Source organism: Sphaerodactylus townsendi, linkage group LG07, assembly GCF_021028975.2.
Source record: "Sphaerodactylus townsendi isolate TG3544 linkage group LG07, MPM_Stown_v2.3, whole genome shotgun sequence".
Lineage (NCBI taxonomy): Eukaryota > Metazoa > Chordata > Lepidosauria > Squamata > Sphaerodactylidae > Sphaerodactylus > Sphaerodactylus townsendi.
This window is the reverse complement of record NC_059431.1, coordinates 98,879,720-99,159,660: the sequence shown is the minus strand read 5'-3', so window position 1 is coordinate 99,159,660 and position 279,941 is coordinate 98,879,720. Positions and strand designations below refer to the sequence as shown.

The window sequence follows — 279,941 nt, the reverse complement described above, 5'->3', positions numbered from 1 at the left end:
GGTTTTTATGAACGTCAGGATTACCAATATCTCCTCCTTAAATTAATGGTCGCCTTAGATCCTCCGTATACTTCTCCCATGGAGGAGCCACTGATGTGAGATGTTATTTTCCTAGTTTTACATCAGTTACAGTTAATTCTAGTACAGTTCCTGAACTGCTACCAGAGTTACCTGAACTAAGAAAGGGTGACTCCCACTACAGGAGGCAGGAAGTGAAAAGAATGTGTTCCTGCCTCCCTGAAGGAAGGAGTGGGAATAACCCAAGCAAGATGTCCTCCTGTCATCTGGGGAGAACCAGCTACAATAAATATCCAATGGTTCTTTCTCAACATGGGCCTATCTGGGGTAATTTAACAAACGAAGACCCAGGTTTTTAGAAAACTACAGGGGATACACATGGGGTTTATAACTATCCCAAAGTAATAAAAACACAAGCTGTACCTTTAAGAAAGGACACTGCAGAGGCCATTATGTGGTTGCTAGGCAACCATGTTAACCTTCAAGACTTGGTTTCTGTTATGGAAAGGCAGGGGAAGGGCCCTTTCCAGGGCTGTTTCGACCTTGCGTTTCCTACTTCTTTCCTCCCTCCCCAAACCTGGAGGGGATCTAGCAGCAACCTCAAAGTGATTACCTACCGCACAACTTGCACAACTCACCTAAGGCCAACAGTGAGCACCAGGTGACTCACTACTATTCAACAGTAGTCACCGCACCAAAGCCAATGTGGTGTAATAAGGATGTCAGATTGAAATCTGGGTGACATATTCTGCCACAGATTATTGACCTTGATCTAGTCACCCACTCAGCATAACCTACCTCACAGCATGGTCATGAAAAAGGAAAATGGTATGAGTTGCTTTGGGTTTTTCACTGGGGAGAAAGGCAGGGTATGAATTAAATAATAAACAATGCCAAGGACTAGGGGGCAGAGTTGGTTGGTGTGCGGGAAGGAGAGAAAGAAGCAGGGAAAGGAGAGATGATATGGGGATGCCCAAAGGGAAAGAGAAAATAGCGTGAGAAGCAGGATGCAGGGAGACATGAGCTCCTCCCCAAAAGTCCTTGTGGGTTCTCTGCTTGTCAATATATCTGATTTTCAACATAGCCCCATATGTGGATAATCCATTGAATGAAGCCATGTAGAGAAAAGGGACAATTTCCTACAAAATTTGGGGAACCCCTGTAAGGTTTGTAGGTAAACATGGAGACAGATAGTTGGGTAGGGGGAGAGCAGAAGCTACTCGCAATGCCTTCCTTGCAATTGCCACGAGTTGCACAGAGGTGGCAACAGCGGATGGCAGGTGGGCAGAGAAGGGGACCGCCCCCCCCCCCCCCCCCCCGGTCTCTGTCTGCATTCTCTAATTACCAATGAAATCAGCAAGAAATTCTGCGAGTCAGAATGTCATCTAACAACGAGAAAGACCTTTCTCGGTAAGTCAAATGTTGTATTCCACTTTGACAGAAGAAGGTGTATTTTGTAATTTTTAACAGCAAGGTGCAAAACCTCGAACGCTCAACTCAACCAAATATCTAACAGCGTTTGGGATCCACTTTGTGACACTACACAAAGGAAGGAAATGGAGGGTCATCTATCAAATACATTTTTATCCAGTTTTGTAAATTTTCTCCAGCAGGACAAAGGTAGAAAAGCAGAGTTCTGGCAAATGGCACTGAGACTGGAGGGTATCACCCGGGGGGGGGGGGGGGGGGAGTGATTCATAAGCCGTAAAGATGGATGCTTTGATCCACCAAAACAAACACAACACCTGAGTCATACACATGTACATTTCCAATGCTCCTATTTGCATTGTGCTCATTGGCTTTTCTCAGGTGTGTATTTGTTAGCGGCTGTTTGACTTACAAAGAATCAGATGACTGTTTCAGCCCAAAGCCTCTCAAAGGCAACTTGAACTGTAACATAGAAGCAACTGTCAGTTGCTGGACAAAAGTGAGTAATGGTTTCAGCACTGAAAAACAAAATGTGTTCGACCAGCTGGATTCCATGCCTTTAAAAGGAAAGTTAAAAAGTTTGCCTTGACAGAAAACAAGCCAGATGCTGTTGTTAATAGACAAAATTTTATTCTAGAAGAATAACAAACCACCTAACCACTGGTTCCCAATAAAAGCTACACATATTTGGTAATCAAAAAATGGTGGCAAGTTTGAACAGCAAGACTAATGGAAAAGAACCGATTGGAAAAGAACTTATTGATTTAAATGATAACAGAGGCTGAACAATGCCAATTCACACCACACCTCTCCAGGGACCTTAAAATCTATCACAGTTTATGGACAATAGTTTATGGGTAAATGGGAGGTTGAAATGCCCACCATGGAAAAAGACACAAAAATGTTGTCGTTTATTTTGTTTCTGGGAGCCAGGAAGATTTACTAAGTGTTCCTTCCCAGGCTAAAGTGAAATGGTTTCAAAAAGGAAGGTTTATGTTCACATTTTACTCCCTCAATGTGATCTGTGGGATTTTAAAGTTTTTCACGTCGGCTGGTTCATGCATATTGCAAACACCGAGGTACCCACATAAAGCATTCACAAACAGAACTCTAACAGGCCTCATTTTCAGACCGTAAAAGCGCCACAGTTTTGTTTTCTGCCACTTTGCCTTTGCCAATAATCTTTTTCCACAAAAACATGTCAGGACTCGTTGTTACATGTCTCATAAAATTCATACACAACAGAAATCTTACAGGAGCGGTTGCATTTGTAAAATGAAATGGCCTTTGCCGCACAGGTACAGAATCAGCCAATGCGGCACTAACAAGCCTTATCCAGAACGTAAAAATTATATATACTTTCCTCTTAGGACACCTGGAATATGAAATTCTGTAGAAGTTAAAAAGCCACACTTCTGGACCTCATAAAAAAACAACAATAACAACAACAAAACCACTCTAATGTACACCTTTCCGTCGCACTGCAGGAAATGAAAAAAATCAGTCCTATGGTTTCCAGAGCTTCAGCAGCCCATCTTCACTATAGGTGCCAATCAAGTTCTGGTGGGGATGGTGCGCAATACCAATTACATCCTTTTCATGAACCTAGATTTGACAGAAACGGGGAAAAAGAAATCAGCAATTTTTCCCCACTCCTAGAACATCAATACTCTCAAATGAACTACTGCCAAATGTAAACTTGAAGGACTATGTAGCATTATAGAATTTGGACAAAGCAGCATTTCCATTATCCTGCACACCATTCACACAAGCATCCGGAGAGATCACAGCTCACATGCTTGATTTCTTGCAAGCCACATGCTCTGTGGCTACAGATCTGTGGGGGAGGCTGGGACAGAATGCCCCAGAGGAAGGGACACTGTTTAGGAATTTGAGAGAAACAGTAAGAAAAGGGTCAATAAGTCTGCCAGAAAGAAAGAAGAGCCGAGAAAAATGTCAGGGGAGGCAGCTGCAGCAGGGCAACTTTACAGTATCCTCAACTGCTCTTCACTTTCTGGCTTTCTAGCCTTCCAATATTCCAGGCTGCTGGCATACAGGAACAAGTGGGTGAGCAAAAGAGGGCAAAATCCTTGGCTACTGGCCACAGGGACAAGGGGATCGAGCAAGTACATTCTTCTGAAACAGAAGAATATTGGAGTTCTTGGCCAGGAGAGAAGGGGTGTAACAGGTGATATAGTTCACACAGTAAACAAGGTAGTAAAAACTTGGCCTGCTAGGTCTTTTCTCACCTTTAGGAGAAACTTGCAAACAAACCAAACGTCCGTACACAAACTACTATTTAATCCCATATCTACAACCAAACACTATCCTTTTCTCAAACAGCCAATATATTTGCATCATGGATAGGGGATACTCTGTAACATTCTTGCAATATAAAGACCCTGTGGGGAATAATCAGCCAGGAAGTGCCCAGTTCAAATCTTGCCTTTGCCACTTACTAGATTTCTTATCCACAATATAATCTTTATACTTCACATTTATAACACACTCCTCCTCCCAGGAACTCAGGTATGTGGTTGTCTCCCTCTGAGTTTTACCCTCAAAAGAAAACCCAGTGCAGAAGATTGGACTAAATGAAAGTGAACGGCTCAAATTTACCCAGTGAATTCCATGCCAGAGTAGTCATTCGAACCCAGATGTCCCTGGCTTTAGTCTGGCACTCAGTACTACACTGCTTTAGCTTGCTCAATATGGGGGTAGTGATACTGCTGTTCTTTAAGGGGATTATTGGGAATATTGTTTTAATAACGCCTGTTAAGTGCTATCTAAAAGCTAAATATCCTCAGGATTAAAGCCTGAACTACATGTTAGGATTAGCACTTGCTGGTTGCTCAAAGCTGCAATCCCAAGGTTCTTCCTATAATGTTTAATAGGTTAACACACTCCTTGTGCACAGAAGTTACAACAGGATCCAACCCACTGTAAGCCTTAAGACTTACACAGGGCTGTTGCTTTCACCAGTAATCATGCTTCAGAGATTAAAATTAATTCACAATTCTGCCAAATATGTGCAGAAAACCCAGGGATTTTGTAGCCGGGCTCTGAATGTACCCAGCAGCGGACAGTGTGGTGCACTGGTCAGCGTGCACTGGGAATTTCAGGTTCCAAACTCCACTCTGCTGTGGAAGCTTTCCGGGTGACTTTGGGTCAGTCATATACTCTCAGTCTAACCTACCTCACAGGGTTGCTGAGAGGGTAAAATGGAGGAGAGCTGAACAACATAAACCAATTGGGGTCCCCATGTGGGAAATATGGCGTGTAAACAAAATAAATAACGCCACATTTCTGTCCCTTACAATCTACTGATAAATTTGTAGATTTATCTACTGATAAGACAAAGGACAAATTTAATGATTATAATAGTATATTGAAGATGGGAAGCTTTACAGTGCCATCCTCACTAGAGCCCACTGAATTACAGGCCCTGTTTAGCCAACAGACTAATTCAGTCAAAACTTGGCTAATTAATTGATGGGAGCCGATTTCAGCCAATGAACTTGCAAGAAAATACCCATTTTAAAAGAGCACATGAACCTTTATGTCAACCTCCCTTCAAAGCCACGATTTCGACAGAGTGCTGCAGCGATCCTACTGGTTTGCATCACAGCTGTAACTTGGAAACTGGCATCGTGTCACACAGAACCTTATGTCGCCATCTGCTACTCACAGTTAGAGTTCTCTCCAGCTTGCCAGTCACTGTGCTGAAACAATACAGCACAAAGTCTTCACCCACACAGTAGATCCACTCGCCACGGGGAGAAAGGGCACAGCAGACAAAGTCACCCCCTTCTCTCTTACCAGAGCTGAAGCTCCTCACAATCTACACAATAATTTAAAAAAAACAAGATCAGTTCTCACTGGACAGTTGTCACAGGATTCTCATCATTAATACCTGGAGTGGGGAGAAAATAAGAGATGAAATCTCGTGGGATATAAAACCCAGGAGACCAGCAATTCTTCCAGCAGCAGGCATAGTCGTATGAGGGGAGGGAGTTAGAAGATGGCTCACGCTGAGAGCAGCCTACAGACTCTGCTCTGCAGCCACATAAGGCACAAAGGACATAGATCACACCTACACTGATGCCTGTTAGAGTATTTGGCAATATGTGCTAAGTGCTTGTAAGAGCAAGGCCAGGTGCACCAGTGGGTTTGATTGAGGGTTAATGCTTGGCAGCAGGTTAATGAGGATGACCTTTATCAGCTGCTTACCCTGTTTCCCCAAAAATAAGACAGTGTCTTATATTAATTTTTGCTCCCAAAGATGTGCTATGTCTTATTTTCAGGGGATGTCTTATTTTTCTGTGTTCTGTTCGTCGGGCATGCTTCCAAACAAAAACTTTGCTATGTCTTACTTTCGGGGGATGCCTTATATTTCGCACTTCAGCAAAACCTCTACTACATCTTATTTTCAGAGGATGTCTTATATTCGGGGAAACAGGGTATCAGTGGTGTCGCTTCCTCTCTCTCTCCTCTGTTCACAAGCATGTTACTATGTGTGTTTCTCTCTCCATGATATTGTTGCTGTATGCTATCTGCCAGTGCTTATCACTTATGCTTTGACTTCTTTCGTTCGTAAATATGTTTTTATGTAGCCTGCTTTATTTTTAAACTCTATAAAGAAATAACTTTCCTAAGCAACTCTGCTGCGCATATTATTATGCTCTGCTAAGATGCTGAGTGGCTCCAGCTCCAGTCCTTCTATCAATGCCTGCAATGCAACACAGCAGCCAAGCCAAATCTCTGACCAAATCTCTCCTCATGAGCTCCCGTCCCCTGAATCCCCAGTCCTACAACTTGGCAGTGTTGCCAAGTCCACCCTACAGGGCTGCTGTGCAAATTACTGACAGAAAACATATGTGAAGTGCTTCAAACTCTTGGAGGGTGCTATATAAAAGGAACAGTCTTGCCGCAGGCACCAGAACAAAAGTAGGGAGCACCAATGGGATCCAGGGGAGACAGAACAGCGAAAAAGGGGATGAGTGGCTGATAGGATTCTAAGTAGATTCTTAGGATATATTCCTTATCAGGACTTATTGTGACTGCACCGGGGTACAGTGACTGCTCATGTTGCCAGTGCATGTCAAATCAATCAAGCAAATTGGATGGGGGAACACAGCTTCTTAGAAGGAGGTGTCAGTGTTCCTGTATACTGAGAAATGCCTCGAGGTTTGCAGTTCGGCTTTGACACAACGTGCAGGCAAGACTGTAAAGACAGAAATATACCATATGCTCGTTGTATGTAGAATATCTCTACCTGGACTACTTCCAACCCAAGCAAGAAACAAACAAAAATGGTGCCATACAGGCAGCTGGCTGAGGCAGGAACTCTTGTGCACCAATGTGCAGATGTCAACTAAAGCATGTCTACTACTATGATTTGGAGCCCAGATTATCAGCCATGATGTCAAACCAGTGCCATACTTAGTCATAACCATTTCCCAAGGTGGCTTACAGTTCAAAAAAAAGAAAGATGGTGGAAAATTTAACTTCTATCAACTAATTACAGAATGCTCCCCACATACAATCTTCCAGTCATTTCAAAGAAGCAGGTCTCCAAACACGTACTTGTCCCTGCATGTTCATAATAACCACGGTATTTGATCTGTTGCAAACAACAAAGTGCTCTGGGTTTTTAGGCAGCAGGACCACGCTGTTCACAGTGATGTCTGTCCCAGCTGTGCTGCCGAGTGATTTGAAGGTGTTGCAACATTCTGTCGTCTTCATATTCCAGATCTGAGGAAACAGAACAAATTGGGGGTGGTGGGTGGGTGGGTGTCAGTACTGAAAGCCAAGTTCTGTCCCGATCAAGGTTTACTTCAAACTTCACAAACATGCCAACATTTCTGATGAAGGGGACCCTGGTGAGTCACAGGGCTGTTCCACTCCTCTTGACTGAGAAGCAAAGTCCAGCCAAATCCCCATTTGTCGTACTACTGGAATATGGGCACCTTCACAAAACAGGAAATTGTTTTTTCCAAAAGAGTTTGCATTCTTAATCTTGATGAATCCTGCTCCAGTAACTCCAGTTACTGTGAAGGAAACCAACCATATTTCGGCATGGTGCTTGCACTCTCATCTGACACGGCAAATTAGATTGACTTGAAGACTTCCATCTTCAATCTCGGTGTATGATGCAAAGGGAAGAGACGGAACAGAGCAAGTGCGCGATCCTGCCAATTAGTCAGCTTGTGCCCAACATTAACAAATCCTGGTTCTGGTGGGTTTTCTGGACTGTGTGGTCTTGGTCTGGTGGATCTTGTTCCTAACGTTTCGCCTGCATCTGTGGCTGGCATCTCTGAAGATGCCAGCCACAGATGCAGGTGAAACTTTATGAACCATTATTGCATTATTGTTGATTATGAACCAATCAGTTCCCAATCAGAACCAAAAGCAATGCAATAATGGTTCATAATCAACAATAAGGCAAATAATCCAATCAGTGTGCATATGTTACATCAGATATAGCAAGATAAGACCAGTCTTAACTTCTATCACAAAGCAATTAATCTAACTTTTCAGTAGTTGTTTCAATTAACTGCCCAAGGTAGAAGTAAAGCAAAACAAAGTAAAGCTCATTGGCAGTTGAAAAGTGCTTGAACTGTAAACTCAGCAAGAAAAAGATTAGTGATATGACAGCTTATGATACAGTGGGCTATGAAGGAACTGTGACCAAGAACATGAAACTTATTTAAATGGCTTGAATACCACCTGCTGAAATCACATCATTAACTCTCTTTGTGCAAATCCATGTTGGTAAAAAAGCCAGTTTGCCAGAGTTAACTTGAGAGAACATTTTAGTGGCTTTTACGAAATACCCAGTGTTCCCAACTCAGAAGCTGGATCTTACCTTGACAGTGCCATCAGAAGATGCACTGATAATGTAATGTCCATCCTGGGTAAAAGTTGCTTCGTTGACAAATGAAGAATGACCGCGGAACTCCTTGAGAGTCTTCCCAGATTTCAAGCCGTGGATCCTATTATAGCAGAAAAGCCATATCAGAACAAGCAAAGCCAATTGGTAAAGCCCAGCAAAACAAAGCGAGCCCCCACCTTACCTGATTGTCTGGTCAAAAGAGGCACTGAGAATCTGACTACTGTCCTTTGAAAAACTCAGGCAGGTGACACCCTTGCTGTGCGCTCGTTCAAATCGCCTCAGGCACTGCCCACTCTGAATCTTCCACACCTGCAGATGGGGGTAGACAATCAAAAACGGTTTGTTCCACATACTGAATGAAACCTCTAACTCTGGTCAATTAAAATGACCCATCATCACTATTGTCTAATTTCCTCAAGCGCTACCTGAAGAACCCAACAAATTCAGTGGCTGTCAAGACCAAGAGAGAAACTCTGCTTGTGTATGAGCTTGCTGGGCTCAGCTAGCAATCGTCCAGGAATTTTCCTGGTGAGTTAAATCTACCCCAATATTAGGAACTAAAGCTCCTTGCCTAGCACCAGTCTCTCAAATGCTGTCTCAGGAACCAACCTTCAATCCTGGATCAGGATGAACTCCATACTCCCAGAGTGCACATAGACAATCTTCATTTGGGAATACTCATAACCACAGATAGATGGGATGGGATGGGATGGGATGGGATGGGATGGGATGGGATGGGATGGGATGGGATGGGATGGGATGGGATGGGATGGGATGGGATGGATAGTCATGAGTGTGCTTGATTTATCTATATTTTGTCTCACAGAAAGGTAGAGTCTCAATGTTGAATTAATCTGCAGTCACTTTCTGGGCCTTCTTTGTATTGAAAGGACGTAGTAACCATATTAGAGGACCAGGAAAAAATGAAGAAATTGGAAGGTTTGAGTTTTGAAAAACCAGTAGGTAGAGAAGAAACCCTGGGTGACCTCAAGTAAAATGCAGTTAAAATTGCCATGACCACACAAGGGATTCCAGAGATACAGGTGTGTTTACCAGCAGTGTCCATTTTGGCAAAATCAGAGGGTCCAAATTTTAAAAAAACCTCAATTACTGGGGGAGATCCCTCAGGAGCCCCTGAGCAGAATGCATTAAAAACCACTGAGATAGCCCAAGGGATTCAAGAGATATAGGTTCTTTTAGCCATGGCAGCCATTTTAATATGGGGACTTTTTTTTCTACAGAGGAAGCACACTACTTTCACTTCCTCCGAACACCACAAAAATGTATCTTTATTTTGGGGTGGCACAGAATATAGCTGTAAACCACAAACTAGAGCAGTGGTTCCCAACTTTTTTCATTTGTGTACCCCTTGGCAACTCATTTCCCTAAAATTGTACCCCTATATTAACAAACCCATTATGTAATTCTTTTGAGTATCCCCAAAAGATCTGGTGTGTACCCCAGGTTGGGAACCACTGCACTAATCTGGCAGTCATGCCTCTATAAGCAGTTGTAGCCTAAGGTCAATAAAGGTGTGACAATGCCATTCATTTTAAAATAGGAAAAAAGTGTCACTTGAAGGGCAATGGAGGGGCACCCCCCCACACCCTTCTGCTCAAACAGTCTGAAGCAGGCAGAGCTGGTGTGAATCCACAATGCAGAGTCCTTTAAACAAATCCTACATCAGTGGTGGCGAACCTTTGGCACTCCAGATGTTATGGACTACAACTCCCATCAGCCCCTGCCAGCATGGCCAATTGGCTATGCTGGCAGGGGCTGATGGGAATTGTAGTCCATAACATCTGGAGTGCCAAAGGTTCGCCACCACTGTCCTACATGAACTTAGACTGCCTTTAGGACAATCTTATGAAGGCCATTGAGTGTTCTATAGTTCTGGTTTTTCAGTGTTTTTCAGTGTTTTTCAGTGTTTTTAAGAAATCACAGTACCAGATGATCTCAGCTCAAGGTAGCTTCATGAACTAGAGCCGCCAGCCAAATGAAGGTCAATGAAGGCACAAGGCACACCATGAATCACCAGCAGATTATGCTCAAGAAACCCAACCAAACAGAGATTACTTGCATGTTCCAATAGTAAGCAAAGGAGATTAATGCAACATTTGATTCCTGAGGTCTGACCCAGGTTTCCAAATAGGTGCAGTAAATGCTGGTCATCACTTAGCAGGGAAAATATATTCCTATCAGTTCCCTCAGAGAGTCAGCAACAGTTCACATACACAGTCAGGTACTCGTATCAGCATTTGTAATCGAAGCTCTCGGTTCCTTCAGCCCTGCTGCCAAAAGATGCAGGGACAATAGAAAGTCTGACAGCAAACAGGGCAAGACTGTATCTGTGCTGCTGGCAGGATTCAGAGGATAACGGAGGAGCTTCCTTCAAATGGCAGCAATGCAGGCGAACTGTTACAGACTCTGGAAATATGGGAGGTGTTCCCTTTAATTATGCTTTTGATAGTTTATAGCCTTCAATCCCTGAGGATACCACAGGTGCTAGAGGAGATAAACCGCACCCAGAAATGTTACAAATTGCATCCCAAGAAGCCTTTTTTGCTCTGGCAGAAACGACTCATGCCTTCTTAAAAACCAGCATGGTGTAAACAGTGTATACAAAGTAGACAGCAACATCTGACCTCCACAACTCGGTCTCTGCAGAAAGATGCTCCTTCCTGTTGTTTCCCTTTGTGGGGAACTAAACCCACCACCAGCTCTCTTTTTTCTGAAACATCCTCAAGGTCACCGTCTCCCACCTTCCAGTCCCCCAAGGGTGCATACCTTGATCTTGCCATCTTGGGCTCCAGTCGCTAACATTTCAGTATCCCGGCTGAAACACATGCACAGCACAGCGTCATCCATCATCATAAAGTTATCCTGAGCCTGGTACTTCAGATCCTGAACAAAACAGCGAGATACATCTCAGTCAAAGAAACAGGCAAAATAGGAAAAAGTAGGACAGCTAATAGCCAAACACATGAAAAGTTCATATAAAGAACTACTTATCCTAACTCTGGTAGATGATCTCCGAGCCCTTATAAGTCCTGCTACGTGAGTTTCTTCTTATTGGGAGGTCCCAGTAACTGAACCTAAAATCTCACACATGCAAAACATGCGCCTGATCTCTGAGTTATGTTCCCTCCTCCTACTGAATCCAAATTAACAAGCCCATCAAGATCAGAAAGTGATGTTATACAGAAAATGTGAGATCCCCAACCCCATTCCCATCCTGGTATGGATGTGGGGTGGGAATATAGGATACCTGAACTATCCTTTTATTCACTACTCTTTCCCTACGATCTCTCCACTTCCAGCCATTTCTTCCCTGTCCCAGAGGGTGGCAGAAGGAAACTAGTAGGCAGAGAAGGACGAAACATTCGTCTGCTACTTCTTAGCTGTAGTTTATTACCCCAGACTTTGTTCTGCTTATTACAGTTTATTATTATGTAGTTTATTACCCCAGACTTTGTTCCCTAGGCAAAAGTTCTGAATTCCAATTTGCTACATAAGGTTTAATTTTACATTACTCTTACACTTCATGTAGTATTCATGAAGGTCAACATTGTCAAACTTCTTAAAAATTAAAATACAATTTCTGGCTGCACACTTTATATCCTACCCTTCTAATTTAATTCAAATTCCATTTGGAAACGCTGCTCAAACTGCAATTACTACATATTCACTAGCATTAAATGCAATCAAAGAACTGATCAAGGACACTTATGTTCCGAACAACCCATTAGCTAGTTAGTTAACAATGCCCATGCTGCTTCACCTTCCTGATCTTCCCAGTGGTGAAGTTCCACACTTCAATGAATCCATCCACAGAACCAGTGACCAGATACTGACCATCGGGAGAAAATCGGGCACACTCCACATGTGACTTTTGGCCAAACTGTTCAAAACAAAACACACAAACACAAAAAGGATTGCATACAATTTTGGTTCCACACTGACAATCCTCTGTTTTGTCTTTGCTAAAATGAAAGACTTATGAATTTAACATCAGCTCTATGGATACTGATTGCTGGAACTTGGCAAAAACACAAAAATGTGGCTCATTCTGAATGACGCAAGTATCCAGTGTGCCTGGAAAAGAATAGATAGAAATTCTAATCTGAAATATATTTAACAAGCCTTGCAGTTAACATTTTAACAGCAAGTATTTGCCAGGAAAAAGCAATGGTCCATGACATTCAATAACAGAGGCCCACCCAAAAGAACACTTACAAAACTTGGCTGGTTTTAATTGTAAAGTTTAAACTTTCTTATCACATTATGGAGAGTGGGAGGAGTCACCTAAAATGGCAGCCCTCCATCTGAGAAACATTATACTCCCCTTAATGTTTCTGCAAGGCGTTCAACATGTAAAACATCGAAAATTTCCCCTCTGGTCTGAGAACAGGTAAAAATATAAAAACTAGCAAGGTGATATATTTGTTGGAACAACTACTGTTGCCACACACGTAAATTTTCAAGTTGTCTGGATTCAGAAATGCACAATTTTCCCTCTACTCAAGTTCTAGACATGAGCCCAACAATAGCCCAGAAAATTTAACTTACTGGGATTAGACCTGCGTCACTAACCATATCAGTGGAATGATTACTCTTGAACCCGTCAGGCAAATAAAACACCTGAATCCTAGAGGAACTCAATCCATTTCTTGGAATGCAGATAATTACTACCAAGGAGAGACCCACCTTAATATGCCTACTGAGCTGGGTGGGGAACTTCTCCTCTTCAACATCCTTCACAGCAGCTTTGCCTCTGAACAAGTCAATTGTCATACCTGGAGGAAGAAGTCCCTGATGCTGCTGCCATTTCAATGCCTGAAAAATCAGACAAGATTTACTAAATCAGACAAGATCTACTAATCAGACAAGATCTACTATTCAATGATATTCCCAAGATCTGCCTCCACATGAACAAAACTTACCCCATTTATTAAAAGCAGTCCCACTAAAAAGTTCTTATGTAACGTGAAGTAGGTTTTTACTGAAACAAAGTTTTTGTATTTCAGCCTGTGCGCTTCAGTAGTTTTAACAGTTTCACAGGGTACAGATCAAGGGGGAAAAATACCTGTCCCAGCAGTGCCATAAGGCGAGACGGAGGCACCACACTGACTTCACCAGCCAACGCTTGGGCAATCGCAGCTCTTCGTTTCTCCTTGCTGCTTCCATCTGGGTATGCCTAGTAAACAACACCATGAGGACTAGTAGCTTTATTACTAGAAGATCATCACATCCACAAGATATCTGCATATATACTGTATTTAATAAGGATTATAGTTATCCCTTCCACATCGCTGGGTTAGGGGTGTGGTGCTCCCCCAATCTGGAAATCCAAATAAAAATTTTTTACCCTCCCTTTGTGTTAGAGAAGTCTGATTTTTATTTTGATGTTACAGAAATTGTGTATATTTATGATATTGAAAGATAAAATATGTTGATATTAATCAATACTATACATATATTTTATGCATTTCTGAGTTTCTAAACTTTTTCTGCTGGCCTTTGCGTGTCGCTTACAGCTTCCGCAAAACTCCCCAAACATTCCCATTAAATGTCTTATGCTGACCCGCAATATAATCAAAACTCGATGGAGACAGCCACAATGTGGAAGGGAGAACTGTATTAGTTGATACAGGGATGCAAAAATATATATATATAAAGATACACTTCAACCAACAAGTATTTCCATTTAAGTCTTTGGGAACTGAAAACTCTTACCAGAAGTAGATGGACTAAGTCAAAAAGAAAAAAAAAAGGGGGGGGGGGGGAAAAAAAGGAAAAAAGAAAAAGAAACCCTGATGTTTTCAGAACATCTCATACTTCAGCAGAATAATTAAAATGCTTAATTCTGGTTGTAACTGTAACATTAGAATGAGGATTCCATCACAGGTCCAAGGCAGATCTCCTCAAAATAGTTCTGGGTCACACATGAGAACCACTATTGTTAAGGGAGCATTCCTAAATTTAGGTTTAATCACGACTCTTCAAAAGCGTGTAAAAGTTGAGCAACTGAGCAACACCTGCATGCAAAACTAAACCAAAGGTATGCAAGAGGGGAAATACACATGATTCTACGGTACTATCTCAATCCCCAATTTTGCTCCCAGAAAAGCATACAAACTATGCTCAAAACAGCTAAACAGCTGTAAACCAAACAATGGGAAAGACTGTATTGTTGAAGGCTTTCACGGCTGGAATCACTGGGGTGCTGTGTGGTTTCCATTCTCTCGTGACGTTTCACCTGCATCTGTGGCTGGCATCTTCAGAGGATCCTCTGAAGATGCCAGCCACAGATGCAGGCGAAACGTCACGAGAGAATGCTGATAGAACATGGCCATACAGCCTGGAAACCACACTGCACCCCAATGGGAAAGATTACTGATATGTTTTATTGTTTTTTAGAGGCCGATACAAATGTCACTTTTTGAAAAGAGACAGGTCAGAATTTGACAGATCTAGCAAAAATTGACAAATTAACAACCCGATTAAGAGGACAAGAGACCCAGAAGGTTATCTTAACACTTGGAAACCATTTATTGTCTACTTGTTGAAATGTAAAAAAAGTTCTGTTAACAGCAGGCTTCGCACATTAGACAGTAGTGAATAGAACTATTGTAGAAATTAGACATTATTATAAGCAAGCGATGACTTAGAAAAAAAAGAGATTAGTCCTCTCTTTGTGAAGAAGTGGGAAGTCTTTGAGTTTCGAGCGGAACATTTGTTAGAGTTAATTTTGACACAGTATTCTTTTAAAATTGTACATTCAAGTTGAATTTTTAAAAAATAGGTCAGGTGCAAGCAATGTACGTCCACTGAAATCAATATGTCCACTGAAATCAATAGATTTGGAGAGATGTAAATCTGCTTAGGACTGAACTGAAAAGGGGAATTGTTTTATACTAGGGTTTTATATGAGAAGCATGCATTGGATTACACATGCAGTCGATGACCTCAATACTGTTTGTTTATGTGAATTTCAGACAGTGACATTTCAATTAACATGTATTAAAAATAAATTAAAATAAAGGCAAGAAAGGACAACCTGGATGGAAAACAAACATTCATACAGAAACCAAGAAGATCACAGCATTTATTGCTTCAGATTATATCTTCTACTGACAAAAAAATAATAAATGTAGTCTTAGGCCCAAAAATATGAGAAGTGTTGAAACTGCTGGACATGCAGTTCTATTTACCATGAATGATGAATGGATTCAAATGAAAGAGCAAGCTAAAACACACACACATATCACTACTATTGGTAAATACCTCGCGTGGATCAAAGTAGGACCTAGCCAAAAGATTCTCAAGGTGAATATATCGCTCTGGCTGGGTCTGCTTTAACATGATCATGGGGTCAGTCTGTCTCAGCAGGGATCTGGCAGCACCCAGTTCACGAAGCTCTATCAATTCCAAAACAACCTGAAACATAAGAGCAATAGTAGTTATAGAATTACCATAATACTAGTATAACTTTTCTGGTAATAGGAAGCTGAGTTGAATAAATGGGAGATCAGACTGCTTAAGCAAGTTCTGGCCCAGATTTCGTGAGCAGGGCACTTTGGGGTTGGATGTCATTAGTACAATAAAGACGCACAACATAATAAGACTCCAGATGCTGCCATCCCAGTCCTTCATGCCACAGTCACATGGCTACAAGCTGAAACTGAATCCTGACAAGGAGGAGGAGAGGCTGGCCTTAGGTGGGATTTCAATTCCCTCAACAGAGCGCAGCTTCCCTGAAGGTCTTCATAGAGAGCTTAGAGAGTCAACATGGTGCAGTGGTTAAGAACAGGATTTGATTCCCCACTCCTCCACATGAGCAGTGGACTCTTATCTGGTGAAATGGATTTATTTTCTCACTCCTACACATGAAGCCTGCTTGGTGACCTTGGGCGTCAGTTCTCTCAGAACTCTATCAGCGTTACCTACCTCACAAAGTGTCCGTTGTGGGAGAGGAAGGGAAGGGGTTTGTAAGCCGCTCTAATACTTGTGAACCCCTCCTGGGGATGGGCGTGGTAAACATCCAAAAATAAATAAAAAATAAATAGAGGTTGAGAAAGGCAGAGTACAAATATAAGCTCCTCCTATAATTATTATTAGAGCCGGTCCACTCACTAGAGCAGGTGAATAGGAGGGCAAAAAAATTACACTTTTCATACAGCTCTAAGCGACTGCATGCCAAATCTACCCTTCACTTCACTGTCCCCTTCCTTACTAATGTGTAATCACCTAGTGGTTAGACAAAGGCTTTCTCCGTTGTGGCCCCTGTGTGCCACAGCAGCCTTCTGAAAGACAAGAGGAAGGCTTCTGCCCTTCTTCCAGAACAGGCCATCAAATACAGTAATTTAGGGCAGAATTCTGGACTTGCCAAAATGCTGGAAAACTGAAACAAATTCGCTCAGAGTCTGAGCAATATCCTTTTAAAAAACTGACAACATATTTGCTATTTTGTAAAGAAATGTTTATGTGTGTTGCCTCAATTATCTTATTGTTATTTTTCATTTATACCATTATTGCGAATGCCATCACCACGTAAGAAAGGCCATCCACTGTCTTGCCCTCTGTTTCTTCTTGCTGCTGTTACTAGTTAGATACTTACTATCCGTTGCACATCTGGCCTTTGTTAGTTGCTTGATGACCCCCTTCCTAGGTTTATCTGAAACCATCTTTAGCCATGAACAAGCCAACTAAAGGAACATCTCTCCTGTTCAGACTGTATCCCACATAGACTCTTGGGGCTTTAACCAGTCTAGGTGCCAGGTCCTAGGACTCAAGCCCATCAGAACATGGACCTTCCAATCCAATCCCCTTTATTAGGCATAAAACCAGAAGGGACCCTCCAATCTAGAGGTGCTAACACAAAGAGCAAGAGAGTTTTTACTGTCAGATGTAAAGGATGCTTTCTATCTGGAGGACAGCACCTTTCCCACATTCTCCCAGCCACAAAGGCATCAGTATAACCTTCCATCGCCATTAGTGTCACAGCATCTCTTGCCCCTCTGCCTCTCATCCACAATAACATTGTTACCCGCCCCGGTTTACAACTGTGTTGAGAGAAAGGCAGGCTTATGAATATTTTAAATGAGTAATAAGGTTGTACACCAAGAATCCAGAAATTCAATATGCTTGGTACAAAACAAAGTGGGCATCCTACAAAAGACTCAAAATTGACAGAATGCTGCACAGAACAAGAAAGTAGAATTCAGGATTGTATTGCCACAATCTGCAGGAGGGGCAGGGGTCATATTTTTAATGCTCCCCGATACGTAAAGGGTTGGATCTTTCCAGATTTTCAACCAGAGAAGTGGAGGACTCTCTCTTGACAACTGAAAAAGCAATGCTTGTGTGACTCTTGTGCACAAAAAACCACAGCAGATGACACAACAGTGAAGTGGAGAATTATGCAAGATCAAGAAGAGACCCTGACAAAATCCATCCTAAAGCTTCTGACCTATAGCAAACAAGCGCATCAGGGAAAAGGCTAGGTTTACATCCCACATGCAGATTTATTTATCACAAAAAAGAGTATTTATCAATATGAACAAACCCAAAACTATGTAGGAAAAATGTGTTACTTTAATTGCTGGAACCTGGGTGCGATGCATTGAATTTGAGTACTATTTATCAATATGACCCATAGAACTACCTGAAGTCTGATACAGTATCATGCACCATCTCATTTGGTATATTTACCAGGGAGCAAATCTCAGAGCTGACAGCACTGTTTTATATTTTCTAGGACTTGTGATATCTTCACAAAACAAAGGCTTTTATAAATATCAGTAAAAATCACCAAGAAAAAAGAAATCATTTTGTTGCTGTTCTGGGAATAACAAAGATGCTAACAGATACAGAAGGCTATTGATTGAAAAATGCTCACTTGCTCATATAGATCGATGAGTGTTTTGTCTGGTAGCTTCAACGACTGTATCGCTTGCAGGACTGTATCCCAGTGACCACTGTTAATGTCTGCTACAAAGCTCTCAATACTGTCCACAGTGTTCAGTGAGACAGTGGTTTCTTCCTGCAGGGTGGCCAAGGCACGATGCAAACTGTTCTCCTTCAAATACTGCATGATCAGCCGGATGACACTTTGAGGAAAACACATGGTGGAAATAATTAATTTATACAGAATCTCTCTGTGTGTGTGTGCACATAAGCACAGATTTCACCCACACAAGACAGAGGAAAAAAACCCATCTTACCAATATATACTAGTGTATAGGAAAGGGACTCTTCATCTCTAACACATCCTGGCAACTCCAGATAAAAGAGGGGTAAAACCAATCCTTTGATACTAGGATCTGGTGTCACCTACACCTATAAGCTGGTATCTTTAAAAGCACTGCCACAAATAAGAGTTAAGAGTTACTAGAAAAGACAACAATGCTATGATAAGGTGAAGGCAGCAGGAAGAGAGAACAGCCCAACATGAGATGGATTGACTCCATAAAGGAAACCATGGCCCTCAGTTGGCATGCCTGTTAACAATAGAACATTTAACATCACTAATTCATAAGGGTCCCAGAAATCAGAAGTCATTTGATAGCATAAAACACACAAACATGTTTACCATTTAACCTTAGGAATAAATTAGTACCTCTGTTAATGACTGATCACATTAAAAATGCCAAGAACAATCATATGTCCTCAACATAAGAACTATACACCTGACATTATATATGCGCAAAAGAGGAATTAACGAATAGATCAAAAATGGACTTATTTTCCTTAAATATAGAAACGATCCATGTTCCCAACGTGCTGTTTCAATATTCCTCATTCCATTATTAAGCAATGAATGAATTCTGAAACAGGAAAGATGCCACCTGAACAGATGCATCTGTTGTTTCTGACACTCACCCCGTTCCCCTATGAAAAATAAACAAACTATAAATGAGCAAACTGGGTATACTGCAATAGCTAAGAGTGGGAGCTGCTTCCTGTTTAACATCACAACCCTTCGCCAGAATTACTCCAATCTAACCTGTTGCTGCTGTCCACCACCAACAAGCCTGTTTCAATAGCGGCAGAATGCCATCCCACTGCAGAGCAATTTACTGTAAATGTGAATCTTATTGTAACGAAACTGAAACTTAAAATGGAGACTGTGGTAAAAGTCTGTAGGATCTTGGTCCTGACACTTATACTCACTAGAAGCCCTCCAGCAAGTTCATCTTTCTTGGTCTCAACCCTAAATATGCAATAAGAGAACAATGCTTTCCCACAAGGTGGTTATAAAGACTGCGCAAGTAAGATTGACTTTAACTACCCTATCCTCAATACTGCTGCTCTTGAGGCTGAGATAAACTAGAAGTCTGGTGCCTCCTTCACGACACAAGTCATTTTGGGAATTAGGCTGTCGCCAACACTTCCAAATTCTTTATTTTTGCTTTTGCCCACTTGCCTGTATGTGCACAACACCCAACATAATTCACCCTGAACTCTCTAAAGAGGCTACACGATATACTTTTTTTTAAAAAAGAAGATGTTAACCTGATTACAAGAACTGCTATGCAACTGCCAAGCACATTCAGACAGCCATGTCGCATAGTGGTTAGTGCTAGCCTATAGACGCCTATAAAGCTTACTAGGAGTCACTGGGCCAGTCATTATACCACAGCAGGGTTGAGCTTGTAAGGATAAAATGGAAAGGGGAGAAAGCAAAACCTGCCGCCCGGACCTAACTTGGAAAAAGGAGGGCGAATAAAAATGTCCCAAAATAAGTAATGCCACACGCGGGCAAGCAGTATGTGACTCAGGGGCATTTACTGCACTGAAAAGTTTTCAAGGAGTCGAGAGAAGGGAAGGTTTCATTTGAGGCTGATCCTCAAGAAAAAGGGCTCGGGAAGCAGGGCAGGCTGGTCATCGTGCGGCCACAGAGGCGGAGGGGAATCTGAGGCCGTCGAAACACGAATAAGAGTAGGAAGGCCGGAGGGGATCACTTTAGGCCGAGCCGGCTTCCTCTCCCCTTCGCCTCACATGCCCGCCCACTCTCCCCGCGGACTCACTCCGAGGACTCGATTTCGATCGACATGATGAACGGGTTGACGCTTCTGCCGCTTCTCCAACCCCCCTAAGGCGAAAAAACACGGCTTCCGCCACAGCACACATCCGCTTCCGGCTCAAAGGGCCTACTGACGGAAGACTTGGCGCGACGAGGGTCGGGGCCGACTCACCCGCCCCTCCGAGCGCTGACGCTACCGTTGCCTAGGCAACCGCAGGGTTCGCAATGGGCGGGGGTGAGCTGTTTGCGACGACATCCCGCGCCTGCGCTCTAGAACTAGCGAGGGAAATGTCGGAGCTCCATCATTTACTTCAGGGTCGCTGTTGTGTTCTTTAAAGCATCTCTGCGTTGGGAAATTTGGGGAGGTTTCTGGGTGGAGGCTGAGGAGGACGGAGTTTGAGGAGAGGAGGGACCTCAGCAGAGTATAATGCCAAGGGGTTGGGGGGGCTGGTCTCGGTCGTCTGGAGATCAGTTGCCATTCTGGAATGTCTCCAGATCTCGCCTGGGAGTTACCATAGATAAGTTGTACCATAGACAGCCGATATAGCCCACTCTGCACAAATGGTTATACGTAGCAATGTACTAAATAAAGCTTCCATCATTCAGTTAATTATGTCTTTTTACATATAAACAACATAAAAATAATATGCCTACGCCAAGGCTTTTGTATAACACAGAGAGAAGCCCAGATATTCTGAGGTTATTTGTGTTAATGTTGAAACCCAGAGAATCATAGGGTGTTTGTGTTTAAATTGGTCAGTTCAGCAATCTCGTGAGTTCATTTGAAGCGTATTATCCATATATTTAAGTTTCATGTTCATCTGTAGTACAGCATGATGGAATTGAAAATATTTAGATTGGTTTACACCCTGTATGGTGGAAAACTAGTTCTTGCTGTGTGATAAATGAAAATCTTGGTATAGGCATATTATTTTTATTTTGTTTAGACATAAAAAGATAGAATGAATTGAATGGTGTAACTTGATTCCGTACATTAGTACATATAACCATTGGTGCAGAGTGGGTTATATTGGCTGCCTACCTGGAAGCTGGCAGCCCCAGATTTATTTAAGCATCCTGTATCACACTGTGAGCACAGAGTTACTCTGGAGGGCCAACAAACACCAAGCTGTGGCTGTTGAGAGTTGCCTGCATCCATGGCTGGCATATTCAGCGGTGTGACACGCCTCTGAAGATGCCAGCCATGGATGCGAGCGAAACATTAGGAGCAAAAACTACCAGACCATGGCCACACAGCCTGGAAAACCTCAACAACCAGTTGATTCAATTTTATTGTAACCAGCGAGGTAGTTCTAATTTTCCTTTTAGTCATGGCATTTAAGTGAGTTGTTATTCCAGGCAGAGATATGTCCAAGAAGAGTTTAGATTTGTTGTTACTGGTTTCAAGTTGTTTTGTTTTCAAAGCAGCGTTAATTGCTCTAATCAGCTAACTGCCCTCGTAAATCTCTGCTCAGTACCCTCTCTCTGGAGGTCCCTCTTTAATTTCACTCTGACCTCCGATAGCAGTAGAAAATAAACTGCAGTCAGGCTGAAAAGCAACTAATAGTCCAATGAAGAGAAGGAGATACTGATAAATAAATCAAAGCCAGCTTACAGGCCGCCGTCTCATCGTCGCCATCTTGGATCCAGTTCCCATCCAGTTGAGTCTCCTACAGGAGAGAAAGGGGGGATATAAATCCAAACTCTTCTTCTTCTTCTTGATTCAACTAATGAAAGCCTTTGACAAAACAGCAAGATCTTTTCTTGAAGTTGGCTCCTGACATTGATATTGAGAGGTTTACTACTTCTGAATGTGGAGGTTCCCTTTAGTCACCATGGCAAAAAGCCATTGATGGACCTCCCCCCCCCAATGAATCTGTTTAGTCCCCTTTCAAGGCAGTCTGCATCCCCTTTTAAAGCATCACTACTTCCACTAGCAGGAGTACTTCCTTTTCTCCATCCTGAATCTATTGCCTATGTTCACTGGATACCCCCAGCTTCTAGTATTTATTTACTTACTTCCTTTATGCCCCATTTTCCTCCCCAATGGCCCCCAAAGTGGCTTATATCCTCTTCTCCATTTTATCTGCAAAACAACCCTTTGAGGTACATTAGGCTGAGCGGGTGTGGCTGGTCCAAAACCACCCAGCAAGCATACAGGCTGGGTGGGGATTCAAATTTTGGTCTCCCAGATCCTACTGTAACACTTTAACCATTGGTTGATACCTTTTAACCCACAAATGGTCTGTTCCTTCACCTCATCAGGGCACAAAACAAATATTTATACATGTATATAGGCCCTATAAGACACCCCAATCTCTGTGCCTTTGTATTTTTGTAGAGAAAGCAAATACCCTATCAGTCTTCAGTGTTTGTCTCCCCAAAGGAAACCAACTCAGGTAAGCATAATCCTGGAACTCCTTATGTTACCGCTGGGAAAATTGAAAAATTATGCTTTCTAAATAAAATTAGTTAAATGAACCTCTTCGCACTATACTACACCCTCCATGGAGCCAGAGAATAAAAAGGTGTGCGTGTCAGTAACAAAACCACTCCATGTAAACAAACAAATCATTTCCTTTACTTTATTTAACATATATTTAGGCATTCATTATTACGTTGTAGATTCTTTGATGTGACATTAATATTAATTTGACTTTAATAATGTTTGTAATCATTTTAGGAAGTTGTTGTTGTAGGTAGGAAAAATATATATTCTATAGTAGCCAATAGTAGTTGACATTAGAACTCAAGGAAATTAGTCCTGGAATGTGGCAGAAGCCAACACCCAGAAGATCCCATCAGCAAAGGACAAAGGCCCCTTGGATTTACAAACTAAACCTGATGACGATGATTCCAGAAGTCCTAGCCATTGAAGAACACCCCCTGCCCCACCATTGGGCTATTTGAACTTCCTTTTGTTTTAAGAGCCAGAGGCGGGGGCCTCAGGGCAGGACGATGTACAACACCTTCTGATAACAGGAGTCTTGGGTGTGTTATCAATCATCCAAGTTTCATGAACGGGACGCTCTCTGCTCCTCACTTCCACGACCCTACGAGGAGACGTCGAATCGCGAGATTTCACAGCTTCATTCATGAATGTGAAACTGTATCTTTCTTTTAATGTGTTGATGTTTGTTATTGTTATAGGGTAAGGGACCTGCCCCCTTACCTGCCTCCTCTCCTGCCCTTGCCTCCTCCCCCTAATAGAGTGTATAAAATGATTTGCGCTTAGCTACACGGGTGTGTTCTTTGCTGAGCTGTTTTCAAGGAACCACTTGCCAATAAAGAATCTCCTGTTTTCGAAGAGTCTCTGGTCTCCTGCACCTTTCCTCGTTGCTTTTGCTGCCATGAGCTGAAATCACTTGAATCACCCCTAGAATCACTCTAAATTACCGGGGCAGCGGTAACACTTACAACTTGAAGTAAAGAGGGCATTAATATATTTTTAGGAATCCTACTCTGAGACCTATCCAATATTGCCAGACCATTAACCTGGATAATATATGGAATTGGCAAAATTTTCATCTTTTTACTGCATTGTTTTGTATTTTATAATGTTACTCTTTGCACTGTTTATGGCATATCTTATCTGATATTTTTTGTACTGTTTATTTTTTTATCATAGTCCTATTGTGTTGTTGTTGCTGTTTCAGCTAGACTTCCAATGCTAATTTATTGCATTGTTGTCCACTATGTAAATCTGCTTTGCATCTGAGCCGGAAATACAGCTCTAAATTACTAGTCACCTGGTAAGAACATCTGGATCCAATTTGGACAAGATCACTTTCCTTGAGCGGGATAAAGTTCTATGTAGACTATGTAACACATGGTGGAGCTAAATGCTACCTTTTCCCAGTTATTCTCTTGGGCATTTCTGCATCCATGACCAAAGACCTTGGCAGCAAGACATAAAATCTAGCTCCTCCTCTGAAATAATGAGGTAATTATTGGCTATTTATATGCCTCCTAAAAGAAGGGGAGCTTTACCCCTGCAATTTGTAACTGCTCATTTTGAAGTCTGACTTAAAGAGTTGTGAAGGGAAATAGAAGTGTTCTGAATTCACATCACACCTTTCCAGCAGTGTGGTTCTGGAAAAGTGGTGGAAAAATTCTGAGGGTTTTATATTTGAGATGGCCTGTTCACCCATGCAAGTTGTCAGTGTTAAGAGTGTCAGACTGGCATCTGGGAGAGCCAGATTCAAATCCCCGCATTATAATGAAGCTCACGGAAGGATCTTGGGCCAGTCAGCCTCATTTACTTCACAGGGGTGCTGTGAAAATAAAATGGTAGAATATGAATTCTCCTTAACCACCAGCAATCCTTGGAGGACGAGATGGACTACATTTAGGGGTGTCAAACTCACGGCCCTCCAGATGTCCATGAACTACAATTCCCATCAGTCCCTCCCAACATGAACATTGACTATACTGGCAAGGGCTGATGGGAATTGTAGCTCATGAACATCTGGAGAGCCATGAGTTTGACACCTGTGTATTTCCTCTTTAAGTAATTGAAAGGCTGTCAGAGGAGAACAGGGAGCTGTCACTGTTGGCAGCCGAATATAGGACTCACAATAATGGATGTAAATTACAGGTGGAAAGGTACAAACTAGACTTTAGGAAGAATTTTTTTTACAGTAAGAGTAGTTCAGCTTTGGAATCAGCTGCCTAGGGAGGTGGCAATCTCCCCATCTCTGGCAGTCTTCAAGCAGCTGTTGGACAAACACGTCTCAGGGATGTCCTAGGCCAGTGGTGGCGAACCTTTGGCACTCCAGATGTTATGGACTACAATTCCCATGGGAATTGTCATCCATAACATCTGGAATGCCAAAGGTTCACCACCACGGCCCTAGGCTGATCCTGCATTGAGCAAGGGGTTGACTAGATGGCTTGTATGACCCCTTCCAATGCTATGATTTATCCATCGACCTGAGTTCTTCTCACTTCGCAATGCACACCTCTAACCTAACAGGCACTTAACCGGGAAGAAAGGAGATCAGCTTGGAACCTATTTCTCATGGTTGGCTCTTTCTACCTCTCATAATTATCTGTCTGATAATAGAAGCCTATATTTTCTTTCTTCCTGTGCCTGGTAGCAGTTGCAGAACTGAAGCAAGTGCATTTTTTCCCCTGGAGTGCAATGGAGCTAAAGTGTTGTGGAAGGTTTTACTTGCCAGTAAATGGCACCAGAGCCTGATCCAGACTGGAACAGAAAATAGCTCCATATTAGTTGTGCTTTACGGCATTGCATTTGATGCAAAGGGACTCCTGACAAATGAAATGTGGAGAAAAACAGGATCAGGGTGAAAAAAGCAGTGGGTGTCATGTCATCTGGATTCTGAGTAATGACTGTGTGAAGCAGGTGTTTCACAAGCAGGGAAAACCCCTCATGCAAACAGGGCTGTTGATGGGTTCTCAAGCGAGGCTTTTTTTCATATAATGGATGAAATAGCAGAAAGGGCGCTGAAAAGCTGTTTAGTGCCTTTTAAGGCAAAGAATAAAATTTTAAAAGCTGTACTGCCCTATAAGACTCTTACAGGAACTGACTTTTATTTCCATATTAAAACTTTTTTTTGAGCCTTAAAATCATCCTCTCTAAACACTGCAGCTATTGGCTGCCTTTTTTGCTTTCTCACAATAACGCTCAGCCAGGAAAAAAGAGAAAGAGAGAAAAAGTGCACGTGCTCATGACCACTACAAAGCATACCCGCTTTGCCTCTGCCCATACATGAGCCTTCTTGGTTGTGGCCTCTACCCTGTGGAGAGGGTTGCTCTTTTTAAAACTGGAAATCTTCAACAAAGAATTCTAAAACAATGGAGGTTTGGTAATGTTCAGTCCAATGATATGCGTATTTACTGATCTGGCCACTTGGATTTGTGCCATGGTGACATCAAGACTAGACTACTGTAATGTATTGTACATTGGTCTCCCCTCAAAATCAACTCAGAAACACCAGTTGGGGCAAAATGCCACAGCTCGGAGCTAAATAGAGTATGGATATTATTCCCATTCTACAGTCGCTCCACTGGCTGTCCATAAGTTACCTGGCTCAAAAAATAACTTGAGCCAGGTAACTTATGGACAGCCAGTGGAGTGACTGTAGAATGGGAATAATTTGGTTCACCAATACTTTGGTTATCAGATACAAAGCCCTTCATGGCCTTGGACTCTTGCATCCATGAGATCATGTCTCCCCCTGCTCTGCCACAACAGCTTTGTTCATCCAAGCATGGTCTTCTGCAGATGCAAAGTCCACAACTGCCCATACGTGTGCCTTCTCTGCTGTGGTCTCTGCCTTGTGGAGAGACCTGCCTGAGATCAGGAAAGCTCCCATTCTCCTGGTTTTCCACAAACCCAGCAAAACTGATTTATTCTAGAGGGCTTTTCTACGCAGGCAGTCGGGTCGCACTGTTATGAAAGGCTTCACAGAGTTCCTTGGATAAATGATTGAGGACTGTGGTCTGTACTACTCTGTGCAGTTTGCTTTGGATCAACCCCTGTTGTGTAATTGTGCACCATTTAATGTGTCATGTTAGCCCTTACACTTTGCTTCAGTTATATTTTGAAGGCTTCTGGTTGCATCTACAACCCAAACCTTTCTTATTGTTTATTGAATGTCCTGTCTTGTTAATTGTATTGATTCACTCTGTGTAATTTACCTAGAGTCCCAGTGAGAAAGGCAGACTATAAAGAACTTAAATAAATAAATACTCAGCAGAAATTCCCACTGGCTTAATGGGACTCATTGGGCATTTTCACACTTACCAGTAGCTGCGCGCTACTGTATGGAAGTAGTGCGAGGTCCCCTGGCACTCCCCACTACAGGGGCGGCGACAACTCAGCTGCCCCGATGCTGCCGCTGTTGCGCCCCCTCAGCGTGCGTCATTCCTGGCGCTCTTCCAACGGCGCCTTTTGATTACCCCATGCAGAGCGTGGGGTCATGGGGAAGCCCGGGCACACACCAGAAATGATGCGCGCTGAGAGCAGTACACGGCATAGGGGTGTGTGGCAAATGGGGAAACGCCCATTGCCAACTTAACTGTGTGTAGTACTGCAGACTTGAATATATGAAACTGCCTTCAGCAGATTCAGAACATTGGTCTTGTCGGCCCTGAACGGCAGGGGGCCTGAAGATCAGATCCCCAAATAACTTTTCTCCCTTCTACTTGGGATCCTTTTATGAGGAAATGTCAGAGTCTGAATTTAGGAACCTGACACGTACAACCTGCCCACTTCCTTAAAATAGGGAAAAATGTTATTTGAATAAATGGATTGAACTTTCTTGCAACCCCTAAGGTGTTATTTTAAGATACACCTGAATGCTTTGTTCTGGAACACATTCTGTAAAGCAACTCAAAGGTATTGCTTCACAGGACTTGAAGTACATGGAATACCTACATACCCTAGATCTGTGGTGACGAACCTGTGGCACTCCTGATGCTCATGGATTACAATTCCCATCAGTCCCCGCCAATTGACCATGCTGGCAGGGGCTGATAGGAATTGTAGTCCATGAACATCTGGTGTGTCATAGGTTCGCCACCACTGCCCTAGATGAACAAAGCATTTTTTGTGGGCTCTGCCAGTTTTATGCTTGAGCTCTACCCCCGACCCCGCTGTCTGCACTCCTAGGTGGATGAGCCCTGAGCCAGGCTCCATCCTATGTCCAACCACTTCCCAGATTTGTGCTTTCCAAGATGCGGTACAGGTTTTCCCTGAAACAGCCCTTTAGTTGACATTTTATACCAACATTTGGAATTGGTTGCTGTAGGAGACACTTTAGAGCCAGGTGAACCATTTATCCCAATAAAGACATGTATTCAATTTCCTACAGTCACTTGAAACTTGGCTTTAGTGATGACCTTGGGAGCATCACTTTTAAATAGTTTTATCTGTATTAAAAAACTGTCCTTCTGTTCCACAAACAGCTCATCTCCAAGATGGTCAGTTTGAGACTGGGTGATGATCGTGTCTCCCCTGCCAGGTAAATATTGGATGATGTACATAAAAGCCCCCCTTTTTTTTACTAAGAATGAATAGTTTAAGTACAGGGAAAGCTATACAAGGGCAGATTTAATAAAATGGTTCTTAATAATTTTCAGCTAAGAATGATGCAAAATGCAGGACCTCCAGGAAAGGCATTTTGATGTATTCTTGGGGGAAATGTCTTTTGGTCTTAGATTCAATAAAGCTGGCTATGTTTGTGCTTGGAAAATAAAACAGAATATTAAAACAATCATAAGAAAAGGACGTAAATGAATAAATCCTCTTGCCATAAAGAATTTCTCAGGGCTTTTTAATCATGATCAAGCGTTTACCAGTACATTTCTCTTAAAAGATTACAGATGTTCTTGGAAAACTTGCGTGACAGATGCTGGCCCACAGCCTGCGCCTGGCCCTTGTTAACATGTGAATTGCATCTTTAAAAGTTTTATCTTTGAGACAAAAATGGAAGTTCTGCTCAGGTAACCCTGCAATGACAGTGGGCCAAGGACAATGATGTTTTCTGAAAGCGTCATCTTAAGGTTCATCAAGTCCTTAACTAAACAAACCAGACCATCAAAATCAGCAAGTCACTTTATTTTAAAATAAGGACAGAACTAAGCAAGTCAAGTTTTAGAAGAAGAGTTGGTTTCCCAAGGCCACCCTGCAGGCTTCATGTGTAGGAATGGGGAATCAAACTCCGTTTACCAGATTATAGTTCACTGCTCATGTGGAGGATCAGGGAACCAAACCCAGTTTTTCAGATTAGAGTCTGCCACTCAACCACTATACCACAATGGCTCTTAAATCCCACCCACAGTTGTTTAGCAATGTCAAAAAAGGCTCCTTTTTTCAATTACTGTTTTCTAGTTTATTTCAATTGTCTTTACTTTCAATTATCTTCATTTTCTGTCGCTGCTGGCAGCAACTGATCAGAATTAATGATAAAGATCAAATGCTCACATTTGTGTATTCAAGATAGGTTATGTATGTTAAACATGTTTGGTTTCATTGGTTTTAAAATATTTTGTGATGACCAAAATGCAGATGCTCCTGATTTACTTGTGGTCTGATGGCTATGGGGGTGGAGAAGAGAGCTTTACTCCCCCAAAAGGATACTCTGGACCTGTAGTAATTCTGGCTCTTTAAAAAAAAGTTACTTGTTATGCAGGTCTAAACATGTGTGTTCTGATGTAAGTCCTATTGCTTTCAAAGAGATTTGCTTCCAAGGAAAAATGAAGAGTCTATGGCTGATTCCGCATGGGCCAAAAACAGCACTGTGAAAACGGTGTGAAAGGGTTTATACTGTTTTCACACCGTTTTCACACCGCTGTTTTTGGCCCATGCGGAATCAGCCTGAGAGAGGCACAGTGGGAAATCACAACAGCTACAGTTGCAGAATGATGGGTATAAATGATGGGAGGAATGATGGGAGGAAGGTAGGGTATAAATAAAGTAAATAGGTAAGTAAATAAAACTTGTTAAGCTCATTTAATATGTGTAGTGAGTGAAAAAATGTTTCAGTTAGTCCAGATTAATTCATTCAGACTTGTGAATTCCAAGCTTATGCTAGAGTTCTGCGGTGAAGAATGGTGATGTTCAGATCAGCAATAAAACAAACTGGAAAGTTGAAAAAAAATTCTACTTACCTCATGGCTGTTTTACTTACCTCATGGCTGTTTGCTTCGCAGTTGGTTTCTCCCATTGTTTTTTGTTTACACTGGGATTCTCCCCCTACAAAATGCCCCTGGCTGAGCCAAGCTGCTATTTTGCCCACCTGCCGCCTCCTAGTACTTTCCATGACATCTCCATTTGGAGAGGTTGTCTGCCACCATTTTTTTTCAGGTGGGGGGGTGAGTGACTGGTCTAGAGTTACTTTGCTAGACTATGCAAATTTCATGTCAATTTCAAGGGTCTGTCACTGCTGCAATAGACCTCCAGCACTAGAAAAATAAATAAATTAAGCCCTTTTGATTGTTTTGAAATGGTGGCCCAAATAATGAGAGAAACTGATGTTATGTGGACAGGGGATGGCAGGAAGGAGCAAGAAAACTCAAAGAAAGCTTAACACACAGTGATCTCTGCTTTCCCTGCAAAGGGAGAGAAAAAGCCACATTGCAACAGGTTTCGGAAACTGGGGATTCTCTGATCTGAGAGTTTCAAAGAGGGGGAAATTTGGGTGTAACCAATTAAAATGTATACTGAATGCAAAAGAGACCATAAGTACATGAATGGTCATCGTCTTTTATGTCAAATGTGTGCCAGCATATTCTGTTGTGTAATCTATGTCCTACTGAGATTGCTTTGTAGAGGCTCATTTCATGGTGGAGGATGAGCCAACAAATCTGTCCTTGAGGTTACTGGCTCCATTAATAGTTTTGTCTGAGTGGATATGAAGACAGAGTTGGCATCTGTTTTGGTACAGAGCCTGGCAACCTGACTAGCCCAGCTTAGACTGAGCGCATCAGAGCTGGGAAGCTAAGCAGGGTTGGCTACAATTAGAATTGAGATGGGAGACCAGCAAGGAAGACAGGGGCTGCTAATCAGAGGAAGGCAATGGCAAACTACCTGTGCTCCACTGTTGCCTGGAATGCCCCATGGATAGGGATCACCATGGGCCAATCGCAAGTTGACAACGTCTTCTTTGTCTGGCTCCTTCAGCCAATCAGAGCAGTTGTAAATGATCACTGCATTTATCTTGCATAGTTTTCAGTTCTGCACGCAAATGTGTCTTTTGCTTTTCGTGATACTGTAATCACGCTTTTCTCAATTGTCCACCTGTGTCCATTTGTGTAGGGCTCTACACCACAAACCACAGGAGTCCTTTAAATTTCTGTTGCACAGACTGACATTGTCTCCCCACCCTGGAACTTCTAAGTAAGCGAGCTTAGATTTGCAGCCCTAATGGAAAATATTCTGTCAGCCAAATTAGTTTTTAGGAGAAAGTGTTGTAAATTTTTTCTCGATGTGATGTAATGTCACTTTTAGTTCCTGCCCATTTACTTAAATAGTCATTTCATTGGCTTCAGTGCAATCACGTCCTTCAGGGCTCATCAGAAAGAAGAAGAAGCAACGTGAAGAAAAGCAACGTGATCTAATCCATCATCTGCTGGCTCACTGGCGTCAAGCTTTTAGTTTATTGGCTCGATGGCTTTGTGTTGTTGTTGTTTAAAAAAAAAACAGGCTTTATTCCAATTTGTGGGCAATACTGCTGCCAGAATTGTCAAATGTGATTTTGTTGAAGCTCACTCTGACCTACATGAAAGTTATCTGTGCATTTGCCAGCTGTGTTGCTTTGTCCAAGGCAAGTTCTGGCACTGAAAATTCATAGGGATTTAAACTACGCTGCGGGACCCTGTCCATCAGTCAATAACTGGCCAGTCTCTCTGAGCTTTATATGCGCATATGATTAGGACTGTATACATGACTGGGTCTTGGAACTGCAGCATGGATTCATACCATATAAATTATAAAAGCCCGGAAGGGGGAAGGGTGTTTTTTGGGGGGGAAAAACAAATATTTCCTGTTTTTTCCAAGGACTTCTCTTCAATTTTGCCAATTTTTTTCCAGTGGGAAAAAACTAATTGTTTGTAGGAGCACTAGGGGGAAAAAGAACTCCTACAAAGATATTTTCTCTTTTGGAGTGATATATGTGCTTTTAAAGATTTTGGTTCACTTAGAAGATATACCCTGAAGATTTTTTAAAATGAAAGTCAAGCTGCAGAATTAGGGAATGAGTATTCCTGTGTGAGTGGTAAATATATACAAAAATGTTTGTGAATATGTTTATTCAATATGAATATTATTGGCAACAAATCATATCCTGGAGTGTGTTTGCTGACAATACATTATTAAAAGAGTTCATTGCTTTCAATTATATAGAGCTTAACTCAATATCAAATATGTTGGTAATCCTATTGTAAATATACGAGGCTGTCCAAATAATACACATTTGTTTTCTACAAAATATATTTTCTAATATCATCTTTTCTTTTTTCCTGCCTCTCAAATTAAAAAAAAAGATACATGTATTAAGACACAATTGAGTTAGGATGGATAGCAATTCCAGGCAGACTTGAACCATAAAAATGCTAGAGTAGGGGCGGCCAACCTTTGGTGCTCCAAATGTTCATGGACTACAGTTCCCGTCAGTCCCTGCCAGCAAGGCCAGTTAGCCTTGCTGGCAGGGACTGATGGGAATTGTAGTCCATGAACATCTGGAGCACCATAGGTTGGCCACCCCTGTGCTAGAGTAATTCAGTAGAAACACCTAAATATCAACTTCGGGTTATGTGCTGTAGCAGTTAGAATACAAGACAATAACCTGGAAGACCCACACTCAAATCCTCATTCTTCCGTGTAAGCTCACCAGGTGACCTTGGGCCAGTTACATACTACCAGAAGAACCTCCCTCACAAGGTTGTTGTGAGGGTAAAATGGAGAAGGGGAAATGTCCCAAGTTACTTTGGGTCCTCCAGTGGGGTGAAAAGATAGGTACAAATAAATTAAGGTTACCTTTTTAGAGATGCCGAAGGATTAGTTTTTCCATATTAATTTGCAAGTGCAACTGGAAGAGCACAGCACAGTATCCTCTTTCCTCTTTAAACTCTTCTGATGGCCGTCCCCAAGGGCCAGATTGGGTTGGATCCAGCAGTAATCTTCAGCTAACAGAACACTTTTCTGGCAGTGGATCTGAACTTTCTCTCTCTCTGCCTGCCTGCTTCATCCATCAAGTTGTGCAAAATGCTGCTCCCAAGAGACAGGGCCAATTGGGGGTTAATACAAAACCCTGGTGGAAAATTGCTACTGGATCCAACCCATTATGTTTACTTGTTAGGAAACTGGGTTCAAACAATTCCTAAGAGGTAATTTTTCAGAGAGACAATGCGGTGTAGTAGCTAGAGTGTTGTGTTAGGACTGTAGAGACCTGGTACAAATCCCTGCAGGCTCTGTAACTTACCAGCATGACAGGTGGACTCTAATCAGGAGAACTGAGTTTGATTTCCCCACTCCTCCACCTGAGTGGTGAACTCTTAACTAGTGAACTGGATTTCTTTCCTCAGTCCTACACAAGAACACTGCTGGGTGACCTTGGACCAGTTACAGTCCTCTCGGAACTCTCTCAGCCCCAGCTACCTCACAAGGTGTCTGTTATGGGGAAGGGAAGGAGTTTGGAACCCACTTTGAGACTCCTTACAGGAGAGGAAGGTGGTTTATACATTCCAAACTCCTCCTCGTCCTTGTCCGATTTTTCTGATAGTTATTTGCTTTCAACCCAATCTACCTCACAAGGTTGTGAGGGTAAAATGGAGGAAGAGGGAAACAAGCTTTCTAGAGCACACTGAGTCCAGCATGCAGAATCAGGCCTACTTCCCCTCTCCCCTTTCGATGCCTGAGGCCTGCAGGTCTTGGAAGGGAGTGGGGGTTGGAATGTGAGGGAAGAACCCCCAACCCTTGTGAATTATGTGTAAGGATGGGTGGGAGTAAATATTCAGCCAAGAGAAAACCATTTCTCCAAGATAAAAGGGAAAGAGAGCTCCATTTCTCTTGTCTTGACTCTGGGAAGATTATACGCTGAAACTCTAAGGTACTACTTGGCTCAAATCTAAGGATCGCTTTCCCGCGATCGGGCACGGCGAGGGAACGGGCTGGGTCGGGTGCATTTCTCAACACCTGGAAGATGCTGACCGGACCGCCCGCACGGACGGTCCCGGAAGAGGCAGGATGCCGGGCGCCATGCAGCGCCGTCAAGCCTACGGTCGACCACAGCAGGTAATCCTGCTGCCTTGGCACGCCGCCGGAGGCTCGGGGACATGCCCCTCCTGGTCCGCGCCGCCGTTCGCCCCGAGCTGCGCAGGCCAGGGGGGGTTTGTCTCCCAGCGCCTCCTGCCACAACGCCGGAGGCCCACAGGGACAAGGTAAGTGCCGGGTGCGGGAGGCGGCGTGAAGCCGCTGCCGTTCGCTCGGCAGCGGCTTCACGGCGGCGTATTCCCAAAAAAAACGCTTCCCAGCATTCTGGGAATACGCCGGCGAATGGCGGCGTTTTTACCGTCTCCAGGCCGTCATTTTCTGCCCGTGCGAAAATGGCCTAAGAGAAAATCAGTAGCCAAAAATCTCCTCTTCCCTTTCCCTCCCTGCAGACGGTACTGATTAAGAATGTATTCCAGAAACAGTTAATTAAACCCCACAGAAAATCAGAGACAGCTTTAAACAACAAAGGGCACAAGGATTTAAAGAGCAAAAAAGATTTTTTTTCTCAGCCTCCCTTCTATCCTCCTGGCCTCTGTGATTTTAAAACAACCTCTGATTCTCTGTGGGGGTTAATTCATTACTTTGTGGAGCCTGGGCATCGTTGAATGCATTCTTAATCCCTTACCTGGCTTGAATGACTTCCTTTCCCGTGACAGCAACCTGTGCTTGTTAATGTTTTCCCTATTTTTATAACAGGAACTTTGTAATTGAATCATTATGAGCATCTGGGAAGGACAAACCATCCCAGATGTTGCAAAGCAATAAAGGTGTTCTAGGGTTGCCAGCATCCTAATGGGGTTTGGTGTGTTCTTCCAGGAATAAACTGATCTCTGGACATCAGAGCTCATCTCCCCCTTAGAGGACGTGGCGGCTTCTTTGGCCTCACGTCTGCTGAGCTGTCGCCTTCCGAACTGTCGCCCTCTGCCTGCACCACCCCTGGGAATTTTCCAAGCCAGAACTGGCAACACTCCTGCCAGTTCTCATACCTCTCTCCATCCCATTTTGTAGTTCCCATGCTTCAGAATTCTCTGTGGGAAGAGAGAGGCAGCGTGGTCTCTGTGGGAAGCTGCATGGGACTGCTGCCCATGGTTTATATTTGGGCTTCCCCTTGGGGCTTCGATCCTGTAAAGCTGACAGCCTTCTGAGTATTTAGGCAGCAGCGGCCATGGCTGGAGTGGCTGATGGTCACCCAGAAATATGGTTGGGCTTCCTCTTTTTCCTAATGGAATGTGGGGTTAACACTGGGATGAAATTGTGTTGCCATCTTTTACACTATGTATACTTATCCTGCGCCCATCAAGGCAAAAATGAGAGAGCAGCTCCTGTGCTGGTTTGGCCACGTCCATCAATGCGAATGTGAAAGTTATGTGCCTGCAACCAGACAGTGCGCTCGATTGAGAGAAGTGGCGTTCAAAAATCTGAGCAGCAGATCCTGCATTAGTGGGACAACGCAAGAAGCAGAAGCAGAAGCAGAAGCAGCAGCAGAAGAAGACAACGATAAGAATGACTTATCCTGTGTCAGAGACCTTGTATCTCTGTCTCACAAAAAGATGTTAGTAGGCAATAACTTCCTCTGCCCCAGAACTCAACATGCCAGGCCTTGGCCGTTTTTTCACTTTCAAAATGCCCCGTGACATATGCATGGAGCGTACATGCTGTGGGGCTTCTCACCCTGCTTGTAGCTCCCCATGGCTGCCCGGCTCTTTTCTTTGCTTGAGTCAGGGAACCTCAACCTTTGCAGTTCTGGAAATCTGTGGAGCAAAGCCAGTGCCGCGGGGTAGGGCCAGGGCAAAAATGTGGCAGACATGCTGCAGTGCCGGGAGTGGTGCAGAACTCTGGATTGCATCAGGGCATTCCCCATGCTAACAGAGGAGCAATTTTGTTGTGCAAAACTGACCCTTCTTTGTTACCGAATGCTCCGCCTGGGTCCTAGTGTCCACCTAGCTGTGCTCCCCCCCATCTGTTTGAAAATTTGATGATAGTTGTTCAATGAACTATAAACGTTTGCACGAGTTCACAGCACCACAGTCATCTCCCCCCTCCCCCATTTATGATTTACATACAGGATTTGAAGCCATGATGAGTTGCCCTACCTTCTGAATTCTAGTGACCTGATTTTCAAGTTTCTTCAAGGAAATTCTGTGCTCAGCAAGGCAGCACCATGTGATCTCCTTTTCGCCCAATCAAAGCTTCACTCGCAATTTTGGCACGTTCCACCTGTTTCTGCTTAATTTCATCTAATTGTTTCCGTATGGGAGCGTGCATAGAGGTAATTGTTTGCTTTTTGCTCCAATTAGAATTACAACGATATTTATTGTTTTTGTGTCCTTAAAAATTAAATCACGAGAAACATTTAAGGATTTTTTTACTTTTTTACTAGTGGAAACGAAAGGAATGGTCTTCTTGGCGTGCTTGGACAAAAGCCAAGTGGGATGAGAGCGATAGCAAAAAGAAGGAGATTCGGCATGGTTGAGTGAAAAATGGGCTGGATCCAAACTGTGGAATTAATTAAAAAACACAGGAGAAGAAAAGCAGTGGAAGCCTGTAAGCTTGGTTTGGTGGTTTTTGTCCTGTGTTCTTTTGAATGCCATGCAGGGCCACCATCTTTTGAGACCGCGTTAGCATGGCGTGTTACCTGCTGCTTTGAACAGTAGGTCTGCCCCCATCACAAAATCATAGCCCCGCTTCTTATGTGTTGGTAATTCTCTCTGTCCTTCACTTCCAACATTATGAACAAACGACAAATTGTTTCCTTTCCAGCCTTTTTAACTTTGCATGCATTTTACTGAGTGGAAGACATTTTCTTTCACTTTCATAGGGTTCTGTCTGGGCCAGACCTTCAACCTGCCATTCCAAACCTTGCGGCATTTCTCTTTGTTGGAATAAGCAACTTCTGCATGGCTGGACACTGGGGCGGGTGTGCTGTGTATCTCACTCTAACTGTGTTGTTGCCTCTCTTGTTTGCCCTCCTTGTCTGGGCCAGGAGACCGCCCACTAACTTTCTTCCCTATGCTGGCCTCTCTTCTGACCTGGCCTTTGTCCTGAGCGCATGGACAATGGCTACCTGCCTTAGTGGGGCTTTCCCACTGAAGCAGTCTCTCACAGCCACACACATGACGGTGCGTTAGAGCACCCACTTGTCATAGGGAAAGTAATTCTTAGACTAGGGTTTCTTTCCATCTACCTTTTTCCTGGAACAAAGCTGTGAACTGGAGATGCTTGAATAAATGTAAGTTTTACCTTTTACATTTATCTCTTGAGAAGTTTCTATAAACTGCACCCACACACACTACTGGGCTGATCCATAATTCTAAACTAAATCTAACACTCTTTACGTTGAACAAGAGTCCATGCCTGAATCTTTTACCTAGCTCCTCCCACTTTTTACAGTATTTTTCATATGCCCTCATGACAATAGAAGCAAACAGGACCAAGGTTAGAAGTTGCTAGAGGCTTGTCGCACCTGCAGGGAAGGTTCTTAGTCTGGCTGCTGGGATGGGCTCTGTCCGGGCATCCCCTTTCTCTCCTCGCTACCCCAGGATCCCTCCCTCGCTGCTGGTCACCAACATACCTTTCTCCTGCTAATTTGTGGAATAGTGACTTGCCTGACTCCTTGTTCTTTCTCTCCACAGTCTAGTCTGCAAAAACAGCCATGTCCGTCAAAGTGTGAAGATTCCAGACCTGGATCAAAGCCCCCAGCTCCTCTGAAATGGCCCGACAACACTACTCTTTAACTATCAGTTCAGGTATCTCTTCCAGAGTGTTCACTCCAGCAGTCTGTATTTGAAGATCAGCTGTACGCACTAACCTAGACATGAAAGCAATCAGTGTCTTCTTTGAACTTTTTGCAGACAAGATATGCCTCATATGTGGGCATTTCACTCAGCAAATCTGGCAGCTCACCCAAGATGCAAGATCACAGAATTCGAATGTAGGCACTTTCAGGCACACCATAACTTTGCATGAAGAAGGAGAGTATTTTTTGCTCAGAATGGCAAGTGGGAGAGCCAGTGAGGTGTAGTGGTTAAGAGCAGGTGGATTCTAATCTGGAGAACCAGGTTTGATTCCCTACTCCCACCTGAGTGGCAGAGGCTTATCTGGTGAACCAGATGTATTTCCACACTCCTAAATTCCTGCTGGGTGACCTTGGGCTAGTCACAGTTCTTTGGAACTCTCTCAGCCCCACCTACCTCACCAGGTGTCTGTTGTGGGAAGAGGAAGGGAAAGGACCTTGTAAGCCACCTTGAGTCTCCTTACAGGACAGAAAGGAGGGGGATATAAATCCAAACTCCTTCTCTTCCTCTTCTTCTTTTTCTTCTACCTGTCTTCAAACTGCCTCACTATTTGAGACTAAAAAGTCAATGGTTGCCTTTTAACAATTTACAAAGTTTTTCAGCATAAGAAAAAGAAAAGTTTGGATTTATACCCTGCTTTTCTCTCCTGTAAGGAGATCCAAGGTGGCTTACAAATTCATTTTCCTTCCTCTCCCCTGAACAGACACCTTGTGAGGTTGGTTGGGCTGAGAGAGTTCCAAAGAACTGTGACTAGCTCAAAGTCGCCCAGCAGGATTCATGTGTAGGACTGTGAAAACAAATCCAGTTCATCAGATAAAGAGTCTGCTGCTCGTGTGGATGAGTGGGGAATCAAACCCGGTTCTCCAGATTAGAGTCCACCACTGTAAACCACTACACCACACTGCAGCTTCCAATCCTCGTCCTTGCCTTTTACTACCTGCTTCTACCACATTTCAAGTATCTGCTTACCTTGAAGGTAGAAAGTTGGGGTGGTTTCAAGGGAATCTCCATTCCTTTCTTACCAAGTTATTATTGTTTATAGTAGTAATTGCTAGCATGGTTCTTCCCTCTAGATGGCATCAGCATTTTGAATGTTGCATTTCTATTTATTTCATTTATCATTAGTTACATTATCATGCCTTTCCTCAAAGGAGCTCAGATCACAGTCTCTTGCAATTTTATCCCTACAACAACCATGAAAGATAGGTTAGAATGAGTGACAGTGACTGGTTGAGTGGTATCAGGCAGTCCTCATAGGCATAGCTATATAAACCAGCTATTATTTTTATTACTGGATTAGGCAGTTGCTGTGGAATTTGTATGTTGTTTATGAGTAATCTGTGTTAGAGGAGGGATTTGGTTCAGTGTGATCTTCCCCTAGCTCCAGGGCTGGATCTACTTTTTTTGAAGGTGGCACAAAAATACAAAATGATACCTCATGTATATAAAATCAACAACTCTTTTAAATGCTAGGATAAATTATGCTGATCTCTATGAATAATTGGAAGAGTACAACTGAAACATTGGTGGGTGCCTCAGCTAGGGGAAGGAGGGTGATTAATGAGCCCAGGAAGGTTACTTGAGGGCCTGTGTCTTCCCCTGCATAGAACTTGGCATCTTTGAACATCTCCTCAGAACTGCAGCATCAGACTACAGTTTATTACAGCCTCGCCCAGAACAGCAGAGCTGAGAGGAAGAGCCTCACACTGCGAGATAAGATAAGGTGCATGATCAACTATGCATCCCTTCCAAACAAATTCTGGAAGAATGCATCGTGACAGTCATGTACAGACAAAACAAGCTGCACACGAAGGTCACAGCTATGGTATGACTGTAAACCTGTCATGTTCCATTTATGTCTATTTGCGAGCAAGGCCTATACATACATTCCAACAGAAAAAAGATCTAAGCTAGATGATCGGGCCACAGAAGAGATAATGGTAGAATAGTCAGCTAAAAGCAGCGGCTATAGGATTTTAGATCCGAACACCAACAAGATCGGCAGAACGGTTTACTTTGACAAAAGCCAAAAAGCTCCAGCTGTAGAGAGGAGTGTGTGCTGAGGTATACAGCCAGGTTGCACATCATGGTGCCACCTGCCTTAAAGGAGAAGCTGAGGAGTCTGAGACTATCCCAGCTGAGGGAGCAACCGCTGAAACACCACCAGACAGTGGTGTATCTGCCTGGGGATGGGGGCTACCCCTTGTCCCCAGGCACCACTAATCTGGTCACGTGGGGGGCACAAAATTGGCCCCCCACGTGACTAGGTCCGGCGCGAAGACGACCAGACAGCAGGAAGTCCTGTTGCTTTATCATCTTTGGGCTCCCTTGGCCCCGCCCATGTCATCATCGACATGGGCAGGGCCAAGGACAACCAAGGACACCCCCCCCCCGGGGCTCCTGGCAGCTGGCAGCCTGGCTTCTGCCCTCCCCTCTGGGGAGAGCAGAAGAGACTGCCGTCCTCCAAGAGGTGCTTTTGTAAGCACTGAGGCTGGAGGCGGGGCTCAGGGGCAGGGGCCTCCTGAGCCCCCCCCCCCGGCCTCAGTGCTTATAAAAGCACCTCTCAGAGGATGGAGAATGGCAGTCTCTTCTGCTCTCCCCAGAGGGGAGACAATTTGTCTCCGGGCACCATCCCCCCCGATACGCCTCTGCCACCAGAGGAAGCTGATCAACCAAGAGAGACCCCAGAGAGTGAAGTGAGGTGATCAACATGCTCAGCCAGAGGTATTCCAGCCAGCTGTTCTACCTCGCAAGAATGGTGGACATACCTGAGCCAAAATCCTGGGACGAAATATCTCAGCTGCCTCCACAAGAAATGCAGAAATGGAATCAAGCTGCAAGAGTGGTGATTGAAGCTCTACACAAGAACATATTAACAGAAATGCCTCCAGACAGGAAAGCTATAGTCTGTAAATGGGTCTTCAAAATAAAACAAGGTGCAGAATGTGAGATCCAGTGCTACAAAGCCAGACTAGTACCTGTAGCTAAGGGATACTCACAGAAGTATGGAAAGAACTTTTGATTAAACCTTTTCACCAGTAGCTAAACATGCAACAATAAGAACATTCCTAAGTGTCACTGTTAGTAGAAGAATGCAAGTCTAGCACCTTTTATTAATTAATTAATTAATTAATTATTCTACTTTTATACCGCCCTCTCCCGAAGGGCTCAGGGCGGTTTACAACAGTGATAAAACAATAAATATTAAAACAATTTAAAAGCAGCATCCAGTTTCTGTATCAAATAAAATAAAGATGGCGTCCCGCTATTAAAACTCCTACAAAGGGAACAGCGGGTTGTAGCTGTTTCCGGGCACCCCTATCAGTGGCTGGACTCTCCAAAAGCCCGGTGGAATAACTCAGTCTTACAGGCCCTGCGGAATTCATTAAGGTCCCGCAGGGCCCGGAAAGTTTGATGCGAAGACTGTATTATTGCATGGTGAACTGGGACATTTTCATGCAGCAGCCTTCTCGTTTCATTCAGAAAGGCAAAGAGAGACTTGTGCGAATTACAAAAGACTCCAACAAGCAGCTAGACCTTGGAATACAAAACTGAATGAGATGCTACTTCAATCAAACTTCAAGGGGAGTAATGCAGTCCTTGCCTGTACACCAAACACAGAAACAGCAAATGGACTTACATACTTTCTTATGTCGATGGTCTGATTGTAGAATATAAAAATCTATATAGCAAGGAAATAATCTGAATAAACAAGTTGAGGTCAAGCAACTAGAGAACATTACACATTACCTAGGTGTAACCTATTTATCCTTGGCCACATCAATCTCCATTGGAGACCTAGGAAAGAATATATGACAGCACCCTGTGGCTTAACAAAGAAATATGAAATTGCTTGAACAAATCAACAAACCTTTAATCTTTAACACAACTTTCTATCATTTAAGGATAAATAATAGTGAACATAGTGAACATATATATATATATATATGCAGCATAACTCAATTGTACACAATCTTCAGTGCTGTTTTAAGAAAAAGCACTCACCACCACTAACAGTGTCCAGTAATGAAAGAATAGCAATAAAGTCCAAACTATTAATAAAGCAGGTCTTCTTTCTCTCATCTGGCCTTCTGCATCTGATGTAGCTGCTGCAGGTCTTCCCTCAATTTGGGCCTGTAAAAAAAACAAGTCATTCCCTCAATTAAGCTGCAGGCCTTCCTTCTCCTGTTGCAGGCCAAATCAATTGAGGAGGGTTACATAGTTAACAACCTAATATTTCCATGACACTGGGGAAATTCTAATATATTTTCCTTTCTTATTGGGCCCAACACATACTAGTAAAAAAAATAAGTCATTCCCTCAATTAAGCTGCAGGCCTTCCTTCTCCTGCTGCAGGCCAAATCAATTGAGGAGGGTGGGGCTCTTGCAGTTGGTAATAAGTAAACAAGCTTAACAACTGCACATGCTCAGTGAGCTTTTATCCCCTGGGCCCTAAAATCCAACAAAACCAAAAAATACTAAAAGGGCATGGGTTACATAGGCATCCAAGTACAGAAGATAGAAGTTTTCTTACCAACCAACAGCAAAAGATTAAAGAACTGATAAAATTCCACAGAATGGAAGAAGTCAACCCAGCACTAATTCCCGTGGAAGTGAGTTATGTAACACAGCAAGACAACACACAATTTATTCTGTGCTAACAATTTATACCAGGAAGCACTGGGTAAGCTTTTTTTACCTCAGCACTGACTAGACCAGATATTAGCTCAGCTGTACCTTTACTATGTAGAAAGGCTGCATTGCCAACTAACAAAGACTGGAATGCTATTAAGGTACCTGAATGCTCGTGAGGTACCTGAAGGGTGCTCCTCACTATAAGCTCACTATAAGCTCTAAACTAGTGGCTTATGTAGATGCAGACTGGGGAGGAGATCCGAAAGGAAGGCCCCTCCCACACATGCAGAATAATGCACTTTCAATCAACTTTCAATGCACTTTGCAGCTGGATTTTACTGTGCGGAGTAGCAAAATCCACTTCCAAACAATTGTGAAAGTAGATTGAAAGTGCATTATTCTGCAAAGAGAATCCACCACTGGTCACAATTTTTCTATGGAGGAAGGGCCATAAGCAGGTCAAGTAAGAACAGGACATAATAGCATTATCCAGCACATAAGCTGAATATGCATTAGAAGCTAAGCATTGTCAAAAGATATAGTGGCTACGCCAGCTATTGACAGATCTAGGGCCGTTTCCGCACGGCCCATTTATGACGGCCTGGGGGCGCCAAAAAAGGCGCCCCCAGGTCAGCCGCTTCAGTAGAGGCGCCGCAACGCATGCAACGCAGCAGCGGCGCATCTGACTCTTCTTCCTCTGCGGGCGTAAAATGCGCGTCACGTCTTCTAAACAACAACCCTTTAAAGCGGTTGCTGCTGGATGGACGCCTTCGCGCGCAGCTGAGTGCGAACCGGCTACCACGGAAGACGCCGTCTCTCGCCTCCCCGCCCCACTCCACGGTGGTCTCGGTGCCGCCTCATGTAGTGCCAAGAAAGCTCCCCACTCCACACTGGGTCCCTCCAACCTCCAGGAAATCGGAGGGCAGCCGCAATGGGCTGTGACGGACGCTAGGCTTAATGCAGGAGGACAACCGCGGGAAAGTGGGGCTGGGAGGGCGAGAGAGAAGCGTCTGCCGCCGTCAGCCTCGCCGCCTAAGCCTTCCGCTGGCCTCGGCCCGGCCAGAGATGCTTGTGATAAAAGCGCGGCTTCTACTTCCACGCCGCTTCTGCACTCTTTAAGCAAGCGTATGGCGGAAGGAGGCCGTGCGGAAACGGCCTAGGATAGATGTATCACAGTCTATAAGTACATGAAGACAAAGCTGTATACCCCTGTCTCAGCAATAAGATAGAAATATGCATACCAAGCACCTTGACATAAAAAGTATCACCAGTTAAGAAAGCTGCACAGTTATGAAGCTGATGTATTATCCAACAAGAGAAATGATTGCAAACATTCCTAACAAGCCACTCCCCAGAATTCAATTTGAAGACCTAATAAGAAAGATGAATCTGGTAGACTGAGTCAAGAGACATCAAGAGGATTCTTAACCTTAGACCTCATAGAGACTTGACTAAAGAGTCAGAGAGATAGAGGGATCAAAACACTGGGCATCTTTTCTTTACTGCTCTGACACTGTCCCTTTGGTTGCTACCTCTTCAGGGAAACCTCCTTCCTTCCTCTTTTTATACCTTCTTTCCACACCACTTCCATCTTGCACTCATGAGAACAGGACACAGGTCTTGTATCTCCCTCCATCCTAGTTAGACCAAATTAGGAAACTATATTTACTCTATCCTGAACAGAAATGGAGTTCCTATAATAAATGAAGTATATTCGTTTGAATAGATAAAATGTCTCTGAGTATTTTTTTTGTTCCTGGCACACACACTGATTAGATGGGCTTTTGTTGTGCACAGAGGAGTTTGTGCATTCTGTTAAATTATCAGATCCTGAATCCAACAGGTTGAGCAGCCAAGATTTCTGAATCCAACATAAGAGCTATTCAACTATGTCCCATGTGTGATTTATAAAGTCATGATTGCTCAGAAAGAAACCCAGTCTGATGGCTGCCATGAGTCAGACACATTTCAAAGGAACTTTACAGCAGGCAAAAGCTTGCTGACGACTGAGGAGGCCATCTGGGAAGGGCATCCTGTTTGCTCTTGGTCTACCATGAATAAACAGAGGGGGGGGGGTCTCTTGGAGCTCTGTCAAATGTGCTTGTTGCAATTATGAATGAAGCCACCTTGGCATCACTGAACAATTTTTTTTTAAAAGGCCATTGGCATTCCTGCCCTGGATTTGATTTTCTGTGTCTTTCCCAATGTAATTAATTTCCCCTCTCTCTTGCTTTTATATTGATTTGTCCTACTTCTTAGATAAAAGTAATATTAAGAACATGCTGGCCATAGTACATTGTTAAAGGAACATGATGCTTTTCCCCAGGTCAGTTGGTAACTTGAAGAGATGGGCGAAGAGGAAGAAGAAATGTTATCCCCCATCTTTTCTGCCATTTTCTTACAGTTTTCACTCCAATTATTCATTTTTTTAACAAAATTTATATGCTGCCTCTTCAGAACCTGCCTTAAGGACTCACAAAATAAAACCCTAAAACAAAACCACCAGCATCACAAAACGAGCCAGGGCATGAAAACCCAGTGCAACTCCACTCTAAGCAGTCTAATAGCCCACACACTCAAGTTCTCTTTACCTTAGGGTTGCTCAACTCCCCCTGGGCACGTATGGGTAGATGCATGCCTGGAGGTCTAAAAGTTAAATAGATCTTAGGGAAAACCTTGGAGATTTGGGGATGGAGCCTGGGGAAGACAGTCCACCCTCCTTTTGAGAAATTTGTACATTTTAATCCTAATGTGTGAGAAAGAAAAAAAAATGTTCCCTCTCTCTTTACACTACACTTCATAAAAGTCATTTAAAATCAACAATGGAAAGATCATGACGTGCAGCTATGTCCTAAGAGAAATTTGTGAAGAAGTGGTTGTTTTTAAGTGCAGAGGCGGATTATACACTGTTGCTCTGCCTAGCTGTGAGGGTACATCTTCTTCAGGGCACAGTTTTGACTTCAGATGCTCTCATACTTAACGGCATGGCAGATTCTAAAAACCTCATGGTTCCTGAAAGTGGGCAAACCCCGATGTTTTCCCTGGCTTCGAGGTTTCCACTCCCTCACAGGCATTTCCAGGCTATTGAATGCCACCTTTAAAAAATAATAATAACAAGCCATCACAATAGCAATATGAAGAATAACGGTTTAAAAAATTTAAGGGATTTTTTTTTTAAGCTAGCAATTTTGTGAAGGAAGATTTTACAGCTTTTAGTGATCGCTATGGTCGCGGATCATGGCTGTCCCTTTGTGATGGGTCCCTTCCGCTGTTTTGTCTATCATCTGGCAGTGCCCCCCGCCTGAGTTTCTATCTCTTTAGCTGCCAGCCAGCCCCTCCCAGCCTTAAAGTCGGCCTTAAGACCGGGTGCCATCAATGTGGTTAATCTGTTATTACTGGAATTGATGCTGCATATTGAGCTTTAAATGTTTTTAGATGTTTTTAAGTAATTTATTGGTTTTTATTGTATTGTGAATCACCTAGAGCCCTTTGGGGATGAGGCGGTCTACAAAATCAAATAAATAGATAGATAGATAGATAGATAGATAGATAGATAGATAGATAGATAGATAGATAGATAGATAATAGATAATAGATAGATAGATAGATAGATAGATAGATAGATAGATAGATAGATAGATAGATAGATAGATAGATAGATAGATAGATAGATAGATAGATAGATAGATAGATAAGAAAGATTTGGAAATGGGGACAGGCAAGTCACATACCAGTAGCACGCAGTGGGAGCACTTCAGAGGTGGGATCCAGCAGGTTCTCACAGGTTCCCTATGAGTAGGTTACTTCAATTATTTGTGCTACGAGAGAGGGGGCTACTTAACTGGTGATTTTTTGCCACGTGATTTTGGCTTTCAGTTACACCCCCTCCCTCCTCACAGCAGTAGCCAAGCAGGAACTTGAAGCAGCTCTAGCAGGAGGTGGACTCGGGCGTATGGCAGCCTCGCGCCAGCTGCATTCAAGCTTCCCCGCCTGCGATCACATGGCCAAGCGCGCCCTTGCCACAGCCCTGCCCCAGGGAATGCACTCACCACAGAATGCCCGGCCACGCCTCGGGTGTTCTGCTCCAGTCTCCCATTGGTGCTACATCACAGTTTGAATCCCACCACATGGGAACCTGTTACTAAAATTTTTGGATCCTACCACTGGAGCACTTCCTCACATGTAAACAGAGAAACGCAAGGAGACCCCCACTGCAGTCCCACTGAGAAACCAGTGAATATCCCCTCCTTTCCTTCTGTCATCCTCTCAACTTTGACCTAGGATAATGTGTCCCCAGGTGTGATCTCTTTCGCCACACGTTCCTGCCTTCTTTTCTTCTTACCTTGTGGCCCAAACTCCTCTGGGGCCTGAGTTGCTTTTCCAGCCTGAAGTTGTTTTCTTTCTTTGGAAACTCTGATTTCTTTATTAGGCACAGAGCTAATAGGGGAGGCGTTCTCTTTCACTGTCCCTCTTCCTGAATGCCAAGAAGCAGCTCTTGTTGATTTGTACCTTCATTTCCAAAGCAAGTAAAGAGTTCTGGGATTTTAATCCACCAATTACCTCACCATCTCCAGGATACATAGTCATTGTTTTTCTTAGCTAGCAGTAGGGTGGTGAGTAGGCAAGCATATCATTTTTCTGGAAGATCAAGGCAGGGACCGGCCCTGGTCCTTTAGCAGTAGCCTGGCACACTGAGTTGAGGTGACTGATCGTTGTGTACCTACAGTTCTTTCGCTGTATTCATTGAAGACGTTTTTGCCTAGTGATAAGAGTTGCCATGTTGGGGCATTCCTGGAGATTTGGGGCATTGCCAAAAGCCATCGCAGGCTTCCAGAGAAAGTTCCTCTCACCCTGTCCTGCCCCAAGGCCAACCTAAATATCCTATAGAAATTATCCCATGATTCGTTCAGTTATGTGGACCCCCAAGTAGTGCTGCCAATCTTCAAGTGGGGCCTGGAGATGTCCTGGAATTAAAACTGATCTCCAGGTAACAGAGATAAATTCCCCTCCCAAAAATGGCTGCTTTGAAGGAAGGATTCTCTGGCATTGTACCCTGCTGAACTCCATCTCCCCTCTAAACCTCACCCTCCCCAGGTTCTACCCCCCCAAATCTCCAAGTATTTCCCAGCCCAGAGCTGGAAGCCCCATGGTGACCAAGGCCTAAGATTGTGAGGTCCCCCCACTGACCACTGCACGGGGGGTGGGGGGTGGGGCTGTCAGTTTGAGGTTAGGAAACTCTTGTAGATTTGGGGATTGGGCCTGGGGAGAGCAGGGACTTCAGTGGAATCCACCCTCCAAAGCAGCCATTTTCTCCAGGGGAAATTATCTCTGTGGTCTGGAGGTGAGCTGTAATTCTGAGGAGATCCCCAGGCCCCAATTGGAGGCTGGCACCCTTACCAAGGCTCCAGGAATTTTATCGCTCCCTCATTCAGCAAGTATGGGGGTGTGAGGTAGAGGAAAAATTGCGTTAATGGGTTTATCATTTCACTGCTCTGCACTACTTTCTCGGAAGGAAAAGAATTTAATCATTCCAAACGCTGAAACGTAAGTAATATGATAAGCACACTGGGCTTATCTTGTGTACTTTGCAAATCTTGCTTGCTTCTGAATTTTGCACAGTCATGTCCCAGACGGTGCCTCTTGCATTTTGTGGCTTTTCATCCTCACATTCTTTTCTTTTTTTCCCTCTTAACATCGCTGTCCTTTGCAGAGTTTCTCCAGAAACTCCAGAGTTTCTCCTGTCTTGTCAAGATATTAATTTCAATGGATTTAGACTGGAGTACCTTTGCAAAGATTTGCATTGTAAGTGGTGTATATTGTGGGTGAGGGAGAACTGAGTGAAAACTGAGGGAGAGAGTTGTGTGTATTTAAATGTATGTCTACCTACTTGCAGCTAAAGTGAGAAAAAGGTGATGAGGAGACTTTGTAAAAAATAAAAACATAGGCAAGTCTTGTCAGTGGTTTGAGTGTCAGCGGTCGAGACTGGGATTGTCTGGCTAATTTTACCACGCCTACTTTTGACGCAGGCAATGTAGGAAAAGTTACGTACATTCTTCCCTGCCTCAGAGTTTGCCCCTCTTCACCTGGTATTCGATAAGCTTTCCCTGGAAATGCTGCAGACTGCTGTCTTAGATTTGGACTTTGGAAGGTGCCCAAATGCCAGTACTGCTGTGGAGGAGAAATATCCCTGTCACTCTCAGAATTAATCTATTAGCAGGATTATTTTCCTCTTCTTCCTGCTTTGCTGGTTTATCAGAAAAGGAATGCGTAGATATGAATATTTTACATGCCAAGTTCCTGTTTACCAAGAATAGCCACTATTTTCTAGTAATTTTATGGCCCACGCTCAGTTGCAGATTTGCATACAGATTCAATTCATGGCAAGTCCAATTAAAAGACTCTCCGGCAGGAGAACATAGGACGCAGATCCTGGAGATAACACTGTGTATTGGCAGCAATAAATTGATTTAGTACAAGGGTGGCTCAGATACTCACGGGCTATATCACTGGGTTTCTTTTGCTTCTGCCCTTTGGGATTTAAAAAAACAAACAAGAGTATATTCACAAAAGCACATTAGAGAACACTGGCTTCTCTTTCATTCTCCCCCCCCCCCCCATTATTTCTACCCGGATCGTAAATGTTAAGTATATTTGAATTGTAGCCAGTCAATAATACTCCATGACAAGATTAAATGTATTTGTTTAAAACAGTCTTAAGAGAGGGGCCAGGTGTCCTTCCCTGCAAAGCTTATTCCAGAATAGTGGGGCTGCCACTGGAAAAAAAACGTTATGTCGTACCCACCAAACAAGCTTCTTTGATTGATGGAGCAGTCAGGAGATTCTGTCCCTGTGATCTTAATTCCTCCTTGGCAGGAACATATGGGGGAAGACCTTCAGCTACTCTGGTCCCAACCTATGTAAGGCTTTACAAGTCAAAACCAACTATTTGAATTGTGCTAGGGAACAGATCCATCATTGCTGTAATATCAGAGTCACCTGCTCCTGATTGCTGGTTCCAACCAGCAGTCTAGCTGCAGCATTCTGCACTAGCTGCAGCTTCTGAAAACTCTTCAAGGGTAGCCCCAAGCAGGGCACATTGCAATAGTCTAGTCTAGATGTAACCAAGGCTTGGATCTGACTGACCATGAATGGATACAGCTGTTGCCCCAGCTGAAGCTGGGCAAAAGCACTCTGTCTAGACCACAACTGGTTTTCTAAGGAGACTGCTCCATTAAGTAGCGTTCACAACCTGCAGATAACCTCATCTAAGACAAAAGAGATCTGGAGACCCTGGTCCGCCATTATATTAACCCAGAGGACTTCTGTTTTGTCAGGATTAGATTTCAGCTTGTTCACCCTCATCCAGACCAGAGAAGATTATTCCATATAATGAAGTTGTTATAAAGACATGCGATGTTAACATGTGACATACCAAAAGCAGCTCAAAACTTGATCCAAAGCCTGGTAAGCTGCTGACACTAAACTAATGTAGTGGGCCAAGGCTAAAGTAGTTGCTGCTTGTGCAGATTTTGGCCCCAATCCAGCCACCATTAAGCAATCAAGAGTCAGTCTGGAGGAATGAGTTGGACTTTGATCAGAAAGCTTTGGAGTCAAATCGCTAATGGGGATTGAAAGAGCAAGAGAGGGCTGTTTCAAAGAGAATTGTTGACTCTTCTGCTGTTTGGTGGTTCTCAACTAGTAAAATGTCCCCACGTCACTATTGCACAAATGTTTCCCCAGCCAAGGGCCAACTCCAGAAATAAACTCTTGGGGGATAGTTGCAGGGAAGCGAGGGAAATGTCCATATGTGCATGCACGTTGCAACTACAAACAAGTATTTGGGAACATGTATTTTCTCAAGTTAACCAAGTTCTGTCCTCAGCCTTCTACCCTCAGCCAGGTACCTTAGGCCAGCACTGCCTCTCTGCCTAAACTTAACAGGGTTGCCAACTCTGGGTTGGAGAGGCAAGGAAATTTACTCAGGTATATTGCTGTAGAGTCCACTCTCCAGGGCAGCCATTTTCTCCAGGTGAACTGATCTCTGTCATCTGGACAGCAGTTGTAATTCCAGGAGATCTCCAGGCCCTGGCAACCCTTCTAAACTACTTCATACACTTATGTGGAGAATACACTTGGGAAATTCTCCTCTATTCCATTTTGATCTCCTTGAAAGGCAGGAGGAAGGGCAGTAAAATTAATAATAATGGAAGTGACAAATGCATGCTCCAGCGTCTCCTATTGAAGTTGATGGAATCTAAATATACCTCATTTTGGCTTGATTTTTTCATCTTTTTTAGGAGCAGCCTTATAAAAAAGTCTTTTACACATGCTAAAAGACTCATGCTTCAGAGGTATGTATCTTAAAATTCTACTTCCTACTTGGGTAGCCATCAGATTAAATACGAGCTCAGCCAATCTAATAATAGTATAATGAAATCTAAGTGTTAGTTCCCCTTCAGATGAAGCTGAGAAAACTTTGTTTGCTTCCCCAAAAGTTGCATTTGCATTCCCTGCAGCAGCAGCAGCAGCAGCAGCGGTATTGGTGGTCAATTGCAGGGAATGCAAATGCGACTACAAATGTAAATGGACTGATAACCCCACCCGCAATACAATGCACTCAACCACACCTTTGCATAGCAAATTCCACCCAAACACTTACTGACTGGTTCCCCACCCTGGGACATGGACAATATATACCCCACTAAACTTTCCCTTCTCACTAGACACAGTGTGAAACAGACTTCCCTCTGTGATACACCTCTGAAGATGCCAGCCACAGATGCAGGCGAAACTTTAGGAACAAGATCTACCAGACCACGGCCACACAGCCTGGAAAACCCACCACAACCAATTGAATCCGGCTGTGAAAGCCTTTGACAATACACTTATAAAGGAATATTTGAAGCTGGGTTCCACCTGCTGCAGTCTGGAGTCTGCCATCTCAGTCCCTACTTTCCTCATACATACAGAAAAATTGGGCCTGTGGGCACTATGGGGATAATTATTCAAGTTTATATTGAAGATTTATTGTAAAGGTTACTGTGATAATGTAAGTGAGGGCCTCTCAGTAAATTGCAATATTTATTCTAAATTCCTGGTCCAATATTATTATTGTTAATATGGTTCTCCCCCAGTTGCAGCCTGACATGATGCAAGGTAGACTTTGTGCTTTGGGTATGAGCCCTCCCGGGGTGAGGATGTTAGGCACAGGGCAGAGCCCTGTGCTCAGAGCTAAAACTCTGTCTGGTTACTCACAAATAACCATCCATAAGCTTCTTCAGTGTTAAGAGTTTTATTGTTCAATTCTGCGCAGAAGAGGGAACTCTCCTCTGTCAGCAACAGGGAGGAGGTTCAAAGGGGCTGTTGCTTGTGTAACATAATTTATACCTTCTTACAACATCCCTCCTTGTCTTCTTGCTCATTGGTTTGAGTCAAGTAAACGTACAGACCTGGTCATCTTATCCCACCTCTTACCACACCTTTTCTTCTCCTATTTTTAATGTAACTTGAGTCTAAAACACTTCATGTATAAAAATTTTATAACAACTACTGGTTTCTATAGCAATCAAGTCTTCTGCTAATTTCTTATCTCCTTGATGGGGCCCTATTTATTTCAACTCAAGGCCAGTGTCAGGCTGCTCTGAGTTTCGTTTCTCGGTGCCCTTTTTCTGTTTATCTGACTTTCAGCCAACTCAATAGTACAGGCCCCATCAGTTTCGTTAGCTAAAATGAGTTTATGTAACATGCTCCACCCTTTGTGCAGGCTACTATATGTGTATATGTATATATATGGCTTAAAACACTGTGAACTATATATGTGTACATATCAAGGAGGACGTATCTAGAGACTGAAATAGACCCATGAGCCTATCAGGCAATTACGAGTTTCCTATAAACATTGTGGGTTTTTAAAAAATGGGACTTTAAAACTTCAGAAGTGGCATTTTACATTTAGTGCTTACATTTCCGCAAGAGCACTTACAATTGCTGGATCTGAATTAGGGCAAGTGATATGACTCGGTTGTAGAGGCTATTACGAGTTTCCAGCTCGATGTTTCCAGCTAAGAGCTGCCAATGCTAATCTGGAGAACTGGGTTCAGTTCCCCACTCCTGCACATGAAGCCTGCTGGGTGACCTTGGGCCAGTCACAGTTCTCCCAGAAGTCTCTCCGCTCCCATCTACCTCACAGCTCCCATCTACCTCACAAGGTGCCTGTTACAAGCTGCTTTGAGACTCCTTAAGCTAAAGAAAATGGGGTATAAAAACATTTTCTTCTTCTTTTTCAACACCTGCTCCGCAGACAGAAGGTCCCATGTTCATTCCCCAGCATCTCCAGTTAAAAGGCTGAGGGAGTATATAATTTGAAAGACTTCTGCCCATCAGCAAAGACAATATTGATCTTGATAGATTGAGAGACTAACCTTAGTTTAAGGTCGCTTCATGAGATTTGTACAAATGAGGCAGACCATTGGGTGGGACAACATAGCAAAACGTGTGAGATCTCAGCTCCTACAGCTGTTCCAACTTACAAAGGATAGTCCCCGTTTTCTGATCCCTGTCAAATCCCTGTTTTCTGTTTATGTTTGTCTTTGGCAGATTAAACTTATTCAAGGAAGGTGGCAGAGTTGCTATTCTTCAGGTTTCAGCTGCTGGTCGCCAGGTCTTATATGGATTCATTTCAGGTGGGTTGGTGGCAGACATGTTTTTGTCGGCAATGAGCAAAACAGAGCTACATGAAGGCATTTGCTGTGAGTCGTTGCCACTTGACACCCTGCGGCTGTATGGAATATTCTGAACTGCTGATTACATACTGCGGAACACCTGTAGGTTGTTCTCCCACACACACATATCCCAAGTCAAAAAGATGTCAATGGCGGGCAGGTTGACGCAACGCAGAGCAGGCAAAATAGCGCCTTTGACAGTGGAGAATTGCATTAAGCATCAGTGGTCCTGTTAAGGCAGATGAGTGTTACAAGCCACAACAACGTCCACATCCGAAAGCACCATGCTTTGAAGCTCACCGGTTTTGCAGAAAGGAACCAAATTAATAAACAGGTGTGTGGCTGATGCCAAGGTAAGACTGGCTGGAAAGGTCAGCCTGCCACACATCTAACAGCCTTTTACAGCCACACTGGTGCCACCTGGCTTTTGATACAGAAAGAGATGTTTAATTTGGCAGGGCTTTCTAAAGACTTTTAAGAAGAAACCAAGTGTATGAAAACCCCAGGGACGGAGCAGTAGATGTAACTCTGAGATTCTCTACCAGGATCTTTGGCCAGTTATGTCACAAGCGCCCAGGCATGTGCTTTGATCTGCTGGCAACATACCATGGAGTACATCTTGCGTCCAGATCCCAAGTAGATAATATACATTTTTGTTCTTTTTAAGGGAACTATCTAGGACGACTGGCAAGAATCCTAATGACTCAGTGGAAAGAATGATTGCAGTTTTGCCCTCCTTGGGTTCCTTAGTCAGTGCGCAGGTAACACTTTATGATGAATGGAAAGCTGATTATGTGTGTAACTGAACAAACAAAATCTATTCTTGTTTGCTTTGGCATGCCCTGGTCTCTTGCATCGTTCACTGTGTTCTATTCCTGAATTTGTGTATATCCTGTCATGTTTTACGGGCTTATTATTCATGTTCCAAAACTTCCGTAAGTTTCATTAGTGGAAAATTTATCATTAATTAATTAGTAAGGGCGTACTGTAACTAATTGAACTTGGATCTGGTGACTACTGTAAGAAAGACTGGAAAAGAAAATATAAAAGAGGGCCGGGCTGTTCCTTCTTATGAGATGTATTCCATTGTAATTTATATTATATGTCTTTCAGTAGCTAGCAGAGATACTCCCTGAGGGTTGGGTGCTGTGCAAAAGTATTTAAATTTAATCATTTGTTTCAAAGAAAGATGACTGATCCAAACTAGTCCAATGGAAAAGCAACTAGAAAGGACCACTTTACTCCCGGCCACAAGCTGTGAAGCCACAAACAACAGCAACTTCCCAATGGATATATACCACACAGATGTTCATCTGGATTGTCATGCTGGTTCCTGCTTAAGAGGCTGCCCTTGAAGACTGCTCCAAAGGTGCAGAATGTGACCACTCACCTCTTAGTATCAGGTGGTAAGAGTACAACCACCCAGCTATGCTGGCTGCTGATTTGACCTTTAAAGCCTCTCTCTCTCTCTCTCTCTCTCTCTCTCTCTTATATACTGTCTAGCACAGGGGTCCCCAAACTTTTTAAACAGGTGGCCAGTTCACTGTCCCTCAGACTGTTGGAGGGCCGGACTAAAAAAAACTATGAACAAATTCCTATGCACAAATGATTGTAAAATGTTTGATTTCACCTTTCAGCCTTTCTGTCATGGTCTACATTTAGAACAGTGACCAAAGTATGCCAAGTACAGGGTGGGCTCCAAATATTGTTGGGGAGGCTGTGGAATACCTTCCCCTGTAAAAAAAAAAAAAAAAGCAGAACTTTCCCAATGAAGCATTCCATCTAACCCAGGATCAGGTATCTTCCTGGGTTCTTTCCTCCCTAGCAGCCAGTGAGCGATTAGCCAGCCTGGCTGATGCCAATGGGAGTGCGGCGGAACAGAAAGCCTGAGAGCAACATATGGAGTAGCCGAGCGGGAAGGGAGGAGCAGGCGTTGCCACGTGTAAGGTTTCCAACTCTGAGTCAGAAAATTCATGGAGATTTGGGGGTGCCATCATGTAACTGCAATCAATGGCTGTTGGGGGCGGTTCCTCCTCTCCCTCGAGCCCCCACTGCACATGAATGGAGCCATCGCCGCCATGCCTGGCGGGCCGGATAAATGCCTTCAGGGGGCCACATTTGGCCCCCGGGCCGTAGTTTGGGGACCCCTGGTCTAGCAGCTTCCGATTTATGGCTGCCCTATGAATTAATGATTTCTCAAATGTCCAACTGTTAACAGCCTTGGTCATCTTGGGGCAGATTCAAACCTGGGTTTCCCAGCACCTAGTCTAACACTTTAACCACTACTTAGAAGTAAATTACATTTTATTAAGTGGGTCTTACAGCCAAAAAAATGTCCATAGGAGTTCAGCCTTAGGTACTGTCATAATCAGCCCCTGTTTGATCCTGCCCTGTCTCCTGCCTGGGATATGGGTACCTTATCTCTTCTCATTATCCCTCCCTGCTGTGCTTGAAGACTGTGCTTTTTTCACTTTATTATTATTATTATTTATTAAATTTAGTATACCGCCCTATCCCTGAAGGGCTCTTTGCTTCTTAGGCAACGCCCAAAGGTGTAACAAGGGGGAAATGCGCCCAGTCAACTGGTGCATTCTCTGCCCCCCGCGCCGGAATTCTCCCGCCACGCCCCCACAGGGGGGTGCACCTGGTGTGTTGCCCTCCCCCTTTCCCCTTGGAGCTACACCTCTGGCAATGCCTTATCAGCTCATTAGATACTTGCAGTTGAGCTCTGCCAGTACTGTGGAATGAAGGTTGCTTTGACCCAAAGGGAGACTTTGTTGTTTCTGGACCATTGGAATGGAGGGGTGCCATCCCCCCTTGGGAACTGGTAGGCAAGGTTGGGGTGACATGATGTGAGGTATCATGGAGGCCACTTTGCTGGTTATGCTTAGTTCTGGCAATAGATGTCTAAATGCTTATTCCGGATGCTTTTTCATAATAAAGAAATCAACCGAATACAGAGTCTTGTTACTGAACAGTCCAGGAACATGACAGGCACTGATTTTCCATGTTACTAGCCAGCATTTGATAGTAAAATTACAACGTGGATGAAGATTCTTTAATTGTAGAATCCTGACAGGCTTTGGAGGAACTCTAGGGCTCATTCCGCACACGCAGAATAATGCACTTTCAAGCTGCTTTCAGGGCTCTTTGAAGCTGTGCGGAATGGCAAAAACAGTTGTGAAAGCAGCTTGAAAGTGCATTATTTTGCGTGTGCGGAATGAGCCTAGGAAATTCTTACCACTATGTGAATTTTCACTATATAAAAATTCTTGCCACCATAGGGGTCAAGAAGTGAATCCTCTTGACTCAAGTACAAACCTTAGGGGGTTGGCTTAACATGCAACAAGTGTCCATTGACCATAGGGCTGCAGAAATGCAGCATTTGATAGGATGAATGCAAGTGACTTTGACAACTGGAGACATAAACAGAAGGTGCAAGTGGAAACTATTCCAAACAATCGTCTGCATAGCAGATTAAGAATATGCAGCTTCCAGGAAAGGCAGACCTAAACATCCTCTCGGCTATTGTACGCCTTCAGTGTACTTGATAAAATACCGTATCTGGCATGTGGCATTTCCTCCTTTATTTTGGGGAAGGCAAAAATGTCAAGGCCTTGGGAACTGGCACTGGGAAACTGGAGCTGGCCGTGAGCTGTGAGCATTCCTAGAGACACGAGCAAAACATTTTAAGACCCAGTAAAATGCTCGTCTCCAGCCTTTGCAGACTGAAGACTCCAACAACAGAGACAACACGGTGTAGCAGTTAGAGGGATAGACCAGGATCTAAATGTATGTTTTCAAATCTCCATTTTGTTCACTGGCTGACCTTGAGCCAATCTCTGTCTAACCTACTTCACAGGATTTTTTGTTGTGTGGATAACAGGGAAGATGGGTATGATGTAAGCTGCTTTGCGTTCCCAGTAGGAACAAAAGTGGGATAAAAATGTTTTAGAATCTTGAAGTACAGAGCCCAAGTTTAATTTTTTTAACTGTGTATATCAGTTCTTTCATCTCCTGATCTCTCATTTTCCTTACAATCCCCTTCCTTTTGGCCATTAGAAACAAAGATTCCAAAACAGAATCATGGAGAAAACGCCATGTCTGAGACATCTAAAGTTGTAGTGTGACCTGTCACCTACTGAACACAGCACACCAAGGACTCAGTTTTTCACTAGCTAACATTTGTCTTTGTTATTAAAAGCCATGTCTGGACCTCCTTTTTTAAAAAGTTGTGTTTCATAAATATCCTCCACTGGCAACAGCAATAGAATGCTGATTGTATTGGCAAAGGCTTTCATGGCCGAATCACTGGAGTATGGTGGGGTTTTCGGGATGTATGGCCATGTTCCATTATCATTTTCTACTGACATTTTGTCTGCATCTGTGGCTGGCAGCATGATGCTGGCAAGGGATGGAACCTGTAGTCCATAACATCTGGAGGGCTGCGAGTTTGACACCTATGCCATAGAGCCTGGAAACCCCACAACACCCTAGAATGCTGATTATTTGTAAGACTCTTAAGTCAGAGGTATCAAACTCTGGCACTTCAGATGTTCATGGACTATAATTCCCATCAGCCCCTCCTGGGAATTGTAGTCTATGAACATCTGAAACGCCAGAGTTGGACACCCCTGCTTTAAGTTGACGTTTCAGAAATAAAAATCTGTGGAAGTCCAGCTGAAGGCCACAATCATCCCATAACCCCCCTTATTGTTCCAAAACAATACACCTCTTACATAGCTGATTTTCCTACACCTGCAGCAAGACTGAAAACTGTTAGGAAAGATAATTTGAATTGTTTTGCCTCTTATATACCCTCTATTTACTTACATATGGGTGGGTGGGACAAATGTTAGTAGGCTTGATGTTTTTGGAGATTTGCAAAATTGAATTGGAGGTATATATAGCCCTCTGCAGTGGCGTAGTGGTTAAGAGCAGGTATACTCTAATCTGGAGGAACCGGGTTTGATTCCCTGCTCTGCCACCTAGGCTGTGGAGGCTTATCTGGGAAATTCAGATTAGCCTGTGCACTCCAACACATGCCAGCTGGGTGACCTTGGGCTAGTCACCGTTCTTCTGAGCTCTCTCAGCCCCACCTACCTCACAGGGTGTTTGTTGTGGGGGGGGGAAGGAAAAGGAGATTGTAAGCCCCTTTTAGTCCCCTACAGGAGAGAAAAGGGGGAATATAAATCCAAACTCTTCTTCTTCTCTCTGGAGTGCAGTGCCAGGTGTCCAAGGAGTTTTTAATAGGATGAAACTATCAAACTTGCAGTTCAGTACTCCACCCCACCCCCCGCCAAATTCTGAAGTAGCTGAGTAATAAAACCAAACTGTGCATCACTTTGAAGCAGCAAGAGTAAATCACCAAGACACAATGGTAGAAAATAGTAACAAAAATCAATTTATTCCAATAAGAAGACCAAAATAATGATTCAGAATTATATATTTTGTTACTAGTAACAAGAGTGCAGAACCACAGGTAAGAAACAGTCTGACACACACAAGAACAAAAAGCAAGGGACACCTTGTCCAAATAGAACACCATGCTAACTATTGGGTGAAGGATATTTGATAAAAATGCAACCCAGAGTGATTGTTTGCACCTGAAATAATTAACAGGAATTTTGAAGATAATAGGCACCTATAGTGATTTTACAACTTGCCCTCTTTCTCTAAGAACATTTAGAGTCCCCTGCCAACGCTTCCTTTAGTGGTCTGTAAGCAGTTGGAGCAGTCTACACTGGAGCTTTTTCTCATGCCTGTACTGATCCAAGAGGAGAAATGCAGGCATAGAAAGAAGGGGTGCCACACTGTTGCCATGAAGCGTCCATTTTGTTGACTTCTCTCTTTCCCTTCCAACTTAGAAGTGAATCCAGCTCTTCCTTGTTTGACATATGAGCCCCCTCCAAAGGATTGCTGTACCTCCAAGAAAGCATAGAACAGATCATTGGGTACAGGATTCAACTTCCTGAGAAACTCAGTGTTAACTTTTTAAAAACTAAGTTTCCAGTCTTGATGATATTGAACTACTGAAAGTTACATGGGACAATGCCTCCTGAGATCTCAGAAGTCAGAGGAGCAGATGAATTATATTATCAAAAGTTGGGGGTGAGTCTTCAGTGCCCCATGAAAAGCTAAGCCAAGATAAATGATATATTTGGCTCACTTGGCATAATTTATACAAGTTTAGACTTGAGGTTTGCTTAGAATAGAACCTTAATTGTCCAAACAGAGTTCTAGCATGAACACCACTTGATGTTGTCTGTGAACAGTTCACTATGGTACGTATGGTATGGTACATATGGTACGTAACATTAATTGGACATGTACTAGGGGGTTGCTCCAGTTAAGAGTACAGATGTAGGTATCAGTGGTACCATTTAAGTGGTAAGGGGTAAAAATACTGCAGCATGGATTACTTCCCACATCCAGCACAGAACAGCCACACTGCGACAACTTCCACGATACCGAAGTAATATCAGAGTAGGTCCTAATTTTAACACAAACTGCCAGTCCTGTAATGAGAAACAACCATATACCAGATTTCCCAGCTAACATTCACTTTTGAATAACAATGCCTGGGTAAAAATAGCACACCATCTGCCTTTAGTGAAAGAGAACTAGGCTTCATTTACTCCATAACGTCTTACCATTAATCTGAAATGAAAGTTAATTCTTTATAAAGAAATCATGTGGGGAGGAGGTAGCACCAGAGAATTAAAAGTACAAGACCAGAAGCATTTTTTTCTTTTACCAAAGCTTCATTATTTGCTACCCAGCAACTCTGAAACATTTTATCTAATCCTATTCTATGGAAAATTCCTCTCCCCTACTTTCACAAACCTATTTTAAGGCACTTTTATTAAAAACTTTGATGCTGAGAGATATTATGTTCTCAGATCCTCAACTGTTTTTCATATGGCAATTTGACCTGATATTTTCTCTCTCTCTCATACACACAAACAAAAAACAAAGCTATTTATGACATGCAACATGAAGCTTCTTGCATAGTTTGTACAATACAATATTGTAATATTTAGAGATAATTTTACACCATGCTCAGAATGAACAGGGTTCTACAAGCAGAGAAGAGTTAGGAATTTAAATATCTAAAATTGCTAGTTTCTGGAAGGCGAGCCTTCACATCTCAAAGAATTAAGAGTCGGACTATGTTGGTAATAGATTAGTGGTAGATTTTTTTCCTGGTTTCTGCTAGGTGTTAAAAAGAGGCAACCAAGAAACCAACCCTCAACAGCATATGTACCACAGACTTTTTTACACATTTTTTTACCAAGCACTTTTAACACATTATTTACTATTTCTTTCTGGTAAGAATTTTGGGTGTAGAGGCCTTCCTACATATCATCACCTTGAGGGGGAGAAAGTATATCTCATTAAGGCACTTATTAGAACATGGTTTCTGCCTATATTACAGCATGGTATCTATCTCCTGTTTCCATAGCAGAATCCTCCAATTTCCTCCTCAAGGTTCAAGGAGATACTGAACTGAACTAAGCTTGATTTGGAGGCTACTTTTTCAACATGAGGAGAAGGGGAGAAAGCCCATGCAAGAGCCCAAAACATTTTCCGGTTTAAGCTTTCTACAGCTGCCTTACATTGAATATGTCATCTCAAGGGCATTCAACTAACCTCTCAAGGCGTGTTTTCCAGAATTACAAACATGGTCTCTCAATAAATGTGCTAAAGCACATTTGAGGGGACCATACCTCTCCAGTTATAGCCACAATCTTAGTCTTCACATTCACCAGAGAAAGCCCAAGCATTTGGCTCAGAACATTTAAATAAATAAGTGAATTCAACATGTCTCCTGCACAAAACCAAATCAGAAAAGGCTACAAGCTAAATATAGTCATTCCCTCCCTGCCCTGAAATTATGTTAAAGAATAAGGCAAACAAACTCACAGCCTATTTGAACAGTACTCTCCCTAGAAGATTTGGGTTCCCTATCACACTCCCCTCTCTGTGAGGAGAATGAGGTTTCAGATATATTTGAATGTGGGATCTCTTTTGTTCCTCTTTCAATTTTTAAAGAGGATTTTTATCTACAATGGTCAGGGGACCACACATTTAAATAAATTACCTTCATTAGATCCCTGGCTTCTCTGCACATTGAGGGGAGAAGTATGGTATGCAGGCTTGCTGAGTTACCAGAGGCCGTTTCCGCACGGCCTCCTTCCGCCCCCACGCCGCCAAGAGTGCGGGCGGCGTGGGGGCGGAAGCCCGTTCGCATGCAAGCATGCGAACGGGGGAAGCGGAGGCCAGCAGAGATTGGCAGGTATGTCTCGCGCACGGAGCCGCTTCACGCCCTCCCCCGCCCCCACTCACATTGTCATCCTCGTCGCCTGCGGGGCGTCACAGTTCGCCCATTTTCGCTGCCCTCCCAATCCTGTGAGGGTCGGAGGACAGTATTGGCGGCCAAGCGACGCCCTACAGGCTGACGCAGGAGGACACCGTGAGTGGGGGCGGAGACGGGAGATAGCGTCTTCCCGGCAGCGCGGTTCGACCACGCCGCAGGGAAGACGCTCCCTCCCCAACAACAACCCTTTAAAGGGTTGTTGTTTAGGGCGGCCTGACGCCGCCTCTGGGGGAGAGGGAAGAAGAGTCAGCGCTTGTGCGAACGGCGGCCTGGGGGCATGCCTTTTTTGGCGCTCGGTGTCGGTTATAAATGGGTCGCGCTTAAAACGGCCTGAAAGATGCGGGAGAATTAGTGTTTCGAGATGAGACCATTGATCTTACAACAAGAATCTGAGGTTACTCATCACTGTAGCACTAACTTTGGTGCCAACCATTTTGGGAAGAGCAGCAAAACACCAGCCATACTATAGATACTAAGTTGGGAGCCGACTGACTTTCTTCCCTCAGTTTGTCCAGGTAAATTGCAGGTTGCTTTCCTTTGGCACAGTTTGCTGTAGAACTTCAGTGAAAAAGGTTAGTAGTTTTTGGAATGGAATGGGTGAACAGAGAAAAACCCTTTCCCCTTTTAAATAAGGTTGGGGAGTGGGATTAAAGATAGGTCCTCTAGGTAGCGTATCCTGAGGTGAAATTGCTGAAGAACATGGCAGCTGTGCTCCTCTAAGGCACTTTCTTGAGATGGTGTAGTTTATATTGCTTCAGTAACAGAAAGGGTGCAGAAAACAGCAGTGGTGTAGCGCCAGCGGGGCGGGGGAGGGGCGGGGGGCGCTGCAGCAGGGCCCCAGGGTGTGTGCGTGCCTCGTACGCAGTTCCCCCTTGCTCTGCCTCTGGGAGACACCTATGGTCGAAGCTCCTGTCCCTTCTGCTTCATGCAAGTTAAAAGCAGAGCCTAGTAAATGGCTTGCTACAGACATGGCTGAAATAGTCTTGTGAAAGGTAGACTGCTGGGAGCCCATTGTAAAAGAAGATACAAGATCAACATATAAAAATAATAATTTAAGAACCAAAGCAGAATTTTGAGGCTCTGTAACAACATTGCAACTTGCCCCTAGGAAGAATTCTGGAAGGGAGGGTAACTGGGAGGGGAGTCCATGCAAACGGCCCCTAGTTTCAAAGGTACACTGTTGCTCTGACATGGATTGCAGAAAAAAAGTTGGCTCAATCTCCACAGACATAAAGAAGCCATAATTGTGCCACCCTTTTAAGTGACTGCCAAGAAAAAGAATTCACAGCCTTACGCGGAATGTAAGGCTGCTTTATAAAAATTATAGTCTAGTTTGAACATCATTTCGTCTGCAGTGTATATTGACAGATGCTGTTTTATGGTGCAAGAAGGTTTTATATACACTTAGCCACCATAATATCTTGTTTTAACACATTGTAACAATAACAAAAAACAACAGTAAATTCAAGTTTTACCAAAACACACAGCTAGAAAAATATCTTTTTCCTTTGACATTTATACAATATTTAGGCTATTATGGTAGTAAACATACCTGAAAAGCAGGTCACAATTTGAGCCCATTATTTGTGTGCTATTTGCCATTTCTTTGTTGAGAGAAGGTAACAACATAAAGCAAAAGACAATTCAACATTCAGACATAAGGACATTGAGAAATATTGCCATTACTTATGCCAGCCAGGATATTAATGCAGCCTAGTGATGAAAATAGAAGTGTTTCACTGAGCTATTATATGGTATAACTCTTGACATCAGTGAGGGAATTAATCACTGGTCACCAGTTTACCTGCTCTACTATGGGGCTCAGGGTATCAAAGGGAATGGAAAGGGGAGATGGATTCCAACTTTCACCTCTCTCTGTTTCCAACCCTGGCATGCTTACACAATACACCCCAAACCTTTTAAGGTCACTCTTGTTTGTTCGTACCCTGCAACCTAGCCCTGTATGACGGTCCAAGAGACTGTCATTTACAAATGGAAAGGCACGCGCCCATTATGCAAAAATCTTTGGCCACCTTGTGAAAATTCCTTCTATTATTGTTAGGGACCCAGATGAATTTAGGCACTTCATTCAGACAAGCTAAATAGGGTCCAAACTGGATGTACCGTTAGGTGCTTTTGGACAGATGTCATTTCAATGCGCCGGTCAGCTCTTATCAGTATCTGTTGACCACTGATGTAGCCAACAGTCACAGCGCTGAATACAACCAAGCCAGTGGCTTGTCAGCCATTTCCAAGATGCTGTCCTCTACTGGAGGTCTGTTCACTCCGTGCAGTTGGGTAGAACCCTCCACCCGGTATGAGGGCAGAGCTACAATGTACAGCCACCGCCACAGAAGCTAGTCTAGCTCTGCATTTGTAGGAAACACAACAAGGCGTTCCTCTGGCTGTAAGTCGCGAGAGAGCGAGGAACACAGTCGGCTTTCGACAGCTTCTTCCTTGTGTCAAGTGTTGCTCCGCTGAGGAGAGGTTGCAGTGAATGACAAGAAGGAACTTCAAGCCTCATCTGTAGGAACAGCTTTGTGGAAGGAGCCTTCCATGTTCTGAGCAAACACTGTCAAACTACTTGCACCGTATAACAAAATGCATGGCTCGGAAGTGAGGACCCAATCAGAAGTGATGCAGGACAGCCACGTCAATGCGTGACCATCCCCATGCAAGCTAATCTTTTTACTATGTGACACTCATTTTTCAGCAAAGAGGCCAGAACTATTCAAATTCCCTCTGCCAGCAGAGCTGAAGGCCACTGTTATGCTCTGCATGAACTTTTTAAAAAATTGCAGTCACACCAGAATGATTAATTTTGTCTCTCTGGAGGGATATACACATACACCCACATATCAATGTACGTAAACTCAATACAACATTAGCAGCATTTTCCAATCCTTCATACTGTAACAAAAGCACTGACATTGGCCCCTTCCACACGTGCAGAATAATGCACTTTCAATCTACTTTGCAACTGGATTTCGCTGTGCGGAATAGCAAAATCCACTTGCAAACAAATGTGAAAGTGGATTGAAAGTGCATTATTCTGCATGTGTGGAAGGGGCCATTTTTATAAATGTTAACCCAATTTAAAATTTAAATGGAAAGGGGGAGCGGAAAGATATGGGCTTATAATGACATAATACTCTGTCATTTGTCCAGCATTAATTTTTCCAAGCTGTGTGCAACAATTACTTAACAGCAGAGAATGCTGCAGCAAATAGGTATGGGGACAGTTTGCCAGGAAAGTCTCTTGTGCAAGCTGTAGAAAAAATGAATGAAGTGTGCACACAAACATAGTTCCCATTCATCTGAATGGACTGAGCCCATCTTTGTCATAATTTCCTTACAAATTGACATATTTTCAAATGTCTCTATACAGTTTCTACACCTATAAAGAAAACAAAAGTCAGAGCTAGAAAGTTGTATATACAACAAAGTTTGGGATTAAGCATCTTGCTTGTCCAGCAAACAAACACCTCAGAATGGCAACACAACGCATCCTTTGAGATGTCCATTGTAATAAAAACAAAAGGCATGAAACTGATGGGATGAATAGTCCCTGGTTAATTTTTCCAAGTCTTCTGTTACACCACTCAATACTAGCTTTTCGGTGACCCAACGTCCACTGTGATTTTTGTATACAAGGAGAATCTTTCAATTTTCACCGCCTTATATGACAGAGTGTTTAAGCCATCCGCTTTCATTGTCTCCTTCGTGTGAGCAATCTTGGTGAACCTGTGGACAGACATGTTGGGAAATTAACTCGCAACCAGCCTATTCAGTCCCACCACACCTTCACAATAAAAACCAAATGCTTTATATCAGTGGTTCTCAACCTTCCTAATGCCGCGACCCTTTAATACAGTTCCTCATATTGTGGTGACTCCCAACCGTAAAATTGGTATGTATAAAATATAACCCCTGTGAAAGGGTTCTTCGACCCCCAGGTTGAGAACCACTGCTTTATATAGTCCATTGTTCAGTTTTAAACACAAAACGTTGGGGGCTATGGTGGTTGATCATAGAAAACCGACTCAGAATCTATCATATTACATCTTTCCTGAATTTGTCAGTTTAAAGATGGAACTCAAACATTCAAGTTTTTCTATTTCTCTACTTCATTTGCCCCCCCCCCCCCCCCCCGCCTCCTTGAGATCAGACAGGGATAGTCTGAGAGCTGGTCTGGTCAGTCTTTCAGGTGCCTATTAGTATTTTAGAAGGTTTCACTATATTTTATGGCCTTGTCGAATACTACTTGGCATTTTTTTTAATAAAGAAGAAAGCATTGGGTAGAGTAAGGCACAGAGTGCCACTGAGTTGCACCCATCTCATGGCAAACCCATGAAATTTCACCCAATGGGGTTTTCAGGGCAAGAGATTGGTGGTTTGCCTTTGCCTTCGTCTGCACAGCAGCTTTATTCTTCTTTGGTGGTCTCCCATCCACCTGTGCTCAGTTTCCAAACTTTGATGAGATCAGGCTACACTAGCTAATAGGACTGTTAGAGCTGCTACATGGCATGCATCACATTGCAGCCAACTTATAGCAACCCGTGGCTTTCAAGGCAAATCATTAAGCAGAGGTGGTTTGCCATTGCCTTCCTCTGCAGAGTCTTCCTCGGATGTCTCCCTTCCAAGTTCCCATCCTGCTTAGCTTCTGAGATCTGAAGAGATCAGGCTATATTACGTTGCCTTCCCTCCCTGCTACATGGTTGAGTAGGTAAAGTGCCATGAAGTCACACCACCAAAGGATAATCAGAAGGGGGTTCCATTGCCTGCTTCTGTATAGCAACCCTGGACTTCCTTGGGGGTCTCCCATCCAAATACTAACCAGAGCCAACCCTGGTTAGCTCTTCAGATCTGATGAGATTGGCTAGCCTGGGCAATCAGGTCAGGGCACATACTAGAGTACAAAATTTAAAATCTAAAATTAAAAGAGGACTCAATGTGTTACAGATTGGTTCTGTGCTTGTATTTGAATAAAAGGTTCTTTTTACAATCACATATTTTTCAGGGATGGAAAGGAGCAGAGTAGAAAAAGAATATGACTATTTCTAAATGTTTGTACATGTGGCAGACACAGTGTAGTCAGAAGAACCTACCTCTGTGGATTGGGCTCGTTCTTGGTGTCTCTTGAATGGTGAATCATTCTGCATTTTCCAATGGTAGCATCTGGACGAGAGACCCCCATACCTTTAAAAACTAGCCTGCAAAGACAAATAATTGAGATGCTGTCTTTCCTGTGGCTCAAGTCACATGTTGTTTGAAGCAGGATTACTCACCTTTCTGGCGGAAATATAAAAACACTCTTTTTTGCACCACAGAAGTCCTGATTTTAAAAAGAAACCGAATGGCAGTCACCTAGTGAAATTGTGTCCGAGAGGAGGTTTAAAATGAGGACTTCTCTGGATGCATACTCTTAGTCACTACACTATGAATAATTACAGCCACATTTACTCCCCTCTTCCCTTTATTTATGAGTGGCAAGAAAAGTGACATAAATTTTGCTCAGAGTCAATGAATGGAATGAGCATTTTGCTCATTCAAAAAGTGAAAATAATTTATTGTAGGTTTTTTGTTTCAAACATCTCCAAATGTCCAATTTCCCCCTTTAAAATGTTTGCGGGGGCAAGGAACCCCCCTGAATTTTTCTGTGTTTTTCCTCCCTGGGCTTTTGCATCTGCAGTAGCAAGTGCTGAGAGAGCAACTTTTTCCAAGAACCTTAATGAAAACATCCTGCTGCCAAAGGTTTGACCCAGTGGTGGGAAACTGGACTCTTGTTTGGTCTCCGACTCAGAGCGGCTGCTAAGTGACAAAGAGAACAGTGACCCTGCACAACACAAAGCGTTACGCTCAAGTTCTGGATCTTCTGCCAGCTGGGTTTGAGGGCCAGCCAGCAAGAAAAGGGGCACAATAGGGAAACAACAATTCCGGGTCCTGGACACAAGTCACTGCAGGCTAAAGTGCAGTTTCAGTGGCAGCTGAAATGAACTATGGGTTAAACTTTTCATAATTGCTACTGAAGGAATCACTGAAAAAATAGCAGGTGGGCTAGTTCAGTTGAGACCAATGCACAGGCTATGGACCTTTAACCTCCTCCTAGCCCAGGCTTAGAGCCAAACTATATGTTAAGGTACTAACCAAGGCTCCAGCCAGGGCTGCATTTTAGAAGAAAACGTAGCTCTTCAAAAATGGCTTCAAGGCCTGTTCTACTGTAGAACAGACCAATCTTGCCCCCCACCTTTTCAAGTGCTGAAGCATCCATGCAGGTGACTTTATTGACACTTGAAAAGAGCACAGGGGAGACAAGATCTCCTGCTGCTGCCATGGTGCCAGCTTGAAGGAATTCTCCTCTAAAATGGTTGTCTGTGGCCACCAGTTTGACCTGTGCCTGCCAAAACGTGTAAGTTTGGTCATTATACTAGTGTCTTGGCTGATTAGTCTGGCAGGTTAATATCTCTTCCAACCCAAAAAGTGATTGCAAAAATAGTGCCTTTGAGGAATGTGCATCATTCCCCCCAATATTTTGGTGGTTGGCTTTGGAAGACCAGGACATTTTTGAAAAAGCCAGTACCCCATGACAGCATTTTTGGCTTTTGAAAAAATGATCAGGCCTTTTAAAGCTGAACTGGAAAATCCCCAGCTGCAGAGCTGAATGCAGGGATTGGCTCACCTGATCCCCACATGCAATTCTGCTGTCTTTCCCGCCACCTCTGAAACCCACTTGGGTGTGAAATCCAGCAGATGCACCTACAGCTGCATGGAACAGTGCATGTGACACACAGATCCGAGACACTTGTTAAAATGAAGGACCACCCAGCAACGTGCTGCAGTTTCATGGTGCTTAAGATTATTTTCCCCACCCTATCAGGCAAATCTGCTTGAGCGCTTTCGTCCTATGAGATCCACTCACTTAGGCTGGAGGCTAGTAAGGCAAGAAGTCTTTACAAGAAAAAAAAATCAATGGTAGGAAACCGGAAAGACATTGTTCTAGTTATACAGCAATGTAGCTGATTATCTTGTAAGATGTTTTCCCGTAAGGCCAGGATTCTCACCAGAGGTACAAGAATGAAGATTTCTCATTTGTATTTTTCTGGTGTGTGTGTGTGTGTGGGGTGTGTGTGTGTGTGTGTGTGTGTGTATGCATTCCAGATTGTTTCCATTTAGTTTACCCTCATTACTATGTCAGCCATTGTTCCCCCCACTTCTAGAAACTGATTTGGAACATGCACAAACTCACCAAATAAACAGATCTTCAAAGCTATATGTTATGTGAAATAGCCCAAAATCCACCAAAAGACAATTTGGGAGATGTGACTACAAGGCCCAAACCTATCATGGATTAGAGATACCAACATCAAAGTCCGATCCCCAGGAATTACAGCTCATCTCCAAACAACTCCCCGGAGAAAGTGGGTTTTTTTTGGGGGGGGGGTACTCCACTGGGAGCCCTGTCCTCCCCAGGCTCCACTCCTAAATCTCCAGGAGTTGCCCAACCTGGATCTAGCAATCTCACACACTTCCCATCCTCCAATGGTGGCCAGGGCGGACCTGGCAACCCTGCCATGGATTCCCTGTCCCGCCTGGGCCAAATCACTCCTTTTAGGCTTTTGTAGTGCAACTATAAACAGAGTTCAATAGGCTTAGAGGGGTGTACTCTTCGTAGTATAGTACTGTCAGTTTTCCCCATCTGCTGGAAGGCACTGTAACGGGAAGGAGAGTCTTGGACAGATAGAAAGAAACTCTGAATACTCCACAGAGGAAGACTGCACATAAACTGGCTCATAGAACAAGAAGTGCTTAGGAAGTATCGCATCCAAAATGCAGGCCTAACTTTCTGCTTGCAAAAACAAGCTTCTTTAAACAGCAAAAGCAGTCTACAATAGAGGCAGAGAAGTCTTACCTGTTATAAATATCATCATCTTCACCTCCCCAGCCCCAATAATTATTGGGAAACCCGTTGATTTTTTCAAATTGCACCTTGCTCAGGGCAGACACACCACCAAAATACTGATTATAAGGTAATCTGGAAAAGAGAGACAGAGGTTGTTAAGGAGGCCAGCGTCTGCTATGGTTGAAGAGGACCGGACCTCTAGCGACAGCAGGAAACCAAAGTAATGCAAACAAAATGTAGCATCAAGAATTTCAAGACACATGCAATCAACACTGGCCCCGGGGCTTCCCAATATGTGCTCTGTGAAAAAAGAAACATTTGTGCAGTTATTCTCACATGAACACCTGGTGTTGGAAAAAATAAAAGCACTCTGGGAACTAGCTCCTTAAAGGTCAGACCAATTGTGTCTTGGGAGGTCTGTATGTGGAGCTCTTGTGAATTTCTCAATGTTAATTTTCGTGCATTTGGGGACTTTTTACAGATCAGAACCATGGTACACAGGATTTTAATCTCTCTTTGCACCACTTTTGGAACTAAAAGTGTTCCTAGGGAGCCACTGGTTACTATGTTGAAATATGCTGCCACAGGAGCTGGTGATGGCCACTAACCTGGGTAGCTTTAGAAGGGGCTTGGACAGATTTATGGAGGAGAAGTCGATCTATGGCTACCAATCTTGATCCTCCTTGATCTCAGATTGCAAATGCCTTAGCAGACCAGGTGCTCAGGAGCAGCAGCCATTGCTTTCCAATCCTGCATGTGAGCTCCCAAAGGCACCTGGTGGGCCACTGCGAGCAGCAGAGTGCTGGACTAGATGGACTCGGGTCTGATCCAGCAGGCTTGGTCTTATGTTCTTATGAGAAAGGGGATGAATTCAATTATTTAACCTGTTAACCAGCAAACCAGACACAACACTTGCAGAATTTTTTAATCTTTTATTGAGCTAAGAAAATATTCTTTACCATGGCCCTGGCCCCAACCTGGTGGAACACTGCCCAGTTGGTCCAGGATCCTGTGGGATCTGATGCAATTTTGCACGGCCTGTAAGACAAAGCTATTCCACCAGACAGATGGTTGAAACAGCTGCAATTTTACAGTGTAAGGTCTCCCTCTCTCCCTATCCCCATCCTTCACTGTTCTGTTTTCCATTGAGGGAGATGTCGCTATACGTTTTTAGCATATTTTAAGATTAGTTCAGTTGTCATCTATGTTTTAATATATGATTTTATTGTTTATACATGTTGGAAGCTGCTCTGAGCCCTCCAGGAGGAGGGTGGCATATAAATCGAATAAAAGAAATTAAATGAAATAAACAAGGCAGAAGAAAATAAAAGCAAATAAAAATTAACCCTACAGTTACTGCAAAGATGAATGATAAAATTATCAGAGTTCCTAGCAGTCTTTCATCATATAATAACAGATAATGGGTTAAAAAGAAAATCAGGTTTCAGCTTTTGTCTCACTGCATTGAGGGATTATCAACAAACCCAGAAATCTCACCTAGCCTTCTTCTGAAACTTCCAACCAGAGGAACTGGATTTGCAGGTCTCCGAAAATTATCAACCTCTTCTTTCTTTAAATCTGTTCTGTCATAATCATGCTATTAGATAACCGATTGGCTTGTTTGCACTTATGTTGATTATCTCACATTTAGTTATAAGCCAATCAGCACGTGCATAAGAGTTACACCTGATATGGCAAGATAAAAATGCCAATCTCAACTTCTACTAAAAAGCAATTACTCCAACTTCCTTGTAATTGTTTTAATTAACTGTCCAAGGTGAAAGACACTTGAAGGAAACTAAGTTCCTGGGCAGTGGAAAAGTGCTTTAACTTTAGCTTGCAAACTTAGCAAGAGATAACTGCTTGAAGTCTTCAGTTTAAAAGTGGACCTAGGCGAGCTGAGGCCAGCCTCAAACAGGCCCGTGCCACTGGGGCAAGTCCCACTGGCCAGCATTCAATTGTGCCCCTGCCCCAAACTTCATGGAGAGTTGGGGGTGGGACGCAGTTGTGAGGGGGAGAAACCCTGAAGTGTGGCCCCCGCGTGACCCCAGGACTTGAGGTCCAGGGCTCTAGCTCCCCTGTACCCCCCCTTGCTATACCACTGGATTTAGTGCCTGATGTCTCCACTGAAAAGGACTGGATAAGTAGGTGAATGCAGAAGACCTCTAACTGGGATACCCCTACCAGTCAGAATAGACAGTACTGACCTTGGATAGACTAAAGATCTGACTCAGTATTAGGCAGCTTGTTACTTCTCTGCTGCCTTTGATACAGTTGATCGCTCTCTTTTGACTAACTCCCTTCATTCTCTAAGGTTTCTTAATTCTGTCCTCAGCCAGTGTTCTTCAGTGTTTCCAGAAGAAGCTATTCATCTCTCGGCTGAAATCCTGCTAGGATCTGTCTGTAGCCCCTTCTGTTCTTTTTCTATACATCTTGCTGGGGAGACCCACCCAAGTAAGGCCCCTGTTAATCAATCCTTAACATGAACAGTTATGCTGTCACATGACCATATGGCAAAGAAACATTACCAATTGATCTCTTACCTAAATCCAAACTTGTCCATAGACACAGAGAGATGCCTGGGCTGGTCATAACATTTGTAAGTATTTCTGTCATCCATCGGGATCAGATCAACGTCGCTAAACACAAAACAGTTGTAATCATATTCTTTCAAAGCTTCTACAAAGCCTATGTTCAGAAGTTTCGCACGATTGAATGTTTCTTCTCCTCCCTGATGCAAGAAAAAGAAGAGTGACTCAACACCTTAAGCATGGACCAGTCAACATTTCTCTTAGCCATTGAAGCCCTAAGCCTTCACAAGCAGCAATGCAAGCATGCAAGGATGAGGAAAACAACGATCCAAGCTTGTTATCTGCCATTTATGTTGGTGTCCAAAAAAATAAATCAAAAGCTTGCTGGTGCCTCGGTTGTCTTACATCATACACTGTAAACTTATGAAACAAGCCCCTGCTGATGTAAGAATTCCATCACGCTCTTCAGTTGGGTCACTTTTTCCCTCCGTGTGAACATCCTGCTTCTTCAGACCTCTTCACTCCCTAAATACATCAGCATTTGTAGAACAGGTAAGAATTCAAATCCCGCCCCATCCATCAACTATACTGTGTACTAGAAAACCAGCTGAGTTGCAACACCCCTGGGCAGCCCCACCCAAGTGGCGAGGTGGGTGGCGGTGGAACCATGACCATGTCACCCTGCGGCTCCAGAGAAGCTTCTTGGTGGTGAGGGGAGGGTAGCAAAACAAAACAGCCTCTCTGCTGCCGAGAAGCCTCTATGGGGCTGAATGGACTTATGCGACCCAAAAGCGTTGCACGAGTCCAAATTCCACCCCAATCCCACCAGCGTAAACTGGCAAATGGCCGAGAGGAAGCTGATTAATGTTGGCTCCTCCCCCAGCCACGTCCCCATAGTGCCCCCACTGCACTGTTGGCAGCAGGGGTACTGGGACACTGCTGCCGCATACCAGCATCGGGGGAGGGCAGCAGACACATGGGGTGGTTTCGTCCCTCTGCTGAGGTAAGTACCCCCCCTGCTTTCTTGAGCAGATTCACCCTCCCCTTTTGTACGAGGCTCTAAGAGTTTTAAAACAAATATTACCACTATCCATAACTCAAGCAAGTCAACACAATTCTAGCCCGATTTACTATTTAAGGGTGGGGAGCTCTACTAGCTTCTTCCTCTATTTTGAGAACACAATAATTAAAGTTACTTGGGCTAGAGTTTCTAAATTATGTAGGTGCCTTGCTTTATCCATCCATTTAATGATGTTAAGGAATGTTTTTGCTTATTAAAAATAAAGCTCCTCTTCACGATGAACTTTACACGAGGGATCAAGATCTATAAAGGACAGACAGAATGAATGACAGTGGAGAGCATAAAATGCTTCATGTAGTTGTATCCTGGCATTACTGCGTTTGTTCCCGCTGTTCCTTCATTGCCAGTGACTCTACACATTCTTTACCTCTTTCTGATTTACTGTCCAATGACTAAAAATGACCTGGAAGTTGGGACTATTATCCAACTAGATGCGGCCTGTTGTTTCTTCCTTTCTGTGGCTACAGAAAGGGAGCATATGGCATAACAAATCTAGAGCTTTCATTTAATAAGGGAAGAGCTGGTATCATACTGTTATAAATGTAATATATCAGTAGATGTAGCCAATGGTGGGATTCAAATAATTTAACAACCGGCTCTGGTAGTGGGATTCAAATAATTTAATGACTAGTTGTTTACATGCACCATTTTAACAGCTGGTTCTGCGAAAGTGGTGCAAACCTGCTGAATCCCACCACACCCCGTGTACTTTTTAAATGTCTATATTGAGCTACCATCTTCTATCCCAAGGCTGCGTGCAGGCTGAAACTTGCTGACATCCTGTGGTCATAAATTCAGGACTTGCTGCAGGTTGTAATCTAAGTGAGCCAATGAGCCCCCAGTTTCACTCTGAGTCCTATCCTGGGCCATGTCGCAATTAACAGGCTTCTGGAGGACAAGTAACAGGATATATGAGTGTAGCATCCTTTTTAAAACAGAAAGATGGTGCTGAGTATTGAAGACTCCATGATAAGTTGTTAGGAGGAACTAGTCCTGTTTACTCATTTGTGCCTTGCTTGCATTTGCAGCCGCTATAAAGAAGACCTCCTCCTTCAGTTTTACTCATGATAAATGCAGAAAAACCAGTCAGAGAGCAGAAAAGTTAATCCATTTAGAAGCAGTTAGAATGCCGGAACTACATGACAAAGTATTGCAACGGGAATCAAGAGCAAACATAAGAAAAAAGCTAGCACAACAACCAAAGCAATCTTCTTTCTCCCCTGAAGCATCTTTCAGAGAGTACAATTTTAGGACTCACATTTCTTGCACTGATGTCCCACACAGGAAAGAGAAACAATGTGCAAATTTAACTGCACATTAATTCTTGTCTCCCAGTCATACAGAGGGCTCTGAGCCATCTGGTCATCTGTACAATGGCGCACAACCTCTGCCGTGCGCCACAGGATCAAATGCATCTACACACCTGCCCAACTGCAGCTCTTTCATACAGAGGCCCGATAGAACCAAAACCTTTTGCATTTGCAGTTGGGTAAAAAAAACAAGCATCAAACTAGCACAACTCAATGAACATGATATAAATATGGAAAGAGTATGGCAGAACTGAAACTGACAAGGGAAGACGGTATGTATGAAAGGTAAAGATTTTCTTTTTCTGTTTCGTTGTGCAGACACCCTTCTGTTGTGTCCTGAAACACTGCGGCTGCATCGGCTTTTAGAGGCAAATTCTACTAAACCAATGGTTTCCAAACCATTGAACCCTTTCCGGACCAAAATGTTTGATATAGAAACCCCTACAAGTTGCTGGAGATTCTGAAGGCATGTTGTCAGGTGCAGTCAGTTTATGCAGAGGAGATCTTGCCAAGGCCCACCTTTTTCCTAATCCTTGTTAACAGCGCCTGCATCCTGGACCAATTTTAGTTCTTCCTTGGAGCTTTGCATTGGACAGGAAAGGTAGTGTACCTGCTGCTACCGTGTTTCCCCGAAAATAAAACAGTGTCTTATATTAATTTTTGCTCCCAAAGATGCACTATGTCTTATTTTCAGGGGATGTCTTATTTTTCTTTGTTCTGTTCATCAGGCGAACTTCCAAACAAAAACTTTGCTACGTCTTACTTTCGGGGGATGCCTTATATTTCACACTTCAGTAAAACCTCTACTACGTCTTATTTTCTGGGGATGTCTTATATTCAGGGAAACAGGGTACCTATCTTTCAGGAAACATTTCAACTTTTACTTCTTTTCTCATTAAGCAATCAACAATAACCTTCCAATGAACCACAGGGTTCCCAGGGAAACTGACTGAAAACTACTGAACTAGTGTACACATTAGACAGAAGCAGAGATAATTCCAGGTAGGTAGCCATGAAACAAAAAAGAGCATAGGGATACCTTACCCACAAAATCTATTCTAGCGTAAGCTTTCACGAGTCGAAGTTCACTTCATCAGTTGTGTTTAGAGAAGCAACTGACTCATGAAAATTCACGCTGAATGGCCCTTGTTGTATTTTGACATAAGAGGTGGTTCATTTCACAGGAGATAAGAAGACAGGTGGCCAGACTGTAACAAAGGCTTCCCCAACATGGCACCCACTAAATGTCTTTAGAAAGTGGGTGGGCGGGCCAGGCAGGGCTTTTGCCCAGCAAGGCTTCTGACTGACTATTGAAGATCTGACTGGCTGCGCAAATGTTTAAAACATGTTGCTTTGGCAGCAGCTGCCACCACAGCACACAGATCTGCACTTTGTTACTGAACTTAAGCTGTGGCAATCATTTTGTGGCTGGCTCTGCCTTCTGTGGCAGCTATTTGGTTGCTGCGCCCACCATGCCATGTCAGAATTCCAAATGGGCCCACAGGCTCAAAAGAGAATGGGGAGACCTGCTGTAACCTGAAGATATTTATTGGACAGACTCATGGCTATGACAAAAAAATGTAGCCATGACTAATTCTGTTACTCTCCTGTCCCCATCCAGTTGCCTACCGGAGCAAGCAGGACTCTTGTGACGCTCTGTAAACGGGAGCCCCAGAATCTCAAGAAATCCCCTGATCCAAGGGAGAAACGGCAACTTAGAAGGCAAATGACTAGGAAATAACTGCAGGAATATTATCTGCAGTGACACTATAGGAGGTCCTGTTCTAGGCTTTTTGGAACACAGTTATGCCCAGCAACCTTCACTATGCAGCCAAGGGGCACATTTTATTATCAACGAGGCCCACAGTTGAAATCACTTCCCCAAAGATCTAGAATATCCAGAAGGGCGAGGGCAGAGAGAAAACCAAAACAGCTTCCCCACCCACTGCTTTCAAAGGGTAACATCTTGCAACTGAATCTCTAAAACAGAGTTTTAAAACTAGAGATGTTATCCTTTTTAGAGTCTCCAAACAGTGTATTGTCGAAGGCTTTCACAGCCGGATTCAACTGGTTCTGGTGGGTTTTCCGGGCTGTGTGGCCGTGGTCTGGTGGATCTTGTTCCCTCTGTGATACACCTCTGAAGATGCCAGCCACAGATGCAGGCAAAACGTTAGGAACAAGATCCACCAGACCACAGCCACACAGCCAGGAAAACCCACCAGAACCAGTCTCCAAACAGTATTTTATATGTATGTTAACATCCAACTTTTAAAGGTGAAAATAAGCCAGTGTAGTGAGGAAGCAGTGCATCCCATGTTCTGCTTTAAAACCACTGCAAGAGACAGTACTAGTAAGAGATATGTTATTTTCACATTATGCACTTAAAAACATTTACTGCTTCCCCCTTCCTTTTGTCATCAAAGCACCAGAGGTTGTTGTAAAATGTTTTACAGGCTTCAAAAGGTAACTGAAGTTTAGTCTGATAAATCAATACTGCGTGTGCTGAATGTTCTTCCTACAAATGTCTTTTAACAAATTACTAGTCAGTTCAGAGAGCCAGCTGGCCTCGGGCCTCTGGCAACTGCTGTGCTCCTGTCATGTCTGGGCAGAGCGAACTGTTGACTGAACTAAGTCAGCCAACCCCACACAGAACTCTCCGCTCCAGTGTTACAACATGTCAAACAGCTGGTGCTTGTTCCTTCTTTTGTAGAAATGTTATCTAAGAGGAACACAGTGCATGAGAGAGTCACTTCAAAATCCAACTCGCTAGTTCCCTGAGCTCGTCGTAGGCTGCAGAGCTTTTTCTCTCCGTGTTCTCTGCAGGACAGAGTTCGTTGCCTTTTTAAATCACAAAACTTCTAAATTACAAAAAATTGTGTAAACTACCAAAATTATACGACTGGGAAATCCAAACAAAGAATGTAAAGTTTTTCAGTTTGTGAGAACACTGAAAAGAACTGTTCTGTAGTTCCATTCATTTTGCTCTATGAAATCCTGAAATCCTTTGGAAGCATGCCAAAGATTACTCAATGAGAACATTAGTAATGGTACTAATTCCTTACATACATGTACCCATGAAGCTATCATTTGAGAGCCAGCATGATGTAGTGGTCAAGAGCAAGTAGAATCTAATTTGGAGAATCGGATTTGATTCCCCATTCCTCCACATGAGTGGGGATTCTTATCTGGTGAACCAGATTTGTTTCCTTGCTCCTACATTCCTGCTGGGTGACCTTGGGCCAATCATAGTTCTCTTAGAACTATCTCAGCTCCACCTACTTCACAAGGTGTCTGTTGTTGGGAGAGGAAGGGAAAAAGAGCTTGTCAGCTGCCTTGAGTCTCCTTACAGGACAGAAAGGTGGGGGTATAAATGCAAACTCCCCTTCTTATATTGAGCCAGACCACCGGTCTATTTAGCTTGGTACTGTCTAGTCCAGGGGTCTGCAACCTGCTGTTCTCCAGATGTTCATGGACTACAAATCCCATCAGCCCCTGACAGCATGGCCAATTGGCTGCAGACCCATGGTCTAGTCCAGGGGTAGGGAACCTGCGGCTCTCCAGATGTTCAGGAACTACAATTCCCATCAGCCTCTGTCAGCATGGCCAATTGGCCATGCTGGTAGGGGCTGATGGGAATTGTAGTTCCTGAACATCTGGAGAGCCGCAGGTTCCCTACCCCTGGTCTAGTCTGACTGGCAGAGGCTCTATTAGGTTTCAAGCAGAAGTCTCTCATATCACCTCCTATTTCAATGGTGGCGAACCTATGGCACGGGTGCCAGAGGTGACACTCAGAGCCCTCTCTGTGGACACGCGCAAACAGAGTCCCCACCCTATCCCCACACACATATTTAGGCTGGCCTGGGCCGTTGGGCTCGATTATTAGCATTAAACCTAAGACCTAGTTTTGGGGAAGCAGTGTAGGTAACCCTGTTAAGTAATGTTAAACCTCACTGATTTTCATGCGAAGAACTAAAGCGCGATCCTTTACCTGGGAGTAAGCTCAGTTGCTGGCAATGGGGCTTCCTTCTGAGTAAATGCATGCCTCGGAGCCAACCGCTTTTTCTAAACTAAAACCTCAGTATTCAGGTTAAATTGCCATGTTGGCACTTTGCGATAAATAAGTGGGTTTGGGGTTGCAATTTGGGCACTCGGTCTTGAAAAGGTTCGCCACCACTGTCCTATCTGATGTTTTCTAGCTGGAGATGCTGAGAAACCAACATGGTACCTTTTTGTTGCAAAGCATGCACTCTACCACTAAGCCACAATCCCTTTGCCATGAGGAGGGATCTCCCTAAAAGAAATTCTCCCACTACTAGTCACCCCAATAATCGGAATGAACAACTGCAGGGAAGTGCACAAACATGCTCCACAGAACACTCTCAGTTCACATGAAATCCCGGCAAGAACCAACTTGCGTCCTTTGTGAACAGGGCGTGTGCTCCAAAACGTACCCCAGATTCCTTTTGCAATTAATGGGAATTCTGCGGTGAACACGCAGGCAGAGAGACTGAGGCTAAGCACTTCTGAAAGTTTGACACATCACTGAAACTGCTGGATGGAACTTGAAAGCAATGTTTGTCCAAATCATGCTTTGAGGCATACCCATAATCCACTAGCTGTCCACACAGCACTCACTGAAACCTAGGTGGTCTTATGGTACAAGCAGAAAACACCACACAGAGATGGATGGCTACAGTGCAAATAATTAAAGACAGCTTCACTGAGGGAGCCGAGTTGCATGTTAGAAGACAAGCTGCATCCTAGACTATCCCATTAGCTTTTCCAGCATTACACCACCTACCATTTTTACATATCCTCACTTTTTCTTCTTGCCCCCTTCCATACCTCATTCAATCCAAAGCATTTTGAGCGTTTTGAAAGTCAATGGCAAAAATGAAATGGATTTGCATTTGAATGCGCATTGTGCTAAAAGTTAAGAGGCTGGACTTTACCATTGAAGCGTCAAGATGGTGGGCAGTTTCCTTTCTTTTGTTTTTGTCCTATGAGATGCAGAGTACAGGAGCACGCAGGTGGAGTAAGAATCCCTCACACAGAAATTCTCCTTGCTTCAGTCATTGCTTTGCTTATATAGGACAGGCTTAACAAGCAAAAGGTAAGATTTCCCCACTAGAAGGAAGAAATGAAGGGTGGGAAAAAAAGGAAGAATAGATGCAAAGGAAGGCCAGACAAGGACACAAAGAGAAAAAAAAGCAATTGTCAAGAGAGCAAAGAAATAAGAAACATTTTCTTAGGATTTGACAGCTCTCCATGTGTGAAAAAACAGAATCTGGATAGTTCAGGTGACTGCCAGTTTTGCATTTTATATACTTAATAACCAGCCAGAGCTGTACAAAACACATGAACAGACTTTGGACAACTTGTTATATTACCCTGGCTCCAAAATGAGAGAAGCAACTGTATTATTATGTTCAGGATATGCCTAAATTGCATGTTTCCTAGGCCATCAATCCCCTGCCTTCCTTGCAAGCTAGCTGGACATATTGTCAATAGAATCCCACTAAGACTTTGAAATAATCAAAACACATAAGAAAGTTCTGTTGAAATCTATTATTCTGATAGTGCAAAGAACCAAAAACATCATAAGACACACAATTAAAAAGAGCCAAATATCCACTTTCTACACCAGTGGCTCCCAACCTTTTTTCGCTTGGCAACCCCATTTCCCTAAAATTCAACCTCCATATTAGCAAACCCAATATGTAATCTCTTTCCTGCAGTGCAGTGGGGAGCTGGAGCCCCAAGCACCACTTCCTCGGGACACATCACAGGGCCACGCCCCCCTTGCAACTGCGCCCCAGTCCTGAATTTGCCGGGATGCAGTTGGTTGGGAGCGCAGGACCTAGGTTGAGCCCAGGGCATCATTTGATTAAGCTACGTCCCCGGTTTCCTAGTATCCAATATCTAGGAATCACTGCAATAGACCAGTTTTATTTCACAATTTGTTCACTGAAATCTTATAACCTAAGTGAGGCTGACTTGTTTCAAAAAAGGAAAAAAGGTTGCTTATGTAGAAGTTTTAAAACCACAGTTTCCTATGTCAAAAGCTAGTTCAACATTACTAGTGTGAGACAGATGTGTTATGCAGTGCGCGTGGCCTACGAAATTGGCATTTGGAGAGTATCTTCTTTATAATCTCACGAAGGTCAAGAAAGTTTACAGTCCACATTCATTCTGTTTCCTGTTGTCCCTGACTGCACACAAAGCAGTTGTGTTGCCAAGGTTCAGGACGACACACCCAGAGTTTTATGCATGATTGACACACTCGGCAAATTCTTAAAAGGTTCTTCAAGGTTCTGGTTTTTAATAACCAGAAAGCACAACTAAACTTCTCAAGATGTTGCCTTTACCTTCCCAGACTAAGCATTTCAAGCTGAAAATGCTTGTATTACAAGTTGCGATGATATGCTATGAAACGAGCACTGAAGAGTTATGAAAATAAAAGCAAAGTGGCAGGAACGATGGGACTTGAAACAGGAGCCCAGCCCCTCAGAACTCTGCACAACTAGGGATGTTGATCAGAAAAGGGAACAATGGGAAATTCCAGCACTTAGTTGCACAATAGTTAAAAATGCTCCTAACGCACGTAATCAGATGACACCAGAAGGTCAATCTGAAGCCACTGTCTGATATAAAGCTCCCTGACAGGTTACCTTTCCTCACACTCACGCCACATTGCTTCTGAAGGAGGGCTCCAGATTCACTCTTTGAACCAAACAGGCAGCCTTCAATATAGCTCACTACAGCCTACACCTGCTGCTCAAGATCACTGGTCCGCAGCCCAAACCTAAGATTCACCCTCTTGCTGCTATGAATGGCACCGTAAAAGGGAGAAGGCATTCTACTCGCTAAGATGCAGGTGCCATTGTTTCAAACATCGCAGGGATAAGAATGATGTGCTGCCAACTCACTTGAATGGAACACATTAGTAGCTCTAGCAATTATAGTAGCTTAAGGCAGAATTGAGATAAATGTATTATAGGAACTCATGCCATGACCAGGGAGAGAGGGAGAGAGAGAAATACCTTCACTAGCCAACAATATTTGCTGGTACCTGATCATATGATTATTTGACTATTGTACTTCCTAAACTTTGTATACCTAGTTCAATGGTTCTCCTAGTTCCTCGCTGAACCAGAGAGAAACAGTACCAGGGTTTTTTTCTGACCTTGAAAAATTATCTATGTAACTGTTCTGTTCACTTAAAGATACGTGCCGCGTGTCACTCTTCCTCTTCTGGCGGGTTATCAGTTCTAGTTTTGTGTTAAAAGAAGTGATGATGGTGCTGGGAAAAAGCTCAGTTGTATTTCAAGTAGCTAGCTTCATAAAATAAAAGCTTGCTTAATAACTTAATAAAAAAAACTATGTATCCTTTGAGATACATAACTTGACAAGTGACAAGGGCAGCTCATCCAATTGAGATTTTGTTAAAAAAATAATAAAGTTAAAATAATAAAGTTAAAAATAAATCTGCCTGAAAGACAGACAAAGCACGCTCCCACACACGGCCCATCAGATGAGATGCCTGTTATCAAAGGGTCCAATGGAGACAACTAGATTCTACAGCCTGCCTAAATCTTTACTCAGGGACAGATTGCACGACCAGGTCATTTTTGAGTTTTATATGCTGGTAGCAATTTTAGAACGACATCTGGATAGCTAGAGGGAGAAACATGTTGAATTTTATCTAGCTCTTAGCCAATGTATGGATTTTTGCTGATTGTACATCGCTTGACATTATAATTAATAGACATTATTTTGCAGTGTTAGTGCCACTCGTTAGCTGTTTCATAAACCTTGCAGGCTTTCTTTTAGAAACAGAAAGAATTAAGCAGAGGTTATTGGTTTTGTTAGCTGCTTGAAAAGGAAGGCCCTTTTGCCCAGATTTGCAGACAGGGCTCATTCGTTTTGTCATAAAATATCAAATAACAGTCCAAAAGGACACAGGGAGCACGCACATACCTCTATTATGCAATCAATACACAACAAAAACTCTACTGATCTCTTACCTGGTTAATTACATATATACCATAATCAAGCTGTTGTCTTTGAAGGATTGGATGCAAATAGTACAGCCAGTATTTCAAGTGTTCATCCCGGTTTCTGAATGGGATAATTATGGCTACTTTCTGCAGTGCTGTGCAGTCCTTTGGGGTGTAGCGGCCTCCTTCCCTCACCTCTGGGTTTTCCTCCGCCACCTTCTTCATGTTCACAGTGTGAGAGAATTCTATTCGCAAAGGACCAACTGCAGGGAGAACACAGAACATGTGATTATATATCAGCAACAGTTCTATGTGACTCTTAATGCCCTGTTAAGAAGCCCACCGTTCTTAAAGAGTCTCCTCAGAACAGCGACAAGAGGCAAGAATTTCATTTCGGATACCTTTATGGTGTTGTACAACGAATTTTAAAGTGACAACAGGAGCGGCCTCACCCTAGTACTAGGTAAAAAATACGGCATACCGTTTTACTATGCAGATGCACCCAACACGTGGTAAAAGTTTTTATCACCTGATATGAGGACCCAGCTCTGGTTACCCAGAGTGAGAGCTTTCCTTAATGCAGTTTTGTCAACCTGTACAGGTTCAAACAATTATGATATAATTTGCTTTACTGAAAGCTCCCACTCCACTGAAAACTGTCAGTATTCAGCCATTTCTTTTCCTGTCTGAAACATAAGGGATGGCTTTACTTGTATAACAGCTAGGGGAAATCTTCCCAATATGACATGTCCATCGCTTTGTAGTAGAAATAAAGGGCTTTGCTTTCAGCCTCACGGGCAAGGGTGGAGGAAATCACTTCCAACAAGCACAGAGCCGAAACAGATGTATCCAACATGATGAGCTGAAGTTTTCATGGCAGCCAGGGCCAACTGGTCCAGCCAAGACACCCATTACAGGTGTTTGGAGCAGCATATGGAGCAGGAGTGCTGATATATCTCAGGATGCACCTTGTTCATGGTCATCAGTGGCAGGGGAGGTGCCTGGCATCACTCCCTGGGCCTACATCACCCACTGCTGGGTCCATAATTAACAGTGCAGAGACTTGATTTGGACTCAGAGAGCAGTCGCATGGGCCTGGGTAAGGAGGGGTAAACTTACTTAAGCCTTGAACTGACCCTGCTCATTACACATTTCACCCCCTTTCGTGACATGCCAGTGGGCCTTGTTGCAGAGTTTGGGAATCACCGTTTCAAAGTGACATATCTATACTCTGTCTCAGAAAAAGATTTAGTACAGTATGTAGGCCCAGAAATGGATAGAGGAAAAAGTACCAGCCAAGGAAGATCGGATACAAAAGATCACAGAATATTCAGAAATAGCAAAATTAACAACCTTATTATATAGGACAATAATAGAGAGAAACACGGCTGGATAGGCATTAGGACCCAGGTGGAGAATTCTACAACAGTGAAGGTCCGGCATGTTGACTTCTGTAGTAATGCACCGCTGACCCAGCAGCACCGTGGTCGAGCGCTGGAACACCTACGCTCCTACGGCCTTCTGGTCGCACCGCACCCCCACTCCTCATCCCCCCTATGAGTCACGGGTCATGAACTGTCTGGCTCAGTCACCGGGCGCAGGGACAATGGTCTTGCCCCCAGGTGAGGATTAGGCTCAGACGCTTACGCTCCTCTCCGCACGTAGCCAGGTGAGATCATGCATCACATGATGATCTCCCAACCTCCCGCTCTCCCGGAACTCCCTCCGTTCCTCCCTTCTACACGCCCCCGATAGAATCATAATAAAAGGTGGCAGAGACCAGCACACGGCAGAGTTGTCAGGATCACGAAATCCCGCGCTTCCTGTTGCTGACGCTCTCCACCAGATGAAACCTCCTCCGCGTCTCGCCTATTCCTTAGCGACGACCCTGCGGGGATGACTACAGACTTCTGCGGTGGAGGAATATACAACCCTACCAATATCTTTTTCTGAGAAAGACTAGTTTCTAGAATTTCCCACTGGCCAGGAAACAGCCATGTAATATTGGCCAATATTATCCTTTGTATTATTCCTAGTTATCCTTCCTAGAGTGGGAAGTAGGCTGAAAATGAGAATAGCTCTTCAAACCACTGTGATCCATCAACAAATTTATGACTAATCCAATTTTGTTTATCTAATGTTTTCCCTTGCTCTGCAGACACCCTTGCTTGCTTCTGACATCCATTTATGTTATTCCATAAATAATCTGGACAACAAATCTAATCTGAAAGAGGCTTTTTACTATAGAGGCCTCTGCCTCTAGTAAAAAGAGCCAGAAGATACAATTTGGGGCTTAATATATATATATATCCTCAAGGTTTTAGCTTCCTAATTAAAACTTCATATTTTAAAAAAATACACCATTACAACAAAGGAATTTAAGACACAAATACAAGACAGAAAAGAAGCTCATGCTGAAGCAATATTTATCTATCACAACTAAAATCTCCAGAAGTTAAAATGCTATGTTAGGCGTACACCTGGATGAGCGTTATCAGAATACATAAATATGATCCATAGCTAAAAGGAGGCATTTAGATGCAAGAGGGTCAGAGGTCAGGGCATAGGGTCCATAACCCCATTCCTTAACCCCTGGTTACAGGCTTCAACCTGTTCTGTTAATAGTTTGGTCATTAAGTTGAATAATAACCACCTTCAGACAGAGGAGCTTTTCTAAACTGAAAGCTGAGTTGTTTCTTTAGTGCTACTTTTCAGCAAAGGTACATAAATAATGCATGAGTGGAATTGGCTCGTGGCAACATTTGTGGCTGCCTCTGCAACGCTTGCCCCAGTGTTCAAAGTAAGCTATCGTGCCACCAAAGAAGAGTTACATAGAAGTCAAGGACTTAGAAAGGTCTGCTTAGGAATCAGAACTATTAGTGATGTCTTTGGGATGTGATACCTTCGCTGGTTGTGAGCCAGAGACCCACCTCCAACAAGCAGTGCACAGCTGGTTTTAAGTTATCAGACACAGATTTATTCAGTCATTCCAAAACCATCTTGAACAACCGCCACTGATGTATTTGGATTTCTCTTAAAGGACTGACCACATGCAAATCAAAACCTCTTTTGGGTTGAGCCTGCCCACCGAAACAAAGCACTCCTTCAGGACCTTCTGTCAAAACTCTACGTGAGCTGCTTTCTCTCAAATGTGCAAAACGCCTCTACAAGTCTTTCAAAATGCTGCCTCATGAGGTTTGGAAATGCCCCCTATAGTAGGGGGCAGGGAAAAAAGCCCAAGAACAAACCATATTTGTTATGCTTTGAAAAATTTGGAGACATTTTTTATTATTTTGATAGTTATGTCCTGAGTTTTTTTTTTTCAATTATGGGAGCTCAAAGTACCTTACAGCATCATTCTCTACTCTGGGAAGGCCTCAAAGGGTTGTTGTGAGGACAAAATGGAATGATGCCAGCCACTTTGGATCCCCACTGGGGAGAAAGGGTGGAGTACAAACGAAATAAAGAAATACATACATCAAAATTGTGCTAGTCACATACTTCTAGAGCTTCTGCTGCAATGCAGGAAAGATCTCCAACATGAATCCCAGAAGGGCAAATATTCTTCTTCCAATATCCCATTAAAAAAAATTAAGAGGACATGCACATTAAATAGATTTAGAATCAAGATCTCACTTTTACTAAAACACTTTTGTATACTCGCAGAACTAACTCTTCTTTTGCCAGCTTCTGGAGGTGTTGATAATTTGCCTGCATTTAATGGCCCAAAAGGTGAAACATAGGCTGAAATATAGGCTGATTATACACTGGCGCTCTCCCTCGCAGTGAGCGTATGGTTCATCATATAAATATTTTTCCCTTATGCATGTGACCTTTTGCTAACATTCACTGTTGGAACATATTAAGTGCTAATGGAGTTTTCTATAGTAGCTTACCAGTATTTGAAATAGTTAGCCTACCCTGGGCAAAAAAACTACATAAAGTATTGGGGGGGGGGGGAGGAACCCATTAATGTGGATTACACACACAAGTCCCCAGCACAGTTTAAAAAATGGACATGCAAACTACAGTCTCCCTAACATTTATGTGGCTCCAAGGGCAGAGTAAGGGGGAACCACGCCCGCCCTGTGCCCCTGCCACGCCCCCAGAATGCCACGCCCTGGAATGCCACACCACACCCATGCGCCAGCACGTCCCGCTCCCCCCTGCCCCATTGGCACTACGCCTCTGTGTGGCTCTCACAGTTGGCTTTGACTCCAACACACTGGTTAATATGACTTTCTGGTCATTATGGTTAATCTCTGGCCACTATGGCTTATTCTAACCAATGTGAAACATTGTTAGTGAGACCTCCTCCCCCCTCCTGTCCCAGGTACAGTACATCATCTGCTTGAACTCCCTTATCAGCTGAAGAGACAGCAGGTTCAGGGAGATAACCAAAAACTGTTCAACTAATACTGAACTTGATGAAAAAAATCACTTTCTGCCTGGGGAAAGCGACACAGCAGATGAGATGAGAACGAAGGCATTCTGCTCATTCTGGATTCAAAAAATGAAATCCAGCCAGGCTCTTCTTTAGAAGGGGACCCCCATGCAGACACAGCTGACTTAATGGTGATCCTGAAGGGTTTTCAAGGTAAGAGAAGTTTGGAGGTGGTTTGCCACTGCCTGCCTCCATGTCACCACCCTGATATTTCTTGGAAGTTGCCCATGGAACTACTGACCAGGGCCAGCCAAGATTAGCTTCTGAGATCTCAGACTAGCCTGGGCTATCCAGGTCAGGGCTTTCAAACCCAGTAATAAAACCTTCCTTAACATAGCTGGCATATAACTATAGCGCAGCAGTGTTGATTTATTCTAAAACATTCTCAGACAAACATGGACCCCGTTCAGCAATGTCAGATCAGACCACTGGTTTGTCAAGTCCAACATCCTGTTTCACACAGTGGACAACCAGATACACCTGGAGGGTTTACAAGTAGAGCATGAAGGTCAAAGTCTGCCCCTGTTGTTGCTCTCTGGTCTCTGGCATTCATGCCTTTGAACATGGACGTTTTGCTTCGTCACCATAGCTAATGGCCTTTCATGAAGGATTTGCCTTTCATGAATTTATCTAAGCCTCCTTTAAAGCCAACTAATATTTATCACTACATCCAGGGGCAGCTAATTCCATCAGTTAATTGATGTCTGAGTGATGAAGTAGTTCTTGTTGTCTGTCCTGAATCTAATGTCCATTAATTGCACTCAGTGCCCATGAGTTTTGGTATTACGTACGTGTTATCTTGCAGCCATTCCCAGTTAAAATGTCACTGTAGACAATTATGTTTATCCCAAGAGGAGAAAGCTAATTCACCCAGCAAAGAAACTGGCAAAGTCAGTTACTCTTTTGGGGGGATGGGCAACTCATCCTTTAATTAAATTTATTTTTCTAGCAATATTTCTGTTTTAATAGCAATACTGCATTAAAAATCAACTTGCCATAAAATTTTTTTTACTGCCCTGCTCTTCTAAAGGCCAAATAAGGCACTATGTTGGAAAATGCATGTCTCCATTCCACATTTGATGAGGCTACCAAAAATATGAGCGAAGGAGTCTCTGAAGGAGAGAATTTGCTAGGGAAAAGGTGTGTATAACCTCCCTCCCGCCCCCCTTCTGCAAATGACCTTCTCTTCCTCAGATGGGTGAATCTCCCTGTGGGAGCCCAGACTGAAAACGAACCAAAAAATGCTCAGGCAGAGGAAGGGTTAAACAAGCCCATAGTTTCTCCCATGCGAACGACCTTTTGGGCCCCCACATTACCCTTTTGAGAGAAATACAGGTTTTGGAGCCCCACATTTCCATTTTAGCACCTACTCTGATCCAAAGAAAAGCAGAAATGTTAAAGACAAGAGACATAAACAGACCTTTTTTTGGCTTAGCACAGCTACATTTCTCAAATACATTTCCTACACTCTCGCGTTTTTTTCATTAGGACAAGGGTCGGGGTTTTGTTTTGTTTTTACATCTCTAAAACTCTTCCACTTGCCAACTATTTGTCTTCGACTAATAAATCAGCAGTTTCCCAATGACATACTTCTGGAGATAACGCCTTCTGCGCAAACTGCTCTGCAGAGGAACCCATGGTGCATTTGCAGAGAATTCTGGGAAGCCTTCTAGGCTGCAACCTACAAATGTTGGTGACTGAGCCTTTTGGGCCAAACCATTCGCTGTTGGTGAAAAAATAGGGAATATATCCCAAATGGTTCAAAATATCTTCTGGGGATGGCTTGGGCTGGGTTCCTTTATCGTTGGGTTTCTCAATTACAAAATTAGTACTAACAGAAAAAAATTCTCTGAAAAACAGCAAACATACTTTGATTGATTTTGTTCCTGAGAAAACCAGTGATAAGCCACCAAAGAAACCCAGAGAGCCAGCGTGGTGTAGTGGTTAAGAGCAAGTGAAGTGTAATCTGGAGAACCGGGTTTGATTCCCCACTCCTCCACCTGAGTGGCAGAGGCTTATCTGATGAACCAGATGTGTTTCTGCATTCCTACATTTCTGGTGGGTAACCTTGGGCTAGTCACAATTCTTCAGAACTTGAAGGCTTTCCTACAAAAGAAAAATTTACGCTTGAAAAACCTTCAATTTTTTTTAACCTTCCCCATACTTTTAGTTTCCTAAACATTTCCTCTTTATGATGAGCAAGGGTTTCAAGAGCAGAGGGACGCAGAAGACTCACAGACACGTGGAACCTTGAAGAAACAAAGTCTAAGGTCACAGGCACACCAACCTATTTTCCCCATGGAATTTGCTATTGACATTCGTCCGTCTACACCAGCAGGGCTAAGAACTAACCTCAAATTGTTTAATGCCACGTTAGCTTGATCAGTAAAGTTAAGAAATAATTAACTCCAGCTGTTAAGCACTACGCTCTTGCACTGCTCACAGTATCACTTTAAAGGGGATTTAACTATTGCTGTCCCTTGACTATTGCTGTCTCCACAGACCACTCACGGCACAGAAAGTTGCAGAGTCAACCCACAAAAACTCCCATGAAAAGAATCAGGCAGAAGGTGGTGCCGAGACGCTGGCAGTCCGAGCTGTCCATGCTGCCCATAATAGACCAGTGATTTGGCTTGATAGAAGACAAGATCGTGAGTTCATTTATTGCTAGTGAGCATGGAACATGGAAGATACTAGATTTGAAGGGCCTACCCACTGATTTCTGTAGGGGGATCAGAATCAAATATCTTTCCCCTAGGGATTTCTTTCCCCTAAGGATGCTGAGAACTGCTGATGAAAAATCCACACATAGTACTGCTAGTGAAGTGAGATAAATGTCCTGTGACAGTTCTAGCATGAATTCTTATACAATACTCCAAGTGCTTACAAAAACAGCCCACAATCTGTTTCAATTTTTAATCTAAACTGATCCACAAATCAAAGGATGCATCTATACGAGTTTTTTTTTTTTTACCTCTTTTATTTTCTGCCCATCACCAGAGTCCCTGGGCAGGGTGCAATTGCAAAAGCACAATTTAAAAAATCCAATTTTATAAAATATTATTATTAAAAACATTACATAAAATATAATTTTAAAAATATCTAAAAACCAGGAGAGGGATGGCACAGGTCCCCCCAAAACAAAAAGGGAATACAAGGTGGGGAGGGCTTGCCAAGGTCTCAACATCACCTTCTACCTGATTCTTGTCATGGGAGATACTGGGGATTGTCCCAAAGCACCAGGGTCACTGCAGAGAAGGCCCTCTGGGTGGCCCCGCCCCCCCCCCCCCGCCATCTCAGAAGGTGATAGGCTAGCCAGGAGGTAACCCCCCCCCCCCCACACACACACACTGGGTTTAAAGGCTAGCACAGGAAAATTATACAGGGGGAAAAACACTTTTGCTGGAATGTTTACCATTTCCAGAACAATTTCCAGTCCCTGAAGGAGACCATCTATGAAGAATGTCACAAATAAAGGTGGCAGTAAACCTGTGACACATTAAAAATTGAGAGATTATTCAAAAAGGGCAAAGTGAGACTATACCACATTCTGGAGAAGCAATTCATATTTTACACATGTTGCTGACACCTAAATGATGGCTGTAAAAGACTTATATTTGGGAAAGGGTTCACTATAAGTCAGTTCTAGCAGTGATGTTCATTTCCAGGATGGGAATGATGGCATTCAGCCATTATTGCTAATGGGGAAAAAAGCAGAGATATGAAATGATGCACAAGAATGGCCTACAGCACAAAAGGAAGAATAGTTTACATCATGAACGGTCCCTCCCTCCAGTGCCATTCTTGGTAAAAGGTAAAGATATTCACTTGTGCATGCATTGGCTCATTACTGACCCCTGAGGTGACGTCGCATCACAATGTTTATTAGACAGACTTTGTTTTACGGAGTGGTTTGTCATTGCCTTTCTCAGTCATCTAGATTTTATCCCCAGCAAGCTGGGTACTCATTTTACCGACCTTGGAAGGATGGAAGGCTGAGTCAACCTGAGCCGGTTACCTGAAACTGACTTCTGTCCAGATCAAACTCAGGTTGTGAGCAGAGCTTTGACTGCAGTATTGCTGCTTACCACTCTGTGCTACAGGGCCATTCTTCTAGAGAGGGTATTCGTGCAATTATTTATGGAACTGGGGGGGGGGGCAGGGGGGCAGGGAACAGTTTACAAGATGATTCATGCCTTGGCACCTCCTGCTTTAAACATGAAGGGTGTGGATGTATTGGGATCATCATCTCTAATCCTTTAGAGATTGGAAAGCTCTGATTAAAAATTTAAATAGGAACCAGTTCAGGTGCACCGACTGTCTGTCAGGTTTTATCACCTGGCGGCTGAGAACTCCAAGGTGTCCTGGCTTATCTGTCCCAGCTTGACAGAAAAGATTAGTTTGTTTGCCTCGTGCTCAAACAGAGAAAGATGTCATTCTCCATTCCCAGTAGGCTTTCAGAAGAACATCTGGGTTTTAACATAAGGAACAAGACAGTAAACAAAGTGTTTTTTCCTCTCTCCTGTTATTTCCTTTTTTTAATTTGTGGAAGAGCATATAGTGCTGGTCTGTTTTTCTTCATTAGGTTTCCCTTCCTTGCCTTGACTCAAAAGACATCTTCTGGCTGGGAAAGGGATTGGACAGTATACAGTGAATTTACCAATGTTTCTGCAGGGCGAAGATTGGCAAAACCTGTTAACAGCAACAGTGATAGTACCATAACTGTCTGTATACAATGGTATGCTTTTTTCTTCTTTCTCACAACTGACTAAACCAGTTGTTAAACCCAACTCCTGCACTCAGAACAACGATAGTAATTGTGCCTTTGTCTGTTAAAGATGTCTATTGGACAGTGCTTTTGAGGTCAAATCCTGCTTTTTAAATGAAACTTTAATGACTATCCTAAAAGGAAGCAAAATTCAGCTGTGTTTAAATGAATCTGCTCTTACTCCTCTATAGTTACTCTTCACTTCCTTTCCTTCTTCTGCTTAATAGGGTGCATTCCACTTCTCTGGGCCTAAATTAAAAAATATTGGTATTTTTACATTCTTTCATGGTATGAACACTGCATCATGGCTACATTCCACCCCATCTCAAAGTAGGGCTCTCAGATCTTCCCCACTGTGCCTGTATTGATATCTAGCTTGTGAAGCTGGGTTTGAGTCAGAGCTACTGCAGCTATTGATTTGAAGTCACTGCAAAAACACTGTATTGTATACGCATCCTAATTTTTGACAGCCCTGACCTGGGTGGCCCAGACTAGCCTGATCTCACCAGATCTCCAAAGCTAAGCAGGGTCTGCCGTGGTTAGTTCTTGGATGGGAGACCACTAAAGGAATATAGGGTTATTATACAGAAGCAGGCAATGTCTAACCACCTTTGGCCTTGAAAAACCTCTGGGGCTACCATAGCTCATCTGCAACTTGATGGCGCTTTCCAGCACCAGAAAATTTTGACAGGACTTGGCATAACTAATTGGGACTTTGTTCAAAATAGAACTGAGTGCCTGCTCAAGAAAAAGGATCTCCCTTCACAGCAGGACAGTTCGTTGGACCTTGCCTTCCCAACATTAATGTATCGTGGCTGTTCCTAGAAACCAGTGAAGAGGCACGCCTACAAAGCTGCTGCAAAAAAATAAATCTGCAAATTTATAATATGCCAATGCTCAAAGCTGAAAATAACAAATGGAAAGAAGAAAAAGTCAGGCCTCATGTCACTGGGGAGACTTCCTGGACAGCACAACAGACCAGATGGTCAAGAGCCTCAATGATTTCACAAGACAGCCCTTTCCACGTTATCAATATGGTGCTATCTATAACTAAGCCCCAAAAGCATGAAGAAGGGCCACGGCTCAGTGGCAAACTTCCCCCAAACTCATAAAACCTAGTAAAACTCATAAAACCTAATAAAACACACAAACTCATAAAACCTAGTAAAACACACAAAAAACACAATAAAATGTCTGCAACCTACACATCACTGCAAACTCTTGTAAATTAAAACAGCCTTCCAGGGCCTTTTAAACGTCTCCATGAACAGCAGCGCCCATACCGCCTTGAGGAGCCCATTCCATAAAGTGGAAGCAACCACAGAAAAAGTACTGGCTGTCTCTAACACCGGTGTGGGGGGATCACCTTCAATAGAGAAACAATCAGAAGATGGCAATCTAAAAATTGTAGCTGGTGCCTGGAGACGATATGGGGAAGACACAGCTGTAGTTGATCCTGACATCTTCAGTTTGAAAGATCAGGTAGAAGGTGATGTGAAAGACCCCATCCTAAGGACCAAGCTAGACATGGGTGTCATCAGAGTACTGGTGATAACCCAGCCCAAAACTCCAAATCAGCTGGGCAAAAAGGCGCATACAGATATTAAACAATACTGGAAAGAGAATCACCTTTTGCAGGACTCCACACATCAGCAAGTGATGCATGGAGATCCTCTCTCTGACTGCTACCCTCTGTCCCCAACCTTGGAGGCGGTGTGTCATTTTGTGTGTCATTTTGTCTAGTCAGATTTATTTCCAAATATTTAATTGGATTTGATGTTACTGCACATCCGGTAATCATCCTGATTAATTTCCTCTTCCTGCTTCATGAAATTTTAAAATAATATTTTTGTCTTTTTCCTATTGATTTTATAACCAAAAAAAAAAAAATCTATGGGAGATGCAAGTCCTAGCAGTTCCTAAGAACGCATTCCTTTCAAACCCCTTGTTCACCTACTGCCCCTACCTGTTGTGAATTATCCTTCTGAGACCTTTCGGCATGCCCAGCAACAAGTGACTTTGATGTACTGCTTCCTGCTGACCCTACCTCCCAGGGACTATCCACTGGTGCCTGTGTGAGTTTTTATTTCCCTTAAACTCATCATAAAGGCCAACCACAACAATAGAATACCTGCAAACAGTGTGCATTTTGGTCCCATCATGGTGGGATCCAGAATCAGTGGGAAGTATGATACAAAAGCCTGAAAACCACTGCACTAACAAACTTCCAATTCTATTTAAGAACTAAGCCTGGCTGAAGAATAAAACTCTCAATTTCTTCATAATTGTTAAGAAGAAGAAAAGTTTGGATTTATAATCCACCTTTCTCTCCTGTAAGGAGGCTCAATGTGGCTTACAAACTCCTTTCCTTTCCCCACAACAGACACCTGGTGAGGTAGGTGGGGCTGAGAGAGTCCTGAGAGAACTGTGACTAGCCCAAGGTCACCCAGCAGGAATATAGCAGTGAGGAAACACATCTGGTTCACCAGGTAAGCCTCTGCCACTCAGGTGGAGGAGTGGGGAATAAAACCCGGTTCTCCAGATTAGAATCCACCTGCACTTAACCACTACACCATGCTGGCTCTCAGGGAATCTATAAGCTCTCTTCCTCTCAGCTGTCCCTTCTGCAATATGAATATTCTTGCACTAGGGTTGCCAAACTCCAGGAGGACCTGGAGACAGGGTCATATTATCCATATGACTGATTGGACTGAAGCCTAGGGGCCCCCTCAAGAACTAGTGGCCCATCAATTGTCTTTTGCTGAGGCACTGTTACCAGAGCCCTAGGGCTTCAGCATTTCTGACCATGTTGAGTGAGTGAGTCTGTGAGGAAGTTGAGAGCAAGTTGCAAGTCACACTCTAGTCAGCTGAGGTTTGTTTTGGGACAGTGGGGAGAAGATTGGTAGCAGTACATATGAACTACCGGTAGCTCCTTGGCACACATGTTACAGAAGACAAGCTGCTGTTGCTGGCTATAATGGGCATAAGCATAAGCATTTATTGTCATTGTGCACGCACAACAAAATTTACAGCAGCATTCTCGATGCACACAATTTCAGACTCATACCCCATCCTCACTTTCCCCTTCCTCCACCCATCCCTACACAGCCCCAAACACATCAACACGAAGCCACGGAGTTCAGCATCGCAACAGCTCTAGAGTAGAAGCTGTCTCTAAGTCTCTTTATCCTAGTTTTGATAGACCTGTATCGTCTTCCAGATGGTAACAGTTCAAAAAGAGAGTGTGCTGGATGAGACAGGTCTCTCAGAATATTTTGGGCTTTCTTTAGGCTTCAGGAATTATAGAGTTCTTCCAAGGAGGGGAGAGGGCAGCCGATAATCCTCTGTGCAGTAGTGATCACCCTTTGGAGCGCCTTCCTATCTGCCACTGTGCAACTGGAGAACCATACACAGATGCAGTAGGTTAAGACACTCTCTATAGCACAGCGGTAAAAGGACACCAGGAGTTTTCCATTCAGTTGTTGTTTCCTTAACAGTCTCAGATAGTACAGTCTTTGCTGGGCCTTCATAACCACCGCGGCAGTCTGTACGCCCCAGGTCAAGTCCTCTTTAATCATAATCATAAGTCCCCATCAGGTGCACTTTTCAGACCTGGCCTGAACCCAACAAAATACACTAAGCATGAATGGTGGTAGCGCTTCCTCATAAAGTTCCTACTGCACCAATAAATGGATCTCCCAATTTCTACTTTTAAAATTCTGTTCTCAGATACACTTTTTGTATCACTTTGCTCACCCATATGCAATTTGCCTGAAGGCCTTTTTTCCACAAAGTATTTTACTACAGTCTTAGAACAGATGTTGCCTCTGCCCTTCCCCACCCTCCTTCAAAATTAGGCAAGCTATGACCATTTAAAGAGGGAAAAGTGTATGCCAAATGCATGCTTGCACGGGCCCTTCAAGCCATGTATTAGCATTTCATCAGCTAAGCAATTTCAGCTCCTGAAACTGCAAAGGCAAAAAGGAAAGCAGTATTGTTATGCACCAAGTTCTGAGCTAATTCTTTCAGGGTTTCTTGCACTCCTAAGTTCATTAGTATCATCTTGGAAGGTCAAAGGATGGTTTTATTTTTGTTAAAAGAACTAAAACCAGTTAAAATCACACAGGTCTAAATCAAGTTTGGTAAGGGCTCTTCACCCGCAGCAAATAAGTGATATCTTCACACCACGATAACTTCACAGGGACGCTTTTGTAAACTGGGATTCCCTGCTGGAACCTGCCCTTTTCAGCCGCTGATGAGCGTCCAATCATTAACACAAGGGTGTGTGGACAAGCTATGAAAAAAATAGCTTTGGCCTCATGCACAAGGACAGAGTTATCTAGGAACATAATTGGTATTTCTAAAAATAAAAGACAGGCTGAAGGAAAAGGAAAGCAGCTACAACAAAGAGAAATTTGCCTCCTCAGCCTTAGGAACATCCCACACCAATCAAATTTGTGTAGGCCAGCCATTTACTACACAAATGTAATTCTCTACGCGTTGCAGTTTTCTGGTTTATGAGGGAGTGACTGCTCCTGCAAGAAGCCAGTAATGATGTATGTCACAGCTATGGGTTGTGAAAGGAAAAGGACATTCTCCTTCAGCAATCCAAGCCAGAAGTCACATAACACCTCTCCAAAGCATCCAAAGAAAACCTCTATTGCCATACAGCTCTCTTGAGCCATGCAGTACCTTATAAGTCTATCCAGGCTCTCAAACCATGTGACCTAGCAAGTCAAATGCAGCCCACAAACCGTGAGTGGTGGCCCATAGCAGATAAGTATCTGGGGCTACTGGGGGGTGGGAATCCTGTGCCTGACAGACCACAATTTATGCATTCAGCCTAAAGGGTTACAGTAAACTGTGCAGGCTAGAGCTGGTTCCTGTCAAATTTCCATACCAGGCATGTGCTTATCAGGCTGTGGTTATATTTAGTCTCCTCAACAACACAAGGTCAAATCAACAAGATCCTAGGCTCTCTGTATCAGGCACAAACAGCAGCAACTCCAGGGGAGTGTGGCAAATAACACCGCAAAGGCAGTTCCAAGGGACAGAAACCATATACTGCCTTGGAAAAGGAAACCATCCAAAGTGTTGTCTGAAATTCAGACATGTCTGATGCAGCAGAACCTAGCAAAAATTCAGGCTTGCAACAAGCAGAAGTGTGTTAGAGGAGAAAAAGGCTAATGTTTCTTCGTGTCCTAGCAGCTGCACATATAACTCATTTAACACCACACAGGTCATGAATGAAACTACACCTTCAGGTTTTATCAATAAGTTGCTGTGACTAGGATCTTAGCAATAAAATAATAATACAGACCTTTAGTTTTTACTTTTCTAGAGATCGGACATATGAAGCTGCCTTATACAGAATTAGCCCATTGGTCCATCAAGATCAGTAATGTATTGTCGAAGGCTTTCACAGCCAGAATCACTAGGATGTAAAGATCAATACTGTCTGCACAGACTAGTAGAGGCTCTCCATCTTTCACCTCATCTACTACTGGCTCCTTTTAATTGGAGACGGGATTGAACCTGAGACCTTCTGAAGACAAAACAGATGCTTTGCCTCAGAACCACAGCCCCCTCCAAGTTCATAGGTGATGCGACCAAAAACAGCTGTTGGCCTTTACACCTCCGCAAACAGAGGTGGTGTATTGCTGAACATGAGCTGCTAAGGATAGAAGGCAGATGGTTGCCATTACCTTCCCATCTTCCTTGCCAGCTGCCACATCTGCTGCATCTGGAAATGTGCTGGACCAGATGGCCCTTTGTCTGGTCCAGCATTCTTATGGCTTTAGTGTCTGATGATCAGGATAAAAGAAGAAAGTGAATTGAAGCTATGGGACAGACACAGGATATGGGACATCTTTAGAAGAGAGACCAGAAGATCATAACAGGGTGCCAGCATGCAGCTTGAAGAACAGAAACCGAATCGATGGAAGGGTCATGTGAAAGGAAGCAAATGCATCCACACACACACTGCCCCCCAAAGACAAACAACAGCGAAGGCATTTTTCGCCTATGCGGAATAAAGCAACATGACTAAGCTAACCATGGATCCACCATTACTCCCTCTGCAAACCTTAATTACCCTTAAGAAGCTGTTTGCAAGATAACCACCATCCATTACAAGAAAAACAGGTTAGCCAAGCAACCAAATATATGTAATTAAAAAGTGGTACATTTACAGTGCAATCCTGAAAATTACTCCAGTCTAAGCCCATTCATTTCAATGGGCTCAGATTGGAGTAACTCTTCTTAGGATTGCTCTGTTAGTGTATCTGTAGTTATTTCTCCCAACACTGCGAATCCAGTTCTAAGCAGAGGTACACACATTTAACTCCATTGAAGGCAATGGGCTAGAAGGGTGTAACTCAATTTCGAATTGCACCATGTACCTCAATGGAAGATTTGGTAATTAAGTCTCCGTCACCAAAGACACAGCAACATTTAGATTATTAGTTTGGTAACAGGAGCACTCCCACGCCCAGAGTTCCTTGGAGGTAAACCAGGATATAAATGTGACAAAATAATTAATCTAAGCACTTACAAAACTGAGCCACAATCTTTGTCCGTTCCCTAGGAAGTATGTTTTGGTAACGGCACAAGAAGAAAAAGACAGTCATAAAGCCTGTGTGAGGCCCAATCTACTGTAAAGTTTCCCAGAATCAAGCTCTCCCATGGGAGCTGCACAAGAGTACAAGTAGGCCTTGAACAGGACATTTTTTGATGATTTTAAGGCAGCAACTAATAGAAGACCAACCTCCAAACAAAAAAATTCAATGTTCTTCAGTACTGTACCTTGAAAAACCTCATCCAGTTTGTGCTAGTTCTTCAGGAACAAGTTTGATCATGCTTCACGATCCTATGCATGTTTACAAGAAGTCATCCTACTAGGCTTTATTCCCAAGTATGCGCATGACTGTAGCCTTACAGAGCAATCCTGAGCAGAGTTACAGCCTTCTAATCCCACTGACTTCAATGGACATAAGGAGGCTGAAGCTGTGTTTAGGACTGCACTGACAATATTAAGAACAAAACCAAGAAAAACTTGATCCTACATGCCAGCCTTTCCCTGTATTATATGCTTACATTATTCAGAAACTGGTTAACAATAAAGCATGCGTTAAAGTTTATTCTTTAACATGAGAGTGGGCCCACAAACTTGCTTATTTTCTTTTTCATTCTCCATTCTTTCCCCCTTTTGTTTAGTTCTAATGAGATGTAAACTATTATTTAAACTGTAAACTATCTTGAGTGCATTGGCAGAAAAGCAGTTTATAAAAGCAGCAAATAAATATCGGTGTCTGTATGCAGCCCAAAAGCTTTTGGAAGCCATGATTGCAAAGCTTTCTCCAGAATATCAGCAATAAGACCTCATAACAGTTGTACTTAAAATTCAACTGTTGTCAAAACTGGTTTAAGTCAAAAGGAAAAAAATTGGTATGGCTAGTGCAAGAAGGATAATAAAGTATTACAAACTAAAGAGACAATGTTATTAATCTATCTCATGCAGAAATAAAACACTTGGAACTAATGGAAGTAAATATTGAATTAAAAATAGGCTGAACAAAAACAGTGTTCAGTTCAATCTAGTTCTGAAAACCAAGCCAAAATGCGGAAAAGCACAATACTGAGTTATCCACTCTGCCTAGTTTTCATATTAAATATAAAATGACATCTAGATACTGCTTCATAGAAACCAGACAATGAAGGGAGGGGGAAGTGAGAGTGTTATGAAAACTAATGAGTATTAACAATATTCCACTGTATTTGGTCAGTTGGCTGCAAGAGGGGTTCTTTCATCATAGCATGAGGCACCCTCCATTAAAATCACACACATTCTGTTCCTTACGCAATCTACATGATTCGTCTATCAGAATGAAATCTGGCATGGGCACTGTGTTGGGTGACCGGTACAAAGTTGCCACGTTTCAAGGAAATAGGATGAAGAACAGCTGAGCTACGGCAGTTTAAAAACTAAAGGCAGAAGCATATTTTGCCCAAGAGATGCATACTTTCAGCTGATATGGGAATTAAAGGGGGGAAATGGGGAAATAAAACTTAAGCATAAGGGGAATGCAATGTACAAAATTATTTAATGAAGACAGAATGGAAAAGATTGACATGTTACTTTTGAGTTCCTATGCCTGTAAATAGTTCATACCCACAAAACTGCAACATACAGATCAATGGTTCAGCTAGCTCAGTACAATATGCTTTGCTAAGCAGAAGCTGTCTAAGATAACAGGACAAGGGTATTTCCTTGCACAACTGCCTAATTTTGAGATCATCATCCACAAATGGATTCCTAATTACACAATAGATGGTCTAGCAACACAGGAAGATGTGACACAGCTAACTGAACAGGGATCTGATCAGTCTCTGAACGTGCAGAGCTTTATGGAAGGATGAACTCGGTACGAAGATTACATTCCTTGATACTAGAGGCATATGACTAAAAGTAAAGCCAAATGATCCAAGAGGTACATACTGTACAAACTGAAGTGTAATCATTACTCCAAACCAGCAGGTTAAAAAAAAACCCTGCAATCCACAAAGCACAGCTTTCTCACTACAGTTTCAGGTAAAAAATTTTGGGCAGGTATTAGGGCTGCCATTGGAGCAGGAAAGAGAGAAAAGTATGCTCCACGGGTGGAAACCACTCCATCTGCAGAAGCACTGTGGTGGATCTAAGCCTTCGCTTCTCAGCATGCGTGGCTTGATCCTACACACTTTCACACATACACACACAACAAAGACTTTCAAAGGTGACACTAGAAATACACCTTTCATACAAATGTATATGATGAGATAAAACAACTGTTTCTTGTAGGGCTAAACAAAGGTCAGAGCCTGCCCCTGTGCTACTGAAGATTTCATTTATTTACTTCTTTCATAGCTCTCCATCCTCCCTGTGATTCAAACTAGATCACAATGTTTTAAAAAATATACAGTTCAGACAGACATCAGAAACTGATTGTCAATACAGAAGGATTAGGATTATAGAACCAGGGAACAAAACAAACCATGACCACAACAATGAAGAGGGGAAAATAATGGTCTAGGCTTGACAAATTTCTAATACAATGCAGCAAAATGAAGGTAATGTGTAAATGTGTCAAGCCTAGACAATTATTTTCCCCTCTTCATTGTAATACGTACAATAAACATTGCAATGGATTGTGATTTCACCACCACTCCACCCCAACCTTTTTGGAGACTACAGCTTGGAAAGGAAGAAGATGCAGGGGGGAAGCCACATCTATACTCTTCTGCTCCAAATTCTTCCCTCTGGAAGCATTTTTTACAACCCCCACCCCCCAAAAAGACAACCCAGGATCTGTAATGCACATCAGAGCCCCATTCTAGTCTCAGGAGAGCTGTAGAAGCTTTCTGTGATCTGGCTTGGGAGACTGCGTTTTCAGAAATAAACCAGTAAATACATGATACAGTTCAAGCATAAATGTTTTGTCTTTTTTTAAAAAGAGGGACATATCTCCCAACAAATGAAGAGCATCTTCCAGGGCCTTATGAACGTGCTCAATGTTGCGTGCAGGTTGATGTGCAGGTCATTAAACCGGTCAGATACGGTCAAGTATTCTATGATGCTGAGAACACCACTGAGTAAATGGAAGTTTTACCAATTTCATTGGTTTGCAAGGGACAGAGGGAAAATCTGCCAACCCTGCTTCCCGCATAATCAGAGGGAGATTGAGTAGTAGAGCAAAAACTTCTTCCATTAACCTCCGGTTGTGATACATTCAAGCATCATGGCAAATAAGACTCTGTCTGCTGCCTTTGCACTACAGCAATAAGATCTGAACAAAACTGAACACAATACACAGCTGCCTTAAAAAACTTTTTAAAAGCTGCCTTTGCTTATTCCCACATCAACCTGAAAAGAAACCGACTCTGAACATATGGAGACTTATATGTTATACAGGGTTTTTTTTATTACTGTGCATAAATGTTTCCTGTATGCACGTTTAAGAAGGTCCCTCTTTTTCTTGCTGGCACATGCCTTATTTCCAGCTAGAAGTTTTTGTTACTTTGCTTTACCCTTCCTTCCTTCCTTCCTTCCTTCCTTCCTTCCTTCCTTCCTTCCTTCCTTCCTTCCTTCCTTCCTTCCTTCCTTCCTTCCTTCCTTCCTTCCTTCTAAATTTGAAGCTATACCAAGCTGAAATCCAATAAGAAGAATTAAGGCCGTTTCCGCACGGCCCATTAACGACGGCCTGGGGGCGGTAAAAACACCGCCCCCAGGCCGCCGTTCGCACAGGCGCAGCAGCGGCGACCTGACTGCGCTTCCCTCCCCCCAGGGCGGCGTCAGGCCGCCCTAAACAACAACCCTTTAAAGGGTTGTTGTTCAGCGGAAAGCGTTTTCCCGCGGGCGCGGTGCAAACCACGCCACCGAAGACGCTGTCTCCCATCCTCGCACTCATCGGTGTCCTCGTAATCAGCCTGCTGTTGCAGCCACTCGCCCACACTGTCCTCCCCACCTCCAGGGGTCGGAGGGCAGCGTGGGCGGGCTGTGACGCCCAGCATGCACGGTACGAGGACACCGTGAGTGGGGCGGGGACGGGGGAAGAGGCGGCTCCGTGCGGAGCCGCCTGCTGCCTGCCGGCCTCCGCTTCGCCCGTTCATGCGAACGGGCTTGCGCCCCCACGCCGCCAGAACTCTTGGCGGCGTGGGGGCGCATCCTGGCCGTGCGGAAACGGCCTAAGTGAATCATTCACATTTACAGAAAGTTTCCCTAACATTACTGAAAGTTGAAAGGTTTTACCTCTCCCCGCCCCCCCCCAAAAAGTTATAACTTCACAACAAGTAACTAAGCGTTTTTTGTAATTGGTGTTAAGGACACTTATAATAATTGAGTGCCATAAAATCACAGCTGGCTTATGGTAATACCTCATGGAGTTTCCAAGGCAAGAGATATTCGGAGGTGGTCTGCCACTCCCTGCCTCTGTTTAACAACCCTTGGCTTTCTTGGTGATCTCCCGTCCAAGTGCTAACCAGGACTGATCCTGCTTAGCTTCCTGACAGGTGTGGGCTAGTCCAGGCTATTCAGGCCCCCACAAGTATTCTTCTTTCCCCTGCTAAATTAACCAAGCCCACCCTCCCACCCCCAGCATTCATGCACATAACTAAAGCAACACAAACAGACGAACCAGAAAGATTACCCTCATGCCGAGGAGAAACTGTGGGCTTGAAGAAAAATACAGGTCTTACTCTTTGTCCCTAAAAAGAGAAGAATGCGCACACACCCTCCCCCAACAGGAAATCTGCCAATTTTTGGTTAGGTGAAACAGAAGCAGAAAGAGGTTCTGTGATTTGAAAGCCTAGGCGGATATTTGCCCCCAAGCTCTTACGTGGGCACAGGGTGAGAGGTTAGGAATAGCCTGGGCAAATGTCCAAAAGGCCTTTCAGAGTGCAAGACCAGAGCTTTGTAAGCCGGCAAGCCCTGGTCGTGGTGTTCAAAGGGATATGGGAGGATTTGCTCTCAGAACTCCCCAGAGGTCAAATTACAAATGAGAGAAACAGAGAGTGCTTTGGAAACATAGGTTAGGGCTTTTCAGATAATTTCTTCCCTATACTTTGCAGGATTATAGGAACTGGGTAAAATATGTGACTTCCCAAGCTTCTAAGCAACAGGTCAGCATTTCCAGAACAAAGAGATGCCAAAGTAAGAAAACTGGGAAAATTCAGCCCATAAAGAAAAGTGCCTTCTACAGAACTTCAGGATACTATTGTAACCCACACACCCACTCCAATATTAAGCAAGTCCTCGGTACAGCTGGATTTTCCAAACCTGGTATTTAAAGACAACCATTCCAGAGTCTCCAGTCAGAGAAATGAAATCATGATCCTTTCAACCTCAACTCTGAGGAAAGATCCAATCAAGAAATTCAACCCTACAGGTTTCCTGTTAGGGCAAACATGCTATGGGGTTGGACCTTCCAAACTTCAGGGATTCCAGAGACAGTCAGACCAGCTGTTCGGGAAAACCAGGGATCTGAGTCTTTATGTTCCAACTGTGGGGAAATTCCAACCTTGAAGAGAAAACATACTACAAGGCTTAGGTTGCAGGCAAAGGAAGAAGCCAGCTCAGAACAGTGTGCAACACTTTGCAAGACAGGATTTCTATGAAGGAAAGAGATTAACTGTCGTGTGGAGTAGGGAGAGACACTCAAAGCAATAAGAGGGAAGGAACATCCTAACTATTTGCAAAAAGCTGTGAAGGGTCCCTTCTAGGTGCTATCATGACAAGCAGGAGGAAAAGGAAGAAGAAAAGGAGGAAGAGAAGTTTGGATTTATACCTGGTTTTTCTCACCTGTAAGGAGACTCAAGGCAGCTTACAAACTCCTTTCCCTTCATCTCCTACAACAGACAGGTAGGAGAGGTTGAGAGAGGTAGGAGAGGCTGAGAGAGGTAAGAGTCCATCACTAGTCTAATGTTGAGTGAGAGGTAAGAGCTCATGTGGCAGAGTGGGGAATTAAATGCGGTTCTCCAGATTAGAGTCCACCACTCTTAACCAGTACACCAAAACACTACATAGACTCTAAAGATACTTTTAAAAAGGACAGTATGTGAAAAATTATGAAATTAGTTTCAGCAGTCCAGAGACAGCAGCTATTGCCACCTTATGCCACTTAACAAGCTTCTTTTGAAATATTTTTTTTAAAAATTCAAAACTAAAGAGCATTTCAGAAGCACTTCGTGATTTTGCCAATGCAAGGTTCTTGGTTTCAGCCTAAACAGCAGTCTGATCTTTAGCCTTGCTGAGGTATTATTCAAAGGAAGCTCAGCAAACTATTAAAACAAAATCCAGACTGTGCCAATGAATGAAAACATGAGCGGTGGGAAATCGTAAGTAATGAAAACAAGCTGGTGGCTTTGGAAGAATTGTAGAAATTCCCCCCACCCCAACTGCACACTCCTTTAAGCCCTCAAGGGCTGAAGTAGGCCGGTTCCTACAACCTTTTTTCCCTTCAGCTGTCCCTCAGCTATTTTCCACACTCTATTCCTTCTACTGCACTTCAGAGCTCATCTGGGAGGTTATTTTCCCTTCTGCCTGATTTGCAGGGTCATATTTTTCTGTACAGCTGCACAGCCTGAAGAAGAAACACCCTGTCCGGGCTGTGGACAGTCCAGTTCTGCTGCGTTCATCACCACAGGGCAGAGGTGGGATCCAGCAGGTTCTCACAGGTTCCCGAGAGTAGGTTACTAATTATTTGTGTGTGCCGAGAGGGGGTTACTAATTGGTGATTTTGCCACGTGATTTTTGCCTTCGTTACGCCCCTCCTCTCAGCAGTAGCGCGCAGAACTTGAAGCAGTCTAGCAGGAGGTGCACTGGCGTGCGTGGCAGCCTGCGCCTGCGTGCATTCGTTTTCCACCCAAGGACCGGCGCAGCGGCTGCGTCCTTGCCATAGCCCCGCCCAAGAATGCCCAGCCCCCGTTGTGCCCCGCACAGCCCCATTGGCGCTACGCCACAGTTTGAATCCCACCACCATGGGAACCTGTTACTAAAATCTTTGGATCCCACCACTGCCACTTGTTAAAGTTTAAATAGATTGTTAAAGTTGTTAAAGTTTAAATAAGTTTAAATAAACTTGTTAAAGTTTAAATAGATTGTGGAGGTCAATCTATATGGCACCCAGAAGCAGGATTTGGAGCATACTTCCAAGACAGAACTTCTTATTGACTTCATTTATACCCTGCCTGCCTCACTCAATGAGGACCAAAGACAGACAGCCTATACCTGTGTTGGCAAACGTATGTGTAGAATGGTGACATGCAAGCATTCACAAACACCCAAAATCTATGCTCCCTGTTTAAGTAGGAGTCATTTTTGTAATTATCTGACATTTTTTCTATAATGCATAGCACCACACGTGACTGGTCTGCATTTTTAAAAAGTCAAATGAATATGTAAATAATTGTCTCTCTTGTGTTGGGGGGTGGGGGGAGTGACACGCCGGCAGAATCAAGTTAGGTATTTTCTGAATTTTTGACACGTTGAGCCCAAACAGTTCACCATCACTGACCTATACTATTCTCCTCTCCTCCATTTTATTCTCACAACAACCCTGTGTGGTAGGTCAGGCTATGTTTGTATGACTGGCTCAAGTTACCCAGCGAGTTTCCATAGCACAGCGGGGAGTTAAAATCTGGGTCTCCCAGATCCTAGTCTGATTCTCCAACCACTACACCATGCCACCGAGCTCTAGACTTAGCTATGGCACACTTAGCTATGACACAAAGCTTCTGTCCCTAGCTCTGGAAGCAGAAGGATCCAAAAGGCATGTGGAAGTCTGTAATCGCTGTAGCATGTACTCCAACAGTGCCATCCCATACCTGGACTATGATCTATAGAGAAACTACCACCATGCCTCACTAAACAAAGAAATGTCAAAATGCCAAGACTCCACCACTGTTGTTCAAGGTGTTCTGCAGATGAGGGTAAAAACACTGTTCTTATGTAAAATTGAAAGAGCCAATCAGCAACTAGCTTTTTAGGCTAACCAGGTCAGGGAACTCACTGCATAAAAATCTTAAATAAATACCATTTGAAGAGGGACCTCTTCCTTAAGCAACGTGGCACATGTGATTCATCCACTGACGTCCCGGCCACATCACACAAAGAAGTTCTGCCCTGCAGGGCAGGCCCTCCACCTTAGGATGCGATAACCCACTCTCAAGGAGATTGGGAACCGGAAATTAACACTGGCAGGCACGTTGCACTTCAAAGGAAAGTCCCTGCCCAGGATGCATGCAGCCCAAGAAAACCCACTTGTGCGCGCCCGGAGATGACTTCAGGCAGGCGCACCAACCTATAGCTTTAAAACCCTAAAAGAAACAAGGGAGGTGCGGTTGTAGAGAAAGTAAAAGCGGTGAGCAACCGAAGGCAATGCGAATCTACTCAGATACTCAGCCGGGCTGGGCAAACCCCGCAGTGCGATCCTGTGCCCGGTTGGGCAGAAGTCCCCTTCCTCCTGAAAGGGGGCTTGCTTCCCAAGAAGGATGCGTGGGAGTGCAGCCTTCTGTTTGCAAAGTTGGACCCCCTTTTTGGGGTTCTTTTCCGAGGTCATGCGGAGCAAGCACACACACATACCCCCGTGGGAGAAACTTTTTTTTTCAACCCAACGGCGCTCTCTGCTCGGGGTTGGTGGGGTGAAAAAGAGCCCGGCTCGCCCAAAGGAAGAAGAGGAGAGTTGCCCGCACAGGAAGAGGAAAGGGTGGGGGAAGAGCGCGGAGGGTGCAGCGGGGCAAGCGAGGCGCCCGGGTCCAAGGAGAGAAGCGTGCTGGCAGGGGAGATCGGGGCCTCAGGCCGGCCAGGCGACAGGACACCCGAAGAGCAAGCGCTTACCCAGCAGCGGGGAGGGGTCCGGGCACTGCTGCTTGGAGGCGTTGACCGGGCGCGAGGTCTGCGGGGGCGCGGGGGCCGGGGTCTCCGGGCGCGGGGGCGCGGGGCCACGAGGCGGCGGGTCCGGGTGCCCGTGGAGGCTCCGCGCGTTGCCGGCCAGGTAGTAGAAAAAGACGACCGAGAGGTGGAGGGCGCAGAAGACCACGAGGAGGCGGCACGCCTTTTGCAGCGAAGCGCCGGGCAGCTCCTTCATGGTCCCGCGGGCGTCCGGGGGGAGGGGGCGGCTCAGAGCGTCGGGGCGGGCAGCGGACCCAGAGGGCAGCGCATCCTGGCAGGGCAACTCCGGCGACGGGCTGGCTGGGCGACGACGGGAGCCGCCGAGCGAGGGCTGCCGCCCGGCCCACTAAGGAAGGCGGCGGGGGAGGGGAATGGTGATGTCAGGTTGGGGCTCCTCCTCCTCTCGACTCCTACCGGCTGTGCTGCGGGGCGACCCCAAAAGGAAGCCCGCTTTCCCTCCCGCCCTTCCTCCCTTGAAGTCCCTTCTCGCCGCTGATGGCCCGGCTCTTCTTTCCCAAGCCTGTGGAGGAGCTGCTTTGGGAACCTTATTGTCAGTAGTAGTAGAAGAAGAGGAGGAGGAGGAGTTTGTCTTTATACTCCCCTTCTCTCCTGTAAGGAGTCTCAAGGCTGCTTGTAAACTCCCTTCCTCTTCCCACAACAGACAACTTGTGAGGGAGATGGGACTGAAAGTTCTGAGAGAACTGTGGCTGGGCCAAGGTCACCCAGCAGGCTTCATGCGTAGGAGCGGAGAAACGAATCCAGTTCACTAGATAAGACTGCGCTACTCATGTAGAAGAGTGGGGAATCAAACCAGGTTCTTCAGATTTGATCCCACCTGTTCTTAACCATTACACCACGCTGAGGGCCGATTCTGTTTATCTCTGTTTTCTACATGTGAAGAGCCTTGTGAAGTTCTTACTTTCTCCTAGATTTCTGCACGCAGGGAGCCTTGTGAAGTTCTGACAGTCTCCTAATTTTCTACATGCAAACAGCCTTGTGAAGTTCTGCTTGTCTCCCTAGTTTTCTTCATGTAGGGGGCTTAGAAATGTTCTGCCTGTCTCCTACTTTTCTTCATGCAGGGAGTCTAGTGAAGTTCAGCCTGTCTCCTGCTTTTCTACATGCAAAGAGCTTTGTGAAGTGCAGTGGACTTCCCAGAAACACTACACATATCTGACACAATCCAGGTGATCTGGGGCAGAATTCCACTCCGTCAGCTCACATAATGTGTAAATTGGCCCTCCATGATGCCAGTCCTCACTCCCGCATTATAACCCAGCCCCAGGTCTCTTCCTGTTCTGCTCCTTGCCAGCCTGAATTGAAAGGGAAATAGCTGAACTGACGTGCATCAAGTAGCTTAACACAGCTTCTCAATCAAACATTATCTTGTTATTGTGTGTGTCATCAAGTCCAACTGAGGGTAACCCAGCAGGTTTTCTGGTCATTGTACTTAAGTGCTGATATCTAGCATGTCACACAGATGTAAATGATTTCAGTTAGATCTGTGGAACTTCCTGTGGCATCTGCTTATCGCACATCACTAGATCTGGCATTTTGCCGAGCTAGCAGCACACTGTTCCCACCCATGCCAGGGGAACTGACTACTATTTGGACTGCGACTTGTTTTAAATTGACCTGTCTTTGTAGTATGTCTCCTTTTGCTTTTCTGCTATTCAGTAGCAAGGAATGACAAACCACCTCGATTCATCTCTTGCCTTGAAAACCCTATGGAGTAAACTATAAGTAGGCTGTGACTTGACACATTTTCTACCACCAATCCTACTGCATTGTTTGTTGGCATCTCACTACAGGTGCTAGGACAGCTGCCAGACCCAGAGGTGGGGTCGAATCCTAACCAGGCAGAGGGGGGCACAGTCTTACCCACTCCTACACATGAAGCCTGCTGGGTGACCTTGAGCTAGTCATAGTTCTCTCAGAACTCTCTCCATCCCACCTATCTCAGGAGAGATAGGCAGGATATAAATCCAAACTCCTCTTCTTAACATGGGAAGTAGGGTTGCCAACAGGACTGGGGGGAAATGTCCTGTCCTTTTAACAAAGTCTTGTATAGAAACTGGTAGGTGACGCTTTTGATGGCATGGAAGTCAACAGCATCCCATTATGTTTTAGCTAAAGGAACAGGGCATTTTTCTCTAGGTCTGTTGGCAACCCAAGTTGGAAGTGTGCTTTCCAAAACATTCACGCACAAAAAGGATTAATCTATGTCATCATTTTCTATTGTCATACCGATATGCTTATAATAATCTTATTTCTACTACAATTGAGTCTACACACATAAAGCTTATAGTTAACAAATTCAAATCCTGACTGAGAGCAAACCACATGCGAAACCAGAAAGTCGTCAGTGTGTGAAACCCCACTTTGCATTATAGTTTTGTTTCCATTAAAAAAAATTTTTGTAGTTGTTTCTTCTGATATGTTTGAGATTTTTGTCCAGAAAATGTTGCCCAGAACTCTTGGGAGGGCAGAATATGAATATCAGTGTATATGAATATCAGTAGTGGAATGGGGAAAATGTATGGCATATAAAGAAATAAACCAGTTTATGAAGGGTGTTATAGTCCTGGTTGCTTCAATAGACCTTTAAATAGTCAATGCTGCGAATGTATACATTTGGAAGGACACTTCAGGCAATTTTCTTCCACCAATAAGTAAAACAGCAGTTGTTAAATTATTTCTTCTATAGCATGGTGGGGAACTGATTTCATGTGGAAATTTATAGCAGATACTTGGCTTGCAGCAATACAAAAATCTTTGCTACTTAGCTAAGAAATAGTTGGAGATGGGGCTAGTGGGGTACTTCACCCAGCCCCTCGCCCCCAATGAACTCCCCCTGCCCTGCCCCCGACACTCCTCCCACCTTGCTCCCCCACCACCACAACCACAAAAAAAACCCAAACCTTTTTGGTGCAGTTGTAGTTGGCAGTGAAAAGGCCCATCTTGGTGTGTGGGTGCTTGGGGGGGGGGCACCTCCTGGGCCAGGACTGGGTCCAGGAGCAGCAGCATCTCAGCAGGAAGGAGCTGTTCTTGTGCTGCAGCCCTGCCTGCTACATATGGCTCTGGCCAGAAGGTACACTTGGCCCCAAGTCCACTCACCCAAGGCCTCACCCCTGCAGAAGGAGTAAGATTATGGGGTGAGAAGAGAGGGCTACGCACCCAGGGAGACCTCCCTGCAAGGGCAATGCACCTGGTGCATTGGGGGGCAATGGGAGAGTTTGTTGTGGGGTAGGAGAGACAGGGAGTTTGGCTGGGGGCTGGGCAAGGGGGAGAGGGAGCAGGAGGCCAACGTGTACCCATCACGTGACCCAGGTGCATGGTGCCCGGATTAAATGACCCCCCCTGTCTCCCATAGAGACACACAGGGGGGGGGGGTAAAACTGGCATACTTGTTCTAATTGAGCAACTGAATTGGAGGGAAGCTTTAGTGCACTGTGAATCCAGGGGGAAGCTTTGCCCGTGGGCCTCTGATCAACCTCGACAATTACAATTGGGCAATTTGCAGGCCCTCTGTGTATAAAACCCTCTTGCAAAGATGCCAGCTTTCTCACAAAAGCCACCTCCGTGTGAGTGATGTCTGGCACTGAGCCCTGGCAACAGCTTTGACACGCTCCTGCGAGCTTCGCATGGGAGCCTCCGTCAATGTGAACCCAGTCCATTGTTGAAAGGTTGTTAAGGCTGATTGTGTTACTTTATTGCATTTCATTGCAAAGTATCCTGGGTGCTGTCTGGCAGAGGGCACTATATAAATTACATGCAACTTGCATGAGGACAGTAATAATGAATGAGTCTGCACCCACATTGCTGCGAAGTGGATCTGGTGAGCTAAGAACTGGGTTCTGAGGCCTGTGGTTCCTCGGCGACTACTGGAAGTCCTGGTACCAAGGCTAATAGTGTGATCCTAGGTAGCTTTACACAGACGTGCATCCCATTGAATTCAGTGGGACTTACTCCCAGGTACAAGTGCATAAGGTGTCAGTTGCTCCCTTCCTAAGCTACATCCTTCCACACCCATTGACTGCAAGTCACAGATCAGTTGTTTTGTGGGTGCAAAATACTTTAAAGTTGTTGTTATATCTGCTTTTCAGGGGCATGTCCTCAGTGGTGTAACTAGGCAAACTGGAGCCCTGGGCAAAACCTGAGTTTGATGCCCCCCCAGGCGCGTGCCCAATGCAACGCGCACCCCCCTTGTAGCTACGCCCAGTGGCGTATCTAGGCAAACTGGAGTTTGGAGCCCCCCCATGGGCAGCCACCCTCCCCCACTGTGAGCAAGCAATGATTTTTTACACTAGGTTGTTTCAAAGTCACCATCACATTATAGAACTCACAAATCTGAGCACAGCAATAAGCCATGCCACACAGCAGAAATAATTTTTTGAAAACATTTTCAAAATGCTTTCAAAATGTTTTATTACTGCTTTGAAAACATTTTATGGTGTTGTATCCAGTACCCCCAATTGGGGGAAACAGCATCACTTTCAATGTTTCAAAGGAGAATCTGGGCTCCCTAGTTTAAACAAGAGATGCTGGAATCCACCCCCAAAAGCATCATTTTCAATGGTGTTTAAACTAGGGAGCCCAGATTCTCCTTTTAAATTCACCTTAAAGGGAGAATCTGGGGTTCCCAGTTTAAACAACATTGGAAGTGATCCTATTTTGGGGTTGATTCTCCCCCACCCTGAAACAGCATCACTTGCAATGTTTAAACTGGGGACTTCAGATTCTCCCTTTAAATCCATGTCAAAGGCGGGGGGATTTAAAAGGAAAATCTGGGGAAATTTGGGAGGTGCCTGCTGGCAGGGGTGCAATTGTTAAGCTAGCAGCACCAAACTTTCAGGGTATCTTTAGGACACTCCCCTAATGATACCACCTAGGTTTGGTGAAGTTTGGTTCAGGGGATCCAAAGTTTTGGACCCTCAAAGGTGTAACCCCCCTATTTACTGTAGGCACGCCCCTGGTTGAATCAAAGGACTCCCCCATTTGTTGATCCATGTACCAGCCCCATACAAACTTTATGCAACTGCCTTGGCGTTGAACAGTTTAATGGCAGCTGGGATATACTAAGCCCTAGATTACTAAGTTAAACAACAAATAATATTTATGGCCATTCTAGCCAATCTTTTAACATGAATAGCGTGCACTGACCAAGTTAATCTCTGGTCAAACCAACCTCCAATCTAGACCGTAAGAGACAAAAAGTTTTTATCAGCCAGGACAGTTCTGATGTTAGAATCTTAAAATAATAGAATTATAGAGTTGAAAGAGACCACAAAAGCCATCAAGTCAAACTCCCTGCCATGCAGGAAGACACAATCAAAGCACTCCTGACAGATAGCCATCCAGCCTCTGCTTAAAAGCCTCCAAAGAAGTAGACTCCACCTCCTTCCAAGGCAGTGTGTTACGTGGTTAAACAGCCCTTACCATCAGGAAGTTCTTCCTAATGTTTAGATGGAATCTCTTTTCCTGTACTTTGAACCCATTACTCCTTGTCCTAGTCTCTGGAGCAGCAGAAAATAAGCTTGCTCCATGTTCAGCATGACATCCCTTCAAATAGTTAAACATGGCAATCATGTCACCCCTTAACCTTCTCTTCTTCAGACTAAACATATCTAGCTCCCTAATCCACACCTCTTGGGGCGTGGAATCCAGACCTTATCTATTTTGGTCACCCTCCTCTGGACCTGTTCCAACTTGTCAATATCCTTCTTGAATTGTGGTGCCGAGAACTGGACGCAGTATTCCAGGTAAGGTTTGACCAATGCAGAATAGAGTGGTGCTATTAATGTCCCTCCATGTGTTCTTGATAGGAGAATCGCATCATCAATAAAAAGTAAAATAGGAATTTTAATGTTAGCAACAAATGAAGAATGACAGTCCTGGGTATAGACAGCCAAAATCATATTGTTAATATATAAATTAAACACTGGAGGGGCCAGCACACATAGGCCCCTTCCGCACACGCAAAATAATGCGTTTTCAAACCACTTTCACAACTGTTTGCAAGTGGATTTTGCTATTCCGCACAGCTTCAAAGAGCACTGAAAGCAGTTTGAAAGTGCATTATTCTGCATGTGCGGAATGATATAGGGTAATTCCGTTGAAAAGTTATCGATCTAACCCATAGTGACAGATTACTTTTGGCTGAAGGCCAGTTGAATTAACGGAAACAGGTATAAATGATGATAAATAGGTCTCCAGAGTAACACGCCCTTATTTACTAGGGCGATAAGCCCTTTAAGTCAGATATGATTCACACAACAGTTGTTGAGTGACCAACTTATCCAGGTCTCACTTTTGTAGAGCGACATAGAGGTAGGAAGGTCTGCTTTCACTTGCTTTCATACAGTTTGAAGCTACATTTTGCCTCTCCTGAGCTAAAGGAACTAACTTACAACTCCTGGACATGTACACAGATTCCTTTACTAATACATTCGTAAGCGCTATCAAGTTGCAATCAACTCATGGCAACCCCAGCAAGGAACTTTCAAGGCAAGTGAAAAGCAGAGGTGGTTAGCTATCACATTCCTCTGCAGAGTCCTCCCCCAAATCCCCAAAGGACAAATGCTGAGCTGAATTCTGGTCTCGCCCTAGAGAACTCTCGGTCAGCAAACAAGGAAACAAGAGTTTTGCACAGCAGCAGCACCTGCAGAAAAGGCGTTGGGTAAAGCTGCCAGTTCAAGGCTCCAAGTACCAATTCAGTGGATGGACCCAGGCACGATAAAGGCAGCGAGAATCAACTGTGTGACTACCAAGCACTTTGGAGCAGAGGGAGAAAGAACAGGTGGAATGCAGCGTGACATGCACAGAGAGCTCATCTGGGTCACGGGAGCAGCAGCAATGGGTCAATGGACTTGGACAGATTTATGGAGAAGTCGATCTATGGCTACCAATCTTGATCCTCCTTGATCTCAGATTGCAAATGCCTTAGCAGACCAGGTGCTCAGGAGCAGCAGCAGCAGCAGGCCATTGCTTTCACATCCTGCACGTGAGCTCCCAAAGGCACTTGGTGGCCCACTGTGAGTAGCAGAATGCTGGACTAGATGGACTCTGGTCTGATCCAGCAGGCTAGTTCTTATGTTCTTATGTCAATGGGCCTTGACCCAAGTCTTCCAAACTCCTAAAAGGCAGGCAGCCATCATCAAGCATACAGAGGTATACTGGACTGGGAGGCCTTTGATGATAATGACCCTCCGTCAGACATCCATGCACATAGTATGCAAGCACATGTACTCCAGGGGTGCATTTGCTCAAATGGATGAGAGAGAAAATCCTGAGACACAAGTTTCTGGAACTTCTTCTCTTTATTATGCTTGGAGATTAGTTGCCAACCAAGGAGCAAACCAGAAGGAATGTCAAAGTTCACAAAGGGGAGGTACTACCCTTAAGGGAAGATTGGCTCTTGTTTACTGTGATTGCCACATGAAATTTGTAAAAATATTATTTTTTAAAAGAATCAACAAAAATGTGTGTTAGAAAAATTAAGGAAGGAACGGTTAGCCCTTTTGACAGCCAGCAAGGTAAGGTGGTTAAGAGCGGTGGACTCAAATCTGGAGAACTGGATTTGATTCTTCACTCCTCCACGAGTGGCAAACCTGGTGAACAGGGTTTGTTTCCCTGCTCCTACACATGAAGCCTGCTGGATGACCTTGGACTAGTTACAGTTCTCTCAGAACTCTCTCAGCCCCACCTAGCTCACAAGATGTCTGTTGTGGAAAGGGGAAGGGAAGATGATTATAAACTGCCTTGAGATCCCTTAAGGGTAAAGAAAAGTGGGTGCAAAAACCAACTCCTCTTCTCTTTTTCTTGTTATCTTTTCCGAGCTTCTTTTTTGTCTCATCCTGTCATTGACTCCTATCACAGCCAGCAGTATTGTTTGTTGAACAAAGGCCAGCCTGACCATTTGCTTTGGTTATCAAACTTGCAAAAAATTCACAAATTTTACTTTCTCAGCTATATACTTGCTGTCTCGTCCTTGGGGAACAGATAACTTTGAATAAATGGATGGATGCCCAGAAAATTCTCTGAAAAAGTTAATCTAATGTTGCACAGTTTTTATGCACATATTTTTATGGGAAAGTTATTCTGAGCTCAGAGAAGCTCTCGCCTCATACCACTGGCAGCAACAAACTAGAAGGTTTTGTATGGCCGCATGGATTTCACATAAGATAGCCTCACTTCAGAAACCCCTGAAATGGGGATTGCATGAGCTTTGGTGAGAATCTCCAGAATGGTATTTTATCTTTAAATCATGAAATAGGAGAAGGGATCAGATATATTTCTGTTTCTAATTTCATTTACATATTTAAATACACCGTATATCATTGCGATTCTATCATATTTACAATGATCAGATTAATTTTAAATAAAATGTAAAAATAAGCATGACTGATCTTTGGTTGGGATACAAATACAAATACAAAACCTTTAATGGCATATAAAGGTTTTGTATTTGTATTTGTATCCCAAAGATCTTTGGTTGGGATACAAATACAAATACAAAACCTTTAATGGCATATAAAGGTTTTGTATTTGTATTTGTATCCCAAAGATCTTTGGTTGGGATACAAGGTTTTCACCTGACACCTGGTATAAACTTCCCCAACTCCCACTCTGCCCACCCTCCAACCCCAAATCTCCAGAAATTTTGCAACCTAGCGTTGGTAACCCTTACCACACCCTAGTACAGCCAATTACTACTACTACTACTACTTCTCCTTCTTCTCCTCCTCCTCTTTTGCCTTCGCTGCCGCCAATTTGCAGCCAACTTTTAGCAACCTCCTTGATTTTCCGAGGCAGAGACATTCAGAGGTGGTTTGCCACTGCCTGCCTCTATGTTGCAACTCTGGAATTCCTTTGTGGTCTCCCACCTGACTACTATCCAGGGTTGACCATGCTCTTTTCTTGAGTGGCTACTAATGGTGATGGTTTTACTCTCTTCTCAGCAGTCAGCTTGCTTTCCTCCTGGCATTTGCCTCAGTGCTGATACCACAGAGGTGTGCTGGGGTCCGGCGGGTGTGGGGTGGCTTTTACAGAACAGGCTCTTCCATCCTGGGAGTAGAAGCCAAAAGTTTGAGGAGGCTCCTAGCTTACCCATCCTTAAGTTCCTCCACTGCAGGTTAGGGTCTCCTTTTATGGGCCTCTGGAAATTAACTGGGAGGAGAAACCTGGAGCATACACTTATAGCCCTGCCCCTGCATATTGCAGAGTGAATCAAGACAGAGTAGAACTGGCAGAGACATTTCAGCAGTGAATACAGACATCACTCATATAGGTGATTCTTGCAGAGAGAACAAGGTAGTTAAAAGCTGCACCATTGACCGTAAGTAAGGTGGAATAGAACATTTTGAACTACAAATAGAACTATATAAAAACCCCGCTCTGCCTTGGAAGCTTGTTGGGTCACCTTGGTTGTGAAAATAAAAATGGAAGGACAAAATCTGTGAAATAAACAAAAAGGAATGAGAATGCTGAAGTTGGAATATTGGAAGCAAACAGGCCAGGAGATTAATTTGCAAGTCAAATGGAAACTCCACAAACTGCAGCAAACAGATGTAATTCCAGGAGTAAACCACAGCCCAGATCAAATTAAAGTACCATCAAAGAGGATCCAGGAAGAAATTACCCCAGAGACAGTGGAAACCTGTCCCATTTACTGTAGAGACTTAGTCAATATGAAGTGTGTTGCTGCAAAAAAGCAACAAGAAATGTTGTAGACCTTTAAAATCTGACAGTTCTTTTGAAGGATGAAGGCACATTTTCACAAGATTCCCTTCTGGGTTTTGGGCATACCATGTTACTAAGATGACATGGTATTATTTTTTTGCCAGTCCCCCCTTTCTCACAAGTCAAGCCTGAGATAATACCCCTTATTCTTACCAGAGAATTCTGGGCAATAATTATGAGCAGGAGAGCATGTGTGTATCCCTCAGGCAGACAGCATTCTTTGCCCAAGTATCACAAAATGTTTCAAATCTCCGAGAAACCATTCACACAAGCAGCTACTTGTGTTTCCAGACACCTCTGGAATGAAAGTGAGCAGTTATTTTTGAGGGAGTGGGTGTGGCCTGCTCCAGATCTTCAGCAACCGAGTGCCCAAATTGCAACCCAAAACCCACTTATTTATTGCAAAGTGCCAACATGGCCATTTAACCTGAATACTGAGGTTTTAGTCCTGCGTGCACACGCCGCTCTGCCCTGCGCTGCTCCAGAACCTCCACCCCACCGCCTCTGCCCCACCTGCTAGAGCAGGGGCCAGCCTGCTCTAGCCTCCAGCAAGTCCCACGCACACCCCTCTGCACCTCTCTAGCATCTCTGCCTCCTCTGCCCCCCCTCAGGCATCAGCCACCCGGAGCACAGGAACCAGGCCTGCCAGCCCTCCCTGCTTACTGCAGGGCGTTGTGCCCAGCAGCCCAGGCCAGCCTAGATGTGTGTGTGTGTGTGGATTTTCCGCCCCCCCACCCACATGATGAACTCTGTGTGCGCGTGCCCACAGAGAAGGCTCTGAGTGCCACCTGAGTGCCATAGGTTCGCCATCACTGGTATAGGGAGACAAACAAAAACCATTCATGAGCAGCTTTGTCCATTAAGGAAACCGTGATGGAAAATGTAATATCTGGTCCAACTCCAAATGACTGAAAGATCTCAGATCATGGGAGCCAGCAACCATATCAACGTCTTAGGATTTTGTTGCATAGTTTAACTGGGGTATAATTCCATCAGTGGGGATTTTACTCCATGCAAAATCATTTGGAGCCAACAAAACTACCACAAACCACTATTTAGGGCTTCCCTTTTAATTCATACTCAAGCAAGAAGAAATACAGTGAGACTGCTGGGCCACTGCTCCCTCACACAGGGATAAGCTGCGTCTTGCTGGAAAACCAGACCCAGAGCAATTAACGTCTTTAGAGTTTAGTAGCCATAAATATTCTCCAGAGAAAGAGCAGACTTTTGCAAATATAATTGGCTATAAAAATAACTCTGTTCACCTGATCCTAGTAGGAACTCCAGCATCATCTTTTTAACCTTAATTCCTGAGAAAGAAAAGGTTATCACCTTTCTGACAAGGGTGCTATGCTTTTAAGAGTTGCATAACTGGCAACAATTCCATAAACAAGTGTTTGCCTTCACTGCATCCTCATGCAGATGAGAGCTCCATCAGTTGAACTTTTGCCTGTTATGCAACTGTTAAAGATCCTAGAGTCTTGAAGGGAAAATCCAGTCACCTATAGATAAACTGTTAACCATTGCTTTATAATGAGGTTTAATAAAAAAATGTAGTTAAATGTTATTGATCTGGGGGAGATCCCAGGAGTATACTTATGTCATATTTTTAAAATTAGGAACAGTTCAAATATCACTAAATATTGAGTGCATAGTGATTGCCAGGGGCGGGGGGAGGTGTTCTAACAGAAAGATATTACTGATTTCTTTAGCTTCAATGTAGACTGTTTAGGGTTGCCAACTTTTTAAAAATAGCTCCTACTCATGTTTCTTACGTTGTTTGATTCATGCATCTGACCAGGTGATGATGGTCATCTCCATGAAAAACTGAAAATGAAATACATGTTCAAGGCACAGGAAACATCAAGACATTTTTTCCACTCAGATGGCAGCACTAGGTTGCTTTCACATGTGGAGGATTCCCCGCCACGCCTCCATACAGGGCGAGTCTGCTTCTCCGAAGCCAGAATAGAGGGGCAACCGGGTGGGCCAGTTAGAACAGGCCTAGGATTTTGAGGGGAACTACTCCCTTAGATAGAGGCAAAAGTGACCTTTTTGGTAAATAGTATTGATATTGTGAAGAGAATCAAGGGAAGTCCTTTAGCACAAAATATTAATACTTTAAAGAAAATTCATATTCAAATTCATGATTAATACAGATAAAATATGGTTAAATACATGCAGATAACTGAAACCAACTTTCTTTTTCAGATGTTTTGGGGGACAATGAAAAAATATGAAAGTGCTGAAGCAAAGAGAAAGTGTACCCAATTGCAAGAAGAAGCTGACAAAAAGTCCAAATCAGATACTGATTTCCTAGCTACGCATCACTGTTAATGTGAATCAGAGAATGATCATGCTGATCTTGATAACCATATGTATTTACCACTGGTTACAAAAATGCTCTGAGGAGCCGCGTGGCATAGTGGTTAAGTGCTTGCACTGCCACTCACACGGTCAGGAGTTTGAGCCCCTTGTGGGTCGGATATCCTGGCAGCTGGCTCATGGTCAACTCAGCCATCCATCCATTCCTTGGTCGGTAAATGAGTACCTAGCTTATAGCTAAGGGGTAAAGAATAGCCAGGGAAAGCAATGGGAAACTACCCCACAAAAACGGCTTGCCTATAAAATCACTGCTTGCAGTGGTACCCCAGGGTCGGACACAACTGAAGGGGAAACTTTACATTTTTTTACAAAAATGCTTAAGGAACAGTTTGACACTAGGCCTGGGCCTATTACCAGCTTTGCATGGACTTGCACTCCTCACTTATGGTGGGCTTTTAAATTTCTTTTGCTGTCTGTTAAAAGGGATAGAAGATCTATTAACCTGACTTGGGTGGCCCAGTCTGACCCAATCTCGTCAGATTCAGTCTTGGTTTGATGGGAGACCACCAAGGAAGTCCAGGGTCACTATGTAGAGACAGGCAATGGTAAACCCCCTCCAAATGGTTCTTGCTTTGAAAACCCTACCAAGCCACCATAAGTCAGTTGTGACCTGATGGCACTTTCCACCACTGGAAAGTATATCACTACAGCAGTGGTTCTCAACCTTCCTAATGCCGCAACCCTTTAATACAGTTCCTCATGTTGTGGTGACCCCCAATCCTAACATTTATCCATTTTACAGATGGAGAACACTGATGCAAAGAGTCTTAGGCAACCCCTGTGAAAGAGCCATTTGACCCCCAAAGGGGTCCTGACCCACAGGTTAAGAACCACTGCATTACAGTGTTATAGCATGACATGGAGCTGGAGGTGGGTGGACAGGTGCAGAAATCCATGCCTTCCTTCCTGGCCTTACTTTCCCCCATTCCTGCTTTAGGTACGATCTTTCAAGATCATCGTCAGAGAGGGTTTAAGAAAACCTGCAGTGGAGCTAAGGAAAACCTGCAAAGTCAGCGAAAACACATGGAAACCAAAACTGCTGTGGTAGAGGTGGAGAAGAACATGGAGCAAGAACTTCAAACTGACATATCCTTTGCCTTTGAAGCCTCTTGGGGGCGGGGACCAGAGGAGCATCAGATCTGGGTGTAGCAGAATGAGATGGCTCCCCGGCATATCAAACAATGGGGAGCTGGCACATGCATAAGAATGTGGTTTTAAGTGTGGCTGTGGGGAAGAATTAGTTTAGGAAGTTGATGTGGGCATTAATCACCCAGGTGCAGCTTTAGTGAGACAGCAGGGCTTGCTGCCATCCTGGAATTAGCTACAGCTTTTTATTTATACACTTAAGTGCTTCTTTCCCTGCGGTGCTCCACACTCACCAGAAAAGAAATCTGGCTCACAGACCGCCCTGTTTTTTTGAAGGATAAGAGTGCCCTCTGTTGGATTATACTGCTCTGGTTTGCCATGTACAGTGTATCTGTGACTATCCCCTGACCAGATAGACCAGGGTAGCCCAATCTCATTAAACCTCAGAAACTAAGCAGTCCTAGCTAGTACTTGGATGGGAAACCCCCAAAGAATACCATTGTCACTATGAAGAATAAGACAATTACATACCACCTCTGCACTTCTCCCACCACTATGTAGATCCTTAAAAACATGGACAGGAACATCCTGCACCCTATTTATTTTCCATCACCCAGCCTAAACTTTGTTGGGTCTTTTCTAGAGCTCGCTTTGATGCTCTCCCCTTGGCTGTACTATCTGGTAGGTTTCAAAATATATTATTGGGAGTCGTGCTGCAACCTTTGCAGTACCAAGAACATAGAGACAATTACGCATATATTACTCCACTGTGAATTTTATATTGCTGAGATGAACCAATTACACCCCTGTTATATCGCTTTGCATACTTAACTCATACACCTTATACAGAGTATTTTTACCAGAATTTTGCTTGAGTCTGAGGAGCCTAATATTCCATAGGCTGTGGGAAAATTTTGTTCTTCTGTATGTAAAAAAATGTAGTCTTGCGTTAAATAAGTTTGTAAGTTCCTCACTTTGAAAAGGGGTAATACCTATGTGCATTTGTATTTTTTAATTGGTGCTGTTCTTGTGATCCTTTTGTTTTTATCACTGACTGTTTGTTATATTGTTTATATGTATTGTTTTTATATTATTTTATATTGTATTTATATATAATCATAATTAAAGTTACAGCTAAAAGTTTAAGACATACCTCCTCTGAATATCACTTGCCTTGAAAACCCTACTGGGTTGTCATGAACCAGCTATGATTTGATACTTTTCACTACCAAAACACCAAGCATCACTGAAAAAATACCAACAATGAATCTTGTTCCAGACATTTACCAACAGAGAGACAGATAGGCAGACAAACAAATGGACAGACACTATGAATGAAAGGAAGGGTTTGAATCTTCCCATGTTTGCGTGCTTTTTGCCAATCACCCACCATGCTGTAGCATGATGATTAGCCCTATAAAGGAAAAATACTGGATAGAACAGGTTCTTTGGGGTTTTACTGTACCTGGCATGTTTTCAGTTTGGATTTGTAATCCATTTGAAACGCCCATAGTGTTGCAGATTTTGTAATAATTTGGGCCTATTTAGGCATTAAAAGGCTCGGAACAAAAAGTGGATCTGAGTTAAGTGAGAACAGGCTTTCAATGGCAGCCATCTCATCTCTGTGACAAAATTCTTGGCTTCATTTGATGATGTACATAATTTATACCACCCAGGAATCTCCAATGAAGCTAATAAAAGGAGGACTTTGGAAATCTGTATTGTTACTAAAGTCCATCACTTTTATAAATCCCCCCTCTCTGTAGAAACCAAGAGGTCTTACTCTCCCCTGTCTTAGCTTCCCCAACACTTCTTTTGGCAAGCCATGGGTGCTGCCGCATGACTATTGTTCTACATATGGTTCTCACAGCTGCTGTAGACCCTGAGGTATTTGTACTGGCAGCAGAGAATCCACACAATTATTTCCCCCACACTTTCTTTGCTTCAGCCACCTATGGCTCCATTCTCCCCTGCTCCATGAAAGGGCTTTTAAAAATGTAACTGACATATTGCTATAGTGAGGGATGTCAATTATGAAAAATTCTAGACAATCCCTCTGGTGGCAAGTGGGGGAATAGCAAGCAAAATGGCACCAATGTGGACAGCTCTGAAAAAATCCACACCTTCTCATCCAAAGCAGGAAGAAAGGTGAAAAGTGAGCCAATGTTCCAGTCCACAGTGCTGCACAGATGCTGGGAGAAAGGCTGCTCCTAGTGGAAATAAACAGCCATGTGGAAGCAGCTTCAGTAAACATTTCTTCCTTGTAAATGTTACCGGTGGCCAAAAGAAAATCATATTTTATTTTGTCTTCTTATTATTTAGTTAGATATATTCTGTTAAGTTTTAAATATCTGTTTCTGTAAAAGGTATTTTCCTATAAGGTTTTCCTGCAGCCTGAAAAACTAGTTTCCTCCCTCATGTAATTGCTCTCTGCACTGCTCCCATTGTACTCTTGATTGGATCAAGCTACCAAACAATACACTCTCATACATACCCCCTAGATAAGGTTTCCCTCCAAAGGAAATCTCATAGGAGCAGGTCTTGCAAAACTTGCTTTGTTTAATGGTCCTTCTTTTGTTGTTAATCACCCTGTATTGTTTTTCTGCTGTAACACCCCAAAACACTATAAGAATCCTGGACTTTGCCCAGGAGTGGGGCAGCTGCAGCTGGAGGCTTGCTACTTTGGGTCCTCTGTTAAAAACTCTCCCCTCTGTTGGGCCAGGTTGCTGCTACCCGAAATTAGGAATAAATTCTTTTACTTTATTTTATAAAATTGTGTTCTGGTTTGATTAATTGTTGCCCAAGCAGCAGGTAACATAAATACATTTGGCTTTGGTCATATATCTTCAGTTACCTGAAGGTAGATGTCCAAACACTATCCAATGTCCATTTGCAACAATTTCAGATCATCTGCCTTTAGCAACACTAAAATAATGATGCAACACACATGAGTCTTCCATATGTGTTGAGTGAAACCGTTGGTCTGTCAAGGTCAATGTTGCCTATTGTTAAATGGAGCTTGAACCACCATAAGCTCCTTTCTCTATATTGAGGTTGAAAACAGGGCATTTTAAACATGATTTACTGTTGTGCTGATATGTCTGCTTTGTAGAGAAACCTGACTTGGATAGGTAAGGGTAGGCAATCTAGTCAGATCTTGGAAACTAAGCAGAGTCCATCTCAGTTAGAATTTGGAGGGGAGGCCACCACCCCCCCCCCCCCCCAGCAGTTGCTACACAGAGACAGTCAATGGCAAACTGCCTCTGAACATCTAATACCTTAAAATCCTACAGGGTAGCTATAAGTTGGCTTTGACTTGATGGCAAGGAAAAAAACCTCATCTTTCGTAGAAAGAAGGCTGGGTTAGGTCCAAATCAATTTACCATAAATATCTGGACATCTGAAATTTTCCTTTGTCTTCAGTTTTTTGTCTTCAAGGGAAACAAGAGTCCACAAGAGGTTGGATAGGACTCCTCCATCTTACTGCAAAGAACTCTGTATGTGCTGTGCAGAACGTTACAGCCTAGGTATCTGTGCTGGAGGTGGACCTTCCTAGCAGGACAGATGTTCTCAGCAGGTCCTAAGTGGTGGTGGCTGGTTACCAGGGTGCATTCCAGTGAGCCTTTGGCCTAAGAGAGTTTCCCAACAAGGACAGGCACCATAACCTCCCTCCACCCATAACAAACATTACCAAAGATCTTTGAAAACATTTTTAATGAAGCTTTTTTCCTGATTGGTCATTTTTAAAAAGAAGGCTTTTTGTCAACACTGTAGCAGCAGAGCAACCTCTTTGGCTGTCCTTCTGTAGGGGTTGCAAAACCATTCTGGTAAAACAGACTTTTCAGTAGTAGCAAAGGTGGTAAGGTATTTCATAACAGTAATATTAATCTGATCTTAATTATCAATTAAGTTGGGGTGGCCCCAGCACTCTGGAACACTCTCCCCCAGGAGGTCTGGCAGTTGCCGACTCTGCAAGAGTTTAGGTGCCTGGCCAAGACCATCTTCTACTACCGAGGCACATGGGTGATCCCCCCTGGGCGGTGCCTCCCCCCATACTCCTTTTCATTTGGTACCTGCTATAGCCGTACCAGCGCTCTATAGGTTCAGCCCCAGCCCTGGTTTTGAAATGTGTTGGGGGACATTATGGAGGATGGTTGAATATGTATTTTTAAGAGGATGGTGGATGGTGTTGGTTTTTAAAGTGACGGGCAGGAAATAAGTAAGAGATATAATTAATTAATTAATTATTGAACTGTAAATGATAATATTCTCTTGGTGTATTTTGAATTATTGAAAGTGTTGTGATGGGTTTTTCCTTATTAAGGCATAATATATTTAACTACCCATGCAACAAAATGACAATTTAACCCTAATTGTAATTTATTACATTTTTAAAAAAATTCTGCAATGGCAAAAGGCAAGATATAAATCCCTCAATAAATACATTTTAAAAATAAAGAACCAGACATACACTGTTTCCTGTTGCTGTACATATTCCATCATGCATCTTTTGTTTGCCTTTCTCTCCAGCATAATCAGCTACTTCACTGTTAATCGAGTCCTGTTCAAAAAGATTATTTCTACCAGAAGATAATGTTCTGCAAAGACAAATAAAGACATTAGGAGATAAAATGACAGCTCAAGAGTTCCTGAACAGGCAGTGAAAACCCAACTTCCTGTGCGGGGTGTCAGAAGCAAGCAGCTGAGTGGAGCAACTGCTACCCTTAAGCTGGTTTTTAGTAAAGCAGCCACTATGTCCTTTGGATGGAGCGTCACCATGTTTTGCTTTCTTGTTCTGTCTGATGTGGCCAGGACTTCCAGGGGTAAGATCAGAAAGTATTCCTTTGCTGAACTTGCATAAGTGTGATTAATAATACCAGGTATCTGTGGTGGTTTGTTTTTCCGAAAGCAAAAGACCATCTGGCAGTGGTGGGAGTGTGGTGAAAGAATGGAGAAAGAATGGAGTAGAACTAGACCTTTCAGACCGATGAAGGCACAGGGTGAGTTAGGCCTCTTTGTACATCCGGCACTGCTTATAACTGGAGCTTAATAACCCAGCATGGGGTAGTTTCCAACCAACTTACCACCTTGCCCCAAGCTTGTTTCCCGAGTAAGGAACCAAGCAAAGGAAACAAAGTAAAAAATTGTATTGTTGAAGGCTTTCATGGCTGGAATCACTGGGGTGTTGTGGGGTTTCTAGGCTGTGGCCGTGTTCCAGTTGCATTTTCTCCTGACGTTTCACTTGCATCTGTGGCGGGCATCTTCAGAGGATCTGTGGCTGGCATCTTCAAAGGATCTGAATGGTGTTTGTTGTGAGGGGGGAAGGGCAAGGAGATTGTAAGCCCCTTTGAGTCTCCTACAGGAGAGAATGGGGGGATATAAATCCAAAACTCTTCTTCTTCTTCTTCTGAAGATGCCAGCCACAGATGCAGGTGAAACATCAGGAGAAAATGCTACCAGAACAAGGCCATACAGCCCGGAAACTCCACAACACCCCAAAGTGAAAACTCTTTTCAGGTTTTATGTTTATTCAGATGAAAATGCATGTTGCCATTTAGAGCTTGGAATTTTCAAATGCACAAAACAGAAGAAGGTTTTCTAGCTGCTGATTTCACAACAGTCATTATGGGTAAGACAGGCAAGGATTCTGAAGGGTGCTGAAGTGGCTCAGACACATGATCACAGAATTTAGAGGTACATTTGTTACTGAAGCTGTACTTCTTCAACCATGAGAGGTGCTGCGATCAGCAGCAGACCATCTGCTGTGCACCCAGAAAAAATGAAGTTCCAGGGTCAACCCTGCCACCACCAGCTAATAGGTTTTGGTAGTAGGGGACATGAAAGACCTCTCTTCCTGGGACTCTGGAGAGCGACTACAAGTCCAAACAGACTTTAACAGAGTTATGATCTGATTCACTGTAAGACACGGGTCAATGAGGTAATACTCAGAATATCTGTCTGCCTTCTTCTGTCATGTCTTCCAGGTGGAAGATCCTCAAACACTGGTTTGGATCCTTCCATCTTTACAGAATGGAAGGCATTTGTAGAGTCTGCCTTGCCTTCCTCTTACCTCAGTATCCCCTTATAACAGTTCCAGATTTACCTATAGACTTGGCAGGCCAAAGCCTAGGGCCTCAAAATCTAGGGGGCCTCTGGCCAAGATGTATAATATTTTTGACACTGTCATAGGCCTTTCTAATTTATGCTGTCATAACACACTGTAGTCTCAAAACAAGACTTTAGTAATTTTCCCCACACTTCATTTCAGAAGACTACTGTCTTAAACTGATAACTCAACTTTAGCATTGGTTTCTGTATTGATTTTGTCTTTCCAGGGGGACTGGGAAGAGCCTCACAAGTGGAATAGCCTAGGGCTTCGCTCTATGTAAATCCGGCACTGCTTATAACTGTCAAAAATCCTCTTCTAAGGAGTGTAGATCTGCTGATGTGGAATTGCCCCACACTTACACAGACAGACAAGTATCAGGACTGCTCAGTTCTTCATAGTAACTTCCTGATGGTTTCCCTCTTGTCTGTGCTACAGAAGTAGTTCATGAAAGGGTGAACAAACTTAATCTTGTGTTTCCCCTGACATCTTAGATACTAATATATGAGATGTACCTATCTTTATACTTTCCCACACACTTAAATACTCATTTCCCTCTCTTTTCACTATTTATTCATGTAGATAAATTGGAATATTACCCCAATAATCTCTCCTCTAGGATGTTGTGGGTTTTCTCTCTGAATGAATGGTGATAAAATGTGGCCAAGGTGCTTGGGCACAAACAAACTTGGCCCTTAGGAGAAAATAGTACTGGAACATGGCCTTACAACCCAGAAAACCCGCAATATCTTACTAGTTATTCCGGCTGTGAAAGTCTTCGACACTCTCTCCTTTGTTTCTAGATGAAAAAGCAAATGCATTGTTTTGGCTGGAGTGTTAGACTAGGATCTGGAAGACTCAGGTTCAAATACCCACTCAGCCATGGAAGTGTGAACTTGAGCCTGTCATATGCTCTCAGCCAAAGCCACCCTACAGGGTTGTTGTGAGGATAAAATGGAGGGGCAAAGAAGATACTTAGTGTCCACACTGTGTATAAGTGAAATAAATAAAATAAGTCATTGATTGGAGCCACAGATTGAATGATTTCAGCCAGCACGCTGCAACTTTCCCCCCTCTACTTGTCTTGCTGCAGCTTGAAATGCTGCCTCAAAGTGCTGCCAATTCTGCTCCTGGTTGACAAAGATTCTCCCAACATGAGGCGGTATGTGGGGTGGCAGGGGAGAGGCAAGAAAATTGTGCTTTGCAGGTGGAAATCCTTCCATTGGTGGAAATGCTCCAGTGCAGGGGTGTCAAACTCACGGGCCTCCAGATGTTCATGAACTACAATTCCCATCAGTCCCTCCCAACATGAGCATTGGCTATATTGGCAAGGGCTGATGGGAATTGTAGTTCATGAACATCTGGAGGGCCACAAGTTTGACACCAGTGATCAGTGGATCTGATTCTGTACCTCTGGCTAGCTCTGGGCTGTAGATGAGTTTCCACAAAAGGCACTGCAGCAACTAGAAATTGAGCTTGAAAATCAAGAGTGTGAATTACATAGGCAGTATTTAGTGGTGTCCTTTCCTGAATCACCTTCGCACATGCAGGGTAGAGACCCCTGGATTTCTCTATGCTTGATTACTGTGTACTGGTCACCATCAATTGATGAATGTGAATATGTAGACCCACCCTAAGTATTCAAGAGACAGAACAATTGCATGTGTTCAGGCACGCGTCTAGGTTGGCAAATGCTTTTTGTTGTACAAGTGCATAATCAGGATTAGCGTGCTACATGGTGCTTGCCCAATTTATCCACTTGTCTTTGAAATCTGATCTCTTGTTGAAATGCATCATTAGTTTTCTGGGGGGGGGGGAGTCATCTGCTGAAGACAAAGACATTTCAACACACTTTAACATGTGCCAAGCCAACTGTCAATTGCTGAATGACACTAAACCACAGAGGAGGACTTTAACTATGAAAGAAAGGAAGTAGCCAGCGTTTCTTCTTCACATTACACCAGCCTTGAATGAGACCAAGTCTTCATTCCAACATTAAACAAAAGATTATTTGGGAGGGGAGATAAATTCAGCAGCACAAATGAGCATCTCCGACACTCACACTTATGCATCAGAACTATATTAAATGAACAGCGTCCTAAGGGCCAAGTTTGTTTGTGCCCAAGCACATTGGCCACATTTTATCACTAAAATTTAATCCAATTCATTCAGAGAGAAAATTATTGTCTGAAAGCTGGAGAGGGAGAGATTCCATACTTGATTCTTGCATCTCTTTGGATGCACAGGCAACACAAATATGAAGCCCTTAGAACACCAAGCATGGGAGATCACCAAGAAAAACTCTGCAGAGAAAGGTAATGGCAAACCACCTCTGCTTCTTACTTGCCTAGAAAGTCCCTTGCTGGGATTGCAGTAAGTCAGCACTTGATGACATATAGCTACAGCATGTCAGCTCCACCTCTGGAAATGCCCTGGCTTGCCCCCCTCCCACACTGGTGTCTGAGTGGACACCAGCATGACTCAACAGTACCCTGGACCTCCACCTTTCACCACCATGGAGCTGAGAGATGGCTGGCCAGAGGTGGTTCTGCACCCTTTGCGGGTGGTGGGGGTGCCCCTTGAGAGTCAGCATAAACACTTGTAAAAATACAGGAAATATATCATGTCCTTTCCTTGCATTGTTTACATTTAAGAGAAAAAATAATAAAAATGCCCTGAAAACTGCTAATGTGCTCATTTTAGCGCACGTAAAGGACCCCATGTGATATGCCATAGACATAGTTTTCTACTTACATATTTCACTCTGTTCAATAGAATTCAACAGGAAACCTCAATTTTACTGTCACTCTCCATATCATCATGTGCATTGTTAGTTCCAGATCAGATTGGTGATTACAAAATTCCCTCTACCTTAGGAGAAAAGACATAAAAATAAGAATGTAACCTTTGCTTTTGATATGACCTGCACAACCAATCAAGTCAAATTAATAACTTGATTTTTATTTGGCTTACTAGAAGTGTTGGGGTTGTATTCTTCCCATCCCCTCTGATAATATATAAAGCACACATGCACTCTTTCACACAATTCCTAGACATAATCACTTGAAAAACATCTAATTGCAACTTTGAAACTACCAACCTTGCCTGATAAGTGTATTGGTAATGGCATCCATTCATTGTTATTACTTTTATGAAACTGTTGATCTAGAAATATACATTTTTCTGCAGAAAATTAAAGTGCTGGAAGACATTCCAGGAAAATGTCTGCCCCACATTGGATGCAATGGGGACTAGCTGTGGAAGGGGACATGTGTAGAGTTGGAGCATTCAGTTGGAAGACTGGAGGTTCTTTTTGGCTATGGCTCATTCCGCACATGCAGAATAATGCACTTTCAAATTGCTTTCAGTGCTCTTTGAAGCTGTGCGGAATGGCAAAATCCACTTGCAAACAGTTGTGAAAGTGGTTTGAAAATGCATTATTTTGCTTGTGCGGAAGGGGCCTAACGTAGCTCATAAGAAAGTATTTTGGGGTAGCTTTTGGATGCAGAGGTGTAGCTCCAAGGGGACGGGGGGTGCACGACGCACTGGGCTCGCGCTCCTGGGGGCGTGGCGGGGGCGTTTTGGGGGCGTGGAGGACGCACCGGTGCACCAGGGGCTTTCCCCCCTTGCTACGCCTCTGCTTGGATGTGGCACGCAGCTAAGGTGGGTGGGCGGGCGAGACCTGGGAGCGACTTTACCCGATGAGCGGGCATTGTCGTTCTTCGGAGCCACCACCTTCTCTTTGTCATTGGGACAACAAGTGGCGATCTCTGCAGGACTGCGAGCACGTGGGCTGGCTTCTGCACCGGTTGCGGGGCGGGATTTAACAGGCCGGTGCCAAATAGGAACCCAGTAATGCAACATGCGCTCTTCTCGTTACAGTGCATTTTGTCCCACGAACTGTCCACTAATGGATTATACAGGTAGCTTTAGGCAACTGCATAATTCAACAATTAAGCCTGGATTTCCTGTCCCCATCAAGACCAGTGACCCAGGAGTACAGAAAGCAGCTAGGTATGGTGTTTACACATACAACAACAGCTCCAATGACATCTTTCTGTTCAAAGAATCTTGCATAAACAAAGCTACAGTGCAGGTAAGAACAGTCTGGTTGTTATACTATCCAATCAGATTTGGGTTCACCTACTGTTGATGGATAAGCAAAGCCATGCAGGAAGCCAGATTTCCACTACAGTAATTTCAAATTAATCTGAAAGCCAAACCTGATATGCCCTCCACATTTCTCAGGATGTTATCTCTACTAATTTATAAATATTTATATTTTTGACAATGCTGGATAAGGGTGGCATTATTTAAAGCCAAGGGGCTATTCACCTTTGCCATGGGCAATCTAGAGCAATTGACAGTTGTCATTATATAGGTAATTAAAGTTCTTCTGAGAAAGTGAAAACGTTCCCCTCCCCATCTAGAAAAGCTCACCATGTCATCATTTAGGAATCTGGTTTAAACCACATTTTTTATGATAATATCTGACCAGAGACAGATAATGGTTTGTCAGAGAGCTAAAGGTAGCAGATGTTTCTTTCTGCTTGTAGAAAGGAGAGCAGTTATTTATACATAATTCAGAGTCATCCTGCTGAGAGACTTCCCTTACACAGAATCGTATATATTTATCACATTAACTAAAGTCTTTGTATTTTCATTCAGATTCAGCATTAACAGAGACTTGTGTGTGTGTCTGTTGGGCAAAACATTTTTATGCACTGGCAAGTTCACAATATGCACTATCACCCTCCTTTTCCACTTGAGGGGCCTACTGGCCCCACCCAGCTGGCAGATCGGTGGATATGGATGGGGTTTCCAAAACAAACATAACACCAGGGAGAGTTGTCAAACACTTCTTTTCTAATTCCATGCTAGTTTGCACACTGTGTATCCTAACTCTGCCCAGTGCCCATATTACAAAGCTATCCTTTACTGACAGTAGCCTAGTCATGGGATGTGCTGTCTGTTCCTTTTTTAAAGCCCCAATGCAGCAGAAAGTTTTTCTCCCCCCCCCCCTCCCCGCACCTCCCCATTTAAGCAGGCACCAGGGAAACAGCAATTTGGGTTGAAGCCTGGGGGACAGTGAAGTTTCACTTTTGATCCCTCTGTAATTTTCCTGACCTTGAGAGAAACAGTTAAAATGCTGGACTAGAGACCCACACTAAAGTTATGACCCTTACTGAGAGAGCCTGCAGAACTTTTTCTAAGCTCTCCCACATCATTATCAGACAGATGATTTGAGTTTCCACTGCCAGTAGTGTGTACACTAATCACTTTTATTCCACTGTCGTCATTATTATCCAGAACTTTGTCAAAACCCTGTGAACAGAGACAAAAAAGACTGTATGGATTGTGGATATGATACAGATATTACAGTGCTAGACTAAAATCTGGCAGATCCAGGTTCAAATCCCTGCTGTGCTATGGAAACTCATTAGGTTGCCTTGAACCAGACACTCACTCAGCCTAACCCTACCTCATAGAGTTGTTGTGAGGATAAAATAGAGGGGAGGAGAATGATATAAGATGGTTTGGCTCCCCATTGGGGAGAAAGGTCGGTTCTAAATTAATTAATAAACAAATGTGTTCAGCCCACAGGCACAAATACTTATATCATACCATCTTTCAGCTCTGAATAAAATACCTCATGCTTAGCCTCTGAAGCTCCCTCATCTCTACTTTATTCTTACTGCTGTTTACTGACATGGAAACTGCTTTCTCTAGATTGTGAGAGGGCTGAAATACAACCTTGATGTTGATATATGCCGGACAGAATGCACCAAAAGGAAACACCCCAGCTTGGATCGATGCCATTTTCAGAAGCACAAGAAACTGAGACAAGTAAATAGATTTTCCTTCACTTTTCTTTTGGAAACTATATCCCAAATGCAATTAGGCAATGTCTACTGTCTTCACAACAGTACATTCATGGAGCAGTCATGGCTTCATTGGTGTCAATGAGTAATATTTGAAAACAGCTCAGTCATATCTTGAAGGAAGATCCATCCAAATAAAAATTGCACAGGGTGCAACTTTTGAGTTCTCCAGGACTCTGCACCAAGCTGGATATTTTTAGAAAAGAAAATACTTTAGTGGGCACAGGTTGTGGCTGGTGATCGGTTTGCACCATGGATATGGTGCAAACAAGAAGGGGAAAATGGAAGTCATCTAATTAAAAACATAATTAAACATAAAAACATAATTAATCATTGACAAAGTATCTAAAAGGGTAACAGTGACATATATAAATTTTACAGTATTTTCATAACTTGACTTTAATTTTTTTGAATGGGCATGTATGTCATGAAAAGGCACCATTGCCTAGAACATTCTCTGAACTTTGTATCTTCAGGAATCACTCCCCACGTCAACTCAACAGCTTCAGAACTCATGCATATTGCAAAGGATGCTGGGACACATTCACATTTTGGCCACCCAAACATGGCCAAATCCATTGGGTCTTACAGCACAATCCTATACAGAATTATCACTGTCTAAGGTCACTGATTTCACTGTTAATGTACTCTTAATATAACGTTGACCACAGCCTCCACAGCTCTGCCTTGTGGTAGTGGGCATGATGCCATTCAGGGAAATGTCTCAACCTTTACTAGTCTTGCCATTGAGACATCCCTGATAAAATTCGAAAGAGTGGTAGCATTCACCAAAACACTATTTTTAAAAAATCATTGGGCTAAAGGACATCCCATGTCATTTAAGTTTTAAGCTTTTTCAGCCCTGGCTTGGTGGAACTTTCTACTATCCCACATTAGGAACCTGCAGTTTCATAGGGCCCTGAAAACAGAGATGATCCACCAGGACCATGGTTGAGGCAACCATGATTTAACATCTAACCTGGTTTCCCCTCTCTCCTTCCCTTTTTTCCTTTCTCTCCTCCCCCTCCCCTTGTCCTTTCCTTCGGGGTCTCCTTCCTTGCTTCCCTTTTTTGCTTTCCTTCCCTTTTACCCTTTTATATTCCTTGCCCTTCTTCTCTCTTCCCCACTCTTTCCCTTCCCCTATTTTTTCCTACTGCTGAGCAGTAGACCAGTTTTAAGCTGTAGCAGGAGGGAGTTTGGGGTGAGTAGTTTATTAAAAGAGGGTCCCCATAGGGACACCTTCTTGCTTTGCCTAGAGTGCTAGGAAATTTTTAAGGACTCTCCTATGAAGCCAATTTTTAGTCAAACTGTAATATGATAAGGTTGTGTTTTGATTATAGTAGGAAGGATTTGATTGGATTTTATGGATTGGATTTCACTGTTATTATGTATTCACTGACCTGAGCCTGGCTTAGCCAGGGCAGGGAGGATAAAAATCTAAAATAAAGTAAAAAATGTAAAAAGTAACCCTGGGAAGAGTCTTGTTCAGAATGAGGTCTTCCATATATGGAATCAGTTGTTAAAATACTAGCTACTGCTGAGGAGCTGGAAGGGGGGAAAAACTCAACATGCATATCTTGTCCCAGCATGGCAGAAAATACCACTGGGTTATTTTACAAGGTTATCAAAGTGTACAGTGGAACCTTGGTTTTCATTGCCTTCGGTTTTCATTGCCTTCGGTTTTCATCGATTTTTTCAGTGAAAAATTTGTCTTGGTTTTCATCGATTTGCCTCAGTTTTCATTAATTTGCAGTAAGGTGCAGGGGTTTGTGGAGAAAAATCACCCAGACAAAGCTGTTGCAGGCCGGGTCTGCAACTTGTTTAATGACAATGTCTTGCCCCATTTCAGACAAATCTTAAAAAGGCATCAGAAACAGACCTCTTTGGACAGCTTTCTGGTGCGACATTGGTCCACTGGCTCTGAAGCTGGTCCTAGTGTTATTGTTTGTTACTGTTTTCAGCATTAAACACTATGTTTATTCACCAAAAATGTGTTTTTGGTATGCTTTTGGAGTGCCTAGAACGGATTAATGGGATTTACATTGATTCCTATGGAAAAGTTTGCCTCGGTTTTCATCGATTCTTTTCGGACGGATTACCAACGAGAACCGAGGTTCCACTGTATCTTCTTAGAGCTATTCTACACATTTCACAGCATACAATGGTAGACACATTAATTCAAAATGCAGGCCGGAGGCTTCGGCTTTTGGTTTTCAATTATTTCCTGACATTAAAAAACACTCCCTGAATGTAAACTGTTATATCAGGGATGCTTATGAAATGAAAATAAATGAAATCAATGAGTTGCATTTCCTGACATTTCATCCATATAAGCAGATTTTCTATATTTTATCATTTATGCTGGTACTGCATAGAAAAAGTACTGCAACAAGGTTGACCCTTCCTAAACAAGAATACTGCAGCAAGACTAGTCCTTTGCCATATTGGACACAAACCTGATATGGGAGTAGCCCACAGTGTTGTGGGAATTGTGACCACATCTCTTTTAAAGGCTGCGAAAGAGGAAGGTGAAACAATTTTGAAATACATAGTCAGGATCTTGAAACCATTTTGACAAAGGCATCAGATAGTTTCCTGGATTTCAGTATGTGGAAGTCTTACATGTTGATTTCTCCCTTTTTTCCCCCCACAGACATTCAGATGTTATTTTGAAGTCTGGCTTATTCCTTGGTTGCAGAGAGTTGAGGTACTAGTCTCTCACTGTCAATGACTTCTCCTCAGTTACAGCTAAAGGTTCTACCAGTGTGTTCTTTGCCCTGTGTCAAAACTGTCAATAAAGAAATTTGACCCAAAATATTAGCATTTCTTTGGTTTTCTTTGGTTATGGTTGACTAGTTCTGGATCTGGCAACTATCCATTAACCTCCCCATTCTTTACCAGCACCATGGTCCTGATCCACAGAGCCACTCAGGACTCTGGACCATGATTCCCTTCAGATTTCCTCCACATTACCCAAACCCAAGCCACTCAATGTATGAAAACAACCTTTCTGATATGCTTTTATCACACAGGTTAGTATGTGCACTAAAAATTTCTCCCATTCTGTTCCTCATATTCATATCCCAGACCTCCTCCAAATGCTTTGGGGTGAATACATGGCCATTCACCCTTGCTGTTCTTAGAGCAATCTCGGTTCCAGGTTCAATCTTCAGATAAAAGGACCAAGTAGCATGTGATAAGACCTGACACCTTGGACAGCCTCTGCCAGTCAAAGCAGACAATGCTAACCTTGATAATACCCCGGGTCTAATTCTCCATATGGCAACTTCATATTGGGAAAGGGTTATGGCTCAGTGGCAGAGAATTGAAACAGCATATGCAGCTCTCAAGAACTAGTTAGTTTAGCTCAGTAGGGACAGGGATCATATATGGAGCATAGAGGAAGAGGAAGAGGCTGATTGCTAGAGAGTACAATAAAATTTTCTGAGTTCAGTCTTCATTACCTTGTATAAGGTAACTAAGAAAACTTTGTATGTGAAAATTAATTATTAAAGGAGAGGGTTAAGTTTAACTGGTATTATTGTAATTTTTATATTGTTATTGGAGGCCTTATGTCTTTCAAATAGCAGCTTGACTAGCCCCACTTAGCCTGTTTTTGTTTCTGTTTGGAAGCTAAGCAGGAACTGTTCTGGATAGTACTTGAATGGAAGTCCATTGAGAAAGACTGGGGTTATTATGCAGAACAAAGCAATAGCAAAAACTACCTCCATTCATCTTTTGCCTTGAATAATCTGTAGTTCTGCTATGAGTCAGTTATGATTTGATGGCACATCATTCATTCACCAGAGTCCATCTAGTCCAGCACTCTGCTACTCGCAGTGGCCCACCAGGTGCCTTTGGGAGCTCAAGTGCAGGATATGAAAGCAATGGCCTGCTGCTGCTGCTGCTGCTCCTGAGCACCTGGTCTGCTAAGGCATTTGCAATCTGAGATCAAGGAGGATCAAGATTGGTAGCCATGGATCGACTTCTCCTCCATAAATCTGTCCAAGCCCCTTTTAAAGCTATCCAGGTTAGTGGCCATCACCACCTCCTGTGGCAGCATATTCCAAACACCAATCACACGTTGCGTGAAGAAGTGTTTCCTTTTATTAGTCCTAATTCTTCCCCCCAGCATTTTCAATGAATGCCCCCTGGTTCTAGTATTGTGAGAAAGAGAGAAAAATTTCTCTCTGTCAACATTTTCTACCCCATGCATAATTTTATAGACTTCAATCATATCCCCCCCTCAGACGTCTCCTCTCCAAACTAAAGAGTCCCAAACGCTGCAGCCTCTCCTCATAAGGAAGGTGCTGCAATCCCTCAATCATCCTCGTTGCCCTTCTCTGCACTTTTTCTATCTCTTCGATATCCTTTTTGAGATGTGGCGGCCGGAACTGAATACAGTACTCCAAGTGCGGTCGCACCACGGCTTTATATAAGGGCATGACAATCCTTGCAGTTTTATTATCAACTCCTTTCCTAATTATCCCCAGCATAGAGTTTGCCTTTTTCACAGCTGCCATGCATTGAGTTGGAATTATCAACTAAAACGCCCAAATCCCTTTCCTGGTCTGTGACTGATAGTACTGACCCTTGTAGCATGTATGTGAAGTTTGGATCTTTTGCCCCTATGTGCATCACTTTGCATTTTGCTACATTGAACTGCATTGAACCCAGCTTGCTTGGTTAAGTGAAGGCAAACACTAGTGGTGCAGTACTGCAATAAAGTCTGCTATACACTGTTTCACATAACAAATGTTAATAGATGTTCCTCCACCGCAGAACAAATGTTCCTCCACCGCAGAACGAAGCATGCCAGATATTCTTGGTTGTAAAATACTCCGCCTGGGTTTTCATGCCTACCTAACCCTGCTCCCCCCATTTGTTTTAAAGTAAAAATACATTTTGGCATAAATGCTCTTGTATCAAAGTACCGTCTTCAGTAACACATAAAATAATGACTTTGACAAAGGCAGTGAATAAAAATGAATAACTCTCATTTTCATTTGGGACTATACTGTAATGCGGTTACACATCATTTTCTCAACTGCTTCACTTCAACTAACAGAACGAACATCCTTAGGTGAAACAGAGTGTAGTCTTTAAGGTGCCAATGGACTGCTACAAACTGATCCCTGGAATTAGGGCCATGCAGTTCTATTGCTAGTCTCTCAAGGGTGTTGCTGGACTCTTTTTTGGATTGGCTGTACATTTATGCCACGCAGAAGGAAGTATTATTACCACACAAAGGGTAGGTTTGGAACTCACTGGCATGAGATGTAATGAGGTTTTAGAAAGGGGACAGATTTATGGAGGGAAGGTGTATCGGTGGCTATGAGCTGTGATAACCAAATGGATCCACCAGGTTCAGAGACAGTTATGTTTTATGACTACCACATATCTCTCCCCCTCCCCATAGATATGCTGTCTCCATTGTGAAATTCCTGTTAGCTGAGGAGCACATCACCCAGTGATGCATGGCAAATTTTATTCTCGCTGTAATGGTGTCCTCAAGTACAGGATTCTCCATACAGAAGTGGATTGCAGCCATTCACTTATGTAGGAAGGAGGTCTAGAATGCTGTGGGTTTGCAACTGGAGTGGGAGCTAAATATCGGTATTAGTCTCCCTTGGGTGCCACCATGCTTAAGGTACTGTACTTAAGGTGGCGATGAGCTGTGATAGCCAAATGGGACCTAAGTGTGGGCCTAAAGGAAACACTCCGGCCCCTTCTTTCCATGCAGAATAATACACTTTCAGTCCACTTTCACAATGGTTTGCAAGTGGATTTTGCTGTCCTGCACAGTCAAATCCAGCTGCAAAGCGGACTGAAAGTGTACTATTGAAAGGGGCCTTAGCAGCAGGTGAGGAATGTACAGAAGGCTCCCTCGGGGAAAGCTTTCACCTGTGGCCGACTTCGGGCCTACATCTGACGTCTCCGACTGTGGGCCGCGTAACCAGCCAGGGCCTGCCTACACAGGCGGGGCCCGAAAAGAGGCTCCCGCCGCCTCAGAGAAGGCCGCTGCGGGCTTCCTCTCGCCGGCGGCGACGAGGGGCGGGATGAGGTGGCCGCGCCCATGCCTTCTCCTCTGCGCCGCCACCGCCACTGCTTCCTTGCCCGTCAGCCGCGGCGCCATGGCCCAGCTCCGCGCGGCGGCCTCGTCCTCCTCCTCGTCCGCCGGCGCCACCGCCTTCGACTACCTGGTGCTGGGCGGCGGCTCGGGCGGGCTGGCCAGTGCCCGGCGCGCCGCGGAGCTCGGGGCTCGGGCGGCTGTGGTGGAAAAAGGGCGGCTCGGGGGCACCTGCGTGAGTGGAGAGTGGCCGGGAAGGGAAGGAGAGGAGAGGAGCGCGCGGGGCGGGTTTTGGAAACTTTCGCGGAGGCAGGCGGAAGATTCGCGCGTCTCTTGTGGGAGGCGGGCTGCTGGCCTCGTCCCTTGCGGGAGCGCAGAAGGACGGCGGGGCTTTTGCTATAACCTGACACTTAATGCAAGCAATATAGGTTTCCCTTCCGCGTTTATTTTATTCGGAACATGGCTGTGCCGTCTTTTGACCCAACTGAGGCTCCCCAAGGTGGCGCAAGACAACAGGACAGGGGTCAGCAAAAGGGCATGGTGTAAAAAGAAACGAGGTTCCTTTTCCTGTAATATTATTCACCCTTGGAGACTTAATTGGCCTTCGTTGCAGAGATGTAGCCGTGTTCATCTATGATAGCAAAACTTAATAATAGCAAAACTTATAATAGCAAAACAAGGATCCAAGGTGTTAGAGAGTCTAATAAAATGGCCTGTAACTCAAGGTTTTGTGGGGCTGCATCATGAGCGAGCTCTGGCTCAGAGCTAATTTATGTTGGGAAACAGTTTGTTAGTCGCCCAAGTGTGTTGCTGGACTCCTTCTTGGATTGGATGTACATTTGGGGCAGGCAGAAGGAAGTATTATTTATTATCACTCAAAAGCCCTGTGGAACTCACTGCCATGAGATGTAATGGCAGCTGGATTTGGTGGGTTTTAGAAAGGGGGATTGGACAGATTTATGGAGGGTAGGTGTATTGGTGTTTATGAGCGGTGATAGCCAAATAGGTCCACCTGGTTCAGAGGCAGTCATGTTTTATGACTCCCCCATATCTTCTTCCCCCCCATGTATGTTAGACTCAGCTGTCTCCATTGTGAATTCCTGTTAGCTGAGGAGCACATCACCCAGTGATGCATGGCAAATTCTGTTCTCACTATAATGGTGTCCTCAAGTAAGTGACATAGGTATCGATTTTTTAATGGGGTGGTGCTGCTAGCCTAAAAGCTGCGCCCCCTACAGGCCAAAAAACTAAAAAACCACTAAAATACAAAAAAAACACAAACGGGGGCGGAGCTTCGGACATGTAATGTGGGGGTTTGAAGCCGGGAACCCCCTTCCCTACCTCCTTGCCTCAAGTACAGGATTCTCCCTACAGGAGTGAACTACAGCCATTCACTTACGTAGGAAGGACTAGAATGCTATGGGTTTGCAACTGGGGTGGGGGGCTAGGTTTTAGTCTCCCTTGGGTGCCACCATGCTTAAGGTACGTATATCAGATAAAAGAGTTTCAATGGGTCTGTAACAAAACCTATGCCTTTCATGTTACCCCATTTGTGAAGGAGGGGTCTGTTCTCCACATTGATGAAATATGAGTTGCTGTTCTTTTTCTGAGAGGGCTTGCACTTTTTGAGTTGCCTAACCTGCTGGAATTCAAAAGGCACAGGTTTCCCCATGATTGTAACTCTGCACCAGTGAAAACTTTGCTTGCTTGCTTTCTAGCTACAAAAAGCTGATAAAAGACACTAGAGGCCTGGTAATAACAGGATTTTATTGTCTTGCATTCATTCCATTATGCTTGTGGTTAGTATCTTGTGCTTTTATGCTGCAATCACATGCGTCCTTATAGCCCTAAGTATAGTCTAATGATTAGAATGTCAGACTAGAATCTGGAAGACCCACATTTGAATCCACCTCTGCCACACCAGCTTCCAGGATAACTTGGATTCAGTCACACAGTCTCAACCTAATGTTCCTCACAGGATGGTTGTGAGGATGAAATGGAGGAGAGGAAAACAGTGTAAGCTGCTTTGTGCCCCTATTGGGGAGAAACGTAGGATATACTTGAAGTAAATAAAGTAGTTTGGAAGCATGTTGTACTGACATGAGTCTTCCTTAAACCAGAAAGATACCAAGGCTGAAAATTGCCTGGAAACCCTTGTGCAATGGCTAGGATAAATATCATTATTTATTTAGTTACATTTAGACTTATATCCAGTTCCCCCTCTACAGTGGGGCTCAGGGTGAGTAACAGCAAGTCAGATATATGTATATCCGGTCCCTAGCCCTTAATGCTGAAAACTGATGTTAGACCTGAAGCCTGACTCAGTTTAAACCATATCTTGGGGGGAGGGAGATGTGTTTATATTTACTTCAAATTCTCCCACATACTTTTGGACTGAAGGTGATGTTACAGATAAGTGGCTTTTGCTATAAACTTACATTTTTGCTCTACTGGATGGCTGCTAGCACTGACTTGTTCGATGTACCATTTCTTCTGCAATATTTTTGCTTACACAATCAGAGAGTTTAGGCTTAAAAGTAGCAGCTAGGATCCAGAGAATGGCAGACACACTCAAGGGCTTTGCCTATACCTGGTGACTTTTTTTGTTAGACAACCTTGGATTTGTGTGGCCAACTGCTTCTGAAATGCCACTTCATTTCAGAAGTGGTCTGTCATGCAGTTTGAAGGACTGCTGCTTAAGATGCAGGTCCAAAATGTTGGAACTCCAACATTTCTTTAGCCCCAAATCAGAAAAGATTCACATACCTTCCACAGACATATATGTGTCATTTTGAGAATAGTCTATTTGTACTGATCAGTGATATTCTGTATTTTGCCCATGCTTTCGGGGCAGGACCCCTCACCTTGTACCAGTGGTGGGATCCAAAAATTTTAGTAACAGGTTCCCATGGTGGTGGGATTCAAACAGTGGCGTAGCACCAATGGGGCTGGGCGGGGCACGACAGGGGCATGGCTGGGCATTCTGGGGGCGGGGCATTAATAATTTCTCTGTTACTGTAAAAAACTCTTACTGTAAAAAAAAGTTCCTAATTTCCAGCTGTTCTTTTTCTGTCCATAATTTAAACTCATTATAGCAAGTCCTATCGTCTACTGCCAACAGAAACAACTACTTCTCCTCTAATTGACTGCCTGTCAAATACTTAATACTTTCAAATGCTTAATTTTGTTTCTAGAAATCAAAAGAAGGATACTTTCCTTAAACAAGGAACTTTACCATATTTCTAAAACATGTTTTTAAAACAGCCCAACAGGGAGAATTATCCCGTTTTCTACCTTCGCTCACCAGCCACATAGGAAACAACAGGACTTTATGATTTTTGGACCTAATGGAATTTCTAAAGGAAAAGCAGACCCAATTAGTAACCCCCTCTCGGCACACACAAATAATTAGTAACCCCCTCTCGGGAACTGGTGAGAACCTGCTGGATCCCACCTCTGCCTTGTACCCATACAAAACTACATTTTGGAAATGCAAGTTTGAACTTAAAGCACAAAACTAATGGCAAGGCAAACTTATGTCAAATAGTGCAAGCGTAAGTACATGCAATAGGTATGGAAAGAACTGCATGCCACACCTGTCTGATAATTTCTATCCCCCCCTCCCCCAGCATCTCATAAGTTCTTGGCATGCAAAGGCATAGGTTTGACTCTCCTGAACATAGCAGGGGCCAACAAACAGTCTTTAGCGTGCCATAGAGGCAAGATAGCCAAATGCACCTGTAGTATTCACTCTGCTTTTGTGGAGAATCACACCAGTATGGTTAACTGAAAGAGTTGCATTTACTTCCATAACTGGCACAAGGCCTGCATTTCAGGGAGGCTCACAGCTTACTAATTCCTCTGGAATAGGTGTTTCAAGTTGGGAACTATCTACCAACCACAAGTCACACTAGGCGAGAACCCTAGTGTTTATATTTACCTCATATATTTACCTGCCCACTTTCCTGAAATATGGGGCAAGTGCTCCCAAACATTTCTCAGAAGAGCTACAGATGGTTCCTGAGCTGCTGAGTATCACTGAAATAAACTATGAGTCCAACATCAGGGTAAAGAGACCATGCACAGACTAACAGACTAAAGAATAGGCAGTGACTGTGTGTGTCATGTTTTGTCAAGTCACTTCTGACTTACAGCGACGCTATGCATTAACTGATGGCCTCCAAAATCTTGCTCAAGTCTTGCAGACTATGCAAGATAAAACAAGAGTCCTCAAAAACTAACAGTATCTATTCCTGCATGAGAAGAAGAGTTTGGATTTATACTCCGCCTTTCTCCCCTGTAGGGAGACTCAAGGTGGCCTACAAACTACTTTCCTCTCCCCACAACAAACGCTTGGTGTCATGAGCCAGCCCCTGGGTATTCACCAGAACACTGAGGACGCCGAGGCAGAATCTGAGGACACAATGCAGCCAGAGTTGGTTGCTCCAGGGGAAGACCAGGTAGCAGAACCAACGCTCAGCCCTTACAGGTGCCTGCAGATTCTCCTAGGGAATCCAGTGATGAGCCAGCTGTGCATAGAAGGCAGAAGCAGAGGTAGCTACTGCAGAACCGCAGAAGGAGTGCTCATTTGGCAATAAAGTATGGGAGATTGGAAGTCTCTACATCTGATGAGGATTAACTCCTTGAAGAATCCCAGCCTCCTGATCAAGGCTCTCTATATAAGCCTTGCTGTGAGCTTGCTTCTGCCTGGGTGCAACAAGTGTGTTACTTGGCACCGCTGCGTGCCTGGTTTTGCATTGATTCCTAGCCTGTTCCTCAGTTCTCCTTGACCTATTGGACTGTGACCTGACTATGCCTTGCCTGCTGCCTGTTTTGACCTATTGGACTGTGACCTGACTATGTCTTGCCTACCGCCTGCCTTGACCCATTGGACTGTGACCTTTACCCTGTGGGGTCAGACCCGGCCACGTCCCTGCCTTCTAGCAACACACCTTGAGAGGCAGATGGGGCTGAGCGAGTTCTGAGATGACTGTGACTAGCCCAAGGACACCCAGTCGGCTTCATGTGTAGGAGCAGGGAAAGAAATCAGTTTACCAGAAATCAGTTCACCATTGCTCATGTGGAGGAATGGGGAGTCAAACCCTGCTCTCTAGATTAGAGTCCACCACTCTTATTTTATTTATTTTATTTATTTATACTTTGGGCTTCTAGACCGCCCCATCCCCGAGGGGCTCTGGGCGGTGTACAGCAGATAATAAATACAATTTTAAAACATCATAAATAGGCTAAAACTTATAAAAGCAGCGAAAACTAGCTAAACATTAGCATTTAAATGTAAAATAAATATAGGCATAGGTGTAGGTGGCGCCCGGTGCCTAATATTAAATTCTTCCACCCCCAGGGAGAACGGTAGGTCTAGATAGATGTTATAGGCCCAGATGTAGAGGCCGGCGGAAGGGCCAGCGAAAGGGGCCAGCGGAAGGGGGCCAGCGGAAGGGGGCACCATCAGCGGCTGGACTCTCCAAAGGCCCGGCGGAACAGCTCCGTCTTGCAGGCCCTGCGGAACTCACCAAGGTCTTCACATCTACACCAAGCTGGCTCTACTTACAGCCTACTTTCCTTGCTGAGATTCAAGGCAGATTACAAAGTTTCAAAAACAGTGCAATATAAACAGTGACTAGCCCAAGCTCACCCAGCAGGAATGTAGGGGAAACAAGTCCAGCTCGCCAGATAAGAGTCCAGCACTCAAATGGAGGACTGGGGAATCAAACCTAGATCTCAAGATTGGAGTCCACCTGCTCTTAACCAATACACCATAACTCTTTCATGAGTCAGATTTTATTTCATCAGATGCATGTAGTGTATTTATATGCAAATGCATTTATATTAAAGGCAGACCACATGAGGGAGAAGAGAAGTTACAAACAGGGCAGTTTAAGAGCCAGTCTGAAATGTAACCAGTCTACTCAGAATGGTAAGACCTACTCCTAGCTGTTAATGGGCAGAACTGCATTGTAGCGTTGAATATAAATGTGCCTAATAGGTGAACGCTATGACCTGGATGGCCCAAGAAAGATCAGAAGCTAAGCAGGGTCGGCCCGGGTTAGTATTTGGATGGGAGACCAGCAAAGAATACTAGGGATGTTATGCAGAGGAAGGCAATGGCAAACTACCTCTGTTAGTCTCTTGCCTTGGAAACCTCATTGGGGTTGCTATAGGGCCGTTGCATCTTGATGGCACTTTATACACACACAGTTGGCATACACTTTGTTCATCTGATGAAGTAAGTGCCAACCCACAACAGTTTACACAGGAATAAGATTTGTCCCTGGACTCCTGTTTTATTTTGAAACTATAGACTCACACAGCTACATAACTGAAATTAACAGCTAGTCAAGGTGGAGGATAGGATTCTGATCAGCTTGCAAAAGGATTCAGTTGAATTTATTTACAGTTATTTGACCAGCAGATAAAAACCTGGGAGGATAGTTCATACAACCTGCAAGGTTGCAAGTTTGTTGTCCCAACCAGAGATCTCTGCACTCTACTGGCTACATAACAGAATTTTGCTACTGCGTAAGAAATAGTAATGAGCTTATCCTGAACTTGTAAAAGGTGTTTGCGGCTGTGCAGAGACTGGAGCATTGAATCAGTCTGCAAGATGAGCATATTTGTACAAGGTGAGATTGATAAGGCTACATTCAGATAACCAGGAAGAAAGAAAAGAGTTCTGTGGAGATTTTGGAATTACTTAGGATTTCTTACCTTTTATACTATGAAAAAAATGATGTATTTCTCCTGCCAGGAAACAGCGCAAGAAAATTAGGGTTGTAAAATGATGGAATGAATTGAGGGAATATTTTCAGAATAACTGACTTGAACAAGTCAGCCTCATTATATACCAATAAAGGCCTTGGACTGGATTGGAAATCAGCCGCATCACAAAGAAAAATACTACTTGTTGAGCAAGGAAGACAGGCAAGAGATTTCTCCTGAGTTGGCTGCTCCTTTCTGTGTACGGGGTGGTATGCTTTCAGCAACAGCTGGCAAACAGTAAACTAGACTGTCTCCAGCTGACTAGCTGGGAAATTGGGTGTAAATGGAGAAAGAGACATGCAGATGTTAAAGCACTTGTCCATGTTGTAAGACGAATGATATAGTGCTACTCTTCTTGTACTGTGGAATTCAAAGTGCCTGAATCCACCTTCTAGTGTGGGACAGTATTGAAACAGGATGAGGGATCCATCTCAGAAGGCAGTTTTCTAGTGCCAGCAAAGTTGTCAGTTATTTAATATATTATTCTATTGTTAATTGGTAGTGGCTGTGTTCTCTGACTGTCTTCAGGGGGGCTATTTTATGCCCATTTCAACCAGAGTTAAAGTTTATTCATTATGTGTTGTTTTCTGCTCTTTGGACAAGTGCAGAGAGGCTTACATAAAGTTCCCAAAGAAGTTTCATCCAAGTGCTGACACCTAGCCTAGCTGAACAACAAGGTTATTAAAAAGAGGCCTGCGGAATCAGCTTAAAGATCCATGTAGCATCCTGATTCCAGTAGATCCATTTAGTTGCTATTGAAAGAGGGCTCTCCACAAATTTGCCCAGTTCCATCTAACTTATTGGCCAAATTTGCATCAAGACAGTGAATTCTATAAATTGTACTTTGAGGGAAGACAGTTTTTTTCCTCTGTGAATTCCAATGGAAAGGGTTTACAGCATGCATTATTTTATGTCTATTGTGCACCCCCTTGGAGCGATGCTGTAATCTAGTGCTAGTAAAAACCAGTTCTTATCATAATTCTATTTATAACATGGCTGAGAAACGGTCAAGGATGAGATTGCAGAGTAGGGGTTGGCTTATTAGATCTTGCAGTCACTCAGAAAGCAGAAAAGGTTAAGTTTCATGTACCGGTAAGTGAATGACTGCTGTTCATTCCTGAGAAGAAACCAAAATTGAAAATTTCTCTATGTGGGGAGGGCAGAGTTATGACCTCAGTTCAAATTCCTCCCCTCTGCCACTTCTTTTGGAGATTTGAATACTGACAAACTCTTATCACAGAGTCTCTAAGTGATGTATAGTTTGTCTCTTAAAAGTACTGACTTTTGACACTCTTCCATTTACTGTTTTTTTCTAGGTGAATGTTGGATGTGTACCTAAAAAGGTAAAAACCGTTTAAAATGCTGTATATATTTCAAAGGGGGAGATTCTTGGTTGAAGATGTGAAAATTTATTGTGGGTACTTGTTATAGTAAGAAATTGTGCAATATTGGAACAGTCACTTTAAGACCAAGTCCCAGAGACTCTCTGGAAAGGAGATAATCAGGTCTTGTGACCATTACTGGGGGAGGTTAGATTGGGGGGGGGGGGAAGCAGATGTGCCTTTTCAATTAGTTGTTGTTGTACAGTTCTTTTGACCACTATTGCCTATATTGCTGTTTTTCCCCCTCCCAGCACTGCAGCAGAAATTTTCTCAATCTGTTCTCAGCCTTGTGCATGTGCAAGCATGCCCCTGATATGGGAAAAGGAAGACATACTTGTGGGCTGGTGCTGTTTTACTCTGCATGGGGAAAAAACATTGTAAAATAATCAGGAAGGCCTCCCAGCTCGGTTTCTTCCTGCTTGTTGGTGGTAGTGAAGTGCCATTGGATTGCAGCAGACTTGTGGTGCCTCTATTTGGGTCTTCAAGGCAAGGGACAAGCAAAAGTGGTTAGCCATTGCCCGCCTCTGTATAGCAACCCTGAACTTCCTTGGTGGTTCCCATCAAAGTGCTAACCAGGGTTGACCCTGCCTAGCTTCCAAGATCTGACAAGATCAGGCTAGCCTGGGTCTGTCAGACCAGGCCCTGCTTGGTTACCTGCATGTTTAAATCATGGGACACTTTGAGTAATGTCATCTGGCATTCTGTTCATTGTTCAGAGAAGATTATTTGTCTTTGAGTGGCTAATTTCAAAGCTGCTTAGCTTGTGGGGCTGAGGATCCACACTGTAATAGGAGGACCAAATGTTTAAGAGAGAAAATATTAACGGTTACGGGTTGGATACAGAGCACTGTCCACAGAGTATGACTGGCAGAATAAGACTTCCCTGTTTTTTCCCCTGCCTTCTGCTCCTGGGGGCCAAGGAAGCCACAGGAATCATATGAGAGACCATTTGGGGTTTCATAGCTAAGCAGAGTTATCCCTGGTTAGTTCTTAGATGGGAGACCACCAGATTAGTCCAGGGTTGCTATGCAGAGGCAGGCAAAGGCAAACCACCTCTTAACGGCTCTTGCCTTTAACACCTATGTGGTTGCCATAAGTTGCTGTGACTTGATAGCACTTTCCACCACTACCACCAGTTGGAGGGAAGAAGTGAAGAAGGCCATCCTCTTCACTTGCAGAGGCGTAGCTGGGCCAGAGTGCGCCTGGTGCGCACTCTGTGTTTTCCGGGGCCTCCACTCCACCCCTTATCTTAGTGCAGGCTTGAGAAGTGGCCTGTTCCCTCCAGGCTGAAAACGGTCTTGTGGGAACTACACTTCCCATGAGACCCTGGGGCTCGCAAGGTCTCCTGGGAAGTGTAGTTCCCACCAGGCTGTTTTCAGTCTGAAGGGAACAGGCCGCTTCCTCAGCCTGCAGTGGGGAAGGTAAGTGTGTGTGTTGGGGGGGGGGGGGTCGCAGGGGGAGGGGGTGCCACAGGGGGCAACGTACCCCCGCCTCCTGGTAGCTCCGCCTCTGATCACTTGCCAATGTAGGAGTCATTTTGCTGAATGGCACTTTCTATAACATTGGTGGAATGGCACTTTTGGATCCAGCCCTAAATTTACGCCTCACTGTTTCCATTAGCATGACCAAAGCATCTGGCAGCATTCAGAGTTGCTTGAAATGATTATTCTAAAGCCACACCAAATTACTGGGAATTGTAGGCTATAGTAAGTGACAGAGAATGGAGGGATGGCCTGATGCTGTGGGCTGTGGCACATTAATCCATTAATGTGAATTGAAGATATCACTTTTTATAGAGTGATATAAAACAAGGCTGTCCAGAATAAGGCCTAAACAATTTGTGACCCACCAAGCTGACCCAGCCCACCAGATAAATAAGGAATCCCAGAAAAGGGCTCAGTAGACCTGGCTTCTGCATCCTGCTTTGGACTGCAAAGTACCATGTCAACTGCATGGCAGGTGAATCACGTTTGTCTTAGTGGGTGACAAGTGGAGTGGCTTATCTCAGTCATTGTCTCCAAACAGGTCAATGCATACATTTCTCTGCTGCACAACCCCCAAATACCTGTCACGTTGTATAATACAATAATTGGCAGTGTTGTATTTCTCCCCGTTAATTTGTATGCTGTTCTGGGTGTTTCTTCCAAAAGGTGATGTGGAATACAGCCGTCCACACTGAATTCATCCATGATCATGCAGATTATGGCTTTCAGGTAGCTGATGTGAAATTTAACTGGCGGTAAGTCTGAGGGTATGTTCAGAAAATCTACCTGTGTTGATAAACGGGTGCCATCAGTTGATAACTGTCCTGGCAACCATTCTAACTGGAGTAATAAATTGAGTGTTCTTCTCTTGGCATTATAACTTCTGTCGTTTTGTAGTTGTGTGTATAATGCTGTGGTGCTCTGAGTCTCTTCTTTGTGCCTGAAGAGTCTCACTTTGACAATGCAAGCCATTCAAAAGCTCATCCTGCATTTGCAGTCCTGTAAACAAATTAAAAGTTTTTTACAGGGAGCCACCACTGGTTGCAGACCTGTTTGATTGGAAGCGGCTGAAATAAAAATGAAGGGCTAGATACAGATTAAATTGGCAGTTTCCATCAATTCTCCCTTCCTGCTACAGAGTCCTCGTGCTGGTTTCATTTATGCTTTGGTGGGTTTTTTTGCTGCAGGAAACACTAATGTAGCTGCAGCAGTCAGATGATAATGTTACAGAGGTTGGGTGGCTGTACCCACTCCTTTTGGAAAATCGGCCAGCAGAAGATGACAGCAAGAAAGGAGGAAAAGTAATCCAAATGTTGGGCTTTCTCTTTTCTTTGTTTTCTTACCTCCTGCTGTTCTAATGCTGCTCACGCAGGTAGCAGGTGGGCAGTGAACAAACAGGGAACCCCATTTGTCCCTTTGCCACCTCTGCTGTTACTGAAGAAGGAAGAGAGGGAGGCCATGCAGCCTCCCCCCCACCCCCAGTAGTCATAGTGCATACTCTGTTGGCTTCACTATTGCTCAGTAGTTATGAGCATGTAGAAAACAGAGCTCCAGGTGCATTCCCAGCCCTCTTAAAAAGACCCAGCTTATCAAAATAACTGCTCATAGCTACAGATTTCAATCCATTGTGAATGCATGGAAGTATTCAAAGGTTCAGATTCCTCTGAGCCAGCATGGTGTAACGCTTAAGAGCAATGGACTCTAATCTGGGCTTGATTCCCCACTCCCCCTGGTGAACTGGATTTGTTCTCCCACTCCTATGCATGAAGTGTGCTAGGTGATCTTGGGCTAGTCACAGATCTTTGGAAGTCTCTCAGTCCCATCTATCTCAATAGGGTGTCTGTTGTTGGGAGAGAAAGGGAAGGAGTTTGTAAGCCACTTTTAAACCCCTTACAAGAGAGAAGTAATCATAATGGTAGGAACCTAACCCAGTCTCATCACTACTGGCATGTTCACTGCTTGACACGTTCAAATACAAAACAAGACATGTGATTGGTGTTTGGAATATGCTGCCACCTGGATAGCTTTAAAAGAGGCTTGGACAGTTTTATGGAGAAGTCAATGTATGGCTACCAATCTTGATCCTCCTTGATCTGAGGTTGCAAATGCCTTAAAAGACCAGGTGCTCGGGAGCAGCAGCAGCAGGAGGCCATTGCTTTCACATCCTGCCCTTGAGCTCCCAAAGGCACCAGGTGGGCCACTGCAAGTAGCAGAGTGCTGGACTAGATGGACTCTGGTCTGATCCAGCAGGCTCGTTGTCGTGTTCTTATGTTCTTAAGAGAGCTGCCAAGGCTGCAGATTTGCATAATTTGGAATGGTAGAGATTCTTGCCACAGTTCTGGACAATTCTCTGGGAAGAAGTTCTGATGTCATAACAGCTCAGCCAATATATATATAAGTCTGCATCTAGTTAAAGAAAGAAAGATCTATCTTCTGGTTTGACTGTGTTTTTCATAAACTTTTGTGTGCCTAACCCTTGACGATTAAGAGGCACTGGTTTTCAACTATGGCCTTGCTGGTGCGAGAGAGAGAATTTAGTGACACAACTCACTTTGTATTTCAGAACAATTAAAGAAAAACGTGATGCTTATGTGAAGCGACTGAATGAGATCTATCAAAATAATTTGAACAAGGTATGTAAAATGTTCCTGTTTTGCTCCTCGAACAGTCCTAAAGGGGGGAAGGGCAAGGAGATTGTGAGCCCCTTTGAGTCTCCTACAGGAGAGAAAGGGGGGATATAAATCCAAACTCCTCCTCCTCCTCCTCCTCCTCCTCCTCCTCCTTCTTCTTCTTCTTCTTCTCTCTTTCTTTTTCTTTTTCTTTTTCTTCTTCTTCTTCTAAACCTCCTTCAGTACTGTAACTGCATGTGCTTCTTAGCAGGATAAGGGTTCTCTGTTGGTTCATTTTACCAGTTGAGACCACTTTGCTTAGTTTCACTAGCAAATAATTTTTTGGAAATTTCTGTCTACCTGCTTAGCATTTTAAATGTGGTTGGAATACTGATACAGGTGTCTCAGACCTATCTGTCCTGCAAACTCATTAGGTTTATATTAGTTTAATGGTCACACTTTTCCTGAGAAAGTCCTGAGAATTGTAGTTTGCCCAAGATGCTGACGATTTTCAGTCCCCCTAGCACCGTGGTGGCGAACCTATGGCACAATTGGCCATGCTGGCAGGGGCTGATGGAATTGTAGTCCATGAACATCTGGAGTGCCATAGGTTTGCCACCACTGCCCTAGCAGAATCACAGTTCCTAGAATTCCATTCCATTAAAGCCAGTTTATGTTCAGCATAGATATGCACTTAAATTGCAACTTTTGAAACCCCTTTTTCAGAAACCCCTTTCAGCATTTGCTGCAGAAATGTGTGGAGATCCTTTCAGGGTTTGCTGCAAAAATATGTGGCAGCTCTTAATAAATAATGTCCCGGTCAGCTCGGTTATCTTCACATATCAGACAAGCAGTAGACAAGGAGAGAGGGGTTGGCACACAGCTACTTTACAAAGGGATGGTTAAAACACCCTCCTCCACACTCTGTGGATCTCTGAGGAATGCTCTGTCAGCTGACACCAGGGCCATGCAGGACCAATCACAGTTCTGCAGGGCCTGTAAGACAAAGTTGTTCTGCCAGGCCCATGGTTAAGGACAGCAACAGTAATCCATCTAAGCTGACCTTTCCTCTTTTATGTTCCTCTTTTTAGGTTTGTTCACGTTTTGTTATCAGTCCTACCCTCTTGGATGCAAAGGGAAGAGCACCAGACCATGAGAATTGAAGTTTTAAATACATATGCTTTAATGCTGTCTAATTTATTGATGTTTCACTGCTCTGAGCCCTACTCAACGGGAGAGAGCAGTTAAAAAATCTAATAAAATAGTAACAAAATTAAAATATACGATATTTGATTCAGTTCACGCCTGTTAACATTCTAATCTAAAATTGCTTTTACTAGGCTCACGTAGAATCCATTCACGGCCATGCGACGTTTACTTCTGATCCCACACCCACAATTGAGGTTGGTGGTAAAAAATACACTGCACCTCACATCCTGATTGCTACTGGTGGGCAGCCAGTGGTTCCCAGTGAAAGTGAGATACCTGGTAAGACTTCAAATGGGGCTGTTTCGTTGCTTGTTTAGAGAATAATTCAAGTTGAAACCTGACTTGATAGTTAAGCATTACTTCTCCTTAAGCTTATTTTACAGGTCAGTGAGGATTTCTATTTTATTGTCCATTTTGTTGTGTTTCTTATTGTCCGTTTTGTTACTAAGTCCTATTAATTATGAGTGTATCGAGTAATAAAAGCAAAAAAAAAACACCCCAGATCCCAGGGATGGAGCAAGGGGGACCTCCACCCGGGGCGCACGCATGTCCTGCTCCCCTGCCACGGTGCCATCTGCCCCCGCCACACCGCTGGAACACCGCGCGCCCAGGGCATTGCGCCCCACCCAGCCTCATTGGCGCTATACCTCTGCCAGAGCCTCTGCCCCAGGAAGCTTACAATTTAAATGTAATTGTTAGACAAGATGGCAAAGACGTGACTATGAACACTGCTTTCATTGCATTGTTTGTATTGCACTGTTTTTGAAATGTTGTAATCTACCTTGAGTCTCAGAAAGGAAAATAGGCTGTGACGTTCCACTTCCCCTAAGGCCCCCCCTCCCCTTGGTACAGTGGTTAAGAATGGTAGACTCTAATCTGGAGAGCCAGGTTTGATTCCCCATTCTTCCACATGAGCAGTGGATGTTTATCTGGTGAACTGGATTTCTTTCCCCATCAGGATGGGGCAGGGAAGTAAAGCACTGGAACTGTGGTTTGGAAAAAATAAGTAGCAGCTCTACAGATTTCTGCGCTTTCTTACTTTGGCACAAGTGAGGAGATATGAACAGCTGTGTGTTCTTCTCATCAGAGATCTCATGTATACCTGAATCACAAATATGCCTGTGCCAATACAGTTACCTTGCTTGGAGTACTGTTTTTATGTCCTGTTCTTTTTCTTGTGATTTGGGAGTGTTGCGTACTTTGTGAACAACAGCAGATTAAATTTCACGAGCTGCCCCGTTAGGTCCATTTGTGTGTAAATCTGGTAAGACTAAATGTCCTGGGCCAGAATGTGTTCTTTTCTGAAACAGCTTTGAATTACATTATTTGCTGATTTGAAAATGCCAACCTGTGTGTGAATGCCTATGTTGCTTTACAGGAGCCAGTCTGGGAATTACCAGTGATGGGTTCTTTGAACTTGAAGAATTGCCTAGGTAAGGTGCAATCAGTTCAGACATTCTAGCATGTGTCCATTTCCAGCATTTCGTGTGTTTGTTGTATAAATAGAGACCATTTCCTCTCTTCATCTCAGACAGAAAACCTGAATAGCTGCAGAGAACAGGCTGTTGTCTTCTTAATGCAGTTGTATTATCCCAAGGAGCAGACTTGATGGGATGGTTCCAACATTTGTGTATATATTTATCAAAATGTTTACACCTGCTTTCCTCTTGGCTCAGGTTTGAAGTCTTTCTCCAATTTTAGGGGTTCTTCCTTTAGAGGGGGAGCCATGTGGCGTAGTGGTTAAGTGCTTGCACTGCCACTCACACGGTCAGAAGTTCGCCCCCCTGTGGGCCAGATATCCTGGCAGCTGGCTCATGGTCAACTCAGCCATCCATCCATTCTTGGTCAGTAAATGAGTACCTATCTCATAGCTAGGGGGTAAAGAATAGCCGGGAAAAGCAATGGCAAACTACCCCACAAAAGAGGCTTGCCTATGAAATCACTGTTCGCAGTGGTACCCCAGCGTTGGACACAACTGAAGGGGAAACTTTACCTTTGGAGGAGGAGCCATTTAAATTATTTTTATTTATTTGTTTGTTTGTTTGTTTGTTTGTTTGTTTGTTTGTTTATTTATTTATTTATTTATTTATTTATTTATTTATTTATTTATTTATTTATTTATTTCCTGCCTTTCTAAAGTGGCTTACATTATTCTCCTCTCCTCCATTTTATCATCACAACAAACCTGTGAGACAGGTTAGGCTGAGAATGTATAACTGGCCTAAGGGCAGCCAGCAAGCTTCCATAGCCAGATGGGGATTCAACCCTCAGTTTGCCAGACCCTAGTCCAACGCTTTAACCACAGTGCTGACTGTCAGATTGGAAGAAGGTTACTTGGGGGAGAGTTGGATCCACTCCATTGTCTTTTATAACATATGATCAATTTTAATAAGATTTGATCCTCCAATATCAGAGCTGTTCCTTTTTCCCCTTTAGTACCTGAGAAGCAGTGGACTCTCTAGTCAAGCTGCAAATTCCATTGATTTTTAAAGGAACACAGTTTAATTCTGCTACCAAATGGGATTTGCAAGCATTTGACTGGATCATTCCTGCTACATGGCCGTAGTCTGAAAACCAACTGTGTTATCCCAAAAAGACACAGCAAGCATGATAGGCCCTTTAGCCACTGGCTGTGTTCATGGACTGCACTACTGTGGTGATCCTGTCAATCTTGGCACTGCAATTTGGACCAACAGGAATTGGAACAGACTCTGTGTCTTGTAAGCAGCTTATGAGCATACTCATTTAGCATGCATGACACATGAGAGATCCTCTATTTATTTGTAGCCATAGCATAGAAACGTAGAACTGGAAGAGACCTCACCTAGTCTAATCCCCCATACAAAAGTAGGAAATTCATAACTACCTTCCCCCCATTCCCCCAGTGACCCCCTGCTCTATGCCCAGAGGAAGGCATATCACAACAGAGCTCCTTCTACTAGCTTGCTTTACCTTACACTTGGTTTGCTTTTTGTGTGCTTGAGCAATATCTGGCATGCCTGCAATCAAAATTATTGCTGTGCTAATTGGAAGGGTGTGCCTTCTCAAAAGTAGTACCTTCAGGCAGGATATCATATGCTGATGTGAAACAACAAAAACCTAAATTCATGGAGTCTTTTTTTCTGTCATTTTAAATAACTTGAATTTAAAAACGTTAATGCATTTCTCAGAATAAAAGACCACAAGCAGTGGGTGATTGACTTCAGCAGGCTTACTGAACTCTTGGGTTGAATATGGCCTAAACGTTTGTCTTGATATCTCAGTAAGAAAAAGGCCTGAGGACTTGTTTTTCATTTTTCATTGAATAAAAACTATAACTGGAGGGAAATGGCCTGAAATGTACCTAAAGGCATGGGTACTCTCTCTCTCTCTCTCAACCCCCCCCCCCCTTTGCTTGATGCAATGGTTTGACAAATACTGGCTGTTTGAGTTTTCTGGACTGTGTGGCCGTGGTTTGGTAATTTTAGCTCCTAACATTTCGCCCCCACCTGTGGTTGGCATCTTCAGAATGGTAAGACACGTTTCTTCCTCACCAGGACATATACAAATGCAACTGCACATGAACTCCACCAGAACACGTTCAAATACCCCTCACCCCCCACCTGAGAGCAGAACAAAACAGATGCCCAGCCACACAAATCACTCTGCACTGTGCCATGGAGATTAACACATCTTACCTCTGAAGATACCAGCCACAGGTGTGGGCAAAACATGAGGAGCTAAAACTACTAGACCACGGCCACACAGCCCTGAAAACCCACGACAGCCATCTGATTCCAACTGTGGAAGCCTTCCATAATATATTAGTAGACACATAGCTCTGAATGTTTGATCTTTTAAATACAAACTATAACTAGAATATATTTCAAGTGTTTGGGATAGGTGCCCCATCATGTATTCCTACTACTCCCAGGCGCAGTGTTGTTGTTGGTGCTGGATACATAGCTGTGGAGTTAGCCGGTATCCTTTCGACCTTAGGGTCAAAGACATCCCTGCTGATCCGGTATGGAGAGGTAAGGCAGATGGGCTTGCAGGAGCAGTATCCTGACTGCCATTCAGGGAGTCTGGTTCTCAGCAAGAAGAACCAAGAATCCACTTCCTGCAGCTGTGTTGTCACATTTCTGGGTTTTGCCAAGGTGGCAGCTGAGCCAAAGGAACTGAAACATGTTTGAACTTACGCAAGGAGTATGTATGACCACTGGGCCTACATTGCATGTATTATTAGGGTTGCCAACTGTGGGGAGATTGGGGGGGGGGTGCCTTGGGAGGATGGAGGAATGCAAGTAAGATGTGGTACCACACACGCCTGCCTTCAAAAGCTTTCATTTATTCCAAGGGAGTGATCTCCATAGTTTAGGAGCTGTGTGGCATAGTGGTTAAGTGCTTGCACTGCTACTCACACAGTCAGGAGTTCGAGCCCCCCTGGCAGCTGGCTCATGGTCAACTCAGCCATCCATCCATTCCTTGGTAGGTAAATGAGTACCTAGGGGTAAAGAATAGCCAGGGAAAGCAATGGCAAACTACCCCACAAAAACGGCTTGCCTATGAAATCACTGCTTGCAGTGGTACCCCAGGGTCGAACACGACTGAAGGGGAAACTACCTTTTTTACCACACACTCCTGCCTTCAAAAGCTTTCATTTATTCCAGGGGAGTGATCTCCATAGTTTAGAGACCAGTTGTCATGCTGGGAAAATTCCAAGCCCAACCTGGAAGCTTGTGACCCTGTATATAGCTTTTTTAAAAAATTTGGAGACCAAGATTTTAAATTGGGGTCAATCATATCTTCAAATAGACTAGTTAGGATTTCCACAGCAGCCTCATATCTCAATTTTAACCCTCCCCTACTAATTATGTTCCTGGTGCTCACTTCATTTGTGGAAATATTGCTTAATGGTCCCCCCCCCCCTTTGTTATTCTTGCTGAGGCGTGTTCATGAATGTGTGAATGAGCATGATGCAAAGGATAAGGATGGAAGAAGGAAGGCTGGGTGCAAATTCCTACTTCGTCTTGAAGGTCACTGGAAGCTCGGGCTTTCAGATTAACCTATTGCTCAAGGTGGAAGTGAGGATGAAATGAGAACTGTGCATTGGTGACCAGGCAGCTTCCCCTAAGCCCTGAGGATTTTGGAAGAGGTCATAAAGAACATATAATTCTCTTTATGTTCTTATACATATTTATGGAGGAGAAGTCAATCTATGGCTACCAATCTTGGTCCTCCTTGATCTGAGATTGCAAATGCCTTAGCAGACCAGGTGCTCGGGAGAAGGCTTTCACATCCTGCATGTGAGCTCCCAAAGGCATCTGGTGGGCCACTGTGAGTAGCAGAGTGCTGGACTAGATGGACTCTGGTCTGATCCAGCAGGCTCTTTCTTATGTTCTTATGTTAAGGAGGTTGCCTTTTTGAAGTCCAGGCTTGATTTGTGCATCTCCCATAATGAGAACTTGCAGCTAGCAAAGGGAACGGGTGCTAATGACTAGCTAGATTTCAGTGCATGTCCTTTGTCTCATGAAACCAGCATGTCTAGTGATTCAGGCTGCAAACCTTTGGGCAAAGATGTTTCCTCCATTGTTACAAATCAAGAGAAAGAGCTACCCTGTTCCAAAATGGGGGGGGGGGGGGGGGGGTGTTACCTAAGCCCTTGAAGGTTAGACATGTCTAGCATGAGGATTGACCTGGAGACCTTGTGATTTAATATATAGTCCCACTAGTTCAGATGGATGTGAAAGGGATAATATTCAAGCAGCTATGTATGACTTGACAACGCTTTTCCTTGCAGGTGCTGAGGAATTTTGATTCAATGATCAGTTCAAATTGTACTCAAGAATTGGAGCATGGTGGTGTAGAAGTATGGAAGCATTCAAAGGTATGTACTGTTTTCCACTTTGAATTTCCATTTTGGTGTAAAATGGCTGTAGTTTGCAGCCTCAATAGCAGGAATTTGTTTATTTATTAAACTTCTATACCTCCCTCCCCCAAGTGGCTCAGGGCTGTGAACAGCAATAAATAACAATAAAACATATAAAATAAGTATTATAAAACAGCAGCAATTCCGTAATCCACTTACTAAAAGAAGAACCATTATAACATTAAAACACAGATGGAGTCATATGCCCCCCCCTCCCCCCCTGTGCCCACGGGGACCAGATGGAATGGGCATCGTTGGTCTTAATCCGGCTGGCCAAATGCCTGGTGGAACAGGCCCATTTTACAGGCCCTGTGGAAACTCTGTAAGTCCCGCAGGGCCCTGATCTCTCTGGAAAGCCTGTTCCACCAGGTAGGGGCCAGGAATTGGTTATCGCCATCTCCCAATAAGCTTGTCTGGCTATATTGTCTGGCTTACCTTCCTTTTATGTGAATGTTCCTTCTTCATAAAAGAAAAAAACCCTACATATGTACAATAAACCATTTTCAAGCATTGCTGTCATGCTTTATATTCCTGTTAATGTATTATTTAATTAATCTCATTTATTAAAGCTGACATTTCTGTGCTAGTAGCAAAATCCTGGAGCTACATTATTTTGATGTATGTTGCTGTCCTTATAATCAAGGATGTGCATTAATGAAAATAAAAATGGAAATTCTGTTCCCGAACAACCTTCTGCACCAAGAAAAGCTGAATTCCACCCTGCGTTTACATGGGGTCCCATTTGCTTGACGTATTTTCGAGTTTATAAATGTTTCACAAGAATGATACTTGTGAAACTCCTACATGCAATTCAGAACAAATGAAAACAGACAGGGGTTTGTGTTCAGATTTGGGCAGCAATATAATTAAAATTTGGAAATGGGGGAAAAACAGTTAGGCATAAACTAGCAGAAATAATGAATGCTATTTTAAAGCATTTTTGCTTTGTTATCCAAGGTAACTGCACCTTGGCACTTAAACACCATGACCCTTCTGACTTTTGAAATTTCCCCAAACATTTTAAAACATATAACATGTCATTTTATTTGTTAGCCATAGGCCATACAAACAGTGTCGGCAATTACACCTATGAATTACATAAAATATTAAAGCCGGTGGTTATATAGCATAAGACAAAATTTAAATCATAGCAATGTTAGAACAGCATCTTATGATTATGTCTGTACACTAAGACAATTGCTGTCCTTCCTTCTAAACTTAATCGATAGGACCACTTTCTGAGTGATTTATGCAAAAACATCGGCCATAAGAAAAAATGATTTATTTTCCTCACTATCTTTCAATGTCTCTAACATGTTTGTAAAATATTTATTTCTGATGTGGAGGTATAGAGGGCAAGATATTACATAATGTAGAGCATCCTCTATCTAGCTGGAACCACAAACACAAATACGTTGGTCAGGTGGTTTATTTGCGTAGCTTCCATTTAAATAGTTAGAGGGAAAGGATTGAAATCTAAGGCTAGTAAAAGCCTTTCTTAGATTTACATTTGTGAGATTATTAAGATAGAGTGCCAGACATTTGTTTCTTTATCCTGAAAAACCAGGGAGCAAAATTTGAAGTTGTAGCACTTTCTTTATGCATCAGAGAGTCTTTTTTAAATAGTTCCTCTCGTATTTTACTAACTTCCCAGTCCTTGATACGCTCTAGGGAGGATATCTCATAGAGATTTAATGTAATTGTTGTTCACACATGTTAGTTTGATTCCTATAACCTAAATAGAGACTGGCTAAATGTTCCTGGGATAGACCTGTTAATCTTTTATAGTGTAAGAGCAGCCTAAGATGAATTCTAGCGTTATTGCCAAACGCTAGATTCTAAGCAGAGCAAATGGGCTGGTGTGGAGCCTGGGAGGCCTTAGATCTTACTAAGGAATTTATTCTGAATGCTTTCTAATTGGGCAGTTATAGTTAATTTCCAGCCGCAGGTTTCAGCTTTGTAAAGAACTTGAGCAACTATCTTTCCTTGAAAAAAAATTTAGGGCTGGAGGGACCCCTGCTTGTGAAGAAAAAATTAATAATCAGTTAATAAAACAAGTTACTATTGAATTTTTTTATTTTATTTGTATACTCCAGGATAGGGAAGTGTGGAAAACTACACCTAAGTATTTATAGATCCTAAAGTTGTTCAACTTGTTCAGCAATCTTCCATTTCAGTGTCTTTGTTCTCCTTCAAAATCTTTGTTTTGTTGAAACTTATATGTAGTTTGTTGTTGTTACAATATGCCACCAATTGGTTTACCATCCTTTTAATCCCTATTTTAGTGAATACATGGCAGCTATATCATCAGCGTAAAGTAGGAGGGAGATTTTTCTCCCTTCAAGCAATGGAGGAAAAAATTCTGTAGATTTTAGGCCTGATATTCAGTCACTGGTATAGAAGTTGAACAGAAATGGAGTCAATAAACAACCCTATTTAACTCCTATATCTCTATCTATAGAGTCAAAGGCTGAGGAAAGTCAAATTGCTACAAATAATTTTCCTTTTTTAAAGGAAGTGTATTTATGGATTAGATCATGTAAAATTGCGCACTGATCTATTGTATTATGGTTTTTCCTAAAACCTTCCTGTTCAGTAATAAATATCCTGTTTTCTTCAGCCGCAGTCATTTATCAAGGAGGAAGTGTGTGTAAAGTTTATGGGAGGTGTTTAATAGACTTATTATTTAAAACGTATTCATTTATCAGAAAGTCTAGAAACTTGGCCTTTTTAAAAAAATTAAAAATTGTTTCTGCACACAGCACCATGTAAGAACCCTTTTTCTGTGCCAGTTCTTGTGTTGAATTGAAGCAAGCATGAAACCCTGACTATAGCAACATGTAGTTTTTGTTGAATCATGTTGCTGTTTACTGCCTATAACTGAAGTCACAGAAAATAGGTTTTGAGCCTTGAAAATGCCTTGTTTGGAACTGTTCTTGATGGTTAAAATGTAATGCAGGACGTCTTACGTCGTTCTTTATTCCTCACTAGGTCACACTGGTCAAAAGATTACCTTCTGGATTATTGGCAGTAACCGTAACATCCTCCCCTCCCAGTCAGAAACCCACCGTTAACACTATTGAAGATGTTGATTGTCTATTGTGGGCCATCGGGAGAAAGCCCAACACAGAGGAGTTGAATATTGGCAAACTGGTAAGCAGGAATGTCTTCCTTCGGTGCCGTTTGCTTTAGTTGCCCTTTCCTGGGATGTCAGTTCTGATTTGAACTCTTGTTTTCTTATATCAGGGCCTTAAGGTAGATCCTGCAGGCCATGTTATGGTTGATGAGTTCCAAAACACCAGCCAGCCGGGGATCTATGCTGTCGGAGATGTATGTGGGAAAGCGCTTCTTACCCCAGGTAACGTTCATAGACTTTGTAAAGAGGGTTGTTGTTTGCAAATCTATGTGTTCAGCACCAAAAACTGAGAAGGGGCTGTGAAAAAAAAACATGGGTATAGTGCAGTAGCTGTCCAGGATATTTCCTCCCTCTTTTTCACCCTCTCTATGGCCCCTTCCGCACACGCAAAATAATGCGTTTTCAAACCACTTTCACAACTGTTTGCAAGTGGATTTTGCCATTCCGCACAGCTTCAAAGAGCACTGAAAGCAGTTTGAAAGTGCATTATTCTGCATGTGCGGAATGAGCCTATATCTCGGGTAGAATATTAAGTGCCACTTTTAAAACCACAATATGTCTGCTGCATCAGTACCAGAATCTTAAGGGAGATGTTGGACCTTCCACCATATTGAGTTCCAAAACAGCAGCAGGAAATGTTAAAGAGTTCACATCTTAACAATGCCCATCCAAGGGTCCCTTCAGGTACTTTCTCAAGATGCAGACAGACATGACAGAGATCATAGATCAAGTCTGTAGAAAGTGAATTGTGCAGTTAAGGGAGAGGTGATTTAATCCTTCAGTGTTCTCTTGCTTTTGCTGTTCAAAATACAACTCCCTGCAATGTTAGCATTTTAAAGGATGCATTTTCTCCAAAAATATTAGTGTATGGGTTTCAATTATAAAACTGAGCCAGTGTTGGAAGGCTAAATCCCATATTCCCCTTCTCCACTACTGTATGTGTATTTTCTGTCTTACAGGCTGATAGCAGTGATTTTTGTTATGCTTGTTAATGCCCATAGGGGACAATTTCTTGCTTTTGAATTGCAAGGATGCTATTGGTGGTCAGTTCTTAAGAATGTTTATTCTGATTTCAAATTGAAATACTTGTTTTTCAGATATTGTCTTATAACTGAAACTTGAAAATACAGCTGTAGCTTCTCTCACTTGTGCTGACATGCCTCAGGAGTTGCCTTAAACGAATCACACTCTGGCTGTTGCGGATTTTCCAGGCAATGTGGTTGTGATCTGGCAGTTTTTGCTCCTGATTTTTGGCTGGCATCTTCAGAGGCCCCTCAGGGTAAGTTGTGTTTCTGTTCACGGAGAGAAACACATCTTATCATGACATGCTTCTGAAGATGCCAGCCAAAGATATGGCCAAAATGTTAGGAGCAAAAACAACCTGACCACTGCCATACAACTCAGAAAACCCACAACATCTAGTTGACTCTGGCCGTGAAAGCCTTCCACAATACATTAAATTACATTCTCTTTGTTGGAGTTGTGAAGACAATCACCAAATGAGACATATACCTGTTACATATATATTAAAAATCCTATATGGGCCTGTGCATATAGCAAATAACACATGAAAGTGATACAGCACTTTTCCATGGCAGCTGTCATGGTGGCACAACATTGTTACGTAGCACAAATTTCATCAATAGGTTATGTGGGCTTAGATCAGTGGTGGCGAACCTATGGCACAGGTGCCACTCATAGCTCTTTCTGTGGGCCAGCGCAAACAGAGTGTGTCCCCCCCCACATCTAGGCTGGCCTGGGCAGCTGGGCTCAATTATTAGCATTAAACCTAAGACCTAGTTTTGGGGAAGCAGTGTAGGTAACCCTGTTAAGTGCTGTTAAACCCCACTGATTTTCATGCGAAGAACTAAAGCGCGATCCTTTACCTGGCCGTAAGCTCGGTTGCTGGCAATGGAGTTTCTGAGTAAACCCTCCTAGGGTCGTGATTCACCCGTTGGAAGAGTTGCACGGTTGCTTCAAAGCAAAGCCACCGACTACCACCAATCTTACTCCCGAGTAACGCACATCTCAGAGCCAACTGTTTTTTCTAAACTAAAACCTTAGTTTTCAGGTTAAATTGCCGTGTTGGCACTTTGCGATAAATAAGTGGGTTTTGGGTTGTAATTTGGGCACTTGGTCTCGAAAAGGTTCGCCATCACTGGCTTAGATTCTACCAAGCTAAATTAAATATACAACTCAAATTTCATTCTTACAGTTGCAATAGCTGCTGGCAGGAAATTGGCGCACAGACTTTTTGAAGGTAAAGAAGATTCCAAACTCGATTACACCAACATTCCTACGGTGGTCTTCAGCCACCCACCCATCGGAACAGTGGGACTAACAGAAGGTAGGATCCTCGAATCTTCATCTGTGTTCCAGCACACAAGGCACTCTTATGGCGCAATCCGTGGTGTGTGTGTATGTCTCTTATGGTGACCCCATACATTTTAAGGCAAGAGGTGGTTTGCCATTGTACTTCAGATCACTCTATTTGTGTTTCTTGAAGATCTCTCATCCACATTGAGGCTGAGAGCATTTCTTGAAGATCTCTCATCCAGATTGAGGCTGAGAGCCTAAGGTCACTCAGCAAACTTCCGTAACATGAGCAGGGATTTGAACCTGGTTTCCCAAGTCAGTCTAGAACCTTAATCACTACATTACACTGGTTCTCTTGACACAGTCCTTAGTGACTGAGATATTAGTAAGTATCCTTTATTTCTTACAGAGCATTCTCTACCAGAGTGGTTTAAGATATCCTCACAGTCATCCTCCCCCAATTCAGAAAACATGTCAGTTTAATAACACTGTTAACCGTGGGGTGGTGGATCTTACCCCTCTGAGCAAAGTCTGAAGTCTTTCTCCAACTGAAGAGCTGCTTAAGTTGAAAGAAGGCTCCAAATTTTTAGTGGATGAATCCACTCCACTATGACCCGGAATTATTAAACTGTCCATGTTTAAGAGCTCAAGGGATGTGAATGGTGACCTTCAAAATCAGGGTTCCCTAAAACATCATAAGACAAGGCGAGGTCTTGCATCGTATACATCTGCGCTGCATACACTTCTTTCTTCCAGCTGCTGTGGCAATTCTCTGCTGCAGAGCGGGGCTCACTGAAAGACACTAGGACTGCATGAAAGGAGGTAATTACTGTTAAAGGAAGTGAATTTCACAGCTAAGGACTGCCTCTGCAGAGCCAAGACAGAGGCACACATGGGCCACTTAATTCAAGCCCAGGGTGAAAGAGTTGGAAGTTTCAGGATGGTTACGACAAGGAAAGCTTCTCAGAGCCTAACAAGCACACTCTGTGTTCAGCCTCATGGGCCCCTCCTGTTGCAGATCTGTAGCAAAAAACTAGTTATAGACCCTGTTCCCAATACTGCCGTCAGAAGGAAATAACCCTTCTGCCCAGGCTGAACTATGATTCGGTCTCAGTCCCATGTTAACACCTGTGTGCATGTGAAGTACTGTCAAGTCACTTCCAAGTCATGGCAACTGAGGGCTTCCTTTATAGAGTCAATCCATCTCATGTTCCTCTTTTCCAGCTGCTTTTAACCTTTCCTAGCCTTTCCAGTGATTCTGGTCTTTTTGTTATGTGACTAAAATACAATAGCCTCAGTTTATCACCTACATACGCTTTTATCTTGATGGCTTAAGTTTTTACTCTGTCTTCCAGCGGAAGCTGTAGCTGCCTATGGAAGAGAGAGCACCAAGGTTTATACGACTTCCTTTGTCCCTCTGTACCACGCTGTAACGACAAGGAAAACGAAGTGTGTCATGAAAATGGTTTGTGCCACTCCACAGGAAAAGGTAAGCAAAGCAGGAGAAAGTAGAGGCAGTTAGCAACTCACCCATCCGGCGCATAAAACTGCTCCCCAATATTTGAAATGTTTTGATCAAGATAACCATCTTTAACAGGTAGAGATTCTTTTATTACACACCGGAATCTTGCATGTGGGGCTCTCTTCTTTCAACAGCTTTTAAATCACAAAACTGCAGCAACAGTTAAAGGCTCTTTGATATCCAAAACAAACGGGTATCTAAATATTCCTTTTTTTACAAAAAAAAAGCAACAACCCCAACAACACTTGGCTGGTATCCAGAAGCCCTGTGTTTGACCTTTTCCCATCTCTCTTATGTTTTAAGGTGGTCGGACTTCATATGCAAGGGTTGGGATGTGACGAAATGCTTCAAGGTTTTGCAGTGGCTGTCAAAATGGGAGCAACCAAGGCCGACTTCGATCAGACTGTAGCCATTCACCCAACTTCATCCGAAGAGCTGGTTACCCTGCGTTAAACAACTGCCCTCACCTGAAGCGTCACAAAAGGATTGTGTTCAGCCTCATGGCCCCCGTGTTTGACCTCTTCCCATCTCTCTTGTGTTTTAAGGTGGTCGGATCATGTTCACCCCACCCAATGCCTAAAGTGATAATCCTGTGATGCTGGAGCGGAGGGCTGGACAACTTGAGAAAGCTCTCCGAAAAATAAACGGTCTTTTAAAATCAGCCATCAATTTGATGGAGCGGAAGTGGGCGCAGCTATACATCCATTGCATGTCAGATACTTAAACAGGAAAGGGGTGGGGAGTGAAAGCTAATAAGGGATTAAGGACCAGAAGAAGCAAAACTGAGCACAGACTTCTGAGGAAAGAGGAAATGTGTTCTCCCTCGGCAGTACAGCCCTACTCTGACACAGCTAAATCTCTTTCAACCATCCTGGCTATAGGTATTGCTGTCATTTTCAAGCACACTGTTGAAACTTGCTTTGTTTGAAAAATTATGGCAGATGAAAGCCGGCGTGGTGTAGTGGTTAAGAGCAGGTGCACTCTAATCTGGAGAACCGTGTTTGATTCCCCGCTCTGCCCCTTGAGCTGTGGATTTATCTAGTGAATCAGATTATCTTGTGCACTCCAATACATGCCAGCTGAGTGACCTTGGGCTAGTCATAGCTCTTCGGAGCTCTCTCAGCCCCACCCACCTCACAGGGTGTTTATTGCCAGATGCATTTTAGTTCTAAAGGACACCCACTACTGCATACACAGCCCTTCCTGTTTTAGCTGGCCACAAGTCAAAACAACCAGGTTGGCAAATATGAAACACAGGGATGATGAAGCAAGAATGGAGGGCTTCCAATGAGACATGCTTAATAGAAGGGGGGGGGATTGTAAGCCCCTTTGAGTCTCCTAATAGGAGAGAAAGGGGGGATATAAATACAAATTCCTCCTCTGAGAAACAGTTTAGTGGAATAAAACTGGTTGAGTTGAGCCTGATATGGTTTTGCACTCCTAAACATTACTAGATGTCCTCAGGGTGCAACCAGTCACTATAGTTGAGAAACTTGGAACACATGCTTAAATATGAACTGTGGCTTTCGCCACAAGATGCATACAGAAGCAGTAGCTCATTTCTATGTTTCATTTACATGTACATGCCCGACTATGTGATCAAATCCTGATGTATAAAAAACCTTGCAGCATTAAAAGGAGGGCAATATTTAAAAACTTAACTTTCCAGTCTAAGTGCAGTGGAAGTAACAGCTAAGAGTGTGGGGGGAGGGGGGGACATTCTCTTGCTATCATTGTAGCCTGTTAAAAGACAAACGGATGAGGTGTTCCCATGACTGAGTGAAGCCTTCATTAGACACTTCATGCAACAAAAACCAAGATGTAGTATTTCGGCAACTGAGCGCCTCTAGGTAATATCTGCGTGGCAAATTATTCTATCCCAGAATCTCCCACTGGTTGGATTAATGATTTGTAGGTTTATTTGTTCAAATACATCAAAGAAGATGCAAGCACTTTCATGACAAATATACAGAAAAAAAGTAGGATCAACACAGAACAGTCATCTACCTTACGTGGAGTGAAAGCTTTTATGACAACATACTCCGAAGAAGAATCCTTTTTCCTCCAGTTAAGTTACTTATGTCAATAAAATAGAGGGCAATAAGAGTTAAGAGGCAAGTTAGTTTGTGCATTTTCCTTAGACTTTCAAAACGTTAATAACATGCCAGTTAAACACTACAACTAAAATTTACATGTAAGCATGAAAGGGAGATGGGTGTTAGTTACCTTTTTTCTCTCTGAACCATCCAGAAGAAAAACAATGACTCTACAGAATACAGCAGGCAAACTGGCTGATCTAGGATTGGTTAGTGTGTTGAAGTCAGTCTTTTTTAAGTTGTGCTCAAAGCTCGTCATCCTCATTCTGGCACAGTTTGGTCCATGAAGAGGCTTTATGCTGAGACAGACCCCAACTGAATCACAGAAACGATTGCCCCTCCCCTAATGCCGGGTATCTTCTTCTGATCAAGGCCAGGTTTCAGAAAAGATGATTATAGGAAGTAATCTGGGGTACGCCGAGTGACGTGAGGCTCTCCACGGCGAGGTGCTGGATCAAACTGAAGGCTAGAGAGAGAGAGAGAGAGAGAGAAGTGTTTTGCATCCAGATGCATTTTAGTTCTAAAGGACACCCACTACTGCATACACAACCCTTCCTGTTTTAGCTGGCCACAAGTCAAAACAACCAGGTTGGCAAATATGAAGCACAGGGATGATGAAGCAAGAATGGGGGGCTTCCAATGAGACACGCTTAATAGGAACAAACATTTTACTAGACTGAGCACTATATTACATGAGGTCTTATATGCAGTGGTGGGATCCAAAAATTTTAATAACAGGTTCCGATGGTGGTGGGATTCAAACAGTGGCGCCGCCACACACACGCATCTCCAGTCCCTATTGGGCAGGGAGGTTGCTTTAGTAACCCCTTCTCGGCACTCAGAAAAAATTAGTAACCACTTCTAGAGAAGTGGTGAGAACTGGTTGGATCCCACCTCTGCTTATATGGCAAATAGATGGAACACAGCAGTGTGCACAGCAAGAAATCTTCAGAGTAATGGTTGGTTTTAGTCAGTATTCCTTCCAACGCCGTCATCAGAGTTCTAGGGGCAATCCAAACATACATGTGTCCCACTGAACTCAAAAAAGACTAATGTTCAAGAGACAGGATTGCAATGCTAACTTAAAATCCTGGCCCAAGTTCATTGTTGCTGTGATTCAATTAGACTGATTGGGGAATTATGCCTGCAAAATTCAGTTGTAGCAATGTCACCTAATCAAAGCAACAATAGTAGTGCAGTGCTGCCGTGTAGTTCTTGCATTTGTCTTTTTTCTGACCACAGCCACATACAGGCTTAAATCCTGCTGCCCCTCCCAATACAGCCCCAAGTACTTTCCCCCTCCACAATACAACTCCAAGGAGGATGGGATCTCAGGAACAGTTGAGGGGTAGGTGGGTCAGAAATGTGCACAGGAGGGAGAGAATCTGACACCTCCCTCTTCAAGATCTGTGTTTATACAGTGCAAAGTAGTGTGTTTTCTGCTTGAATAATACCTAGCTTAACACATGGGGAAAACAATTGCCCACATCCAATAAACAAAGTAAGTTTTCTTACAAGGAATATTTTAAAGTGTCATCTAGTTCCATGATAGCAGCCTGGTTCCCACAACGATAACAGTAATTAGGTGCACTGAAAATGGTGACCACATTCCGGTCATGGCACCAGTTGTAGCCCTGCAGCAGGAGGGAAAATAGTTCTCATGAAACATTTCAAAAAATTTTCCTCATAAATACGTAAAAGGGTTAAAAACATTTTAAACGTCACTTTGTAAAATTTCCATTACTATAAAATGAGCTGTCTCAAAGAAAGCAAAAAAGATTGTTTTAAGATGCCCCTCAAATTAATTATATTCAAATGCTAATTTGGGATGTGACAAAAGAAGCTAAGGATACTAATCTTATTTCTTCTCAGGGAGACTTTTAAATACAACGCTCTCTTAAGGCATCCCAACTTTGATACCATCAGCCTTTAGTACTCTGTGTATGTGGATTACAACAATAACCAGCAATTTCTTTTAATTAAACAGCAGGGGGAAGTGCCACCGATCCATTTAACAGCTATCGTGTACGTTATATAGCTAGGCAGCCATTTCTTGGACTAATGTGAATAGTTTCAAATGAATTTGCTTGCTGATGGATCAACTTTATTTCTCTGTGATGAAAGTAGAGCAGCTAGATATGAGTCCAGTCACACATCAGAGACCAACAAGATTTTCTACACATGAGCTTGTGAGAGTCAATGCTCCCTTCACCAGATACAGCACACTGTGAGGAATGCAAAACCAATTATAGCTGAGATTTTCATGGAGCGCATGGGCATACAGACCCACAAAATATTTTGGGAACTTTTGAACTGAATCTAAACTTGCAGAACAGAGAAGTTATACAGTAGATGGACAAAATGCAATAGTTCATAAACATAAGAATACTGCCATTAAAAATTTGAAATGATACAGCTGAACCGTTCAAAAATTTGGCATAACTGTACCCCTCACTAGCCATATCTTTCATGACAGATTTCCCGGTGAGTAGGCTGCATAATAGTAAACGGCTAGAAAACATACTTTGGAGATAGCCCCATATGATCCCCCACCAACTCCAATTACCGGTTTGTTTGCAAAGCCCACTCAATGCAGTTACCTACCAAATGCCATCCTGTCCTCACTGAACCACTGGATTTGTCATCTGACCAGGTAACACATGATATTACAGGACTATGCAACCCATTACGAGAGATGTACTAAAAACCACATACTTCTATGGCAAATACAATGGCCTGTAACCAAGCAGCCACCAGAACAGCGACCTTTCTCGGTGGTCCCCACCCCCACCCCCTTCATCCCTTTCAACCTCTGGAAAGAGATTCTTGGGGCCACAGGATGATGCAGATGAAGAGCTGTGTACGTCAGAGCAAGGAAAGGGAATGGGGCTGAAATCAGGCTTCCTCCATCACTGCATCATTTTTAATCATCATCTTTCATCATCATCTTTTCCCACAGCAGCCCCTGACTCCCATGGCTGACCACTAGCCATCCCATGACCACAGCAACATTTCCAGGAGTTGAAAGAACCACTGGGGGGGGAGGGGAGGGTGTTTGTGACCATCCGGTGGGGTGCGTGTAAACAGTCAGACATTCCAGAATCCAACATTCACTTCAGGTACGTTTTAAAGTTTTCAAATGACTAGATCAAAGTTGCCTCAGCCCCGAATATGAATTTAAATTTGGCTGATAAAAAATTTTTAGGTGCCAGGATCAGAAGTCAAGATGCTGAGTCACACACACAAAGCCAATACTTCAAGGGAATCCCAACCGTCTGTCACATCAGAGCCACACATTGCTGCACAACGGAATAATGTTTACCTCCATTACAAGCTGATGAGCACGAGACACCAACGTAAGTCCATTGGCGTGGTTAAATGTTTCAGAAATGTCTTGGCCAAATGTGTAGCCAGCACCACGTGGAGATATCCCCCAACCACCACGATCATCTGGATCAGACCACAAGAGATCACACATAGGGCCCTGCCAAAATAATAATAATAATAATAATAATAATAATAATAATAATAATAATAATAATAATAATAATAATAATAATAATAATAATAATCCCTTCCCCAAATGTAATCAACTTAAAGATTCACCAGTCGCTGGAAGTCTATTTTACAGAATAGAGAAGCTGCGGTAGCAATCACACTTGTCATAAGCAGTTAAAATCACATATATCAAGTAGTATATTCAGAAATGTTCTGCCAGACTCAGGTTTTAAGATTTTACTTAACAATTTTTAGCACATTATGTACCACACCAACCACACCACATTATCTAGGCCCTCACTCCTGACAATGCTTGGATTTCATGAATGTTAGAACAATCCATCTGGTAAAAGAGGCCCTCCCATATCTCTGCATAGTACTGGCCTATGGAACAGTGTGGGACAGAAAGGCATTCCTTCAGGCCCAATGCCTGAGCCCCAGCAGCACAGAACTTCCAGCGCCTGAGAGACCCACTCTGACCTGGCCAGCAACTCCATGGATCTGGGTAGCCATGACCACGATAAGTCATGTCCCCCTTAGTCTGTGCAAAGTGGTTTGGCATGTTGCTGTTTGGAACACGTCCCAGATATTCATATGGGCATGGGATATGGGAAAAATCAGGGACTTGGTAACAACAAAATCAAAGTTCCCTTAATGTGGTTTAAATGTTGTATTCAACCACATTCAAATCTTTTTTGGGAAGGTATTTAATTGGAATAATATCTAATGGCTTTTTTAAATCACAGCTCAGAAAAACAGACCTCTGTTCAAATGAAATAAAAATATAAGGCACTATGTACTCATTTCAGCCAGTCCAAAATGCTTATCCATCAGGCCACTGTGGTCCCCTAGAGACAATTGTGAAGTTTAACTTGCAAGTGACTGAGTGAACTGCTGTTGTACCTACTATACTAGTAATTAATTTTTCTAGGAAAGATACAGGATCATAAAAAGGGTTGTTATGTTGTGAGTTTTCCAGGCTGTGTGGCCATGGTCTGGCAGTTTTAGCTCCTACATTTCATCTAGTTAGGAGGAAAATTTACCAGACGACGACCACACAGCCTGGAAAACCAACAAAAGCCAGTTGATTTTGGCCAAGAAAGCCTTTGACAATACTCAGTCCTTTGTTTATGTATGTACTTCATTTATACCTACTCTTCTCATTAAGGGGGACCCAAAGCAGCTTTTACATCATTCTCCTCTCCTCCATTTTATCCCTACAACAACCCTGGGAGGTAGGTTAGGCTGAAAACGTGTGGCTGGCCCAAAGACTGGCCCCATAAGCTTCCATGGCTAAAGCAGGGATTTGAAGCTGGGTCTCTCAGATCCTCATCTAACACTCTAACCCCCATATCGCATTGGCTCTCTCTGCAGGAACAGGAATGTAACTAATACCACTGCCAGGACCCAACAGTTCAGCCTGAGAAACTCTAACTGCTTGAGTGGCACCAAAGAGGTGCATTTCTAATGTACCTAGCTAATTCAGACACAAAACGTAACTGGTTTTCCACTGCACAGGATTTCAGCATACAGACAGACACACCAATCTCCACCCACAGACAGTAACAGCTAGTTGCAGTTTTCAATTGAATGCTAAAAGTTCAGTTTTTGTATCAAGCTGGTCTTTTCCTCATTTGTACAAGCAGCTCTGAAAGTTTTCCCAGGCTCCTTCCCACTCATTTGATCCATCTAATTAGAACTTATTAACCAATCAGGAAGTTTCTTGCAGGGCCTTCTCAGTTGCGGCCTTTGAACACTTAGAAGAGTTTAGAAGACGTTTAGTTTGGATTTATATCCCCCCTTTCTCTCCTGTAGGAGACTCAAAGGGGCATACAATCTCCTTGCCCTTCCCCCTCACAACAAACACCCTGTGAGGTAGGTGGGGCTGAGAGAGCTCAGAAGAACTGTGACTAGCCCAAGGTCACCCAGCTGGCGTGCGTGCAAGTGCACAGGCTAATGTGAATTCCCCAGATACCGTAAGCCTCCACAGCTTAGGCAGCAGAGTGGGGAATCAAACTTGGTTCTTCCAGAGTGGGGAATCAAACTTGGTTCTTCCAGATTAGAATGCACCTGCTCTTAATCATTACGCCACTGCTGCTCACTTAGCTGGTCCTGAGCTCATAGGACATATACAGACAATACATGTTTTGTATTTAAACTTTCTCCTGCAGTGCAGCTAATGTAATTCTCACTGTTTTGAGGATAGAGACCTTCATGAGCCTTCTCATGCACACTTTGAACAGGGGCCGTCTTGGGAGTTGTCAACAGGGAGAAAGGAGACTTTTATCGCCGTCTGTGTTAGATGGTTCCTATTGGTTCATCGTTTTAATATGGGTTTTAATAATGTTTTATATTGTCATGTTATATATTTTATGTTGTTCACCCCCTGAGCCCTTCGGGGGAGGGCAGCTTATAAATCTAAAGTATAAATAAAAAAAATAAAATAAACCAACATGGGGGTCTTTCGATTATGAAAGTTTGAGCACTATGCTCTAAAGCAGTGGTTCTCAACCTTCCTAATGCCACGACCCTTTAATATAGTTCCTCATGTTGTGGTGACCCCCAACCCTAACATTTATCCATTTTACAGATGGAGAGCACTGATGCAGAGAGTCTTAGACGACCCCTGTGATAGGGTCATTCGACCCCCAAAGGGGTTCTGACCCCCAGGTTGAGAACCACTGCTCTAAAGCTATAAGTGTACAACTCTTAGTAATGCCAAAGTAAAATGATCTATCAATCTATCTAAAACCTTTAACAGCTGCCTTTCTACCTTTCAGAACTCAAGGTGGCTTGCAATGCAAATGAAATGAAAATGACAAAAAATACATTAAAAAGCACAATTTAAAATCTCAGAACTAGTTCTAGGCATAGCCTGGGTTGATCTGCTAAACACTATAGCAACAGAAGGAGGCAGTTGTCTAGAATAAACCATTTTAGGACTATGTATGTTAAAAGGATTTAGAAGTGCAAAAAAACTAGAGCACTAGTTAATGCATTAATGCAGAGTTTTATGACGCAAAAACTAATTTACAAAATGGTTCCACATTCTTTTAGTAGGCCTTGCTATAACGAACTGCAAATTAGAAGGTACGTGTTATTGTCTAGCGACAAGACTAGCCTAGTTCAAGATACATGATGTGTACCTTGCGTTCTAAGCTGGAATTTACCGTTCCTTTAAGGAAAGGATCAGAGCCCAACATCACACCCACAAAAGGCAGAAAGCGCTTCCACAGACATTACCTCATGTGGAACTTCCTGCAGACGATCAAGAGCTCTGATATGATCCAGTGTATCTATAGACGGAGAAAGACCTCCATGGAGACAGAATATCTGCAGAGGAATGGACAGCAAGATAGAATTACAATGATTGAAACAAAGAGGTGCATTTCCTTCTGAAAAGGCTAAACCTTTGAACTGCTGCTCTTGAGACCCAGTTAAAATGCTGCTGCTCTAACCTACTTTTTCACAACGGGTGCTGTTGTGGGATACTTTCTCTCCTGGAGCCAAGGAGAAATTAGCAGAAATTTCTACTGAACATTAAAATAGTGTGAATTGAAGGGTTGGGTGACAAACCTTCTTCCAACATTTATGTCAGTATTCCTGACAAAATCCCATGCTTCACAAAGGGTATCCAACACAGTAGTACGATATGGAGAAATCCTAAGCTAGCAGAAGACAATAGAGAGCGTGAAGAAAACACCTTCATTCTTCCCTTTCATTAATGGTACAAGAATGCACAACACACCCATGTGTATATTTTCTCAGATGATAAAGCCATTTCTCCAGTGATTAATATTTTAGAATTAACATGTACACATGTAAGCACTCTGAAGAGTCATACTGCTGCCATATCTTCTGTTGACAAACAGTACGCTTTTTACTATGGCTAGTTATGAGTCACTTCTCACCTAATACATCTTTATATAGATTAATGCAGGAAACACTGACTTGGATCCAGCAATGTGCAAGCAGCAACACCAATGGATCTGACATAGTTCCACTTGAAAAGACCTTGAGCAACAGTGCTTTCCTCCCTGTGTATTACGGTGCCCCAAAATTGATTGCACAACATCTTGCACAAATGGGAACACAGTACACCTGACTTAGTGCTACAATTTGTGTGTCCCTGTGTGTGTCCCTGCTTGAGCAAGAGCTTTGCATGTATGTATGTATGCATGTATGTTGCTTTGGTTTAAAACGCAGGTCTCTAAGGTAAGAAAGAAGGGAGCTAGATGGTTGAGTGAAGTGTGGAATGACTGGATGGCAGCTGCACCTTAAAGGTGGAATTCATTGGTTTGTTCAGAGCACTTGGGTGTGATACAGAAAGAAGGAGTTGAGTGGGTGAGCGGGCTGAGTGGAGTGTGAGACAAATCTGTGTTTTTTCTGCCTAACTGGCAAAAGACAGGAATAATTCCTATGAGCAGAAGTTATTAGCCTGGGTATCAAGTGAGTAAAACAAGCCTTTGTGGCTAGGCCTATTTAAGGAAGTTTGGCAAAAGGAGAACTTGAAACTATTACACTTGTAAACCATACTGAAATCATTACATTGTTATACTTCTGAATACTTTAAAACACATTTTATTTACGTTTAAAGGAAAACAGCTGCTGTATTTGGAGTAAAGGATCCCCTTTTACCTCAGAGCCACCTGCAAGTGCTGACCGTTCTGTTAGGCTGACAAATATAACTAAGCCATCTTGCTCTTTGGGTTTAACTAAGAATGGCAGTCAAAAATAGGAAACACTAAGGAAGGCAAGAGAGCAGTACAACACCTGCCATCTCAGAACACTGCCGACAGGAGCCACTGCAGGTGTTACACACTAGGGTTTCAGAACAAAAGACGAAATGTTACCCAAGATCCTATTATAATGGACAAGGGATGAGTTTATAAATCTTTATGCTTTAAAAAGTACTAATTTTTTATTTTCTTGGTACACAACAGCAAATTAATAGCATAGCAGGTTTAAACTAAAAATATCATGGATTCACAAAAAAGAAAGAAGATCAAAAATTGGTGCGTGTATGCTGTCAATTAACAGCAGAGGAAGTTTGCCATTGCCTGCCTCTGCATGGGTTTACACGAGAGAAGTTTAAAGTGGGGGAAGCCGGCCAGCGATTCTCCCGCACACACAAGCAGTTTGCAAAAGTGGGGAAGCTGGTGATTCTCTCGCGCATGCCAGAGAATCACCAGCTTCCCTGCCAGCAAACCCCTTGCGCGTGCCAGAGAATTACCGTGTTTTAAAAATAAAAAGTTTTAACAATGGGACAAGATTCGGCCAATCAGAACGCAGAAAGGGAGTGAGATTCAGCCAATCAGAATGCAGGAAATGGAGGCTGCCTGCACATACGTGAAAGAGATCCAGGAAGAGTTCTCGGTGTTTAAGTTGTGCTAAAAGGAAAGCCCTGGGCTTGTGTGGAACCTTTTGGGGGTTTTCCGCAGCGTCTCTGACTCGGGTGAAAGAAGAGCTGGGGAGCTGTGGGGAATACGAGCAGGGTGAGAAGCCCTGCAGCAGGTACGCTTCCAGATATACTATGGGGAATTTTGAAAGTGCAAAAATAGCCTCAGCAGGCTTCACGTGGAGGAGTAGGGAAACAAATGTGGTTCACCAGATTAGAGTCCACCACTTTAACCACTATGCCACACTTGCTATCATAAAAAATGAGGAAGATTAGACTAATGACTAGAGGTGAGGGGTGGGACTCAAATTGTTTTTGTAAATGCCTGCTTAGAAACTCCCTTTCCAATGCTAAAAAAATGAAATAGAACTTATACAGACTAGACCATCTCAGATACAAACAGCACTGGGTGAAGTTGCCTGAAACACACTAAAAGGGAAATGCAAAGCTTTCCCTACCCCTCCATTACATATTCATATTACGTGGCAAGGCCTCTAATACAAATTTGCTGTCAAGAGTGGGGAACACAGCAGAGGAGGAAAGGAAGACTGGCTAGCATTCTGTTGACAAACCAAAGCCTCAGTAAAGTGCCACTCAATTTTCCCTTAGCTGTGAGCTAAGTACGGCAGGAACAGAATAGGAACACAGCACTATATCATGCCATTCAAAACTACCATTATAATTCTGCCTGTCTGGCAATTTCTAACCTTCCCTGCCCCAACGCCAAAGGAAGCTCCCAGATGAAAGGGGAACACAACATCATGCTCATATTTGTTACAATTCCCTACAAAAACAGGCTTATAAAGCATTAATGCAGTTGATAGCTTTTAAATGCATAATTTTAGAAAAGACAAGAGATCTTTCCAAAAATCCCTGAGGCAGTTCAAGTGTTCTTTTTTGTGGGATGAGTTTGTCTGTCTGGTTTCGTTTAAAACCCCAAAGGGTGTTTTTGAAGGGCTTGTCAGGTAAGCGGGCTCATCAAATATGGATGCCACATCCCAGAAATCAGACTCTGCTCTTAGGAGCCCCAACTCTCACACCACACAGGCCATCTATTCCCACAGCTGGCAGGCCCCTGCAAATTTCGACTGATGTTTCTGTGATTTCCTGCTCCTGAAGGGAAAGCCCTTCTGAATTTCTGAACTGTGTCCAAACCATTAGTGAATGCTGAACATTTATGTATTGTTGGACAGTGATCTGTATGCATCTAACGGAGTCGCACTATTCCCACACGCAGCAAGGAAAATTAGGTTAAACACTGCAAAATGACCTGAATGCTATATCATTTTATTGTTATGGGTGTCTGTTTTATTATTGCTTAATTTACCTGAGGTAAATTTAGCCTATTTAGTTGTTAACATTTGTACAGGATTTTAGTTATTAGGGTCCATTTATTGTTGTTTATCCCTCTGTTTTGCCATACTGTATTGTTGGGTACATGGAAAGACTGTGAAGGCCTATGGCCAATACAACAAACTTCTGCTGCATTTGCCAAGCCATCAGTGGGACTGGGGGTGAGGAAGATCTTGTTGGCAGCAAACTAGCAGCAGCGGTTTCATTTTCTTCTCTTTGCAGGTTCTTAAAACCTGAGAATGAGGTAAGCAGCTCTTAGCCTGTGGCAGGCAGTCTTGTTGGATAAGTACCAGCCTGGGACCAGTTTGTTTTGGACGTTTAATATTATTTGCTAATCAGGATGATTATCTATTATCTATCTGTGAGCTGTTTTAGATCCCTTTGGGGGGAAAGTGGCATAGAAATACCACTAATAAAGTAAACAGATGATAAAGCTGAAGTACACATTGATCTCAAAGACATCCTGATCACTAAAGAAATCTCGAAAAAGAGACTTGGTTATTTGCAATAATTCTAGTTCAAAGCATGAAATCTGCCTCATAATACAGTACATGGGGGATGGAATGCAGAGCTCTGGAAGGTCATTTGCTCCTTTTTAGCAGAAACATCCTCGGGATGGATTCTGAGTAGCAGCCACAAATTACAAGTATGCCACCCTGTCACACAACCAACGGGCTTCAGAAATTTCTTACCTGCCCATCTACTAGAGCTGTAAGGGGAAGATAATCAAACAGATCTGTGAAATACTTCCAAACATTGGCATTTCCATATTTCCGTAGACATTCATCATAGAAGCCATATACTTGTGTAATTTGTCTGCTTTCGTGGTTGCCTCTCAGAATTGTAATTCGTTCAGGGTAGCGCACCTGAACAGACAGAGAGTGAACCGGCATTACAGGAGAGCATCAAAGGGTTATATTTTAAATAACATACAGATTGTGAACCAGTAAACAACATACACTGAACTATCATATCTAATTTTGAACAATGCCCTCAAAATGCAGATTGGGAAACCTATAAAATAGAGCCATGTATTGATGGGGAGGGGGTTTGGCAGAAAAAAATCCAAAAACATTAAAATATGACAAGAGATTAAAATTTCCCCAAAACTGAGAATACAGGTGGCCTTCTGGGACTGCCAAGCAATTCCCAGCAGGGCAAAAAAGTGGCAATGGGAGGGACCTGAGGAAAGGAGGTAAAGGGAGAGCAAACTGTAGAGGTGGATGGATAAAGGAGGGAAAGGGCCAGTACGGAACAAGAAGGGAGAGAAAAGAGACTGAAAAAGGAAGGAAAAGTGGAACAGGACGGAACATGAGGGGGAGGGATGGGATCCTCCCTCTGAACCTCTGGGATCATGTTGTTCTAGTGTAAACTTGAGAATTCAGTGGCCCCCAACCTCTGTTTCTCAACCTACATAGCTTACCTTTAACGCCACAAGAAGAGTCACAGTTTCTACAGAGTAGTATCCTCTGTCAACATAATCGCCCATGAAGAGATAATTTGTGTCCGGTGACTTCCCACCAATTCTAAAGAGCTCCATAAGGTCATGGAACTGACCGTGGACATCTCCACAAACTGTGACAGGACAACGTACTTCCTGTACATTTGATTCTTTTGTAAGGATCTCTTTAGCCTAATAAAAGAAAAAAAGCAGATGAGACTAGAAGCCGGTAAGTTTCTGTATGATCTATTCAAGGCTACCACACAAAGGTTCAGGAAAAACTTGGCAACAGACGACCATGGTAGTATGGCCCAGTGTCTTTCACCTCGGCAAAGGGGGTCAGCATTTGAATTGCTGCTGAGTCAACTAGGAGTTTGTTGGATGGCCCTTAAGCCACACACTCCCAGCTCCTGTAAATGGGAATTACGACAGTCAATGATGCAAGGCTATTGTTACAACAGAACTCAAGAACATACTTTTAACATTTACAGATGCTTCAGAAATGTTAAGTGCAGATCTAAAGACGTTCTTAATCGAGAATAGGGGTGGAAACATTCTAAACACTTAAAAATCACATGCTTGAAAAGCTTTTCCCATTCCTGCACAGGACTGGCATCTTGACACCTAGAAAGCTGAAAAACATTCCAAAACACCTTTAGATGCACTGCAAAAGGTCACTCGCACCACCATTCACTCTTGTGCAATGTTCCTGCTCCACAGCATTTACCCAAATTACTTCAAAAACCCAGAACATAAGGCGGGGCCCATCTGCAGGTATGGAAGAAAAGATGTAAACTCTTGTATTTTAAATACAGTATCTGCACCCACACTGAACTACTACAGTAGACAGCACAGAATCATTACAAATGTGTTTTACATAAGCGACTGCTAAATAGTAACTACTAGGGCTGGCCATTAAATATGGCTGAATGGGAAAAAAAACCTGGGGAAAAGCCATTTTGATTATGTATTTTTTTGCAGAGCTGAATAGCCTGGTGCCAAAAAGCCAAATAGATTTTGACTTTTGTAGCTGTCGGGTGTGTCTGTGTGTGAGGGCTGGATGACCCAATCCTCGCAGGCAGCCCTCCCTGCTGCCTGCAAAGCCAGTTCCCCCCGGCAACCCATCCTCACCACTTGTGAAGCCAGTTCTGGCTTTGCGAGCAGGGAGGCAGCCTTGCACAGCTGGATGCAGGGGTCAGCTCAGCCAATCCCTGAATTCAGCTGTGCAGGGCTAGCATTTTTAGGGTGCACCTTTAAAAAAGAACCCTGAAAATGTTCAGATTTTGGCTTTTTTCAACTTTCTCTGAAGCTTTTCAGGTCTTTTAAAGCCAAATCCAAAAAATAACTCAAAATAACTACTATGGATCTGAACATCTCACACTTCTAAAGAAGTCACTGGCCTAGGTAATATTCACTTCTCTTTTGGGGTTTTTTAAAAGTGGAAGCAACTGTGAAGCATCTACTGAGAACTACACATTTTTAGATTATAATTGACAGTACCTTCACTGCTGAGGCAGCTCTACCATATGTCCATTTCTGCTACCTCAAGTCTGCAGAATTGAAGGCACACATATATACAAAGAAATACATAATTTATCAGTTTAATGCTATTATCCTGCGCAGAGTTCTCAGGAAGTACATTAAACATAGGCGGGTCCACCAGGGTAAAAAATCTGGAATCAGTAAAGCAATATACCTTATTAAGACCAACCAATGTTCACAATAAATAACGCAGAATTATTTTTTTCCTATGGAAAGTTCGAAAAACAAGGACATGCTATTAAACACTGCTTATCCTCATCTGTAGACTGCAGCAGAAAGGAAAGGAATTTTCCATTTCAAACAATTCATTGTTTCCTATACCCAACAACGAATGGATATAATTAATAACACACTAACTACTAAGTAAGCTTGGTATTTCCATGGCTGTAATCGATGTTTTTCAGGTAATTATCCCTAGAAAATGTGTGAAAGAGTACATGTATATTTATCGATGGGTAAAGCAAGGGTGGGAGAATAAAATCACAAATACATGGAATAATCCAAATAGTTAAAACCAAATTATGAAGGTACCTGATAGGCTTTGCGTGTCAGAACACAAAAAACAGCTAATTTTTTAACTAATCTGGCTGCTTTCACAGAATGGAAGAAACAGTGCAAACAGTGCAATCACAGAATGGGAGAAACAGTGCAATCTGATACTGAAGGAATAAAAAAACAGAAGTGATGAGGACCCCCCGGTAACATTTGGGGATGAGGTCAATTCTGCTGAAATAAATGAGTGGACAACCATAGTGATGGCATATGACTCACAGTTCTAAAATCACTGTGACAACAGTTTTCAGGGTCTTTGGTTTTCTATCCTTAACGTTAAATAGTGTAAAGCATAGGTGTCAAACTCGCGGCCCTCCAGATGTTATGGACTACATCATGCTGGCAGGGGAACATCTGGAGGGCCGCGAGTTTGACACCTGTGGTGCAAGGGAAGCACAGGATGTACTAAGTTTTAAAGATTACTCCAATAAAAATAATTTCCCTATAAAGCTTTGAATTCTTTTGAACATTTTAACCACACTGTATCTTTTTTTCCTAATCCTATTTATTACAACGGGGACACAAAATTAACATTTAATACTCACAAATGTGTTTACTAAATTTAAATCAAAGTAAACATAGTAAATGAGTTCATTCTCTTCCAGCCACTTGGGAGGGGGGAAAGCAGAAGAAAAGGATTGGCACCCCGTTACATATCAAAAGCTGTCTGAAGTAGGTCAGATAAGTATTATGGATAGAGTCCATCCATCTTTTTTTTTTTTACAAAAACAAGAACTGCATGCCTGCATATGTTTTAATTAGCTCTGTTTTCAGTCTGCCCATGTATATTCATGGAACCAATATAAGGAAGGAAGAAAAGAATATACTGAAGTAGAGTAAAAAACTACAGTAAACCTTAGTCCCAACATAAAGGCAAGCATCCAGATATTATTTTGTCTTCTACAGCGGGCAGTGGCCACAGTCTCGGCAGCTCTTTCTCCTTTTCCACTTTCCCTCAGAGCAGTTGTTCCCAACCTTTTTAAACTCATGTAGCCCTTGGCAACCCAATTCCTTAAAATTGTACCCCCATATTAAAAAACCCATTATGTAATTTTCTTCATGTACCCCTAAACGCTCTGGCATGTATCTCTGGGAGTACACGTACCTCGGGGTTGGGAACCACTATCTCAGAGCACACAAGCCTTCAAGCAGCCCTTGGAAAAGTTGGGCTGCCATTGAGCCCCTTCCAACCCAAGCTACCTGGCCTGGGTTTCTGCTCGATTGCAATCATATGTGTGAGATTCAAAAAGCAACATATACAGCTTGCTTGTATAGCACATTTTTTTAAAGTCTCTGCCCTTCCTTCAAGGTTAAGGCAGTATATGTGGTCCTCCCTGCCCAGCAGTATCTTTACAACAACCTTTATAGGCAGGTCAGGCTGAGCGTGAGTGACTGGCCCACAGTCAATCGCCAAGCTTCACAGGAGAGTGGGTATTGGAACCTGGGCCTCCCAGATTTTAGTCTGTTGCTGTAACCCAGGGGTGGTCAACCTATGGCCAATTTTTTCCTATTGGCTATGCTGGCAGGTTGGTCACCCCTACTGTAACCACTGAACCAGACCAGCTCCCTTAACATCTTGTAGCCTCAACTTGAAAATAACACTTTCCTATAATTTTTCTTCCTTTTTAGCTCCTCTGAATTCTAAGTCAGGAGTTCCCTCCCTGACAATTTCCTCCCCACTCAGCATCTTAAAACTGTCACTGTGGCTCACAGGGCCTTCCTTGAGACCCAACCATGCCCCTGAGGAGGCCAGAAGCAAAGACATGATTTAAAACCAATTTTTCTCTTCCTGTTTTTTTACACACACCCATTGTTTACATATACATTTTGAGGACGACACCCTGAGAGAAAAAAGAGCCCGATGTCATCTTTAGTTATTTGTGCATGCATAAATAATGTGAGTGGTACACAACTACAACTATGGAAGAGAGACATTACAAATAAATATGAGAAATGCACATACCATTCATAAACAAACTGTATGTAAGAAAACATATACTATATACAGAACACAACACATGAGAAAGACTCATGTGTTTTCCTCAATTTTTTTCTATTATGGGTATGTCTTTTATATGTATGTATGAATGTTTGTACCGTGTTTAAAGGAATATGCGAGACAGTGTCTTGTTAATTTTGCTCCCAAAGATGCGCGCTATATCCGTCTTATTTCCTTTCAGGGGATGTCCATTATTTTTCTGTAAGTTGCCTGTTCGTTGGAAGGCATGCTGAAACAAAAAACTTTGCTATGTCTTACTTTTGGGGGATGCCTTATATTTTGCACTTCAGCAAAACCTCTACTATGTCTTATTTTTAGGAGATGTCTTATATTCGGGGAAACAGGGTATGTATGGGTGTATACGTACACACACATATATGTATATGTGTATATATATATACACACCTATGTATGTGTATATGTGTGTGTATATATATATATGTGCATGTATCTCTGTGTGTGTATACATGAAACTATCCATGAAACACATCATATATAAAAGGAAACATACAGCATATAAAGAACACAATACATGACAGACCACATATAAAACAAACTGTATGTGAAAGAGACAGATGTAGAACACAATCTATATGACCCATATTACACATAAAGCAATACTTGTGTGAGAAAGACACACTCTAAGTCATATATGTGCGCGCGCTCTCTCTCTCACACACACACACGATACACGGTGGCGGGCGGAGGGGGGGTGAGACAGCCGATGCCACTCCATAGGAGAGCCGCGCCATCCTCCCTGCCCACCTTTTCGCAGAGGCTCCGCACTTGGCTCTCGCTCAGCTGCTTGCACTCGTTGAGCTGCTCGATCCACTGGTCCAGCTCCTTGGTGAAGATCTTGTCCTCCATGCCGGCCGGCCGGCCCCTCGCCGTCCGCTCAGCTTTGAAGGGAGGGAGGGAGTGCCGGGCGGCAGGAGGATAAGACCGAGGGGAGGGGCCGCGGAGGGGCGCAGGGACGAGCGGGGGAGGGGCAGCCAACGGTGCCTCGGCGCAACGGCCCACCCAGGCAGAGCGCGCGCGAGAGGCCCCGGCCTCGCTCTCTCCCGGCCCTCCCCGCCTCTCGCTCCGGCACCCTGTAATGGCGGCGGCCGCGGCGCTGCGCACTTCCGCTCACACCTCGCACGCCACGCTGGGTCGTTTCCGGGAGGGGAGGCTGCAGCGCCACCTGCAGTCTGGAGGTAGTGTGTGCCACGGCTCGCCTTTGTCGCTTGCTTTACTGACTTCCCTCGGCCTTTTTGAGGCACGAGACTGAGGTGGTTTGTTGATACTTTCCGCTGCACAACAACCCTGGCATTCCTTGATAGTCTGTAAGGTTGCCTGTCAGTAGACATTAGACTCCAATATTGGCAATGGCAGACTTTATTGAAGTTCTTTGCGAAGCAATTAATAATACTGCTCTGTAGCCAGATCTGATAAAAGTGGGAAAGCCAGGAGCTGACTCAGGCTAGCCTGGTCCATCCTGGTCAGGACACCCTTACAGTTAACCCTTCTACATCTCCATACTTTCCCCATTGCTTTTTCAATATATCGCTGGTCAGCATAGGAAATTAAATGGTGTTTTTTGGAGTTTTGCAGAAGCCGCAGACTTATTTTCTGGTATGAAGGGAGAGACGAAAGTTTTTACACGGATGTCTTGATTGAGGGAGTGCCATGCCACTAACACCTGCAATGTGGAAGGGATAACTGTACTACTTTTAAATTGTAGACTGCTCCCTGCTGAGGATTACTCACATTCTTCTTAAATGGCCTAACAATAGTATGCCAGTTGGAAGAGATGTCAATAGATCCCAAATTGTTTCTGAGGAATGAGACAGGGACTTGCTATATAGATAAGGAAACTTGCACTCCCTAGCCCACACAGGTTTTATGCTCCCACTCTAGCCCTATTAGGTAAACTGAATGAAGGCTCATGAAAATAGGGTTGCCAGTTCTTGGGAAATTTCTAGGGAATTGAGGTTGGAGAAGGAATTCAGTGGGGATGCACTGTCACAGAATCAGTGCTCCAAAGCTGCCATTTCCTTCAGGAGGACGGATATTTGTAGTCTAGTTGTTAGCATACCACCCTGGTATAGTGAGGTGGGGGTGCTTCTCAGGTCCCCCTGCCCACTTTGCCAGCCTAGAAAGGCGATGTTGGCTTTGCAGATAGGGAGCCCATTTTCTGGCAATAGCTATCAAAAAAGTCCATGGATGGGTATGGTTCATGACCTTGCAAGGGTTAGAGCAGTGGTTCTCAACCATCATAATGTTGGGAGCCTTTAATACAGGTCCTCATGTTGTGGTGACCCCCAACCCTAACATTTATCCATTTTACAGATGGAGAACACTGATGCAGAGAGTCTTAGGTGATCCATGTGAAAGGGTCGTCTGCCCCCCAGGTTGAGAACCACTGAGTTAGAGCTACTAGAAGGCATTACTGTGCCAAGTGAAGCTGCTACAAAGGCCAGAATAGGTAGCACTTGATGAATGCAGGAGCCCAGGACATGAAAGGCTATAAAGATATATGAAGCTAAAGCTACTATCTTGAGCTAAGCTGGGACATGATTGGTAAATAAGCATACGTTGCATCCCGAACAGGAAGCTGCTTCATTGTGTGCTGTTTCCAAATCACCTTCAAGGGCAGCATATTGCAGTGGTTAAGCCTTTAGGCTACTGTTGAATGTACCAGTGTTGCCAGACTGGCTTGTCTCCAAGGATAGTTAAAATTTTAGTCAAATAGTTGGTACAAAGCACTATCAGTTACCGCAGCTGTTGCTCAGATAGCACAGCAGGGTCTCACATGACTTCTAACATCTTCATGATGTCCACTAGGGAAAGATGAGGTACTTTACCCCTCCAATGCAGATGACTTACTGACCAGCATTACCTCAATCTTGTTAGGATTAAATTTCAAAGCCAGTGTGATTATAGTGGATTAAAGTGGAGTAGGATCTGGGATTGAATCAAGCCTGAACTTTCCTGAGAAGCTAAAATGACTATATAGAGGCTATCATACTTCGGTCTATTATGAGAAGAAAACTCACTGGAAAAGATAGTAATGCTAAGAGAAGATGGCAGCAGGAAAAGACAAACACCTCAACACGAGATGGATCAACTCAAAAAAGCAAACCACAGTCCTCAATCTGCAAATCTGTTAATGATGAGACATTCTGGAGGAAATTAATTCATAGGGTTGCCATAAGTTGGAAGTTACTTGAGAGCACTTAACACACATACACAGGCTCTGGGAAACCCAGGTTTGAATCTCTGCTCTGCCATAGAAGCTTGCTGAGTTATCTTGGAGCATAAAAAACAACCATTAAAACATAGGGCAGGAAGGAAACACCAGAGGAAACAAAAGTATTCTAAAATGGGAGAAAGAGGGACCTCAGCTCCAGATTATGTTGGCAGATCTCCAGGTTGTTGAGCGGAAGGTCTTTTCTATAGCTAATAATGCAGTGCCTCCTAATCTAGGTGGCAAAATAAGTAGGTCCAGTGTCAACAAGTAACAAAATTTATTTCAGCACCAGCGTTTCTGAGTCAGAGCCCACTTCAGATGCATTTACTGTGTTGGGGTGATCTGTCTTCTCTTGCACATACTGGGTTACCCTGGAATGGTCAAGGAGGAAATGTTTTCTGGTGAAACCCTTGGGAGATATGTAGAGCGGCTCTGAGTCTTCCTAGATGGAAAAGAGGGGCCAGGGAAGCCAACTGAAAGGCCCACAAGAAAGCCACCAGATAAACAGTGGCTCCTTAAAGGGCTGTAACTCATGCCTCTATGCAAGGCTATGGCATTTCCAGCTGTTGCCAAAGGTGGGAGTGTGTGATGGGAGCCAATATGCCCCACCTGAGCTTCTCACAAGGGGCAGTTTTCCTTACAAGTGAGCAAGTAGCCCTGATTGGGCCAGTGCACACTAGGATCCTATGGCTGAGGATGGTCTGATGCTTCCGGGGAGGGGGGGAAAGGGGGGGGGAAGGGGGGGAAAGGGGGGGAACTAGAACAGGTACACCCGGTTAGGGAGGCATGGGCATTATCTGGTAGATGACACAGAGTGTACCTCAGACTTGAAACAAGGCATGTTTAAACACACTATAATTATTATGCTAATATATGAATTTCTGAATTCAACTTATCTTTTCATGGTGCTGATTTATAAACCTGAACAGTCTGGATTAAGTCTTCTGTCTTTACTGTATAGAAACATTCAGATCGTTTCAAAAGTAATACCGGTAGTACTTTCAAACACAAAATTATGATGTATTTAAAGAATGAACACAATAATCAAGTCTCTTAAAATGTTTATTTAAAGTTATAATGCACAAAATCAAAGAGCTTTAACAGATATAAATACTAAGATTCAAAAATAATGGCACAAATATGAATATAAAACAGAACGTGAGCTGCAAAAATAATTTTACATGGTACTGCTTTCTGATTCCAGTCTTTACATTATCACAATATAAAATATTAAGATATCACATTTTATAAAAAGCATTTGGGACGTTTAAAACATCCACATTTAACATACACACACAGCTAGAATTCTGAATAAAAATCACAAACATGAAAAGCACAATTAGTGCACAAAAGAAAAGTGTGGTTGGCATTTAAACAAACTGAATCCCCCTTGTTTTAACAGGACCCCTATTGGATGAAATCTAAGCAGAAGAAAAGGGAAAAAAAAGTGACTGGTGTAGTGGGAAAAGTATTTTGTTAGATAGACAACTCCTACACATTTTGTCTGTGTTTCATCAGGGGAATCTGTGTGGTAATGTTGCCAGAAAATTCCCAATTCTGGAAACATTTCCCCAACAGATCACCTTGACGGAGCACAGAAAAAAATAAGTAGGGATTGTCAAATCTAATAAAACATTTTTCCCACTGTATCATCTACCACTTTGTTTTCCTTTTCCTTGTTCTGTTTACTGGTGCACTCTGTTTTGGACTTTTGTATTAGTTTTGAAATCTAAGCAGCCAAGAGTTACTGCTTTGCAGATCAATCAGATGAAGTGTTAACCTCAAAACAAATCCAGCGGTTTGGTACCAAGCCTGATGGGAAATAGTGTCTGAATCCAGCACATGAACACTTAAACCCCACTGTCATCAAATCAGAACACGCCTCTTAAGCGCTAAATGGCCAATCAAATTCTGATCTGGCTTATTTGCCTGTTGAAGTCTTTTCAGATGAAAATATTATTCAGCTGTCATTCAAATCAGTCTACGAAAATATTTTAACTAAACAGGTGACTGTTGTCAGGCAACTAAAAATAGAGAAAACAGTGTTTTAGTGTTTTTTAGTACAAGCAACATAATGGTTTTTGCCACTGTCTTTGTCACAGTCTAGTTCTTAGCTGGTATGCTGCTTTCACTTCAACACCACGAACCTCTGCTTCCAATCACCAGCCCACTTCCAATCACCAGTCATTTTAGTTTCTTCTCAACTTACTGAAACTGCTGAAATCTCCCCCACAGAATAAACAAAAAGGACAGTTTCAAGTCCTAATAATGTCAGCCGTGATGATGCACAAGAATCGTTTCAGAACAAGATTACGTTATCTCAGCAAACATGCTTCCCAACTGCATTTGTCACGGAAATACAATTGCAAAACGGGGCATTCACAGACAAGAGTGGCATCTCTCTGTGTTGTGGCTATTGTATGTTTGTTACCCCCAAATATTTTCCCCCACCAAAAGCTTCACTAGTGATTTTCTCCCAGTTGGGGGGGGGGAGCATTATAAGTGAGCAATCCATCTTCCCCTGGTTTCTCTACTGATGTGTAATTTGGCCCTCAGTTTCTAAAATGAAAGAACAAAGCCTAAGAATACTCCAAAATAACAGTGGTGGCAGTTTTCAAAGTCCCCAGTGGCTACTTTGGACCTTAGAAAACTTCCACAGAGCAGTCCTATGCATGATGTAAAATGGGACCGACTGTGTCAAAAGTACTTCTTCTCAGTCATGATACATGCACCCCAAAAAAGTGTTTACGTGCGCTTGTGTGAATTATTGCCAGGAAGTGATGGACATGCCAATATTCATGTATTGCTTTCTTCATGGTATGGGCATTTACAGGGCGCTCCTCAAAAAGGAATCAACAGCATTTAAATCAGTACAAAATCAGATCAATGTTTCATAATAATAATTACTACTTTATTAGTAGCATTCCAGTATCTTAGGCAAGCAGTAAATAACTTGTTCTACAAGCTGAAATGTTACTGATAAAGACTTAGTGTCGAATCCCACCAATTCACAAGCCAGTATTGGAAGAATATGGATAAGCAGCCTGTGCTGTAGGAGGTCTTTCTGTGTACCACGGTGACCATTGCTGATAGCTGTATGGAAAGGACATTGTAGAGCTGAAACAGCTATGTACTGGGTAGGTTTGGGCAAAGTTGAACCTCTGTGATTCTCCAACCCCAAAATGACTATAGGATTGTGAATAAAATGTACTGGACTGCATGTTATATACCATGCTGGTAGCTGTAAGCATAGCTGGAGTCAGCTGGTTCATTTCGTTAGAGCTGAACTCCTGGTACATTTGAGTACATTGGTAACTGCTATCAGTTTGAGAGAAGTACCAAGAATAGGAGGGACAGAATGTCCTGTAAGTATGCATGGAGTAGTTAGGAACATGAGGTGTTTCCTCTATATGTTCATTTTGATTGAAATCAGAACATTCAGCAGAGGTGTGGGTATTTTCAGTGGAAAATGAATCTGAACACAAAGACTCCAGCTCCATGAATTTATTTAATTCAGGTATTTCTAAGGAATCAGAATTATAGGCCAGTGCATGGTTGGGCTCAGATTTTTTTCCATACATCTCCCCATTTCTATCAAGTTCCAGGGGTATGGCTGTGCAATCCATAGGAATCAAACATGAAACATTCCCTGTAACATCTAGTTTCACATCACGGTACTGATTTAGTGTGGGTAGTGCAGAAATATCTTCATTTAATTTTGCTGCTGATGTAAAAGAGACCTTAGGGGAATTCTGTGGAGATGGATCTTTATTTGGAGATACGGGTGTACCTCTTAATGTAAGACCTCTTTTAATACAAGATGCAAAGCATTCCTGATCATTTTCTTTTAAACAATCCCTCTGGACGTTGTTGAAGTCTTTCAGATCTGTTTGATTTTTCTGATTGTTCAACATATTAGAGTTCACTAGTGTAGAAACCTTTGGTGAAAACTCAATATAGTCTAAGGAATCAGCCACTTTCAAACCTTCTGAATGTGAAGGTGAGAGAGATGACCTGTATTTCAAACACTTATCTTTTTTATTCGAAGTATTGTCTGTGGAAATTCTTCTTTGTAGTTCTTCTCTTTCTAATGGCACAGGTCTTGCAGCCTTTCTGCAAAACAGGAAATACATTTTCAGTTTTAGGAAATTCAAAGATATATTACAACAGTACTTTCCAGAATATTTGCTTGGATGTAAAACAACTCCTCTGCCGTAATAATGTTCTATACAAACACGTATTACTGGACATAACTGTATGCAAATGTAAGATGATCCTCACCTTTTATGACATGCCTATAAAAAAGTCTTACAGTTGAGAAAATACTATACACGTAACATCGTAACATGAATGCATATATAAAACAGGACATTTGGGAAGAAGGAGGGGAAGTGGTTTTGGACCAGGGGGTTTGTGGGCAAAGAAACAAGATTCAGGGTGTAGAAGTCATCATTCACATCCATATGCTTTGATATACACTCAATAGCTGTTGTCTCTGGAAGAAGCTGAGTTCCCCACTAAACACCTCTCTGGTCACAATTGTGAGGGATGAGGCCATCAGTCCAGAGAAGCAGGTTGGCAGCATACCAGTGGCAGTACATTGGACAGCTCCAAGGCTGAACTTTGGAGGCAAACTGAATTCTTACACAGTGTATCGGACCCTGAACACACTGCCTGATATAATTAACACAGGAAATAGTTTTATCCTGAGGCCTTTGGTCCATTTCATTAGCTATTGTGTGAGTAGCAACAGTTAGCTACTGAGAACCAGTGCAGTGCAGTACAGGTTAGTCCATGGCTGAGAGGCCGAGGTTCACATCTTCACTCTGCTACGGAAACTTACTAGGTGACTGTGGGATAGCTGCATGCTTTCAACCTAACCTATCTCACAGGGTTGTTGTGAGGATAAAATGGAGGAGACAGAGAGGATGTAACCCACTCTGAGTCTGCACTGGGAAGAAAGGTGGGGCATAAATGAATAAACAGTGAAAGATTTTTCAAGCAAGCTATCTGAGGCTTTTTAACTGAAGATTAAGCTGAGAATTTCTGCATGGGAATTAGGTGTTCAGTCAGTGCCAACACCTGTGGATAAAGCATTCCTCCTTAAAGGAACACTTTGGTTTCACAGCCTTACATTACTGTGTTCCTCTGACACTTCTTGGAGGGTCATGCAATAACTCTGCCAAATGAGACTAAATAACCTGGTGGGGGGAAGTTGGTAGGCCGGGCCTTTCAGGGGCTCTTTTGGAACACTTGGAGACGGAACAAAAGGGGTCTGAGATCTGAATATAGTTATAGCATTCCCTTCTCTATGGGAAGCCAGAATGGTGTAGCGGTTAAGAACAGCAGACTCTAATCTAGAGAACTGGGTTCCATTCCCAACTACTCCACATGAAGCCTGCTGGGTGACCAGGAGCCAGTTGCAGTTCTCTCTGAACTCTCTACCACAAGGTGCCTGTTGTGGGGAGAGAAAGAGAAGGCAACTGTAAGCCGCTTTGAGACTCCTTAAGGTACAGAAAAGAAGGGTATAAAAACTAATTCCTCTTTTTTCCTGACACAAGTTAGGGCCATGACACTTTGATAACACTGTTGCTGGTGCCCACATGAGTCTATTTTATCTGACCAGTAATTTGATCTATTAAAAAAAAGAACAATTGGAATATCTCTTTAGCTGCTTTACTAATTAGATAGGCCATGTGATGTGTGTATCAAACTACTTGCAACCAATCTTTTGTTAATGCCTCAGTTTGGCACTATTGGAATTTCCAAGAGGAAAAGAATACCTTTTTCCCAATTTCAATGGCAGTGGTTACATTTCTCTTGGATTATGAATGTTTGAGACAGATGTTAATATTCTTTTTCTGAAAAACACAGCTGCCAATTCTCTCCCACCCGCCACCTGGATTGGGCCATTAGCTTCCTCTTGAAAAGAATGGAAGGAAAGAATAGTTAAGGAAAGAAAGCAAACTGGAGACCTTTCCAAAAGCAACAGAAAGCTGCACTTGTATGCAGTAAAGATTAGATACTACCTGGTGGCTGTTCAGTAGACCTCTCAAAAGCAAAACTGTTTCTGCCAAATAAGAATACACAAATCAAATGTAATGGGAGAACAGAAACAAGAATGTAAAAGTCTTGCTTAAAATTAAATGTATCCATTTGCTCACCCCAGAACAAACATCTGAGGCAAACAAATGAATCCAGAAACTTACTGAGTTTACTTGAGAAAATGATTTTACTAAAGAATGCAGTTTTGTGAAGAAATTACTTCATGCTCTCCAATATTTTTCCAGCTATAGTTGTAGGCACTGGTATAATAAAATTAGTACATTTATATGAAAAGGCCCATATGGAATTTCAATAAAATATAACTAGCTATGAAAATAAAAAAAGACAGTAAAAACCGCAATGGACATCATGACTTCTCTTAAACCAGCAAACTGTATCTCTGCAGTAAATCAGAATTCTTAAGAAATAGCAAAACTCACTCTCAAATAAGGTTTAGGCAGAAATGTAAGTTCAAACAAACCTTCATGAAGTTTCAAAATACAACCAGTAATTCTGTGCCTCAAAATAAGGAGAACATAAAATAAATCTCAAATAAAAGTGGATATCAAGTGTTTAATCTTGCTATACTTTATTCTGCAAAAGATTTCTATGTTTCTCTGAATCTTCACATTTTGGTTTTATCATAATCATGCCAGTTCAGAACTTAATTTCGCATGACTGGGTAACTTGTGCCTGAATGTGCAATTTGAGACCATTGAAAACATTGAATTTAAAAGTTATAGAAAGACTATCCAATCTGTAGTCGTCCAATCACACAGGCAGTTCACCATATTCAGCAACAGAACATATATTTGACCCAATCCTTTGGTTATGCCAGGACTTTCATTCAGGATTAAAAAATGTGAATAGAAATAAAGGAAACGTGTTCAGATCCTTATTACAATTAACAAGATCTTCTCTCTTAGGAGAGACAACTGAGCTAAACAATTAGAGATATAAAATTTCTGGAAATTTTGAAGCTATGGGAAAAAGCTTTATCTTCTTTTTGGGGGGGTGGGGGGAATAAATTTGTGGGAAAATTGAAATACATGCAAAGTTTACATTTCCATCAAGCTGAAACCTAGCTTGCTGCACCTGTTACAATATAAAGCCTGTACAATTGTATTAATTGGCATATTTATACAACCAAAATGTGTTACAGGAATACCTAAAAGGAAATTTACCCTAATTGTAAGACAACCCCCACTGCAGAAGGTTATACAAAAAAAGCAGATGACCCTGAATTTAATACACATACAAACCCTACAAAAAAGACTGACTTCTAAAAATTGGAACAAGACATTAGATGACTAGGCAAAGGCTGCTCAGTTATCCTTTTTAAAAAGCCAAGGCCTGCCCAAAAGCTCAGAGGAAGGAACAAAAGTTGATACAGATTCACACTGTGAGCCAGAAGCAAGGATTAGTAGAGGACCAAAGGAAGGGGAAAGTAAAGTTCATATTCTCTCAGCAGCAGTGAAGTAGACTCCATCATTCCTGCTGCTTCTTTCGATTCACCAGGGCATGAACTATAGTCCCAAAGTCAGCCACAGCATAATTTCCACTACCACTCCTCTCTGCTGAAGAATGAGTTCAACACATGCTTTCTTCAACACTTGCTACATGCACAGGGAGAAAATCTCCTCTGACATCAACCCTATAGTACCTGACTTTGATGCCTTTCAGCAGAGTGCTCTACTGCCCAAGTTGAAGATGACCTCCCACTCTGTGTCAAAAAAGGTAAAAAATATTATCTTCCTTTCAAGTAGTTATTGAATGTCAGCACAGGATTTAACTATAGTGAGTGCTTCGCACAAGGGTTGTGGCAAATGAGGGAGAGCTACAGAAAATGTTCCCAAAAACATACATCCGTGCAGTTGGTTTATGGTCATAATGCCATTGATTTCTGAACTCTTCATGCTTCTGCTAGAGCACTGAGTTTGACTCAAGATGGCCGAACGAAAGACATGAATGTTATGAAACACATGCCAGATATTACTGTCTTATGGATTTAGTATTGATACCTCACATTCTTGCAGCTTTCTTTTTCTTCTCTCTTTTCGGTGGTCATCAATGAAGCAACAACCTAATAGGTTAAAAACTGCAATTTAAATTCTGATATAAGATTTTTATACACAGCACTTCCTTGGTCAGCTCTCTACGTGTGCTCACATTTGAAAGAACAAATTTGATACATTGCTGTTTTCACTTCATGAGAACTGAAACAAGGCCTGTTACAGAGAGGAAACGGTAAGAAACAGAAATAATTACATTACATTTTAAGTAGCTATTTACAAAGACAAAGACTAAGCTTTGAACAGTGGGCAACAGGCTGCCTATCTGACTATTTATCTGTTCCATATTTATGGTCAAGGAAACTGACTTGATTTCAAATACTCTATAAAGCCAAGCATACCCTTTTTTAATCTGCTGGATGATGCCATCTCAGGCAAAGCAAGAGCAAGGATGTAAGATTTTGGATATATTACTATGGTGTGCATTAGAGAAATGATTGCTGCTTCAGAATAGGTTTCTCAACTTCTCCCTAGGTGCTGGAATGTTAGAACTGAATATTAATTCAAATGCTTCCATACTATCTATATCCAAATCTGCATGTTAACTGTTAAAGCAGGTACCTGCAATCTAAAGTTATACAGCCAAATAGGGATTCATAGGGAACCAAAAAAGAAATTCAAATCTTTAAGATGCACTGTAGGGCAGAGGTCCCCAACATAGTGCCCATGGGTGTCATGGCAGCCGCTGACACTTTTCCAGGGGTCCAGGAAAATGGGTGGTGCTAGGTGGGGCACTTGCCCAGCAAGGCCTCTGACTGGCCACTAGAGCTCCAATTGGCTGGGCAGATTAAAATAAGAACATAAGAAAGAGCCTGCTGGACCAGACCAGAGTCCATCTAGTCCAGCACTCTGCTACTCACAGTGGCCCACCAGATGCCTTTGGGAGCTCACATGCAGGAGGTGAAAGCAGTGGCCTTCTGTTGCTGCTGTTGCTCCCGAGCACCTGGCCTGCTAATGGCATTGTTTCAGTGGAAGATGTCAGCACAGTGTTGGTTTTATTCTCTCTCACTCCTCTCCCACTTTCCCCTTCTCCCCTACACTTGGGCTTCCTGTTTGTGTTTAGCTTTGCCTCCTAGCACAGCTGTTTCATGGTGTTACCCATTGTGTTAGAATTCCAAAAGTGCTGACAGGTGCAAAACATTTGGGGACCCCTGATGTAGGGACAGGTGGGAGGTTATATTAACTATGATCAGGCAAAGATTTTTACAGAAATAAAGGATTTTAGAGATACATTTAAAAAGGGGGGGAGTGGAAGGCATGAATTGTAACTAGGAATCCAAGTAAGTACAAATCATGCAGAGATTTAGGACAATGCACTAAAACAATCACATAGGGTGCTCCTGTGTGTATTTAAATTGTTAAGTGCCACCTATACATTTTGGGTTTTAAAGAGTTTGAGAACCCTGACTCAGCTCTTTAAAAACTGAAACATGCAGTTTGGTCCTTACTGTGAGGCTTACTGTGAGTGCCACTTCTTAGTAAAAGACTTGCAGCAACCAGTGTTTGGATTATAGAAGCTTCATGGATTTTTTATCAGCACATCAATTATCAGATGTGTTAAACTGTATATCTTCACTTACGCAAATAAGAATTCTTATATTGGCTCTTTGTTGATCATTTGCTCTGAATTTTTGATGTAGTTCGGCTCTTTAATGGTAAACAGTTACAGACTGTTGCTGATCACATGATGCTGATCATGTGAAAAGTCTCCATGCGTCTGTTACGTGTTACTGGTGGCTCTCAGTACTGAGATTCCCCTCACAGCAGGCTTATCAAATAGCATGGGGAATAGTTCTTTATGGCAGAATTGTGTACAAACAAGAGCTTCTATAGAATGTTAATATTATAATGAAAATACCTTTCCCAGATTACTCGCTTAGGATTATCTACACATTACAAAGTCCTAGTGATTGTTGGAGAACAGCACAAGGAAGTTGTATCACAGATGCTCACCAGCTCCATTCTATATACAGCCAAAGAACAGTATGCAGGAAGAAGAGCCTCTAGTCTCCCCGTTTCCACTGTTATTGCATCTGCAAATCACTCCATTGTTAAAACCATATCATTTACATGGCCATGCATAAGTTTCACAACAGCACTAACAGCAGCTCCACAAACAGTTTGAAGCGCCAAAAATTGCATGGAGGAGTTGCAAGCCACTTCTCCCTCCATGTTGTGGTCACAAATAGGAAGGAGCCAAAGTGCATCTGGGAAGTCCAAAACTCCCATCGTACATATGATGCAAAATCCTTTTGTCATTCCCTGATAAATATGAGGATGTGTTATGTGTACTGTACCCTATATATTCATCTGTGCATTACAAATTCCTCTTATTCATTGGGGAACAACACAAGGACTTTATATCAGACTAGAAGCCCATTGTACAAACAAATACAAAGGGCTCTAGAAAGCGGTTTGTGGGAATGGCACCCTCTGAGGAGGGCAAGTCTTCCTGCCTTTCCTCCCACCTCTTTGCAAAGCTGGGATCCAGCTTTGCAAACAGGGAGGGTTGCCTATGGAGATGGGGAGAACTCTCCCCATCTTCACAAGGGTGACATCCTGCTCGTCCGGGCCCCTGCAGAGTCACCTTCGGAGCCAGGTGTGATCCCATTTTTCGGCGGGCAGCAAGGTGCCTGTGAAGATGGGGAGAGTTCTCCCAATCTCCATAGGCACCCTCCTTTCAGTTTACAAACTGGATCCCAGCTTTGCAAAGAGAGGGAAACCAGCAGGGCAAAGCAGGGAGGAAAGGCAGGAGGAGGCCACAGGAAGCCCTCTTTGCAAAGCCATGATCTTGGCTTTGCAAAGGGGTGGGAGGTTGCCTATAAAAGGGGGGTGGGAGTTCTCCCAAATCCCCCCTCCCCAGTTTCCAAAGCTGGATCAAAGCTTTGCAAAGTGGGGTGAGCCACTAGGGTGCCTGTGAAGTTGGGGACAGACTAGCCAGAATCCCAGATGTGGAAAGGGAGGGAGGAAGAAGGGTTCCCCCCATCTCCATAGGTACCACCCTGCACTGTTTACAAAGTCAGGATCCTGGCATTACCGGGGGGTGGGGGGGTGGAGTGGAAGTCAGCAAGGTGCCTGTGAAGATGGAGAGAGTTCTCCCCATTTTCATAGGTACCTCTTTGCAAAGTCAGTGTGGGAGTTTCTGTGGAGATGGGGAGAACTTCCCCATCTTCACAGGCATCCTGCTGGTTCCCACTTTGCTGGCTCCCCCCATTCTGATGCCTCCTCCTTGCCCCCTTGGTTTGTCTCCCCAGCTTTTGAGGCACGTTAGCTACAGGCAGAGGTAGGATGGGCATGAGGGAAAGGAAAAAGGTGGCCACCTATCAGGTCTGAGGGAAAGTAACAGGCAAAGGCAGAAAGGAAAGAAAAAGCACCTTTCGGGTATGAGGCAAGTTTGTCTCTGTCACAGAGAGAAATATAGTAGGGAAGGAAGGCAGCCAATGGCAGTTTCAGTAGCCCAACATGCTTGAGGCAGTTCAGTTGTTGGAGCCTTTTTGCGCCTCACCTCCAAGCTGTATGTGCTGCAGCCATCCTGTGCCTCACCTGTGCCCGCAGCAATTGGTTGGGAGTAAACTGTTGGAGATTGGCTGGGGGGGTGTCAGTGCCACCCCAGCTTGGCTTACTCAATTATAACATAGAGAAGATATGCAATATGAGTTTTCTGTGCCCCTGCACTCCATCCATACAGGCTCTTTCCTACCCATAACCAAAGCAGGTAGAGGGAAGCAGTTTTAGCCTTTCTTCCCCTGTTGCTTTTGCATTTCCAAACTGCTCAGTGGAGCTGCTACTGGCTCCCCACATGCAATTATAAAAAAGGGACCAACCATGACGCCATCAGGCAGTTTGCAAATGTGAAAAGAGCAGAGTGGGGGAGGCTGAGGATGTTTCTCCCTACCTGCTTTAGTCGCAAGCAGAAATGAAGAAAAATATATAAAATTCCCACTGCAAGGTCGACAACTTGTTCCCCAATGAACACAATACCTTCGTAATGCTTAGTTAAGCCCTCAATTAGAGCTACAGATTAAACCCACAGGGTCTGTTAATCTAAATCCAATATAATATGATCGAAATTCAATATACAATCAATCCAATAAAAGGATGCTTCGTTATTAAAATTCTAGGGGGGAAAGATGTGTTGTCTTACCTTTTTCTTTTTACTATCAGAAGGATCGTTTTTCTCTTTGTGGTCACAGGAACTGTTTTCTGAAGTTATACCAGCAGGTCTCTTGTGGTGTGTGCTGTTATTTCCATGTCTTTTAACATCTTCGTGTTTTTTCAACAGACGAGATTTTCTCCAGTTTTTAAGCATTTGGCATATGACCAGGGGAAGAGGTGGTTTTTGTAGTTTGGCGCAGATAAATTTCATATGCTCAATCGTTTTCAGAATTTTCATAACATGAGCCATTTTCCCCAAATCCTTCCTGTCTGGCAACAGCAATTTTTCAAAAAGCGAATAGAACTGTCTATAATTGTATTCCAGTTCAGAAACATTACTTCCGAAATTTAGAGCTATAGTATATGGAACCAAGTCAATACACATGGAAATAGAGGATACCGATGTCTGCAGGTATGTTCTTGTCTCTAAAAGTTCTTCAAGCTCTCTTGTTAGAAGCTGGCGTGCATAAGAACAGTTTAAGCTTTCTGCATAGTCATAAACAACATTTAACTCATCCTGTAGGATAGAGATGGAAGACTCTGTAATTTCTAAAGGGTTATTCTTTTGACAACTAAAGGAAGCCATTTTCTGTTGGCAATATAGGAGTTCATTGACAAGTGAATAATCACACCACAATAAGCTCCGAAATCTTGGCTTATCTTCTTTTCTGGCTATTGCATTTTTAATGAAACACAATGTCTCGTGCACCATTGCCAGATCCATATAAACCTCAACGGCTTCTGGTTTTAATCGTACGGGCCTTAGGCTGCTGCTTTCCATGAAACTCAGCACATTTTCTTCTGTGATCAACACGTGATCGACATCCACTTCCTGTACAATCTGAAAGCACTTCTTCAGGATTTCCAGATATTCAGTGTATTTGCATAGGTGCTGCCGTAACTTTTCAAGATTTACAGACTCAGCTTCATCCAGTATTTCTCCAACACAAATCTCTGGATATGACACTAGATAATTTCTAATATCATAATTTGCCTCTCCCTGTACCTCTTCACAGTTGCAAGGTTTTTCTATTGATTTGTTCAGAATGTGTTCTTCAGAAGCACAATTCAAGTTTCTTTCAAATTTCTCCACTTTATCCTCATAAATTTCATAGAGTTTAGAAAGGGCAGCTTCATATATTTTGAGCGTTTGTCCTTCCCCATTTTTAAAATCTCCATTTGCAAATGCAGATCTTTCTCTCAAAATACAACTTACAGCAGCATTAAAATATATGTGTTCTAACCCTATGAATGATGCATTTATTTTCCCCTTTTCACAGGTTCTAATAAATTCTATCTTTGTAGAAATAATATCCATCATAATCCCAAGATGCTCCAGTTTTTCAGTACCTAAGGGAATGCCTGATTCACTTCTACACACATTTATTAAATCTACTATACTTTTTCTAGCATTTACTAAATCTTCTACTGTATCTCCATAGTTAGCTCCACAAATATATGGCTCTGAAAGGAAAAACGCAGACAAAAGATAATTACTTTTCACTGCTGATTTAATTTCCTTAATTTCTCTTCTTAATTTCAGTAAGCAATAGTAAGATTTGTTTTCCAATCTTGTGATCTCAAACTTGTCTACTAATTTTTGGTGATGGTTTTGCAACTCATTAAAAGCCTCATATTTTAGACTCTCCTGAAAAGCAGGATATATATTTGATTGTTGTTGATAACCAGACTGGCCCCCGAACAACTCAATAGACAATGAATTGTCAAACCAAAGCAAGCTACGGAAAGTTTGTTTGTTTTTTAAGTACTTCCTTTTATTTTCCAGAAATTCAATGGTTTCCATTATAATTTGTAACTCAACAAGTGACTCTATGGCACAAGGTTTTAATGTAGCCTGCATACTTTTTTCTGCATTTTCCCTTGTCACCAAGACATGTTCAAAAGAGCAGCCCTGCTTTTCTTCAAAAGCTCCAATGAACAAGGGAAGAATGTTTTTGCAAACAATCACTTGTTCTTCTAACACATTTAAGCATGATGTTTCATCTGCCTTCTGCAAAATCTCTGACATCTGCATTATAAAATCAAGAGCTACTTGACGTTTGGTGCCACTAGCGATGTTTTCGCAGTTGTTAGAATGTTCAATAGAAAGGCCGCTCTCCTTTTGATAGGTTTTGTTTGGCAAGACATTATCATAGGCGCAAGGTAAAATCACAGCTGTGGCAATAACTTCCTGCCTTGTATCCACTCTTAATGGTGAGTCATTTTTTCTTTTTTTCTTTCCAGTCATGGCCAAGATTTTTAAAGACTTCTTAACACTCCTCTGAGCTTTTTGTAAGTGAAACGTTGCGCCGTTTATGTTTCGAAACAGATGCTTGTTTTTGCCCAATAATGACCTGGTGTTAAGAGCGTGCAAAACATTCTTAATATGCTTTTCAGATTGTTCAAATGTTTCAAATTGTCCTTCAGATATCAGAAGAGCCATTTCAGATGAACATTGAGTATTCAGTGCTTTCTTTCTGTGACACAGTCTAGAATTTTTCTGGCCCCGTATATAATTTTCTTTTTTCTTTTTTTGTGACCACTTAACACCTGTTTTTTGTCCTGAACATTTAGTTACAAATTTCCTCTTTTTTGTTTTCACTTTGCGAGAACTATGACAGGGGTGTAATGTGTTAGCTACTGAAATTTGTAAGTCAGGCCTAACATCTATGTCCAACATTTTTGAGGCTTTTCCCCCCAGTTCTGTTTTTTCCTCACAGGAACAGTAATTTTTGTTTTCTTTCAGAAAAGTACTTCCTGAAATCTCTGTATCTGGACGAGATTTCATGAACCGACCCTCCCAATCCATACGCTGTTGTAAATACTGATATTCAGAGTCAGTGTCCTCACTAGACACTTCAAAATCACTACACAGCATCTGAGGTACTGAGGAATATTGCCTGTACTCCTCAGAAAAAAAATCAGTCTCACTATTAACTTCTACATCTGGGTTATTAACGTTCCTGAACTCCACTGCCAATTCCTGTTCAAATATTTCTGGCATGCTGTTGTTACCAGATAAACTATTGTTTATTGTGTTCTCAGACAGAGGACGTTTAATCTCTGTATCCTTCACATACTTCAAAGGCGCAGGAGTAGAGCTGGCTAACATAAAGGCAGTATCTTCTGTTGTCAGGCCAGTGCAGGTAGTAAGCAATGCTGGATTAGGTAGGTCACCCAATTCCTTTTTGCTCCGTTCTGTTTTCATCAACTGTGGTTCTGTTAATGAACACTTGACTTGAAAATTCAAGTTGAAATCAGAAGGTGAGTTTTCCAAATCCAAAATATGAGAAGTGTTTATCCAATCTTTTACATTATCCATGCATTCCTCATTTTTTTTAGATGTATTTTCTTCCTTTTCATCTGTGGAGATGCTTGTTCTTTCAGACAAAAGAGGTATTTGCCCAGGAGTCTTTTCAGGGATTTCATTCATGGTCAATCTTCCACTGTGTGCTACCTCTCTATCAGTGTTCTGAGAATCTAGAATTTCTCTATTAAGTTGATTTACATTAACTATGGTGTGTTCATTGTTCACCAAATACTTATTATTGCTACTTATAGGTGATCTATGCTGTCTTGAAACCAAGTCTTTCTGTGGTGTTTCTGACGTATATGGTTCTTCACTAATGGTATTACAGGAGTTGGCAAGCAAAAAAAGTTCCTCGAGGTCATGCCATGGTATGCTGGAAGTGGCTGACATCTTCATTTCTGTTTTGTATTCTAGTTCATTATCAAGCTGCACAATCCCATGAGAGATTGGCTCTCCATTTTTCTCCTCCAGGTTTATTTCCGTTTTTTTTAACCTGGGGTCTTTAATATATTTAGAAGTTACGATAGTGCTATAATGAACCGAAGTGTCATTTGGATTCTTACTTCTACCATCTCTGTTGCGAGCTACATCAGATGTACATTGAACATTCTGTGCATCTGCTTCTACTTGTGCTAAATCCCATCGCCCAGGTAATTTGTGTTTCATTTTACTATCCTGAGTTTCAGCTACAAAGCCATTCCAGTTGGATGCACTTTCAGAAACTTCTACAGACAGATTCTCACTTACTGCAAGGTTTTTGGGCGCATGGAAATGCTCATAGATAAGCTTGCTATTACCTATCCTTGTGACTATTGTACAGTTTTCCAGAAGAAGGCCTCGGCCCCTTCCTGCGAATACAAGAACACAAGTGAGGACAAAACTTGACTAAGTTACAACCTTATGACCACTCTATATTGAAATGTTCTAAGGTAAAACAAACCAGCACTGGTAATTCTCTTATAATATGTCACAATCAATGTTCATGAACATTGCCATTATTGAACAAATTAAACTTGGGGATGTGTCTGTATTAATAGAAGTAACATTTCAATAAATAATTGTTAAAAATACTGAGCATGCTCAACTGAATGTTTACAAGCAGCTTCACAGTGATGAAAACGGAAGGTCAATCCTAGGCCTATTATGCACTTGTAATCTGCCCCAAGGTGAGCATACCTTTCCTTCAGGGCTGTTTTCAAGTTGACACAGTTTTTAGCTACCCCTGCAGTCAGGGCGCAGATCTCAAAAGCCCCACTTTTCCAAAGAGCAGGGAAAGCTTGAATTTCCCTGCCTGCTCCAGAGGAAAGTGGAAAAGATTGTGCTGCCTTACACTCTTGATGGCTTTTTTCTCGCCTCCCCAGACGGAGTTCCACCCGTTGGAAAGTGACCAAACAGGCTTTTTTTTTTAAAAAAAAAAATGCCAGTGTTCTATCAATTCACCAAAATAGCATACAAATGAAGCAAAGAAAGAATGAGGCATTGATCATTAAACACACACGCATGCACGAGCACATTTACAATGACAACATCTTGCGGCCAGCACTGGCACCTCCAGCCGGAGCAACAGCAGCTCCTGGTCGCCCAGAGTCCTTCCTCTGTGCTGGCCTCTGCTTTCCCCAGTTGAAGACTGCCCCAAAGCGCTGGCCGTAGCCAAAAAGAGGCAACTCAAGCACCCTGGAGGGAGCCCTCAAGGTCAGCAGCGGGGGCAGTGATCTACTGCTTACTCGGAAGGCAACCACCCCAACAGACCCAGGGAAACCCCACTCCAAAACAAACAGCCCGAGGTAAGGTGGTAATTCATAATGAGCCCTAGTGACAGAATTGGCTTAATTTGTACAGTGGGGAGATTAAATGGGAAGAAAAAGTAGAGAAGCTGCAGATTTAAGAGCAGCGCAGCTGAAGGAAGGGGGCCAAGTGGAGTAGGAAGAATGCTGAGAAATAGGTAGCAGAGATGGGCAACTTAATGAAGAGGAAAATAAACACAGAAGTACACAAACCTTAAGGATGGAAAAATTGTGTACCGAGGGAGATAGTAAAAGTAGTACTGGGCAGGGCAGTGGCAGAAGGAAGGAAAGACAAGCAGAAGAATAAAAGCAGGTATTTGAGGAAACAATTCCTAGTAGAGACATAGGCCTGGGGACAGCTGCCATAAGAAACCTAGGGACTAAGGGGCTGCAAATGTGTCCACGAAGGAAATGGCAAAATAAATGGTTCTTGTAAGCTGAAAAATTGTATTTTTAAGGTGTTGCAGAGAAGAAATTTCAGCAGCTGCAGCTTCTTCTATCATCACAACATGATGATGAAAAATTTCACACCTAGGCAATTTCACACCTTTTATGCTATTCTTAAAGAGGCAGAAACCTTATGGGACACACAAGGCACTGGACAAGAACTGTGAAAACTAATTTTCACAAACCATCAAAATTTGCCCCAGGAAAAATGGAGGAAAAGTTCCCTCAGTACAACTCACAAACTGACACGGGCTTCTTTTCACATTACTTCTTTCCCTGATGCCCAGCTGCCTTCAGAGAATCATGACTGCTGAGGAGAACCCAAGCCTCAACCCCCTTTATCTCGTGGCTTCAGCAGGCCACCACAGTAGCCTCCTGCCTCTAGTTCTGGGGATGGTAGTGGTATGTGCAGCTTCCATTATTACACAAATGTTGAATGCACTAAACAAAGTAAAATGGCAAGCCAGAAGATTATCTTCCATCAATACTTTATCCAGTCCTAAGAACATCTGAGGGCCAAACTACCTGTTACAACTTTACACAAGCTACCAGTGGGGACTACTGCCACACTATACTGAGTCCCTGGTGGCAACTCTTGCATAAGAAGAAGAAGAGTTTGGATTTATCCCCCCTTTCTCTCCTGTAGGAGACTCAAAGAGGCTTACAAACTCCTTTTCCTTCTTCCCTCACAACAAACACCCTGTGAGGTAGGTGGGGCTGAGAGAGCTCTGAAAAGCTGTGACTAGCTCAATGTCACCCAGCTGGCGTATGTGGGAGTGCACAGGCTAATCTGAATTCCCCAGATAAGCCTCCACAGCTCAAGCGGCAGAGCGGAGAATCAAACTCGGTTCCTCCAGATTAGAGTACACCTGCTCTGCTCTATCTCTGCATGCGAACAAGTGACAACTACTAATGTAGTTACATTTTGCTCTCAGAAAGGGAAATTTCTCAAAGATGAGGGGGATAGTGCGCAGGAAGCTGAAAGGGAAAATCAAGAGAGTCAAAAATGTCCAAGGTGCTTGGAGGTTATTTAAAAACACAGTCTTAAAAGCTCAGCTGAATGTGTTCCAAGAGGTTGTGGAAAAGGCAGCCCAGTCCAAAGAAAGCCACCATGGTTAACAAGGAGTGTTGAGGTAATTATTAGGAAAAAGATGTCTTTAGAAAATGGAAGTCCAACTTAACTGATGAAGAATACCAGAGAGAACACAAATGGTGGCAAAAGAGAAGCCAGTTAGCCGGTAAGGGAGTGCAAAAGGATTATGAGGAACGATGGCTGCCAACATCAAGACTAGCAAACAAACAGCAGTTCTTCAAGGCTACCAAGCAGGAAGCCAGCTAGGGAAGCGGGTAGGTCCGCTAGGACGATGAAGGAACAAAAGGTGTGCTAAAAGGTGAGACAGGGAGATTGCAGAGAAGCTGAATGAATTTCTTTTGCATCTGTCTTCACCCAAGAGGAGGTGAGGGAGGGAAAATTCCTGGCACCTCGAACCAAGTTTAGGAGGTGAACTGGCGGAACTAGAGAAGCTAGTGGTAGACAAGGAAGAAGTTCTGGCAGCCATTGATAAACTAAATGCTACCAAATCCCCTGGCCCAGATTGCATTCATCCAAGAGTTCTTAAAGAGCTCAAGCATGAAATTGCTGATGTTCTCTACATTAATATGCACCATCCCTGAAATCAGGCTCCATCCCTGAAGACTGAAGATGGGCTAATGTCACACCACCTTTAAGAAAGGGCCGAAAATCTGAAATGGCGGTACGTCAGTTTGACATCTGTTCCTGGTAAATTAGTAGAATCTATCATTAAAGATAAACATTAAACATGTAGAAAAGCAAGACCTGCTGAGGAAGAGTCAGCATGGTTTTGCAGAGGCAAAAGTCCTGTTCCACAAACTTACTAGAGTTCTTGAGGGTGTAAACAGACATGTGATAAGGTGGTCCTGGCGGACATTGGTTCATTGGATTTCAAAGGCTTTTGACAAAGTTCCTCACCAGAGACTGTTGAGAAAACTCAGCAATGAAGGAATAAGAGTAAAGCCCTCCATGGATTGTCCGGTTGAGAACAGGAAACAAAGAGGGTGTAAATGGAAGTTCTACAATGGGAGAGATGTAGGGAGTGGTGTCCCCCCAAGGATCCGCTTTTGGGGCATCCAGTGTTTCTTAACTTATTCATAAATGACCTGGAAGTAGGGTGGGTAGTGTGGTGGCTAAGCTTGCAGATGATACCAAATTATGTAGGTGGAAAGAACCACAAGCGATCATGGCGATTCCAAGCCGACCTGATAAATTAGGTGAGGGCCAAGAAATGGCAATGTAGTTCAATGTAGCTTAAATGTAAAGTATTTTTACCGAAAACCAAACTTCACATTATCGCTTACAGGGGTCAGTGCCATCAGTCACAGACCAGGAAAGGGATTTGGGCCTTTAGTTGATAGTTCTACCAACTCAATGCATGGCAGCGAAAAAAGGCAAACTCTATGCTGGGGATAATTTTAGGAAAGGAATTCGAGAATAAAACTGCAAAGATTGTCATGCCCCTTATATAAAGTGGTTACCCACTGATACCAGGTTCAGTTCTGGTCGCCACATCTCAAAAAAGGATATCTAAGAGATAGAAAAAAAGTGCAGAGAAGGGCAACGAGCTGATTGAAGGATTGGAGAAATCTCCTTTATGAGGAGAGGCCGCAGCCGCTTGGGGACTCTTTAGCTTGAGAGAGACGCCTGAGGGGATATGATTGACATCTATAAAATTATGCATGGGATAGAAAATGTAGACAGAGAGAAATTTTTCTCTTTCTCACAATACCAGAACCAGGGGCATACATTGAGCAACAGTGCATTCCACGCAAAACACTCTTCACAACCCGTGATTGGGTGCTGAATATGCTGCCACAGGAGGTGGTGATGGCCACTAACCTGGATAGCTTTAAAAAGGGCTTGGACAGATTTATGGAGGAGAAGTCAATCTATGGCTACCAATCTTGATCCTCCTTGATCTCAGATTGCTAATGCCTTAGCAGACCAGGTGCTCAGGAGCAGCAGCAGCAGAAGGCCATTGCTTTCACATCCTGCATGTGAGCTCCCAAAGGCACCTGGTGGGCCACTGCTGCTCTCACAGTATACCAATATAAAAGTATACCAGACATCCTATCTTGGTGGGGACTGCAGCGTTGGGATGGAACAGCTCCCCAAAACAGCCTGGAAGCTCCCCTCTACATGCCACAGTTCAAACTCAAATTGGGTCCTTTTATGCAAGAGTTGCCACCAGGAAATTAAGCAGCAATGTAGGCTCCCAGTTCCTGCTAGCAACTAAGCTGCCCCTTTTGCTTTGTTCCATTCACCATGTTATGTGTAAATAGGGGCAGACTAACATTTACAAGCACAAACACAGGCTGAATGCTGTCATGTGCAGTTTGGACCACAAGAGAACAATATCATTAACAACATTAAGCAGCAATTGCAGGAACAATTTGTGTGTTTTCTTTGACCGACATATAAAATGTTCAGGACTGGGGTTCTGTTAATGTATCTTACAGTCTAGGCAGCATTCTAACATATCAGAGCAAGAAATGCCCATTAATAAAGGTAGCTTACCAGAGAACTTTTTAGGTCTACTCTTCAAAGAAACTACAGGGTAATCGGCTTTCACTCTCTGATTAATACAGCTTACTTTTACTACTGCATGCGGAAGACACTGCCTAGGCTTATCCACAGGTTTTGAAAGTTCACTGTATTCATAAAAATATACCTGTAAATATGAAATATATGTAAGGGATATGAGTGGCATGATCTACTAAATAAACACTTCCCATATTTAGGCAAAACTGAGTTTGAAGACATCCACTACTGTATCCTTTCATTCATAAAATTGTATATAATCACATTCCATTTGTTATTACCTTCAAGTTTTTAGTATGTTAGGTTGAGTTTTCAGTTGTTAAACAGTGATTTTCATATTTGATTGTAAGCAGCCTTGAATTTTAAAAACTGAGGTACAGAATGCTTAAATAAATGGATAATGATAATAGTTAACAACAATAAACTAACTCAGAAAGGGTCATCTGGCCCCCCCTATGACATTAGTAAGTCAACCTCAATATCAGTCTTCCCCACCAGCATCATTTCTGTTTCGCTTGTCTTTTCTTCCTGACCACTTTAGTAAAGCATTCAGGACAGATGTACATCTCAGTCCTGTTGGGTTTTTAACTCATAGGATCTTAAATTCCTTCTTTCAACCCCTCCCTCAATGTGCAAGTCCCATGTTTGTTGTAGCTGGACATAGTAAGATTTGAACATTGATTTCAACAAACTAAAGCTAGAACTGGTGGTTTTACTGGCCCAAAAGTTCCCCATTAAGGAATTTTGTCAGGGGAAGCATTACCCAAAATGGTAGGGTCTGTTTCTCTTTTGGTTGGGGAGATAGTGAGAGGCAGACCTTGCTTTGCACCTCTTTTTTATATTGTAAGTTACGATGCAAGGAAGAGTTCTGGAGAACTAGAAAAGCTTGTGCCCTGTTTTGTGATATTGTGGCTTATGTTCTTCCTTTTGCATATAGTCTGCTGCAACCCAAGATGTAGCTCACTTTATTTATTCCCCACTTTTCTCCCCAAAGGGGAGTCAAAGCAGCTTAGATTGTTGTCCTCTCCTTCACTTTATCCTCACAACTCTATGAGGGGGACTGGGTTATAGAGAACATGACTGGACCAACATCACTCGGTGAGCTTCCATGGCACGGTAGTAATTCAAACCTGGTTCTCTAGATCCTAGTCCAGCACTGGATCTAGAGATTGGTGGGATTCAAATAATGGTGGGATTCAAATAATGGTGGGATTCAAATAATGTAACAACCGGTTCCGGTGGTGGGATTCAAATAATTTAACAGCTGGTTGTTTACAAGCACCATTTAAACAACCGGTTCTGCAAAAGTGGTGTGAACCTGTTGAATTCCACCACTGACTCTAACCACTATACCACACTGATGCTGTGAAAAAAACAACTACCGTAGCTAAAATCATTGCCATCTATTAACACAAAATTCACAGGAGCTAGTACTCTGCTGTGACCAAACTGGCTAAGCACCAACAGACTCAGCGTTCTGAACAATGAGACATTTGGTGGCTGCTTCCTCTGCATCAGTGTCATCAAAGCCTACCAAACATTTCTGGTAGGCCAAATTCAGATTAATTCTAGTTTTCAAAATCCATCACAATTAAACAATAATTTAAAAAAAACCACTGGTTTTAATAGTATAAGTGACAAGGAAAATAAAATGTATGACATTGTACTAGATCTTTTTAAAAAAGCAGTAGCAATAAAAGGTAACTTACCAAAGAACCAATGGCCTGGTCCTCTATTGAATCCTTGAGTGAAGTATGAATTCTGGATACATGACAATCATAGTTTGGAGTTGGATCCAAAGGAACTTTCTTTTTGCCCTTTGGAGGGTTAATTTTTTTCACTTTCCCCAAGAGAACCTAATCCATTTGAAGCAAAAGAAAGCAGAGTCATTATAAGACTCTACATCAAAAACTCAGCAAGGAACTCCAATAAGTAATTTACAGAATTAAAATCAAGTCCCTGGATCAGGGGTAGGGAACCTGCGACTCTCCAGATGTTCAGGAACTACAATTCCCATCAGCCCCAGCCAGCATGGCCAGTTGGCCATGCTGACAGGGGCTGATGGGAACTGTAGTTCCTGAACATCTGGAGAGCCGCAGGTTCCCTACCCCTGCCCTGGATGAACATCCTTCCCCATTAGCTAACCACAGAAAACAAAGTGGTTTCTACCAGTTAACTTCAGCCCCTCACTATTCACAGTTATAGAACTGACATTTTATACAGAGACTGATTTCATGAGAAGTGGGTGACTTAATCCACACACAGATCTTTTCAACACTCTAGACTTATTCCTGATTTTTTCAGCCATTTATCCACAAGCATTGGAATAAGTTTGAGTACAGTTCTTTTGAAAATTTGCCCTCCCAGTGCATTTTTACACTTGTGGAGTTAGTTAATTTTCTTCCACACAAGGCTTAAACAATGAGGATTGTCAAGAGAGGGTGCTGTCATCATTGGTGTCATTATTAGTGGCTTCAAAGCATTCTCTCTTTTAAAAAAAAGCCCTACAACAAGATTGATTACTGATGTGGCCCTGAAATGATGGTTACGCAGGTTCTCAAAATTCCTAGCTTTCATTTTTTAAAAAAAGATAAGTTTCTACCCTCCTCCCTCATGGAGGTAGAAGGGGAAAGGCATATCTCCGCAAAGGAGGATTACCGGTACTTGTTTTTAAAAAAATGAAAGCTGGGGATTCAGACAACCTGCTTAAACTATCATTACAATGTTACATCGATATATTGATCTTTTAGGGCCATTAAAAATGAAACCACTCATTTTCAGGGCAGAGAAAAAGAGAGGGAGTGGCTTAACAATGATGGCAGTGCAATAATTGAAAGTTGGCTGGAGGTGGATGAGACAAAGAAAACTGATAGAAGCATTATGCATGAGGAAAAAGCCAACACAACATCAGCTTTCAGAAAAAGACAGAGTAAAAGTGATTTTTTAAAAATGGGGAATAAAGGGTGGGGGGAGCAAAAATTAATGGCACAAAATGCATGCAGAAATTGAGGGATAAACTACAGCAATACATGGCCACACCAATGGAAACATCCATGCAGAAATGCCCATAATTATGTTCTATTAACCATCCAGTAAGTAGTCTGCCTGTACTTTGTGCCTACACCGTCCTACCAAAACAGACTATAGTAAAGGTCATGATATGATATCACCCCATAGGTCAGCAATGACACGCTGTGTGCTGGTCTAAACTCCTCAGAAAAGCATAGGCTAAAAAGGTTCTTAAGACAGATGTAAATCACGTCAATATGTATGTAAGCTTTCGTGAATCTTAACCAGCATCTGAGTACAGTGATCAATGCAACAGTCACCTCCAGGCAGGACTATTGTAACTTGCTCTATGCGGGCCTTCCCTTGCGGCTGATCCGGAAATTGAAGCTGGTCCAGAATGCAGCGGCCCATCTTCTCACGGGTGGTTCAGTTAGAGATCATATTACCCCCATGTTGTGCGTCTGCACTGGCTCCCAGTGGAGTTCTGGATTATCTTCAAGGTGTTGGTATTGACCTTTAAGGCCCTTTATGGCCTGGGCCCTCATACCTGTGAGACCGCCTTACCCCATATGTCCCGAGTCGCTCTCTCCGTTCGGCAGAGGCAAATTTACTGGTGGTCCCTTGTCCCTCTATGATGCAGCTAGCCTCTACCCGGGCCAGGGCTTTTACAGCCCTGGCCCCTGCCTGGTGGAACACTCTTCCTCCAGCTGTTAGGGCCCTGCGGAACCTTGGGGAGTTCCGCAGGGCCTGTAAAACTGAGCTGTTCCACCGGGCTTTTGGGGAGGCTAACCGCTGAGTCCGCCCCTCTCTGCTGCCCTATGTATCATCGGATCATCTGAAAATCTGCCAGTCCCCTCCTGGGGTTTTACCGGACTTCATCCACCTAATTTATTAATTATGGAAAGGTTATTGCTGCTACTGTTTTTATTGTATTTATTGTTTTAATTGGGATTATTCGATTGTTTTAGTTGCAATGTATTGTGTTTGGTTGTCTGTAAACCGTCCTGAGCCCTTCAGGGGTAGGGCAGTCTAATAAATTGAATTAATAATAATAATAACAACAACAACAACAACAATGATGATGCTCAATAATGTAGAGTCCAATGACAATCTGTCTCTCATACTATTTTAAGCATGCTCTTTAATATATGACCATTGAATGAGACTGTCTGGAGCTTTGGGGTTGGGTGTCACCAATATGCATATGACATCCACATTTCATTATCCAAACCTCAAGACACATTCATCTTGGTTCTGCACTGGTGCTTTGGAGCTGTGGTCAGATGGCTAAGGCAGAACAAACAGAAGCGGAATCCAGCGAGACAGAGATAATGCTAGTCAGGAAGGCTGAAATTCTAGAGGGACTGAAGGCATTTGTCCAAGATGAAGCTACGTTCGCTTTTTCCGACTAGGTTCCTACTTCAGAATGGACCCTACCTTGTTGTCTGAAAAACAGCTTGGCATGGTGGCCAGGACCACCTTCTATCAGCTGCATCAGATCTACTAACTCCTTTGTTACCTAGATCCAGCAGATCTGGCCATAGTCATGCATGCTTCTGTATCCTCCAGTTTGGATTACTGAACTACACTGTATGTGGGCCTACCTTTGAAGACAACCTGGAACCTGGTCCAGAATGCAGCAACCCAACTACTGAACAACTGTAAGCCGTCTTGAACTCCATAAGGAAGATAGCCAATACATGCTTTAAATAATTAATACAATACTTTAAATAATTAATTAATGTTGCCCTTTTTGAAACAACTACATTGGGTGACAGTCTGTTTCGGAGTTAAATTCAAGATGGTGGGAGGGTCATGACATTTAAAACTCTTCACAACCTGGGATCCAGATATTTGAAGGACTGACTCCTATATGTCTCTGGACACCCCTTGGCTGCCTCATCACTGGGGTGAACTGTCTGACATCAACATAAGCCCTGGCCTTTTCTACTATGGCTCTGTGGGATGGACTCTCAGAAGAGATGAGGGCACTCTGTCAGTGATCTTCAGGAGATGCTGCAAGGCCTGCCTGTTAGTCAGGGCTACTGATGGAGTTTGAATGGCAGGCAGCTTTCAAGGGTGGGAAGAAATGGGAGAAAAGATTTCTGGCTTACTATTATGTTTTTAACTGTTATTGTAAGCCATCTGGAATCACAAGGAAAGGTGGGATACAAATTGTTTGTTTATGATGGAATAGAAGTTTGTTAGTCTTTAACGGCTACCGGACTTCTGATTATTTCTGCCCTTATAACAGGGCCTCAAAAATTTCTAGAGAGGTGGTGTCAGGAATGAACTTGGTCTAAATGTTTCTTGGGGCTGTGCTACCTTGCAGGGATGGCTTAAGAGAGTAGTTCTACAAGTTAACACTGCGCTCAGATGGAGATGACAAGCTCCTGAGGGGAATATATTCTCCAAGATTAAACTTTGTCAAGGGGGAGGGGGGAATCAAACCCCTCCAGAAAAGGGAGAACCATGCACTATTGAGAGAACTCCCGCAAACCTCCTATCTGCCCAGATATTCACAAAAAGCAGTTCTCAGTTAAAGCACAATTTAGTCAGCACTGGGCAGATAACAGGCAACTAGAAATCCCATTTAGCCTCCCAAAGTCAAGAGAGGAAAGCAACAGACCCTCAAACCCATAGAGAGAAAAGGTACACGTGCCAGCGTGCCATGGAGCTGTGGATCAGATGATCTGGCTGGCAGAATCCCTTCAGGATGAGAAGAGCCTAACCATTACTTGTACCATGTTCCAAACAACTGCTCATGGTGCCATAACACATCAACATGAACAAACATAATTACATGTTTTGGACATGGAGCCAGTGTCTCTGCTGGTTAAGACAGAGACAACCTTCTTCAGGTCTGATCTGGACCTTAAAAACTATATGTACACATAAGAGTGTGCCTTGGGTGCTTGTTCTCTTGCTACAAACAGCTGACCTTCAAAGTATGATAAGCAGGTCCAGGAAGATATACTTGTTTCTGACAGAGACAGGTAAACTGTGTACCTCTTAAAGAGGCAGAGAATTCTGAAGGATTCTAAAATGGCTGCACTTTGGTAGAAAGTCTTAGCTAAAGCAGGGAAATAGCTCAGAAAATGAAGGGCTGTTTTTCATTTCTGTTACAGTGAAGGACCCACAACAAAGTGTTTATGGAACACTAAATAATCAGGAAAATTATGGGGAATCACCTAAGTACACAGAAACTCTGACCTTAAAGTGCAGGGCCACCCTTTCCTTCCCTGCTGATAAGCAAGCAACCATGAAATTGGTATCAGAGGGAAAAAGTTAGAGGCCAGTGAGCAATCAGCTAACGGAGGATGTTCCAGACTCCTTCTCACATATGACTGACAAGGGAAGGAGTTGGATTTACTGTAGCCTATGGAAAGGCAGAGCTGGCCAGTCTGAAATGGCATTCTTTAGTATACAACTGTTCGGGATGAGGGTAGAAGAACCACACTTAAAGGGCCAATTTCCATCTCTACCACTGTTTGTTCAGTGGAATTAGGGGTATCCCCCCACCCTCCTGACTTCAGAGTAGGTGCAAGTTGGTCACCAATTTGAGGACTAGAATTAATTTTTTCCCCTTTTGGCATAATTGACCAAAACTGGGGGAGGGGTTGCTCTGAAAATAGCACAGCAAATCCCCGCCTTGCTAAATATAAGGTCTTAGTATCTTCTTGTGGCAGCAGTGGTGGGGGTAAGGTTGATTGAGAAGAGTGCAGGAAAGACTTCTGACACAAGTAATTTTACAATATTCAGTAATTCTCATACAATACTTACCCTGAAAATAATGATATTTTCTATTGGGACTGAGTTTTTGGATGCATATTTCAAAGCTATATCAACATGTCTGAATAAATACACTCCAAGTTGAGGATTTCCCAGCTCGCTCATGATGTGTAGTTGTTTCTTGATTGAATTACTAGTTCGCAGGCCACTCTGACAAATTTTCAAGACTTCCTCTTTAGATGCAACTAAAAAACTAGGGAGTTCCTTGTCCATTCTTCCTTGTTCACGCATCTTAGTCCTGGCCATTAAAAAAAAGAGTCAGATGCATTTCCAAATAATATACACAATAAATATGCATTCATTACAGTAAGAAATTATTTCACTCTATGTCTGCATTTCTTACAGAACTCCATAATATGTATTACCCTCTGTTTTTAGGAAGACATGACAAGTCAATATCTTTAAGGGGACATTTGGTAAAAGTTTCTGGTGATTAACATTGAGGATTACCACTGAGAAAAAACTTTATTCTTGAGTTATTGTTTATAGATGTATTTATACTGATAATAGTATTGTTTTTATTGTGCTTCCTTGGACTCAACTATCAAAAAGAAGGGGGCTTGATGCCCAACTCTGCCCTATTCCTCTTACAAGCAATCAGAAGTAATGTTTTCCAGAAATGTTAAGATCTTGGGGAAAAAATAAACAAGTTTCTCCCCATTTCCCCCCAGAAAACAAAAACCTGATTGAGGGGAAATTGCAACATATGAAATATTTTCTTATCCAACCTAAAAGTTAATTTCTCCAGTAGATTCAGCTGTGAGTTTGTTGATCACATGAGTTTCAAATATATTTTTAGTTGGAAAGTTGTGATTGTTGATATGTGCTCTGTAAGATCCTACAGGGACTTCAATTTTGCTGTTCAGAAATCTCGTGTTACTTAATAAATCTTACTCCCAGTAAAGCATTTTCATGATTTAAGTTTTCTTCAAGCAAAATTTTAAATATATCCCATATATGCACCCAACAGGTCTACATTACATTACTACGGTGTTTCCCCAAAAATAAGATAGGGTCTTATATTAATTTTTGCTCCAAAAAATGCATTAGGGCTTATTTTCAGGGGATGTCTTATTTTTTTTCCATGATTTTGCGCCCTCCAAATGACCAGATCAGCTGTACCGGTGAATCTGTAACTAGGACTTATTTTTGGAGTAGGGCTTATATTTCATGCATCCTCCAAAAATCCCGAAAAATCATGCCAGGGCTTATTTTTGGGATAGGTCTTATTTTGGAGGAAACAGGGTACATTACAATAGGTCTACATTACTAAAGTATTCTGTTGTGCCCAGATTCCTACTGAAGGAATTCCTACAGAATTTGCCTGGAAGGTCCTACCACTGGGATCTCTCCCTACAATTCTTCGTCCCCAACATTTGTTGCCTTACAGCTACTAGTTGGTTGAGTAACTTCAGCTGCAGTTCAGCAGAATAAAAAGTTTTGCTTAGCATCCTATATGTTATCACCCTGGTAGGCACAAAACAGTGTCTGTGAGATGGGTTACTTAGAAACCTGGTTTTTTCCCCCGATACCATGTACACATTTGCTGCTAACACCGTGAACTTGGTCACTTTGTTGTAACACTGAATCTGTGTAATGTGACTCTTCTAAACAAAACATATTGCCTTTTAATATTTGATGTTAGTAAACCAACCTGGATAGCCCCAGACTATCCTGCTCTCATCAAATCTCAGAAGCTAGGCAGGGCTGGCCTTGAAGAGTATTTGGATGAGAAACCTCCAAGGAATACCAGGGTCCAAACACTGAGGCAGGCAATTGCAAACCACCTCCAAACATCCCTTGACTTGAAAACCCCAGCAAAGCTTGCCATGTGACTTTACAGAAACAGGAAAAAAGTAAATTATTGGCTGCACCAAGGAGTAGGCAACCCCTCCTCCTTTGACAGCACAACAAATCATGGCTTGCTAGATCCCCACCTCTCCTTGCATGGCTCCACTGAAATTAGGAAGAGATAGGGCTGTTGGCAAGATTTGCTAACAGCAATGTCTGTGTGTGTAAACTGCCACCAAGTTGCAGCCAACAAATGGCGACCCCATTGGGCTTTCAAGGCAAGAGATTAAGAGATGTGGTTTGCCATTGCCTGCCTCTGCCTAGCAACCTTGGTATTCTTTGGTGGTCTCCCATCCAAATACTAGCCAGGGCTGATCCTGCTTAGCTTCCAAGATCTGACAATCAAAAATCTGGATCACATAAAAGATAATGTATATATCTTTCCTCACAGGATGATACTGCTATGACAACCAGGTATGTGCTGCTGGGTCAATTCCAATCTGCGATCAACAGAACAAGACTTTCTTGCCTCCCATGTCTGTGATCAACAGAACAAGACTTTCTTGCCTCCCATGTCTCAATGTAGCCTCCAAAACCTCCAGGGACAGGAAGCCTTTAGGAGCAATATGAACAGCAAATTGGTGTGTGTGTGTGTGCTGAAGATGAATAAAGAGATCTCTGGCACCTCTTCTATTAGTAGACGCTGACCACTGGACTCAATTCATTGGTTGTACCAGCAAAAACAGTTTTCAGATTAACTACATGGCTTATATAATAATCTCTATTAAAGACATTCATAATTGTTCTTATTTGGACTATATTACACTTACTTATACAAGAAAGGAGTTATATTGACTACCACTGGCTTAGGATTTTGCCTTTCAGTGAATAATTCTTAGTGATTATCAACATTTACACTCTCTGTTCTTCATTTATTTTTCCCCACCATTTCCCCCATATTACTAACTGCATTGATTTAAATATTGTCACCACTATACATGTGTCCACCACACTAATACAAAGAGGGGTGTTAAAAGGTTCAGGTAGTAGATGATATGACAGATCTTTAAGATTCTAGATTCTGCCAGTCAGAGTAGATACCACTGACTTTGAAAGGCCAGTAGTCTGACTCAGTTCAAGGTAGCTTCATATGCTCATTTATATGATTCCCACTGCCAGCCACACGTTTACAAGAATGACAAAATGAACAGAAATGGAACTGTAAAAACTGACCTCATGCACCAAATCTAGGAATTAAATTCTGAGCATGGAGCTTCCTGATCTCATCTACTGATGAGCCCCAGGAAACCAAACACTTAGTTAGGCCCTTAACCATGGAGCTTACGTGGTCTTGAACAAATCAGTCACTCAGGCTAATGTATCTGATTGGGTTACTATGAAATTATAATTAGAGATCCTTGAGTTTGTTGGAGGAAGGGCGATGCATTTATTTTGTCTTCATATAAAAACGACTCACCTCTTTGTCACAAATTCCTCTTCCAGATCTTTATTGTGAACTATTTCTATCTTGTCAAAATGCCACAAGGATTCCAGATTACATTCTCTGTCAAAGCAGCCCTGAGTCAGCTGTTCTTTAACTTCATGGTAATCCCTCTGATTAGTGGAACAGTCAGTAAGAAAATCTAAATCAGAAAGAACAAGCACATAAAATGGTAAAGAAATTATAATGCTAGTCAGAGGAAATGCTAACTATAGCAGTGATGGCAAACCTATGGCACAGGTGCCAGAGGTGGCATTCAGAGCCCTCTTTGTGGGCACGCACAAACAGAGTGCCCCCTCCACACATCTAGGCTGGCCTGGGCCACTGGGCTCGATTATTAGCATTAAACCTAAGACCTAGTTTTGAGGAAGCACTGTAGGTAACCTTGTTAAATGCTGTTAAACTAAAGCGCAATCCTTTACCTGGGAGTAAGCTTGGTTGCTGGCAATGGGGCTTGCTTCTGAGTAAACCCTCCTAGGGTCGTGATTCACTCGTTGGAAGAGTTGCACGGTTGCTTCAAAGCAAAGCCACTGACTACCACCAAGCTTACTCCTGAGTAACCACGTCTCAGAACCAACCGTTTTTTCTAAACAAAAACCTCAGAATTCAGGTTAAATTGCCGTGTTGGCACTTTGCGATAAATAAGTGGGTTTTGGGTTGCAATTTGGGCACTCTGTCTCGAAAAGGTTCACCATCAGTGAACTATAGCAACAGTGAGCAAATAAGCACAAAGTGCCAGGACCCAGTGGATTCCTCCCAAGAGAGCAGCCTTGTGAAAGAGAACGACAGTTTTGATTAAGCACTTAAAGTAGCAAATCTTTCAGAAGGCAGAATTCACTGGAAATTAATTCACAATCAGTTGAAGCAGTGGCTACATTTGTATTGTGACTGTGACAGGCTAATATCAGCTCAGAATGCCCAGTCGCTTAATCCAATTCACATGATAGAAGGAAAAGTCTGGGACTGAAACCTTGACCAAGTTCTCTGGAGAAGCAGCATATAAATGTTCTAAATGAAGAAACAAATCTCAGTCTCATGCAGGGGCTGGTTGAAGGCTCAGAAGAGATCCTGGGAAGGAAGGAAACTAAGAAATACTCCTCCTCATATACACGCACACACACATTCCAACAGAAGTATTTTCTAACTCTGGGAAACTTTATTGCTGAAACTGCAGGATCCGCTTGAGCCAACAGTCATACTGGTTGAGAGGAGGGGGGGGGGAAGAACACAAAATCAGCCTTCCTACCCCTTCCACTGTGCTTACAAAAGTGATTTCGCTCGCTTGCTCTTCATGACTCACATGGCTATTAGGCTATGTGGGCCCTGCATCCCTAGGAACAAACTTTTCTACTGTCCCCTGGGAAAAGGGATGCTGCAAAAAGGGAACCACAAGTGTTGCATCCTTCCCCAGATTTTGAGGCAATCGTAGTCGAGACCAATATCAGGGATTCTGAGTCTTAAACCTTACAGCTTGAGACTCAGAACTTCCCTACTAAGCTACCTGGGACTAACTGTATCCAGACTCGGAGCCTTCTGAAGCCAGTGAAGTTACCAAATGGCATCCAATATTAGTGCCTAAAATTTGCAAGCAATACAAAAGCTCTGAAAATTGGCCAGCTATGAAAATTGGCTGATATGAACTCTGGGAGTTTAGCTGTTAAAGCCAATGTGGGGCTACTCCAAGGTCCCCTGCGCTGTTCTGGAGAAAGTGTGATTAAGCCCTTATCTCAAAAGAGGCACAGAGATGATGATCTGGGGAAACTGGTGGTTTTGGGTTTTCCGGCCATATGGCCATGGTTTGGTAGATCTTGTTCCTAAAGTTTCGCCTGCATCTGTGGCTGGCATCTTCAGAGGTGTATCTCAGAGGGAAGTCTGGAGATCTGGGGCAAGTTTCCTAATCACCACTCTCACACACTTGACAGTAAATGGGCTTTATTGTACTACAAAGGCAGTTAAGAAGAAAAAGACTAGGCTTTTACTCAGTCCCTCAAGCAGGAAATAACTTTATTTAATTCATTTGTACTCTGCAGGGTCTGATGGTATTTGTAGTCCATGAACATCTGGAGAGCCACAGTTGCAGACCCCTGGCCTAGCAGAACAAAAAGGGACTAACGTGGCTCCTGAGACTGAGATATTAGTCTACATAAGATGCTACTTGACTCAAATCTAACTGATCTGCTTATGGAGATGTAGTGCTACCATCAAATAATCCCTGCACCATGCAGCCACAGACCCATGGACAGGACTAGGCCACATCAAAAGCTTTGAAATAAAAGATTGGTTCATACAGGTTGAGGCATACCCCTGAGTTATGCTCTGACAGCATTTTCAAGGTTGTCAGCAAAGTCTGCTTCAAGGAACTCCCAGCTGTCAGGTTAATGAAACACTTGTTTCCAGAGGTAAGATGTCACCACAACCACGTAGTCAAACTCTGAATGCAAACTATCATGCATTAACAAATATTACTGGGTACATTGCACTCCTTTTCTACTGTACCTTTATCAGGCGTTCTTTTAGGGATGGTAAATTTTTTCAAACGATTGTGTACTGGCAAAAATGACTGCTTTGTATGTAACTTTATGTTCGGTTCCATTTTGGTTTCCACTTCTATCATCCTGAAGGAATAAAAGCCAGAAACTATTATATCTGCACTGCGTAAGACATACCTAAAACTTTATGCTTTATTTTAGATTACTGATATCTTAGTTGAATCACATTACTTTATAAGCCTGTGGGCACCTTTGGAGTTCTGACACAAGGTGATAAGTGCAACTTCAAAGTTGATGCCATGGGATGAAGAGCCACATATACAAAAGAAGTCCATGTGAAGGGAACAAGAGGAATCATTTATACAAATACACTGGGTAAAAGGAATTAAAATGAAATGAATTGGTGGCAGCTACCACCGTAGCGTTAATTTGTGTAGCCAATCAGATTTCCAGCGGCTAATCAGAAGCCATACTAGGCAGTAGCCCCATACAGCCCAACCCGCTTTCTAAAAAAAACTTGATGGGTGTCATGGTGTCCATGGGCACCAAACTGAAGACCTCTGATCTATGGAGGAAATCAGAGGTCTGCAACCTGCGGCTCTCCAGATGTTCATGGACTACAAATCCCATCAGCCCCTGCCACCATGGCCAATTGATGGGAATTGTAGTCTATGAACATCTGGAGAGCCGCAGGTTGCAGACCCCTGGAGTAAATAAACTCTGCAAAAGTCAGAAAGACAGCACAGACATAAGCCGTACGCATCCTGTTTTTGCCCAACCATTTGAAGTGATGAATTGTGCCATGTCATTCTAAGTAGAATTATACTTATTTAAACCCTCTTATTTCAAGGGCCAACTCTGCTCAAGATAGCACTGTGAATCCTAATATTCCCATTTTACCCACTGGGTTGCTTGCTTTTTCAGCTTCTGGCTATTGTGAACTCTCTTTTGCCCCTAGGCACCACTCTTCAAGTTCCTGCTGACAGTACATATCATACGTCCCCAGACTCTATTATATGAAGTCCTGACTATCATATGTGGCTCACCAAGCATGCATCCTAATAGCCATTACTATAGGCTGAGTAGCTGAACACAATCCTGCAAAAAACCCTGCCTCACTGATTTGAATCGACAAAAAACATGCCCTGTTCTCACTCCTGCTGAAAACAGTAAGTTGCAGAAGAGCTCAAATTTGGCTGAATGATGCCTCTTTTCTTCTGCACTAAAGATCCTGCTGTTAATAGTAGAAAGAACAAAGCACTTAAAGTACATGAATATGGGGTCTGCATTTAATATTTCTTCCTCTCCAATCAAAAGGAAAAAAGAAAACTGAATTTCAGATACATAGAAACCAATAATAGTTTGGCGACATTAGGCTGGAGGCAGAAAATGGGCATTAAGGGATATGATATTCAACAGAACAGATAGATGTTCAGGTAAGTCACTTCCCAAGTGTGGATTCCCAACCAGCATTCTGCAGCTACCCTTGCAAGCCAAAAGTACAGGTGTTCATGGAATCCCCAGACCAAGTTACATGAGATTATCAGTTAACTTACAATAACGTAAAGTAAAAAGGTGTAATTTTAGTATGATTTGAATCTGTATTTGGTTCCATGTGTACTTGTAATGAGATAACTATCTTGTGTTCTATTAAGTAATCTGAACCAATTAGCTTGTAAAATTACTTTCTTTAGCCAGTAAACATCTGCTAATGCTCATATTTTGCTACAAGATTTAAAAGGCTGCATTTAGCTCTTTACTACATTAATTATCTGTCAACAATAAACAAAACCCTGTACTTTTCCTGACCAAGTGATGATCTTTCTATAAAGATTATGACAAGTTCATAAGAACCACATGTTTAGCATGAATATCATGACATCCTCACTGGCAGTTCTAAAAATTCCCACCAAACACTCCTTAGATCATGACATCAGTTTGCTTGCATGAGCAAAGTTTCTGGAAACTAGAGTGGAATTTTAAGTTTTTTTCTGTTAAACAAGACATGTCTTTATTTTGTCTGTCATACAGAGGTATATTTCCAGTTGCAAATCCATCACAAATTCAAGAACAAATATTTCAAAACGGCTGACAGTTTGCCTAAGGCACAGTCCTCTTCCCAACCTGATCAGCAATAATATACACAATGATATGCACAACAGTTCTTATGTAACGCATCCAGACACGAACAGAAAAATTGCAAAAAAAATTATGGTAGACTTGAGAACAGAAAATTTTAAATAAATCCCACCAGCTAAAGTACTATTGCTCAGATCTTATTCAAGTACTTTAGCATTATAAATCAATTAGTTTGAATACAAGATCATTTAAGATCACAATTTTTTAAGTTGTGCCAGATAGCTTTATCTATGAACCAGTCACTAGAGGGAGATACACTACATATATTGAAGTCAGAACACTTACATTTGTTAAATTACAGCACGACATTCTGCACAACTTTGAGCTTCATCCTATTTACGTTAAATCAAGATGATTCCATAGATTTCTGCATTGACAAAGCCCTTCTAATACTAAATATGTTTCCTGTGTGTCCCTCCTGAAGCTGAGTGCTTGGTGGAAGAGTATGACCATCCCACACGTGCAGCCCCTTCCACACCTGCAAAATAATGCACTTTCAATACACTTTCATAATGGTTTGCAAGTGGATTTTGCTATTCTGCACTGTAAAATCCAGCTGCAAAATGCACTGAAGTGGATTGAAAGTGCATTATTCTGCATGCGTGGAAGGAGCCTATGTGAGGTAGTGGACAAATATACCTGGTGAGTTTAATCAACCAAGGGTGCGAATCCTGTTTTTAATCAAAGCATTCAAGGTTCTACTGCTGACAAACAGAACCAATGACTGATCCTTTTTCAACTGGAAAATACAAATTGTTTGTGACATGTATACATTAGAGTGTTAAGATCTTACTTATCTTTAGTCATGGGTTGGAAAAGAACCCAGAGACACACATGCATGTTATTCCAAGACCATAGCTGTCACAACTTGTTCATGGCACTGCATGATGTAATTCCCTACTCACAATCCCAGCTTCCCTTTTCTTGGCATTAGTGTGAGAGCTTCGAAAGACTACACAATCTCTAATCCTAAAGCTCAAATACTCCCTTACATCTTAAAGCAAATGACTCCTGAGGATCAACCATGTTCTGTCCAATGCTGATCTTCCAAAAGGGCCTGTTTCATAGACTTTCCCTAGTTATTCTGAACTTAACTTTCACAGACTCAATGATTACTTTCCTTACCCTTATATGCTGTTTCCAGCTTTTGAAACATGCTAGCTTTCCCCAAGTCTCATATTTAAAACTGTAAAACTCATTAACACCATGTAAAATTTATCGCTGAGATTTATTAATGTTATTTGATCACGTCTAGCACAATTCTGAAACGCATAAGGCAGTGATGGCGAACCTTTTCGAGACAGAGTGCCCAAATTGCAACCCCAAACCCACATATTTATTGCAAAGTGCCAACACAGCAATTTAGCCTGAATTCTGAGGTTTTAGTTTAGAAAAAACGGTTGGCTCTGAGGTGTGCGTTACTCGGGAGTAAGCTTGGTGGTAGTCAGTGGCTTTGCTTTGAATCAACCATGCAATTCTTCCAACTGGTGAATCACGACCCTAGGAGCGTTTACTCAGAAGCAAGCCCCATTGGCAGCAACCGAGCTTACTCCCAGGTAAAGGATCGCACCTTAGTTCTTCGCATGAAAATCAGCGTGGTTTAACAGCGCTTAACAGGGTTACCTACACTGCTTCCCCAAAACTAGGTCTTAAGTTTAATGCTAATAATCGAGCCCACCAGCCCAGGCCAGCCTAGATGTGTGTGGGGGGGACTCTTTGCGCGTGCCCACAGAAAGGGCTGTGAGTGCCATCTCTGGCACCCGTGCCATAGGTTTGCCACCACTGGCATAAGGCCACACTTTAAAAATTCCACACAAAAGATCAAGGGGCCATTTTGGCCGATGTATTTATGATTTTACCCTTAATAGATAAACACTCTATAGCGCACTATTTTTTTTAAAAAAACTATGTCATCTTTAAACACAATACAAAATAAGCAAACTTGTCTGCACTGTACTGGATTCTGTTACTAAGCTCCGTTAATGATCCTTCAGAAGTCTAATATTCCTATTCCTATTCTGTCTTTTCTAACAAAGGTGACGGTAATATACAGTAATACTTTTGCTAATATACGGTAATACTTTTGCTAATGAACTATCACAGTGAATTACACTATGGCAAACTCTTATGGACATTTAACAATTTGTCTTTACATGGTAAATTAAGAACATAAGAAGCACCCTGCTGGATCAGACCAGTGGTCCATATAGGTGAGGCCTTTCCTTGATGTTGTCGCCTGACACTAGTATTCAGAGATTTACTGCCTCTGAATATGGAGATTTCCTTTAGTCGCTATGGCTAATAGCCTCTGAGAAACCTCCATGAACCCTTTAAAGTAGGCTATGTCTATGCCCATCAGGATAACCTCTGGCAGCAAATTCCACATTTTAATCACTCATTGTGTAAATAAGAATTTATTTTTGTCCACCCTGAATCTACTGCCCATCATTTTTTGGATGCCATCGAGTTCCCCAAAAGTCATCAAGCCAACTTTAAACTCAGTCCAAAAGTAAATCCTATTAACCATTTCAGAGTTTCAACTAGTGCAATTCTAAACACAGTTATACCCTTCTAAGCCCGCTGAAATCAGTGCACTTGAAATAGAGTACCTCTGTTGAGAATTCCACTAATGATAATAATAATATTTATGTATATCGCGCTCTCCTCCTGCAAAACAGGGCTCAGTAACTTGCTTTCTCTAATTCACCTTCAAGGAATAGTAACATCCATCAGCCACAACTTCCAAAAGCAAATCCCATGCTTTATTTAGGAACACACAGCAGTTGCACTTGGATCCCAGAGAATTAAAAAAATACCAGGTAGATAAGCTGACCTCTTTATCGCACAAAACAGTCCATACACATTTCCAAGTTATACAATTCTTTGTTATGCAATTAACAAAGAGTAACAATGACTGTAATGACAAAGGCAATGTTTCTATATTTACACCTTAGCAAGACACCTGATTCTACAATAAATGAAACACCAGAAATTCAGCAATAGAGCATCACAGCACAGATTCATTATCACTTTACGCAATTTAACCATATTTCTTTATTCAGCAAGGTAAAATGTAAGAGCCCCCCTCCACTCTTTCAGTGTATGAACATTGTCAGGTGGAAGTTCAGATCCAAAGAGATTGATGCTCTTCATGGCAGGAGAACACAAAAGGATGATATTTTTATTTGTATGATAAATGAGCTGGAAGAGCCTCAAAATTCAGTCTAGCTCAGACCTAAAGGACCCCTGTCCAAATTAATCTTTATTGCTCAATGCTATTACTTCTACATTTCAGAGAAAGAGACGCCAGAACACAGCTATTTGGAAGCTCCTTTCCCTAATAAGCACTGATGTGTGGAGCTCTTTGCAGTTATTCAGCACAGAGGGAAAAGCATTCTGCATTTGCTCCAGAGACTCATATCTCACTTTTGCTTTGTAAGATGGGTAAAGTGCCATCAACCTCCAACAACACCATAGGGTTTCCAAGGTAAGAGATGCAGAGGTAGTCTGCTGCTCCCTGCCTCTGCATCGTGACTCTGGAATTCCATGGTGGTTTTTCATTCAAATGATAACCAGAGTCAACCCTGCTTATGACAAGATCAGGCTAGCCTGGGCCATCCACTTCAGGGCTCAACATTATTAATATTAATATTATGCTACCAAATCAACAGGCAACCCATGATGAGGTTTTCAAGTTCAGAAGTCATTTGCTATTGCCTTCCTCCATGTCATAACCCTGGTATTCCTTGGAGGTCTCACATTCAAGTACTAGCCAGGGCCAACCCTGCTTAGCTTCTGAGATGTGCTACCCAGCTCAGATCAACGTTATACCCTGCACTAATTCTCTCTTATTCCTCTCCACTCTTACCAGTCAACACAATTTAGGAGTACAGCCCGAAATAAAACAGACAAAAAAAGTTTCCCAGAAAGACACTTGGTTCAAACAACAGTAAACAGTAAACAATACACTCTCTCATCTTGGTGATATCAAAAAGGCTAATCTGCAAGAATTGGGGTGGAGTGGGGGGTGGGGGGAGAGAACAACTGGACCATAAGCTTTCAGAAGAAGCAAGGTAAGCCATCAAGAGCACATAACACAACACAGTGCAATCCCAAACACCAATTCTTCCCACCATGTCCACCAAAACGAGTGGGCATCCACTGAAACAAGTCCATTCCAATCCCTTCCCTGTGAAATACTTTCCCCAATAGTCTGCATCAAAATTAAACAGAAGCCCCCTTTCTATTCAGTTTTCAGCATTGGATTTGCACTGTTGGTCGCCATCATGAAGTTTGCTGCATGGGAAGGAAAGATAAGCTTCGGGGTTAAGAAGTTAGATAAAACGTCTAATTAGCAATCCGGATAGCAACCACCGGTGCAAACCCTACTTCATCAGGCATTTAGACTGAAGTTCAAGGCAAAGTTACTCTACTTCAGGGCCACTGAAACAATGGGCGGATTCGAAGGACTCCACAAAGCATCACAACTGTAAGGGTACTACACCTGGTTAGGTTCACTCCCTTACAGTTGTGATGCTCTGCACAGCCCTTCGAATTCGCCCGTTGGTTTCAGCGGGCTTTATACTCCGCTCGCACCTGGTTGAGTTCTGATTCAACAAAAGAGAGACGAACATTTGAATTCAGCCCCTTTAGGCCCTATCAAGAAAGAAAAAAAAGGGTACAGAATAATGAAATATCGATAAAACTTCTCTCAGTTTTTAAGGTACCGCTTGACTCCCGTCTAGTTTCTCCGCAACCGACTAGCCAGGCTACTCCTCTGGAATGAGCTTAAGGCAAATTCACGGAGTACGATAGTACACGGTCGTCAATGCTAAGTGGAGCACCCATGGACAAAGGCAGTCTACCTTGGCATATCAGCTACAGGACAGCACACGAAGCTGTCGCCCTCTGCGCCGTTGAACTCAGTGACCCGGCCGACACGAGCGTTTCCCGCGCCTCACAGGGGAAAGAGGATCTTCTTCCATCCCTTCCACACGAGAAAAGCTCCGCGCTCGTTGAGCGGACGGCGCCCCAACACCAACAGGCGAAAGGCCCCCCGCCGCTCGCGGAGGGATAAATAAGAGTTAACGGCGGAGAAACAAAAATGTGTCCGAAGTGTGTTCGAAACTATTTTTGTGTAGCTTTACCGAAGTGAGACGAAACGCAAGAAAAGAACGAAGGAAAGAAACTCGCGCACTCAATTCGCCTGTTGAGTAAAGCGTTTTCAGAATCTCTACTCTCAACGCCCACTCAAGTATTCCTCCGCATTAATCCGCGGATCCTCAGAGTCTGATTCCGTTCCCTACCGATGTTCTTGCACTGCAGCCTGCCTGTATTTATCCCGCCTCTCCCGGCACTTCCCCCCGCCGCCTCCTCCTCCGACGGCCACGCCCGCCGTTCTGGATGCGGTTGTGAGCTCAGGTACGTGGCTCGCGCCCTGTGAGGAAAGCGAGGACCACAGTTTGGAGGGGCACTGTGGTGCCCACTATTTCTTTACCAAATATCAAGACAACAGAAGAGAGTTTTAATTTTAATAATCCTTATTAAAAAATAAAAAATGAATAAAGATTATTAAAATTAAATGAGAGTTTTAAGTAGCTTTATTTGAGAAGAGGAGGAGGAGTTTGGATTTATATACCCCCTTTCTCTCCGGTAAGGAGACTCAAAGGGGTTTACAATCTTCTTTCCCTCCCCCCCCCCCCAACAAACACCCTGTGAGGTGGATGAGGCTGAGAGAGCTCCAAAGAACTGTGCCTGGCCCAAGGTCACCCAGCTGACGTGTGTTGGAGTGCACAAATCTAGTTCCCCAGATAAGCCTCCACAGTTCAAGTGGCAGAGCAGGGAATCAAACCCAGTTCCCCAGATTAGAGTGCACCTGCTCTTAACCAGTACACCACGCTCTTAATCACTACACCATGCTGCCAAAGAAGGGGGAGCCATCCCCACATGGGCAGACTCCACCAAAACAGTTTATCCACAGCATATTCCCTTCTCCCAGATTCGCCACACCCTTTCTGTTCCCTATTGCCAAAGGGAACTTAGACTTTCTGGGAATCCTATTTACATATTCCTCCTTAATATGTGGCCCCTCCCATATTCTTCCTGCATCTTTATTATAATGCAGTTTGTCATCAGAGTAGAAGTTAATATGCATTAGCCTATTAAGCATGCTCAATATGTACAATCTGATACAAGCCTTGCCCTTCAGCCTACTCATCCAGCAATCTTATCTTGTCCTGCCACAAGCATCCTTCCTTGTGACTCATTCCTAGTAGAAAACACATTTCTTGTTCCGTTCATCACAGCTCGAGCAAAAGAGTCCTGCCAGATTGTCTTCTGCAGGGTTCTCTTCGTAGCAGGTTTATTTAAAAAAAAATTGGTTCAAGTCGTTCACTCTTAATGGAAGTTCACATGAGCATTTGGGAATAAAGCATGACCAGTTTGATGTGTTCTTTTTTTTTTAAGGACTCTGATGTCTCCACATCCACTAAGACATGTCATCCTTAAGATCAGGTGCTGTATGCTACCTTACAGGGTGGCCAACCTGTTACTATGGAGGGGCAACAACAGGGCATAGAGGCTGAGGCCTTCCCCTTTCCAACAGGCCTACCTATGGGGCTGGACTTCTGAGCCAGTAGGATTCCTGACCTCTGCTGATCCTGTTGACATTTTACATAAATCTGGAAAAGCTCCAACTTATTTTCCCAAATTTTAGCAAAGCATTTGTCCACTATTCATCTTTCAACAGGTTCCACCCTTTTACAATATATTGATGACCTTTTATGCTCCATGTCTGAACGTGAGTGTAAACAAAGTATCATGTAAGAAGCTGCAGAACTGTCAATCTGCTGTTAACTATCTAGGTTTCATCCCCTCACTAGGCACTCAGTCTTTTGATCCTTCTCACCTTACCGCCATTCAAGATCTATTTTGACTAACTTCAAAAAGACCAGTGAGAACTTTCCCAGGTGCCACAGGCTTCTGTAGAACTTGGATTCCAGCGACTGGTGAGTTGACCAAACCCCTTGCAGCTCTGACCATCAACAGTGGCGTATCAATATAACATGGCATCTTCCCTGGCAGAGGCGGAGCTACCACAGAGCCGAGGGGTGTGTGTTGCACCAAGGGCATGCCTGCCCCCCCCCCCGAAAATTGCTCCCACCATCCCCGTGGTGCCCCGCCCCCATTTACCTTTGTCAAACGGTGCAGGCTGGGGAAGTGGCCTGTTCCCTTCAGGCTGAAAATGGCCTGGTGGGAACTACACTTCCCAGGAGACCTTGCGAGCCCCAGGGTCTCATGGGAAGTGTAGTTCCCACAAGGCTGTTTTCAGCCTGAAGGGAACAGGCTGCTTCTCCAGCCTGCACTAAGGCAAGGGGTGGGGGCGGTGGGCAGGGCGCTGCAGAAGGGGGCGGCGAAAAATACAGAGTGCGCACCGGGTGCACTCTGGCCCAGCTATGCCTCTGTTCCCTGGCCTTGTCCCTGCTGTCCCCAGTATCTTGCCAACTGCACCAGCTATCTTTCCACCATCCCTCCAGGTGGCGCCATGTCTCAGCCTCCAGTGTCTGCTCAGCCATTGCCAGGGGCTGAGCATGAGGGGGTGAGAGAGGGAGGGGGCGAGTAGCAAAAATGTGCCCCCCCACAGCCCAGGCGAATGGTGCCTGGGTCATCTGCCCCCCTTGATCTATTATTGACCACCAGAGATGCATAATTTCTAGTCCATTGGTCCATTGGACCAAAGAGTTAATTTCTATGCTATTAAACATGCTCTCACATCTGCACCTGCATTGCATTGGGCCTCTTGGACTATGCTAAATCTGTTACCTGCTTTGTTCATGAGCAAAAAGCTGTCGCTTCTGGTGTTCTAGTACAACCTTGGGGGGCCTGATTGTGTCCTGTTGTTTATTACTCTCTGGTTTTAGCTCTTGTAGCTGCAGGATGGTCCCTTGCTTAAGAGCAATGGCAGCTACTGGTTTATCAGTCTAGAATGGTTAGGAGCTTGTCCTGTCTCATCCACTGACTGTTTTTAGTACCACATGCTCAGGAAGCTCTCCTCCTATAGGCAAAACTCAGCATTTTCCCAACAACCATTTGAATTGTTATGACATTCTATTCCTCACTCCCTGTAACACTGTCATTCAACAGTGCAGCTGCCTTAACCTGACTACACTGTTCCTCCCCTTCCTTGATAATTCAAATTGCATTGTGCCACATTGTTGAATTTGTGGGAAAGCCTTGTTACTGATATCAATGATGTTACTCTTGTCACTACATGGAGGATGGCATGTTTCTCTCAGATTTCCTTACCTTAGCTGGTAAGCCTACTGCTAACCCGTCTCAAATTTCAGCACTACTACAGGTCCTCCAAACTCCTGCTAAGATCACTATTATGCATGTTTCTGCACACCCAGGTGACACTACCTTTGAAGCAGCGGGACATGCAGCTAAATCAGCGGTTTGACAGCCTCTTGCCATTTCTGCCTTTACTGACATTGCTCCATTTATCCCATCTTCACCTACTGTTCAGTTTGCTCCAGATTTGGTGATCCAGAAGTAGAAACTATCTATGGCACCCCTTATGTCAATGGGGATTGGTTTGTTGTTGATGGCTGCCATTTCCTACCTAAATCTGTTGCCCTTTGGCCCAGTAGATCCACAGAACAGGACATTATAGAAAAGGGGGAATAGTAGCCTATGATTCAAAGTTGGGGGGGGGGGAGGGTTGTGCTCAGCATTCATTAGTAGCTAAGGAAGTAGCTTCTACATATGTTATCTGACAGCAATATAATCTCAAGCAGACCCTCAGGCTAAATCAGTAGGAACCTGCCCTTGGGTTTATAATCCATTCCAAGCTCTATAAATAGACTTCAAGGAGTTTCCCAAAGTCCCAGGCAAGCATTACTATCTTGTTATAGCTGACCAATTCACTGGATGGCCTGTAGCATTTGCTACTTCCAAAAATGATGCTGTAGCTTTGGGTAAAGCCTTAATGCAGGACACTGTACTCTGAAACTGCAGGCTCTGACAGAGGTCCTTACTTTATTGCCCAGGTACTGGAAATTTTATATAACCTTTTGGGAATTTCTAGACAGCTCTACACCCCTTATCATCCACACTGTTCTGTGCAAGTGGAGTGGATGGATGGACAGCTAAAACATTAATTGCCAAATTGTGTACTGAAACTGGACTAAAATGGACTCAAGTCTTGCCACTTGCACTGTTTCAACTTCAAGACAAGCCTCGTGGCCCTTTCATATTGTTCCCTTTTGAGATCTTGTTTTTAGGCTTAAGGCTTTATCCAATATAGCCTTACAATTAAAGCAAAGGAGATCTTGTTTGGAAGCCACTTCTGCCAGGAGCAGAGGTGGAGCTCTCACGGGGACATGATGTGGGGATTCTATTTTGGCATTAAAAACTTTAAAAGCAGCCGGAATATACTGATTTCCCCTGTTGTAGAAGAAGCACAGTATTGCATTTGAGTTGACTGAGGCCATATTGAGGGCTACTTTCCGTTGGGTAGACCATGATAGATTATGGCTGTATGTTATCCCGAGATATTTAAATTGCTTTACCTGTTTGATTGAATTATCTCATATTTTCCACTTGAAGACCTGTAATTTCTTGGCAAATACTAGGACCTTAGATTTCTCAAAATTTATCTTTAATTGATTAGTTTTGCAGTAGATGGCAGTGGATAAAATATATTGTGTGAAATCACTTGCTGCACAAAAGAAAAAGGTGCCCCAAGACTGTGTAATGTATCTGATATTAAGATTAATTAAAAAAGTTATACTTGGAATCTTTAAAAAAAAGAGATGGCAGTATTTGGGGCAGGGCTTGATTATCATGAAGGAACTGCCAAGGGAAATTTTGGTAAAGAGGGAAGAATACAGGTTTCTTACAGAGGCGCTGAAGGAGAAAAACGTTCCCTTTAGATGGTGGCTACTAGAAAGACTGGCTTTTACCTTTAATAGAACTCAGCAGAAGATCCTTGATATACAAGCAGCAAGAAAATTTACTAGCGAGAACAAAAAAGGACTTCTAAAATCCTTTAAAGTACAGTATATTAACCTGGGAAAGTTAGATGTATAGAATAAATGATGGGATGGGGAGGTACTGAAATTATTTACAAAATATACTTTAAAAGAGCAGAAGCTACCTAAAGACTAGGGAGAGCAATAAATAAATAAATAAATAAATAAACCGCCCTGAGCCCCTCGGGGGAGGGCGGTATATAAGTGGAACAAAATAAATAAATAAATAAATAAATAAATAAATAAATAAATAAATAAATAAATGTGGATTAATACTAGCAGAACTCTGGATAAAGAGGTAATAGTTTAAATTAGATTGTGTATGTGAATATTGATAATCAGGTCATAACATGAAAGTTATAAAGATTTTTTTGGTCTTATTTTGGTAAATAGAAGGCTGGTATAAGAGATTTTTATTACTGGAAAAAGAATGCATGGCATATGATGAATGTGAGGTGGGAGTCACGTAGTTAACTGTTTTTTAAATCTGTGTTCTATTTCCTTTTTACTGTGGTCATAGGATGTATTGGGATTAGATGTATGGGGGATTGAGGGTGACTATCTTTTCTTATTTCTCTTATGTTTCTTATTCTTTGCTTATAGTCTTAGCAGGGTGGCTGGTTCACCATCTGGTAGTTTTGTAGCTATGTAAAAATAAACTTTGCATTTAAAAAATGAATTCTGATGACAGGTCATTTTAGAGTAAATTAATGCATAATATAAAATGGCTGAGAATAGACGTTTGCAATATGTAATTGGGAGAGTAAAGGTCAGGATCCTTGATGTGAGCATCAAAATGCGCTTGGCAGGGCGGTTTGCCCTCAGTCTTGTACGTTACAAAAAATGACCTAGTCTGCTTCTGTCTGAAATCAGCAGATGACACTCTTCACAGCGTCTGAAATCAGCAGATGACACTCTTCACAGCCCTGAGCTAATACTGCTAATTGCAAAGATCAAGATGGCTGTCAAGGGCACAACCAGAAAGCAGGTTGGAAAGCAGGCAAGTTTACTTGTATAGTAAAACACATCCCATGCCCCTGATGAGCCCAGCATCAGAGACATGTGATGACTTCCTTAATTTATAGCTTGTTTTTCTTGCTGAAACTCCAGGTGCATTACATTTTGAAATTTTAAAAAGGAGTACAATACAATGTATTGTCGAAGGCTTTCACAGCCGGAATCACTGGCGTTCTGTGTGGTTTCCGGGCGTATGGCTGTGTTCTAGCAGCATTCTCTCCTGACATTTCGCCTGCATCTGTGGCTGGCATCTTCAGAGGATCTGATAGTAGGAATGGAAAGCAAGTGGAGTATATGGCCTCACCTTTTGACCTCACAGTATATATACTCCACTTGCTTTCCATTCCTACCTATCAGATCCTCTGAAGATGCCAGCCACAGATGCAGGCGAAACGTCAGGAGAGAATGCTGCTAGAACATGGCCATACAGCCCGGAAACCACGCAGCACCCCAGAGTACAATACAGATAACAAGCAAGACAATAAAACTGGCTTACAAAATGAGAAAACAACACAACAAAATCAGCATTATATATACATTAGACAATGCAGTGAAATTGCCTAGATATTTTCACAGACTTAAAAACTGTGAAAACAGTATTCCTTTTATTTATTTTTGTTTTCTTCTCAGCTATGTCCCAGAATGGAGAATATTTACTTTTTGTAACAAAACCCACTAGAAACCCATTAAAAAGTTAGGGTTGTCAGCTCTCCAAGGAAAAAAAATGTTCTGTCCATTAAGAGAGACTTAATTGGATATTATTTATTTCCAAATGTGAAAGGGCATGGTATAGCCTGTTCTTATTAGATCTGGGAAGCTATGCAGGGTTGATATTTGGATGGGAAACCGCCACGGAAGATGTGCTTCTCACTTGCTTTGAAAACCCCTTGCTGGAGTCAAATGAAATAATTTGTGACTTGGTAGAACTTGCATACATATTATTTACTTATATGCCATTTCACCTGCCTGTTTCCTCACATTAAGCCTCTGGACAGGGCATATCTTTCTCTAGATCTCTTGAGAATCTTAAACTTAGCCCATTGTAGGGGTGAGCCCCGCGAACCCAGCAGAGCCTCAGAAAGAGCACAGGCACACCTGCGCCATCTGTGCCCTTCTGGGTGCACACGCTCACCTGTCACAAGACCCCCATGAGTCTTAGGCCTGACTCAATGTCACAAGATGTCCCAGACAAAGGGCCAAAGGGGCGCATGCCCCCAGGTATGAATTAGGCCCGGACAGGAACGTTTCCTCTCTCACGTAGGCAGCCCCTATGAGTCATGTACTGTACAGTATTTTCCCGCTCTCCTGCCTCCCGACCTGCCTCTTGTGAAACCCTAATAAAAGGTGCCAAGGACCAGACCACGGCAGAGTTGCCAGATCCATGGATCACACTTCCTGCCACTGGCTCTCTCCACCGGATGATATCGCTGCGTCTCGCCTCTTCCTTGCGACCCTCGCGGGCCTACTTCAGCCCATGTGCTTATCCATGCTCTATATTCTGATTCTTGGTCATGCGGCAGTGTGACTGAGAATTGGGAAGTGCTTTTTACAAAGAGAGTGAGATTTATCACTAGTGTTTATTAACTACTTTTTAAAATAGCATCATAGAAGATAGGCTTCACATGCCAACCGCTCTCAGCCATTGCCCAGAATCACTTTCCCTTTTGTTTGTGAGCTAAGAAAAAGAATATTATTTTCTCTACTAAACGTTGGTAAAATTTCCTGGTTTTAGCTTGCAACACTGAAACCAACTGTATTACAGTTTGAGATATTATTTGGATATTCTGAGTGGTACACAGAAAGTGGGATGTTTGGGTGAAGATCTTATTGCTGCTTCCTGAGGAACAGATATGACTCAAGATCCTAGCTTTTTAAAATATGGAATTTTCATGGTGTCCTTCAGAAACTAATTAATGTTAAAGAAGAGTGGTACCACCTGTGTAGTCATTAGCCTATTAATTTGGTTTTATATTTGTTCAATATGTTTGGACTAAGTCCAAAACAAGACCTATCTATTGTGTGATTTGCCTATGCAGCAATGGATGCCTCCTGCTAAATTTGACTCATCCATCTGAAAATCTTTATGTTATTTTTTTTGGCCCTCTGTTAACCTGTTGGGCTTTAGTTGTCAATGGCTAGGTAACAAAAATCAATTCCCATTTTAAATATGCAAAAACAAAACCTTTCTTCTTAAAAAAATTAAACTTAAAAAAAGTTTTAAAAAGTTAAAAAAATTAAAGCGGAAGTATTTTGTGACCAAACTAACTTTGCAACTATGACACAATCATCTTTCACAGCACTTATTTATTTATTTATTTATTTATTGGATTTCTATACCGCCCAATCCCCAAAGGGCTCTGGGCGGTGTATTTTATTTATTCACGTCTTTCACGTCCTGTTATAGATAAGTCAGTAGGTAGTACAATAAGCCCTTATGGGGAATAGGAGAGCTGCTCGCATGTCACCATACAACATCTCCACTGGTTTTCAGTACACGGTACTGATCTTTGGCTAATTTTGGACCATGCAACACTATGCTGAAGAATGCATGTCTCAGACAGGCCATATCTGAACTAAACTGGTTTTGTTACATGTTGACAGACTGAGCTAGATTCGAGTCCAGCACCTTAGAGATCTACAAGATTGTCATGATATAAGCTTTTGAGAGTCAATGCTCCCTTCATCAGACAACAGAGCTTTGACTCTTGGGCTCAAATCTAGCTGTACTGCTAAAGACCAGCATATCTACTCCCTGAAATGATTGACAAATTGCTGGCTTTTCTGTGAAATGCTATGGCATCCCACTTGTTAGGTAGCCTCAGTGACTTTGGACTCAGCGGTTATATGAAATATGGCTACTCACCTTCTGTTAAAAAGCCTAATGTTAAAGCACTAGTTTCCAGCTTGTAGTTCTAGTCCATCAATAGTCAGAAAGAAGCCTCTGGACATTAACACCTAGGGCTTTCTTCTACCATCTATTGCTGGGATTACCATTTGCTCCTGTGGTATTGAGAAATGCACTGCCTTTGAGCATGGAGGCTTCATTTAGTTGTCACTGCGAAAGCCATTGATAAACTAAAGCGGCATACACAATCTCACTTTGTCTCTGGGACCTTGAACCATGGTACATTGCTCCATAAAGCACAGAGTTGCTGGTGGTTTTCCAGCAGTAGTCTCATGAGAATACATACATTTTGGGCTTCCTGTGCTATCATCTGGCAGCAGCTGTTCTCAGCAAAGAACAGTGTTTTGGACCGTACCACTTCAGGCTACATTTGGGATCTGTCAAAGATCAGATCAAACTAATAAATCATCTAATCCCTAATGCACCCCCCCCCCCCGAACTTTGACCATGAAGCCAACATGAGCCCTTCGGGGGTTGGGCGGTATATACGTTTGAAAAATGAATAAATAAATAAATAAAAATAAACAGGGCAAGGATTCCTATGGTTGCCAACCCCAAGGTGGGGGCTGGAGATCTCTCAGTATTACAATTTCTCTCCAGACAACACAGATGTTTCCCTGGAACAAATGGTTGCTTTGAAAGGTCATTATATCCTGCTGAAGTCCAGGCCCTTCCCAACCCCCAACCTCCCCAACCTCCCCCCCCCAAAAAAATCTCCAGGTGTTTCCAAAGCAGGAGTTGCCAACAGTTGGACACACAGAACTCAGTTTTTCCAATGTAATTTATTTGAATATAATCTAACCCCCGCCCCCCCCATCCATATTTCCTTTATGGAAGCTCTGAGGAAATCTTGTAATTAAAGAACACATGCATACAATTTCTCTTTCAGATCCTAAAAAAAGGCATCCGTCACAATGACTACCTGCTGCCCTCCTCAGCAGAGTTGAAGCCTTCCAAGTTCATTGAAGCCAGTATGCCTGGAACAGGGCAATTCTGTGTGGAATGGTCCACAGGCCCACTTTCTTTGACAACACGAATGCCCAGGTGTGTTAATTATTTTACCATGTGTGCAGAGACCAAACAATCCCCTGAGAAAACTAAAGCCTGGATAATCACCATTAAATACTGGCTGAATGTGCTCTTCAGCTCTCAAACTTTGAGCCTGATGTCATCAATGTTAGAAGATTCTCATCAGCCTAAGTGGTACATGAAAATTCTTTGTGTGATTTATCCACTAATATCGACCTTGACCTTTTAGTGCAGTCTGACCAATCTAGCATCTTGAGAACCATAACACAAAGAATCTGAGATCACGAAACAGCAACTCTATTTCCATCTGATCCAAAAATCTGTTCTCCTCAAATTTCTAGGTATTCAGGTTAACCATAATTCTATTTTATTTATCTGCCCTTGACTCTCCTTCTCATAGGTGTGCCTTTATGATGGTGAGACTGAATTCTTTTCCATCATCTGTTCTCTCTGGAAGGTTCTTCATGTTCTATACTTTGAACAACTCTGTTCCAGTGGAGCGGAAATGCCTTACTCAATTTCCTATATACTTCCTAACTGCCAGTTTTTCAGTGATCTTTGAGAGAAATTGAGTACCCCTAATACAGGCCAAAACAGCTTTAAGCAAAAAAGCAGCAACTCTCCTTTCTTTTGTCAGATAAAAGACTCAGTGCTTACCAGCTCCATTGCCAGATTTCTCTTGCTGATACTAAAAAGGCCTGTTAAAATTTGAAATTGTCTGAGCCATCTATTATTGATTTTTCCCTTTTTGACATGCTAATTTTAATAAGTTGCAATCCTAACATATTTTATGTTATCTATCTTTGTCTTTATCTATCTGCCTAGGATGGTGCTCTGAGATTGGTGTGTAGTTAGCCAAAACAGCTTGAAAATAGGTGTGTGTCAGGAATTCAGAGATATTCTTCAGTGTGATTTCCCCAAGTTAAATCTCAAAAAAGACTCTGAGGAATGCTCAGCCTTGCCTCTGTCCTAAAGTTGAAAAAAAAAATCCTGGAGAACTTATATGAACCCCTTGCTATTTTGAGTGCATAAAATACATTACATGAGAGTCTAAGCTGCATAAATACACTGGAAAGTCATGCAGATTTTGTGATGCTGAAAAGGCAAAGAAACACAGTTCACTTGCTATGTGATATTCTTGCAACCGATTTCCTAGAGTGCTTTCAGAGAGTGACTTGCTGAAAGACTAGGAAAGACATGCCACAGTTTTGATTGATTAGTACAGCTGTCATAGCCATCTAATAAAGCAAGTAAAGAGCCTTTCAACACCAGGAATGCAGTGTCACATTCTTCATAGGAGCAATTCTCTTGGCACTGACAGACCTGCCAGAGCTTTTGATTGGTTGATACTAAGGTCCTGTCAAAATGAACACATTGAAAAAAACTAGTTATATATACCATTGAGGTTTCCTTAAAGAATGCATGCGGGTTCCCATGATAGCTGTTTTAAATTGTTAATTAAACAAAAAGAAAGTTCCCATGCTAGTTTTTTAATTAAAGCAAAAAAGAAAAAGGAGCTTCAGGAAAAGAGAATGGAAGGCAGAGAACTGGAATGTGCTTATTTTTTACAACAAATTTCTGTTTCAAAATCTTCTTCATGTTATTTCTATAACCCAACCTCAGGCTGTATTGGTTTGGAGAGTAAGATAGAACATAAATACATTTAAATTAAATGAAATTAACGAAGAAGGCTGTTGGCAAACAAAAGAACACACAAAACTGTCTTATACTGAGATCACTGGTCAAGGACCGTATTGTCTATTCTGCCCTGAACTGGATAGCCAGATTTGTCAGATTTCAGAACCTAATCAGGGTTGACCCTGGTTAGTATTTGGGTGAGAGACCACTAAGAGTTGCTATGCAGAGGCAGGCAATGGTAAATCACCATCTCTTCCCTAGAAAACCCTACAGGACCACCACATTTTGACAGCACTCTCTACCACTATCATGGTTTTCTCAGGTAAAGGATATATGGTATCAGTGCTCAGCTCTGAAAGAAATCAAGAACTGTATATTCACAAACACAAGACTGATGTACAATACTTACCTCTAGATCAGCACAGGAGGAGAAATGATGCAGTCCAACCACAGGTAACCAGCAATGGAAGTAGACAGCTAAAGATCCAGTTGTGCACAGACGTTGCAATACACAATAAGTGGTGATCCATGGGCCTTTATGCAGGTGTAGCCTCCTTCACATGGAGCATACATTTCCTTCAGGTTTGATTCTTGGTCACCCACATATTCTCCCCTCTTTGCCAGTCATCCCACCTTTACCTCAGAGAATTCCCATGGTTTCGACAAGTTCTTCAATTGTGACTTTTTATCTTCCTTTGCAGGGAGAGCAAAGGAGATCACCACATGTTTAGCTTTCTTTGGGTTTTCTCACTCTTCTTCACTTTCCCCTGCTCGCACCACAGCAGTTCCTTCTACTCTTTGGGCCACTGTTTCAGAGCGATCAATGTATTGGGCCACTGCCCTGTCCCCAGAATGGTCTCCCTTTAGAACTTTTCTCCTAGCCTTTTCCCAAGACTGGAAACAAGCCCATTAGAAGAAAAACAGCATGGAGAAATTATAGCAGCAGGTGGGGAAAAAGTTCACAGTATTCCCCTTGCCAATTGTTTCTCTGCTTAAAATTGCCTCTAGCAAACGCTTTACATCTGTTCAGTGTGACCCATAGTCTAAGGCTTGGGTTTGCATCTGCATCAGTTACTTGACCAGTTCCTAGACTTCCTTATTTGTTCTATGCAGTTTTGGTTAGAGAAGCCCAAGATGGCATCATTAAGTCTAATTGGAATGGTTATTTCACGTACCCTCTTTTCCAGGGAAATCTGCATTCATATCTGTTTTCTCATTAACTCCTCATGTGAACCATTAAAGTGTGTCTAACTCAAAACAAGCCATTACTAATGCATACCCAAGAACTCATTCCTGAAAATGTTTAATCTGAGGTGAGATTAATGTGTTCAGAAAGGCATACATCAGAAATTAGAATGAAAAATAATAATCTGGGAGTGATTTATTCAGCAGTAGATCAAATTACAAGCCATAATGAGTATGGAGCTGTTTATTAGCAAATAATCTGCAGGTTGTCACCTGTCTAGCAAGGAATACAGAAGGGCTGTTGTTGACTTTGACTGACAGTAGATACTTCTGCTGGCCAGAACCAGAGTTGGCTGGGCACCAGAAAATATTCCTATGTTGAATAAAGTATAAGGAGAACCAGGTTGGACTGGAAGGGAGGCTGAATATGGAATAGGAATTCAGAAAAAAAATGGCTGAATAGTTTGTAAGCAATAGGGTATACGTTGATAGATACTTCTAAGACATATCTCTAACAGAGTAAGGAAGGACTGCTTCCACGTGGTGAGAACAGTCCAGACAGGAACAAAGGGATGATACAGAATGAAAGATTAAATGTACCATTTGAAGGCCAATAGATGGATGAGAAAGTTGTGGTTACTAGTGATGATATCCATAGATATGATTGGAAGTTACAAAATATATCAGCAAAAAAAATTGTGTGATTATAGTGGACACATGCACACAAATGGATTTTTTACATTATTCCAAAATCACAAGATAAGACTTAAGCAGGGTATCAGAACAAACTCTTCTTCTTCTATTCAGCATCCAGGGGAAAATGAGGGGACTTGTTCCTAGATCCCAAGTCTTGTCTGTGTCAGCTCTGAGAGTTCTTACACTATCAGTGCTATGGGACAGCCTCAACGGTGACGTAGATTGAATGGATAATTTTATCCACTTCCATAGGGGTTTGATGAATGATTGCATTCCTGCTCACCTCTCTGGGGGTGATGGCAGTGGCAGGATAAGGAAAAAACCTTGTTGTTCAAGCAGTTCGCGTGGATCCTCTTTACAGGTATTACTGGCACAGCACAGTGGGATGGAAACAGTTACCAAATTGCAGCACCAATGCATGAATCCGGGCTCAGTTTACATACATTAAGCTGTAAGAATTTACTAGTGAATGTTCCTGGCGCAATGTGAGCACTGAAGAAAAAAATAAAGCGATTGATCGGCAGCTTAATTTGAAAGAGGGCCATGTCAAGAAGGGGCAGTTTTCGTAGGTGATTAGCCAGTGCTGCAGTCACCTTGCCAGATGATGCCAGGCTGCTGCTATCAACCATATTATTTCAGACTAGTTCAATGTGCCTCAAACATGAACAAAAACTAAAAATAAGAATAGAGCCAACAACTCTGTAGCATATTGTCGAAGGCTTTCACGGCCGGAATCACTGGGGTGCTGTGTGGTTTCCGGGCTGTATGGCCGTGTTCTAGCATCATTCTCTCCTGATGTTTCGCCTGCGTCCGTGGCTGGCATCTTCAGAGGATCTGATAGTAGCAAAGGAAAGCAAGTGGAGTATATATACCTGTGACTCAAGACAGTGACTAATCAGCTCCACACAAACACAGGATGACTGTAGACAATATACAATCAAAGGGAAAAAAGGCCAGGCTACTTCTATTCAGATGCCCTCACCTATTGACCTTGCTATCTTCATTGTTACTCACAGGTATATATACTCCACTTGCTTTCCTTTCCTACTATCAGATTCTCTGAAGATGCCAGCCACAGATGCAGACGAAAGGAGAGAATACTGCTAGAACATGGCCATACAGCCCGGAAACCACATAGCACCCCAACTCTGTAGTGTATTTGCTAGTGTATGTGTGCATAAATACCTGTTCTGAAAAATTAACTGAAACTTAATTTTCTAGATATTTCTGCTGTTTTCTGTTACTCTAACACCAGTCACCAGTTAAATGAGATTCCAAAATGGTCACACAAAATAGGCTAAGCTACCTGGGAATCTAATCTGGTCCTAACATAAATATTAAACCCCCAGGAGTAGAATGAAGGTAGAGACTGCAAAGATCAGAGCAGGACATGCCAAGGTACCACTTCTAGTTTTGGAACCAGAAGGGATGTCACAATGTCACTGACATTGTTTCCCAAATGTCAAATGCTCTTAACGCCACTTTTGGCTCCTGCTGCTCTGCAGAGGGAGCAGAGGTCTCCAGGGCTGGAGGATGCCTGAAGTAGTGTGCAACCAGCAGCCCTACTAAAGACATGTAGTAACAGAATTATCACTAGTGGTAAAATACTTGTCAGGGCAATTTTTAGTTAACACTTTAGATCTGTTACTTCAATTTTTGTCTGCAGTTCAGCAGATTTTAATTTCACTAACATGGAAAGGTGAAACAGGACACACAAACTGTACTTACCAAGTTCCAATTCAGCTATACCTTTGGTGACCTGATTTAGAAAGAAAGAAAGAAAGAAAGAAAGAAAGAAAGAAAGAAAGAAAGAAAGAAAGAAAGAAAGAAAGAAAGAAAGAAAGAAAGAAAGAAAGAGAACGAACGAACGAACGAACGAACTGGACATGTAAGTTCTTGTGTGTTGTTCAGGTAAAATCCTCTTCCCTCAACCATTCCTTAGGTGAACACATAAGTTAACAAAAGTGAAAATATATTAGCTAAGGGAGAGTATTGGTTACTTTACCATTCCTCAGCAATGTGCCTTTTCAAAATTAATAAAAAAACCAACCCAGAATAGACACTTAAGACTACACAAGTAAGCAAATTTATTGTAAGACAGAACAAACAGTGGCAAACAACAGTATGCAAATTCAGTTGATAATGGGGCAATTAGACTTGTCAAACTGACATAAAATATTTAGCGATATAATTTCTCCAAAAAGCAGCTCGCTATTTAATTTTTTCAGTCAAGAACACACAGAGCTCCCTCACAGTGAGGCAGACTATTGGTCAATCAAGATCTATATTGTTTGCCTTGCCAGGATCTCAGACCCAGGTCTTTCATATGATCTACTGCCTGATTCATTTGAACTGGGGAGTCTTGGATTTCCTGCATGCACAGCAGATCCTCGACCACTGAACCAAGGACCCAGCCCTACCAGCTGTCAGATCAATGGGTAATCCAGTAGTGATCTCATCAGTAAGTGAGAACAGAAACAGAGGAGAAATTAAACAATTCAATTTTTAAATGCAAAGATGGCCAGATCTAGGCAGTTTTCCATGTTTACAACATGCCTTCTTACTCCTGCCATTCATTCTTTCCTTGTTCTAGCAACTTGGCCTGGCACCTCCATGAGAAGAAATGTGTAAATTGCTTTTTACAAAAAGAGAAAATAAGTACATCAGGCAGGAAGGTGGAAGATAGACTTGCTTTCTATTTGCTTGCTAGTTCAATGCATACAAGGAAGTTCTTGATGTGAAGACAGCTGAGCTGCGTTGACTACTAAATTACCATCCCAGGAACAGCCAATTTTCACTGCATCTAGAGCCAGACTGAACAGTTGACTAGTCAAGCCTTGTATATTTATAGTTGGAATTTATTTTCTTTATCTTAGGGCAGTGGTTCTCAACCTTCCTAATACCGCGACCCTTTAATACAGTTCCTCATGTTGTGGTGACCCCCAACCATAAAATTATTTGTGTCTCTGTTCCTAAGACCATTGGAAATATGTGTTTTCCGATGGTCTTAGGCAACCCCTGTGAAAGGGTTGTTCGACCCCCAAAGGGGTCACGACCCACACTGTCTTAGGGATTTTTTCCCCCCCCAGAGCTTGGGTTTTCCAGGTGTTCTAATTTGTCTACCACCTTTGGAAAAAGATGTGACAATTCTATTGCAAACATCAACAGCTTTTCTTTAACATGAGGAAGTGTTGCTGCTGGCAGACAAGCCCCTTCAATTGGTACATTTTAAACATGTATGTGCAATATTTTCAGTATATGTCTAAAAATGTACTTGAAAAGTGATCAAGTCAGGCCATCGTGGAAAAAAGAAACAGAAGCTTTGGGTATGTTGGAGAGTAACACATTTTAATTCTAGCAGGGAACAAAAGTTGAATGTCACAAAGAAATGCATATTATAGGTATATGGATCAGGGAGTTGTGAATGCTAGCAGCTCCCACAGAGTATACATTCATCAGCAAACCCAAGCTTGATGTTGCATAATGCATGAAATGGCGATGTGGCTCATTAAAAACTAGGTAAGGATTAACCCATTTGGGGTATTGAAATATACAAGATGCTGCTTCAGAGGAGGTTTTTCAAGATCTTTTGCAGCTGAAACAAAGCAGAAATAAAGTGCACACTGAGTGTCGCTAGTCAAAATACTTAAGTAGGTGCTCTGGCCACCGGATTCAAAGAAGGTTCAGGGATAAACAAGGACCAGCAAGTCAAGATGAAGAAATTCGTGTCTGGGCAAAATACCATTCCATTCAGAAAAAGCGAGAGAACTGCTTTTTGAAGAACCAGTTTAAAACCCAATAAAAAGTACATACATATAAAACAGTGGATTGTCAATGGTACTCTTGAAACAATTCAAGTTTAAATCATGATTTTTTTCTTTTACAAACAGATGAGAGACTTTTCAACTTTAAGCTTTCCCCCCTCCCCGGCATGTCAGCAGTTAGCATCCACAAAAGCACCATTGGATATGGAAGAATTAGCACCATGTAGTTTTAGGACCTAACTGGCAACATGTGTTGCTGACAAACTTAGAACGTGAAATCCGTGTGGTACTTGGTACAGTCTTATCATAAACGATACAAGGCAATTTATGATTATTCATACAGTACAATACAGTCACTGATCAATGAACCTTTGAGTACAGTACATGACAAGTCACATCTGAACACCCTGTTTAAACTAGAGTTATGATGCAGATTTTCAGAAGCATCTTGAGAGTAACACAGAGATTTTGTTGGTTGGCTGACTTCATTCCTCTCTTCAAAAGTCAGGGTCTGATAGTTACATGGCCTCCGTGAAAACATTGCAAGCACCGAATGGTTCGCTGGGATCACTGCCAAACATTTATTTATCCAAGCAATTTGATATATATATATATATTTGGAAGCAAAACTATAGGGGGGTTTAATTGTGGAGCTTTTGTTGGACACTCAAATTTTATCTATGCTTAGCCTCATTTTAGATTGAGACCACTAAAGTGTTATGAAACCACCAAAGAAGTACTATGAAACAAATGAAGAGATGCCTGGGAGCAGAAACCAAGTTTATAGCCCTTTACCTTGGCAGGGATAGTCATCCCTGCCAATAAAATGAAATCCAGTTTATAGATCCTCTTGAGCAGCAGTTGGCTATACTTGGATGAAATCCTACACAGCTGAGATTTAACAAGAGCTTCATTTTAGAATAATGTTTCCACATCACTAGCTAAGAGCTATCTCATCACCCTGGTTTCAAACTCTCCTTACATCTTGTTCTCATCTAAACATTCATAGTCTCTCAACTCCCTTTCATCCCGTTCAGTCCACCAACCAATCCACCAGCCCTTCCCATCTCATCACCTTCAGCTCTTTATCTATTATAACTCCTGACTGGTTTTTGCCATCTAGGATCATTTAATGTCTTCCTATCTCCTATTTGTATATTTGTAACTGCTTCATTTCTGTACTTCACTTTAACACAGAAGTCCCATTGGTACTGTCAAGGAGCAGCATTGCTTAAGATTTGAAGCAAACTCCCAATTTCCACCCAGTCCCCTCCTAGTTTTTTCTCTCCCTCTTGTTAGCATTATACTATTCTTGGATTGTTGAGATTCTCACTTTCCCAGTTCCTAGCAGCTCAAGGATTTTACATCTAATAAGGGTTCTGCAGTATGCCTCAGAAGAAACTGAGATATCTTCTCAGTCCCAAACTGGCTCAAACCCATATTTTTCTCTAAAAATGAGTTCGTACATGAATGTTCATCACTCATTCACTCAGGCTTGTACTCAGGTCTGAAAACTTCTGAGCTTTGTTATTTGTCGACATCAACCTACACCCAATCTCTTCAACTAAGGCAGTTTACTCCTTCAACTATGTGCTGACCACCGACAAACTGAGACCTCATCTACATGTTAGAAAAAAAATACAATATATAACCCTGGCACTATATTACGGTAGAAGGCAGGAACCATTTGAAAGCTCTGTCATGTTAAACCCACCTGTATGTGGAAAATTGAGATATCAAAGAAAAGGCTGCTTTAGAACCCTTCCACCTGTCATGCTAACTTTTCACTATTCTCTTTATTACTGGCTAGTTTAATTTTTTTTAAATGTCATGTATTGGTTTTATTGTTGTTATCATAAGTTGCAGTTTTCCTGGAAAAAGGCAGTTTTAAAATACTTTAAATACCAATGTGACCCAAATGGCCCAATCGGGGGAGAGGGTAAAGGGAGTTGTAGAGGTGGATTTGCCCTCCTCAGGGCACTTACCCCTGTAGAGGGACAAATTTGCTGGTGGGTGGCTGTCGCAGCCCTCCATGACAGATGCAGCACAGTGCATTGCATCAGCATTCCTGCACCCCCACTGGTCTGCCAGCGTAGTGGGGGAGTTCCAGAGACATGGCTGGGGGTGGAATTGACTTTAGTTGGCTTTCACCCCAGCTTTGCCTCCTGAGATGATGGAACCTGTGGCTTGGACTTACACTACCATTTTGGGTGATGTAAGAAGCCCATTAAGCCCAGTGGAAGGCTTTTGGGTGACGGGGAGGGTTTTTTTGCCTACTCACACCACCAGAAAGCCGTCTGGAGGCACAGCCCTAGGGTTCTGAATTGGGCTGTAAATGTAATACATGAATGTGTGACTCAATCCCTACACTACACAGATGAAATATCTTGAATTCTTTTCCCTTCAAGCCTCCTCTCTAACCTCTAGTACCATGCTCTTTGAAAAAAAATCAGTGTCTCCAGTCTTTCACATATCAATTGGCTTGCTTATACTTCCTCTTACATTTGTATGATCATCTTACCCCAAATAAACAGGGCCTTGATTCAGTTAGAGATAGCAAATGACAGAAGGACATATCTAATTACCTGCCTCAGTGCCATGATGGTTATTGGTTGTATTCCACAGAAAACAACACACTGCACCTATTTGGTCTACATTTGTAATGTAAGTCTGCTAATCAGCATGTATGATGTTTCCACATCATGTATACAGGAACACAAGCCATTCCAATAACATTTCCAAGGATTTGTTTTGATGGTATAATATTTCTATATTTTAGAAAGACCCTCTTTGGATATAGACCTGTTTAATAGTGTGTGTGAGACTCCAAAAGCACAAAACTCCCCACCTTTATTGTGTCAAAGCATGAGTTAATTTCCACTTTAGTAAGGAGTTTAAAGGGCTCCCATGGATGATCTCATCAAGTCACTGGCGTCAGGTAAAAATAATTATTGTAAGCTCTTTGAATTGTGATTATGTATGTTTTGGAAAAGGAGATCATGTAAGGAGACCCTGAACTTTAAGTTGCTTATAGAACAATTCTAGCAGTCTTTAAGATAACGGTATAGCCAATAGAGAGGATAGAATGGTTTTGCATTTAAAATGAAGTCTACAGAGAATCAGTCTTGCACATCAAGGAAAGCAAAAACCCTAAAGTATTCATGCAAGCATGATTACATGTTCCAACACCTATGCCATTTTTGTACCTCTAGTATAGTGAGAACAGGGTACGTAGGGAAAAGTGCTAAATTATAGTACATTTGCTTCTTTAATATATGTTAACTATAGAACAGCAAACAGATTGCTTGAAAACAGAGTCAGTATCGTACAATAAGTTCACATTTAATTCTTTACCATGTCTACAATTGTAACACATGCATTTTATTTCCGTTATTTTTATTTCATAGGACCAACATCCTTCAGAACAGTGATCTACCTTTAAAACAAAAACTTCTAAGGAAAATAGTAAGCATCACATAAGATTAAGGAAATTTCTTTAATTAGCATTACATGTACTCATTTACATTTACAATTTTTCATGCCATGACTTTAAAACACCTTTTGGTTAAGAAGATTCTACTGAAAAAAAATAGTACCATTGGGGAAGAATACACACACGGGATAAACCGCTACCTGCTACGAACTTGATTTTGATCAACTTGACCACTGGAATACTCTATTCTGATTCTAGGTGCAGTTGTGAATTTACCTTTACATGTTCGGAGTTATGGAAAAATACTAAAAGTGATCATTCAGATGACTGTATAAAAAGGGGGGAAACACTTATTGACTATTGTTAAATACTGCCTGTGTGCTATTATGATTTCTTTATGATTTTTTTTAAAGGACAGCAAGATTCTTTCAAAGGACAGTGTGATTCTTTGGAAATATTTTTAGGCAAAAATTTTACTTGCAGGTTAAAACTAAACTAACATATTTGGAGGTGGAAACACTCCTGTTTGAAAAGTACCACCAATTCTTTTTTTTGTAAGTTTCTCTTATAATATACTAGCAAAATAAAAACAGTTTCTATGGATTATTTTATTTACTAAGGACATGATCTACTTCTAAGGCTGGCAAGCTTCTCAGGACTAAACATATGGGATCAAAAGACAATTATGCGCATGGCCTTCTAAATGCAGCCCCCCACCCCCAATATCATACCAAGTGTATAATCAGGAAGTCTGACAGCCTTCATGATAAATGTTTTAGGGGTGCATAAGACCATGGTTGTTACTGCTCTAAAAGCCCAGGGCCCTATAGGAAATACTATGCACAGCCCTTTGAATCCTGTCACCTATATTTTAATGCATCAGTTTAAACTATTTGTGGATTATACTGCAATACTTAAGTATTACTGATCTTCAGTAGATGTTCAATTTGTCTGTTTAAAAAACAGATTGTTTTTATCACCACACACTGACTGGAATGCTGAATATTATATTTAAATATACTTAGGTTAGTTCACTGTTAAGATAAAGCCAATCAGACATTCTTATAATAGAATGTTCAGGATTGGCAAGAAATCATTCAGGTTTTAAGAGTATAAGGGTATCATAGCCACAGCAAAATTAATATGACTGATATAATCCCTTTATAGTAATCCAATGAGAAATATTGAGGGTGTTAAAAAAATTTTTTTCACAGGATTGTTTCTACTGGGACGATGGGCTGTACAAAGCTCTGCAAATTTGTTTAAAGTGCCTGTTCAAATGATTAAGGCTCCTACCCAGGCCCATGGATGGCTAGCCACTTGTGTCATAATCAACATTTTGTCCACTATTATCTCTCGTTCCCTCTATATCAACCATTTTACCTGGGCTACGCACACATTCTCCAAAAGCATGAGGGAAACTGCACACATAGTTACTGCACACAAATCAACAAAGGATACACACAAAAAAGCCTCCCTTGGCTTTTGTCTGTGTGTTTCATTAGTTAAACTAGGGCTCAGGAGGCCTTTAAAGTGTTTCATCTTTTGAGTTCTCTATGCCCCTTCTGCAAATGCAGAATAATGCACTTTCAATCCACGTTCACAATTGTTGGCAAATTGAAAGTGCATTATTCTGCATGTGCGGCAGGGGCCCATTCGTATTTATAAACTGACACCTACATTGTGGGGCTATAATCCTATGTAGCCCAGCCCAGTTTATGTTTAAAGAGACTGGTGAAGAAAAATACCAAAGACTCAAGTTTTAAATTGACCCTGTACCAAGCTGTATCAGCATACCTTTGTATTCTTGTTTCCCTGCCTGCATGGCTGTTTCTGGGTGCTTGGCATTGTGAGAGAGAGAACCATCTTGATTTTAATTAGTAGTTCTTTATCAAACACAATTTTCAGGCATAATCTCCTATCCCACAACATGTCAACTGTTACTCAACAAGTTTAAAATATCTGCATAAAATTAGTTTACTTCTTGTAAACTACAAAAACCTAAAATGATTTATTTAAAAGATCCTTAAGGTATTTCGCAGCTTGAAATAAACTGGGAGTCTACATTTTCAAATAGTACAAGGTAGAAAGATTTTTTTGCCAAAAAAGTAATTGAAGCTTTCTTTCAGGTTAGCTATGTAATAGAAATCACAAAACCTTGTGTTTCAACTAATCAAAATATAACAACGGAAACTGTGCATGGGCCTATTCCATGTCTCTGTCAGCTCTTCCTAAATCAAGAATATTCCACAAAAGCAGTACTCACAGTGATGTCATCATGTTTGCCTCTCTCTAAACTCACTGAAGCTCATTCCTACTATAAAATTTTGCATGGGGTAGAAAATGTTGACAGAGAGAAAATCTTTCGCACAAAACTAGAACCAGGGGGCATCCATTGAAAATGCTGGGGGGAAGAATTAGGACTAATAAAAGGAAACACTTCTTCATGGAACGTGTGATTGGTGTTTGGAATATGCTGCCACAGGAGGTGGTGATGGCCACTAACCTGGATAGCTTTAAAAGGGGCTTGGACAGATTTATGGAGGAGAAGTCGATTTATGGCTACCACTCTTGATCCTCCTTGATCTGAGATTGCAAATGCCATAACAGACCAGGTGCTCAGGAGCAACAGCCGCAGAAGCCATTGCTTTCACCTCCTGCATGTGAGCTCCCAAAGGCACCTGGTGGGCCACTGCGAGTAGCAGAGAGCTGGACTAGATGGACTCTGGTCTGATCCAGCTGGCTTGTTCTTATGTTCTTATGTTCTTACTACCCTACCCCCCAACAACTGTTACTCTTCAAACTAGTGTATTCATTCAAACTTTAATTTACAGGCACAGTACAATATATTTAATTGCAATGCTTTATCCGCCATTTATGCTGATATAGATACACAGTGAAAATATAACTTTGAACAGCCCCCCCCCCCCCAACTTTCTCACCTGCCCAAGATAAAACCCTGCTGGTAAAAACATCCCTATGAAAACTTATGTGTATGGGAATTTACATTTGAAACCACATTATTTGAGGCTGACAGTCAATATAATGCAAAGTTTAGAAGATACACTCTTGTGCTGTTTGTGTCCATTTTCAAAAATTTCCCTGCATCTTTGGTGTTTTTGAAAGCCTGTGCATGCACATGGGTTACTTGTTGTTTTTTTATAGATCAGATCTGTCTAGATGTCAGCTATTTAGGATTTTTTAAACTTATAAATATAATTTGATTCTCCTTTCAGCAGGTTATAAAATTCCTAAAAGATATACATAAGTAAAAGTTAGGCACCAGGCAGTGGCCACATTCATGAAAAGCTACCTTCAGACAGCCACCACCTATTTCAAACATGCACCCTGTAAAGACTACAACAAAGAACTGGGGTGGGGGTGAGGAAAAACATTTAAAAACTCAGTGCTAGTAGTATTTATAAAAGTGCGGTGCTCCATATAGTCAGAAGAAAAGTGACTACAATTACTTAAAGTGCTAACTTCCAGAATGGTTTCGGTAAATATCCCAAGTTTGGTCTGACAGATACAGTCAAACCAACTTAAGAGAAGAAAAGAGCTCAGAAGCACATTTTCTGCACATGCCACGGCAAAAGTGCTCCATGTTACGTTTGCTAAGTTTAAAGAAATAGGCAGTGCTACTGTTCCGATTGTAATTATGTACAGACAACTTATACTGTATATAGCTTTACAATATATATATAGATATAGATATCTACACCCCCACACACATACACAAGTCCATAAGCTTTGTCAGAAGAAGACCATTTGAAAAGCAAAGTATCAGAACTTGATACAAATCTTTTGTAATGCTTTCTCTGAAACCTTTGCTTCCCTGAAGTCCCTGAACAGCCTACCAGACATTAACAAAAAGCTCTCTAGGTAGAGACTTCAGCATGCATTTTTCAGAGGAGTCAGTTTCCAGACAATACTTTAAGAAACAGACTCAAAGCTATACTTACATAATACTTCTTTGCCAATACATTGAGCATACTTTGCAACAATTAGAGCTTGAAAATGCCAGTTAACGAATTAGATTATGAATGCAGTATTACTGAACTTGGCGTCAGAACTTTCATTCATCTGAAAAAGTGAAGCAAAATACAGTCGGCCATGAACAACCATTTTCATTATCCTTCACTCTGTAAAAGATATGAGAAGCTGAATTGCCAATGCACGGTTGAGTGGGAGAGAGGCAACACACTATGGAATTATATGGAGGCCTCAGGGAGCCAAGTATTAGCAATGAAATGAATTTAAAATTTGGTGAAATGTAGAAAAGAGAGTAGAAAGAAGAACTGCTGCTGGAATCAGAAGGCCAATGTAAAACGGGCCAACCACTTGCTATGCTGTGGAATGCAGAACAGGTCTGAGACATGCCTCTGAGGAAGACAGAGAGATTGATCCTACTCCCAAGGTGGCTCTAGCGCAGTGGTTCTCAACCTTCCTAATGCCGCGACCCTTTAATACAGTTCCTCATGTTGTGGTGACCCCCAACCCTAACATTTATCCATTTTACAGATGGAGAACACTGATGCAGAGAGTCTTCGGCGACCCCTGTGAAAGGGTCATTCAACCCCCAAAGGGGTCGCAACCCACAGGTTGAGAACCACTGTAGCGAGAGGGGCATCTAGGAAAGGGGAGGGGACAGCCTCCTGCCACTGAACTGGAAACTTATTTTATTGTTTCCTTAATAGTATGTAAATTGCTCTCCTCACTACAAAAAAAAGAGAATTATTAGAAAGATCAGAGACTTAAATATGTAGTATGCTACATCTTGACAATAGAAAAGTCACCCCACACATTAAAAAAACATTTAAAAAAGCAACTCAGAGAAGGAGAAAATTAACCCACAGACAGGAGAGTCGCATCCTTCTAAGCCTGTTTATTTAAATGGGCTTAGAAGGATTTATTGCGGCTTAGGATGGCATTGTAACTTCTGGAATTGGTTGGTGACCTGTAATATTTCTCAATTTTGCAGTTTTGAAAAAATATCAGTTTGACATCTTTGTTAAAGAAACAAACATATTTCTCGTATTAAGCCTACCATAATGCCTACTTAGTTGGAAACTGATAACCAGTTGGATTCGGAAAGGTTTACTTTAACCAAGCTTTGCCAGCCAGAGTCTCAGGAAAAACTGGCCACATCATAATTTCCCTCTTCCCACTGGCAGCTTGGGGACTCTTCCTCACCTATCACAGACAGCTCTGTAAGAAGCATCAAAAGGACCATGGTCTACTCCAGTGGGTTTCCAAAGTCTTTAATCAACTAGTTAACATGCCTGTTATGGCCTCCTTAAGACGATCAAGCATCCTAACTCTTAGTACCAAATGGAGGTCTAGAAGGCAGACAAGTGGATTGTTATAATTACTGGCTGATAGACCACTCTTTCTGGGTACATTCAGTCTCAGGTGCAGCATTATCTGGCTCCTTCCTTATTTATGTTTATTTTGTTAGACTTCTATCCTGCTCTTTCCTGACTATAGTGAGGCTCAGGGTGGCTAACAACAAAATAATACAATTAGTTTAAAATAGTATACCATATAATATATAAATTATAATTAAAAACTTTGTTGGTTTTTAAATCCCAGTTAGCACTCTTCTCATTAAACAATGATAGGGATAATCAGTCAAGCGGAAGGGGAGAGAAAAGGAAGGCAGAAACAAAAACTACCAAAAATAACTGAGGGAGCCAGAATAAGGGCTAAGGAGGCGAGTTAAGATAGAACCATTGCTGCCTCAACCATAGGCTTGCGGGAATATATCAGTCTTACAGGCTCTGTGGAATTCAGTCAGGTCCTGCAGGGCCCAGGTCTCACCTGACAGAGAGTTCCAGAAGCCCATGGCCAGAGCTAAGAAAGCTCTGGCTCTGGTTGAGGACAGATGGATGCTTCTTGGGCCAAGGACCACCAATAGGTTATTACTAGCTGAAGTCTTTGGGGGCGGGTGTATTGGGAGAGACAGTCTCACAGGTACCATGGTATCAGACCATTTAGAGCTTTAAAGGTTAATATGAAAAACTTGAACCTGATCCGGTACTCAACTTGGAGCCCATGCAGCTGGCGGAGCACTGGTCAAATATGTGCTCTCCATGGAGTCGCAACAAGAATACTTGCCTTCTGGATCAACTAAAGTTTCTGAAGCAGCTTCAAAGGCAATCCTGCGTAAAGCATGTTACAGTAGTCCAACCTGACCATTGCATGGATCTATGAGTAGACATTGAGTGGATTTATAAGTAGACCACTGCATGATCCATGAGTAGCTTGGGATGGAATAGGTAGGGCAACAGCTGCCTGGCAAAGGTGGAAAAATGCCGCTCTGGCTAAATTTGTGACCTGAATCTCAATTGGAAGGGAGGCATCCAGAATCGCAACTAGGCTCTTGACAGTTGATACTGGTGTTAATTTCACCCATCCAGAGTCAGGAGCTGGTGTCCCAATCCTGGAGCTCCCTGGCCCAGCCCTAGTACCGTTGTCTTTGATGGATTTGGTTTCAGCCAACTCTGTTTCAACCATTTCACCACCAGGCTCCTGTCTCCTGTCCATAATTCAACAGTCTTTTGGCCGTAGGTGGGTTTCCAGATACCAACTATCTTGCACAGCTGTATCTGGACACATTTTTTGGAAAGAGCACAGGCAGATGGTACCATAGGCTGCTCAATAAAAGGAAAGGTGACTATGTAGTTGGTGTTGGTCTGATTTTCCCTGTTCCCTCTAGCTGTAAGATTGTTTGGCAAGGGTAGCGTGAGTTGCTATTTGTATGCTCTTTTCAAGGAGCAACTCAGTCAATAAAACCCAACCCTTTCAGGTGCATATTTAGACAAAGGTTTGTCAGCTTGTTATTATAACAGCATCATACAATTGGTTATTGCGCCTTTGTTTTTTAAAAATATGCTTTTCTGATCTACTTTCCCCAGGTTTGAGCAATTCACACCCGCCACCTCACTGTGAGTTTCTCAGCACTTGGTTACCCACCGAGTAGGTAATTAGCAATTAATTTCTGGTCAACTAATCCGGAGCTATAGGTTAGAGACGGCTTTGCAAGCTTTCTTCTGGACTTTCTGAAGTCACAGAAAACTATAGCCAAGCAACATTGCTACAGATCTGCACTCAGGCTTTTTTGTAAGATGTACATTCTAGTTCACAAATTGAGCTCAGGAGCTATTCATTTTTCATATTTATAGAAGAGGCCAGTGGTGCAAAATTCAGATTGGCTGGCAGTCATAAAGCCTTTACCTCTCTGAAGCTGTGCGTGCACAGTACATTGCTTGCTTACCCTTGTGAAATCACAAAGGCACTCCTTCCCCTTTCCAGAAACAAACACTACAAATTAGCTCCAGAAATAAAAATAAAACATATCAGGTGCTTGAATTATTATTTGTATATAAAAGCTGACAGCCTGCCATAATCATCACTGCTGATCTTTACAGAAGCAAACATGGTAGGTAGGAAAGAGCAGCTTCTGCACTGAGAAAACTCCTGTTCCTGTAGGATGCACAATACAGTAGTATGCATACTGTATATGTTAGTATGTGCCCTACAGTCTTTAGAACTTGTTGGTTTACAATAATGATAATGTCCTATATGAAAGATGACAAAAACTTGCTTCGGGCATCCCAAAGATGACTGACTGCGCCAAGGATTCGAATAGCAGGCCTATTGCACACAAACCAAGGGAGACAAGACATTGTAAGGTCTCACATCACAGACCTATGCCCAACAAGCATTGTGTACGTGTGGTCTTTTCATGGGCCTGAAGGTGATAATTGCTGAGCTATGGACACTGAAGCACTAACTGAGAAAAAAGTGGAACTGATTAACAGCTGGATAAAGCTTCATGATTCAGGCCTCAGAGACCTAACTCAGCCTCTTCCTCATATTCCAGCAGCAGTAAGTGGCAGTGGCCAATCATACAGTGTACCCAGAGGCAGACCATGTGAGGAAGATAAGAAATAAGTGAAAGCATAATAGCTAGTCATTTTTCTTGCCAAGATACCATGTGCCTTAGAAAACCAACTGAGTGAAGAACTGGCATGGAGAGTGCTTCAAAGAGGCAAAACGTAGAGAGCAGACACACTGATGGAACATTAGCTCTTCTGTAATTCATGAAACAGTCTTATATCAAGTCAGACCAGGAGCATAACCTGGCTCAATACTGTCTATTCTGACTGGCAGCGACGTATCAGAGTCTCAGGGTTAAGTCTCTCATGTGGTGGACTAACTAGAGCTACCAGGAATTGAACTGGGGACCTTCTGCATGTAAAGCTGATGCTGAATGCCTGAGCCATGACCTTGATTCAAAAAAAAACATTCTGAGGAAAGGTAAACTGTAAAGGATTATTTTTGTGTTTGCCTCTGTGGCAGTTTACTTGCTGGCACATACCCAGGACCCGAACTGGATTATTGGAACAAGCAGACATTAAAAAAGGTGACCCTCGTATGTTGACACTGATGGCCTATTGAGAGGTTAAGCTCTTGGAGAAGGTGCAGAAGAAGATTCTAAAAATGAAAGATGTGGACCATTCCCCCCACACCACTCTATGCTAATAGGGAAGAAGACCAAAAATCAAGAAGTAAAAGGGGACTCTGATGAGAAAAATGGCAGAATTAGATGTTGGGAATTCATCATCTATATAGAAATGATGGCATCTTCATATCCAGACAGTTCTAGCATATAGCTATTCTTGTTACCAGGCGCCCCTAATGGTTCAAAAGTCTGTGTAAATAGCAAGGGGGCAACACAGTGCATTTCTCTTTTGTCTTGTCTTGGGTCTATCCTAGGTGGATCTTTGGCTCAGTAAAAAAGTGATTTGATAGGGTAGGAATCCTTTTAGAACAGCTGCAAGATGCCATTTTGTGTTGCAAGGTAACAGAAGGGAGCTCTCAAGGCCTTAGCTCTAGTTCCCCAAGATTTGTGCCCCTTGGGAAGAACAGCTTGGTGCATCTGCTGTAGCGCTGGGCTTGTTAGTGTAAGCCAGTTATCCTGTATTATGAAGTAACACTCTTCCTTCTGAAAACTCTAAATTTGAATTTGGACTAGGTTAGCTCAGTTTAGTTCCTGTCTGTCTTTCCTCACCACTCTCAAAGACCCCCTAGGTGATGGCTATAAGTTTGAGAGAGTTCATTTCCCCCCTTGCAACCCTACTAGATAGTAGGATTTGGGCAATCTTTCCCGATCCCTGAATCAAATATTCCTCATTTAGATCCACCATTAGGGGTTAACTACGATGGTTAACCATTGAGGACTCTCTGGAATTGACAGCAGCACAGAAGCTGCAGGAATTCCTTGGCCAGGGTAAGTTTTTCAACTCCCTCCTGAACTCTTCCAGTGGTACTAAAATGTTTCAGTGTAGCCCCAACTTGGACAAGTTAGAGAAATGGGTGGTCAAGACAGGTCAACACTCATGGGAGTTGGGACCTGACCCTCTGCAGACACTGTGTTATGCCTTTCAGGTGCAGTGTGAGAGCAAAAAACTTTGAGTTTCAAAGAAAGAGGCTTCTGCAGCCTGGGCTCTTGGGTAGTTCTGAACAACTGTCAGAGAAAATGACTGCCACAGAGGCAAATGCAACATTTAAAATTCAGGGACAAGAGTTAGGCTGCAAACAGGAAACTTTGATTTTCTTGTAGCTGAAGGAACTTTTGCTTCTGTCACCCAGGATGCCAGGCAGAAATTGAAGGGCACCTTATAAAGGGTCCAGTCCTGTGAACAGAGAGTTGCCACCTTAGAGCAACCGCTCTCCCAGGCCCAACATGCAGCCCAATACCTCATTGCATGAGCTAAAACTCAGCACACAAGTCAGTCACAAGGCATGTCATGAAGAAGTTGACTCTTTAAAGGAAGAGCTAGGACTACAGAGAGTCCTCATAGCCTCTGTTCATCCAGAGACCCTCCCAGACCTCTCAGAATCAGCTCCATATGAACCCCTGTCAAAGGATGCAGTTCCCAACTCCAATTAATCTTGATTGAGCAGCTGTAGCCCCCTTCACTCTGTTAAAATTAAAACGGTAGATAAAACAATTAAAAATGGATGCACAGAAAAGCAAGACATTAAAGAAAAGATGCCTTGGATGGCCAAAGAAGCTAGGCTGATTACCAACCAGTTGAGCCCTCTTAGCTGGACCTTAACTAACACTGGGATTGCACGGCTGGTGGCTGTTTCTCATCTTCACCCTTCTGGAAATGGAGAAGATCTAACACAACTGGCTTGGCTTTGCACCTCTGGAGCAGATGATCTCACTACTGAGTTTGGCACAGATACCAGAGACCTCACTGTGATATATGCTCTCTCAAAATAAGGGAAATAGTGTGGCTTCTCTGGTCTGGCAAAACTACAGACATGCTTTATGTGATGGAGCACCAGGCTCCAAGGGGAAAATCCCAGTGCACATGTTGCCTTTAAAAAGCTCCTTGCCATCTTAGCAGAAAAAGTCACTGCCCCAGCAGGGCACATGTGATTTTGAGGACAATGAGTTTAAGAACATGCTTTGTGTTGGCCTTAACTCTCAGACAAAGATTACCTTAGGTCCCTTAGACCCCATTAATTTCCTTTGGCTTGAATTCTCTGAGACAACAGTACAGTGGCCCCAACTACAGTCTTCCACATGGCTACCTGGACAATTCAGATCCCCCTCCAAAGGGCAATCTCAGGAACTCTAGCCACAGTTGCCTCGTCACTCAGACACAACCACTGAATTCCCTAGAAGCCTCTGGTTCCCATTCTGCTTCACAGTCCAGAGAATGGGATGAGTATACAGAAATCATTTGGGCCAAGCTCTGCAACTCTGCAGCCAACACAGCTCAGTTTGACCAGCAGCCCACTCAATTGCACATTACTGCCCTACTCACAGCTCTGAAGGAGAGCTGAAGCCCCCAGCCTGTGGCCCGTCTAACAGAGACATGCTCATTGCTCCATCCCTCAGACTTAGGTAATGTAGGCTAGGTGCTTGAGGTCCTCACAGCTCCAGCTGAACTGGTGCCTGACCATGAGGGGACACCCAAAATAAAGGCAAGAATTAAGATCTCTGAGTGAGAAAAACCTGCCACTTGCCATAATATGCTTCACCCCAACCTGGCCTCTCAGGTACACCCGACTCTCAAGGCTGTAGGGCTAGCAGGATATGGTGGTGGTGCCACAAAACTACAGTTTGGAAAGATATACCCATTAGAGAAAAGGAAAAGACTCAAAGAGTAATCTAAACTCAGAGCGAAACAAAAGTTTCCCCAGATCGCTCTAAGGAAAAATTGGTAGTTTGGCAGAATAAAAAAGAGGCACTGACCAGCCTTAGCATAAAACAAGATTTAGAAATTAAGCATCTTACTAAGAAAAATAAGGAGTGCCAAGAAAAATTAGAAGCCTGTGTTAAAGAGCCATTCCAGAGGGAAATTGTCAAAATAAATACCCAGCTGGAAAAGAACAGAGGAGAAACTGACAGCTTAAAAACTCAATTGCAAAATGTACTAAAATTCCAGAAAAACGCAGAGGCTAGATTAAAAATGCTAGAAAAATACAGTCAAGCAAATGACCAAGCTATGCAAACTCTAGATCCCCCCCCCCCCTTCATTCTGGGAATGAGAAAATGTTTAGTGCCTCAGTTCCCATATCACAGAATCAGAAAGAAAACCCAGCCTCTAAGCCTGTACAAATATAGTCTCAAACTCACTGCCAAAGATATTCCTTTCAACAAGGAAAATTTTGCTACAGAATCTCCTACCAAGACAAACCTCCATATACCTATCACAGTTTTTTTGCAAAGAGCTTCCTATCCTCCCTCTCAGTAATGTTGCAAAGCTGGAAAAGAACAGTTCTTCTGCAAGACCCAAAAATAATTTAAATCCAGTGTTTTGGAACAAAGGAGTTTTGTTAACCAATTCCCCAAAAACTGCTTTAATCCCACAGAGCTATAAACATCAGACAGAGATCAAATAATAGTATGGTTATCAGCAGCACTAGAAATATTTGTTATCTTTCTTTTAATTGAGAGGAATAAGGAAAATTTGTTCATCTGCTGGGTACTCATTTTACCAATTCCAGAAGTGGTAAGTTGCAGTACTGCCTCCAGGAGAACGGTCCATTGGCACTTACCGTGAAGGGCCTTTCTCCTGGTAGGTCAGTGGGCATCTCGGTCCTCCCTGTGATTAGTCTCCTGGACAGCAATTGCAGTTCACAGTGTGTCCCTTGTTTAGGCTTTATTGGGTCCAACGTTCAGTCCTGGGCCCTTGACGTTACCAACTTAGGTTCAGTTTAGCCTAGTCTGCATAGTAATTACATTTCATGTTCCCATGTCTGTTTGTATGCATGTGTTTACAACGTGGTTAATCCGTTACTGGGGACAGAAAGTAAGTGATGAGCCAATCAGGAAGGAGAGAAAAAACCAGTACAGTCCTGCCTCCCGAGTAAGAGAAGTGAACTACCCACAAGATGCCCTCTGACCTACCAGGAGAAAGGCCCTTCATGGTAAGTGCCAATGGACCGTTTTACCGATTCCAGAAGTGGTAAGTTGCAGTACTGCAGTCAAAGCTCTGCTCGTGACCTGAATTCAATCCCAGTGGAAGTCAGTTTCAGGTAGCCAGCTCAAGGTTGTCTCAGCCTTCTATCCTTCTGAAGTTGGTAAAAGGTTTGTTGGAGGTAAAGTGTAGACCACTGGGCAAGGCAATGGCTAACCACCCTGTACACATAGATTAAACAACAACTACACTGAGAGATTTTGTATAGAAAGAGGGATGAGACAGGGATGTCCTCTCTCCCCATTGTTGTTTCTAACAACATTAGAAATACTATTAAATATAATTAGGAAGGACAAAACAATAAAAGGATTTGAATATAGGAAAAAGGAATATAAAAGTAAGAGCATATGCAGATGACATAGCGGGTTTTTTTTAGAGAACCCAAAAACTACTATACAAAGAACATTAACAACAATTCAATCATGTGGTGATGCTGCAGGTCTCAAGATAAACAAACAAAAAACTGAAATGATAACTGATTTTACTAAAAATAAAAAGGAGGAAATGGAAAAAAGTACTGCCATTCAAATAGTGGAAAAAGTCAGATATTTAGGAGTAATAATAGAAAAAGAAATAAGCTGATAAAAAATAACTATATAAAAACATGGAATGAGATCAGGAAAAATATTGGCAAATGGGAAAAAATGAACTTTTCACTACACGGTAGATTATTATTATTTAAGATGATGGCGCTACCAAATATTATATATTTGTTTCAATGCATCACTTTCATAACTTTGAATAAATTATTTGATGACTGGAAAAGACAAATCATAAAATTTGTCTGAGGTAGAAAAAAGAAGAGAGTGAAATATGTAAAACTAGTAGATGAAAAAAATCAGGTGGATACAGCCTTCCAGATTTACAGACTTATCATGATTCAGCAGCACTGATGTGGGTGAAAGCATGGGTAAGATTAAAGGAGGAAACTACACTATCACTAGAGAATTACAAAATGAGCAGAGGCTGGCATTATTAACTGTGGCCAAGCACAGATAAACCAAAGAAAAACAATAAGGACATTTCTAAACATTATATAAGAAGAGCATTACTTAAAATATGGATAAAATATAGAAAAATCTTCTGCATTAAAACACCAATCTAGATCTCACAAGTGGAAGCGCTTCAAGTAAAAGACAATAACAAAGAAATTGGCCAAGTTAATAGAAATTATACATGGAAAAATAACCCTAAAGAAAAGAGAACAAATAAAATTGGATGGCCAAGTTTGTCGTTGGTATAATTACCTACAGATACAAAATTTTATGAAAAGTGATTTGGCCAAATGGGGAATTTCAACTACATGGAGTGAGTTCGATAGACTAATGATTGATAGTACAAAGACAATTAGTAAAATATACAAAGTTCTATTGGAACAAAAACTGAAAAGGAAATAGTAAAACAAAATATGATAAAATGGGCACGAGATCACAAAGATACGATAACATTAGAAAAATGGAATAAGTATTGGAAAAGTATGTACAAATATACCCCAAACACGGACTTACGGGAAAATCATCTTAAAATGTTTTACAGAAGCTACATAACTCCAATGGTGCTGTCGAAAATAAACAAAAGTAATTCATCTTTGTATTGGAAATTTAAGCAGAAAGAGGGCATGTTTTATCATATTTGGTGAAAGTGTGAAAAAGTAAATATTCACTTGCAAATTATAAAAATTATAGGAATACAATTCCCGTTACAATCCATTTATCTCCTAGGTTCAGTGTTATCTTCATGTAATAAAATACAGCAACATACACATATATTATTTCACTTGTTACAGCAGCAAGAATAGTCTTAGCAAAATTATGGAAAACAGAGAAAATACCAGCACAAGAAGACTGGATAGAAAAAGTACATCAACTTTACAAGTTGGATAGAATGGCAGAAACCTGCCTTATAAGACATACAAACAAAATTGGGAACTCTGGACAACATACATTAGTGTAATGAAGGGATTTAAATTCATTTCTATTGGATATTAATGCAAGACTATTGAGGAGTTGATCTCAGAAGATAAAAAAGCTAACGAACTGTAATATAGTCTAGAATTGGGAAAATATAGTGGAAAAACAAATAAGGGGAGTGGAAAATAATTCATTCAATCATTAAGTATTGTTGCTATGATATATGATATAGCTGAGATAGTAATTTGGTATTAGAAGAAATTGTATTAATTCTATAATTTGTTTTCTTTTGAAATAATCTTAAAAGGTGACTTTGCATGTTATATGAATATTGGAAAGTAATTAACCTACTATGTGAATAATTAGAGGTAACTTTAATTATTTACTGTGTTTTATGCATGTATCTAATATTTTTATTTAGCTTTGTGTGAGTGTTTTCTTGTTCTATTTAAAATTACAATAAAGATATTTAAAACTAAAAAAAACCCCCAATGCTAAAGGACACAGCTGAATAGAACTGGAAAGGATTGAGACCCTGCTATTCTGTTTTGCACAACAGGCCAGAACTATCATATGTTGATTTTTGTTGCTGCATTTGATTGTCATGTTTCATTTTTGTACTGTACATTATTGTACATTGTTGTACTGTACATACTTATGAAACAGAGAACAGATTTGAAGTTTTTTGTTGTAAGTCTTGTGAATGTTAAGGGTCACAAGGTGGGATCACATTGTCAAAAGACTTGAACTTTTGTTTTCCATTGATGATAATATCCCTCTTAAAATCAAAGTTGGGATACAGAAAATATGGCGCCTGAACAGGGACAGTGCTACCTTGTTATCTGAGTATTTATATAGATATTTTAGCCTTTAAATTATTTGCAAAATGGAACTGTGCAAACTTTATAATTTAGATCCCGATTGCTGCGTTAGACTGAGTGGAGTGTCGCCAACTGTGTCTGATGCAGAACTAGAATGTTCTCTAAGTAATTATGGTAATGTCAGCAAATATAAAAGAATGACGGGTGTTAAAGTAGGCATAGTACTATGTGAGTTTGAAGAAAAGCTTTCTGTTCATTTACTGGCAAGAGCTTTTAACACTTCTAAGTTGGACAATCAGTGGGTAGTAACACCTATAAAACAAAGCTTAGGCAACAGTACCCCACAGAAGAATGTTAAGCCAAAAGGTAGCCCATCAAAGCCAGGGGAGACAGCAGAAAGTATATTTGCCCGATTATGTTGACTGAGATTTCTTTGTAGTGGGGCCTGAAAAGGTGCAGAAAACAGTTGTGGAGCATGTTATAAAGCTATTAGTAACAGAGAGAAGTAGTTACAATCATGCTTCTTATAGATTAAAGTGTTTTTCTAGAAAATTACAGATTCAACACTTATTAGATAATTCTGAGATATCTGCCACTGGGAAGAAGCGCAAGTTGTTAGAGAGCTTATTGCCTCCTGTTTTGAATGTGGCCTTAAATGCAAGAAATTGTGCCACAGTACAACATTGTTTGGTGGAATTAGAAAACACTTTTGGAACTACTGCAACTCCAGACAATTTTTATGCACAGTTTTTGGAAACAGTTCAAAAGAGTGCAGAAAAACCAGAGTATTTTCATAGACTGAATTGTTGCTGGAGGAAAATTGTAGAAAAGGGAGAGAATTTGCAAGACAAGCGTCATTTGCCCTTGATAAAGCAATTCATTCGTGGATGCTGGGATGAAATTCTCATTACACAACTCAATTTGAGGGACAATTTAAGCAATAGAGATACAACACCTATCTCTTATTCAAAGATGTTGTATAAAATCCGTTCTGTGAAGGAAAAGAATGAAACAAAAGCATGCAGAAAAGCAAAAATACTTGAACAAATCAAGTTCTAAAATATATAGCAATCCATATTATTTCCCTGTTTACGTAGAAGGGGTTCAGTGTGAATGTCTTATTGACATTGGATCTCAAGTTACTTGTATTATGGAAGAATTTCATTTGCAACACCTGTCACATATTGTTTTGCAGCCTGTGCAGAATGTACTGCAGGTTACAGGAGCAGAGGGACAGGAAGTTCCTTATTTAGGGTATGTGTGGATGTGTGAAATTTGCTAAGTAGCATTGTGGAACTGATCAATCATACCAGATTCTTGCTACTGTGTGCCCTAATCAAGAGCCTAAAACAGCTGTACCAGTAATTGTAGGGACCAATGTTTTAAGTTGAAGACTGTGGCTGATTCCCCACTTGCGGAACCTAGGATCGACCTAGGTTCGATCTAGGAACTCCCCACACCCACTGAGTTCAACCTGGTCTGTTCCAGCTCTGCCCTTTCTTACCATTAAATTTCTGACTCCACCAGGGAGGTACAGGTTTTCCTATCAACCTAGGTCAAACTCAGGTCGAAGCTGGTAAAGTGGGGAATCTTCCTCGCCATGATTCTCCCATTCAGCCAATCACAGATAAGTGTTTTGGGCATGCGCAGAATGGGAGACTCACGGCGGGGGAAAGCACGCCTTTTAAAAAACAATTTCCTTCTTGTATACGAAGTGAAGGCCAAACTGCTGATAGCAATGAAGCTGCAACATTTTTCCCGCGTAGCAACGTAATGGCCAATCAATTACATTCCCTCCCTCCTTTCTGGTGGCATTTTAAAAACATTTGTCATTCTGAGGGATAGATGCCATTTTGACCTGATAGCTGAGTAGAGCAGACAACAGCCAATTGAGAACAAAGAGAAGAGGCACCGAAGTGATCCCACTCTCTGAGCATGGTTCCAGCACGATGACCTCAGCTGCTGTGGGGAGTGACTGTGGAATTGACCTAGGTCAGTACTTTCACGGATCCAGTCAAACCTAGGTCAATTCCGCAAGTGGGGAATCGACCTGTAAGAAACTGAGACGACTGCATTTTCCTAAAAAGCTGAAAATGGCTACTGAATAGGCCACAACTTATGCTGAATTTAATGCAACAAGAAAGTTGCAACAGCAAGCTGAAGAGCAAGCCACCAAAGCAGCTGAAAACAAATCTATTACTATAAAGCCAGGAGAAACCAAAGAAGTGAGAGGGTGGATGAGATTTACTCCAACTGAAGAAGAGATTGAAGTAATGGTGAGCAATACAAATTGTAAAGCACTACCTGGAGGGTTGGTAAAAACACAATTTGCTAAAATGACTTCAGCTTCTTGCAACTGCATCAGTGTTCAATTGAGTACTGAGAGTTCTTATTGTGTAACTTTGCCTCAGAAATGTATACTGGGAAAGGGGAAGTGATAGATTGGATCAGACCAGTGCCTAATGCGTTAAAGGTGAAAGATAGTGGATTCTTTTTAGATTTTGGTGATTCCCCTATTGACCCTGAGCTTCGTGTTCAAGTGCAAGAAAGGATATCAAAAGAAGTGGGTGGAGCTTTTTCAAAACATGATCTAGATTTAGGTCATGTGAGTGGAGTCACGCATACTATTCTCTTGTCTAATGACACACCCTTTAAAGAAAGGATTTGACCAGTTCCCCTTTCTGATTTACAGGATTTGAGGAATCATCTGATAGAATTAACAATGGGAGTCATTGAAGAAACAAATAGCCTCTGTGCTTCACCTGTCCTCTTAGTGGTAGTGGTAATAGTTTGGTCATCACAATTCATAAAATAAATCCTAAAAACCATAAGCTAATTAAAATAATAATAATGGCAGTTTAATCACTCATTACAATCATATTAAATATTTAATCTGGGAATAATTCCTCCATAGAATGGATACTAATACATGGAAATAAACACCTTAATGGTGACTGTAAGAAAAGACCTACCAATAGAAAATACAACTTAATCCATAAATTCCAGATAATCAATCAATATGATATTTTGCATTAATGCTATTCTGAATTAAGATCATCACCATTAATTACAGTCATCCACCTTTAACCTCATTTTCCTGGCATCATATGCAAATAAAACAACACAACTTGAAATGTAGTGGTCACAATCTGCTAAAAGAAAAATCAATTTTTCCTCCTAACCCTTGTCCTTCATCACTTACATGAATCCCATAATATACTTGTTCCTGGACTTATCATACAGAGGATATTCCAAAACATAGTGCACTAATTCTTCTTCCCTACCACAACCACAAATGCAATTTTTACTTGCCCTTCCTTCCTTAGAGTATAGTGCCTTATACATTGCTGTAGTAATGGAATGCAATCTCAGATTAACCAGTTTGGTTCTGAAAACATATGTTGAAATATTTACTAACTATGATGATCTTAAATGATCTTGTTTAAATAGCTTAAAATAGGCAGTGATCTTAGATTGTTTAATTATATTCCTACCTAGTCTTGCATTCATAGTGAATTTCCATTCTTTTAGGCCTTTCTCCTCGTTTACTTTACCAATCAATCATCCGGAATATCCAGAATTCTCCAGTGCCTATTCTGCAGACTAGATGGGAACTTCGAAGGTTTCTAGGATTGGCGGGCTACTGCAGAATCTGGATTCCTGAGTATACAGACCTCACCAAACCCTTATATGAAAAATTGAGGAATAGTGAACCTGAAGGTTTAGAATGGGATGAAGGGAAGAGGCAGGTTGAAAAATTAAAACAGACTTTAATGCGGGCACTAGTTTTCGCTCTTCATTCCCAGACCAAACCTTTTAACCAGTTTGTAACAACCATGGAACAGCCTTGGCAGTTCTCACACAAAAGGGGGCAGGAAAAAAAATCAACCAGTTGCTTTCCTGTCTAAACTGTTGGATCCAGTAATACGAAGGTGGCCTCCAAGCATGCGCTGCAACTGCCTTGATGGTAGAAGAGAGCAGAAAAGTAACCCTGGGAGGGGCATTAGTGGTACAAACTCCTCACGTTAGAACTTTGCTAACACATAAGGTAGGAAATTGGCTGACTGATTCTAGATTATTTAAATATGAAGCTGTATTGTTGGAGCAAAATGATTTGGTACTGGTAACTGGCTCAGATTTGAATCTAACAGATTTTCTCGCAGAAGGCAGTCCATCAGAAAATCTGGGGGAACGTGATTGTGGTGAAGTTATTGACTTTCAGACTAAGGCCCATTTGGATCTGAGAGATGAACCCATTATTGGGACAGTGGAAGTCTACATAGATGGGTCCTCTAAAATGGTGGAGGGGAAGAGGGCAAGTGGGTATGCTATAATGGAAGGGAGGAGTCTAAAAGAGTCAGGTAAATTACCAGCTGCTTGATCAGCCCAAGCCTGTGAATTATATGCACTTAAAAGGGCATTAGAGCTACTTGCGGACCAAAAAGTAAATTTTTATACTGATTCAAGATACGCCTATGGGAATTGCTCACTTGTTTGGGAAAATCTAGAAGGAACAGGGTCTCCTAAATAGTAGGGAAAGACCCTAGTACATGAGGCCTTGATTTGCCAAGTGTTAGAGGCTATACAACTACCTGAACAAGTACAAATTATCCATGTAAAAGGACGTCAAAGGGGATCAAGTGATGAAATTATTGGAAATAGGTTAGCAGATGAAGCAGCCAAGCAGGCAGCCTTAAAAGGAATGGAGTTGCATTCACTCATTCCGGTACATCAGGAACTTGATCTCAAGGCAAAGAAGAGGAAGAAATCATAGGAAAAAATGGGGAAAAACAGGACCCAGATAAGGGTTGGGTACATCCAGATGGGAGGGAGTGGTTACCAAAGAGATTGGCCCACCAAGTGCTACAACAAATACATTCAGGAAGTCATTGGGGAACATTGGCTTCTTAAAAACCTATATATGTGTTGGAGCATATCAACTCACTGTGCAAATTACACAAGGAAAGCTGTTACCAAATCCAAATCTCAAGGGGGGGAGAGACCGTGGGCTATTAGGCCCTTCCAATATTGCCAGATAGACTTCACTGAGTTCACTCCGGTAGGGAGACTAAAGTACTGACTGGTTATAGTGGATCATCTGACTGGATGGCCAGAGGCCATCCCAACTGCCTCAGCTACAGTGGGAACAGTGGCTAGAGTATTGTTTGAACACATTATAAGTTTTTTGCCTGGAAGTTCAAGTCGGGAGATTAAACTCAAAAGTGGCCAAATATGGGTTGAGAAAGTATGGGTCGAAGAAAGCGTTCCGCAAAAACGCTGTCCCTGGGCTGTTGTTCATCCCTGGGCTACTGGCTGCCTGGGAGTGGCATGAAGCCGCCCCTTTTAACCTCACTCAACAAGCGAGGTTTTTGCAAAGAGGCATCTTCCCATCAACGTAGTGAGAACCGCACCTCTGGGAAGACGCCTCTTTCCCCGTAGCTTCCACTCACCATCATGACCAGCATCATTCTGGAGGGCTGTAGGGACCCACCCATGCTGCCCTCCAACCCCTGGAGGTCGGAAGGCAGTGTGGGCGGGTCCCTGCAGCCCTTCAAAGTGACACTGGACATGACGGTGAGTGGAGGGGGCTGACCGGGAGGTGGCTCCATGCGGAGCTGCCTCTCCGGCTGGGGGGGAAGTGGGGGTCACTTGCACGCTACCGTGCGAATGGTCCCCAAACCTCCACCGGCATAAATTATGCTGGTGGAGGCTCAATTCCGTGTGTGTGCGGAAAGGGCCAGAGAGACAGTCAGAGGATAATATTCCCCCAACAGCAAAACAATCGAAAATTGCTGCCTTTTATAATATACAAATCCCACTATGAGCCGCTTTTCTGCCTTAATTGATAGTGATAATGATGGAAGTGACAATAAGGAGATTGAGCATCCTTGTGGAATTTTAACAATACTGAAGAATTTATAAATACCAGAAAGGATAAGGAAATTGTTGCAAAGGTTAATGACCTGCTGGACCAGCCAGGCTGCTCCAATATAGTGCAACTTGCTGCTGTTATAGTGAAGCATATCTATAAGGAACTAAGGTTGCTTAATTATAAAACAGACTTTATCATTAAATATTTGGAAGAGAAATGGCTGCCACAGCAGATAGCTTCTGGTAATGTACCTCAAAAGGAGTAATCTTTCCTATTTCATGAAATAAAAGACTCCATTCTGGGAAATTTTAGTTCCAGAACTCCAAAATTTATTTAATTCAATAATAAGCGGCCAGAAAGCCGTGACAATCCTGAAACCAGGAAAAAATGCAACTTCAGTAGAATCCTATAGACCAATAAGCTTATTAAATCAAGATTATAAGATATTTGCAAAAATATTATCAAATAGGATTAGAAATATACTTCCCAAAATAATAGAACAAGATCAATACGGGTTTGTAAAAGGAAGAGACATATGTCATCCAATAAGAAACGTTTTAAATATATTAGAGCATGGAAAGAAAAATAAATATGCTATGATAAAACTAGATGTATATAAAGAATTTGATACAGTAAGTCATGAATTCCTTTTCCAAATAATAAAAAACTTTGGATTTGGAGACAGATTCATAAACGTATTAAAAGAAGTATATAGAAATGCTAAGGCCAAGATAAGAGTAAACGAAGGATTATCAGGAATAGTTAATATAAGAAGAGGCGTAAAACAGGGGAGTCCGCTGTCTCCGGCTCTATTTGTAATGGCCATGGAGTATTTAGCAGACAGAATACGAAATAATGGAAGAATAAAAGGATATAAAATACATAAGGAAGAAATTAAAATAAATATGTTTGCAGATGATGTATTACTGATAACAACTAATCCTGAGGATACAATGAAAGAGTTAAAAATAATTTTAGAGGATTTTAAGAAATATTCAGGATTAACAGTGAATATGGACAAGACAGAAATATTAGGAGTGAATATAGAAAAGAAACAATTTAATAAAGAAATATTAAAGAAGAAAATCAAATATTTAGGAATTGTAATTTCTACCAGAAAAGATATAGGAATGTGTGACTTAAGTATAACTATGAAAATAGGATGGAAAAGAATTCAAAATCAAATAAAGATGGGAAGCAAAGAAACCTCTATCTATAGCACGGGAAGTTATTAAAAGCAGTAAAGATGTGTATATTGCCCACAAAATCCTCATACTTATTTAGGAACACACTCTCTACCTCAATGGAAATCGCTAAAAACAATTTGAAAAGAATGGGATAGGAAAATAAAAAAGCATGGGTATTTAACAATAAAAAAAAAAAATGCAGGAGTGATATTGAATAAAAATAGTATATATGCCAAATGATCTCTTAGGCTGGGGAATACCGAAAACCCAGGAATATTATGAAGCATTCCAGATAAAAAGTTTATTAGATATCAATGAAGATAATATCTCAAAATGGCTGAAATTTGAAAATGAAGTAAATAAGGAGCCCTTCGGGGATTGGGCGGTATATTAAATCAAATAAATAATAATAATAATAAAGGGAATAGGTAACCATGGTATTTATATAAATGATTATAAAAATGTTATAAATAAAGTAATAGGTCCAAGAAAAGTAAATATGGATATTTGGGAAAAATGGAGAAGTAAATGGATGCCTGGCATTCTGGATAGGGCCCCAGTGGGGAGCATTGACTGGGAATAGAAGGAGAAAAACTTATAAGAAAATTGAAAGAAAGAAAGGGATACATAAAGTATCAGATTTTGGTCTCATGAAGGAGAGAAATTATACTCATTACAAAATCTTAATAGGAATTGGGGGGAAGAGAGAATTGGCTGGCAACAATAAGAGGACTATGGGAAAAGTTAAAGGAAATATAGAATAAAAGTGCTTAATGTAATAATGAATCAATGGTTAAGACTCCATCAAACAAATGAAAGGAGGAAGATTATAGGAGCAAGTATACAAATATATATAGGTAGAGGATAAAGGGAATTCATGATAAGAACGCTGATTTTACAAAAAAATGGGAAAAAAGATAGGATTTCTTAGATGAAGAAAAAAATAAAAAAGAATAATGGAGTAGTATGAAGAAGATAAAGATTGAAAAATATGTGGAATTAGGGAAAGAAAGGTTATAACTAAAATGGTGAAGCAGAACCCCAACTTACAGCTACTAGCTCCTATATGATTAAAGGATTAAGCCCAAAGTGTTTTGGCATTGTGGAGAAAAAGGAGCATTATTATATACATATGTGGATAGAATGCAAAAGAAAGTGAAAAAAAAGTTCTTGGGGAGAACATTTTAAAATATATAGGAACTACTGGTAAAAGTGAAAATTGATGTAAATAAAAGAATTCATTAATTGTGGGGATAATATGGACGACATTAGAAAGTGAATAGAAGGTTGGAACCAATGTATAAAATAATGATTAAGAGCAGCACATGGCAAGTGTTAAGCTTGGAGCTGGAAAGATAAAAAAAATGGACAGTTTCAAGATGGTTGGAATATATATGGGAACAAATACAGCTAGAGATATTTGAAAGACTGGCAAAAATATTTATGGAAAGAAAAAATAGAAGATATTAAGAAGATATGGACAGTGTATAAAGAATGGATTGAAGAAGCCGGATTTAACGAAGAGCCATGGAATAAGAGAATAAGAAGAATGAACCTCCTGCTGCTTGCATGAAAAAATTAATAAAGCGAAGGGGGGGAGGGGGGTGAAAATGGAAAAAATGTATAGATGAAAGAAAAATATTAAATGTAACAAATATATGAATACTCTATACAATAAAAAATAAAAAAAAGACTCCATTCTGGAATACTAAACAGCTTGTTGAGACACCTGGCTTAAAGTATTGTTAAGGGAAGAAGTGAATAAATTGGATCTTCAGATAGTGGAAATGATGAATTCCAGAAATCATCCAGTTAAAATAATTTTAGCTTTCAACATGGACCGTATCACTACAAGGTTGTTGTGCTCAAAAGCCTATTGGGCAGGAAAAGGAATTTTTCCAACTCGTGCATTCAAAAATGTTCCTAGATCCCCTTTAATTTCAAAAATCAAACAAAGAAACCAATAGCCATATGATGAAGCTTGCCCTGCTCTAATTAGGATCAGGGCTTAGTCCCAAACTGACATAGGGCTGTCATCATTTGAATTGCTATGTGGAATGCCCTACCCTGTGTTTTACACTGGGGAAAGGGAAGTAGAAATCACAATTTATATCTTTGCAAGGATGTGGCCAGTCTTCTGTCTATTTTGTCTTCTTTCCGACAGGAGGCCTAAATTGCTCAGACCTTACCCCTGAAATGTGTGGCGCACCACTTTGAGCCTGGTTATTGGGTCCTGGTGAAAGAATGGCAGGAGCAAGCTTTAAGTCCTTTCTGGAGAGGTCCCTATCAGGTGCTTCTCACAATGGAGACTGCTGTGTGGACTACCAAGAGCGGTTGGACCCATCATACTCGAGTAGAAGGGTGTAATGAACCTGGACATTGGAAAAGCAGTATTCTGTCCAAAGTGACAGGAAGGGGAATCTCAAGGTTGCACATAATCCAAAATTGATGCACGAAGAGGACACTATAGTTTGGTCATTGGATGTATAAGATCAGGAAGATTGGGATCAGGGACAGAGTTTTCAATACTTGGTTCAACCTGTAATATCAGGATTAGGGAACTGTAACGTCCTGCCTACAGTTCCAGGACAACTGTGTGGGGAGTATAAATACAGTCATTATTGGATTTGAGGCCATCATGCATATAGATGGCTACCTCCAAATTGGGATGGTATTTGTTACCCAGGGTACATACAATCCCTATTTTACTTGTAACCACAGCAAGGAGGTAATCAGCTGGGAGCACCAGTGTATGATGACCTTCAAATAAAAAGGTCCTTGAGCACTGATATTACCCAAGTTAAACAAAAATGGACAGGAGATGAGTGGCCACCAAATGAATAATTATTATGGGCCAGCAACATGGAATCTTGATGAGCCTATTAGCGTTTGGAGAACAAGCTTCTATGCCCCAAACTGAATTATATGGTTGCAAGCAGTAGTAGAAATTATAACCAATCAAACAGCCATAACTCTTGATCTCCTGGCGGAATCAGCTACCCAGATGTGAGAAGCCATCTTGCAACATCGGATGGTGTTGGATTATTTGTTGTCTACCAAAGGAGGAGTATGTGGTAATCTAAACTTAACCAATTGCTGCTTACAGATAAATCACAATGAGGATGTGGTGAAAGGGGGAATAATCACTAGGGGAATAAGAAAGTTGGCCCATGTACCGGTCCAAACTTGGACAGAACTGAAGCCATGGGATGTGTTCTCCTGGTTGCCTGGGACAGGATGGTTGAAAAATCTAGCAGTAGGAATTATCGTGATACTGGTAGTGATAGTTTTGCTGTGTTGCTTGTCTTGCATTATGGCCCTGATATGGAAATAATAAAACTACAGTTGGGGTTCATGGGGGCTGATAGCCATGCTATTACTTGGTTGGCCATCATGCAAAGCAAGGAACCAGACCAAAAAGAATTAAAAACCATGGTCAGTAAGGTCATACAAACTGCTTCTTGTGAATAATCTGTTAAAATTACATGTGAAATAAAAGTGGGGACTGTTATAAAAAGATTAAAGACTTTTAACAGACCCAACTGCTAGATCAGGGGTAGGGAACCTGCGGCTCAAGAGCCGCATGCGGCTCTTCTGCCCTTGCACTGTGGCTCCACGAGCCGAGCCGCCAGCTTCATCCTTGCCCACCCTGCAGGCAGCAGGGTGGGCGCATCCATGCGCTTCTCAGAATGAGCGGAGTAAAAGGTAAAAAAACCCCTATATATATAGTGTTATCTTTCTTTTAAATGTCAAAAATTATTTGCGGCTCCAAGTGTTTTCTTTTCCCGTGGAAAACAGGTCCAAATGGCTCTTTGAGTGTTAAAGGTTCCCTACCCCTGTGCTAGATAAAAAGAGATGAAAAAAGGGAGTAGACAGGCTAAAAACAAGTGTGTGAGTTATAACGAAAGCCACAAAGCTGATCAGAAACCCCCAACCGCTAGATAAAAAGATGGTAAAAAGGGAGTGGAGTAGGAAACACCACCTGCTCTGCTCCCTTTATTAATAAAGCTGCCTTGGGGCACACAAGGTCTCCTGGGAAGTATAGTTCCTCAGGCAGTTTTTAGCCTGAACTGTGAAGAGGCTGCTTTTTTCAGCCTGAAAAAGTACAAGAAAAAGAAAAGGAACGAAGGTAAGCGTGGAAAGGGGGTGGCAGGGGTGCCGTGGAGGAGCCATGGGGGGCAGAAAAAACATACTGCCATTTGTATCTCTCTCTCTCTTTATGTATGTGCATTATGTCTTTGTTCTGTGTTACATAGTAGAAAGGTTGTCCAATGTGGTATCCCTTTCTGGAAGCTTTCCCTTCTGTTTTACATCAGGTTTTTAAAAATTTGTATAAATGTTTTTTAACCATCTCAGTCTTTAATTTGAAGCAAATAACTTTTTACAAGGGAAAAGGCAACTTTTGAAAAGTCCTATTTTATAATTTATTTTTGTTTGGGGCTATTTTCAGAGTATTACAAAGAACCTTAATTTGCATGCCCAGACCCCAAAGCCTGAATTCTGCTGGTAAGAAAGGGCAACCTGTGCAAGCACATAACAATTTAAGAGCACACTTGTCTGCCACACTTTGAGCCTAAGGTACTGTGACTCAGCCCTCACCTTTTTGTGTCTTCTTACACTAAGTATTTTTACTGTATTTTATTCTGTCTTTTACTTTTATTTTTGTGAAGGGACCCTCAGCTAATCAACATCTTTTTTTTGTCATGGTGGCCGTACCAGCAATCGGCCTGTCCAATAGCCCTGGATGTGCCTTGTCTTCCACTGCTCTTATGTTTCCAAAAGGATTTTTCTTTCTATCACAATTTTCCTTTTCACCATTTTTGGAGTTAATTGCCTAATTTGCACAGCCAGTGTGCTTTGCAAACCGAAAGTCCAAGTTCATTCCAGACTCAGAGGCACTAGTAGAGCTTTGGTCCTTTTTGTCAACCTTTGCCAATGCTATCCTTTTGACCCCAAGAAAAAATTGACAGGTCGTGGCTCTCCAGTATGTCCCAGTGCTATCCTTCTCCTTTAAGCCTGCAGCTGATTGATGCTTTTTCCTGCTACCGGGAATCTCTCCAGTCTCTTTTTCCAAACTTGCAGGTGCCCAAGCCTGGGATAGTCCCAACAGTTATCACAAAGGATGGCTTGCCTGCCTGTAGACCTGCTTAGCAACATGGCCACAAATGAAGCGATGTTGACAGCCAGGGTTGAAAAGAGAAAGGCGTAACTGTAAAACTTTAAGACTCTGTTAAGGTATAGAATGTTACTCAGTTAATAATGTTAATGGAAAATAATAAAAACAAAGTTTAGGCAATTATAGAAAATCTGCCATCATAGTGCAATGATAAGATTTGCATATCTCTATATATAATTGAGCTAGCCTAGAGCTTGGAGATGACACACTTCTAGCCAATCACCATGCATGACTCATTTCCAGCCAATTGCCATGTACACACAGTTTGGAGGAGGGGCTTACACTGAACTGGTAAAAAACAACACAAATCAAACAGCGGAATGTGGCAGTTACTCTTGAGAGGAGACTGTTAGAAGCAGCATCCGCTAAGCCTCTTCACCCTCTGCAACCCAGCGTGATGCAAGTTTCATACAGTGGGAAGGGGATGGGACTCTCCTGAGGAGGGTCGGGTGCCATCAACAGAAAATAGAGGGGATTGATGGGGGGTGTGTGGCCAGAAGGGATGGAGGATGAAGGAAAGGAGGAAATAAGTTGTTTGCTGCCCACCTGCTAACACACTCAAGCCCCCAAGAACGAGGGACAAGCACCTGAGAGTGTGGAAAAGAGAACCTGTTTTGCCTTAATTTTTTCTTCCTACTGTATGCCCTGCACAAACAATCTGTGAAATGCTGCAGAACCCTGTTGACTGGATTGCCTGTTTCTCACGCACACAAGCAGGCACATACACACTTGAATATACACCAAGGAACTGATGCAACTCTGGGGCAGGCTGGCACTGCACAGACCTGATGGGCCTCCTTCTTTTCCCTCCCTTTCACCTTTGCAAAGCCAGGATCCAGCTTTGCAAATGAGGGGGTATAGAGATGGGGAGAACGCTCCCCATCTTCACAGGCACCCTGCTGGCTCCTCCCCTTGCCAAAGCTGGGATCCAGCTTTGCAAACGAATGGGTGTGTGTGTGTATGCGTGCGTGCGTGTCTATGGAAGATAGCAGGATGGAGAGTGACAGGCAGAGAAGAAGGGGGAGAAAAGATAACAAAAGCTAGCCAGGGGGAGGAAAGGCAGGAGAGGCTGGGTGGGTGCCGTTAACCCACCAACAGCTGTCTAGAGCCTGTTGTATTGTTCAGCACCATTGACTTTACTGCTAGTAACCAATAACTGTTAATCCAAACTGTAGTAGTGCACTGCCGACCCAGCAGTGCCGTAGTAGAACGTTGGGACGCCAACGGACCTGCGGCCTTGCCGGTCGCATCGCACCCCCCACTCCTCATCCCCCCATGAGTCACGGGTCGTGAACTGTCTGGCTCAATCACCGGGCGCAGGGACAATGGTCTTGCCCCCAGGTGAGGATTAGGCTCAGACGCGTACGCTCTTCTCCGCACGTAGCCAGATGAGATCATGCATCACATGATGATCTCCCGACCTCCCGCTCTCCCGGAACTCCCCCCAGTCCTCCCTCCTACACGCCCCCGATAGAGTAACAATAAAAGGTGCCAGGAACCGGCAGACGAGAGACTCGCTAGGAACACGGACCTCCGGTCTCCCGCTGCTGGCGATCTCCACCAGATGTTATCTCCGCGTCCCGTCTCGTTCTTACGCTGACCGCGTGGGTCGACTACAAGCTGGTGCCGAAACCCGGGAATCCTCGAACCTCCACCCTGCTCACCGTCGCCTGGGGAAGGGCCGCGATACCGAAGTCCGCTGGATCGGCGCATCCAGGGACCACCGTTTCGGTATCGCCTGTCCTCTGGATCGGCGCATCCAGAGACACGCGTCCTAGGACACTCTCGTCCGACGGAACACCGGTGAGTATGGGAGCTTGCAAAAGCAGGGCTTATGACAAGCACGTTGACGAGCTGAAAGCGTTAACGAAATGCGGCAGGGTCCCCGTAAAGAGAAGGGAGCTGCGCAAATTGGTTGAGGAGATTGAAGCTCAGTGTCCATGGTACCCAGAGGGGGGGACATTGAATCTTAAGGACTGGGAAAACATCGGGCGCACTCTTCGCACAGAGCCTCGCGCGCCGATGTCGCTGCTACTGACGTGGAGACAATGTTTTGTCGCCATCAGCCTGCAGACCTACGGCTCCCTTGCTGTAGGCCGCCCTCCTTTCGATCTTTCACCTTCAATTTCGACCCCGGAATTTTCTCTATCCACTAAATTGGACGCCTGTCCTCCTTCTGCCCCCCTCGCTCCTTCACCCATTTCAAACTCTCCCGCGGCTCAGCCGCCCCCTCCCCCTGCTCCGCCTTCCTTTTCCGAAGCCACTGCACCTCCGTCAGCGCCACGTAATGGCGCGGGTTTCAAAACTCTCGCAGAACGTATTAGCCACGATCTGCAGAAGAGAGAAACCCTGACGGAAGACGATGCCGATATTCTTGCATTGTGCCCCATCCACTTCACAGATACTGAGGAGGATGGCATAGTTCGGCGGGTTGTCGAGTACCGCCCCCTGAGCTATAATATCCTTACCGAGCTCCGCAAAGCAATGCGGGACGTAGGAGTCACTAGCCCCTACGTGAGAGGCATGCTGGAAGCCATCGCAAGGAACCACCTAATGGTTCCAGATGACTGGAAAACCACCTTTCGCATGCTCCTGAGCCCTGCGCAATTTGTGGTCTGGGAAAGTGAGTTCCGCCAGCAATGCTTCAACAGAGCAGCCACCTCTGGCGGCGCCTACACCGCCGCTCAGCTTTACGGCTTCGATGCTTTTGCCAACCCCAACGATCAGATTGTCCTGCCTGAGGCCACCCTTACGGTCGCCTCTGAGTGCGCCTATAAGGCATTTATCAAAGTCCCCAATGCCGGCCAGCCAACCCAGAGTTTCTCCTCCATCCGGCAAAAGCCCCAAGAGCCCTATGCTGAATTTGTGAACAGGCTCCAGGAAGCGCTCAAGAGGCAGGTAGATAGCGAGGAGGCCCAAAACGAGCTCCTCATGCGCCTCGCAAAGGAGAACGCTTCCATGGAGTGCCGCAGGGCAATCACGGGCCTAGGCAAAAATCCTGAACTGGCCGACATGCTTAAGGCTTGCCAGGACATTGGGTCCTCCGCCCACCAAGCTAGCCTCCTCGCCGCAGCACTCTCCACCGGCGGGAGACAGTCTCAGGATGACTGCTTTAACTGCGGCAGACCCGGACACTTCCGAAGGGAGTGTAGGCAGCCCGGTGGGGGGGCCTACAACCCCGATGGAGGAGGGTCCTCCCCCAGGAGGAGAAGGCCACCTAAAACCCGGTGCCCACGTTGCCAGAAGGGCTTCCATTGGAGAAACGACTGCCCGTCGGGAAACTCCCGCCCGGGCGTCTCCCCAGCCCAGGACCAAGGAGGAGAGTACTAGAGCAGACCCAAACGCCAAGGCCCCTGCCAAAACCACCCCCCTCTCGTGGCATCTCGCTCGCATGCACCCAGCCCATCTCCTTTAAGTCCCCCACGAGGTTCTTGTCGCCCCAACCCAGTATGACGAGCCCATCCCTACCGGGACAATTGGGCTAGTGCTGCCAAAGGCCTCTGCCGCTGAACAGGGACTGTTCATCGTCCCCGGAGTGATCGACTCCACGCACCAAGGACCCATCCACCTCCAGGTCTGGACAAACATCCCACAGGAGCTGCCCGCCGGAGCCAGCTGCGCTCAGCTGATTCTCTTGCCCCATGCGCTGCCCGCTGCCGACCCAATAAAGGCTACGAGCCCCAGCAGCCAACATGGCACAGCCTACACCACCGTCGCAGCGGTGGAGACGCCTATCGGGAGCTCCCGTCCATATCTGGAGCTCGCCATAGAAGGATGTAAGTTCAAGGGCCTGGTGGACACCGGCGCTGATGTTACCGTCATCAGAGCAGCCGAGTGGCCCGACCAGTGGCCGACCGAGGCTTGCCCGCACATCTGGGGGGTGGGGGGGAGACAAACCGCGAGACGGAGCATCCGCCCGCTCACGGTCAACAGCCCAGGACTCGAGCGGCAGCTCACAGTCCGCCCCATCGTTCTAGACATCCATGTCAACCTCTGGGGAAGAGACCTCATGAGTCAGGTTAAAACGACTCTGGTCTGGGATGGGTAAAGCCGTCACGGATCATTGATTCCAATCGTGCCTTCCGAAGTTGCCTCCTAATTTCCACAGGAAAACTGTTTCCCTCTCCCCTCCTCTTCTCCTTCTGTTTTTCGACCAGTAGAGGCAGGAGGGCCAATTGGCTGACTGGCCCTCCCTGGATTAAAATCTGGGCCCGTCCTGATACCGTAGCACTGTCAGGACAGGCCCTAAACTAGGGGGATGCTGCCGCACCAAATTCACCCATAAACCGGCTTGGGCACCCCAACAATGTTGCTCTCCGGTTTTCTGACTTATTCCGGCCCTTGGCCGAGGCCGCCCCTTAAGGAGCGGTCTCGGCGGGCGGCGATTCCCCAAGATAATTCGATCACAAAATTTAGCACCATCCAGCTTCCTGCATTAGCCACCAAGGTCACGGTAAGTGCAACTCCCTTGCAAAGAAACCCCCCCTTCCTTTCTCCTTTGTGTGTGCAAGGAATTTGCCTCTAATTGCCTGATTGCTTCATTCCCCGGATGCACCCATCCCCCCAAAAGGTGCTTCCAAAGCCCCCTTTGTGTTGCTGATTAAGTATGCATACCCACAATCCCCCCAGGACTCGCCTGTTTCCCTCCCCCTCCGAGCTCGGACCCTCGCCTTGACGCACCCTGATGACGCTCTGAAGCCAATTCCCACCAGGGTCGCCTACCTCCTGCCCTCCCTGTCAAACAACTAAAGAAAGAGGAGTGTAGGCGGCCCCCAGGAGGCTTGCATTAAAAGCAACCTTCACAG

At 42.8% G+C, this 279,941-nt stretch overlaps 6 protein-coding genes and 1 long non-coding RNA gene across 8 annotated transcripts; 2 read left to right on the top strand and 5 right to left on the bottom strand.

The window, feature by feature from the left end:
• Nucleotides 1-2,054: 2,054 nt before the first annotated feature.
• Nucleotides 2,055-20,527, bottom strand: SMU1 (SMU1 DNA replication regulator and spliceosomal factor). 2 transcript variants are annotated; one of them, XR_007245112.1, is made up of 13 exons: nucleotides 20,374-20,527; nucleotides 18,243-18,453; nucleotides 15,629-15,781; nucleotides 13,428-13,538; nucleotides 13,049-13,177; nucleotides 12,123-12,242; nucleotides 11,129-11,245; nucleotides 8,523-8,650; nucleotides 8,315-8,441; nucleotides 7,033-7,200; nucleotides 5,135-5,287; nucleotides 2,868-3,051; nucleotides 2,055-2,836 (listed from the first exon to the last, which is right to left on the bottom strand). XR_007245112.1 is itself a non-coding variant. In XM_048503979.1 (12 exons), exons 1-12 carry the CDS (start codon nucleotides 20,397-20,399, stop codon nucleotides 2,953-2,955), a joined length of 1,542 nt encoding a protein of 513 aa, XP_048359936.1. In that variant the 5' UTR covers nucleotides 20,400-20,527; the 3' UTR covers nucleotides 2,055-2,952. The 2 variants fall into 2 exon arrangements, 1 of the variants encoding a protein (XP_048359936.1); XM_048503979.1 differs by having other exon boundaries at nucleotides 2,055-3,051.
• A 44,151-nt stretch (nucleotides 20,528-64,678) lies between these two features.
• Nucleotides 64,679-107,444, bottom strand: B4GALT1 (beta-1,4-galactosyltransferase 1). Its single transcript, XM_048503869.1, has 6 exons — nucleotides 107,042-107,444; nucleotides 82,487-82,722; nucleotides 72,081-72,268; nucleotides 69,547-69,669; nucleotides 66,746-66,850; nucleotides 64,679-65,381 (listed from the first exon to the last, which is right to left on the bottom strand). Exons 1-6 carry the CDS (start codon nucleotides 107,289-107,291, stop codon nucleotides 65,246-65,248), a joined length of 1,038 nt encoding a protein of 345 aa, XP_048359826.1. The 5' UTR covers nucleotides 107,292-107,444; the 3' UTR covers nucleotides 64,679-65,245.
• Nucleotides 107,445-124,166: 16,722 nt separating this feature from the next.
• LOC125437296 lies at nucleotides 124,167-138,299 on the bottom strand. Its single transcript, XR_007245165.1, has 3 exons — nucleotides 138,197-138,299; nucleotides 129,165-129,281; nucleotides 124,167-124,902 (listed from the first exon to the last, which is right to left on the bottom strand). It is a non-coding gene; the product is annotated as an uncharacterized LOC125437296 (long non-coding RNA).
• On the top strand, nucleotides 125,066-135,043 carry CST7 (cystatin F). The gene is made up of 4 exons (XM_048504782.1): nucleotides 125,066-125,127; nucleotides 130,334-130,506; nucleotides 132,141-132,257; nucleotides 134,946-135,043. The coding sequence occupies exons 1-4, from the start codon at nucleotides 125,082-125,084 to the stop codon at nucleotides 135,021-135,023; spliced, it is 414 nt and encodes a 137-aa protein (XP_048360739.1). The 5' UTR covers nucleotides 125,066-125,081; the 3' UTR covers nucleotides 135,024-135,043.
• A 52-nt stretch (nucleotides 138,300-138,351) lies between the features above and the next one.
• Nucleotides 138,352-165,366, top strand: GSR (glutathione-disulfide reductase). The gene is made up of 13 exons (XM_048504780.1): nucleotides 138,352-138,597; nucleotides 146,456-146,482; nucleotides 148,672-148,760; nucleotides 150,569-150,638; nucleotides 151,955-152,102; nucleotides 153,202-153,256; nucleotides 155,737-155,836; nucleotides 157,603-157,689; nucleotides 160,723-160,884; nucleotides 160,978-161,089; nucleotides 163,083-163,214; nucleotides 164,539-164,672; nucleotides 165,009-165,366. Exons 1-13 carry the CDS (start codon nucleotides 138,352-138,354, stop codon nucleotides 165,156-165,158), a joined length of 1,512 nt encoding a protein of 503 aa, XP_048360737.1. The 3' UTR covers nucleotides 165,159-165,366.
• Nucleotides 165,367-166,601: 1,235 nt separating this feature from the next.
• PPP2CB (protein phosphatase 2 catalytic subunit beta) lies at nucleotides 166,602-183,708 on the bottom strand. Its single transcript, XM_048504781.1, has 7 exons — nucleotides 183,350-183,708; nucleotides 178,474-178,683; nucleotides 177,743-177,916; nucleotides 173,543-173,632; nucleotides 170,124-170,285; nucleotides 168,317-168,435; nucleotides 166,602-167,267 (listed from the first exon to the last, which is right to left on the bottom strand). The coding sequence occupies exons 1-7, from the start codon at nucleotides 183,449-183,451 to the stop codon at nucleotides 167,195-167,197; spliced, it is 930 nt and encodes a 309-aa protein (XP_048360738.1). The 5' UTR covers nucleotides 183,452-183,708; the 3' UTR covers nucleotides 166,602-167,194.
• A 3,169-nt stretch (nucleotides 183,709-186,877) lies between these two features.
• TEX15 (testis expressed 15, meiosis and synapsis associated) lies at nucleotides 186,878-226,891 on the bottom strand. The gene is made up of 9 exons (XM_048504411.1): nucleotides 226,832-226,891; nucleotides 219,835-219,953; nucleotides 217,315-217,480; nucleotides 214,038-214,284; nucleotides 208,955-209,101; nucleotides 207,222-207,375; nucleotides 198,078-202,246; nucleotides 193,883-193,944; nucleotides 186,878-189,929 (listed from the first exon to the last, which is right to left on the bottom strand). Exons 1-9 carry the CDS (start codon nucleotides 226,837-226,839, stop codon nucleotides 188,825-188,827), a joined length of 6,177 nt encoding a protein of 2,058 aa, XP_048360368.1. The 5' UTR covers nucleotides 226,840-226,891; the 3' UTR covers nucleotides 186,878-188,824.
• Nucleotides 226,892-279,941: the final 53,050 nt, after the last annotated feature.

Coding starts and splice junctions, on each gene's coding strand:
- B4GALT1 (XM_048503869.1), bottom strand. CDS start 107,291: ATGAAGGAGCTGCCCGGCGCTTCGCTGCAAAAGGCGTGCCGCCTCCTC. Junction 72,269..82,486: donor GTATATATGTAATTAACCAG/GTAAGAGATCAG, acceptor TTCTTGCATCAG/GGAGGAGAAGAAACATTCAA. Junction 69,670..72,080: donor ATGGACAAGTTTGGATTTAG/GTAAGAGATCAA, acceptor TCTCTTTTCCAG/ATTACCTTATAATCAGTATT.
- SMU1 (XM_048503979.1), bottom strand. CDS start 20,399: ATGTCGATCGAAATCGAGTCCTCGGA. Junction 8,651..11,128: donor CCCAAGATGGCAAGATCAAG/GTATGCACCCTT, acceptor CCCCATCTGCAG/GTGTGGAAGATTCAGAGTGG. Junction 3,052..5,134: donor AGCTGGAGAGAACTCTAACT/GTGAGTAGCAGA, acceptor TGTCAAATCTAG/GTTCATGAAAAGGATGTAAT.
- CST7 (XM_048504782.1), top strand. CDS start 125,082: ATGTTTTGCTTTCTTGTTCTGTCTGATGTGGCCAGGACTTCCAGGG. Junction 125,128..130,333: donor TGTGGCCAGGACTTCCAGGG/GTAAGATCAGAA, acceptor TGGATTATACAG/GTAGCTTTAGGCAACTGCAT. Junction 132,258..134,945: donor AGCACAAGAAACTGAGACAA/GTAAATAGATTT, acceptor TTCCCCCCACAG/ACATTCAGATGTTATTTTGA.
- TEX15 (XM_048504411.1), bottom strand. Junction 217,481..219,834: donor TAAAAGAACGCCTGATAAAG/GTACAGTAGAAA, acceptor TTTCTGATTTAG/ATTTTCTTACTGACTGTTCC. Junction 202,247..207,221: donor TAGACCTAAAAAGTTCTCTG/GTAAGCTACCTT, acceptor TTGTATTCGCAG/GAAGGGGCCGAGGCCTTCTT.
- GSR (XM_048504780.1), top strand. CDS start 138,352: ATGAGGTGGCCGCGCCCATGCCTTCTCCTCTGCGCCGCCACCGCCACT. Junction 146,483..148,671: donor TTGGATGTGTACCTAAAAAG/GTAAAAACCGTT, acceptor TTCTTCCAAAAG/GTGATGTGGAATACAGCCGT. Junction 160,885..160,977: donor AGTTGAATATTGGCAAACTG/GTAAGCAGGAAT, acceptor TTCTTATATCAG/GGCCTTAAGGTAGATCCTGC.
- PPP2CB (XM_048504781.1), bottom strand. CDS start 183,451: ATGGAGGACAAGATCTTCACCAAGGAGCTGGACCAGTGGATCGAGCAG. Junction 173,633..177,742: donor CAGCTCTAGTAGATGGGCAG/GTAAGAAATTTC, acceptor ATTCCTCTGCAG/ATATTCTGTCTCCATGGAGG. Junction 167,268..168,316: donor GACACTTTAAAATATTCCTT/GTAAGAAAACTT, acceptor CTCTCTCTCTAG/CCTTCAGTTTGATCCAGCAC.